Source organism: Lepisosteus oculatus, chromosome 2 (genome assembly GCF_040954835.1).
Source record: "Lepisosteus oculatus isolate fLepOcu1 chromosome 2, fLepOcu1.hap2, whole genome shotgun sequence".
Lineage (NCBI taxonomy): Eukaryota > Metazoa > Chordata > Actinopteri > Semionotiformes > Lepisosteidae > Lepisosteus > Lepisosteus oculatus.
This window is the reverse complement of record NC_090697.1, coordinates 62,830,499-63,074,291: the sequence shown is the minus strand read 5'-3', so window position 1 is coordinate 63,074,291 and position 243,793 is coordinate 62,830,499. Positions and strand designations below refer to the sequence as shown.

General features: G+C 39.3%; 7 protein-coding genes and 1 long non-coding RNA gene across 19 annotated transcripts; 5 read left to right on the top strand and 3 right to left on the bottom strand.

The window, feature by feature from the left end:
• Nucleotides 1-255: 255 nt before the first annotated feature.
• Nucleotides 256-73,138, top strand: igsf9b (immunoglobulin superfamily, member 9b). Of its 3 annotated transcripts, XR_001478254.2 has the most exons (23): nt 256-1,571; nt 15,649-15,770; nt 16,996-17,205; nt 30,851-30,997; nt 32,826-32,977; nt 34,292-34,409; nt 35,745-35,886; nt 37,215-37,360; nt 37,668-37,810; nt 38,215-38,355; nt 40,154-40,270; nt 41,078-41,228; nt 42,903-43,014; nt 43,349-43,524; nt 44,059-44,297; nt 44,948-45,032; nt 46,777-46,947; nt 47,989-48,025; nt 49,665-53,393; nt 54,053-54,228; nt 54,377-54,560; nt 54,932-55,028; nt 72,994-73,138. XR_001478254.2 is itself a non-coding variant. In XM_015345475.2 (22 exons), the coding sequence occupies exons 2-21, from the start codon at nt 15,710-15,712 to the stop codon at nt 54,544-54,546; spliced, it is 6,420 nt and encodes a 2,139-aa protein (XP_015200961.2). In that variant the 5' UTR covers nt 256-1,571; nt 15,649-15,709; the 3' UTR covers nt 54,547-54,560; nt 54,932-61,096. The 3 variants fall into 3 exon arrangements, 2 of the variants coding, with proteins under 2 accessions (XP_015200961.2, XP_015200956.2); XM_015345475.2 differs by lacking the exon at nt 72,994-73,138 and having other exon boundaries at nt 16,999-17,205; nt 54,932-61,096; XM_015345470.2 differs by lacking the exon at nt 72,994-73,138 and having other exon boundaries at nt 54,932-61,096.
• Nucleotides 63,123-69,469, bottom strand: gatd3l (glutamine amidotransferase class 1 domain containing 3, like). The gene is made up of 7 exons (XM_069180353.1): nt 69,250-69,469; nt 67,503-67,555; nt 66,593-66,706; nt 65,641-65,772; nt 65,075-65,167; nt 64,545-64,708; nt 63,123-63,564 (listed from the first exon to the last, which is right to left on the bottom strand). The coding sequence occupies exons 1-7, from the start codon at nt 69,364-69,366 to the stop codon at nt 63,428-63,430; spliced, it is 810 nt and encodes a 269-aa protein (XP_069036454.1). The 5' UTR covers nt 69,367-69,469; the 3' UTR covers nt 63,123-63,427.
• Nucleotides 73,139-75,708: 2,570 nt separating the features above from the next.
• gins4 (GINS complex subunit 4 (Sld5 homolog)) lies at nt 75,709-91,354 on the top strand. 2 transcript variants are annotated; one of them, XM_015343457.2, is made up of 8 exons: nt 75,709-76,441; nt 77,457-77,543; nt 79,614-79,727; nt 82,042-82,139; nt 82,839-82,927; nt 83,456-83,546; nt 87,257-87,361; nt 88,523-91,354. In XM_015343457.2, the coding sequence occupies exons 1-7, from the start codon at nt 76,349-76,351 to the stop codon at nt 87,351-87,353; spliced, it is 669 nt and encodes a 222-aa protein (XP_015198943.2). In that variant the 5' UTR covers nt 75,709-76,348; the 3' UTR covers nt 87,354-87,361; nt 88,523-91,354. The 2 variants fall into 2 exon arrangements, with proteins under 2 accessions (XP_015198943.2, XP_006625777.2); XM_006625714.3 differs by having other exon boundaries at nt 75,710-76,441; nt 88,520-91,354.
• Nucleotides 91,355-100,058: 8,704 nt separating this feature from the next.
• On the top strand, nt 100,059-104,396 carry LOC102689970 (protein phosphatase 1 regulatory subunit 3C-B-like). Of its 2 annotated transcripts, XM_015343433.2 has the most exons (4): nt 100,059-100,315; nt 100,709-100,815; nt 101,973-102,528; nt 102,622-104,396. In XM_015343433.2, exons 2-4 carry the CDS (start codon nt 100,802-100,804, stop codon nt 102,991-102,993), a joined length of 942 nt encoding a protein of 313 aa, XP_015198919.1. In that variant the 5' UTR covers nt 100,059-100,315; nt 100,709-100,801; the 3' UTR covers nt 102,994-104,396. The 2 variants fall into 2 exon arrangements, with proteins under 2 accessions (XP_015198919.1, XP_015198917.1); XM_015343431.2 differs by having other exon boundaries at nt 100,061-100,315; nt 101,973-104,396.
• A 7,192-nt stretch (nt 104,397-111,588) lies between these two features.
• On the bottom strand, nt 111,589-125,997 carry LOC102688695 (phytanoyl-CoA hydroxylase-interacting protein). 2 transcript variants are annotated; one of them, XM_015343686.2, is made up of 5 exons: nt 125,832-125,997; nt 116,578-116,750; nt 113,390-113,567; nt 112,683-112,800; nt 111,589-112,414 (listed from the first exon to the last, which is right to left on the bottom strand). In XM_015343686.2, the coding sequence occupies exons 2-5, from the start codon at nt 116,740-116,742 to the stop codon at nt 111,871-111,873; spliced, it is 1,005 nt and encodes a 334-aa protein (XP_015199172.1). In that variant the 5' UTR covers nt 116,743-116,750; nt 125,832-125,997; the 3' UTR covers nt 111,589-111,870. The 2 variants fall into 2 exon arrangements, with proteins under 2 accessions (XP_015199172.1, XP_006625776.1); XM_006625713.3 differs by lacking the exon at nt 125,832-125,997 and adding an exon at nt 124,444-124,752.
• A 2,148-nt stretch (nt 125,998-128,145) lies between these two features.
• On the top strand, nt 128,146-139,837 carry polr3d (polymerase (RNA) III (DNA directed) polypeptide D). 2 transcript variants are annotated; one of them, XM_015346586.2, is made up of 9 exons: nt 128,146-128,252; nt 129,156-129,317; nt 130,396-130,439; nt 131,225-131,379; nt 135,054-135,178; nt 136,043-136,226; nt 136,809-137,062; nt 138,169-138,321; nt 138,860-139,837. In XM_015346586.2, the coding sequence occupies exons 2-9, from the start codon at nt 129,174-129,176 to the stop codon at nt 138,977-138,979; spliced, it is 1,179 nt and encodes a 392-aa protein (XP_015202072.2). In that variant the 5' UTR covers nt 128,146-128,252; nt 129,156-129,173; the 3' UTR covers nt 138,980-139,837. The 2 variants fall into 2 exon arrangements, with proteins under 2 accessions (XP_015202072.2, XP_006625860.2); XM_006625797.3 differs by lacking the exon at nt 128,146-128,252 and adding an exon at nt 128,363-128,563.
• A 10,882-nt stretch (nt 139,838-150,719) lies between these two features.
• Nucleotides 150,720-227,303, bottom strand: tet3 (tet methylcytosine dioxygenase 3). 6 transcript variants are annotated; one of them, XM_015345117.2, is made up of 12 exons: nt 226,899-227,303; nt 218,901-219,029; nt 210,386-210,442; nt 175,464-178,815; nt 170,684-170,774; nt 167,067-167,160; nt 163,516-163,724; nt 162,032-162,182; nt 161,637-161,726; nt 160,751-160,888; nt 159,964-160,309; nt 150,720-159,632 (listed from the first exon to the last, which is right to left on the bottom strand). In XM_015345117.2, the coding sequence occupies exons 1-12, from the start codon at nt 227,301-227,303 to the stop codon at nt 157,753-157,755; spliced, it is 6,942 nt and encodes a 2,313-aa protein (XP_015200603.2). In that variant the 3' UTR covers nt 150,720-157,752. The 6 variants fall into 6 exon arrangements, with proteins under 6 accessions (XP_015200603.2, XP_015200619.2, XP_015200629.1 ...); XM_015345133.2 differs by lacking the exon at nt 210,386-210,442; XM_015345143.2 differs by lacking the exons at nt 218,901-219,029; nt 226,899-227,303 and adding an exon at nt 211,041-211,387.
• LOC107077123 (uncharacterized) lies at nt 188,411-227,008 on the top strand. The gene is made up of 3 exons (XR_001478237.2): nt 188,411-188,592; nt 223,529-223,689; nt 226,932-227,008. It is a non-coding gene; the product is annotated as an uncharacterized lncRNA (long non-coding RNA).
• Nucleotides 227,304-243,793: the final 16,490 nt, after the last annotated feature.

Sequence of the window (243,793 nt, the reverse complement as noted above, 5' to 3'; positions counted from 1 at the left end):
GACCCCCCCCCAAAAAAAAAAAAACAAGGCAAAACGTGTAAAGATGATTCATGTTCTTAAATAACTGACTTTTTAAAAACCAATGTGTCAAGTATCTATAGTGTGGGAAGTATTCAACAAGATCTTAGAGATTAAAAATTTAAAGTGTCTGAATTGGAGACAAGAGAGAGAAGGGGGAGGTGTGTGTTTATTGTCTCTCTCGCTGGTCGAATGCGGTTGGTCGGTCCAGGAGAGACCGTGAGAGGGAGGGAAAGGGAGCGAGAGGTAGAAAGAGGAAAGGAGGGGAGGTGTTGTATCAGAACTGCAACACGCTGCTTCTGTATTGGGATATAAATAGGGAGCAGTAGTTGATTTGGGACTTTGAATGACTTCACCTCTCAAAACATTAAACAATGTTTCTCGCTATGGTTTCATCACCGTTCATCCATTGCTGCAACAGCGCCTGAATAAACTTGTGGAATGACTGAGGACCCGGGTTCACAACGGCCGTCGGAAACACGCTGGGATGCACTTCATATTTGAAAAGTGATTCTTGAGCCTCCACGAGCAGAACATCTTATGTGTCTTATTACTTTCTTTTATTATTGATCTGTGTAGTTCATAAACAACTACTACGAGTGCGAACGCTTACCTCGTTCACGTTATTTTTTAACAGCGCAGCTACAGGCTATTTTCATTATTGCTACGAGCTAAATTCATGTTATCAAAATTATTGCGAAGCCTTTTTCGATCAGACTCGTTACGCACTACCTTGCCAGACTCCCTACTAGAAGAAGATACGTTATAATAACTTCAGGGCTTGGTGGGAACCTGCCAGTTCATTGCGAGATAACGCTGTCTCTTGTTAACATCAAAAAGAAATTTAAAGAACATGGCTAATGACAGTCTTAAGCTACCTCCTCTGGGTGAAAAAAATCGCCACATTTCCACGCGTGTATTTGGTGACCTTGTACAACAAAGTAGGCAAAAGTTATGTGATTAAATACTATTATTTTACAAAGCATATGCAAGAATATACAGCAGCAATAATTTGGGAAGAATATACGACAATCTGTACAGTTCAGTATGATTTCAAAGCCTATGAGCTTAAAATTGTGGTTGTGCTGAAGTTAAGTAAATTCTGGCTTGAATGATAAACAGGAAGAAACAGATCGTCTTGCAAAACGACACTAGATGAAAGACAATTAGTGGAAAATTATTCTCGAAAACCCCTTATGTATGAACTTGCGCTCTATGTCGCTGGTCTGTTCATGTTTGTCTTATACCTTTAACTTATTTTAAGTTAATTAAAAGCGATTTAAACTGGGTTGACCTGTTTGCTAAAGGATTGTCATTAGTGGAAGATTCCCTTAGGTTTTATTTGTATTTTGGTTTTGCTGATCCACAAACAGCCGGATACTGTTTGTCTTTTGTTGGATACGATACTTATTTTCCAAAACATGGATCTAAGAATGAAGCTTGGCTGTTGTTTATGAATTGTTAAGGAGAAAAGAAGATATAAGATTTGATTTTCGATGGACTTACAAACCTTCTTTGAGAGTGGACTGGAAAACTACCTGAAGTAATACAAGGTAAGGTGTGCATTTAGACTAACGACCTAGATTTTGTTTAAAAACAGACAAAACGGATGTAAGCAATCTTGCAGCTGCCCTATCGATATTGATCTTTACCGAACAGACTGGTACCAGCATAGTTAACTGTGCGTGCATACTGTATAGCAACACTTGTCGTTTCAAGAATAATTTACTAGAAATCCAGTCTTTCCCGATCTCTGTTCTATAGCGAATTATTTAATTATTTTGCACATTATTTTTTCTCTATTTGAAACTCTACATTTTTATCTTGTGGCTTTGTGTTGATTATATTTAAATAGTAATTCTGTTCCTGCTCCTCCCCCCAACTTTATTTTCTGACATATATTCCATTAACTTTTAGAAGTGTAACACAGCTACATAGCTGTACATATGTACGGAATGTAGTTTCTGGCCATATGTATTTTAAACTTACATTTTGATTGTTTCTTTAAAAAAATGTGTAGCTCTCCCTTCGCTTAGACAACCGCTGCTCTTAGAAGCTATCGGTAAGGTTTCACCGTATCGCTTTTCATATGGTGTGACATTGTTCAAACAAAGCCAAAGGATAGCGATGAATATGATACCATTTAGTTGGTGTATGGCAGCAGTACAGTAAAACTAGCCTGCATCTGGAAAAGGGAACAATAGACTTTTAGATTGAGCTCCGTAAATCAAAGAGCAGTGGAATAGCGCATCTGAGTATTAAACACGCAAAATGAGTGACTGGCGATTGATACGTATATTTGCGGCAATTGTACCCAATCCTTTTACTGAAGAACAAAGACTTTTCTTGCAGTGAAAGACCTGTTGTTGTTTGCCTATTCAGCAATATACCCGTCTTTTCATCATCTGATACTCTTTGTTCTTGGTTTGTTTTTAGCTCACGACAGGTTGCGTGGGACTTTAGTGTACATCTAGAAAATAACCTATTGATATCCCATGGGATATTTGTTTACAGCTTTCTGTACAAATATGCACATTTCTTTCAAGAACCTAGCAGTATTTATGGAAAACTGGTAATTTTCTACAAGAAATAATTTTCTTAAGGGCCCCTGTATTACAAAAATACTGCTTAGTAGCAAAAAAATATATTACCACAGTCTTGTAGTACTTCCCTGTTCGTCTATACAGTACCACAGTGTAATTGTGCATTACAAACACAATATTAGTTCACAATAATGCTTAATGACATTGAAGTGCCAGGGTTACTTGTTGTATTGTGTGTATGCTAACCTTAGTATGCTGTATTCTTTGTCACACTTGCACATGATGAGAGGTATCTTTTATCCTGAAACTGGGCACCATCTGTTTGGATGGCTATGTGGGTGCAATGATTACAGACAATAAGTGAAAAGTCCTTAAAGTGACATTTGAATAATAATTTTCACAGAGGGACCTCTGTTGTGGTGACTTTGATAAATCTGATTACCATAGTTTCAACCTACAGTATTACTCAAAATGCTTTTATACATCGGGGTGTCTGAGGAATATGTTGTACAGTGCCTTCAATGTGAACCAACATCTCTTTTGTTTTTTCCCTTCAAGGAAGTCTCGTTTCCTTTTCTGTTTTTCTCCTTTTATTCTTTACAGCCATTGATCACTTTCCTGCCTTCTGCCTGCAAATCAATCACTGAAGCATATGGTCATAAACCCTTCCCCCGACATTCTTTTCTCTCCATTACACTTACTTTCACAATAGAGCTAATAAACACTGATGTGAACTGTAGCACAAATGTTCACTAGCATGCATGCAAGCAAAAAGCTCCTCACACGCCAAAATTGATCTACAGTATGTGCACTGCCATACCATACACAATGCACTTACGGAGAGCTAACAATAGCATGCGAAATGTAACCATGCACAGCTTAGAAGAATTTAGATAGAACCATACAGTATAACACAACACATACATTTTAGCACGAACATTCAGTTCAGACAAAGAGCCACATACAGTACATGAACTCCCGGACCCCAGGGTGTCTTTAATACTGGAATTGAAGTACCTTCCACCAGGGATTTGAAGATGAAAAGGATTAATTTTGACCACAGTTGGTCTGCCAAGCTCTTTGCCTTCTGCTATATTAGCTCTTTCCCCCAACAACCTGCCTATCTATCTCTGTCTGAATATTTATCATTTTACAGTGTATTCAGTTCTGTATAATCTGATGTTATAGTTATTCTATGTGCCTCTTGATCTCTCTCTCTTCCTTTCTTTCTCTTTTTTTAATTTTACTTACTGTTGTTATTAACCTCCAGGCAGGATCACCTGCTCTCTGTACATCTGTCTGTGTTAATCTAGTGTAATTATTTTGTCACTCTGTGTAATCTGAGGTATCAATTTCTGCCGTGATCTTGTTCAGACAAGGATCCATCTGTCCATTTCCCTACATTTAATCCAGCCTGTACCTCTATAAACAATATATTATGACAAATTAAGAGATGATAAATGATGTTGCTGTTGACTCATTAAAGTTTAAAAGGAGTTTATTATCTTTTCCTCTACCTTTCAGTCTATCAGTCCTTATGTTGATCAATCAATATAATCTCATATTGGGTCTTCTTCACTTATGGAACTCGTTTCCTTTTAAGATCTGCTCTAATTCTATCACTATAGGCCTTAATTTTAAAATGCTGTCACGATAACTTTGAGATCATCCTCTTTTGTTAGTTTATGTTCTCTCCAGGACAATGTAAATTGTACCGGGAATTATATCAAGATGTCCATTTAGCAGAGTATCTGTATTGTGACATATTGTAGTAAAGCTGCAAATCATAAATTTAGACTCTGCTCTCAGGAGTGGGGCTAGAATGGCATTAACTCAGTCAATCAACATTTAAAACTGAAGAACAGCTGAAGGAGGTCTGTTCTGATTAAGCAGCAGTTTGTGGGAAGAAGTGAAGGAAACCAATTTACCTATAGTTCATAGTGAGAGGAAATTCTTGCTTAGCATTATATCCATGCGTTTAGAATATATTATTGGTCCTAAACAAATGCAAAACATTTGAATTCAAATGGCATATTTCATTTGACACTTTAATAAGTGACCAGCCGCCTAACACAGAGGAAAATAAAACATGTCCTTCTCGTCGATCATTTTAGTTTTAGTTTGGTATGGTAAATGCATTCCAAATAATAAACCAATGTCATTTTGATATGCACATCCCGGTTCTGTTTTTGCCTGGCTGTGTTACCTCTGACATAGGTGTTTGAGCTTGGCATGAATGTTTATGTTTGATCAAAAAGGCTTTTAGGATCAAAGGTTCCCTGTTCAACTGTTCCTTAGCAAAGCACCTAACTTGCTTTGTGGTATTCATGTTTTGTTTACTCAGCTTAAACACCTTTATAAAACAGTACTATCAATGTTTAAAGAAGTAAAGGACATACAGGATGGAAATTCTGAATTCTAGATTCTAATTATATTGCTGCAGAAAGATTGATTTGTTTTCTGATATTATGTTTGCTTTTTTTGTTTGTTGTGTAGGGATTTCACACAAAGTCAAAGCACATGAATTCAGTGAAAGGATTGAAAAAGTCTAGAAGAAGTTTGCAATGATGTTCTTTTGATCAAGTGAGCATGTGCAGTACAGTGGGCACAAAACAAGACTGAAAGTTACAAGCCTCAAGTTCAGTCAGGTTTAAGGCCACTGTCTTTCCTATAAATTAATATTAACAATAATATTTTGTTATTATTATTTTGGAGCTCACTAAGGACAGAGGTCGACCTCAGTCTTTAAGCTGATTATTGGTGTTCTTGATATTGTGTTTTATCACAGATGGACAGTATTACTTCTCATTCTGAAGTAGGCAGATTTGAAGACAGAAAGAAATGTAACCACTTCCCATCATACGGCAGCTTGAGCTGTTTGGGTTTTTTGATCTAGCACTGGGCCTAGTCTTATATAAACTTATTTTCAATTTGAATCATGTTTTTCCTTAATATACAGGGATGGAAGACTCACATTCCATTGCACATTAATCCCTTCTATCATTTTCCATCTGCAGGCTAGTTCTGTAATTTAGAGAGAATCTATATTGACATATGGAGTTAATATAGCCTACTGTATATATAATATAAATATGTGTGAATATATATTTAGTAAATGCAGTAAATTATCTTTTTCTTAAGTACAATTAAAATAAAATACAATTTGTATAAGACATACAAGCTATTAAAAACTGAAATGGTTCTCAGTGCTGTGCAGTGGAAGTCTGAGCATTCTTCCAACTTTTAATCTATCACCTTAACCATCAAATGAAAGTTCTCACTCTGTTTATGCATGTATGTTTTTAGAAAACAAGGTCTATAGATTTTGGATATTGATAATGTGTTTGACATTTTGATTAATTGATAATTAATGGCCATCATGGACAATGTCTCCCATCTATGTCATGTTTGTCAGAATGAAGAGCACATTCGGCAATAGGCTGATCCAACCACGGTGTGATAGGGAGCGTTACAGAAGGTCATTCTTGCCTTCTCCCATAAGACTTTACAACTCATCCACTGTGTGTCTGGGCAGAGGCAACATTGACCTGTTTTTGGACTAAACGTGAATTCTCTGGTTTTCCAGAGCTGGTTTGCAACGGATGTGCAATACAGTATATGCTGGGGATTTGTGCAATATACCTATAATGTGCAGTACATCTTCTTGTGTACTGTACATTCTGGTTTGTTTTGTATCTTCTGTACTGTGTGCAATGCTGTATACTCAATTTTTTTCCTTTTTACTGCACTTCTCACTGACTGTGCTTACTGTATTGTGTTGTTGTATTATTGTATCGTTTTGTTACACTGTGCTGTGTTGACTGTGCTAGGCTGCGGTTGCACTGCAGTTTCCCTCCTGGGATTAATAAAGTATCTATCTATAACTGCCTATGAAACACTCTAGCGAGTTTGTTCCATAAGCACCAAATCATTTCATGTTCTTTGTGAAATAGTTAATTGGGAACAGGTGATAAGGTGATGTAATTTGTTGAATGCCAAGCCTGGAAAAGGAACTAAGATGCCCTGCTAATAAAATAACACTTCTATGCCACTGGAGAGTTCATACTCATAAATTGAATGTTGCCTGTCTGTGATAGGACAGTAGGTAGACAGTCATGATGCCTCACCAAGATTGATACATCATCTTGTTATTCTGTCCTTTTCTTTGCTTTTCCACTGCCAATTACACTTCATTAGAAAGGTCAGGTTGCAACAGTTAAGCCATCAGCAGTTCAGTTATGAGGAGATGACTAAACTCTTATCATTTGTAGGTCAGATGACCACAGAGGTCTATACTCTCCAATGTTTATCAATGCAACAGAATGTGGTGGTGTGTCCTGAATCTCAGGCAGACTCGCCAGCAATGGGGTCATGTCTTCTTTAGGGATGAATTCAAGCTGTTGTGTGGAAGGCACCGATATATCTCAGTGAATGTGGTGCAGATGTACAGGATAATACAGTAAATGTAGTGTACAGCAGACCAGTTGATGAGAAAATCCAAGTGGATGGTCTGGCCAGGAACATATATTAATTGCAGAACACCACATGTAGAGATTGATTACAATCTGACTTTGTTGTGCTGCATTAAGAAAGTTCTGAGATCTCATCTGCTGCTCTTTCAGTGGGATCATCCAGATGAGATTCCACTTTGTGAAGTTTTTGACTCTGAGCATACCATTAATTTATTATGACTGATGCTTTTATCCAAAGAAATATATTACTTTTTATATTTTACTGAATCCATCAGTGTTAAGTATCTTCCAAAGGACACACCAGCAGTTCTCCACTCAGGAATTGAACCCACAAAGGTCACACTTAAGTGTAGAAGCTACAGCATTGCAAGTTATAAACAACATAGCTGTTCAAAGTATTGTAGATGGAACAAGGTACTTTCTGTAAATAACCATAGTGTTAGGATCAGAGGTGTGGTTCAGACTAAGGTTAAGATTAGGGTTTTGTAATTTGATTTTCAAGTAATCTACAGTAAAGTAGTTCAGGTGGATAGCTGCGTCAGCATGCGTAGTCTGCAAAGGAACAAATAATAGGTTTATTCCATGCCGAAAAGAGAAGAAATGAAACACAACATTTAGGCTGTGAAGCCTTCTTCACCTGAAGAAGGCTCCACAGCCAAAACATTGTGTTTTACCATCTACAGTAAAGGTTAGTTATCAGATTTGTCATTAGTAAAAAATTACAGCTCCTTATCAGAAATGTCACCATCACTTGTCTCCCTGACCTGACAGGATTCCACGTAGTAAGCGAAGCTGTTGCATGTTGACCCCAGGTGTGTTGTGCAGTGGGCTGCCCTTCCCCTGTCCTTGGTTCTGGAGCAGCCTGTCCTCTCCCACTTCTGATTCTTAGAGGATCATCCCTTCTTATCTGGATACTAATACTGCTGCTTATACCTACTTGCTCCTGCCACAAGGCCATGCCTTATAGGGCCTGAATGCAGCCTGCCCACGCAGTCCTAGTAATGGAACGAGAGAAAAATGACACTTCTGCTGTGTCTAGCGGGTTAGATCAGTTTGAACCCGTGCAGCTTGTCTGAGACCTTAGAAAAAAAAACTGTTATACTTGCGTTTCTCTATTAATTTAGAGTTTTCAAGAAAATCTCATGCTTTCAAACCTGTCCGTAAAGGAGAGCAAAGTATGATGGAAGTCATGGCTCTGTAAAACATAGTGAGTTTTACACAGCTCTGTAAAACATAGTAAAGTATGTTACTGAACAAAGCAATGTACAGTATGTGCTAATTAAAAGTGTATTTCTGAGTGGTTAGAAAGTACATGGATGGAAGTACAAAAATATTTTACTGTGGTAATTGTGCACATTGTCATGTGAGGCAACTGAAATGTACAGTGTAAATTATGAAAAAGTATGAATGTACTTTACTTTCAGGTAATATGCTGTATTGAGCAGGAAGGTATGGTGATTGCTTGTCATTTGCTTATCTAATTAGTAGCAGGACTTTAATCCCAGTGTAATCTGCTCACCTTTTTCCTCCATTCCCTAGGGAGTCTGTATTAACAAGATAACAGCTGGGGAACTCATTCCTGGCAAACCTTGACTTTGTAAAACCACAGTTAGTTACCAGTCAGGTTAAGACAAGCCTTACCCTTCCTTTATGGTATTTGTCTATTTACGTCATTTATTCAAATCAAGTCAGCTTTGTATAGAATACTGTTTCATAGTGAGCACCATCTCTAAGAGATGTACACAGCCATGGTAATGCAGATCAGTACAGAAGGGGCATTCCATAGTAATCCTCTCTCCAAATTCAGCAAACTTTTGTGCCAGTTGTGCCCTTTCTCAATGAGAGTTTCTGAACATAAGTGAGTGGTGAATAGAACTGGCCACTTCCAGGCTCAAGGGCAGCATTTATAACCTACCGTGTGAGCATCTGATAGATATAACTTGTTCCAGACTCCCACAGCCCTTTGGGTAAAGAAGCACCTGCTATTCTCAGTTTTAAATGCGTGTCCGTGTACAGTAGTCTCTCCTTGTTTCCTCTGTTTTGTGGTTCACTGTTTATTTGTGAAGAAATCCACTTGGTCTACATTCTTAGTGCCTTTGAGGACTTTGAATACCTGTATCATGTCCCCTCATAATCTTCTCTGTTTATGACTACAAAAGGTTCAGTTCCTTAAGCCCAATTCTTGGACTACCCTCAGCCCATATTATTACCTGACCATGTTTTAGGTTCAGCAGCTGATCATGTATTCTGTGTGCTGTTGTACACAGTGTAGAAATGGGAAATCCACTCAATATTTTATAATGTAAGATCTGCATGTATTGTATACCAGTGCATGGTAGTGTACGTTTTCTTTTAAAAATACACAGTCGGGTGCTAGATGGAACACATACGCAGACTGGTAGGGAAAACTCCTTGACAGGGAAGCTCTTAAATGGATGTCTTTCATGCTGTGAGGAGGGCTCAATTTACAGTGCTGTGTATATCGAACTGGATAATCCTATTGATTTCTATGGTTCACCATGTTCATTTAGCTAAAACCCGCTCTGCAGCATTCCTAGTGCCTGATGGGCTGTGAAAAAAGCGTTCATATTTATCCCTGGAACAAGTTGGAAACATTATTGACGGAAGCCTTTCTCTATCAGCAAAGCTTCACCGGGGAGAAAAAACAATGTATGTGTACTTTGTTCAGCCTTAGGAATGTAGAAGTCTGTCTGTATCAGTGGTGTTTACAGCCTGACACTCAGGCAGTTAAACATGCACAGTGCTGTATGTCATATATTTATGTAGAATGACCAAATAATTTAGTACTTGCTGCATGGAAGATCTTTTGCAATATGAAAGCTATCTTATTTTGACACTGGTCACCATAATTGACAGCAATACACTATTGCTTTACATTATTAAAGTAAACAGCCATGGCTCAGAGATGGCACAACTGTGGTAGAAGACCAAAGAAAATGTTGCATATGTAAAAGCTCGGCTTTGCACTCATTTACATCACTACTATGGGGACAAATTGTTGTCCAAGTACGCTGCTTAGTCTTACCTGTCTGGATCCATAATGACAGGGACAAGACAACACAAGATCATAAAGTTACACCTATGCTTGGTTAAACATTGTTGATTAAATGTCTTCTACAGTTTGACAATATGGTGGCATTTTAGAAAATACAAAAAATAACTAATTTCAAATAGTCTATTTTGAGTTTGAATTACTCATTTGTTTTTTGCAGTCACCCCTGTTTTTTCTTCAGCCAGCAGTGTTTTCTCCCAATTAGTTCTTCTTAGATCATTTCAGTAACAGTGACAGGTATTTTCTTTTGTCTCATCAGTGTCAGGAATAGTGAACAGTAGAATATTGCAGATGAGCAACTGTATTAATTTAACAAAGAATTCACTTATTTATGTATTTTGGTGTAAGTACTGCTTTAAAATGTTAATCTTCAGAAAGTGGCCCATTGGCTATGGGACTAGGCATTCATCTACATGTGAAGAGCACATCTCGTTGAGGAAATGTGGCTGCTGTCCTTTCCTCCTTCACATTTCTCTAAATTCTTCCCTGTGTCACTTTGCTCTCGGACACACCCTATATTCACAGCACACTGCAGCTCACCTTTCAGTGTTTTGCAAGTAAACTCATTGTGTAACCTACTGACCTGTTATGTGACCTACAGTATGTGATAAAGAACACCTATTCAGTCCATTCAGAAAAGAGGCCTCTAGATTTGTTCTTAACTTGGGAGCCAGTGGCTTAATGAAAAGCATTCTGTAAAATCAAGATTGAAACCAGATCTCATATATGCTAGTTACTTATTACTTTTTTTCGGGGGGGTTATTGCTGGAATGTTGCTTGTTAGGTATGAAGAACAGGTGCACAAATTGGTGTCTAACCTTGGTTCTGCTAAAGCCACTATCCAGCAGATTTTAGAAATCATGCTAAATTAATCAGTTTCTAAATTCTTGAAGAATCATTTTTTTCCAAAGCAGGTCATTTGTTGAGAAACATAGTTTAGATCATTTGGAATAAAAATTCCACTATTTCAATGCTCAAGGGCCACAATTCTGGAATTAATAAACCCAACTTAATTGGATCAACACAGATTGTTTCACATGTGGAACAATGCATGTTGATCAATTCTTTACACATTGATGATTCAAGGGAGACCTGTTAGACCTAACTGTGTCTCACCAGGACAAAGATTGGCCACCCCTGGTGTGTAGTAATCAACACCTTGCGGGATGTATGAGAAACAAGAGACATACTCGTATTTCCAGAATTTATTGACCCAAAGCAATGCCAAAATGTTGTTATTGAACAAATTATTGTGGCTTAATAGCATCATTGTGTTAGTCTGACATCATTAGTTGCTAGAATGCAACATGTAAGAATACCAATGCACTCTCTACACCTTATTCATGCATCATTTATAACTCCATGTCCTAACCCAATCTGAATAATTGTATTTAATTGTTTCATGCAGCTTCAATCATAATGATAATTTGCCATTTATCAACCTAATGGAAAGCAGCTTAGAGACTGAGGGGAGGCTGTGTAGTGTCACCAGCTCCCACTGCCTAGTCTCCCACTGCAGGTTCCCAATCCTGGACCTCAGGACTCCAGTTTGGTCCAGGTTTTCATCCTGACTGAACTCTTGATTACCCAATTAAATCCTTATTCTGGGGATGGCAGGTCCATTTCTCAAGCACCACTGGTGGTCACTGGGTGTTTAAGGGTACCTTTCAAGGAGTTATTGATTAACATTTAAATACTTTGTCTACACTAAATAATTAGTTGAATTAAGTAAATAAAATCAGAATTGGAATGAAAACCAGTGTATCTTGTGACTTTCCTATTATAGTTGGTCAACCCCTCTTTAAACCAACTTATTGTGTTTTTAACTGTCCGTTGACATATTAATCTTTATGTGGTTAAGTTGAAGTCCTCTGTTTCTGTTTCTTTAAACAATAGATAGAAAGCAAGTTGGGCCTAAGTTAACAGAGTTGAGAAGTCCTACTGTACCTGAAGTCGAGTAAAGTAACTGCTATTTACCTAAGCAAGAAACTTGCAAATACTTTGGGGTCAAGTGTCGCAGAATCACAGACAACAGGATGGGAGTTTTCCCTTCTCATCTGAAGCCAGAACCTGTGGCAATATAGTATCTTGGGGGAACATCCTGGTTACTAGCTCTTTACCTCTGTAGGATCTAGTCTTGCTGTATGCAAAGCGTTACCATGGAGCATTTTGAAATCGTCTGTGAAGCACACATCCACCTTCTGTATTCTTGCTTACAAATTCTCCCCAATCTTTGTGTGTATATTGTGAATGGGGTACATAAAATGTGAGATTTGATATTAAAAGAGCTTGAATTATCATGAAGTCTGTCCAAATAATTCAGTTTGTCTTCTTCTGCTGTTGCCCTGGCTATCAGTTTATATTTTTAAGACACTCTGGTGATTTGTTTTCCCAACAGGCAGCTGTAGTTCCAGTCAATGTGTGTTTTTCTCTGTGTGCAAAAAAAAACACAGCCTAAAGCTGATCTCTCTCTTCTCCCCAGTCCCTGGAGCCCCCCACAGCTCTTTTAGTGCAGGTGCCATTAGAACAGGGTTTTCCTGTCCTTGTGTCCTGTCATTTATAATAAAGATCAGCTCTCCATGAATAAGGTCAAGAAATTTTAACTGTAATGTTTAAGATTTTAAGTTCTATTTGAATTTTGAACTTTTTTTGTACAGTTAAATAATTTTCTGTAGATCCCATATTCTCTTTAAAATATGTAACCATTTAGTACACTCCTATTTAAGAGTTAAATTATGTCATCACCACTGCAGTTGGAATAACAATGTTGTGGTGCATATGAGAAAATATGCTGGAAAAATAAAATCCCGTTGTTAAAAAACAGGACCTAACAGATCAGAGGTATATCGATGAGTAAGCAGGCTTGGTCCAGTGACTTGTCAGATTCTTGGCTTGAATTGAAAATTGGGAAGCTCTCCCTCTAATAGAGATGCTGTCCTAACAGTTTTGCTCTCACTTAATTTAAAACCAATCCTCTGTCCATATACCTGGAATTTGTAATCAATTTTCCAGTGAATATTTTTATGTCTGCACCTTCTTCACAGAGTTATTTGTATAAACTGCAATACTAATGGAAGTGAGTTTTGTCCTGAGGTGTACTGTACGTGTTCATACATTTATAGCCGTATGGATAATCCTTTTTTGCTATAGATTAAAATAAAAAAAAACATTGACAAACTATTATTGGGGATGCTATAAGGGAAGTTCATATAATTGAAAAAGACTAGATGTGGGTAGTCTCCCTGCAAACATTTTTAATGGACTTTAGAGGAGTGGAGTATTACTGTATGTTTTCCTTCATTTGCTTGTGTTCTGTTATTTTCTCTTACTGCTCATCATATAAAAAAGCAGCTCTCCAATACCTGCTTTCTCTTGCCTTTGTTTATGTTCACTTATCTGTGACCTATGGAATCATAAAAACTACTTTTTATGGTCTTGTTGTGCAAAAAACAGGTAATGAACCTGTGATTCCCCTTTGCTTGTATGGCGTGAAGGCAACGTTGCCAGGAATCAGGTCCTATACACACTGCAGCCTAGTGCATGTCTCATCTGTGTGCATGTGCACAAAAACATGTCTAGTGGATTTTGTCAAGCAGTTAGCTCGCTACTCTTCTAAAAATACCCTTCATTTCCATTTCTGTAATTCACTTAAAGTAATAAGCTGGTATTAGTTCTGTAGCTAGTCAGTGGATGGGAGAAACAGGAGGGGGAGGGGAAACTAATCCAGCTAACTGAAGTCAGAACAGCACACTATTCTATCTCCAGGTCCTGGTATCACAACAAATTTCTGAGGTATTTGTGGTGTTTTCTCATACTTGTTTCTCCTTTTTTCTGCCTTGCCACATATCGTATCTTGCTCTGTCATGCAGTTCACCGATTTGGCAGTACTGTGATTCATCTGTGCTTTACTAAACTTTACAGTGCTTTTATCATAGTGCACCAAAGTTCATTTTTAGAAAGGAGTGGGAAGCATCATGGAATTCTCTCTACATTTTAGTGTGTCGGGGGGAGGGGGTTCTGTCTTGGACAAATGAAGTCAAGTCATAATCCCATAGCTGGCAGCTTCACACTATTGGATCCTTAGCCGAGCACAGACACCAAATGTCAGAACCTGCTGTACTGAACAGGATGGCTGTTGCAACAGCACATCTGTAGGGTAAAACTAAACTCACAGTTGTCTAATCACAGCTCAGGGTAGCACTCCCCATGACAATGCTAGTCACAGACTTTTACCTGACAGCTGGTAGGTAATCATAGCTGGCCTATGTATGTGACGTCAGTACTGTACCTTATTTTAAGTTGAATCTACATAGATTTGACACAAAATAACGGCGTTGCTTTTTATAAATCATTTTAAACTGTACAATGTTGCAAAAACTTTGAGACCTAAAATGTTTTTATGTAGACTCCTGTCTGTTGCTGTTATTCCGAGACTCAGAATAAAATCAGACCTTTGTCCCAGCCACTAATTATGATTTGTAAACTCTGTGATAGATTGTAGCTTCCTCTTTTCCTGCCATCAGGCTGACTAGGCAAAGGAATGCTCTTGTTAATGCAAACAGCATCACAATTGATTTAGTCCTGTAACAAGCTGTTACCCCTAACCTGCTGCCCAGTGACTTTGGGCAGTTTCTGACCATGAATGACAGGCTTCACAGTTGCCATTTCTCTTCTAAAGCAGGAACACCAGTGAACACTTAACACTGCAGATGAAAGCAATGCTGCAGCCTTCACCTTGTGCATGTTCTGCATTTCTGTGTTGAGGACTGGTGAAAGTTTCATGGCTATTTTATGCTTCTATTTGCAATAAAATAGGAGACCTTCATGCTTGAACATTCCCTGGTACTTCAGCCCAACGGAAACTCTTCAGGTACTAGGTCTGGAATTCTGTGACTGATGGGTAGATGGACGTTTTGTCAGGTGTTTTTTCATTAGCTTTCTATAACTGGCTAAATCAAAATCCTGTAAACCTCATGGATGTGGGAGATGAGTGGTTAAAGAATTACTAAAAGACACTTGGGAAGGCAGTGCTGGTTTCCACACATTGCATCATAGAGATATAAAATTCACAGCATCCTTCAATTATCAAAAACATGGCATTTCTTAGGTTTACTGCTGGTCTCTGCTTTAAAGATACCTGCTAGGCTGCTGTCCTCAGCAGGCAAGCACATAGTGATGGAATTTTGCCCTGTAAAAAGGTGAGGCTCGTGCCCAGCACTTGTGCCTGTTGAGTTCCAGCCAATAGCAGAACCTCTGATATCCGAAACCCAACTAAAACCTGACATCTAACTGATATATGTTGGCATAAATAGTATACTTTTGACTGATTAATATTTTTTTTTCTGCTTTAGGGGCAGAATTTGTGCTTGTATCCTGAGGAGTATGTTACAGCTGTGCTCTGTTCAAGTTTGACAATTTTTAGATCTTCACGCTTTCTTGGACCTGCTTCCAGACTGTGGCCGGAAGGTTTTATGGATTCACAGTCATTGCAGTGTTGTGTCAGGTTATTGACTGATGGCTACATTGACTGTGCTTTCTGCAGGAGCTCCGGGGTGTGGTGTGGAATGTGCTGGACAGTCAGAGTGTGACGGGGAGACCTGGCCATGAGACGGACCCACCTCTGGATCGCAGGGGTCATCACTGCAGCTGCGCTCTGTTTCCTGTGTAAGAAGCACCACCTTCCTATTCTAATTCCTTCTCCATCTTTTTCCACTTCTCTCTTTTTCTCTCCGTGCCTTACTCGGTGTGTCAGATATGTATAACAGCATCACCTTTGATGCAGCAACCTTCTAGTAGTTACTGCTTGTTAGCAATTTAGCAATTTAGCTTAAGTACTGGCTCATTAAGCCTCTTTCATAGAAATGTGAGGGAGGCTTGTTCGTGGTCCGTCTTAGGGCTGCCTACAGTAATGATTGTCATTAGAGTCCAACATTAGACCTGAGTTTGTTTCTCTATCGCCCACTCTTTAATTTCATCCTGCCATCTTCCTTATCTGGTTTTATTTTCCCTCCCTCTTTCTGTCCTTCCCCCTGCAAGAGGTTAAATCTTTAATTTGGGGCACTGCCCTCCCCCAGTACACAGATGCCACAAAGTCTGCCCACGCATGCTGGACAGATACATGAGTAGGTAAGGCACATGTTTTTAAAGCTTATTTGGAGCACAATTGCTTAGATACAGTACGTGTGAGAAGCATTAAATGACTGTTTCTAAAAAAAAATAGAGAAATGTATACATTCAAAAATAAATTTCTCCACATCCAATTGAACAGAAAGGAGAGGTAACCCCCCCCCCCCCGCCTCCTCCCACTAGAATTATCCAAAATAACCATGTGTCCTGATTCCTAATCATTTCCCCGCATCAGGGCTTAATCTCTTGCACTGAAATCTTTTGGAAATGCAGGACAAGGTCTTTAGGACCTCAGGAGTCTGCTGTTTCAAATCTTAGTACTCCTTGCACCCCACCAAGTACACATACACACTATGAGAATAAGAGTTGATTATCCATATCTGACATCAGGTCCCTTATTGATTATTTTATTGTTAGTGCATTTTTAATTTTATTGTTAAGGCATTTTTCTTTAGGATACTAGTCTCATGACCTCGTAGGCTCAAGTTACTAGAGGAACCTGACATGACACAGGGGTTCATGGGCATTATCATATCCACATTTTGTTCTGTTCACTTTGTATTGTGTAGAAGGACATCATAGTCTACATTCTTTAATGCTGAGCAATGAGCACAATCACAGCTGCATTGAATCTACAGGTCGTTTGCATGTCCTTCTTCATTGGTTTTTTCCAGCAAGCACTTTCTCTCTCCCCTTGAATTCCGATCACATTGACCTGCATATTTCAACATGGTCTCTGTTGCTTTTGCCTTCTTTATTTCAGCAGGCCCCACCCTGGGAGCAGACTCAGTGGTACGGTCAAGAGTTGGGGGCTCAGCTGTGCTGGGCTGCAGCTTGTCCCCCCCTGCGACAGACAACACCACTCCACGCCTCTTCCCCCTGCATGTGGTGGAGTGGGTGCGGCTGGGCTACGCTGTGCCTGTGCTCATCAAATTTGGGGTTTACAGCCCCCGTGTGCATCCAAACTACCGCGGTGAGTGCCCACAGCAGCAGCAACATTGCGTAACTACTAGTTATACCTGCAAGCATAATTATTGGCATCCCGTATCTAGAACTATCTAGATCATCTTCATCTGTACCTGGTAGGGTAAGCAGCTTTGCTACAATAATAAATGTTCACTATACTTAAAGAGGATAGAGAGTATTGTGATCATAATTGTAGAAAATATAGTTAATGACAAATAATTATAATTTGGTAATGCGCAAGCTCATACTACATATTACGGTAGTCTCACTTTTTCCTGAAAAATGCCTCAGATATTGAAAAAAAAAAGATAATTCATGGGTATCCAGATAAATAATGGATTTCAGGTTGTTGTGTGGGTCAGGAAATTGGTCTTAAAGATATTACAATTTGGAGGTTGTCATTGTATTCAGTGTTTCTAGTTTCCCACTGAAATATGTATCAATAATACCACGACGTGCATATCATAAACTGCATGTCATGGGTTTAATAAAATTACATGACATTTTATTTCATTTGATTCTGTATGTGCAAAGCGTCATGATCAAAATGTAGATTTTGAAGGACTCGTAATTCTCCCAGCAGAAGAGTTAACTTAATTGCTATCATGCATAACACTTTTCAGAGAACTTGAAAGAACAATTGGCGTTCTTTCTGGTCTCCATCATCTCGGCGTGTCCTCAAGCAACTTGGTATTGCAGTAACAAAAACATAATCAAAAACATAATGGGTGAATGAAAGAGGCCTTTCAGTCCATCAAGTTTGTTTGGTTGCTTGTAGCTAATCATCCTGATGTTTTTTTGAAAAAAATCCCAAGTATCAGCTTTGAGAAAATAGCTGGGTAGCTTGTTCCATATCCCCACAACTGTTTGTGTAAACAGCGACTCCTATTCTCAGTTTTAATACATCTCCCCTTCATTTTCACTTGCCCCCTGTCTTGTTTCAGAAAATATTTTTTGGGGTGAAAATTTCATTGTCCCAACCACAATAAAATAGCGATTCAGAAATCAAAATGAGCATTTCATTGTGGATTTCAGAGCAGTTCAGGCACTTTCTAACCTGTGGCTGAGGACTGAAATGTCAAAAATACAATGAATGGAGCAGACGTGTATAGATGTATGTGTAATTTTTGTTTAAATTCAGTTACAGTTTAAACAGTGCTTCATCAGTAAATTTTGTATAAGAGCCCAGCAACTGGTAATTCTTAAAATGGACAAGCTGCTGTGCATTGGAAGACTGATTGGTTATCATGCACTGCTTTCACCTTTCCTTATAGAGTCAGTAAGCATGTGAGACATCTAAAATTCAGTGTGCGGTTTTTAAGCCATGGAGGTATGCACTCTGCACAGACGCTAGTCTAGCTGTGTAGCTTTGTGGTTGGGGTAGGGGATGGAGGTGGCAGAGATAGATGACAGGAGATGAATGAAGAGGGAGGGTGATAGGTTGTTGGTGGGTGTAGTATTTATGTTAATTACTGAGTGTTAGATCTGAGCGTTGCTGAGCAGATTGCCAAAACCAATAATCCACCAAAACAAAAAGCCCTGTAATTTCCTAGTGTGTTTGAGGAAGACCAAGACTATGAGATAGGGGAAGAGTAAGTGAGAAAGACAAGGAAGCAAATGAAAGGAGAGAGAAGGAGACAGAGGTTCCCAATGAAATTTAAGTTAATTGAATTGAATATTTATGGGTGTAAATTTGTATGATACTTTATGCTGTTTGAGGATAATACAGCATACCAGAAAGTGCCATGTTACAATCCTTTAGTTTCGGAGGAGGAGGAGAGAGGGACAGAAGAGGAGGGGTTGGGTCTTAATATGGAAATGAGGAGGTGGTGGCAACTGGGATTGAGGTTTAATCAAGGAGTGAGGCCAGCAAACATGCTGGTGTCCCATGGTGTGACCCACTAAATGCAATTGTTTGTGAATGAGTGAGACAGTACAGAATAATCCCCACATTGTCTTTTCCAGACAAAAGGACGGCCTGTCACGGTTTTACACCAGTGTTGAGACTGTGTATGCATCCAGTACTGTACTCGCACACAAATACAAAATCTTTCTCAGAATCCATTTCTATTTCTTTTCTTTCTCCCCTTCTCTTGTTCTCAGTGTCTGTGTTTCATTTCCTCTGTGTTTCAGCCAAGCCAGCTGGCACAATATCAGCCATATCATTCGTCCTGATCTATTTCAAATTAAAATGCATTGGGGGAATGTAGACTTGAAATGCTAATGCTAACCATGCAGCAAAAGAAATGTGCCAGCTCATGCCCTGTTTAAATTTCTCTGTTCTCTTGCATTTTCTGTCCTGGAACTAGTAAAGGCATGAAAGCCTACTTTTCTTTATAAACCAATCAATCAGTATAATACTTAATATGAAAGGGTAATGTATTCAGTGAATTTGACTTTGTCTCTTTGACAGAGGTTAGCTCTGCCAAAATAGATCTGCAGATGTGAATTTTAATGCCAAGGCAAAGCTCCTTTAAAACTCTTTCAGAGATGGCATAGTATACTGAGAAACATCACAAATACAACCTGTACTATTGTTTCCAACACCCATTTGATGCATCTTTGTGTTTTTCAGGTTACAAACCCATATGGAGACAACTCCACAAAACATATTATGGGATAATTAGTTTATAACTAAATATATAAATTATTCTTCTATTACATTAATGAACATGGGGTGGCAGGGTGATGCAGTGTTGAGCATTTCTGCCTTGCAGTGCTGGGTCCCTGTTCAATTCTGGATCTAGGGTGCTATCTGTGTGGAGTTTGTATATCCTCCAAGTGTTTTTGTGGGTTTCCTCCCACAGTTCAAAGACATGTTTGTGGGTGTTTGTGTGTGTTTGTTTCTGTGTGTTCTCTGTGATGGACTGGTGTCCCAGTCAGGGATAGGCTCCATAGCACTGTATTAAATAAAGCGGTTAAAATGGATGGATTAATAAACTAACTATTCTGAATTCTGCTTAAAATACAGAATCCTGAGGTCTGTGCTCTGAAGCCAGTAGAAGAAATTGTGTCTGTGGATTAGACTCAGAGAGAGTGAGAGAGCTAAGTGTTGTTGTTTGGAGGAAGCAGCTGTGAGCAGCTTAGCTTCTCCCTGTAAGGCAGGTGTTTCTCAGGTGTCAGATAAAAGACTCAGGTGGCTGTTCTCCTGTTGTACAGGTCAGCAATAACGCTGCATCAGCCTGCAATATGGTATCAAATTCAGGTTGGGTGGGTCTGCATTTGGCCAGTGCTAGAGGTCTCGCATATTTCTGTTCCATTTGCAAAAATTCCAACTAATTGATAGAGGTGATGGGGGGGCTAAGTAATTATAAGTAAAGGTTCAATTCAAGTCCTACATTAAGCCAAAGGTGTTCTACACCCAGTGTATTAAAGTAAGCAATTCTGCTGGCCACATATGGACCCTTAGACAGACTATGGAAATCTTGTGGGGAAAAAACATGAAATTTACAAGAGATGTTTTCTGCAATGTATGGTTGTTTGGATTAAAAGAAAACATTAACTCCCATTGTGAGTATTTGCCAAGAGCAGCTGACAAATCATAAAATATTCTTAAGGTATTGTTATATAAATACAAAGCTGGAAAGAAAAACAAAAAAATACTGTTTCCTCATGCGTTGTATCTTGTTCTCTCTTCTTACACTAAAAAAGAGCTTATGTTTTAATCTTTTTTTTTCATTTTCCCTAAATAAAAACAATTTTATTTCCTTTTCCTGTCACTCCCTGGGCTGGTTTTAAGTTGTCTTTATGGAAATGCACTTTTATTAATTTATTTCTGGATCAAACATCCATGGTCCTAGAGAGTTGCCAGATCGTCTGGTTTGTGTTTCACCCCTGCTTTTAATAAATTTCATATTCATAGTAAGCAGAATCTCAAAATACTTTAAAAATACAGATTCCATTGGGACACAGTCCAACATCACAGTCCTTAATAAATTCACTGACTTAAATATTGGTTGGCATTAACTGAAAGTTCCTTTGAAATGAGAGTATTTCAAGATGATAATTCAGAAAGCCCCATAAACCCTGCAGGAATGTGGTCCAGAACCATGGTTCTGAAAACAGATTTTCTTTCTGTACAGATCTTATAGCTGGACTAGCATCTGAAAGTGGAGCCCTCTCCTTCTGGGCAGCATATTTCAAGTGTTTAAACCAAATTCCATTCAGCAAACATTTACCAGGATAACCTATCAGGCATGTAAAAGATAACATTCATGATAAAATATAATAATGTCATTACTGAGGCTCATTATTTCTTACAAGAGTAAATGAACTTCAGACTCAAGCTGGTGCATTTTTGTGGACAGTCATGAGTTACTCTGCTGAGGACGGTTTAACTCAGGGTCTTTTTAAAGCCTTGTCATGCCAGTAAGTTAATTCCTTTACAACAAGGACTGGTGGCAAGTTTATTTGCAGGCTGTTGTGGTGGTGTAGAATTAGAATGTTAATCAGAATTATTTAGTTGTTGAAAGAAGTAGTTTCAGGTTATGCTTATCAATGCTATTGTCTGAAAGAGTAGCTTATTCATAAATTAAAAGAAGCAGTCCACCTTTTGGTGTACCACCATTGGAGTTATGCAGGGTTTGTGGTAAGTGCTGTCCTAAGCTGCACTAAACAGATAGTGAAATAAAATATGTGCTGAACCTTCAACATATTGGGAATTCCAGACTCATCAAGCTACAGTCTAAGCCTCACAACAGCAAATATTATAACCTGATCTCTTCAGAACCTAAATGGGTTGCATCTGGTTAGTACTATGATGAAAGAGACCTTTAAGGAAAAGGAGGTTGTTGGTGTCCTTGGTGTTAATGGACTAGATGTGGTGCCCTTCCTTCTGGATGAGAATTTCCAGTGCCAGTGTGCTGACAAGTGAAACTGTGATATAAGAGATGCCATTTAAACTTGGATCATAGATCCATGCCATGAAGAGTGGGAGTATTACTTCAGTGTCCAGGTTAAATTTTACTTTGGGCCTAAATAATCTGACCTAAACTACTAGCACAAGTTGGCTGCCATGCATCATTCACATGAGTCCTGCACACCAGTGGTGGACAAAATGGGCAATGTTTTGACCAGGGCAACAATCGTGAGTTCTGAGCTGTTGTGCAATCATTCCTCTCATGACTGTGTCATGAATAATACTACCATGCTAGTACACTGTAATGCTTTCAGTCTGTTCTGAAGTTAGTTTGAACATGATTTTTTGTTTTGTTTAGACATTTTGAATTTAATCATTTTATAGCTGCTTTTTATTCAAATGGTAGAGAAAGTTGTTCTTCCTTTTGGAAAGAGGGCATTCTTATACTTTTTATGTCCTTTTGCAGCTCTGTTTTTTCCTTATTATTGGCGTTCTGTCTGCTGTAACATGATAATTTGGCCAACACCTTTATCTAGGATATCTTACAAGTGTTACAATAAGCAAACTAAAATTCCTATAAATATGAGAGAAAAGGAATTTCAAATGATAGAAGTGTAACAAAGGGCAGTAGTTTCAACAGAGCAGCGAAAGAGTTTATATAATGCAGGGAACAGTGTAGAAATACAACCGAATTTGTAGCTGAAAATATGATACACATTGTTCTCCCAATTATCCAGAAAAAGACTGCTGTTGTCTCATCCTGTTTTGGTGTCCCTCTGACCTTGATTGGGACACCAATGACCATCCTGAAGGACCAGGGTTCCCCTTTAAGGCAGCGTATGAACAATGCAACTCATTACAGCCCTTAATATAGCCAGCACATTAATTGCTAATTGTTAAATAATTAAGAAGGCCATTGCAACAAAATTCCCCACAATGTTCTGGTAGTGGACAAAACAATGGAATCACCAGTATAGTCTCTTAATAAGGTGCTGGGCCAACACGTGCATGGATTGCATTAGCTTGCATGCACTGTGGCATAGCATCTGCCAGCCCTGAAAATCTGCAGTAGGACTACGGCACCATTCTTGTATGAGAAAGTCAAACAACTCACGCTTGGTTGATGCAGACGGAAACTACTGTCTCGTGTTGTTACAGAAAATCCTATAAGTACACAATTGGGGTCAGATATGACAACAGAGAAGACAATGAAATAGGACATCAGTGTCATGCCCATCAAACATGTTCTCTTTGGATGGGTTAGGGATGGTCATCTTGGAGGAAACGCCTGCTAGCAGAAACATGGGTGGATGTAGTTTAGCAATACCATTAATTTGTGATTTGCATTAATCTTGCCCTCAAAGGGAATGAGTGCTCCCATACCATGCCAGGAAAACATGTCCCACAACATTACGGAACCATCAGAACCCTTCACTGTTGGAACCAGCAGTGGGGCTGTAATCTTTAGTTTGGTTCCATTTGTCTGTTTGCTAAGAACATACTGAAGACAATTTCTCTGACAATATTGCATTTCTCCACTCTTTGGTAATCTGTTGCCTGTGCTCTTTGCACCACTGGACACAGAAATGTGTATTGCTAGGTGTGATGATTGTTTTGTGTAATGCAGTTCATTTATTGTATCCACCTGTGTTGAGTTCATAATGTATCATTTTTGACTGAACTGGCTATTCAGGTTGAAATTTGCAGTCCACTGATCTTGTTGCTTGCCTGTTTTCCCTTGCTCTTCAAATTAATTCTTCGTACTGTTTAATTATACTGTAAATAAGATGTTATTTACCGTAATACTAAATAAGAGGGGCAATAAAACACTGTCTCCTCTCAATATTCTTTAATTACAGTTGCAACAGTCTCATGCTTATAATGCTAGGACCTGTACTACAAGCCATAATTCTAGGCAACCAGGCCTGTCCAGCATTTTATACCTGACCCTAAGCATGCTGGGATGTAATTTGTTTTTTTCCTGTGTAAAGACACCTGCTTTTAAAGTACTTGTAGTTATTTGCTGAGGTGTTTCAATTTCTTGTCTCCTTTTTGTTATGGATTGCATGGGTGACAGTGAATTGCCTATATTCTTTTTCTTAAATGCAAATGTATCCAAATATGTTGCTTTTCCTTATCCCCTTTCCCTTTACTCAAAACCAAAATCCAACCAACTCTTTATCAGGTCCAGCTTGTAGACTTTTTACAAGCATTGGAGAGATTAAAGCAACCTACATATACTGTATACTCCACAAGTTGCACTTTTGGGAAATCTTTATTTCATGCTGCATATCACAAATAACCAAGAGCAGAGATCAGACATCGGACGAAGGTCCAACACAACTCTCTGTGGAGTTGCATGGCAAGCCAAATTCAAACCCTTGTTTCCATTTCAAACCAGCGGCTTTTGGAAAATTGAGTTGAACGTGAGCTCGGTTTATTTTATTGCATGTATCCACTCAACATGGCTGCAGTGGGAGAGAGCACACACAATGTTCTTGCTTTTGTGCAAACCACATTCATGTTAATAAGCAAATCTTTGCATAAAAGTTCTGCAAAGGCTGGTGATGCAACCAGGGAGGAATCTGTACCGTCATCTGAGGTTACAGACCACATTTATAGTTCTTAGACCGAAACCTTTAATTATAATAAAAAGTCCTTAGCTTTATTTCACTGTGGTATAGGTGTTGACTGCGTAATGTGATCATGCAGTGGCTGAGAGAGAGGCATTGTATTTATGCATTGTAAAGCTATTGTGTTATACCTGTGATGCAGAATATGGTATAGGTTCCATTGCCTGTGATAATGGGAACTGCTGTGGAGAATACAAAGAGAGAATGAGGAAGCGTCAGTGAAAATTAAATTGTTTCTTGTCAACTGACATCATCCTGTAAGAAAGTATGTGAGGTACTGTAGGAGCAGGTAGGCAGACAGAAGGGCTATTGGTCTGTTTTGTTTATTCGGTGGGGAGAAAGACTTACAATGGGCTGATTATTTTCAAGAGATGCAATCACATAGTACAAAGTTCATACAGTATGTCTCAGGGCTGTTCATCTGCTTAAGATTGTAAGGCCAACATATGATTGTGAAACTGCCATCTTCTGACTGCATAAGCAAAATAATTGTGTACACTAACATATGCTACTGCTTTGTTTCCATTTTTTTGCTATTACTTCATTATATTCTTTTTGAAGACATTTGCCTGTATATGGTACCCTGAGAATATTTCTGGCCTCCTTGTCTCTTCATGCATGGGAGTTTCAGACGCACATGCAGAGAGAGAGTTTACTGTAATCTGGAGATTTACAAAGACCCATTCATAAGAGGGTTAAACTGATTAGGAGGAGAGAGGGAGAGGGGGTGGAGAGAGGGAAATTGGGGTGGAGGGGGTGGGTGTGTGGGGGACATTCCCAGACTTGTGATTGTATTCAAATCAAAACACATCCCACAGTGCACCTCTCCCCTTCTCTGTGGCTGATTACCGCAAAATTAACATTCTAGCTTTGTATCTACAACACACCAAGACCAGAAACTATGGTTTTCCATCCCATCATGCAGACTATTTATCTATATAGTGTTAATTTAATCTACCATCTTATCATCAAGGCTCGTTTTTACCTTTAAAATTTAAATTTACTCCAGGCCGAGTTTTCCGCTTAATTATGAATCTTGTACTGCATTCAAGTGTTTAAAAAGATACTTTTTTTCTTTGTCTAATAAAAACATTGCAACTTAACTTGATTTGAAAGCAGAAAAGACATCTTTAAAATAATGTGAATTGTGCGTTTTTATATTAAAATACCACCAGTCTATTTAGGTCTAGTGCAAGTCTAGAGCTGTCTACTGTAGTAGAACTCTAGTGTGTCTTATACTGCTTGCAGATGTCTTAAAGAAAGAAAAAAAGTATGTCTCATTGAACATGATTATTGTAATATTTCAATGCAACATTAAAGACACCAAGAGTATCTCTATTGATAGTGTCTAGCAGTGCTGCAGTTTGGAATGAAGTAAAACTGCAATTAATTTGAAAATGCTTCCTCATACCGGATTGCCGCAGGCCAGGTTTAAAGACTAAACACAGCTTCCCAAAACCACAACAGCTCCTGGCAGCGAGCAGCACCACTTAGCTCTGTATCTGCAGGGTTGCCACCCACTGCGAGCAATCTGACTCTCGCTGAGACTCACAGACACCAGCCAGAGGATCACACGCCACTGCTGCAAGATAAATAACCCAAGATGGTTTAAAAGAAGGGGGAAAATCCTGACATTTTTATAAGTAACTAATATGTTTTTAAATATTCCCTTAAGGAACAATAGTCTACATTAAGATGAGAAATATTGTGTGGCCCCTAAAACATTCACATACTGTAAACCCCCCAACACAGCAGTTGGCAGTACTGCATAATCCTTTTGAAGACCGTTTCTTCCCTAAAGAGAGTTGCAGAGACTAAGTGGTGAACTATGGCATTAACAGCTGTTATTGTAGTCATTGCCAAAGGGACCTCAGTTCCATGCCTTATCCAAGGAACAGAACACAAGGAAGTTCAGTAACCTTTTCTTATGGAGATGTGCAGCATGGCAGTGTCAGACAAAGAGCCTGAACCTGGAAACTCCTGGTAATAAGACTTTTATCTTATCCTCTGGACTACTTAGCCTTCAAATGTATGAGCCCCTATGTGGCCTGGTACTGGAGAGCATACAATCCTGCATGATTTAGAAGTCTGTCCAAATTAGTCATGGCTATGTTACCTGGGGCAAGAGGTCATTCTCCCCAATTAGTCACAGTAAATGCTTCGCTTAATTAAAAAATGAACTTGGGTGACATCAAAATCTGAAGGCATTCTGAATCTCTGCAGCCAAACTTGGCCAGCTCTGCATTGGATCATAATATAAGAAGGGTTTCAGAAGAGAGGAAGCTGCATGATTTATGCTGTTTTCAGGAGCTCAACAATCCAAGAACCCCATAGAGACTCTTTAAATGTCCCAAGTGCATAGCCTCTTGTTTCATACTACTCTGTCATTCAAAACCATAATTGCCTAATCAATGGAGAGCTTGATAACTACATGGCCTACTGTGACTAGCAGCAGAAGCTCTTGGCTAAACAGAACGATGAAAGATGGATTGCTTCAATGAAAAGCAAAATGAAACTATGCACACAGTTGTGCTGATGACCTAATCATTGCACGTGTGAAGTATAATCATTCATCACCATCTGGCTGACGAACATATGTATTGAGCTGATTATATAATATTAGCATGATTCCTGTCCCTGAGATGCATCTGTCTGCTCCACATGCCTTCTATTCTCTTGTCATTTGTGTTCTCCATCCAGGTCCTGGAGAGTCTCTGTCCTTCCTGTCTTAGACGTCTTCAATCAGTGCTGAAATTTATTTTGAATGATTAAACCAGTGATGAGCAAGTGACTCAAAGACCAAGATGTGCATCTCTAGCCCTTGAGGGCAAGGGTTCTGCCGATTTCACAGCTGTTCTTCAAGTAGTAACAGCATCAGACCTTAAAAAATAATCATTTGACAACTTATCCAATTAAATAGGCCAACTGACTATCGGAGCTGAACAGAAACCAGAAGTCGGGCATTGCAAACACATGAGTTTCCAGGAACTCTTACAACCAGACCAGAATTTCTAAAACTCTGTCCTATTATACTTACAAAGTACACTGTTCTGTATGAGGTGGCATAAACTGAGATCCTTACTACTTAGTCCTTAAAGATCCCAAGACACTGTTCTGAAGAATTACCCCAGTATCCTGACTATATTCTGCTCTGTGCGTGCACAATCGAACCTAGCTTTCTTCAGCTTATGAAGCAATTTCTCACTTCTTATCCTAGTCTGTTATGTAGTGGGGCTACTGCCACACATTCACCTAAGTGGGTGCTGCACCTTAGTGTTGAAATGGGTCCCCACTTATTGGTAAAGAGCTGTGGGATCTTTTGGGATGAAAAGTGCTGTATGAATGTAAGGAATTACTTGCCCGTCCAATGCTATATAAGAAACACCTTTTGTATCATTTTTTATATTTGTTGGCCTGCTATGATAAAATGTGAATTTTCTGCCATACAAGTGAACAATCTGTGGTGTGATTTATTTTGCAGGTTGGGGACAAATATCCTGAATAAAATAAAATTATATATTTTTTGCAACAGGTGCTACTGTAGTATCATTTGTTCTACAAATGTATTGTTGCTTTGTTCTTTTGCACAAATATATGCCAAAGGAGGTGTGTGATAAAACAGGAGCTTAATTTAAATGCAAACAAATTTATGTCCCTCTCTCTAGGTCAGGGTCATTGTTTGACCATTTCAAATGAAAGCGTCTGTCTCTCTCCGTCTGTCACAGGCTGCTTCTCCAAATTTAAATCAAAACAAATCTTTTTTTTAAAATTTTTCAAACCAAAACTCACACACATACATCAACACCCTCCTCTTGTTCTATTGCATCTCTATGGCAACTAAATTTGAATTTCAAAATGCCCAATGGTGGAAATTCCTGATGTCATCGCCATGGTATCATCTGGGGAGGGAGTTGGGTTTTGGCTGGAGTAAGAGAAGTTCAATAAAGGGTTAAGTATCCATCAGGGGAGATGAAAAGAGAGCACAGTCCCTGGCCAATTGGCAGTGGCTTCACTGGGCTTTAAAAATCAACACTACCAGCCAGCCAGTGTAATACTGCATGTGTCTAATGAGCTGTTCTGCTTGTTTGTTTTTAATTTATTCATAAAAACTCTGGAACACAAAAAAGTAGCTTTGGAGCCGTTGTAATTCTCCTCAACTACAAAAGGCTGTTACAGGCTGTTCTCCATTACAGAGATTTGAAATAAGAGGGTATGCATGTGTTTTTGTTCCTTTGTAAATTTTAACACCTGATGTCAGTAAAAGTTGTCTTCTTTTTTTTTTGCTGATCATTTGCCTTGGAAACTGACTCCAGATTTTAAGAGCTTTGTCACTTTCAAGTGCAATACCATAAATCATTAAAAATGGACAGCACACTCTTCAAGTGTTACTGGTTATACAGTATCTTGTTAATATGTTGGTCAGCAGTGAAGTAGAACCTTTCAAAAGTTACAGCATGTTTCACTACATTGTTAAAGTATACATTATAATAAGCTTTGTATAAAAAGTTCAGTTTATAATAAAGAGAACTGTATTCAAAAATAAACATGAAAACTAAATTCATAATATCTTCTAAAAGTTACTTCTTAAGTAGTCTCGTTAACCCTGCGGAGTTTGTGAAAATAATGTGTGGCTTGAAGCCGCAGTGGCACACCAATATCTCCTCCTTCAAAGCTAATCCTTGGGCAACAGTTTTTTCTTTTTAGCATTATTCATAAAATGCGTCTCCCTATCTACTGAAACCCTGGCATTTTTTAAAAAAACTTCATTGGAGAGGGAGGGTAATGCTGTATTCTGGAGTCCATGCAGCAGTTGCTAGGCAACCAGGAGATCAAGTTTCAAAGCCACACAAGTTCCATGAATGAAGGGAGGGAAATCGGGGATGGGGGCAGGGGTTTGAGAGTGTATGTGTTTCTAGTTAAGTACCATTGAAATACAACTTACCTTTGAAAGCTGTCATGTATATGAAAGAATGAAATTAAGAGAACATTCTTTGATATTTATGTTGTGAGAAGGAAAGAAAAACTTGCAAACATTTATGGTGTTGCTAGCACACAAAGCTTGTGCCTTAAATTGTTGCATTGACAGGACATGGAGTGAAGAGCAATTGTATACTCCTTACAATTTTTGGTCTCCTAAAAGAGAGAGAGAAAAATCGCTTAATTGTTCATATGACCAGCTATTGTCCTTTTGTGTATCTTTTTTTGTATACTCATTATACTTCAAGTATTTAAAAGAGAAAGAAATCGCTTACTATTAACTATTGTACTTTTGTTTATTATTTCTGTATTCTCTTTATGTTTTGATGGGGAAAAAAGAGAGCATTTTAAAGACATAAATAACAGTCCTTAAAAGGGGGGTTGTGGTTGGGTTTAGAAAAAAAAGAGCAGTTGTTCTGGCTCTTGGATGTGTGGTGTGTGGTGCACACCCTGGCCTGGCTTTCAACAAATACTCACATAAAGCTTTGTTGTAGTTCTGCTTTGCAGGGTTCCCTGGTAAACAGAGATTATGTTGCATCTGAAGAAGATTGACCAGAACAATTCCTGGATGCAAAGTTGTTCTGTGTAAATTGCCTCTCCTGTCAGTAATTGAACATACATTTCGCATTCAATGGCAATTTTAGGGCATTACGCCCTCCTGCTTTTTGAAGTCTGTGTTGGTTTAAAGCCCCTGCTATACAAACACTACACAGGAGCAATATAAAGTGCATGAGGCTGAAAAGCTGTGTAGCATTAAAATAATTAAAACCTTGCTCGTATCTAAGGAACAGACCCCAGGAAGAGAGAGTTAAAGCCTGGATGGATTTGGACAGACAGGTGCTTGTCTTTTAAAAAGAATCAGGTTTCCAAGAAGGGAAGGGAGTTGAAGGCTGAGTCTCTTTATCTGATGTGGGAATTAGGATTGCCAGCTAACCAGCATTCAGACCAAAGGTGTGAGAGGGAAAGGAGGAGTCTTGGATGTAGAGAAGCTCTAGCTGATGTGGGTGGTTCATAGGGTGTATCAGATCTGCCTTTCTGCCACAGTCAGCTTTGCAAGTTTTTATTTCCTGAGTCTTCCCTTGAGCTGTGTGTTCTACATGCCTATTCATGTGTGCTAGAGGTGACCTTCTGTGTGTCGCAGCAATGTCTATCCTAAAGGTCTCTGTCTGCTCTGGTGTGCACAGGGCGGGTCTCTCTCGAGCGGGGTGCCTCTCTGCGCATCGACGGGTTGCAACTGGACGATGAGGGCTGGTTTGAGTGCCGCATCCTCCTGCTGGACAGGCAGACGGATGAGTTTCAGAACGGTACCTGGACCTTCCTCTCCATCACAGGTGCGGTAACCGGGATACTCCCATCGACACTGTGTGTGCCAGGATTGGGATTGTAGGTGTGACATACTGTATGCCCCTTTTGGGTCTTCCACTGACATCCACTCTCCCCCTGAGCAGGTAGATTAAATGAAGTAGTTTGGATAATTAGTATGCCTAAATCCCTGAATCCCTGAACTGGTAAAGCAGCCTTAGCAACTCAACTCATGTTGTCATATCAAAAATACAAGTCAAACTACACAATGTTGCCTAAATAAAAACTGTCACAGAATGTAGCTTGCAGCAGTTTACTGTAGAAAACATCAGGATGTGCACTATAGAAATAAAATAAATAACAGGTTTGTTGTTTTGTGGGATAAATCTTGGGATAACTTATGACCTTGATACTTGCTTTTTAGTAGTTACACTGTAGCAGTAACAGCTGATTGGAGACTGGAGCTGGTCTAGCTATCTTGTTGCTAGTAGCACAGTGTTTATGGTCCCATGTGACTTCCTCCCTGCCTGTTTAATTTGATGCATCGGTTCCCAGGCAAATATCCTCTCCTGCAACATCAGAGCCTTCCCTCACCAGCAACAACACACTTGAGAGTCCTGTTCCTGCATATTAGCTTCACCCTGATTGCAACCAAATCCCACTAGGTTGAAGCACAGCCCTCACAAACATGCTTGTGCATATGAAGTTCTAGTTCTGTCACACCCAAGCAGGACTCACCATAGGAGGGTATCAAGTTACAGTCTTTTATTCTTTGCAATCAAGCACAGTAAGAAAATAAAACATCTCCAGTGAGTAATTGTGCAGAGTCTGCCTGTTTGAAGTGGCCTAGAGCCACCTATTGTGTACGCTGGGTACCTGAAGGTATGGAATTTGGGGGGGGCCTCTTGAGAGGCTCAGCCAGAAAGGGGGCTCTCTCACTGAGCTCAGGTTGAACTCAGGTTGAAAGGTCTATGCAGGTATAAGCCTGGGTCATGTCACTATCCAGCTGTGACTGGGATTCCCCAAGTGGTGGCTCACAATTGGCTCGAGTGTCAAAAAGGGAGGAGAAATAGCCAGAGTTCTTGGCAAACATAGCAACTCCCGTGGCCTCCTGCGATACAATTGGCTCTGAACCTACGGGGCTGTGACACCTGTGATGTCTTATAAGACGAATGGGTCAGGGATGGCCAACTGGGCTCTGTGATTCCATGTTCTGTCCAACGTGCGGTAGCAGGGTTAGTATTTGTCAGTTGAGATGTGAAAAACACATAGCTGGACATTCCAAATAGTGTCGATATAAACAAAATACAATTACAGTTGGTGCTTTTGTTTCTTTTTAAAATATCAAAGCAAAAAAGGCAAGGTTCTGTGTTGTAAAAAACAGTGCCCTGTTATGAATCAGCAGTTTTTGATGCCATAGTTCATCCCCTATTCTTTGTAAGTGGTTATGAAAAAGGCAACAGCCGCAAGATTAATAGTGAGGTACTGTACACCTGGGTCAGGTTACTGTGGGTTTACGTGGACTGCAGCTGTATCATCATTGTAACCCTCATTGTAAGTGTTACCTGTTTCATAAATGGGTCTCTCTGGATTTAGGAAAAAATGTTCATAATATTCTTTTCAGAGTTAAAAGATTGGAAGATTTTTTTTTTCAAAGGACATGGGCAGTAATGTCAGAATTAATTAAAAACATTCTAATCTTCCATCCATCATAGCTGATTCATTACTAATAAATGACACATTGACCCTGTGTCCTTTATTAGCAAATGGAATTTATTAGGAAATAAACATCTCTGGAGTAATTGTATTGTGTGTGATTCTTTGCCCTTAATCATCTGATCGGTTCTTCTCTTTTAGCCCCACCTGTATTTTTTAAGACTCCACCCCCTATCCTTGAAGTCCTGGAAGGAGAGCCACTGATCCTGACCTGTGGTGCCCATGGCAACCCTCCACCAATCATTACCTGGAGAAAGGACGACACCTTGATTGAAAATGGAGATAATGCGCAGGTGAGTGAATATCCTTATGGAATAGCCAGGATCCTCCTCCTCTTCATTTAAGCGGACTGTGCTGAAATCCTACAGGACCTCACAAAGCAAAATAAGGGTTAGAGCTGTGCTACCCAATACATACTCTTTCTTTTATTTTTATTAAAAAAGACTTAAATTCTACCAGCTCTGTAATTATTATTTTAATCGTATTATCCATAAGATTAGTCACTTAGGAGATGAGTCCTGTTGAATAAAGCCAATCGAATTAAATTTATTTTCATTTTTCCCCATCGATTTTATTGTAGTTCACAGAGATTGTTCAAAGCAGCTCAGCACTGTCAATACTCTAATTCAGGAAAGGCCTATCATTAATGCTTAAGGTGTATTATTAAACCACACATTTTGCAATATAGTGAACTACAAAGTCCACAGGTGAAGCATTTCTGACATAGATGACAGGATCTATTTAAAGAAACACAGCAGTGAAATATGAGGGCTAAGGGAGATTTAGTGCTTTCACTGACTGCCTTCTAAAAGGTAGCAGCATACCAATCTTGCTGTGCTGCACAACTTGATTTTTATCAAATCTTCTACAGAGAACAATGAACAGTCAGGCTCAGTGTGAATAACTTTCTTTGTTTTTACACACTCACCACTTAAAATAAAAGGCAATGGGACAATGCATTGTGATCATCTTGAGCTGTACCTTATGTCTTGTCAAACCAGCTTTTTTCAGCCTCTCCTCTGTGTTTCTGTTGGTTTTCATTGAAGTAGAAATATTTAGAGGCGGAAAGATTTTGAGGAGAAGGAGAGGGAAGGCAGGTGAAAGCAGGAGTCTGGAGATGGTGGTTTGGTAGAGTGTATGACTATGCGTCAGATACTGAGCAGGGCAACATTAATGGATGTCCCTTCTCTTTCCCTTGGACCGTGTCTGTTTCACATTTATTCTCACTCCATCTGTCCTCTCCTGCAGTTTGGTCAACATTGTGGAGTCATGGATAATGCTCTGGTTTTAACCAGGAAGGTTGTGGGTTCAAATCCTTAGGTGTACACTACTATTTTTGTACCCTTCAGCACCTTATTGCACTCTCTAATAAAACTTGCTACTGTATAGGGTAACTCTCTAGGTTGCCATGTAAATGTGAGTTTGTTCTCAGTTGATTTACCTGCTTAAATTTAGATTTATCTGTTCCCTTTCCCAGTATCATGTCCTTACCTTCTCCTTTTCTCTCTCGGTCATTGATCTCCCTCTCTCTTCTCCTCTTTCTCTTGCCTGCCCTTACTCTATGTTTCTCAAGTAAAATAATTTCTCGATCTTTTTTTTCCCCACAGGTCACCAATGGAAGTCTGTCCCTATTCTCAGTCAGCAGAGACAAAGCAGGGATTTATAAATGTCACGTTTCCAATGAAGAGGGGAATCTCACTCACTCCTCTCAGCTGCTGGTCAAAGGTCAGCGTGCTTCTGTATTATGTTCTATATATAAATTATGTATTGTGTGCATTTCAGCACTATTGGTACCTTTGCCGTAAAAACACATAGTTTAATACTGTCGGCCACCAACTCACCAATCTTGCTTGCTGCTGTGGTGACCCTACAGTAAAGTGTATAAGTATGGTAAAGCATAGAGCAACATGGGCAAACAACAGCAAAGCAAATGATTGTTAAAACTATGGGAAAAAAAGAGAACTCTGAAAAGTCTCTAGAGATTTAACCAGGGAGTTCCACATGGAAAGTCATGGTCAATTTACCAAAAATTGAAAAACACTAATTCTACTTTGACCTGAAGGACAATTGTACATAACCAGATATCAATATACACAGACCCTATCCTATTAAAATGAGCACACTCAGTATAAAGCTATTGTGTATGCAGTTCAAAAAGCAAGAATTGGTTTACAAAGGAACAAGTAATAGGTTTATTCCATCCTGAAAAGAGAAAACACAATGTTTCGGCTGTGAAGCCTCTCTCTTCTCTTTTCTGCATGGAATAAACCTATTACTCGTTCCTTTGCAGACTAAGCATGCCGACGCAGCTACACACCTGAAATAATTGGTTTAGTTTGTCATTGTGCCACACAAGATGTAGTTGCTCATGCAGAAGATTGACATTTAAACTAAAAACTTGCAAGTGTTGTCTGGTAAGAAACCAGACAATTCCACTCACAACTATTTTTGTTTTAATATGGCAGAGTAGTGTATCTGATTCATATTGGCATATTGTGAGAATAGTTATGCTTCTTAGTGTGGATCACATGGTAAAAGCTGCCCTCTAGTGGTAACAGAGCAGGCCAGGAACTGTGGAGTTCAGTTTGCTGCAGTTTTTCATTTTTGTTTACTGTACTAGTTCCAACTTTTGTTACAAGCATAAGCTTTATTTATGGCCCATATGTCAGTTTTTATACTTCAGACTGTGGTTTAAGAGAGGTGTGTAAGGTGACTTACAAACTAGTCTTCCAAATGTGGATAAACAGTTTAAAATTGTAATAATTAGTTGTTAATTTAAGTCACAAATCAAAATGTTAGTTATAGATTTCTTTTAATAAGATGGTAGGTTGATATTTCTGCAATAGATTTGTTGTGATTTGTATTTCTTGATTGAGAAAACAACTGCTGACTGCTCCAGCTGAGACATCACTGAGCACTGCTGATAAAAGGAATTCATATTTTCTAAGCATGGTTAAAGTACACTTTCTTTTTACTTGGGACTTGAATCTAACTGTCTGGACTATGTTCCTGTGATTTGCTATGGTGATGACCTCTCACCTTTCCCTCTCTGTGTTACAGGACCTCCGGTTATTGTCATTCCCCCAGAGGACACCACCCTCAACATGTCCCAGGATGCAGTCTTGCGCTGCCAAGCTGAAGCCTATCCATCAAATCTTACATATCTTTGGTGGAAGCAGGGAGAAAATGTATTCCATATTGAGTGAGTAGACACAGAGTACACAGCTCTAGCAGTTATTGAGATTATCATTTTGTCTTGTAATAATTTCATCTTCCCTCTCCACACTCTTTTTCTTTAGCACTCTGCTTCAAATCTTAGCTTTCAATGGCTGGTCCAATATTGGTCCATTGTCATAAACTGTACATCATAGTCATTTTAATTGTGCAACTGTTGTAACCAACTTAAGGCTAAGAATGGCAGGCTCAAAGTTGGCTCAAAGTCATATTATGTTGTATTGGCCAAAATTAAATTTGGCTAGCAGTTTTAATGTCAGTAAATCAGCAGTGCAACACTATAACTTGCTATCTGTGAGTGAGTAGAATTAACACCATCAATCAATGCTTTAGTATTCTTCTCCAGCCTGAGAGGCAATGGATTATTTTTGTTTTAAATTGAAGCAAATTTTGAGATCCAGAAGCAGTCAGTCTGTATTATGGATATGCGGTCAATAATGTCATCTTGTTTGCAGATGATACTAAAAGAGAACCTAAAAAGTGTTTAAAGAGATACAGTTCAAGACTGGGTAAACACCTGGTGTATGGTATTTAATGTAGACAAGTGCAGAATGCTATTCACAGGTCAGAAAATGGGTAGCTATTAACATATCATTTTTGTCTCTAGAGAGCAGTGTTAAGTTAACATTACAATAAATAGCTAAAAATCTTAACCCATTTTACGCATCTACAAAAGATGTTGCTACTCTGTAAGAAACCTGAAGGGCAACCAGATATATTTTTGGGTTTAAAAGAAGGCGAAGACTGTGACAGGAGCTTATTAAAGTATTTAAAACCAACACTGAAACACAAACAAGAAGACACAAGTGTGAAAAGTGCTTCTAGAAATGAGAACAGGAAGCACCTTTTTCACACAAAGGGTGCTGGGAGTATGGAACAAGCTACCCAAGCCAAGCTGCTGAAGCCAGCACCCTGATGGATTTAATGAGGCAGCTAGATAAGATCCTCAGGTCAAATAGCTATTAGAAAGCAAATGAGCTGGATGGTCTGAGCAGCTTCTTCTCATTTGCAACTTCTCGATATATGCTTAAAGATTATTCCAAGTTAAGGTGCTTAAGAGCAAGCAGACTTTTGATTTATAGGAAATATGAATATTCTGTTGTTTTCTGTTTTTGTTAATTCATTATATTGGTCCTAGACTTTTCGAAATTGCAATATAATTGTGTAAAATGTGTTAAATAAGAAACCTTTATGTGGCATAGAACATGTGAGACTGTATTCGACAGTGCGTCGTTCCCAGCAAGACAGTGTCTGATGTGTTCTCATGCAGCATGTGTCGTGCTTGTTTTCTTGCAGCTTGCTCAAGACCAGGGTCAAGGTGCTGGTTGATGGGACTCTGCTGATCCAGTCTGTCACGCCCGATGATGCTGGAAACTACACCTGTGTGCCAACCAATGGCCTTCTGACCCCACCCACTGCCTCTGCCTACCTCACTGTGAAACGTAAGAGTCAAGCTTTCTGTCTGTCGGTCTGTTATGGTACTGTACAGTATGTGTCGCCATCACTGTGTCTGAGCTTGGCCGTTGGATTTGTGTGTGTGTGTCTGGGCAGTATGAAGCTTCCTGTACCTGTTTGTACGTGTCTGTCTGTGTCTTTTCAGTTTATTTTTGTCTCTTTCTTTTGGTATGTCTTTGTCGCTGCACTTCTCACCCTTTTCACCTTCTCTTATAACTTTTTTCCCCCTTTTTTCTCTTCTCCTTGGTCCCTCTTTTTTCCCTTTCCCTTCTTCCTGCCTTCCTCCACTTTCAGACCCAGCACAGGTACTACCCATGCCCGAGGAGACCTACCTCCCGGTGGGTATGGAAGGAGTGATCACCTGCCCTGTCCGGGCTGAGCCACCCATGCTCTTTGTCAACTGGACCAAAGATGGCCACCTCCTCAACCTGGACATGGTGCGTGTCACAAGGAAATCACAGATTTTCTTACGATCTCCCAAAGAAAGAAAAAAAAGTCATTGCACACTTCTCCCTTCTTCAGTTGTTTACAGATTTTGTAGTATTTTCATAATACCGTCATCAATAATAATGATTTTCTTTTATTTCATAGTTTTGGACAGATGCAAATATCTCAGACTGAAATGACACTTTTCAGGTTACCACTTTGGACTACCAGTTTACTGTATAACGTCACTAACAGCACTACCACCCCCTCCTTTTTTCATAATATCCCCGTCTCTCCATTTTCCTTTCTCTCATAATCTTCTCTCCTTCACCTCTCCTCCTGCATTCTTCTTTTCTATCACCATCTACTCCCCAAATACTCTCTCTCCAACTCCTCCCCTTTCCCATCCTCACAGTTTCCAGGGTGGATGGTGAATTCGGAGGGCTCGGTCTTCATCACAGCAGCCAACGATGATGCAGTGGGGATGTACACATGTACAGCCTACAACAGCTACGGCACCATGGGCCAGTCTTCCCCCACCAAGGTGGTCCTACAGGTATGACACAGAACTCTGGCCCGACTGCAGTACACAAGGCTGGCACTGTGTTGCTGGCTCAGAGTCACTATTCTGACTTGCTGTCACTCCTCCAGCCTGCATACACAGGTACAGCTGCACCTGAATAATCAGAATGAAGATGCTAACAATGGCAGTGATATGCAATAATTCCAATAATGATAACAGTGAAAATAATCAAAGTAATAGTAATAATAATAACTAATAATGATGTAGAAATCTGACTGTGGCCTGAGTTCATAACTCCTGACGTGGCTTGAGTGAATTTTAAACAGACACCTGCATTTGTTCGTGACATTTCAGAAATACCTGAAAGGAAGAAATAATGTTATCAGCATCCTATAGGCCATTAGTGGAATGGTCAGATATGAATCCCCATTCATGGTAATAACATAGGGTGACCATAACTGGACTTTGACCTTGCTGTAATACTGTTGTAATTTGGGACATTGTGGGAGATACACCTTGTGGTGTGTCTTTTTCAAGTGTTCTCTGAAAATTGACATTTTTGTCACAAATTAATCTCAAACATTCACTGGACTGCACTGTGACTCCTTACATCCCTGACAATGATAAGGAATTGCTCTGGAACAAAGACAGGTCCCAGTAGAGATTCAAACACCGGCTGTTTTTTAAGCAAACTTGCTGCCTCATCAAAAGGTCTGGATCCCAGCACTGACAAGATGGAAACACACTTCCTTTGACAAATGCACTCTTAAGAACTTGCTTTTTAAAAGAGTACAAAACATTGATATTAACACCTGTGACTGTTTCTAAGCGTGTGCCCTGCTGTTAGGCCGAAGTACAATCTTTAGTCCTGTGTCCTCCAAAATGACTGGAACAGCCAGCTGGAATGAAAGACAAAACCACAACATGAACATAGTCCAGACTTGGCTGCTCTGCACTGATGGGCCCCAATCAGAGTGAAACCATCTGTTGTCACTGAATGTTTTGACTGCTTTTTTGTTTCCTTTTGCCGCCAGAAGAAACAGAATCACAAATAGAATCATTTGTTTGTGATATCAGTTTATACTGTGTACTGTCCTCCCTTGCTATATGAGCAACTGCTTTACGAGTTTTCATTATACAAGTTGTAGCAATTTCTGCCTGTTTTTTTCTTTTAATGAGCCAATTTTTACTCTTATGAGCTTATAAAGCATAACCTTCTTTTCTCTCATCTTCACAGATGAGGAATTTACTTATTACATTATTACTTCTTACAAAAAAGTTAATGAAGTAATAAAGGTTTGAGTATAAGTGCGTGTAGTACAGGATAGACCCTAATGTTTATTAATTTGCTAACAACTGTAATGATGTAGCTACTGTACTGTACCATTAATAAGCAGGAGTGTGATTGTTTTCCTATCTATCATTTATGCATGAGTTAATGAAGCACGTTAGTCAAATAATTAACCGGGAATGTTATTGTTTTCTTTCTTAGGTACCATTCTGTGCTATAATAAGGTGAAGTTTGGGTTTTTGAGGGGATATTTTTGAATTCTGGAATCAATCTGAAATTATAACACAAGAAGTAATAGAAGTGTAATTTCTGTTGTACAAGTTTTCACCTTATGAGAAGTTTTTGAGGAACAGGTGAAGCACTATAATGAGGGATTACTGTATCTTATTAAATTCCATAGGTGTCCAAGTCTTTATAAATGCAAAAGAAACAGCTCAAGCATTCTCTGAAAAAACTTTAGTATATTCTTTAGCATAGCTGCACTATAGTGCACATGTGCAAGAATGCTACACGCCCATCCTTTTCTGATCCTCATTTCAGGACCCTCCCTCATTCCGGGTGACCCCCCGGGCGGAGTACCTTCAAGAGGTGGGCCGGGACCTTGTTATTCCCTGTGAAGCCCATGGTGACCCATCCCCTAACATCACCTGGAGCAAGGTCAGAGCTGTCAATCACTGCCACACTGTTAGGGACAGGCAGGAGATATGTACTTTCTTATAGCAGATTCTCCCCTGGTGTGGATAGAATAAATTGAGATCGAATCAACTTCCCTACTAATGCAATTTCTTTTATCCCTCCAGTGAGCTGTTTTGAGATTGAGTGGGTTGGCAAGTGCTGTACATAGCAATAAGGACCACTCGGGTGTTGTTTCAAAACAGTAGTCTGTTTCTTCATTGTTTGGCGAGAGAGGTTTTTAGCTTCTAAAAAAAAAAAGGCAAGATATTCTCTCCAGATCAGTCAGGAGATTCAAAACACCAACAAGCTCAGCAATCTTGGATTTCCCATTAAGTAGCCTTTCGTTACATAAGTTGACATTTATGATATTTAGATATGTTTTCTGGAGGGCAGAGTGGCTGTAGGTTTTCACCCTTTGTTCGGGTCACTTCCCACATGCAGCCTGTTTTAACTCTTGGAGGTTATGGGCAGTTTACTCCGGCTGGTCCACAGAGTTCTCCAGGGACCTCTGGTGTACCAGTGTACCTGTGAGCTGGCTCACAGTAGGTAGAGCTTCTTTCCATGAGTGTGGAGTTCAGTTCTCTCTGAACACAACCTAAAACATTGGGCATTTTAATATGAAAGAGATAATTGCTTTATTCAATATCATTTTATTTCATACAAAAGAGAGAACTATGCATCTCACTGTAAACCTCACCCACTCCATCCCTGTGCATGTGCTTCTCTTCCCACTTCCCACCTTTCCCCTCATCATTGCTCTCGCCTTCTCCTCTCCCTGTCTCTCACCAGGTGGGCTCTGCCCCTCGCTCTCCCTTCCGCACGGCCCAGAATGGCTCCCTGATCATGCGCCCACTCAGTAAGGACCACCAGGGGACATGGGAGTGCAGTGCCCGCAATCGTGTGGCCGCGGTCTCCACACGCACCGCCGTCTCCGTGCTGGGTGGGTGACACGTTGAAGCGCAGACACGCTCTTGAGGCACACCCATTTCAGCAAAAAATAGGTTTAATTCCTAAATTATAGTGCTTCGAAAATATGTTGCTTTTTATAATAATAGCTTACAGTTATATGGTGCTTTTCTGGACACTCCTCCCAAAGCACGTTACAGGTAATGGGGGCTCCACTCCACCACCACCAATGTGCAGGCCCCACCTGGATGATGTGATGGCTATAGTGCGCCAGTCCTCTCACCACACACCAACTATCAGTTGGAGGGAGAACAGAGTGATGAAGCCAGTTCATACACTGGGATTATTAGGAGGCCATGATTGATGGCAATGGAAAATGTAGCCAGGATGCCGGGGTGACACCCCTAGTCATTTTCAAGAAACACCCTGAGATTTTTAATGACCACAGAGAGTCAGGACCTCTGTTTTACATCTCATCCAAATGATATAAACTTTTTTACAGTATAGTGTCCCTGTCACTATACTGGGGCATCAGGACCCACACACACCGCTTCCAACAGTTACCTTAGTTTTTCCCAGGAGGTCTCCCATCCAGGTACTGACCAGGCCCACACCTGCTTAGGTTCAGTTGCCAGCTGTGAACTAAAGGGTGATCCAACTGCTGGCAGTGGAGTCATAGTCAGAGGGCCGCATTCGTCACATAGACTCTTGTTCTAAAAACTGTTTTAACTTCACTGTAATACTCTATTGCTCTATGTATATTACTACACTGTATTCACACAATATTGCCACATGGAATGTGAAGTATATAACCAGAAGAATGAACCGTTTCATAGTGTGATACCTTTAATTAGTATTTAACATGAAGCACCAAGGGCAACTCTCATTAATGAGCAATCACTTTGTGCACTGTTAAAGTATTAAGGAAAATACATAGTCTTCAAGCTGAAGTCCCCTTCTTATCATTGTGGCAATTCATCCATAAACCTAAATTATTAGACAATAATTGTGTTTGACCGATAAAATTAAACTTTATTTTTATGTTTTAATGCCACCATGTTTAGATTTTATTACCAAAACTATATCAGGTGAAAAGATCAGGTGTTAGTGGATCCAGAGTAAATAATCAGCATCATCTCTTACTCTGGTAAAATATACCTTGATCTTTGAACTCCTAAATAAAAGCAGATATATTTTATTTAAAAAGTAATATAGAACACTGTGAAAAATTACTTGATGTCATTTTGAACTATTGTGTTTGTTTTTCTGTTGCTGCAAATCCCTTATCCTTGAAATGTCTCTTTTTAGACATTTCCATACTTGCATTATTAAGTCAAAAAGAGAGTCAAAATGGCTCTTTTCTTCAACTGTAGGATTCCATGACAGATTGACATGCTAGTCTTGCTCCCAGCCCTGAGCCAAACAGACAGCTTGTGAAACTGGTGTCTCATGGTTCTGGCTTGGTTCAGCTGTTACATGAAGGCTCGGCTGGGTTTGGGTATGACAGTGTGAAAAGGCCAGAAGTCAGTGCTTTTCAGACCCAAACCTGTCATGGAGCCATTGGCTACCAGCCCAGGTGTTTCATCCAACCATTTTTTACTTCAAGATCTTATGTATTATTTTAACACAGAAATAAGAGCAGCCCCTCCCCCTTTGCATTTCTCACTCTTCGTCTCTCACACTGTTTGTTTCCGTCTTTCTTTCTCAGGCACAAGTCCTCATGCAGTTTCTGCAGTGACTCTGGTTCCAGGAACCAACAGAATGAATGTGTCCTGGGAACCTGGGTTTGATGGGGGATACTCACAGAAATTCACTGTCTGGTCAGTCTGAACACCCAACTATCAGTGTATCTGTAAATCTCTCTGGTTGCTCTGACTGGCTGTCTCACCTATATGCTCAATTTATGTCTTGTATATCTTGTTGTTAGTTTACCTGCCTCAGATTTCTGTTCATTTTGTCTTGGGTGTTTTGCTCCTTGTTAGTATACCTCTCTGCCTCTTTTTCCCACCTGTCTCTTTGCCTGTGTAGTTACAAGGCTGCAGTTTGAAATTGTTAAACATTAAACTCTGTCTATCCTTTTTTCTCTAATTTTGTCTTTGTCCCCATCTGCCGTTTTCCAACCACCTCAATCTTGGGAAATTCCCTTTCCTACAGGGTGAAGCAGGTGTCCAGGGGAAAACATGAATGGACATCTCTTCCAGTTCCCCCATCCCAGTCTTACCTATTGGTGACAGGGCTACTCCCAGGGACTGGGTACCAGTTCAGCATCCTGCCCCAGAACAAGCTGGGCTCAGGCCCCTTCAGTGAGATTATCACAGCTTCCACACTGGGTCAGTACCACAGCATACCCAGGGCAATTAGTTTTTAGAATTCTTAATTAATTGCATGAGTACCTTTTTGTATTAATACTCCCAAGTTAAATTATTTCACATAGAGTTTTTTCCCAGACATTCCCTTTAGTGGCAGAGACATTCACAAATAAGAAAAAAAAAGCTATTTTAATAAAGCATAGATGTTTTCGGGACAAATTGTCTGACTTTATTTGTGCTTAAGGATGACCCATTGGTAGTCTAGCAATAACTCTTGAAGTTTGAAGTTGCTCTTCTTTCCCGGATGAAGACTAGTTTTCTGCAAAGGAGACAGTTTATTTTGGCATAATATGTCCAAGGTGCTGGTTGCCATGATGGATGAGAATGACGTGTAAAATGATATAAAGGCTGATACATTGTCATGATATTGGATGATTATAAAATAGCAGGGTATATCTCTGTTTTAATTTTTTAAACATTTCTTTCCCTCTCTCTTCTTTGTCTTTGTTTCTTATATTTCCTTTCCCTCTGTGCATCTTTGCCCCTTTGTCTCAGTTCCTAAAACAAAACCACCCCCAACTGTGAAATCGCCACCCCTCCTGACCCCACCCAGGTCTCTGTCAGCCAATCAGAGCTCAAAGGGTGTGGTCTTGCAGTGGTTGCCACCTCTCGCAGAGTCAACAACCGTCACTGGCTTCATACTGCAGTCCCGACGTGAGAAAGGGGAGTGGGTGGTACTGGAGGGCTTCATTGAAGCCAATCAGAGTGAGATACTGGTGCAGGGATTACTTAAGGTAAAAATCATTTTCAAATTGCTTAGATATGTAAGTGTAAAATGTTTTCACCATGAATTTGGGATACAGTGCTATACAATAGCTGAGGAGTGAGCAATAATTGTATTCAAACATACAGTAGATTATTATTTTCCAAAAAGGAAAGAATCAAAAGAATGAAAGTATTGTAGATGTCCTGAGCACAAAACACCTTATTTCACAGCCTTCGGATGCATCTACATTGAAAAAACTCTATAAGTCCTACAGCATATGTGCTTGTAGGTTGTATCAGTGGGTGCTGCTGTCACAGGATTTTTTCCTTTTTCCTTTTCATGAATAAAGATTCTTTTAAAGTCTGCTAGGGAAAACATACTACATTTACAACAATTTGTATGTGGGGGAGTTTACTTTTGTGAATTTCCAGTATTTCCAGGAAGTGGTAGGAAGATGTATCATTACTTGAATCAGAATGAGACGGGGCAGATACCACTCCTTCTGTTTATCTCTGCCACATCCCTGTTCTACACGGGTGTAAGGCACCAACAAAATGAGATATATTCAGTGAGCAAAACAGCACACCACATTCAGTGTGTCCCATCGGAACGGTGAACTAGTATATACCTAAGTGGGGACCCAGTTGACATATGACCACGTTTGTCTTCCCAATTCAGGATTGCAACTATGAGCTGAGAATGCTGTCTCGGGATGGTCAGATGATCAGTGAGCCCAGCGAATCAGTCAACATCTCTACTGCAGGTTGGTGTCCTTCAGTGGGCTAAAGTGATTTTCATTTATTAAAGTCAGTCTTAATTTTCATCCAAACATTTTCACAATACTGTGCATTAGAGGGTTTAATGTGTATGGAAATGTTGATATAAACAGGGAAAGATACCATGGACCTCTAGAAATCAAGTGGTATAAATGCATTGGAAATATAACTACAGAACTGTGGGGACCTGTTCTGAAATACAGTATCTTCATCCTAAAAAGAAAAAAGAACAACAGCTGAGATCCATAACTACTGATGACATTTGGCTTTTGGCCTCAAATCTGGGCTCTGTCCTCTGGTGTCCATGAAGCGTTCTTTCATAATGATGTGCTAAAAGGGGTGAGTTTAGTTACAGAGAAAATAATTGTTAAAATGTAATGGAAAATGCAACAAAAACCCAAGCTCCATTCAGAACACCATATGAGTGCCTTAATAACCAAAGTCAGGCGGCTGTGCTGCTTACCAGTATTAGCACTCTTCTCCTTTTCCAAATCACAGTCCCACTCTCAATCCTCCAGCTCTCACATATTCTCTCTCTTAGTCCTTTGGCTCCTTCTCCTACTCCACTCCAGTGGATCTGCCCTCTGTCTGACAGCAGATGAAGTTTTTGCTTCTTGGGTTTTTAAAACGTCACTTGACCAGTTATCTTTCCTTGGCTGGTGAGTGTGAGAATGTGGGAGTGGGAGAAGTCGCAGCGAGCATCGGTAAAAGTCGACACCCAGGGACGGAGGCTAGTGTGAGGTCAGCGAAAAATGAAAATAACACTAAAAAAGGGGAAAAACAAGAACAAAAGGGAAAAATGAAAAAGCGCTGTTGTGTGCCACGGCATCCAGGCTGGACACCATTATATAGGGTAAGACCATTCTGGAAGAAGAACCGCTTAGCACAGTGGTGACCAGACTAGACTTACCCAATTTAATAGGGTCCAGTATGGAAGAGCAGGGAACACAAGGCCAAAACTAAATAAAGACTCAACATGCGAAAAGGGTCAGCCTGCCCCGGTAGAGATGCATGATGGGACAGGCGAAAAAAGAAAAAGAAAATCAAAATGCAAAAACAACGGCAGCCTTAGCTCAGGCATAATCCCCTCTGGGACCGCCGGTGGAAGTTCCTCCTCTTCCGGGGGTCACCTTGCTCATCCCTTCAGGGGGGTGTTAAGTGTGTTTTTAAAGAGCCCTTACAGCTCGTCCTTAATCAGCCATTACAGCTGTGGCTACAAAGGCAACGCGTCACCCTTCATCCAGGGCTCCATCTCCACACTGAACATGCCCCGCGTAATGCCATATCACGTAAAAAAGGGCTGCAGGTCATTCTTCACATCCTTCTCTGAAATGTGGCTAAAGCACAAATCTTCATCTTGTTCTGCCACATATTGGTAAGGTACACATTGTTTGACAAGTTTCAAATTTTTTAAAATACTTTTTCTGTTAGACTTATAGGGGTTGATGGTAACTGTAGGATCAGATATGGCACAACTACTATACTGTATGTACCGTTAAACAGCAATATTGACAAGTACAAAATGGAACAAATACATGGAAAAAAACAAGTATCCGGTAGATCTTTGCATCTTGCAGGGACAGACCTAAGCAGCATACAGTGCATGACGTACAGTGTTCCAGTGTTCTGAGCAGAATGGGAGGCCATAGTTCCAGAATGTTCTATATTGCTCTTCTGACAAAAACAGCAGCAGTTGTGCATTGTTTGTACCACACAGTAATATCATTTCAGGAATGGACATGTACCCTGCCAGGACTCGCCTTTCGGAGCTCCTTCCTGAGCCGCTAGTGGCTGGTGTGATAGGAGGGGTGTGCTTCCTGTGCGTTGCTATCATCCTATCTTTGGTGACAGCGTGTGCCATGAACCGGCGGCGAGAGAGACGCCGCAGGAAAAGAAGGGAAGGTAAAAACACAAGTGTTCCTTTTGAATGTTCACCACTGGACAAGGGTACATCTGGTGTGGATTAAGAAATTAATGTTACAGCTGTTAGAGTTGATAGGACAAGGTGTGGCACATTGCAGCTAATTGCTCACATTGCTTGTTGATGTAGAGATAAATCACAGTGAATAAGCTAAAACAGACATGAATATATTATTTCTTCCCCACACCTACAATCCACAGCCTTCTCAGATTTCATCATTGCTCTTCTCCAAAATATTGCTTTTAATAATAATAAAATATTTGGGAGAGGAGGGAGTGTGTGTAATAACATTATTTTGTGTATTTTACTTACTGGAGTTGCTCAGAATCCTTCACCAGAAAATGCGGATTGGATTGGTTGCAGTAGTCAACATTTCCTTGGGCATTTTTTAGACAGGCACAACTAGACTTGTTTTTTTTCACCAAAAGTGTTTCAACCTTAGAGTCTGCTAAGAGATAGAATGCTGTTGCATACAAGGATTCAAGTAGGTAACTATGTCAGCATGTGTAGGCTGCAAAGGAACATGTAAAGGTTTATTCCATGCTGAAAAGAGAAGAAATGATTTTGTAGAAGGTAGTTCTTTAAGAATACATTCTTAAAGATTTGTTATTTTCGCTTGGCATCTGAAGACCCATTTTGGTCTTGTCCTGCAAAGGTTAAGTTTGAGTTGTAACTAATAATTGATTTGTACAAAATTATAGCAGTCTCTCCACTGTTGTGCTTTTATAAATGGATTCTACAATCTGAGTTTGAAATGTCATACATCCGAAGAAGGCTCCACAGCCGAAATGTTTTATTTTCTTCTCTTTTCTGCATGGAATAAACCATTAGTTGTTCCTTTACATACAAGGATTTACCTTCTTGTCTTGCTCCAATTCTTGGTGTATGTGTCAGTCTGGAGTTATTTTTGTGAACTCTATGGACATGACAGCTTCTCTTGCTTACTTGTTTTCAGTGTGTTTGTACATCTCATTTTTTTATTTGACCATGGTGTGACCTCTGCCCCCTCATGACCTTTTCAGATATCCCAATCGCCTTCCAGAAGGGCCAGTCTCCACAGTAAGTGCCCTCCCTCCTTCATCTCTCATTCCATGTCACTTTTGTAATTGTTTTGTTTTCTCTTGAGCTATAAACTGCCCCAGTATCCAGGGCCAGAACCCAAGGATAAAATAATATGATCTATTACAAACCAGTCTTTTCACCTATAGCAATAAAACCTGGTTCACCTTGTGCAGTCTGGTGCAGTTTGTTGGATTAACTGTCTGATAAGATCAACCTTCTGCATTTCCTTCAGACCCGTGAGCAAACACGAATATGTCTGAAGGCTAGTACGTTCTGTGTTGTGTGTCGAACATTATGAAATCTCCAATGGGCCAATTCTTAAAGATCCATCTAGTAATTAATATCTTATAAAACTTTACAAATCATGTGCTCCCAGTGTGGGAGAAGCATTGAACGTTACATTTCTTTACAGTTCATAAGACATCCATGTTATTTTAAAAGACTGAGCTAAAAAAAAAGATATGCCATTACTGGAAATTGTTAGAAAGTGTTGTGGTGGGCAGACTGTATGATCAAGTACTGGACAAGGAAAAGGGGCTGTTTAAAAGGAGCTTTTTCTTTTGTTATTCCTCACTATATGCTCTTATAAATACCATTTCCATTAAGTATACATTGTGTATCACATATGTAAATGATGTTTGTAATTCCATAGTAAACTTTCTCAAAAATTGTATAGCATAGCAAATTTCCTTTAAGTCTTTTGGCTACCTCCTTACTAATCATTATACAGCTCTTTTATTTACTCTTTCACGTCCTCGAACATTTCTAGTGATTTAGAAATATACCAGTGAGTTTCTAAAAGTCCTTGAGGCAAGCTGGTCTTTGAGGAGACTAGAGACTACAGTCAGCCTGCCACTGAAGCCTCTGTGGTTTGTAAACAAACACAACCAGGTGATAATTAATTAATGATTGAGATTATTGGTGGTGGTTAAGTCAACATTTTCATATAGGATGCAATTAGTAATGTTTGGGGCTGTAAATGGGTTCCAGTGTGTCAGATGGTGGTTGGGAGAGAACTTGGCTTATTATACATCACCTCTGGGCAGTAGTGTTAGAGCAGACATAATGCATAAGAATCCACCTACACTCACTTCCTTGTTTATAAGACGTAGGGACATAAGTAAAGGGAATAAAACGTTTCAGAGGGTGAGGGTGTTTCCATCAAGCCTATTAGGTGTTTTTGCAAGTTGAAATGTCAACAAGATTTTACTTGTAGACTTAAAAGGTTTAGAATTTATATTTGTAGGTAAGTTGCAGTGACTATAAATAAGTACTGATGAGGCCAAAACACCTCTGACTTTTTTTTGAATGTTTGGATGAGATGATGACCAGTCAGCTAAAATATCTTTTTGTATCATGCAAACTTTTGTCATTCTGTTATACTGTTTTACAGCTCTTAGGTAATATGTTTCCCAAAGATATTTTAGACATTAATTTAATATCCAGTGTCACCTGATTTCCTGTCTCTCTGACCATCTTCCTTCCCATTCTCTCCATCACCCATACTTCTGCTTCTTTAATTCTCATTACCATTTCTCTGCACGCCTTGTCATTCCTCTGTCTACCCCCAAATCACTCAATTCTGACATTCCTTGTCTCTCTCTTCTTCTTTCCCCCTCTACCTTTTTCTTTTCAGAGCTGGCTCGCTTGCTGACAGCCCCGACAGCGTCTTGAAGCTGAAACTGTGTCCCCTTCTCTTCAGCCACTCCTCTTCCTCCTCTGACCACTCCTCCTTTGAGAAGGCCAGCCGGAGTGAATACCAGGACCAGCGGACGCAGCTGCTATCCAATGCAGCTCCACCCCCCCGCTACACACTGTTTGAGAGCCACATAGGGGGGTTGTCTTCCCCTACTGCTGCCCTGGAGTCGATCTCACGTGGTCCTGATGGGCGGTTCATTGTGCAGCCCTACGAGGAGACCAGTGCCACTTTTCAAGTCAAGAAGAGCCTGAGGAAGGACTTCCCACAATGCATTGGGGTCCCCGGACCTGGTGGCTCCCCAAAATCCAACTCACTTTGCTCAGAGATGGATGAGAAGAAGGAGCTGACTCTCACTGTGAACATCCCACGTTCCCGTAGCCCCAACAGCTCTCCTGGAAGAGTGAAATTGATGGCCAAAAACTTTTCTAAAAGTGGCTGTTTCTATACTGATGAGGAGGGGGAGGAGCTGTGTAGCGAGGTGGATGGGGAGATGCAGGGAGAACACAGTAGCTTTTATTCAGACAATTTGGAAAAACGGAGCAGAGATTCTTTAAAAAAGTACAGGATGTGTATTCGTACTGCCCAATCTCAGTCAAGAGAAGAAATCCTAAACTTGGAAACAGTAAAAAAAGATAAAAAGGCAGAGAAGGAAAGGTACAAGATTTCTAGCTATCTCCCCATAGACAGGGAAAGACAAGTGTCTCAAATGGAACATGAGAAAGGGATTGATAGTCTGAGCAAGTGTCTAAAACTAGCAAAAGAGAGGGAAGAGATTGAGAGAGAGCTAAAACAGTATACAGTGAGCCACCGGGTGCAGGAGAGAGAAGGAAGAAGTGATAGCAGGGCTGTGAATCAGAGCAGCTTGAGAGCAGGAGGGAGAGACACAGAGTGGGAGACAAAAGATGGGGAGACCGAGCCAGTATGGAAACCGCAGGAGGTCACATTTAGGCCAAAAAGCAAGCTGGCAATGGGGCAGTCCCACAAGGATTCTGGCTTCCGAAGAGGTTGCTATTTTGGTAATACAAGTAGCCCATTAGGTCAGATTTCCTCTCCATCCTCCTTTATCCACTGGGACATCAGTCCTGTCACTTCTGTCACCAGCCTGGTTCCAGCTCAGAGCCCAGCAGAGAATACCACCCCCACCCCCATGACTCCTATGAACAGGACAGCTGTCCGTGACTCTGGTGCCTCAGCAGGCTTTGAGTGCACGGGGTCTCCTGTCACTGAGTGCACCTCTCTCTCCCTCCTCTCCCCAACATCTGACACTTTCCCTCACATTTCCATGGATGTCAGAGAGGCTAAATCAAGGTACCCCGAGAGATTGGAAAGGGGAGACAAAGAGGCAGAGGTGAAGAGGTGTCAAAGTCAGTCTTTGCTTGAGGAGGACTGGAAGCATCAGCAACATGATGCTCTGGCTGAAGAGACAATTCTTGCAAAGGGTGCAAGGGAGAGCACAAGAGATTTAGAGGGGTTGACATTTACTTCAAGTCCCACCCTGATATCCAAGGCAGAGAGGGAAGAGCAGATTGAACAGTACAGCTGCATTCTTGGGATTGATTTGGAGACTGAAACGGAGAGGGAAACGTATCCAGATGCTTTCACACGCTCTCCTGAAGCTACGCTCCGCTGTCCTTCAGAAAAAGGGGAATCTGAAGAGGATGATGGAAAGCCTGAGAGTCTGTTCACTGGTTGCACCCTCCCATATGAGCATGGCAGGAAGAGGGATATGGCAAGAGAGAACACAAATGACAAAAGGGAGACTAAAGAGACTAGTGATGAGCCTCCTAATAATACTACTCTGTTATCTCCAGACTTTGAGAAGGAGGGGATTAGGGCACGTTCCAGAAAGAGTGATAAATACCTTTTCAGTGACAGTCCCAGTAATGCATCTGCTATACCTCTTATAGAAAATGACACCAACAGTGATCATTCTGATCTATCTGTTAGCAAAATGTCTGGTTTCCTGAAACCTACATTAAAGCCACCCTCTTCCCCAACTGCTTTGTGTAACTCACAAAAGTCTAGAGCATCCCCACTTCAGACAAGTGCAATTCTAGAGTATTTGAGCCTCCCAGGGTTCATTGAAATGAGTGTAGATGAACCCGGAGAGGTAACAGAAATCACAGATTTATTGGAGACTAGTGCTGATTGGAAGCATGGTGACTTCCTTAAGGCTGAACCCAATTTAGATCCAAAGGACTCTGAACCTCATGTACAAAAAAGCACAGAGACAGACACTAGTCAGAAATGTACAGGTATTTTGGAAGATACATTTGTTGATAACCATAGTTCTCATGGGAATGTGGATCCTTGTGAGACCCAGAAGACTGAATGTTTTTCCACTGAGCTGGAGACCAGGAAGTCCACTTCAAAGGCAGCAACTTCAGGTGAATATTGGACAGCTTCAGAGAGAAGTCTTGAGGACACTTTTGAACACTCTCCCAGGTCTGAATATGAAGTTAAACAGACTCATCATAAAAATGCAAGACCTCACTGTGATCAAAATGTTGAGTATTCACTGAATGAGAAGACGGATTTTGACTTAGAGGCTGGACGAATTCTAAGCCCGAATGCAACCCATGAGTCACTAACCAAAAAGGACTCAACTGCTACAAAGTCAAACATGCAAGCAAATGTTATAGCAGAACAACAGGAGCATGTTTTGGAACAACAAAGGCATGATTTCACCCAAAAAAGCCAGGGCAGTAGGACTAACAACATTGTTTCCCGATTCTGTCAAACCCCTACACCCTTTCTGAAAAAGTCCATGAGTAGTGGTCTAAATAGGACTGTACCTCAGGCTGAAAAATCCAGTACATTTCTGAAGAAGTCTGTCAGTTTAGGGTCACAAAAATGGGAAAGTTATGAGAGCCCATGCCCAAGAAATTATGTGTCCGAAAGGTGTCTGCGAGATGAATTACCAGCCCCAGATATCCGAATTAAGTCTTATAGTCTAGGCCGTGCTCCTGCTCCTTTTTCCTCAAGACGCGGAGTTTTCCTAAAAGGACCACCTGCATTCAGACCTCAAAACAAGGCCAGCTGGGAGACTCTTAGAACCACAGAGACCGCTTTACCTCACAGACCTAGGTATTTACCTCCAGGGATGGATTTGCAAAGGCATAAGCAATCTTCAGAACGACAATCTTCAGAACTACAAAGGCAGGCTGTAACTTTTCCTGAAATGTCCAGGTGGCCTAGTGACTACCAACATGTTCCAGGCCCTGTGCAACCAAAATCATCCCTTTCTGAATCATTCCGTGCAGCACAGGTAATTCCACCCGGACCTGGAATGGCGAGAGGAGATTTCCTACAGCCTCTGGACTCCAGACGAGGATCTGCAAGGGCCTTCTTACCGAGGGGTTATAGTTGGCCTTCACCTTACCATGTTTCCATTGAGCCAAAAGGAAAGACAGCCCGAGAACATGAGGGAGAGGGGGAAACAGACACGGAGATGAAGGATTTCCGGGATGTGAAGGAAGCCAGGGCTAGCTATGCTAGCCAGAGCAGTGGGAGAGGAAGTGTTGGCCCCTCCTCACTACTCCGTCAGTCTCTGTCCCTCACCCCCTCTCTCCCTGGTTCTCCTGAAACCACTGAAGAAAGTGAACGGCAGGGGGCTGAACTAGAAAGAACTATGCTAGAGCTTCAGGAAAAGAGACCTACAAAAAGGTGAGGGAGAGCTAACTTTTTGGCTTTAAGTCCATGGGTCCTGTTAAGAAAATATATCACAGGTCCACAATGTACATCTGTTGTGTTTCTTCAAGACTTTTGTTTCTGTGCCTTTTATTTGTTCTGTTTTAATTAATATTTGAAATGTAAAACTACAGCAGCCTAAGAATACAGCCCTCTAGTTTAAGAACAAATAACTGAAGTGCTATATATGTTATTCTTTGATTTAAATCAGATACAACACAATCTCATATCTATTAATCTATGTTAATCTGTGGTTAACATAGAATGAGACAGTGATCTGAAATGAATACCTATAGCTGGTGATCCTTTTACCTTAACCCTTGAAGCCCTTTGCTATTTGAGCTCCTTGACCTGTTTTATAAAAATGTGAGGAAAAAAGAAAGGTGAGTATCAAGCATTCCAGTGTATAGGCATTTAAATTAAAACATCTGATCAAAGGTATTGTATTATTTGTAGCAAGCTACTCAGACATAGTTCGCATGCCATTTTGTCTCATGATGATGAACAAATTTTAAAAAGTGGGTTTATTTTTACAATTCCGGCAGCTATATCCCTAGTAGCAGCTCCACAGTACCTGGGTGCAGTCCGAACTTTTCACATTTTGACCCAGGTTCGTTCTGTTTATCCATCACCAGGAGGAACACCTCAGTAGATGAGAGTTATGAGTGGGACACAGGCGATTTCTGCATAGAGTCTGAGATTTTGGAGGCCCTGAGGTTGTACAGCACAGTGGAGGGTGGATCGCGAGAGAGGGATAGGAGGAGAGAGCGACCCCGCTCAACCATTGCCCTGAGAGAACTGCAGAACAAGGGTGAGACCAGCTTTCTTTGTCAGACCGTATTTGATTGTCCACCCACAGATGATTTTAGTTTTTCGTCCTAAATATTGGTTATTCCTTTTCATTCTCTACTTGCATCTCCACAATCTCCAACCTTTTCACCCCTGTCTCTCTCTTCCAGGCCTTCTGTCCTCTGTGTCCCCCAGTGACTCCCAGTCTCGGATGCCATGTGGCTCTCTCAGTGAGGAGCGCTTCAATGCCTTGCGCAGAGAGTTCCAAGAGTTCCGTCAGGCACAAGAGGCTGCCCAGCATGACCCTGCCCCTCCTGACACAGACACTGCCCTTCTCTGAGTGCCCCTCACAAGGTCAGTGTGCCTGTCTGGTTGTTGGTCTCTCTTTGGACTGTCTAAATGTCTTAAACACAGGCAACCTGCACTCACCTAGCTTCTTACTGGCTGCTTAGCTGTCTGTGTGGCTGTTTTTCACGCTACAACCTCCTATAGTCTGACCTTGCAGATACTGTATGTCTCTTTATCAGTTTCAGACTAAACAATAGCTTTCATGGTTTCTTTTAACAGCTGTTCATTTTCTTGAAATGTACCTCCTATATATTAAAGTCTACCACTGTATAGTCCAATATGATATAAATATTTTAATTAATTAGAATGGCATAACAGTTATCAAGAGTACACATTTTGTGGATACAACAGTAAAACTCTGTCTGCTTTTGTTAAAGAGCCTGCAACATGGAGACCAGCCGATTCGTGACCCCTCTGCTAATTGGTCAAATGACTGCAGACTTGTATGTGGCTGGACATTATTCAACATCAGAGGTACCAAATGGACAGCTCTCACTATGTGGGGCAGAAGCAGGCTACATTTTGGACCAAATAGCAAGAAACATTTGAAGGCAGAGTTTTGGCTTTGCATTCTTGGGCTTCTTGCACTTCATATCTATTTTTTATCCATGTCCTAGCCAATTCCCTTGTCAAAGTTTGCCATGGGTGTTTACTGTGACCCTTCTTTATGGTTTATGCTGATTTAACTTCCCTGCCATATACTGTATTTTCCTACTATTTTACTGTGCTGTCCAAGATTTTAATCATTAATGTTTACCATAATAGACTGTGATAATCCCATGATTTTTCACAGTAAATATTAATTAAGGTGGGATCATAAAGATATTATTTTGTTTTTAGTCATAAACATATAATTAGTGTAACAAAACACCAGGATTGCAAATTTTAAACCACAGGAAAGAACAGCAAGCTTGGCATAGAGTAGTGTCCAAAGTAGAGAAACAAATCATATTAAAAGTAGAAGTTTATTTCTGTGATTTACCAAACCAAACAGCACAGACAGCTTCCACAAAAAATTAAGAGGCACAGTGTATATGCTATTAGAGCACTTGGGTATCCCTACATGACAGTAGAACTGCTATCCTGTGTGTTTCCTTTGGCATATTTTTACAGATTCATTGTTTTTTTTATGGATGGTTTGTCCCCAACTACTGCAGTTCATTGTTGAGAACTGAATGGCTGGTTCTATCCAGACTGACTGAACTGTAACCTACCTGACAAAGATCATTCTGTATCAGCATAGATGGACCAAGAAGACTTGCACTTAGATCGGGGATCCATACCTAATTTAATCTATCTGAAAGGCAGCAGTCTTCTACTTCTGCATTATGAAGAGTTTCTGCAATCGTGTTATACTGTACATAATATAAGTTTGCACTACTACCCACTCAAGGAAACATTGTCTGTTATTATAAAACAGTGTTCTTATTCACACACACACACCCTCTGCATGTGTGATTTTCAGAAGTAAGAGAATATAATACCACTAATGCTCCTTCAAAGCCCTGGAGAAGACATTTCAGAAAATTATCTTTGTGTTTGTACCCAGCTGGTACATAATCTGTAGTGCTTTTTGTCTTTAATTCAGCTTTTCTGTGGGTCTCAATGTGCTTCACAACATTGAGATGATGTGCAGCACTACTGATGAACACTAAGTGTCCTGTGTCCTGTTTGATTGACCATGTTTTCTTCCAGTTGTGCGTTAAAAAATAAATATAATCTGGGACCAGTTCTCAGATGCTGCAGTGTTCAATAAGGAGGTGAAACCAATAAATCTGGGTGAAATCAGGCACCCCTCTCATGGGATTTCACACCCAGTTGTGTCTTTCCTGATCTTTCTTGCTGCTCCCTGAACACTACACTAAGAAAAGAGATGCATCTGGAGCCAAAATATTTTGCCATTTGTCTTCCAGCACAACGTGAAGACTGATATACTGGCTACTGTGCTATACAGTATGTATCCGGTAGCTCTTTGTTTCAAATGTAGCTCTATAAATCAATTAATGTCTATACTACAGATGTATCTTGATCAATCGGTGGTGTAGAAGCACCTTAAACAACAGAAAAAACTAAGACTGAAATGGTCTTGATCTTTGCCATTGTATGTAGAAGAGCTTTAATGAGGTCAAAAGCCATATCGCTGTCTATGACCAGTAATCTGTTTTGGTTACTGGATATCATCTCCATTTCCTTGTGCTGTTATTTTTTCTAGATGGTATATAGACAAATTTGTTAACCTATTGTTATGTCATTGTTGATACTGTGGATGTTTTTGAAGACTGAAATTTACTCATAAATTTTATATATAACGTTTAAGAAAATTGAATAATCCAATGATCATTTTTATATTTTCTAAGCAAATTGGTGCATGCTCCTTTGTTTCTATAATCGTAATGGAGTGGTGTTTACTGAGATACAGATGAGCTATAGGAAAATTAAATTAATGAAATTCCTGAGTTAAAAAGCAAAGCTTAAAAGCAAAAATTCAAAAGTGCATGGATGGAAATTGGACTTTCTTCCCTTGGCAGTCTGAGCCATTCCAGTTTTGTTTCAGATGCAGGCTCTTGTGTTTATGCCAAAACCAGCTGCTAGATACTCCAGTTACTATCTAGTCTAGTGTAGATTTGCGTAAGCAGATATAACACTCACATATTGAAAATGCTGACTTTTATTTTGTCTGCGGGTGTTTGTTTTTTTTAAAGAAACTTGCTGGCAAAATTGGAATAGACCAAAAAGCCAAGAGAATCAAATTTCCTAATGTAAAAAAAAACTGAAAACATTCAAAAACCAAAACATGTAGTCAATGTATTAAAGCAGTTACCAAACGTAAATGAGAAAATGGATTCTGAAGCATCTATTGTCTTGAAGTTCAGTGCATAGGCAGCATTAAGAGAATATTTTTCTGTAAGTGGTATCCTTCTAAGACATTAGAGAGCCTTAATCTTTTAATCACCTTTTTACAACTTAGAATTTATGAGTGAAGTTCAGATTACTGTTACATAATATGGTATACTATTTTAAGAATTTAAAAATGTGATCCGTAAGGTTCAAGAAGTGTGGTTGAAAAATCCTATAGAACTTATATATGATCCCCTATATATTTTTAAAAGATATCATGGGTATGTTTTATGGACTGGTTCTTCTATAAAGAAAATAAGGTACTGATTTGAACCTCAATATAACTCTACAGATATATACATCTATATATCTTTAAAAGATTGTCTCAAAAGAAAGAAAAATCACTAATGCAGATGATTATGTTTGCTATATTTTTCTATGGTTAGTATGCTTCTGTTTTTGAAATACTACTGCAGTATATGTAAGAGAGAAACTTAATTTATTAAAAAATAAACTCTTCTCATGATGATGTTTCTATTGGGATTTTTCAGAAGATATTTAATAGTGAGAGAATCTGTAGCTGGTTCTGGTGCCTACCTCTGGTTACCTGTGAGCTCTGTTTGAAAGCACTTCTGACATCATGTCTAACAAGTTATTCTAGAAGGATAGGCAGAATTCCCTCAAGTTTGGGAAGGGAAGCCTGAAAAATTGTTTAATTTTAGTTTTCAGTTGTGGATAAAATTGGGAAACCTCACAGAAAAAAACTTTTGAGAGTCTAGATGGACCAAAATCCCTACATTTTCTGTTGAATATTCTGTAGGTCTCCTTCAGGAATCCTTTGTTTCTTTTTCTCTGACAAAGGAATCCTGCTGTATCTACATATGTTTGGCATCAAACGTCTCCAGGAGTGTTTTATATGTTATTGAGAACCAAAACCATTAAAATTCTTGGAAAGAAATGAAAGCCTGTTAGAGTATGCAGGACACAGGAGGCAGAGTACAGCTCAGTTTGTTCTCCAGATTCTTCCTGTGCTACAGTCTGTAGCATCTGCAGCACTGTCTCATGATAATTTGTGTTGTTTCTCTGCTTTTGCCTGACTTCTGCACACTAACTGGAAAACTGTGCACCTGACCTGCACAAGCTTCCAGATGAAACAATGTACACGTCTTATAAAAGTTTACTACGGTACAATTGCACTGAATTTTACTATTGTATCTTGTTTTTTACCCATGCTTATTTTATGCATGGCTTTCCATTGTATTGTGTTTTTTGTTCTTTCACCATATTTCACTAAACTTTAATGTACTCTATCATATTATACTGTACCACAGGAAACTTTTATAAGGACTCGCTAATGTTTGATTCTGTTCACAAAGCTTTATGGGATGTTATTGGTGTTGGTCAGGTTATCAGTGGTCTAAACAAAATTATTTTTTTAAAAGAAACTATCAGAAATCCTTGAAAGCATTCTTTAGATCTGAGACAGGGGCAACAGTTTCATGTCTGACCTACTTAAACCCTGATACGAAGCAAACCACATGGCTTTTCTATAAAATAAGAAGTCAGTAAAGCAAACTTTTTATTTAGTTTTGACAAAAACTGCATTGGTCTTTGACCTGAACCTGTCAGCTTAATACATGGTGTTCTCATTTATTTCAACTATGGCTGTCTCAAGGACTGCAATCAGGACATCAGTAAACTCTGAAAGAATTGCTTGCACTTTGGCCTGCTTTGTCAGTGACTGAGTGCCCTCGAGAAACTTCTGGAATGGCCCTCACTGCTTGCTAAAACAGAAGCAATGCAAAGTGTTGTGCTGATGTCTCTTGAGAGAATGGTTGAAGGTCTCTAGAAACATTTTTCATATTTAGAAAGCATTCAGATCTCTGACTGAGAACACAGTATCTTGCAAGTGTCTCATGGGATATAAAACCGCAGGTATTCATTTGTATAGAAGTATTGAAACTTTTTCCTTTGAGTTGCCCATTTCAGTTTTAAAAACCGTGTTCATTGCCTTTCGCTCCTTTGCACATGTCCTGTGGATTGATGGTTCTGTGTTGCACTGATGGCTGTGCTTCTTGATGTGGTGCAGCCTCAATGCTTTCAGTTTTAAAGTAACAATAGAAGAAGACAAAGGTTCTTTGTTCTACTTGTTTTGAGAGCCCAGATTCTGTGTGCTCCTCTCACTGGGTAAGCTGGCGGTGACCTTCGCAAAACCCAGGACTATTCCATTTGGTATATGTGAGGGGGATGAGTTCACCGTGTGAAGACTCCTCAATTTTACAGCAAATCCTGCTGCCTATAAAAAGAAAACATGAACCAGACAGTCATTGATGCAATACTAATCAAAAACAGTCAATTTGGGTCCCTACCTTTGGTGTATAACAACTACTAAATACAAGCTTTGTACACAATGCCAGCTTTTCTTGATGGAGGTGACCATATTTATTAGCTAAAGCTAAATCATTTTAGGCCTGCAGTTTTCTGGGACTTCCTTCCAGAGATGTACTAGAGACCTAGCTGTTGCTAAAAATCCCTAAATATTTTTTTGGTTGTCCAAATCTCCACTTTAACTGCTGCTTTGAAGTTAAATTTAACAGAAAAAAACAACAACAATGTATGATGAGATTAAATTACCGCAGTCAGCATTTACACCAGCAAAGTACACCATAAGACATCTTTGTGGTCTGGAATATCACCTCAATTATGAGACAAAGAGGATGCATTCTGGGATGTATTTGTTAGTATTTAGCGTAATGTTCCAGAACTCCTTTTCTTGTCCTTTCCTAGTGTAAATGCCCCTATTGACTCTGTATTTTAATGGGCTTTTGTCTTTTAATGGAATTCACAGAAACATGTATTTTTCACAAACAAGAAGCAGGAGACACTAAAGCCACTACCCAGTGGTTTCAAAGTTAGTCTTGGACTAGTTAATGTTAATTTAAGTTCACAGGTCTAGCAATGTTGCTTTTTAAACTCTGTGAAGCTAGAATGGGCTAACATGCCTATATGTACCCATTTGCATTTGAGTCCATTTGCACAATTCAAAACACACCAGTATGCAGTATGCTAGCTGGAAAGTTAAGTGCTCTAAGCTTTTTTTGTAGTTAATAAACAGTACCAGCAGTTAAAGGGAGAAAGTCCCATATGGGAACTGCCATAGCTGGCTCTCAGACATGCCCATCCCTGTTCCCCCTGTCTACAAGTGTGAACGGGACTGTGCTGTTTCAGTGTCATTCTGTTGTAGTTTATTCTGTGTTGGATGGATTACAGCCATTTCCTTCGCATGTTAAAATTTCTTCAAACTTTGTTTTTTTTTTACATTTTTGTTTATGTGGTTTTTAAAGACAGAAAAAAACAAGTTCTGGTTTTGTAAGGATAACTGGTAGATTGTCGGAATTAAAATTCGACCAGTTATGGTTCCATTATGAAAATAACCTACAGATGACCTATGGCTTTTTGTAGAAATTCCCCAGTTCTCTATAGCAACCTTTAGGTTATTTTCATAACTGTTTATCCAGGAATTTTAAAAATAAATTTTAATTTTAAAACTTTTCTGGTGTTTTAATATGTTTAATAATTCAGATTTTTTTGTGAAGTAATTTTTTCAAATTTTGTACAAAGTGGGGGAAATTGTTGATTTCTAAATGTTTGATCTTTGTTTTTTATATGTCTGTTTGTTGGAAATAAAATAAAGTGGATCAGCTGATTTTAGTAGTTTTATTTTAAAAGTCTGAATCTGTCTGCATAACAAATTGAAAAGTGAGTCTTGTGCTGCAGTTGATTGTGCTGCTATTGACTTGTTGATTGACTAATGCTGTGAAATAGCACCTAAGTGTTACCTAGCAACCACTTCTGCTTCATAATTTCTCAAATGTGCCACTCTTGCTGCTCTGGCATTTCAGAGACTCCTGCATAGCAACCACTGTAATTGGTATAAGTTATTAAACAGGGCTTTACCGGTTGCCAGAAAAGGTATATCACTGTGTTTTCTGGACAGAAAGTTTTCTGCTTGTCTTGACTTTTAACTCATTCACAGTAACCCTTGTACTATTCTGCTAATAATGGACTTTTTTAAAAGTTCATACATGTTGTTTATTGGGGGGAACAATACAACAGTAGCAAGCAATCTCTTTTTTTCTCTTGTGCTTTTATTAAGAAATTGTGAAAGTTCACACTGTTTGGACAGAATGTGCTTCTCAATCCTCAGATACAAGCAATTGAATTTTGAATAAGTAGTATTATCCACTGTTGTCACTACTATTACCATTTCTGTAACTGGATTCTACTACCTCAGTGTTTTGCATTAAAACGTATGGTAAAGCCATAGGTACTGTAACTATAATTAATAAAAAAAAATCAAACTAAGGCTTTAGTTCCCAAAATACAGGAACGTTTTTTTCAAAGAATGAAGTGGATGTGACTACAGTAAAAAGAAATGGAGGACGGCACTAGCTGGGCTCAGTGCAGACCCCAATAGAACAGACAAGTGTTCATTATCAACACTGATATCCATTCCCGCATCCTCTAGTCTGAAACACACCTGAAGGTTTTGAGAGGAATCATAAGATCTGACTACATCCAGGATGCAGTATACCATTTCGAATATATTATTCTGGCCTACTTTGTGAAATGGCGTGTCTCAATTAATCTGAAAGAACAAGGATCAAGTCATTTGGGAAATATTTTCTCAGACCCTTAAAGGTTTATGTAACTCTCAAAAATGCCCAGATCTTGAAAGCTTTTCAGCTACTGTATGTTTTGCCTTCAGATACCTCACTTCACAAATCACAAGGAATCTAACCACGTGAGAGTTTATGCACAGAAAATATTCACAATTAATTGCATTTTCACTGTTCGTATTCCAGTGATTTACCATGTCTTTGTACCCCTTTATGATTTCCAGTTATCTTTTTGAGTTGTGGTTCCTCTAATACAACTTTTATCATTATGTAGATATTCATATGAAAGGATTTTTTTGATGTAATAATAGGGTCTACAAACTGAACAACCTCTGCAAGAAATGGTAAAGCCTTTTCATACTTGGTATTGCACTGGCCAGTTAGAATTCTCTTCATTTGCTTTATTTAAAATCAACTTAAAACTGATTCCTGAGCACTGGGTCTGGTCTATTTTTCTGTCCCTTTATATACTTTAGGTGCAGCACACTTCTACCACCTAGTGGTTTTTATCTCTTACACAAAAGCTGTGTGTCGAGTCAGTAATGTATACTTTCTTCAACAGCTGGGATCTATAGGAACATAAGTAATAGAGTCATTAACATGGTAGCAACTGGCTGCTTCTTGTGACTTTTTCCTTTTTATTATATGTTTTCTTATTCAGTTTTAGAAGTTATTGTCAACAGGTTTTTCAAAATGTTTGTATTTAAAAAAAAACACTTGCTGCCCACAAACTAAAACATGACTCTAAAGGGTTCCCCATTAAGAAAATGATGACATATAAATTACCTTGCCTGGATTTTGAATGCCTATCACCCTGGAGAGAAAGGGTTTGCTTGTATAAGTTGACAGCTGTAGTCAGATCATTTAGTATCACATTAACATTGTGGATAACGCAGCTAAAACTGTGTAGATTACGTTAAGGAGGTGTGAAGCATTCAACCACAGCTGTAAATAATTCAGTGGTGATTTATATTATCCAGTTCCATTCAAATTGTGCTGTGCATGGCGAATGCATTTAAAAACACGAGAAATAATTACACCCACAAGAGAGTCTGCCTTCCTCTTCACGGTTTATTAACACTGCACATTAGGTCATTTCTAAAATCAGGGCACATCACAGTAATCTAAAAGAAAAGTAAATCATCTGACAGAAAAGGTTTTGACACCTGACTGATATGCAGCCGTGGAGGATGACCAACGCACTGAAAGACTGACGTAGAGATGGACTGGTGGCTTAAGGCGAATTGCTGTTATTGTGTGCAAAACAGAAGCCAAGAGTCAAAACATTCCCCTGCAGGCATGATTCTCTTTCCTTTACCCTCTATCTCACTTCTTTGTTCTTTCCATGCACACGTGTTACTTTGCGCACATGCGCAGCACGTGCTTGACCATGTTGCCAATGCCATCGAAGATGTAGTGGTAGTGGTAGTCGGTCTCCCACATGAAAGTCGGGGTGCTGATCACCTTGTTCTTCTCATCCACATAGGCCTCGTGAAGCACCCAGGGTTAAGGATCATGGTAGGCATTGGTACCTATTGCATTCCTACAAAGTGACCCTACTGATATGATTCTTCAGAATCAGCAGTGAAACGTGAACCAGAAGGCACAAGTGGAAACTACATGGAAGTACATTTAAAAATTAAAACGGGGGGTAATGGGTTGACAGGGTGGATAGCGGTGCTACAACAGCCCAGATGTGAAATTGAGAGCTTTTCTTGGTGAAAAAAGAGTGGAGTCAGAAGAAGTTCCGGCACAGCCCTGTCAGCATATGGCTGTTCACACATTAGCTGCACAAACTCAGCTTAATCTGTTTTCCAGAAAAGAGAAGTCTGTAGAAAAAATATGTAGTCCTTTCTACCAAATATTCTCCATAGGCTTGTCTACCTGAAATCACAGATTTCAGACATTTGAACTGTTCAGAATGTTTCTGCTCAATTAAAATTTCAACTAAAATCTAAATGTGGTGCATGAGTATTTTATGCATATAATTTTAATGTTTTGTGAGTGCCCTCCCTTAAAGCACTGTAAATATCCTCACTTATGTCATTTTCCTTTTTCCTTACATACTCTATCCCCTTCTGCTTGCATGCTTTATATTCTAAAGTGTACTTTCAAATGATTCACAACTGGGAAAATGAATTGCTCTTAAAAGAAACTCCTTCAGTTTCTTTACGGAGAGAGAACAGTGGCACTTCTACCTTCTCTGTAATTGGGATGGTGCTTGCTCTCCCTATTCCAACATGCTGCAAGGTTCATAGGGTCATTCAAAGAGAAACGCATATGAAAATCCTTGCAAAAGTATGCTTCCGAATACAGCTCAAGCTGCATGCCAGAGGCATTTAAATGGCATTCTGTCCCAGTGTCTCTATAGGGTTTTGTGTTTTAATCATCGAGTTTCTTTGTCCAGCTGCTCTGTGCCCCAAGCAGGTGAGACTGGGATTTGAAAGAACTGCGTGAAACTGAAAGGATATGTAAGGCTCACGGATGTTGTGACGGGCACCCATGTTCTTGACGGCCTGCACCATGCTGGTCTGAGGCCAGCGGCCCCAGCGGCTGCTCTCGTCTCTCTCGTGACCCATGGTGACCTCCAGGCTTGGCAGTACGCGGCAGGCAAGCAAAGGGGCCATGCATGACAGGCTGCAACACAGCACAGGGTCATAGAGACAAGCATAAAACAGTAGAGGGTCAGAGACCACTGTGCACTGCAATTCTAGATCATACAGCACCATACAGTATAGAGCAGAGTGTTTTCTATTAATAAAACATGACAGCCAGCAGCTATCACCCTGCAACTCACATCAGGCAACCCACTGAAGCTCAACAGGTGTGAGCCTGGCCAGTACCTTGATGGGAGACCTCCTGGGAAAGCTAACAAAGCAGTATACTGCTGTGTAATGTAATACAGTGTAATAAAACATCATGTAATGCTACAACATACTAGCGCAATAAGAGCGATACTACCATTATCATACTACTGTATTTTTTTACAATATGAGTACATACCCAATAGGCTTGCGAGATCGGTGGAACTCCTTGAGGACCCTCTCCACATCGTTGTTAATCTTGCAGTCCTTTCCGTCGTTGCTGAAGGTGGACCTGCAGCACACATAAGTAAGATGGAACTGATTTCACATCCTGTCCCCTAAATAAATTAAAATCATTGCATGAATCAACTGTTCCAATGAGGAAGATGACTCAGCTGAGATGTGATAAATATTACCCTTCTTCTTTTTAGATTTGTCTGCATGAATTTCGTTGGGACCTGTTTTACACTGCCGCTAACAATATTTTACTAATCTGTTTTAGTCTAAAAAATAAAGGGGTATAAATAAAATAATCGCAGAACTGATGATCTGGCCTTTGAAAAAATCACTTTTTTTCTGAAGCTCCAAGAAACAACTGTTATTTTCTGCATGGAGAGAAGACTTAGGGGAAACAGAAATACCCTGAGACAATCTTTCTATTTTTACCTCTCTGTCTTCTACTATCTTTTTCTCAGGCTTCTCCTCTTCCTTATTCCCCCTGTCTCTATGCCCACCCCTCATCTCTTTGTGCTCTGGAACACTCACAGATTCTTGGTAATCCCATAGCCTCCTGGGAAGATGATGGCATCAAAGCTGTTGACATCCAGCTTGGAGAGATCATGCATCTGCATCTTCCCATTCCCATGAGTAAAGCGAGCCGCTTCCATCATCATGTTCCTGTGAAGATACACACAAACACATTAAAACAAACACAATCGCAGCATGACCACTCACACTGCAACTGCATCTGCTAACTGGCTAGTAGGGATATGCAAAAAGGTGCAGACTACAGATCCAGCATACAGGAGTTTCCTCTTTGTATGGCCACTAGTGTTTGTCTTTGGTGCTTAGACCACAAAATCTTTACAGCACAAATGGCCTCTTCAGCCCCTTTAGGCTACAATTCAGGAGTACTGGCTGCTTTAAAAAGAATAGCCTGCTCCTTCTTGAAGTCAGTGTTTGTGGTAGAAACCACACACACATTCCAATATACTAGGTGAGGACTGATCACGAGAGCACTACACTAATATATCATTAATCCTTGATCCTGGTTCTCAGCAATAAAAAACTAAGCCTTGAATGTTTGAGACATTTTAGTGGATTGATAAAATGTTTACATTTTTTAACCTATACAGTATGTGGAGTGCCCATACGGTGTTCTGGATGTGCAGAACATGGTTAAAATATCCATCGTGAAGAAAAATACAGCCTTTACCACATAAGGTATAAAGCAATTGAGCACAAATTGCCACAGAAAAACATACATCTTTATCCTAATGAAAAAAAAATGTAGCAAGTGATTACTTGAAAATAGGAATAAAGAGATCAGAATTCTTTGACAAATATAGAACTGGAAATATGCTAAAAGCCAGTTTAATTTATTTTTTTTCCAGAGAGAAGTAATTTGATTAACAGATCTAATTAAAATATGTTAGACTGGACAGAAATATGTGTTAAAATCTGAAAAGGAAACTGCAGAGTACTGGCATATCTGTACCTGTTCTCTCCTGACATGGGCTGCATCCTCATGTGATCCATGACGTGCATCTGCTGCTGGTTGGGGGCGAACATTTGGAACCGAGCCCCATTCCGACTCAGATGGTACATCGTGCTACAAGGCCACAAGAGAAAGTTTAATAGATGCTAAGTACTTCATTGAATGAATTACTCCAGAATTGCTATTGCCGATGGTTAATAATATCCTGCATTCTGCCTCCCATCCTTTTCACATCTGGCCTTGGTTTTGTGTTACTTCTTTGTGTTTTTGCTGTTCTATAGGCAATCAGCCCAAAAATACAAAGGCAAGGTTGAGTTTGTTGCTTCTATGGCAACTGGAACTTCAGAAAAAATCATTTTGTGCGTGTTTCCTGCTCCACAGACATCTGACATCTCTGACTGTAGACAAATGTTTTCGGAAGTAAAACTGTGGGGCTCTTCCTTCCTTATTTTTTTTAAGCTATGGTGCAAATCTGGAGTAAGTACCTATCCTCACAGTCCTGATACAAATACAAATACAAATTTGATTTAATCTATTTATCTTCATGCCAATTGGATCACAAAAGGCTGTACTGCACAGAATTAGAACACATCAATTAAGCATAACAATGCTGATGAGAAAGGCACAAGCCACTTATTTCACACAAAACATTAATTCACTTGTGATTTAGAAACTTGAGGTCCACAATTTCAGCATTTCTAATACTGATCCCATTAAGCACAGCTACAGAATGCACTAGGTCTAGCCATCTGAAGAATATAGCAATTACAAAATATTGTTTCTGGTATAAACCTAAGATGAATATATTGAGCAGTTCAGGAAAGTGTTATGTGTGCAATTATCCGATCAATGAAAGCACTTGCTGTTGCCCCTTAGTTTCCTAACACCTTATTTGTATTCATATACTCACTATGCTGCCTCATGAACGTCTGTGCCATCCCACCATCCACAGCCAGAGAACACCTGTGAGGACAGGGAACTGGGTCAGAGAGACATTCTGCCACCTACACACAGGTGCAGAGGGACGACTACAACGCATTGCGATAGGGGAACTTTGGATATACATACTGTATGGATTCAGTATATAATGTGTTCCTGTGGTCTAAATTCTCATTGTATTCTTTATTTTTACTGATCCAATCAAGTTAAGGTCCTCTGGATGAAACTGGACTAAAATTTCACAGAAATATCGATTTAAATGTTGCGTGAATCCAAACCAAAGATCCAAAATTATCTCTGGTTTCAAGGACCGGACTGCATCAATATAGAATAAAAATTAATAAATTATTAACACAGTTGCAATAGCTATTATTTGCAACACATAAAAATATCATCGAGATAGTATAGGATAGGGATAGATCAAAATAAAGTAGACGGATTATTTTGCTGCATTCATGTATTCTGGTTTTAAGATAGGTGTAAAAACATAGTCACCTAAATTGCAAGAATGAAGAACAACATGTAATAAGTGTTTACTAATGGATTAGTTTATCTACAGTATACAAAATGTGTACGTTGCAGGCAGACACTTTCTAGCAACCCACAAAATAATCCGATGAGCGATGTATTTTGGAGGCGATTTAAACGCGATTTAAAAGGTAATGACAGGATTAGCGAACAGGGAGACGGGTCTCCCCGGGGGTCTGCGGAATAACCTATTCCTATCTTCCCGCAGTAAAGCGGCCACATTTAACACAATTAGAGCATGTCTTTACACAAAGTTATAAAATAGTAAAATCGCGTCAAGAGCTTTAATTGCACATAAAAAGAGGACTTTACAATCTTTTTATCAATTACCCAAGTAAATGCTAATCTTTAAATTAGTTTTTTAAAACTCAGTACTAGATATAATAATTTTATGTGCCGTAGTTTATCCTATTCTTATTTCCAGATTTAGATTCTACATAGAGGAGCGTAAAATTTGTGGGCCACAATTCGTTCAAAGTGAGAACTTTACCAAAAATTCCAAAGTGGGTACTGAATTTTCTGAACTTTTTAGACGCCAAAGAAAGACACAAACTCAAATTTCCAAATATTTTTAAAATAAATGTATTCTGATTTAAAAATCAAATTAATCTGGAGCTAGTTCTTATGGGAGCTGAATACCAATAGCCTTGTCTTAAATTGAAAGGGCAGTTATCTCACACGGCCATGCTACGTATCAGCGTCTTTAAATCTTCATGAGCCTACATTCTATCGAAGGATTCTTCAAACGCGTTTGAAACTCAATCGACGATCAGAGTAAAATCTTTTCTTTATGTACTGAAATATACTTTTTCCTTCTTATACCTGACAGTGCTTTGACTATCGATTGATCCCTACTCATCCAGGGGAAATAACAAAGCTTTTCATTTATTTCTAACAGAAACAAATGCCTTTTTTCCCCTTGGTTTGCACTGGTTGGTTTACTCTTTGGGGAGCGAAGTTGTATTCAATTAACTGCAACTCTGCAAACACAGATTCCGTCTATACATTTTGTGCTTCATTACATTTTCCCAAAAACTTAACAATTACTTTTATTTTAACATTTTATCGGTAGGAAACTTTTGTTGGTTTCACCAGGGAACTTTGGTATTATAACCAAGGGGACTATAAATAAATGTCTTGCGCTTCCACACATTCAGAACACTTTACCCCTCAATGCCCCTACAACTTACCACTGCGACGTTGGTGTTGCCCCAGTTACCCCAGTCTCCTTGGTGAGCCAGGCACGCCGGCTGGCGGGTGAGGACAGCCGCTACCTGTTTCGCCAGCAGAGCTCTTGATGCCAACATGGTGTTCTTCCTTCACAGCCTGTGTTTAAAGACCTGGAGAAAAAACGAATTCAGACCAAGGAGCCTAGTCGAACCGTCCGTCCGTCAGCGGGGCGTGGAGCTGCCATGGAAGACAGCTTATATTCACCTTGCATCGTCTGACGTAACTTCTAAGCTTATTTCCTGAGGAGATCATTTAAACTTCTTGCTCTGAATCAACCTTTTCCTTTTCCAGTCACTATTCTAATTATACCTCGACGACATGAATCTCATTAAGGTTGCTTGATAATCTTCTAGCTCCCCTTTACACCCGATTAAACCCGCTGTAACCCAGTGTTTTTTGTTTCCGGTTTCAGTACCTGTGGACTCAAAGACCCAGCAGTCTCTTTCACTCTAAGAACCACCTTTAGTTATCCCTAGACCCTCAGGCTGTAAATTTGAAGAGTCATTTGTCAAGGAAGGTGAACCTATTACTATACTATTTTAATATTATGATTTCATTTTCAAAAGCCTTAGAATGGTGTAAATCAAAGATCATTTCTGATCTCAGGGCATGTTTGTACCCAGACAGACAGGGACCTAAATATCTTTGGTTTAGAAAAACGAGATTAAGAGCTTTGATTCACACATGTAAGATCTTAAGGATCAAAAATAGTGTTAAGCCAAGGGACTATTTCACATTCAGCAGAGAAATAAGAATCAAAGTTAGAAACTAGTTTAGGATAGACAATAGGAAGTATTTAATTACACACAGAGTTGCAGGTGTTTGAAACAGGCTTCTTGGACAGGTGCTTGAGGTTCAAGCTCTGGGCACTTTTAGAGAAATGGCTGAATGAACTTTTAGTTACACTAAGTTGCCAAAGTATCGGATGAGGCAGGTAGGCCTCAAGACAGGATCAAAGCTGGATGTGACAGCATTCCATCATAGGACACACACACGTGCATTCACATACTTTTGTTAGACATCTCACGATTTTGAGATGCCAATTAGCTGAAAATGTCTGTGCACTGTGGGTGGAAACCAGAAACAGCTCCCTTGCCATTAGGAGAGCATAAAAATTCCACACACAAGCCATATCAAGCTAGTATCAAACCCATGATATAAAAGTGCAATATAAAAGTTATTTTATTCTTAATGTCAGTATAATTCCTAAACACTGATAAATGAATGATACTTTACATATGAAAAGAAAGAGAAATAGTCTGAAACAGCAGTTCCAAGGTAGCAAAAACAAAGAAAGTGGTTGTGAAAGTGGAATTTCACTTAAGAACATCACTGGCTGTGAGACAGCTACAAAAAGGAATATTTTTGAAGTGATACACTTATTTTCTTTAAAGTATCCTAAGATTCTCTCAAAAGTTATTAGTTCAGATGTCTTCAAACCTTGGTCAAGGGTCACCAGTAAAATTGTACAGCCCACAAATGTCAAGAAAATGCACCCAGTAATGAACTGATTAATATTTATTGAAGAGTAATTCTTGTTTCTGCTGCTTTGAGCCAATTTTAGTTTAAGTACACATGCCATTCATCCATTATTACAGTTTCTGCTTTGCAGCTCACAGGGTTGCTGTGAGCTGGGGGTCTCATCCAGCAGAAAATGGGTAGGATACACTCTGAACAAGATTCCAGTTCATTTCAAGATTCACACACAAGTATGTGAAAACATACATACAATTGGGAAAAATAACAGATGACAATTCACTTGGTATTTCTTAGGAGGGTAGGAGAAAACCAAAACACCTGGAGAAAACCCAAACAAACTCTACTTAGAAGGTGCACAAGGCACCTTCTAAGAATTGAACCTTTCCACCTTAACAGTGAATCACTGTTGTGTGCTGACACCATTGCCAAGCTGCTGTTAGTAATGCCACAATTTTGAAAAGTAACATGCTGCAATGACATATACATTTTACTTAAGATTCCCATTGTGCAACACTTAAATCCTTTTCAGTCTTTGGAAGCTGCAAATTCAACTCAAAATTGTAAAGATGAAACAGAAAGAATAAATCAAATCTAAGTGTGGCGCAGTGGTAGCCTTGCAGCCCTGGGGCCTTGAGTTGAATTGTGGACCTGGGTGCTAGCTGTGTGATTATGTTCTCCCCTTGTTTGTGTGGATTTCCTCAAAAAGTCCAAAGACATACTGGCCCTGGTGTAATTGTGTGTATATTTGTGTCTGTGTATGGCCTGTGATGGACTGGCATCCCATTTAGGATGTATCTTGCCTTGCCCATGTGACTCTGTATTGCTCAAAGCAGTTAGGAAATGGATCAGTCTATTCCTATTTGTAATTAGTTGTAAGCTGTAAGCTAAAGCTTGATGCTTTACAAATACAATTTCTTCCTTAATTTCCACCTATATGGAAGGGTGATATATAAGTGTAGCATCTCAATCATTTCAGGAAATAAGAATACTTTTTTCATAGTTGTAAAATACACACATCCAATTACATGTCAAGTAAATAAGATAAATAATAAGCTTAAATTAATAATAAACATAGAATGTACCATAGTTTTGGGGATATTGTAATAGTAAGTTGATTAATAGTGAAACATGTAGTAGTACATACTGTAGTAGTATGGTAAAAGGGCCAAGAAGGGAAAATCTTTGATGTGTACTTCTCTGCAGTGTCTGTGGCTGATTGAGTAAATGTGTCCTTCTAAGCCTATTACCTCATAATGCTCTTAGATGGAGTAAGAGCTTTGCAATTAGAGTCTCTGAGATTGTCTCCTCACAGCCTAGGGCAGAAACCTCTTCAAATACAGAGATTTTTAAAGGTATTTGATGCTAGACTCGTTTTATGAAAGTGCTAGTCCACCAAGAGCTCGATACCTTTGGTAGTGTAAAAGTCTACAGTAACCACAAGTAACAATTGTGTGTACATATGAACAGGCATCCAATACTGATAATCTACAGTAGACAAGATCAATACCCTTAGAACTAGTGATCTTGGTTGTGTCATTATTTCTAAGAGGCATTTTTTTTCTAGAAACAAGTCACCTGATTCAATGACTTGTAAAAACTGTATAGATATTATGGATAACAGCCATTTATGACATTTCATGTTTTAGAATATTATATGTACTATAATGGAGCTAATTTTTCATGTGGGGGAAAAACTAAAATAAAGATGAATTTGTCCAATTGCTTGCTGACCAAATGCCACAGGAATAAAGTACTGTTAGGGCCAGTGTAATCATGTATTGTCAATATTATAAACATTCTTCAATCAGAAGTGAATGAAGAATCATTCTTCATGCAAAAATCCTAGGTATTTCTTGGAGTTCACTTGCTTTTTTTAGAAATTAATTTTAGTATTCTTGGGTTTACTCTCTTAAATTCTGTATTTCACTTTTAAAACTATATTCTTGCTGTCTTCTAAAGAACCAAAATCTGCTTTGTTGATTTTTTTTCACTATGTGATTTATTACATGGTTACTGTTTTGGTAATTTGACTCTAATGGTTTTATCATATATTAACTGTGACTTAATTAAACCTGTGCAGTGCATAGAGTTTCTAAATGTTGAAGCAGCTATAAATAGTGTTTGGTTTTGTATATTGGTAATATTGAGTTTTCTGTTTCTTAAATTTGTCATTTTTTACAGGGATGGGTAACCCGCCCATATCTAAACCCTCCTATTTTTTCCAGGATGAAGCAGAACCCAAGCCGAGTCATGAGCTGGATGTCACCTGGTTAAAGAGGGCATGAAAGATCTCTCATCACTTAGACCTGGAGCACTAGTGGAATCATTAGTTACCATTAGAAGCATGAAAGGAAAAACTGTTTGCCAATTGCATCAAGAAGAACTAAATACAATAATATTGTATGTTAAGTAAATAGACACATTCTTACTCATCATCTCCAAAACAAATCTTTTCCCCTGTGCTGTGGATTCACTTCAACTGAGAGGCAGACAGAAAAAGGTTTCTGTTATGTTACAAATATACTTTATTTTTATTCATACCAAGGACTGAGTTTAGAAAAAAGGCCAAACTAGTAAGCAGATGAATAACGGGCAATAATTAGTGATTAAAAGCCTCATTGGACGAAACACCAGAAGACACAGGGTGGCACTCCAATCAGATTTATCTCTCTGTGTCTTCTGGCTTTTCTCTTGACTGTTTCTAGAGCAGCAGTGCCTTTTTTACAAAATGGTGGCCACATTTCTACACAATATTCAGAATAAAATATGACTGGGGTATTATGCTTAGGAATGCATAATTGTGTATTTAAGAAGCTTTGTACTTTTTAAGGCAAAGTAACAGACTTCCCCTTGAGATCTCTGTCCAAGATACAGAGGGACAAATACAGAAGGTGAGCTTCCTTTTCTGGGATTTCTATCCTCTTGTTAATTATATCTGCTTTGCAAATAATTCTATATTCCAGCTTCTAAAAAAAAAACTTAGTTCTTCATGTTCAAATACACATTACCCACGTACCAGTGCAAAGTTATCCTCGGCACATCTTAGACTCAGAAAGCAGATTGCTGAGCTTCTACTGCCATAAAAGAATGAGTGGGAGTAATAGGTGCTTAACCTCAACCCTGCCGTCCCTGTGCTCAGAGGGACTAAGCTGCTCACAGAGATCGATCTTGGCTGTGTTACCTACATGGATATCAACTGCCTCAACCTTTAGATGAAACCTCCATTAATGGAATGAGGGCGTGAAGGATGAGCATTATCCTTTTAAAGGAAGATCTGAATCATATAGTTCTCAATTGCTGAGGGGAGAGGAGATAAGTATAAGAAGAGCTGAAGCCTGCTGTTTTAGTCCATTAAGTTGGATATCAATGATTTTATGTTAGAATTTGGAAGCTGGGGATGGTTTTGGATTGTCTGTTTTACTCCAAAGTAGAACTGAGCTTATAATGAATAGGGACTTCTTAAGGATCAGTGTACGATTTAATTCAGGCAGACTTCATAGCCAGTTCATCCTCTACAAAACTCTCTAAATTGGATAATTCATCCATGGCTTCTGGAATCTCATTAAAACATAAGAAAGGAAACAAACAATAGTAGGCAATTTGACTTTTCTAACTACTTAGAAATTGTTTAGTGTGTTCCTAATCCTCATAAGAAACTCATCTTTCTTGATGATCTTAAATGCTCAGCTTCAAAATGTTGGCTGAGTAATTTTGGTATTGCAGCCTGTTTCAGTCCTAAACGGATCTACTCTTAATTTCCTCTCATGAGCTGGTGTTCATTTTACATACTTCAACTTGAGGTAATCCCTTAAATTGATTTTGTCAAGGCCTTCAAGGATTGTGAATCCTTGAATTAAATCCTGTAAAATTCCCCTTTATTCAGAAAGACATTCAGTTCCTTTAACCTTGTCTGTATAAGACTTTAATTGAGACAAATGAACATTCTGGTTACTCTTCCGAACTTCTTGAACTCTTCCCAAGATATCAGTGGCACCTGTGTGTTGTGAGTGGTGTAATTGAACACAATGTTTCAGAGGTCGTATAAGAGTGCTGTACAGTATCCACATTCATTTGCTCATTTTAAATTTGTCATTTGTAATATTCCTCATTATCTTCATCACCATTTGTATGTTTTGATTCTTTATGTCCCTAAAGTATCATGCAAAAGGATCAATTAAAAACAGTAGTTTTACAGAACGGTTTACGTTGACTTCAATGTTAATACCCATTTTAAAAGGATGTATGCATGCATTTAAAATATATGAGGACTGCAGTTAATAATTAAAATGAATTTTAACCAATACCTCAAATACTACCAGAAACCTGATGCCTTCACAATGTTTTTTTCCCCTAAATTGTATACCAGGTTACTTACTTTTACTGTGCATTCCAGGTTTTACAATGGTGCTATGTGGTGTACTGCTCTTCAACTCAGAAATGACATGACTAATAATAGTTAGGTATGTAAGGAAGCTACACTAATTAATGTTTTTTTCTTTTAGAATTCTGGTAGAGTTGTTAAACTAGCAAACCCCTTCTTTGTATCCTTTTCCATGTTATTAGTAAATTGTAATCATTATAGTCTCGTGTACTAAAGAAGTGACTGCATATCAGATTAAAGTAAAACAGGTAAACAACTCCTAATTTTAAGTTTATCTATTGTAACGCGACGGGATCGGCGAGGATAGACACAGGGGATAGGCTCTTAACTGAGAACACAGCAGCCACAACAGAGTGAGAGAAAAAAAACATAAACAGGCTACAATACACTGGGGTCAATTCGGGTACAGTTACACAGGAGTGGTGATTGGGTACATGTGTATAAGGGGTGCAAAACCATGGAAATTACACGAGTCCGGGCAATCTCGCGACTACGTACACCTATTCAACAATTGGTCAGCTGCACTGGCCAGTGGCTCTCCTAATACCCGCCCTGGCCACTACTACTCCCGTCCTTCCCCTCGCCGTGCACCCCAACCGGGCGCTCTTCGGCTCCAAAGCCAGGCGAGGGCGCTACACTATCTAAATATCTTTGATATTTAATTTCGAATTATGTTTTAAACTTTCATTACATTTCGCTGGCATTCATAATCATAACATAATTTAATATAAGACCAAAGTCTCATTTGTTTTTTTTTCCACAACAAAGATGGCGGGAATGTCGGCTAACTTTCGTTTCGTGTCGCAGTGTAGTGACGTTTTGTCGAGGTGGCGCGAAATTTAGGACTAGCAGAGTAGCGTATACAAAAGTATCAGATGCATCTTGTTTATAAAGGCAGAAAAAATTTCAAAATTTTGAAGTTTTCAAACTAATTATTAGTGGAACATTTTGTTTATTAAATAAGTGTAACTTGAATGGTTTTATTGTTCTTCGGAGGCTTCGCAAAGATGGATTTATAAATACAGTACTCTAGCTGTTTCCTTTTTATTGTTATAAACGTTAATCTCTTCTAAATTTACAAGTGTTTATTCAGAATTGTTGATGTCTAGTATCGGACTTGTGTCGGTCATAAGGGCGAGATCCGAGAGCTGAAACATACTATTTGATATTCACCGCTGTCTGATCGCACTGTGTCTGTGATGTCCGACGTGCTGTCCGAAGCCAGCGAAGGGAGCGGAGATGACAGCCAGGAGCTGATGACCCCAGCAGAGCTAATCGAGAAGCTGGAAGAGGTCATTATGTATATATATATATATTTTTTATTTTAGTACCTCTGTCTTACCTGTAGAAGCATAGTGTCCGAAACACAAAAGCTATTTAAAAACAGTAACAAAAGTCCATTTTCGAGTCTAATGACAGTTTTGTGTATGCAGAAACGTAATTTTGATGTTTGATTTTTTTCACAATAGCCAAAAGGAAATAACGATCATTATATTCGTAGAAGCTTCGGCTAAACAAAAAAAAAACATTTTTTCAAGATCGTTATCGCAGTAATTCCATAATTTAACGAAGAAATTTAGTTTGATTATGTATCTGCTGTGCATGTTTTAATTTTGTTTAGGAGCTGTCATTACTACAGTATTTTTCTATAAGTGCTCACTCCTTTACATCAGTTTGTTGTAGTAAGTGACCTCTCTCTTGAAAAGTGCTTGAAAATTTATTTATTCATAAAAGCATCTGCTACACGTACTGTAGATAAATAACAACCTTTGACTTTCCATCTGAGATATATATATATAAACAAATTGAGTTTAAATTTAAATAATCCATTGTTCTCATTTTTCTCTACACAGTTAGCATTCAGTTTTATATTATAGGTGCTTGAGGTAGTGAGTGATCGTTCCATCTCCTTTGTAGTAAAGAATTAATTCTCCAGGGAAGTGTAAAGAAAATGTGTAGCTTTGCCTCACACCACCTTTACCACTGGCTTCTGCTATAGAAAGGAACATACTCATAAGCCGCAGCAGCTTGTCTCTCATCCATTAGAACTAGCTGAAGACTGTTGTCCATATTTTACTTTAGAAGAAAATCACAAATTCATCGTTGCATATTACATATTTGTGTTGATATTTGATCAAGTGTAAACTTTGTGCTTGTTTTGGTTTCGGTACGTGGCATGGTTAAAGGGTGCCTTTAATTTACTTAAATAGCCCAATTCATAAAGAGAATAAGAAGGAGAAGTAGTAAAGTATTCTGTTGTTTTCTCAACGGTAACTTCAGACCTTCTTGTGTGCTGTTCTTATGCAGGCCTGGCTGAATGAGAAGTTCTCCCCTGAGCTCCTGGAGAACAAGTCTGAGATTGTAGAGTGCGTAATGGAGCAACTCACTCACATGGTGAGGCTGTGTGCTTTGCATTCTGTTCTCTAACTCCTTGGGATTCCACTACAGTCTCCCAGTGAAACTGGAGATCATTGTACTGTATAATGTCGTCCATGTCATTGATGTTTTTCTTCATGAAAACCTCTGAACTCTTACTTTCAGAGTTCTTTTTTTGTTTCAGAATGTCAAGTTTTACATCTCACACATTCTAAAACTACCTGTGTCCTCTTGTTTGTGCTCTTTAGCTTGCAGGTTTTTTCTGTATGCAGTACCTCACCACACCCTTTTAATCTGCCTGTTTTCTTGAAGCTATGTGTATCCATTATATTCATCTCTGTCATCCTCCTCTCAGTATGATTCAGTTATTCCTATAATGTCATAAGTTTCCCATCAATACAGCGGCCTTGGGTTCTTGCACTTTGTTCTTTATGCCATAGCACTGAGGTATAAGCATGTAAAAATGCAGTTGAAGACAGATGTGGAGTTCGTTGTTAGTGTTGCTTAGGGCTTTTCTGATCGTACGAGAAAAATACCAGAACTGGCCTGATTTTAATCCCTCTGACCCACCTCCCTAGTGTAATTAGTCCTCAGTTACTCCACTGATATGCTTCTCTGATATATTTATACCCCTTTGTTTAAGAGTGATCCATCTTCTTTACGCAGGTCTGGTTTCTTCCTAAATGAGTGATGAGTATTATTATTAAACTTTATTTTATATAGCGCCTTTAAAGGTGGCTTCTGAAAGCGCTTTACAGAATGACAACAGCAACAACAATTAAAAATAATCAGTAGGAAGTAGATAGTGATACTAAATACTATAGGGGCAGAGGGGTAAAGAATGGAACCAGTTAAATAAAGGCTCTTCTAAACAAGGTTTTGAGCCTGGAGTTGAAGGAGTTTAGAGAAGGTGAGTCTCTGACATCCGTGGGGAGAGAGTTCCTGAGCTTAGGGGCATAACAAGAGAAGGCCCTGTCACCCATAGAGTGTAGACAGGCTTGGGGACAGTTAGGAGTCCAGAATTAGAGGAGTGAAGGTTGTGAGATGGGAGTAGGGCAATAATAGATCAGACAGTTACTGAGGTGCAAAGCCATGCAGAGCCTTATTGGTGAGCATGAGAAATTTAAAGTCCACAAAGAGTGCAAAGACTCCAGGATAGGAATAATGTGATCACTTGCACTAGGCTTGGTCAGGTTTCTGGCTATCAAATGTTGGACATACTGGAGTTTTTTCAATGTGGATTTAGATACTCCAGCGAGTAGAGCATCACAGGAGTCAATTCGGGAGAAGACAAATGTGTTGATCAGCTTTTCAACCACAGTTAGTGAAAACACAGGGCGTAGTCTAGTGATGTTTCTGAGGTGAAAGAAAGATGTTTTAACAATATGCTGTTAAGCCTTAATCAAATATCACCCTAAGGCTTTTCAATTTAGACTGAAGCTCAAGTACAGTACCATCCACAGATAGGGTTACAGGATTGGCTTTATAAAGTTGATGGGGATGCCAATAAGCATGACTTCAGTCTTGTCACAGTTAAGATGAAGGACATTTTGAGTCATCCAAGTTTTTATGTCTGAGATGCAATTAGAATAGAGACAGCCACATGAGTGTCAGGTTTGGTATAGATGTATATTTCAATATCATCAGCATTGAAATGATAGTTGAGGCCATGTGATCTTTAAAGCTGACCAAGTGGGAACATGTAAATGCTGAAAAGTAGGGGACCCAGTATCGAACCCTGTGGAACACCAGACTTAACGAGACCAAATTTCAGACCTTAATCTGCCAAGAGAGACAAGTGACGGTGATCAGTGAGGTAAGACTTAAACCATTTGAGAGCAGTGTCAGAAACTCCAAACACAGCCTCAAGGTGAGAAAGTAAGATGTCATGGTTAACAGTGTCTTGTGTTATGTAGCGTATGTTAAGGAGAGGTTTCTGCATGCTGCTTTCATGTAGTATTATCCCTCTCAGGGTCTATGTTGTGTATTGTGTACATGCTGTGCAGTTCATTGTTTGGTGTATTATGTTGCTGTGCTCTGTGTTGTAGTCTCAGTGTTACATGTTTCCGGTCCATTTCTGTGGCTCAGGAGGAGAACTTGCAGCGGGTGAAGAAGGGTGATCTAAAGGCCAGCATACACCGCATGGAAATCGACAGGATCCGCTACGTCCTGAGCAGCTACCTTCGCTCACGTCTTCAGAAGGTCAGGGTGACTGCTGTAGATCAGTAATGTAATAAGCTGTAGTACTACAAATGATCTTCATCAGGATTAGTAGTAGTAGTTGTCTTTCCAGAGCTCCATTGTATGTCCATCTTATTTTCTGAAAAGTTTGGTGTTAAAAAAAACTTTCTGCAAAAGTAGCAAGAGAAGATACTAGACTTTTACCGTTCCAGTGATTTGCAGAATATGGAGAGCAGGTTTGACACTGAACTTAGTTAGATGTGTTGCTGTTCTTAGAGTATTATCGAAAAAATGTTGTTTTCATTCTCTCTTGCTTTTCTTCTTGTTTCTTTCTTTAGTTTTTTTTCTTTAGCATTCAAACTCAATGTAGGACATCTTCACATATCTTCCTTTGTGAGAACACAGCTTTTTGACTTGTCTGTCTGGTTTGCACGAATATCTGCGGTGTCACAGACTATAGGAAATGTCTGGTCTTTACATATGTCTGGAATTTAACAAAAAATCCAAACCGAAGATAATGACCTACTCCTACCTGTCTTTTCACTTCCTTTCTTTTTATTTGAAAGTGCTTTGATTACACATGTACAGTAGAATGTGCTAGATCTGTTCACATGGCTTACTTACCGAACGTGGCCTTACAAATTGCTCATGCAAGATCAAATTAATACCATCCTGAATATAAAACTTATTAAAATGGTTTTATATGTAATTATTTATCGCTGCCTCAAATTTTTACTTTATCACCACTTCATCTTTAGTGAGATATGCCTAAATTTCAAAGGCGACAGTAACAAAAAATTAAGCATTATTTTAAGTACAGTAAGTTAGAGGAGTAACTTAAACACTAAACCCCTTGCTGTTCATGGGGATTATGTTCTTGAAAATTCCTGTTTAAAGGAAATCCAAGAAATGCAAAGTTAGTGCTAATTGGCCACCCCTCTTTGTCATTTATATATACAGTAATTATTCCATTTATTCAAAATTTAAGATCAAGTAATAGAGAACAAGATAATAAAGCAAAAAATCTAAAATTATATACTGTTAATGTGTTGATGGTTTGTGTTGCAGAAATTCTTGCACTTTTTATGTCTTCTCTCTTTTAATGTCCCTTATTGTTGGTACTGTATGTTGGTTCTTTACTGGCATATAACAAAAGCAAAACTCCCCTCTTGGTGACCTATCTAATAATTCCATGTCTGTAAGAGACATTACTTTTCTTTGCCTCTTATTAACCAGGCTCACTAGTAATTGCAGTTTGTTTAGATGGTATTGATGCATACCATGTTGTAAATAAAAACACAAAAAATAAATATACAATACTATAAGAATGATCCAATTTGAGAACAGTGCTGAAAAATCTGAGTGCATATGTGCAGAAATTTAGCATGTGTACAGTACAGTCTGTAAGTGTAAAAAGTGGAAAATGGCTGCATTACAGGCCTGGCAGAGCATCACCAGGGAAGATACTCAGCGTTTGGTGATGTCTATGGGTCGCAGACTTCAGGCAGTCATCAATTGCAAAGGATTTGCAACCAAGTACTAAATATGACAGTTTTATTAAGATTACGTTAATGTGTCCAATTACTTTTGGTCCTCTAAAATGGGGGGACTATGTATAAAAAGGTCTGTGATACCTATATGGTTCACCCAATATAGACGTAAATACCCTCGAATTAAAGCTGACATTCTGCACTTTAACCTCATAGTCATTGTTTCATTTCAAATCCAATGTGCTGGAGTACAGAGCCAAAAAAATTGTGTCACTTCCCAAATACTTACGGACTGCACTGTATATTGGTGCTAAATATTAATTACATCATTCCACGTTATGCAAACCACTCTGACCACTGCATTGGTGTGGACTCAAAACACTGCGATTAAGAGAATCATCGAAGGAGAAACCAGCAAATAGCCAGGGTCTGCTCCACTGAATCTATGTTAAAAAACGAATAGAAGTTGCTTTAAGTAATTAAAATTAGAGTAACTTTTTTCAGCAAAGAGTCACAGATTTTGGGGACAACCTGTGCAGCCACATAGTTGAAACTGATTTTCTAACAGCCAAACAAGAAATATGTCCGGTGTAAAGTAAACCAATTATAAGTTGAGTGGTATGGTAAATAAACCGGCATTTGGAGGTTCAGAATTCTGTAGTGGAATCTTTGTCAGGTCTAGAAGTCTATGAGAATACAATTTTATTCTCAGATTGATCTAATTTGTTTGTATTCCCACTATAACAACTTCTTATTTGTGATAAAGATGATAAAGTGAGCTGTGGTTTGTTACTTGAGGCAAACTCGTCACACAGCTGAGTCTTGGTTTCCTGTTGCTGTTCCAGATTGAGAAGTATTTTCCACATGTCTTGAAGAAGGAGAAGTCTCGGGCAGATGGTGACCCATCCTATTTATCCCCAGAGGAATTTGCCTTTGCTAAAGAGTGAGTCCTAATTGAAGGCCACAACAGTATCTCCTCTAGTTGATAAGTTTGTCTACGTAACTGCTTGTCTAGCCACCAGAACTGTATAAATGTATGCAAAATGTCACAGATTAAGCAATATTGTTTTAAATAAATACTTGGTAATACTTTAATACTTATAATAGAGCATCTCTCAGCTGTTTTGTAATGGAAAATCCAGTTAGTACATACATATTTGAATAATAAGGGAGAGAATGTTAACCTCTAAAATGTTAAAGAACAAGCCCAGACAGCATAGTTACACATTAGTTTTCCTTCAGTGTATACTGTACATGTATGTAATTATATACAGATTTCTGTAACATTAAAATGATGTTTTGAATTGGCTGAGTATTACTGAGGGTAAGTAAGAGGGCATGAGTTAGCACCCCTGCTGTCCACTGTGCACTTGTGGTGAATGACGAGCCTCTCCTCCGACTGGCACTTGACCTCTGGTATGGAGTTATGTTTCCTGTGACATTTGAAAAGATAAATGGCAGATGAAGCAGCATCTGGTGTATCTTAATCTTGTACGATGTGGGTTTCTACTAGTTCTGTAAAAGTGTTGTAGACAAACAGGGTAATTCCATTATATGTAACCTACTGTAGTTTTGTCATGTTTCCCAGGCAGAATACTTGATCTGTATGCATATACTGACACACATGTGTTCTCTGGTCCAGATACATGGCCAACACAGAGACTTACCTGAAGAATGTGGCTCTAAGACACATGCCCCCTAACCTGCAGACAGTGGATTTTGCCAAATCTGGTAAGGGGATTGAAATATTCTTTCCAGCACAACACAGCTATGTGTTCAATATAAACAGCATACCACAGAAATTCAATTTCATTGCAAGAAATGGAGCAGAAAGTGTATCTTTGTCAGACCGTTATCATTTTCTTGTGTACTTTGAGAGCTGTATTTTCCACATTAGTATGACTTTTCCTTTGTGCATAACTGGTGCTGCAGTGAACATAAAATGTTTAAAAGAGAACAAGAGAAAACAGATTTTTTTTTATTTTAAAACATACGGTACTTTTGCCAGATAGGTTCAGGTGTACTTGAGGGTACTGTATAATAAAGAATGGAGTTTGCATTTTGGGTTCCTGGATGAGATTCAACCCTTGATTAGATAATAGAGATCAAATGAGCAAGATGGGGTGGAATTTATAAACAGTTTTCTTAACATTTTCAGTTTGCCATTGAAGTTGAGGGCCCTGAAGGTCATCCTTCTTTTTTACTGACACTCCAGTTCCAAGTATTAACTTATCTTATGTTTTGTCTGCCGCACATCAGTTCCGGAGCCCAGCTTGGACTCATTTGTGTTCCTGCGAGTGAAAGTACAGCAGGAGAATATCTTGGTGGAACCAGAGACAGATGACCAGAGGTAAAGACTGAAGGATCAAATGAACTGTAGAATTGTTCCAAAATCTAGAAAAACTAATGAAAAGAGCAGCTCACATAACCATTTGTTTTTTCTTCTTATGTAAATTAGAACAAATGATTGTGATCTCATTTTTTTTCTATTCTCGGATACTGTTAAATTTTCCTGCCAAAAAAACACCAGGATGCAATGTCTCCTGTATGTCCTCCAAAGCTCTGAAACACAGAATTCAAATGTGTTCAGAGATGAGGTGGTGGTCTGTGGAACATCTGCTCTTTTATTCATTTGCCATCATTTTGATTATGGATGTCTCATTATCTCTCTCCTCTCCTTGTTTGTCTTTGTATTTATTTAGTGCAGGTAAACACTGCAGCCGTTTCTTTTGCAGGCTGTGGATTTTGATACCTAGTGAACCCTGTTCTCTAGAGGCAGTTGGTGATTTCCTTTTGCTGCATTTTTAACAGCAGGTTATTTCGTTTTCATTTTAACTTTGCTGACTTCAAACACTGAATTCAAAATGAGGCAGGCTGATGGGATGTTTACAGCATTTTCATGAGTCTTAATTATCCAGCAGCTAGCACCTGACTAACAAGAGACACCTGTCATCCCGTTGTCCTCATACATTTGTCCTTCAAAATGAAATAAAAAATGTATGTGTTAATCATAATTTAGATTTTCTTCTGATTTTTTGCATTAATGATAATCACAGTTTAGACTTCACTATCAAGGCTTAACTCTTTAGACGCTGTTGATTTTTTTTTAAAAGAAGCTTCTATGAAAAACCTTCAAAGTTTACTGATTTCATAGTATTTGTTCTTGTTTCTTATATTTTAAAGCTTCTTTAAACCTACAAGAGAGATACTAATTGTAGTCCATTAAAATTGTTTTGCTTTTGTTTCGTCGTAGCTATTATTAGTGTTTTCCAGTGATGATGTACAAAAGAGAAAAACAATTATATCAAATTTCTTCTTATTATGAATAATTGAAGATGTGTTTGGAGAATAGGTGAATTTTAAAGAGAAAGCAGCGCCTGTATGCTTCCGATACAGTGTTTATTTGATCCAAGGGGGAGATGGGGTGTCACACTCTGAAGTGCCACCAGGTGGCAACAGCGTCCACCTTGACAATATAAACTGCAGAGTGATGGAAAAGGTACAAACACTGAGGAATAGGTACTACTAGAAGTTTGAGACAAGGCAATAGCTGGGTGCATCCAATGTTTAAAATAAACGCAGAATATTTCAGATTATTATTTATTCACTGTGTATTCATTTCCTTAGTAGTTGGGGCACATTTTCATACCTGTATAACTGACCAGCATTTGTTTATATTTCTGAATTCTGACATATACTGTTTAATTTTATATGACACAGTTATCTGATTTCTGGATGCTTTAAGAAAGTGATGGTATTATTAACAGTAACAAACAACATCAATAATTCCTGTTGTGATCGCTTCTAATTTTAATTTGTGACCTTTTCAATTTCAGATATAATGGTGTATAAATACCTTTTATTTGTAACTAGAAAACAACTATAATTCTATATCAATATTCATATTAATTTTGTGGAAGTCAAGTACAGTAGTTCTCATTTCCTATTCCTTAGCAGTTAAAGTCCAGCACCTTTTCTGTTCGTGCTCTATCAGTTTAACTTGAAAACAGATGTCTAAATCAGATAAAGTAAATAATAGGCAAAACTTTTTATTTACATTAAACAAATTACCTGATTACTGTTTATCCATATGAGGCAACATCAGGTCATTAGTTAAGAATTTGCACATCTTTCCTGCCTTGTTACATAATCCAAGAAAGAATTAACCAAAACTAAAATCCCCAATCTTTGCAAGCCAATTTCCTTAAGTTGATATCAAATCAGCAGAATTATGGTACCTTAATTTTGAAGTGCTTCAAACATAATTCTGTTGTGTCATGAATGTTTGAAAGATACAGAAACTACTGTTTTATATGCATGCATAATATAAATTGTCTCTGTGTGGGTTTTGGAATGAAAATAAAATAACACTGATTTTATAAATACATTTTTAAACATTTACTGTACTTTGTTTATTTTAAAAAGTGAAGACACTAGACCTAGTAATTTATTTTACTTTTTTTGTGTTGACTAAAATATATTTTCAGTGTTTACAAGTTGAAAACATGAAATCCTAATATACAAATACAAATTAATAATCACCCTAGAGAATAATGTTTTAAAATGGACATTTTTTATTACAGTCTGACATAGGCGATCCTTTTTGTTCCTCAGCCTTGTTGGATTCTCACATTTGAGCCATGTCTAAATACTGTAGGTGTTGTATGTGTACATTGGAGACTACATTTTATTTTATATGTTACTTATTTTGTGGGTTGGTATTGTGGCAATACAGACTTTGGAAACATCGTTTCTCTGTTGTTTTCTGATTGGAAACTATACAGTAGCTTTATATAAGTGATTTTTTCAAGAATTGATTTGATGGTACGGAATGTATTATGTATACTGTAGTTTATATTGGATTTCACTTTTCTCATATTTAATTTCAACAAATAGTTGGATGACATCCTTGGATCAGTAAATTTCTAATGGGCTAAATGTTAATATATGAACATAACTTAATTCACTGGTGTTTGAATATGTGCTATTGTCTGACATGTCTGTTGAAAAAAACATCTTTCTTGCCCCTTTAACTTAAGGAGCACATTGATTTGGAATTAAACGTTTATTAAAAACCATACCTAGCAGTGTAGAAAGCCAGGAATTCTCTGTGTGTCTTCTGTTTCTCCACACTGTAACTCAGAACAACACAGAGGTTATCAGTATAACATTCATAGATTTAAAATCTTAAATTTCTAATGCATATAGTGTTGATTATTCTTGTTAATAATTATGGTAACCATTATAGGAACGCAGCATTTAAATTATATTGTGCATTGAGTAGATTAACATTTTATCATATTAACATTTCATAATTATTCAAAAAGTAATTTACTTGGAATATTTGTGATGTGTGTATATAGAGTTTAAATACTTTACACAGATGTTTGACACCTTACAGCAACAGAAACATATTTAATATCATATGCAGTATGTCAAAGGACATATATAAGCATATATATATAAGCATCCATAAGAACGCATGTGATTCTGTCTGGACCAGTATGTCAGAAAACAGTTGTTACTGCATGAACCTTAGTTATATGTACACTTTTATCGGACAGTATGTACCTTAGACATCACTTATAGTATGTAAGGAGTTGAGCATTCTATTTTATAATATAAATATTTGATTTCCAGAGAATTTAAATGTAACTTAAAGCATGAGCTGGACACAAGAAAAAAAAAATGTTAGTGCAAAGAGCATTTCATTTTAAAAATTGACCCAGTATAACAACTAGTCTTCAAGCCTTTGATTTGTCAGAAACTGATATGTAGCATATCTGTGAGAAAGCCAGCCAGCTGACACTTTCAGATCTTGAGAATTCACTTAGTTCAGGCCGCATGATTAAATAAGTGCTATTGCAGTTTTACATCAGTTGTTGTGACATATACTTTTTAAATGTAATTATAAAACAGCAATTTTGTGCTTGTATTTGTTTCACAGAGGAATCTGTGGTAGGAGTTGAGCCTATTTTACTACAAAATGAATTTGTGAAGAAGCCTGTTCTACCAGAGAGGTACTTCTCTCACTCCTTGTACTTCACTCTTTCACTACAGTGAATATGCCGTTGACCTGGAGGTGGGCTCACAGCACCTGATGCGTTACCGCACTATAGCGCCCCTGGTGTCCAATGGGGCAGTGCAGCTCATCTAGGAGTTCAGGTATTCACACTCTTCATTTCAGCTGGTCTGTGCTCTCCTGCGCTAGGTATGATTGTATTAATAGTGACAGTGAAAGTCTATTCCAGCCACCTGCTGTATATAATTAAAACTGTGAAGAAAACAACGGTATGACTTGGTTATGAGCAGGTGATGACAAGACCTGGGAAGTTATTGCATATGGGTGATGGGTTTGTGTACACTATCATCAGGCAAGCTTTCGAGAATGTTTTAGTGTTGACTCTGCCTGTGGGACTACATTTCAGCACTTGGTCTCAGTAAAGATTTCTGTCACTCTGTATGGAGCTACAAAGATAAATGTTAAAATCAGTCAGCTAACTGGCATCCTTTTCAGGTGTGAGGTGCTTCTTTTTTCATCTTTTGCCCACCCCAGTCTTAAGATTTTAGCCTCTCTGATTTGTATTGAACTACAGATTCTCCCGTTAACAAGTCCAAAGGACTAGGCAAACAGTGTAATCTATCCATTTTATCTGTTGAATTTGTTTTATAGAAAGGTGATATCTCTTGCAGTGAATCAACATTCCATTGCAAAATTCAGTCTGCAGGTTATCTGTTCTGCACCACGTGGTCCCTGCTGTGGGTGCCAGTGACAGTACGTGTCCTTCACTGGGGCAGGCCCATGCAGACAGTGGCCAAACTGATAGGGAGGCTGGGGTCAGCAGTTCTTGGGTTTGTGTAAGGCTCCTATCTTGGCATTGTGATTTGGCTGTTCTTGCAGTTTATATCAGGTAACACTGACAGTTTCAGACATGATTAGACACCATACTATCTGAAATGAGTTAATTCACTTGGGTCGTTTGCTACTGCTTTCTTGGCTGTGTCACTGTTCAGTAGACTTTTTTGTCTTTGATAAATACACATTAATAAGCAGTACTGAACTACTGTAATTGAATTAGTGAATAATATTGTTTCTGAAGATGGAGTCCAATGATATAGTTTGCTAGATTTACCCCTGTTAAATAAATGCAGTAATCCACCTTTTTAGTGGAATATCTTAGTGCAGGATTGTTGTATATTTCTGCATAAGAATTGCCTAAATGATGTGTATTGTCATTTCACTATGCTTATTTTTGTTTTGCTGTCTTTTGTCTCCTCCCATAACTCTTCCTCACTCTTTTTTCCCCTTTGTGTCTCTTACAGCAGCAGAGCGTCCATCGTCCCTTGGCTGAGTCTTCGCTTTTTCCAGCTTGGTTACTCAAGCCTGGTTAAAAAAGATGAGAACGAAGTGGACAAATTCTACAGAATTTTAAAAAGAAAGAAGGCGGTCTGAGTTGGTCTGTTAAATGGCATTAGTTTACACACGCCTGTAATGACAGGATCTAAAACGTAAGGAGTGGTTGTAGAAGATTTTTTTTCTTTTTTTCATTATTTTCTGTATTTACTTTCAAAATGATCTGAAGAGACAAAGGGACAACACTTCATATCAATGGAAAGAAGATTTAAAAGACTTTAAAAGTTTTTAGTTCTCCTGTCTGGATTAATGAATGCAGTGTGTTACATTCCATGCGGGGTTGAGCTGCAGTCAAATGGATATTTGTGTAAAACGATTTTCCACATCTTCTTACACTTTGAACACACAAAGTGTACCTTTGTGTACACTGTTCAAAGTGTACACAAAGGTACACTTTGAACAGTACCTTTAACAGTTATGGCAGTTAAGCATCAGTCCCAGTATTTTCAATTAGTTAATTCCCAAGAACACCTTAATTACTAGTAGCTTGGTAGAAAGAGCTTTTTATATACTTAGAAGAGGTATTATTAACATATCACAACACTCTGAAGAACAGTGCTTATTGCACTAAATTTCCAAATTCCATTGTTACATGATGCCAATGCTAATATCTACAGTGGTGTTCATTGATAAGTATATTTCTAGCTGTCTATCCAACATTTGTAAAGAAGACTGAAATCAAAACGTGTTAACCTAAAAATAGCATTGCTTTAATTAAGCCCTTTGCAGTCTTGGCTGTTCGAGCTGCATGATCACAGTGTTTCAGGATCAGAATCTGTAGTAGTCACATGTCGCCGTCCTTACCATATGGTACCATGACAAGGAGAGGAGGTGCCCTGGCCTGTGATAACCCAATGCAGTGCCAGATCTTATATAACTCTGTACTGCTGCCAAAGAGCAACTGCTTTATGTTTCACTGGCATAAAGACATTCTCATGCTCATTTCTTGTTTAATTGTGTGGTTACTGTTTCTGTAACTGTCATATTGCATGCTGAATTTTCCCATTCCCCCTGGAGAACTTTCAATGAAAATTGTTTACCTTTCTCTTGTCAGTTTTTGTCACTTTAGCCCCTGGAGCAACAATCAAAGTGCGTGTTGGCTGACTTTGAAAAGGTTTGCATGTACTGTACCAGCTCAGGATTTTGACTGTTGCTAAGAAATATTATGGACTAAAACCAGAACTTGGCAATAGTAATTGTACATATTTTAATACGTTGTGAAATAATGTTGACAAACATTTTGGATCAAAGGGAATCGGCAACGACGAGCCTTAAGGTTTTTTTATGTTGTGTTTGTACTATCTGTACTGCACTTAAAGTCTATTAATGTGTGCTTGTAATGTAATAGGATATTCTAAGGTTATCAGTGGTTAAGGTAAAGGACTTGTTAGAAGGTAGTTCATTGTAGATTGATAAAAAGACTAGGTTTGACCCCCCCCCCAAAATAATGGCAGTCTCAGCCCTGTGACATTCTTATAAATGGTCCCTGGTGGGTATCGTAGATTGAACTCTGGCCAAGTAACTTAACAGAATCGTGAATTAACAGGTGACTCCCATGAGGCACTTTGTCTGGGAATGTGAGGTGTGCCAGGTAAGCCCTGGGATCAGTAATTTTTTTACAGGACACATTCATGTCAAAACAGAATCCTGCTGGGGCATGCATAGGGCGTGTTGAGAGATGATACAGACAGACTGTACTTGCTAGAATAGAATGTAAAGTATGTGCATAATGATTTTAATGTCACATCTTGTACAGAACTGTACTACGTGAGTAAGATGGGCCAGGTGGCCTCCTCTCTCTTGTGTTTAATGCTCCTGTTACTTTCTAGAACTGCAAGGAGGAGGCCTGGTCACCTGCAGTGAGCAAGACATGCATCTCATTTAATTCCATGACATTTAATTCCAGCAGTTTTACCAGTTCTTGTTGAAAGGGGGCTCTCCTTACCTGAAGCTTTTTAAGACTGTAGGTGGGGGTCCCTTTTTATTTGTTTTAATATCTCTGGTTGCTGGGGTTTGAGTTTTGGAACTCGAAGGGTTGGGCCCTCTGCAAATGATGAAACAAAACTAGAGAGTGTGTCTAGAATGGGCAGGTCCCCAGCCCCACAGTCACCTGTCCTGTTCCATTTAGTTGCTTCACTGCAGAAATTACTACTGGTGCTTTGGCTTGATGTACTCTGCTCAGTAGAGAGATTTGAAGTGCGCTCATCTCGGACATAAAATGACCAGGTGTTGCAGCTGGAGAATCTCAAATCTGATTAAATACCAATTTCTTACAATTTAAAGACCAAGATTAAAGAAAAGCACATAATACAAACATAAGTGTAAGTTTATACTGTATAAGTGTGGTTTGGCTATTCGAGTTAGGATCATTTGAACATTTCAAACATATCATATTGAATCTTGGTGTGTACTGTTGGTTTCTCTGCTGACAATGAGAGTGAAATTGAAACGTAGGAGGTCATTAGACTGACCTGACTTTAGAGAAAGCAAATCCACTTTGAGAATATAAATTAAATTATACATGCCTAAAATGTATAAGTATTTTCTGTTTTTTTTACATATGCTTTGTTTTATTTATCGAAGTATTTACATCCCTTCTTTGCACATTTCAGCATTTTAATAAGTCCTTTTAATTGCCAATTCATGAATAACTGGGCACATTTGTTAACTACTAAGTTTCACTGCTTAAAATGAACCAGTTTTAAAGCTGAGCTTTAATTAAAACCTGTGTCTTAGAAACAAAACAGTGATTTTGCCAGAGTTATTCAATATCCTGTGTTTGGGGTTTTTTTCTGTAGGGGCCTTTTACTGTACATCAGTCTTTTTTCCCTGAGTTTTATAAATTAGGTGCTTTTTTTGCTCTTTCTGTAGCACAGCCTTTAGCTCTATGGCTGCAGTGCAACTCATAGTGTTGTGATGCGTAATGTCTGAATTACATAGAAGCAGCTTACAGGAATGTGAAAGGAAATATGTCAACATAGACCACAAGTGGAGCTTGCACACCACAAAATAAATGCACCTTTGGTTATGGAATGAAGTTGACAAGTTTACAGGTTTCCGCTCAATATTTATAAACATGTCAGGCTCTATCCAAATATGGGTATGTGGAGATATGCTGATTCATAGAGTTTTAAGGGAGGGACCATATTTCTGCTTCTATAAGCATCATCAACATCCTCTCTTTGGAGAATGTGATACTTTTGAGAAATGTTGCAGAGGAAGAAGGACAGAAATCCTGTGTGGGTTGCTAAAATATTCTAAAATGAATTGCACATATTTCTTGAAATTTATGATAGGTAGGAGTAGTTACAAACCCACAAAAAAACAAGGGACAAAATCAACATTAATTGGCAGTTTTCTGTCACATAGACCTTTTAGTTTCTTAAATTGATTCATTTTATGCACAGCAAAACATGAACTGCAAGACTGAGCTTGTGAAATAAAAGAGACTACAGTAAAGACCTTTGGGTCATGGACCTGTATAGGAGATTTTTGTAAAATGAAACAATTTTTAATCGGTGGTTAATTCAAGCGGATACTCTTTGAATACAGGAGAGGGGACTGGTGTGAGAAAGGTTAGAATTGTACAGTAACATATGCCACCTCCACATTACACCCTGCCCTTCACCATGAATCCATGATGGTTTCCAGTTCTCCTTTTTTTCCAGCAAATTTTGATCCTTCTTTGTTGTTTGAAATGATACAGTATATGCTTTATTAACATTAAAATGACTGAAGAGTTTTCTTACCCCACCCTCCAAAAAAAACAGGCCAAACTAAAAGAGGATTGGCAGTGATAATCTGCACTGTAATTGTGACAGTTGCAAATTCTGTTGATTAGCTAATTTGCCATTCAAGGTCACTGTTGATTTACTGATAGTAAATCACGGGGCCAGGATGTGGGTTTGCCTTATTGGCATTGAGCTGAGAGATGTTACCCAAAAAATATAATCTTGCATCATCTAACTTCTCAAAATGACAGACTGCAACCTGGGCAGCAGCTGTGCATTGTTGTATGAACTTTAGTTATCCCACATGCCAGCTATGCAGACTGAATCTGCAGGTTTTATCCCATTTCCAGTCCTCCAATATGGTCTTTTGGTTTTGTCCAGACAACATCCCATTTGTATATGCCCATTGATTGCTTTGTATTGAGTTCCAAATACATGTACATTAAAATTCATGTACAGTAAAATAGAACTCCAGTACAGAAAGGTTTTCCCCCATACAGTATACACACTCATTTTTTTAAGAAGCTTGGAAAAAAAAAGACTTGAGACAGGCAGAGGACAGTGCTTGTGTCAGGGTTATCTGGAGGGCATTGGCCAAAGTGGATGATGAAACCCAAGTAGCTACGTGCCCACACACACCATAGCAAACATCCAGTGATGTTATCAAACCAAGTTCAACACATTTTTTTATTTGGACTACTTTGCACTACCTTTTAGATTGCACTCATTCCTTGTTTGCCAAAAAGAAAAACAGCTACGTATATAAAATTGTTCAGGAAAACCAGTCAGGTATTCAAATCTGAATTTCTCTATTCTGTTTGACATAATTCTCTTCACACAATTGTGGTTATTTTCCCCCAAAATACTTTTTATTTAAAAAAAAAATATTTTCCTTTTTTATGTAATATCAGCCGGTAAAGAGGTAGAAAATACAGGTTGCTAAAGTGTATTCTAAATAATACACTTGTTAAATAAGGGAGGTACTGTATTGCTTTGAAAAGCCCTAACCGGTATGTATCCTAAGAACTGAAAAGCTTAAGACAGGGTGATTTAACCTATAATTTTTTAGACATTTATCAGCCTTTTGTTGAGCTTATTAAGGAACTGACAGTGACTCGGAAGGGGTTTTAAAGAAAGAACTGTCAAAAAAAAAGAGAAGAATCCAACCTTTAAGAAAATCATGGAAACTTGGCTGCTGTGTCAATGAGATTTTCTGCTTGCAGAAATAGGCCAGGGAATTGGCTTTATTAGACTACTTGTTAATGCTCAGCTGAGGTAAAGGTTTCTAGAGATTAAAACTATAGCTTCTCTTGCTTGTACTTTCTAGTTCTTGACTAACAGTTCTGTGCCTCAACACATGTGAAACCATTTTACTGACAAAAAGAGAAACAGACACAAGTAGTATCTAGGCATTCTACATTTTTTTCCCTATGAAGCATCAAGTCAGGTGTCAGCAAGTATAAAACTAGGTGTTTGGATTTGATGTCCTTCAGACATTTTGGAGCCAAAATATGAATAGGATTAAAACTGATTCCACATATTATTCTTTACTTTTTTAATATAAAATTCAGCAAATTTAGAGTGTATATACAGTATACTTAAATTTCAAAATGGCATTGATTAATGTCGTTGTGGTTGCTGAAGAGGCATAGTGCCCTGAATAGAGGGTCCATCACACTTCTTCACAGCCATCTTTGAACTCATTGTGAACAATTGCCTGTCCTCTGCTTTTTTAACTGCAGAAGACTGTCCAGATAATAACAAGGTAAAGACAAGCAACAAAGAAATTAGCTGGTGAGGGCACAAGACAGGATAATCTGGTTGAGTCACCCCTTCTCACCACTGGTGTGTCCTGCATTAAGAATGACTGGAGAATTCCAATCTGTCGGCAAAGACATAGCCGAAGTTCAAACCTGTGAACTACAGGCCTCAGTCTTCACTTTCCTGGAGGAGTAGTTTAGAAGCCCCTCATCTTTTGATCTAAATATTGGCTATTTTAAGTAGTAACATTCTGGGAAAAAATAATTGTGTGTATAGGATTATACATCTTTCACAAAGAATGGTGACCAATGTGACCAATTAAATAATTATTTGAATTAAGAATACATGATTGAAACAAAAAACAAGTTCTGTTCTTCAAACGGTCTTGATTTTGGGTAGGCCATTTCAATGTGTGATTATGTCTTTTACTATTATAGGCAATTATTTTTACAATGGAGGACTGAGATGGGGTATAAAATACTAACTGGAAGGGGTCAAAGGACACAACAGAGGTGCACTGAAAACTGCATTAGAAACACACAGTGGAATTTGTTTTTCAAAAGTAAGTCAGTATGTTAAATTTGGAAGTGGATATCGTATGTTGCTTAACCAGGGATGCAGCCCTTTGCTTGCATTTTAAACATCTGGTTGTAATAGCCTTTTGTTACCCTGGCGCAGGCACACCTGGAGTCCTCTCTTCACTCTGTCTAATCCCGACTCTCTCACGGAATGCAAGCATTAAAACGTGTGTCTGTTCAGGTCACTGTTGCCCCACCTGCATTTTGATTACATATACATGTTCTCTCCCCCTGAACACTATTACTTCTTTCGCCCCTTCTTTGCCCCCCTTGTTGTGACATGCAGTACCCTGTGTACTCAAATAAGTATCCCTCCCCACACAAAATATAAGATTTGACTGATTTCATTACAGTACATTTACTACAAAGTCATTCATCCTCCGTGGGCTTGAATTTGGTATTCATCTTATGGCACAATAACATGAGAGGAATAAGCTTTTTTAAACCAATTAAGAATTTCTTTAGCATTAGGAATTTGTCTTCTGGGCCAGCTCCCTTTGTGACAAGTAAAGCCCATTTCAGCAGTGTGAAGAAGCCTGTGCGTAGTTAGGTGCCTTAACACTTTAATGCTGTGGAGGGACTAATTGAACTGAAGACACCAATGATAACCATAAGATGGAAAACCAAGCGGCTTAAGGTATAGAGGCTGTAAGGAGGTGTTTTTTTTAACACCCAGCGGCTGCAACAGACACATGAATGCCAGATTAAGGTTAATGGAATTGTACACTTGTACTATAGTGATGGTTGGTCGGATTCCACAAATAAAATGTCTTATAAAAATGCCCTCCAGGTTGTTTTACTGCTTAATATTTTCTCAGGGAGATACTTGAATAAAATATTGCAAGAGACATTGTGCAATCATGTGAGGAACTGCCAAACCAGGTGGACCAATGACATCTTAACCTCAACATTCTTTATACCTACTACTGCAATACACTCCCTATTTAATATACTTTATATCATTGGCAGTCGGTTTTAAATTTCTGTCCCAGGGGCAGATCCAAGGGGGCTGCTGTTAAAAAGAGAAGACCACAACAATATTATGTTCCACTTTAAAACTTGATGGATGAAATACTCCAAGAACAATTAAGATTAAAGTACATAATCTGTTATTAAAAACTCATGACTATAGTACATAAAAATTAACCACTAAAGATGTCTAATTTAGACAATGTAACATCCACTAAAATTGCACAAATAGGCGCCATGTCACTAATGCTGTAATAACTTCTAAGTAGAGAATCATGGTGTGCTGTTCTTGATCAATAAATCCAACCCAACGGAGATTAATTACTGATATGTGGTTTGAATAGTATAGAATGGCAAACTTTAAGATGGGACATTTTCAATCTATGTTTTCTCACTGGTTAAAATGCCACATTGTTTTTATTGTAAAACCCCTCCTTTCCAACACGCTGAGGTGTCAGTAGTGTGATACATGCTAATGCAGGAAAGCTGTACACTTCAATCAGATGTGTGGTTTCCTTGCAGAGTTTTAATTATGTTGCTAATTATGTAGCTCTATTTTGTGCTTAAAGGTTTGTTATATACTGTACAATAGATGTCTGAACTGTTTTTCAAACCAGGTGTCTGTGCCTCTAGCCAATGTATGCTTTGGAACTGCCCTTACTTTATGAACAAAACACACAAGGTACTAATGTTGTTCATAACACGTTTGCCTAGAGTGTCATTGATCAGGTTTTGCCATCTAGCTCAGAATACCACTCTCTTCACTGTTACTGCATCAACATGGTCTGTCTGTATCAGAAGGTGCACAAGGGCCTTGCGTGATGACATTGTATAACTAGATCTTAACATGGGAAATCAACCCCCTGCCTAAGCAGGTCTTGGCACGTGGACTCCACAGGATGAAGCAAATGGGATTGGTGTCCCTGTGTAGGCTGCTAATGGGGATTTCACCTCCCAATACAGGAAGGCTTTAATCCGATATCCCCTCTGAAGGAAAGTGAAACAGCACTGATCTGCACAGACCCTGGTCCTTCTGGGAAAGCCAGGACTTGTCTTGGAGGGTTAGTAAACCCTGGAATTCTGGGGAAGAATTAGGGATTGTCATTAAGCATTATTCCTTAAAAGAAGCCTGTCGCTGAGAGAATCGAATAGTAAATCCAGAATAAAATTGCAGAATGATTGTTAACTGGTAATCATTATACAGTATACATACTGTACACACACCTGAAGAAGACTCCACAGTCGAAACGTTGTGTTTCCTTTCTTTTCTTTTCAGCGTGGAATAAGCCCACTACCTGTTCTTTTGCAGCTTACGTATGCTGATGCAGCTACCTACTTCTACTTCAGTATACATACACTATACATCTGTTGTAGGGAAGTGATAAAATAACAATTTCACTGTCTTTTTATTCAAAACATAACAGCACATAATAAAGTGTGAAAATGGAATAAGAACATTTGGCCCATCTAGCACTCTTGATTTTTTTTTTGTAGCACAGAGATTTGAGGAGATTTGCTTCTTGAAAGCAGCATTGGTATCAATTTTGATAACATGGCCCGGTAATGTATCCACAGTTCTCTTTGTGTAAAAAGAGCCTCTTTTTCTTGATTGAACTTCGTTTCTATTTGATTCGTCATGGGTTTCACTGATGATTCTGTAGAAGTCCGAAGACTGTCAGTATCCAAGAAAATTTTAAATGCTCAAATCCTCATAGTCGTCTCTGTGTGAGACTGAAATGATTGAGTTATTTTATATTATCAGAGTAATACAGTCCGTCAATCTGGGAATATATCTGTTTACTCCTCTATGGGCTGCTTTTGTAGTCAGTCTTACTTGCTTTGTGGCTAATTTGCATTTAAGAGGAAAATAGTGAACAATATTCTAAATGCAGTCTTAGGAGTGCCTAAGTTAATAAAGACCATAAAAGAAATAAGGGCATTCAGCTCATCGTGTTCGTCTGGGGTTTAAGTGGCTGAAACTAAAAATTTGTTGTGTCAATTTGTTCTAATTGTGGATTCACCCCCTTTGAATCTCACTTGCAGAGTTTCTTTGAATACTTTCTTTTCCATTCCAGTTGAAATGTTTTGGAATTTTTCTGGAGCTACTGTATAAATGAGGAAATCGATGTTTTTTCTTGCCTTTTCTTTGGATCACCAAAAGATCATTGGCCTCCTGCATGGTGGGGTACAACAGAAAGGCATTTTGTAAGCCTTCTACAATTTGAGGTTTGATTTTGTCATGCCACGTTGTTTCTGAAGGGATATAAACTTGTAATGGTAAAAATGTTTTGAAACTATGTCCTCTTGTGTTCATCCTCAGAGCATTTTCATACTAGTTCTTTAAACTAGTAAAATTTGCAAGGTAATTTTGTTGCTTTTGCTTGTCCACCATGTTACAGTAAATGCATTGTGCATTAGTATGCTTTCTCTCTTCACTGCTGTCTTCCAGCATGATAAAGCCAATTACTATAATTTTTATGGCACACTTTTACTAAGGAGGCTGTTGTCTTTGGCAATGCCATTAGGACCTGCTATTCCTGTAGATGCCATGGAGATTAACCTGTACAAAGCAATCCACTATTAAATGATTTGATCCTACAGAAAGCTAAAGCCAGAGCTGTAGTAATTGGCACTGATCTTTGGGAACAAGGTAAACTCTTTACCTGGGAGCCACAAGCTGCTTTAGAGTCCCAAACTCAACACAGCTCCCCACCCTAGCCTCCAACTCACGGCTACATTATTTTATTCTAGAATGTTAAAGACTGTCAGGCCTTCCCCTCTCCAAATTTTGGCTGGTCCCATGAGTACTGTTTTCCAATACAGAGATTAGTGTGCCTGCACATTTACTTTATTATGATGGGATGAGGGTAACAGTGTTGCTTTGTACAAGACTGTGACAACAGTTTATCTCACCAGCATTATTATTTTTGAGATGATTGATTTGGATTAGGAGAAGAAGCAGTAGGGGTCATACTTTATTTCATTAGAACGATAAATAAGTAACCAGCCCAAAATATCTCCAGCCAAATATTTTGCTTTTAACTGCAGTGATCGGAAAGGACTGACATTTTCAGTTCTCTATCAGTGCAGCAAAATGTATTAATAATAACATGAAGTATTGAATGAATAGGAAGGCTTACATATTGGTGGAGTGTTTGCCAGCGGGAAGACAGCAGGCACTCTTCCAATTTTGTAAACAACTGGTTTTGGGGCGATTTAACCCGTAAAACTTATTATTGAACTATTTACTTAAAAAGACCTGGGAGAACAACCAACATCCCAATATTGACAACAGCTTAACATGATTTTTATGAAATGATCAGGACTTGCAATCTTAAAGCTAGGCATGGGAGATTTAACCAGCCCTGGAGTTTATAGTATAAGCCTTCATTCAATAGGATAACCATCTCTGAAAATAAATGTAAATAAAATTAGCTTCTTGCTGTGTTCTTGAATACATCACTGGGTGTGACACTGTTTAAGGTACAGACCCCATAGGTTGTTCCAAAACAGGCTTCACTGTTTCCTCTTTTTGCTCTGGCCTGCACAACAAGCTAGAATTTTATTAACTCAGTCTGGATTGATGACAAAAAGGTAGAGTCCTTATAACAACATTAATCTTACACTTCAAGATAAATATAGCAAGCGGTATGATGAATGCAACAAATGAACATTGGAAACAATAAGATTTGTTGTTGGTTTAATGCCTGCTTGTATACGATTGGCTAAACCTCATTTAAAATAATTTGGAGCTTGTTTGGAAGATTCATAGATTGGTTTTGGAAGCATCACATATCTTTAATGCTTTCTCTAAAATAATAGACAAAATACACTAAGAACATTTTAATCATACACTTGAAAATGATCCAAAAGTACACCTTCACAAAGAAGCATATTTGTCATCATTAACTTATCTAACATTTCTATTTGAATACATGTGGAAACGTGGCTGATTGACGAACAAAACTACGACTGTAGTTCGGGTGGGTAGCTGCGTCAGCGTGCGTAGGCTGCAAAGGAACAAGTAATAGGTTTATTCCATGCTGAAAAAAAGAAGAAAGAGAACACAACGTTTCGGCCGTGGAGCCTTCTTCCACGGCCGAAACGTTGTGCTCTCTTTCTTCTTTTTTTCAGCATGGAATAAACCTATTACTTGTTCCTTTGCAAAACTACGACTGATCGGTTCATGTCGCTCAGAACACCACCAGAAGGGAATGTCATTCGTCTTACACCACTTCTTCAGGTCGAGAAGTCCAATACGGATTCCTCACACGCTGTGATCGTCACCTCAACAAACCGTCCCAGCCGCACCCATTGGCTAAGGGCGGAACAAGGCGACGCAGGGGATTGGCTGTGACGCACTTTCACGTGAAGACATTGAACAGCACAGAGGCTGCGAATCCCGAAGTTCAGATTAAATACCTGCAGAGCAAGAGCAGAAAGCTCAGTTCAACTCCTGGATCTGCTGCTGGTTGGGTGGTGGGGGGGGTAGTGAAGTAGGGTTTACTGTGGGGAATATTACTGGGGGGTACTTTTGGATTTCTTTATCGTCGCCGTGACCTCATACTGTTTCAGAAAAGTAACCTTTCGTAAGGAATAAATCAAAGGGGGACTTTTTTTTCCTCTGAGTAATTTATGCAGATAACATCCTTCGGAATACCAGAGTGTAAGTAACACTTTTTCCTTACTTTGATTTAATCTCATTCTGTTAATATGCAGTAGCAGTTAGTTACTATTCAGGAATTTACTTGCTACAATGGTGTGTACTTCCGATAGCTAAATTGAAGCATAAATTCTTGTAAAGTTAGGAGTAAATTGTTCTTCTTAGAGTTTACAATTGAATAATTATGATTTTTTTTTTGGGGGGGGGGGGTTAGCCGGAATATTAGTTATGTTTTTTTGTAATGTCTGTGCATTATTTTACCGCACACGGAATAAAACAGTACATTTATATTCATGCCTGCCTTTAATCTGGAGAAGCCTTAGTATACATTTGTTATGTAGCCTGGCAAACTTTTACTATGAAAATGCCGTAACCTTACTTTTTTTTTTCTTGCAGGGGTGCCGTTTGACTCCAGCATGCTCTAGTTTATCCAGTCCAAGGGCGATTGTCTCCTTGTTTTCCATTCCGCTCACCATCACTTGCACAGTTATGAACTGCACGAAGTAAGGAGTTCTTTTTAATATGAATATAGTAAACTGTGGCGTGTGCTCTGGTTTCCTGTCCTTTCTCGTAAAACCTTAAATGTAACTTTTTAATGAGAGATAGTTGAGGATTAAAAACGAACTTTCTGTCAAACTTAACTTTAGTTGAAAACTGGCGTCTATATTCCACGCTATCGCCTTCGCCATACGTCCTCTTTGCTTTCGCTTGATTCTGGGTTGAATGTAGGAACATTGTCGCCCCCCCTACTAGTTTACATACCAAAAAACATTCATTTAATTGTTCGCTTTTCAGGGCCGGACAAGAACCTGAATTTGTACTTTAAAAGTATCGAAGCTAATTCCACGGGGAGATTGTTTCTGTAAAATAAATTATTAATTCAGTTCCTGTCTTTTCGAAAAGAGGTGACTTTTCCACATCTCTTGCTGTTTGTATTGTTTGACTGTGTGAATTGCTTTTCCTTGATCTATAAATTGCCTGGGAGACAGGGGTGGGCTGTGGCTGGGCTTCTTAATTGCAAGGTTCCAAAATCCTGCTGGACTCCCTGTCTGGTCTTCCTTGCCACCCTGTGTATAAATGGCTTTTGTGTTTTATCTGTGAAACCGTGTTAATGCAGAGCAGTGAGATCTGTGAATAATTTATCACTGCATTAGTACTTCTCTTCATTTCAGTGATTAGACACACCCTCCTCTATCTTTCTTTAATATAGTTCTGCACATAATAAACTCCACAGTCTTTAGTCAATGAATGACAAGCTGGTATCGAGTAATGACTTTCCATTTCTGTAAGAAAAATAATTTGGGGGAGTTTTCACTTTTTTTCAGATCCATAATCTCTGCTCCACCCCCCTTGTGTATACTTTTATGACTTTTCACTGAATGAAGGTAAAGGTGGGCACTATCCCCACTAAAGGATAGAGGGGAGTATTTGCAGTCAGGAATGTTCAGTTTTGTGTCTGAATGCATATTTAAAAAAGCAGCTTTGGCATTAGATTGCCAGAGGGTTTGCCAAAAGCAGCAGATAGTGTGGAGTGAAAAGCCAACTGCAACAAAGTGGTTAATAGTCCAAATGCTGTTGAAGATTTTTTGCAATTCTGTGAATATTTGTCAAACACGTATAGTGTTGAGGTGTTGTCTGAGATCTGTCTCTCTCTTTCTAGAGTCCTACATGTCTTTGGTGGCCATTCCGTTCCCCAACCAGTGATGCCTGTGGATCTGGCCATGCGTCTGTGTCTAAGTCAGTCCCAACCACTGTGCCACCTGCTTGGGGTGACCTCTCTTAAACCCCTGCGGCCCTGCCTCAACCCCCGCACCTCTCAGCAACTGGACCAGCATTTGTGTCGGCCCGCTAGCCCGTCCCCCTCCGAGCGACCCGCCACGCAGAGCAGTGGCATCAGTGGTGACGGCACCACCACCAAAAAGAAGCGCGTGGTGTTTGCCGACTCCAAGGGTCTGTCGCTGACTGCCGTCCGTTTCTTCTCCGAGAAAGATGAGGACGTGGCCTTCTCCGAGCTGCCTCTGGTGCAGCTGCGAGGGCTGGGGAAGCCCGTGAGTGTAGCTAAAGGGGAAGGAGCCAGTGGCAAGAGGTGGCGGCTGAAGCTTGCCTTCTCCCAGCCCTCTGCAGACTACCTGGATTTCAAGGCCCAGCTGCAGCAGAACCTGGTGCGCTTGGAGAACTGCTCGGTCAATGAGCGACTGCTCAGTGGCACGGTCAAGGTACGTAACATCAGCTTTGAGAAGGCTGTAAACATTCGCATCACCTTTGACTCCTGGCGCAGCTTCTGTGATGTCCCCTGCTCCTACCTGCAGCAGCATTATGGTGGCACCGACACGGACACCTTTGCTTTTGAGATCCTGCTTCCTGATGACCTAGATCCCCGTGAACGTCTGGAGTTCTGTGTCTCCTATACTCCTGGGGGCTCCAGGACCACCCTCTGGGACAACAACCATGGCCGCAACTTCAGGATCCTCATCTTCACCAATCCTGAGCCAGTCTCCCTCCCCAGACAGCACAGGCGTTCCTTCACCCCTCCTCCCCAGCGCCGTAGCCTGTGGCTCAATCCTGAGGGCAAGCTGTCCAAGCTTGAGCCCCTGGGCAGCCCCCGTGCAGCCACTACTGATTTCTTATTCTCGCAGTTTCAGGGCTGGGGGAGATTAGAGAGCACATCCTGCTACTGGTGAGCAAGTGGTGAAACTGTTTCCCCCATCTTATCCAAATGGCTTAAAAAAAAAATAAAGGACTATAGACTCAGTTACTCATGGCAGACTGACTTGAGTCCTTCCTTATGAAAGGGAGGAGTGAAGGGACTCCTTGCCTTCTTGATTTGCCATTGTTTCAGTACGTTCTTACCTCTGAATACAAGCAGATTTACCTTACAACTTGACTCTTTGTGTACTACATGGATGGACTGTGACGAGAGCCACCTTCTTATCCAGGTTTAAATGGAAAGTGGAGGAATGGCTTGGAAGTAGGAATTCTGTGTCCCGTCCCGATGCGAGCTCTTTTGAAAACTGAAGAAACATGATTACTATGCATCCTTGCTTTACTGAAAACTCTTCTGATTCAAACTGGAGGACAAACATGCTCTTTGCTTCCTATGAAATTAGTCGACTGGAATTTTGCAGTGGTATTCAGTACATTTATGCATTACGTTAAAAAAAAAAAAGCTTTATTGTCCAGTGCTTCAAGGATCCATCGGTTGTCTTCCTGACTGTTTTTTGTAGAAATGGAAAACCTGTACTACATAGTTCTAATTGTATATTAATATATACTAGTTTGATTGTGAAGTGGGTGCTCCAGTGTCAGGGTTCAGGAGTCCTAGGTAAACCTCTTCAAGTTAAGTGCACATCCTAAAATGTATCTCTTTCTAAAAACAGCTACCTAACTTATACCTACATCTGCAACACAATGAGCCCCCCCCCCCTTTCCAAGAGGCTGTTTTGTGATGAACATGGGTGTGACTGGTGAAGAGTCCTTATGTAACATTTTAACTTGAATGACGTTCTCTTTTTACATACTGTATAAGTCCCTGACAGTTATCAGCCAAAGTCTATTGCAGTGTTCATGACTCACTTTGCACTAATTATGGGTTAAAAAAAGTTATATAATGTGGAAAAGGTGTAGCTCAAAAGCTTATTTTTGACAGTTTCCAATGGCAGGAGATCAGAAAATTTGTCCCCACTTAATTCAAAATACTGTGGTGTTTGTCCGCTGCATCCATAAGGCACTCATTTCAGATGGACACAGCCTTTAATTTTAGCACTAACTGCTTCCATCATTACTTAATGTTAAGAGTGCAACCTGTTCACTGCCTGTGATCACCTGATAAAATGATTAGAATTGTCTATTAGGTTTGTCACACTGTTTTCACATGCTGTTGTGTGTTTTTTTTTTTTTAAGGTGTTGTGGACACATCTGGTGTCACAAGACTTAGTTTGATGCTCTTTCTTTCCCCCTCATAGGGGATGTAGTGAAAGGTTTATACCTGCTATGCAGACTGTGTGTGTGATTGAATGATGGCATATCAGGAGTTGGATGATGATGATAATTTGCTGCCTTTTGTAAATAAAGTGGTTTAAAAATGCATTGGTCTTTGAAGTTATTTCAAGCACCCCATTCTTAAATGGTAGACAACATTGGGTAACGCTTTGATTTTAAATTTGTTTTTGATCCTGGATTTTCATTCACTTCAAATCCATTAGGAAAATTGAAATGATCCACAAACATTTACACTGGTGTAATCTGGATGTATGAAATTATTTTTTATAATTATCCTTAATTATAAATACAGGGGCTCCACCCTACAGTCAAACTGTAACCACAACCCTGCCTGAAGTGGCAGGATGAGATATTGGGATCAGCTCACTGGGACTGCAAATTCAAAATATTGTCTATTGATTGTAACTGGTATTTTTTTTAATTATTTGCAAGTACTGTAGATTTGTTTTATTATTTTTTTTTAGCTTGGAGTTTTGGCAATATCCTCTATCCACAGCACGTTTTCACTTAGGTCCTACATCATGTAAAGGTGGTTGGTGTCTCTTTGGCAAAAATTGTCTTCCTTTCAGTGCACATTTGGGTGGTTTTAGGCTCTGTACTGCATCAAAGCAATGTGCAGTTCACTGGTGTCACAAGTCTCAAACAAATGGTTCAGAATGAGCACTAATTGGCAAATTTTATAACTTTAATGGAGTTAAAGGTACAAGAGGAGTGTGTGTGTGTGTGTACGTACACTTTGTACCTTCTTGTTTGTAAACCACCCAGTTTAGTTTTCTTCATATTAGTCATCTGACAGGTTTTGGGTTTAATAGTGTAGTTACTTTTCCTCCTCAAGGCAGATTACATAAAATACTGCAGCCGATCGAGTTTCACTTTAACAGTATCCATATACGAAAACAATATTGGTTTGTATCTTAATGAGCCAAGATTTTGGTATCCCCTGAGACGTTATGAGGAACGCAGAAAGTAACTGGTCTAACAGCTTTAAATCTCCATATAAACTCTCTTGCCCTTTGCATGGTTTCTCTGTGATTAAATACACGATGACTCCAGAACTTTGCAAGTCGCACACATTGTCCTGGTTTTTGGTTTGTGTGTTTTGGGATTAGGTTGACTGCATGAAATTTCAGTAATAGTTAACAGCTTCTAGGACTGCTCTCTCTTTTCTTAAGCCAAGCAATGCTGCAGTGATAGAGGTCAGACACTGATTAGTTGCTTACGTCATGGAATACCTGGTGTATTAGTGCATCTGAAATCCCAAGGCAGTGAGAGGGTGAGAGAAGATCAGGGGGTGGCTACTTTTAGGGTGTTGGTCATGTTTGGTGATACCCATTTGTGCCCAAAGTCTCCTTCATTTGGAATGATTTTGGGCATATTGCAACACTCGATTTCAACACCTCCAAAAATGTACCACTGTAGGAGTATCGAGAGTAGGAGGGGCTTCAGTTTAAATTGCATGAGACTAAACTGTGTTTTGGGGGCATGATTCACCAAAGGAGAATCTTTACAAGCTTTTACAATCTGTGGCTACCCACAGAAAACCACACAGTTCAAGCAAGGTTATGTACAGTTCAAAATAACTTATCAACATAATTCTAATGCAAAATCACTTAAAGGTTAATCTTCAACATTGTTATTTTTGACTATGGTAAATACTGTATATAAATGTACTGTATGAAACAAAGCCAAGACAAATCATTCAACAAATTGTGTATAATTTTTGGAAATAAAATGACATTTGATGTGCCCGGTTTCCAGTCTAAAATTTAAATTAGAACAGGGTGTATTTATATTGCCCCATTCAAAAGCTTAAAGTAGCTCTGGGCTCTGGAAGAGGACAGGACTATGGCTTATTCCCTGTAATCACTAAATTCAGAATGTTTTTACAACAGTAATTATCTCCAATATCAGCCGTACAATTCATTGTACAGCTGGCTGTTTAACTACAGAGCATTTTGCTGCATGATGTATCATCTACTTATGTTATCTATATATAATAGTATGTACACAACAAAACAGGGTCTCTGTACTTTTTTAAGACTTTTTCGCTCCAGTTATAATACTGGCCTAGGAAGTGCCAACTTGTAAAGGATAACACTTAGTGAAGATTTTCAGATAATTTAGTTATAATGAAAATGTGCAAGTATAATCTGTTCATATCAAAGGTCCTGATCTTTTGGCTAGAAAAGTGATTCTTTGGCATGGCAGTAAGTGCTGCTGCCTTATAGCTCCGGTACGTTTGTATGCTGTATGCTTGGCCCAGTTCAGGACTGAAGTATCTTCTCTGCATGTCCTCCTAATGCCTACTCAAGCTTTCTCTGGGTGTTTCCTCCCCAAAACAGGTAGATTAGGTTTGGCTTGACTGTGTGCCTCAAGTATATCCATTTTCCCATTAGCTGATCGAACATGGTGTGAACTACTCTCTCCTGTTTACATGTGGCACGTGCAATTGAAATCAAATGGCTAAAGAATGTTCTCAATTTTCATTTTACCCAAGCTCCTAGTTAAATCAGCTAATTAGGTATTCATCCAAGTAAGGCACTTTTAAAACAAAAAAGTGATCGGTATATCAATACAGTTCCATGTATTGCTGCTGCCTTATAGCTCCGGTACGTTTGTATGCTGTATGCTTGGCCCAGTTCAGGACTGAAGTATCTTCTCTGCATGTCCTCCTAATGCCTACTCAAGCTTTCTCTGGGTGTTTCCTCCCCAAAACAGGTAGATTAGGTTTGGCTTGACTGTGTGCCTCAAGTATATCCATTTTCCCATTAGCTGATCGAACATGGTGTGAACTACTCTCTCCTGTTTACATGTGGCACGTGCAATTGAAATCAAATGGCTAAAGAATGTTCTCAATTTTCATTTTACCCAAGCTCCTAGTTAAATCAGCTAATTAGGTATTCATCCAAGTAAGGCACTTTTAAAACAAAAAAGTGATCGGTATATCAATACAGTTCCATGTATTGCTGCTGCCTTATAGCTCCGGTACGTTTGTATGCTGTATGCTTGGCCCAGTTCAGGACTGAAGTATCTTCTCTGCATGTCCTCCTAATGCCTACTCAAGCTTTCTCTGGGTGTTTCCTCCCCAAAACAGGTAGATTAGGTTTGGCTTGACTGTGTGCCTCAAGTATATCCATTTTCCCATTAGCTGATCGAACATGGTGTGAACTACTCTCTCCTGTTTACATGTGGCACGTGCAATTGAAATCAAATGGCTAAAGAATGTTCTCAATTTTCATTTTACCCAAGCTCCTAGTTAAATCAGCTAATTAGGTATTCATCCAAGTAAGGCACTTTTAAAACAAAAAAGTGATCGGTATATCAATACAGTTCCATTTTGTCATGGCTACACACAGTCCATTTTTTCTACTAAGTAGGTTTTTAATTTTAAATCTAGAGTGGTTTCCACTTGAAGACTCTAAAATATGGTGCTTGATCCAAGAGTAGGTTGATGATGCAGACATTGCTAATAGCCAACTGTTACCTGGGTTTCTTGAGTGGCAGTGTTCGGTGGACAGAGCATCACTGGGAGTGATTTTAAGATTATTTTTCCGGGGCTCTCTCAGGGCAAAATAAAATTCCTGCCTCATCACAAGTGCTGCTCCTCTATTGTGCTCTCTTGTAAAGGACCATGGAGAATGAGGACAAGTATGCTGAGCAGAACACATTTGCCATTATCCCACTATAGTACAGGAGTTGGTACTGTGAGCTGAGAAATAAAGGAACATTTGGCAAATCCTAATTTTAAAGGAGTATAAAAGTGAAAAAAAAATGTTCACATAAAATATAGCTTTCATATCTTAAAATTGTTGATTGTCTTGTTAGTTTGGTTCAGGGTAAAATATAGATTTTTTTGTATTTCACTACATTTTAAATGCCAGTGTTTAAATCAACATCCTGAACTGTCTGTGAACCCTCAGGACCTGGAGTGGACTTTAACTCTTAGGGAACAAATGTGAAGATCTCTGATATCAGTATTCACTGGAGGTCTGTAGATAGCAGACATGCCTTGGTTTGGAGAAGAGAGGGATTGGGAGTGACTTTAGGGGTGTTTTGTGTATGCAGGAGTGAAAGAAGGCACATTTTCTCTCAATTAAAAAGGTGTGATCCATGCCCTCAACCTCAATGAACTCTGCAGCACACAGACAGAGCAAAGAGGGTCTAATCTGTATTAGTATAAAGGTGTTTCTGTCAATCTGATTACAGCGCAACCAGATTAACCTCTGTGTCTCCTGCTCTCTGGGTGGATGGGGACACTGACGCTGCCTCTATTCATCCTCTTGACAGGCAGCCACTCAATCAATTAGCATATGCGACAATCTCTCAGACCCTCCTCAGTGGTATATATAGCAAGGGATTTGTAATCTAATATTAATTACTTATACAAAGAGACAGGGATTTTGTTGAGTTTATTTAAATAGTGAGCCTTTGCTTACTAATACAAGATAACCTCCAGTCTTTAAGTAGCAGGCTAATAAAGAGGGACATTTCAGGTTCAAATCCTAAATTGAGCACTGTAGTTATACCCTCAAGCAAGTTTTTAAATTAGCAAAAAGCACAGCTGTTTTTATGGGTACTGGTGTAATTTGCTTTTGGTAAAAGTACTGACCCAATAAATTGATAATGACAACAATTTTAAGTTCTGAAATAAAAAATGAAGAACAGGATTTGTATCTGTGTAATATTTGGAGTAAGGCTTTCTTTACAGTAAAAATAATGCCTAATTCTGAAAATGTATACCAATTTTCATATACTATCATATTTAAATAGATGCAATAATACTGTAGCTTTCCAATTCATCCTGTCTAATTTCAGCAAGTCCATTAGTACCATCTAGTGACAGCACAAAGGATTGTTTTTTACAATACAGCACTGAAATACAGGAAGATTAATTGTCAGGACTTTGATACTAAACAGACACATAAATATAATTTTTGAAGTATATCACACTTTCTGTGTTATGTATTGTGAAGTTGTATAGTGGTCATGAATGTTTGTGATCACACTATCCAAATCTGTGAAAGAAAAATGTTTGATCATGATTTCAAAGGAAATTTGATCAACTTTTCAGGGAAAGGGGAATTTTTGTTGATGCCTATCACAATGAAGAGATAACTGTCTTGACATCTCTGATTAATATTTTGTTTGTTTAATACAAATGTTCAGTCATGCTGTAACTACTTTATATCTTTTTATACCATACCAGTCCTGTATGGTAGAATTTACTAGCAGTGTGAAAAGTTACAAGGAAAAGGAATACAATGAATGGCAGACTTTTTGTGGCCTTTCTATTTGAAACAAGGGTTGTTTTGGAGTATAGAGTTGTAAGAAAAAATGGATAGTTGACATTTGATGTTATACTATCTGTTTGAGTTTTGGTGACAGTACTGCAGTATCATTTAGTTGAATTAAAAAAAAGCAGATTTCTTAAGTTTGAATGTTTTTACAGTTAATCGAATAGTTTATGAATAGTTAGTTAAAACTTAATGAAGAAACAAACCTTAACTTTGAAAACGTCTTACTGTACTTTGACAGGTACTACAACAGAGAACAACTGCATATTTCAAGCATTGCATTGCTATACATACTGAAGCACAGTGAAAATGCAATATGTACATGTTACATCTACATAACACTGGGAACGTACATAAAGTTTGTTTAAATAGTAAGAAAAATGAGAGCATTGTTCTTTGGAATAACTAAAACATTGAGCTCAAATCAAGTGAGTTCGTAAAAACAACTAGTGTTTGGTGACTGACAAGAATTAAATTTGGGGAAATGCATTGATTTCAATGTGTACATACAATATATACAGACATTATTTTCATCAATGCAAGAATTAACAATATATTTAATCAATTTCCCTTCGGGATCAATAAAGACTTATCTATCTAACCATGTCCTACTTTAGTAAAAAAGATTTCCTGGTTGCAGTCAACATGATTGGAGGCTATCCTGTTTCTGAGAAAAGATACCCAAAGAATGAGATGTTCTACTTCAACAGTCAGCGTGTTACTCCCGAGACGACCAGGAAACCAACTCTATGAGGATCAGGTCACAATGTGGAAATCACCACTCCAGCCCAAAACCATCATGTCCACATCCATCACGTGTAATTGAGTTCAGACTGCAGTGGCCACAGAAAGACAAATTCCAGAGTGAAATAACCCATGCATCATCTAAATGGCTGCATAAATCATGTTTTTAGGTGAGGCAAAGGCAGCCTATTGGCAGCTGGGAGATAATATTGCACTTCTTCTATAGGTTGGAGGATATCTGAGGTGGTGATGGAAAGTTTGATGGAGTGTTTTATTCACTACTGTATGTTTTAATTTCCTTTTGAAAGACCGGCTGTGAGGAGACTTCATGGGGAAAGTGATCTGACAATTGCTGCATTGGCCAAGCCAACCAGTAAGGTAGTGGAAGTGTTACAATTTGAGAAAGAATCTCCTTTAATGAAAGATTTCTTTTGGTGCACTATGAGTTAAAACAAATAAAGCTCAGTAATATCTTGATGAATCATTGAGCCAACACTTTTTCTTCTGCAGGAAACCGGAGCAGAAGTGTCAGTTTTGAAACACAGGAGACCACAAAGTGCAAAAATTGAGTTGTATGACCTAAAGAAAAACAATTCCTTCTGCTTTTGACCTTAGTGACACTGTGCCACTGACTCATCAGTGCCTTGAACAAGAGAAAATAAGTGGTGAATCATTTCCAGCTATGTGTATCTGCACAGGAAAAGTGGCAGAACATCCCTTAGCAGTCTGTCCAGAGCATTATGGTAATGTTTAGGGAGATCATATCCAATACTAACTACTGTAACTTTGTTTTTAAAATGGCAGTTTTCTGTTTCATATTGATCTGTATATTGTTTCACATCTGTTCTAAAATGATTAAGTTATATCCCTTAGACCTCAATTTCTTTTTGTGCATCATTCCTTGCTGGGCCTGGTCAGTATTGACATGGGAGGCCTCCAAAGAAAAGCAGCTGCTGCTGCCACTGCTGTTGGTGGACCAGTGGGTGGCGCTCTTCTTTCTGGACCAATTAATGAAGTAATGACTTGCTTCTTTACTTTTTCTGCTGCGGAGTGGGGCTGCTAGCACATAACGCTTGGCTTAAATGAGTTCTTTACTATAGTTAAGCATTTTGAGATCTTTTGAGAAAAATGCAAGGAATTACCATTATTTCTGAAAATTACTTCTCTTCCATATTTATAGATATATATATATAGAGCAAACAATATGCCATAAAAATAAATAAAAACAACACCAAGAACTGGAGAAAAACTGGACCTTTACTGAAATGGATCAAGAAGAATATGCCCTGCAAGACAGCATTGAAAAATCCAGAAATTTGTGTGAGCAAGTTGGATGCAGAGATCCAAAGATAGACGTTTGTAAAAGAACGTAGTTCAGAGACGATTAAAGAGAAAGATGAGAGCTTTGGTTGATCCCTGCAGGCCATGTATTATATGAGAAATTCTTAAAAAGTAACAAGAAAGAAAACTCACAAGAAGCTGACAATTGAAGCCCATTCCAGCCATTATTCCTTGCCTGCTTCAGCGGCCCACGCTAATATTGCACACCTTGCAGCTGGGGTCTTTCTTGGCATTGGCAGTGGACAGACTCATTAGCTGGTGCCCACTTATCTCTTCCAAGATGCCCTGTTCCAGGGGTACGGGTTCGGTATACAGGACTTCCAGGATAACATCATGGGCATGCCAAAAGGTGGGCTCCCCCCCTTCCTGCTGTGGGGATTGAAAGGTCAGGAATGGGTTACTGGCAGTGTCCAGCTCGGGCAGGCGACCTCTGCAAAAGCTGTCACCCTCAGAACCACTAGGGGCCATCACAAGCACTACATAGTGGTAGGGGGTGTACATACAGTAGAAGTCAGCAAAGTAGAGGCGGGTGCTAGGGTGGAGAAGCTGTCCTGCTGGGACCTGGAAGCGCAGAGGGCCATAGGGCGAGTCGCTGGGGGGCAGCCCAGTGTCGAACTCTGTGTTACAGCTGAAAAACACCCCCCTCAGTGTGCCGTTGATGGGAGAGCCATGACTGCCACTACTGTCCTTCAGAGTGGGCAGCATAGCGCCACCACACTGTAGCCTGTTGGAACAAACACATGGAGCATTGTTTTCTTCTCAGAGCTCCGAGGCTACAAATTTCTCCAATATCTCAACAAGATAATGCATGATAGCTCTGAAAAAACTAATTGTACCTCAAAATGAAGAATCATGAAGAGCATGATCATGAAGAAATAGAGAAAAAACATAAAAATAGTAATAGTAATGGTAGCAATATTGGCAACTGAATTGTTGTTGATTTTTTAAAGAAGCAAAGTGTATTGACAGACAGACTTAAGGACAATCTGTACCTGACGTAGTGGAAGTAGTCGGTGTGCTGGTTCCTGTAGAACATGGAGAACCTCAGCATGCGTCCAGACACACACTTTGCTTTCTCCAGGAGCTGTTGCAGGTGATCTATAGCGTAATCTAGAGATACACAGAAAACGCTAGAATGCAGGCAATGTTCTGCTTTGTTTATACTTACTATTGCCAGTTAGTTTTCTTTTCATGCTCCACAGATTTGGTGTTGTCGGCACAGGAGAGACAACACCAGCTTTTGCACATCTTCTAAGTGATCATAATCTCTCTGGCCACCTGCTTTTTTTACACCAAAGCTCATAGTACAAGCAACGGGTCTAAGGGTTGGGTTTGATACAAGCAAAAAGGTGACCTGGACAGCCACAGGGGCCAAGATTGTATGGAAAGCCAGGATTACTTCAATCCCACCCAACCAGACACAACTTGCCCACTCAAGTTGCTCAAGCTGATTCCAATGTGTCTTTTAAAATGCCTGAGTTGAATCTTCAGACAAAATAGCTCTTGCTTACCAAGTGAGCAAGACAGGTTACTTTTGTTTATATGTTCTTATTTGTCCAGCACATTTTGCCTAATGGTGTGCTGTCCCATTGGAAATCCTGGCTAGAAGGTCAGGAGCAGGGCTGAGGTTCAGTATTAATATTATTAAGAGATACTAATGGGGAAGGTGGGTGAATGGAGGAAGTACTGGCTGACTCACCACCAGTGCAGAATTCCACCACCTCACTCCACTCTGACACCATATAGTCCCCGCTGTCGGACTGGCGGACCGCTGTCTGCACCGCCACACAGTACTCTGTCCGCGGGCTCAGGAACCAGTGACCACGCACTGTCAGGGGGAGGGACACTGCTTTTGCCACCAGCTTCGTCGGGACATCCTGAACATGATTACATCACAGAGGTATGATAGGAAACAGACAAGAAGCAGTAAAACAGGTAAGTTACAACTATTTCCATTTTATGTATTAAACTGTAATTTTAAGGAGCAGTGCTTTTAGTATGCTCTGGGCCAATTCAAAATTTGACATTTTTAATGGAATCTAATATTTTAATGTAGTTAAGAATATTCAAGATTCAGAATTCGTATATTAATATGAAGTGTATACAATGAAAGTAATGCAGAATAGAATATAGAATATACAGAAAGTAATGCAGCATGAACTATTCTGCATTACCATATTCCCAATTTGCGTATCTATTGATTTACTGAGCAAACACTGTTTTGGTCATTAAACCAGTTCTGCTTTTACATTATTAGGTTGCAAGAGGCAAAGCTGTTTTTACTTAAACAGACTCCAATGAATAGCCTCTCTGTTATCCCCTAGGACAGCCACACACAAATGGCAATAATTTCTAACAAGAAAATAACCTAGTATATCAGTCTGTGCTATTACCTGCCATGTTTTACAAGTGATTTATGCCCACTTTAGTATAATGTTGCAGAATTAAAAAAAACCTCTGGATTTTTTCTGCTTTTTTAAAGTCCTAATGGGATTTTTTCATTGAAGGTTACGCAGAATCATTACGCAAAATAATGATGCAAAATGATAAGGTGTGGGCTTGTGTGACCTGCATTTGAAATACCATTGCTTTGACTAGAATGTTTTTTTTTAAATGACAGATTTGCTGAAATTTAAAATATGTTGACTAGCCTCATGAGCATGTGATTATTGAGCATGTACTGTAGTTACTACTGGAGGACAATTTAACTCAGTAATTTTGTTTTTTATCTGAATTTAGTAACCAGGAATAACTCCTTGTCTCTGGATTACCTTGTCACTAAGTTAATAGCAACATTATTTCTACTTATAATTAACCCTTTTCTTATTCTAATGTATAATAAAATGTGAGTGATGTAAGAACGTGATAAGAAGGCAAGAACCCAAGAGTTCTCTCAAAATAAATTAGCCTCTTGTTGTGGAACAGCAGCTCAGTAATTGGGTTAATTGTAAAACTGTCTGAGGGCCATGTATCCATAGCAACCTCAGAGGTAGTTCCATCACATTTAATCTCTTCTCTTTGGACTACATGAGCTTTAAAGAAAAATGGTTTCATGATTATGATATATCAGGGAATGTTTATTAAAGTTATGAGTGAAACAGGAGGGGCACAAATGACAATTGCAGAGTAGAATATTCTGCCCTGATGGCTGAGAATGCAGAAATATAGAGAGGCTTCACTCTATGTTGCTCAATATGTATGTAGTATATGTGCTTTACTTATTTTTCAGCTTGTCCATTTCTCTCATGCTTTCCTGCCTTTCTGCTAAGTGAAAAATATAGGGCAGGGAACTAGGGTCCATCAAATTATTTATTGAGCTTTCATCTGTTAAGTACTTTGATATGATGGATTCTGTCAGTGAGGAGTTTAAAAAAGCACTCCCCTCAAAGAAATTGTAAATAGCACTGAGAGAAATACCAACTCATTTCCTGTTAACTAACAGTCTCTCTCTGTCCTTTCTTTCCTCCTGAACTCCTCTCTTTTTTTCTCAATCTCTCTTCTTTCTTTAACCTTTTCTCTGATTCTGCCTTCCTCTTTGTCTGCATTTTGCTTTTAATTTCTGTCCTCTTCTTTCGTACTTACTTTCTTTGCCTCCCTCCTGCTTTCTCATGCTTACTTATCACCATTTTTTTCTCTTTTGCTGCCCTGAAAGGGTTCTGTTTTTCATTCAACATCTTTATGGAAAAGCAACAAAAAGGCCAACTGCTAATTGCTAACTAATCACATGTACCACTGTACACTACACTACCACTGTACTACCACAGTTTGAGCATGTAACTATAGCGGAAACTGCATCAGCACTCAATATAACCCTAGTCTAGCTTTGTTATCATTCTTCCTTTAAAACACCCCCCCCAAAAAAATGCCTATGTTCCTGGATTGAAAAAATAAAATAAAAAGAAATAGCAGTTTTGACCTGCTTTGACTGTTGTTTTATTAAGAAAAAGAAGAATGAATCTAGATCCTTATATCTGTAAGTTATGGCCCTGTCAAATGCACAGACTCAGACTGACTGCTTATTCACTATTACATCAGCAGATTAAAGCTACAAGGTTTAGAGCCACACAACCAAGTCATATAAAGCAAACAAAAGGGGGCATTTCAACTTGGGTGATCTTCTATTTTTCCAAAATGTAACCATGTGAAATTATTGCCACAAAAGACTTCTATCTCCTTCCATTTGGACAGTAGTCTCATCAGGTTTCTGGCTCTTACACAAGCTGCACAAATGAAACAGAAAGGTTATTACCACTAAAAATAAAGACTTTAAAGTAATAGCTATGAAAAGTAGTCAAAATAACACAACAAAAGAGCAATTCCCAACTCCTGGTGTTCACTCAAATACAATAGTCGAGAGCATACACAATGGCTGGAAGTGCTGCTTAGTGGAAGCACAGTAGCTTTATATTACAATACTGAAGCAACTGCTGTATTTTCAGAAAACAGTAGTCAAACATAATTACACCCTTAACAAAAATAAAAATAGTGTTATTGTTCCCTTAATATGTCCTTAATTTTGCAAAAACTGTTTTAATCCCAACAGATTTATATTTTGTAGAATAAAAAGAACAGATCTGTCTGTATTTTGTTTCCTAAAACCTTTTACTTTCTGAATGTGAAGAGAAGAATACATTATGTTAAAGATGGAGAATACCTGACAATGAGTCAATTAGATTTGATTAGCAAATGTGATCAATCAACACTTGCCTACCTTGCCTACTCATGTGCTGTGGGCTATTTTGGCTGTCCAAACTATTCTGTGTGGCATCACCTGCATTTATTTTCTCACGGCCTGGTTTTCCTTAGTTATCACTGGAGTGTCACATGACAGTTAACCATTTTAAGTGGCCTATCTTCAGAGAGAGTGAAAGGGACAAATATATTTACCCGATGTTTGAAGCGATTGGGATCCTTGGCCTCTTTACGGCTGAGGTCAATGAAGTAGTGTGTCACTTTCCCAGCATCCTTGGGGTGCATCTCCCAGGCAATCTTGAAGGAGTCACATGTCACCTCGGTGATCTGGATATTATGGGGTGTGGAGAGCAGCTCCATTCTGATCACTGGATAACGAAACCAATGAACGGACTAAGACAAGGCAATTAGCGAGTGTTGAGAATAAACTGTTTTAACATTGAATGAAAAGCTGTGAAAAAAGCAGCTGTAGCTGCATCTCCCATTGCACTGACAGAAAGAATAGCAGTTCATATAATGAGTTCAGTTGTGTTCAGAACACACTGTTTATTGTTGTATAACCTTACTCATTCAGAATTAATTAGAACGACTATCTTCAAAAGATTGAATAGCATTAAATATTATTTTTTATATTCCTTTTATCTCAGTCTCCGTGTTTAATTACTTGGAACAATTTGCTGGTGCTCTCTGTCAGTATTTTAAAGCGTAGTTTTCAAGCATGTACATCATTCTTGGTCCAAAAGTTCTTCCTGAAATACAACACAAGAATGGCTACCATCAGAGATCCCCATCTAGCTCATTTGGATTATTTTATTTAACCTGACAGGTCAGTAAGAACATATTTCTATTTAAAATACAGACCAATATAGAGAGAAAGTGAGTTATGATGCATCTCTTCAGCCTTCGCTCAATGCACATTCATCTTTGCTGAAGGGCTACAGTGAAATGTAATGAGGCTGAAAAGGTGCTACCAAGAACTCTGAAACCCATCAATGAAGGCTTTTCAGCACAACAGCATTCTCTTCCCACAAGTAATTTACTCAGATTCACTGACAAAATTAAATTGCTTTAATGTTTCAGAATAATATGTGTTTTAGCTGGTCTTAAAGTTGTTCTTTCAGTGTGAACCAGCTGTACATCAGACCTTAAGAGAAACTATTACTGAACTGTTGTCTTCATGTTCTCTGTAAGAGTCAGCACACAGGACAAAAATAAAGGAGTAACAGCAGCGCAGAATTTTGTTAATTAATTTAATAGCTTTTAGGTCCTGTATAAGGTGAAATAAGCCGCCTTATTTGTGTGTGAAGTGTGAAGACACTTTGACCCAGAGCACCACTAGTAACCTTGAGATGGGCTTTCTATCAATCCAGCACGTTTGGCTAGTCATTCCACCTCAATCGATGACACAGCTCAGCAGCTCTCAGTCAGGTAATTATCTCCCTCTTTTATCTGACAGGGATGGTCTCCTAGATGGAGAGAGAAGCCTGTGATTTATGTGTACTCTCCCTTTCCTTCTTCTGTACTCTCCTTATCTCCTCCTTCTGCTCCCATTTATCTTTCTTTCTGTCCTCACCACCTTCTCCTTTCTTACTGTGTTCTCTTAATCTCTCATTATCTACTTATTTTCCCTATTTAATTTCTCTCCTGTCCAGCCTTTTTTTTCAAATTTAAATATTCTAAATTGCTTTATTGTCATGACCAATGAATAACAGGTTTGCCAAAATAACAATTATTTAAAAATGTTCAAACATTTAGGAAAAATATTTTTATTAATTTTATCTAATAGCAAAGCATTTTCTTTTATGTAGCAAAAAGTGCCTTGCTGTTTCACTTTGTAGTAGGAGCATAACCTTTGCACTCTGAATATCCAGGCTGTCTATTACATAATTTCAGGTCAATGAGCTTGTCCTCTCTAGCTATCCGGGTCTGCCTGTGTCCAGTTTGCCAGTGAGCTGTGCTCACTGAGCCTGTCCTCTCTATGTATCCTGGTCTGCCTGTGATAAACCAGTTTCTATAGCCCCGCGGTGGCAATTGAGCATATCCTTTCTGGGTATCCAAGTCTGTCTGTGTCCAATTTCTATGGCCAGGCTGTGGTAGCTAGCCTATCCTCTCTGGGTGTCCAGGTCTGTCTGTGTCCAATTTCTATGGCCAGGCTGTGGTCACTGAGCCTTTCCTCTCTGGGTATCCAGGTCTGTGTGTGTCTAGTTTCTATGGCCAGGCTGTGGTCACTGGGCCTGTCCTCTCTGGGTATCCAGGTCTGCCTGTGTCCAGTTTCTATGGCCAGGCTGTGGTCACTGAGCCTGTCCTCTCTGGGTATCCAAGTCTGTCTGTGTCCAATTTCTATGGCCAGGCTGTGGTAACTAGCCTGTCCCCTCTGGGTATCCAGGTCTGTCTGTGTCCAATTTCTATGGCCAGGCTGTGGTAACTAGCCTGTCCTCTCTGGATATCCAGGTCTGCCTGTGTCCAGATTCTATGGTCACTTTCACCTTTTCACAAATTCTCTCTGTCTCCCATTCTCTTTCCTCCTCTCTCTTTCTCCTTTTCTCTAACTACACCATGGTGTTCTCTGTATTATGTACCATGAAACAATCTGCTACGGTGCAGAAAAGATTTTCTTGCATCCAACACATGGGTTCAGGATTCAAATTGTATAACAGAAGGATTACCACAGATAGATAAACAGATTTCATACCTCAGAAAACATACTGTATATATACTGTATATCACTGAAAGGAATACTTGGGAACACAATGCATGTCATGACAATGCCATTAATTCTCAAAGGTACTATCTGTTTTTTTATACTATAAAATATGTCTATATAAGCCTAGAAAATTTCCACCTCTTTTGTGTAAAATCCTACAATCTTGCTCAATCATGCAATAATAAATTAAAATATTTGGAGAAACTGATTGTAAAACTGTGGCCCTTATATACATTTTAAATATTTTCTCATTATAGTTATTGATCTGAAATTATCAGGAGATTGACCTTCCTATGTACCTTGTCTAGTGCTAGCTTTTGTTGAGGGAGCTTCCATTGCACGTACAGTAACACACCTCAGATTCAACTCTCTTGTGCCTCTAATGCTGACAGTCTCAACACGTTTGCAGCAGGGGTACATGACCACTCATGACTCAGTACGAGTAGAAATCAAGGAATTCTCTGTTAAAACTCAGCGTTTTCTAGTGAAGAAGCTGTTGCACCAGTGGCTACTGCAGCGAACTGTACATGAATACTAATTTCTCTCAACATGTAAAAAGCAATATTCTTCCGTCATGCTGCATCCACATCAGCTTGTCTTCAAGATAAGCAGGCATAATGCGGTATGGGATTCTCTACTTGCAGTGGAAAATGTGATCTATGTAATTCTATATTTATATGGTCTATATTGCATAATTATATAAAATCCTATACATTCTCAACTGTAACCCAATGTAAATTTTACATATATTAAGATTATGAGTTCATCATGGAGGGCAGCACACGGATAGGTTAATTGACTACTGAGAAAACTGGCTCTAGGTGTGAGGGTGTGTGCCCTGTGATGGACTGGTGTCCTATCCAGGGTGTACCTTGTCTTGTGCCTAAAGCTTGCCAGGATAGGTTCCAGCTCCCCCCGACAGTGAATTAAAAGAAGTGGTTAGAAAATTGGATAGATAGATGTTAAACACGGCAGGAGTTTGTGAAAGCTGGAGTGGCAGTGGAAGGGATTGCCCTCCCAAAGATATGATTTTTTCTTTAATAGAATGGAAATTATATGGTTTATATGGTAATTATACGGTTTATAGCTCTTTGATGACTAACATAAAAACAAAACCAGATGGTACCCAACTGTGCACCTTATGTTGAACATTGATAGCAGGGATCATAGTGTTTGAATATTATACATCAAGACATTGGAAAATCCAGCATTTTAATTCCGAATACACTTTGTCAGAGTGGACATTAGCATAAAATAACCACACCACAGTCCACCACAGTAGCATAATTAGATACGTTGAAATGTTTCCCTTGGCAAAAGCTACAAGGAACTTTTGAAAGTTTTTGTGAAAGTAACTGGTGAAATAGCAGTGGCCAATAGCTATCAGGATTTAACATCAGCTCAACACATGGAGATGACACATACACATTCAGTACAACCAAAGTTATTGTGAGATTGTTGGACGCAATGAGCAAGATCAACCATATCTGCCTGATTTCATGAAGAGAAATGTTGGAGAATACAATTGTTCATTTTCAGTTTCCCATTCAAAGATTTCCCCTTGGGTTGAATACTCTGCTTTCACTCCATTCCATCATACCCATTCAGTAACAGCCTATGCTTATGATACATTCATTAAAAAGGTGTGCGGGACTCAATTGAAAAATTGACTGCACATACAACTTCAGTTTCGCATGAAATGTGTGGAAATAATGATCTCTATGACTTCTGGTTTTGTGGGTAATGAAAGCTATGCTCAGATCTCCCAGACAGATGAAAAGGTCAGAGCCCCTATGTACTAATCTGCCATAGTCAGGGTTATAACACTAAACGTTACTCCTCTGTCTGTGTGATGGAAAGCATGAAGGTACGAGTAAGGTGTAAACCTAACTAGGTGAGTCTATACTCAAGACAATGAAACATGGCCACACTTTGCACCTTATAGAAGCTGTGAGAATATGTCTTCATCTGCTGGTATGAATGGATACCAGTACTAGTTGTAGAGAAGCATACCTCCCCTCCACCTATGAAATCCTCTTGAAAAGATACAATATAGAACACCTCATAAAGACTAATCTGCATGCTTTTGAGAGATTAAAGGAAAGCAGGGTATCTGGAAAACAAAACCACCTACACACAGGAACAACATCCAAACCACACAGCCTCAACCTAGAATCAAAGCCAGGACCCCGCAGCTGTGAGGCAGAAGAGCTAGCCTCCATACTATCACTCTACTTATGGTGAAAGGGAACTGTGATATGACTGTTGCAGCAGCCTTCTGTTATGTAAGCTGTACTGTCACACTCCAACAGACACCTTGCTTCAGATCCATGACAGTACGTTTAATTAGTGTCAGGCTCTATGCTGCGAAATTCATAACAACATGACAGGTGATTGTGGAATTGAATTAATCCAAATTCAATAATGGAATGGATACTGCACTATATCACTTCTCCCGTAGAATAATTTATATAATAATTTAATAATTGTCACATACCCGAAGAAGGCTCCACGGCTGAAACATTGTGTTTTCTTTCTTCTTTTTTTAGCATGGAATAAACCGAATAATGTATATGTTTGTTTTCACAGGTAGAAGGTGCTTGAACAGAATACTACATTCACATTCTAATTTTACCAACCTATGAAATAAGTTTTTGTTTTCTCCAGTCTCTGCTAGATTTAAACCTATTCCCTTTGGAACTGCATTTTCTCCATGGAGCAAAATTGCCTGAAATTTTTTTCCGTTTTGATCCTGCAATAAAACAGATCACAGGCAAAATAAAAAATTCAAAATCCCTTCAGATTCAGGAATTCATCTAATACTTCTTGCAAAACATATTGTGATGCCGCACATTGTAAAAAACATTAAAAGGGTGCCATTCAAAGCTTTTTGTTCCAGGTGTGAGAGAAATGACACATTTGTATGTTCATATGTAAATCAGCTGGAAAAGTTAGACAAAAAATAGGATAACATTTTAAGACTCAGTGCAACTCAGTGTAACGCACATGAAGATGCCACACACCTACAGGCATGAACATTAAAAGAGGCATTTTTAAAGCATTTTGTTTTAAGAAATATTCTACAACTATTCATTTAAAAAAATAGGAAAAGAAAGGTGTCAAATCCTATATTTCCATTTTCACACTGTTGGAGTTTTTAAATTTTCTGCAGCATGGGACTGATGCTGAGATGGAAGGTATCCTGGGAACTTATGTTAAAATGACATCAGTCATCGAAGGCACAGTCAACAGAAAAATACAATTAAAAATCAAGTTCACAGAAGGCAATTTCATTGTTCATTATCCTCTTATAAGAGCAGTATGTAGATGCTAAATAGATTGGCTGCTTTTATATGCAAGGCCACCAAAACAGGTGAGTCGTCTTTTCAGATTTTTCTTTCTACAGTCAACCTAAATTAATCAATTTTCTTTATATACAGATGGTAACAGTTTGGGGTGCCAAGTCACTGGTGGCTGAGCTCAGTTAGCTTTGTCCAATGTAATGATCTGAGGAATAGACATAAACTGTAAAGTACAAGTGACATGGTGCTTTATTTATAGAAAGACTCTCAGTGAAAACATTTCACAAAGTCCAAGACTGAAAAGAAGTGAGTTACATGGTTACATTTTTGGTTCTCAAGCCAATCTTAAGTGTTTAATGAATAGAAAGTAGTTTAGCCACCCAATAACTACAAACCAGCATTTCCTAAACCCAAGTTTTAGTCCCGGTTTCTGCCCAACATTCCTTTGGCATACAAAACACCAGTACAAAGTCAGTTCACAACAAAAGACTGAAAGATGTTTTTTTGTCTTGTGCTTTTACACCCTGAGACACAGCTTCAGTCAAAAATAACTGTGCTATGCCTCATAACAAAGGGTTTCAGCTAATTAGACTCTTTCAAGTTTATTTTTGGGAAATGTTGTCCCGAGTTACATGGGAAGAGTACAAACTTTTATCCCGTAAGGTTACTTGGAATAGATGCTTTTTAACCCTCTAGGCTAAGAGTACACTTCTTCTATCATCTTGCCCATGTCCTATTACAATATATACTGCAAACTCATACACAAGCACATTTATATAGTGTCACTGTAAATAGTACTGATGCCTTCTACACCATAAATTGATAATTAAGTAGAACTCAACAAAAATGCTTAAATTCACAAATTTGTATATTTTATACCTTGATTGATACATTGTTTTATAAAAATACAAATAGAAGAACACTTCTAAATTTTGAGTTGAATTAACAATACTAGACTATAGCGAGAGCAAGGTATGTCCTTCACATCGCTTGGCTTTGCAGGGAAGTGAAGTGAAAGGAATTAGAGAATTATAAAAGCTCAGCATATGAGATGAGCAGTGCCACTGGTTTTCAAAATACTCCAGGGATATTAGTTCTCATGTACAAACACCTTGCCATGTACTTTACTTCTAAGCTTGGCTGTTTCCAGATGTTAAATGACACCTATACCAGACATTTACAAAAGGTCATGCACATTACATATTTGTTCCTTTATTTAACGCGTGTTGCTCCCTTTTTTATAAAAGGAAAAAATAAAAACATTCATGATGTAAAAAAAAGCAATATAAATAATAAAAAATATGTGTTGGTGGAAATGTAATATTCTGGCTTCTCGATTCAATCTTGAATAAAATAATCCAATACGTTATTCGCAGAGTTGAGTTATCTGAAGTAAACAACAAATGGAACTTGCTGGATGGTTTCAGAACACAAACAGATAACATCACAGATAAGTCACATATCTGCATTACTGAATGATATGTAATGATCACCAAACTGCTCAATCCCACTGCAGTACAATAAACAAAACCACTGAGCTATGGAACCCACTGCAGAGCAATAATCTAAGATCAAACTGCTGCCCAGTGCTCTTGCTCATGAAGATTTTAAACATGCAGCTGCTCAGCACTCTACCACATTCTGAACAACAGAACTCCAGGACAGATCTACTCAACAAACTTCAGCACAGCAAGACCAAGGCAATGAACAAACTGCTGACCAGAATTCTTGAATGTGGAGATGCTAAACACACTGTAACCCAACACTTTCAACAATTTCTACTGAGCTCACTGTACCACAGAATGCTCTCAGAGCTACTGAACATACTGCAGTCCAGTTTTTTTTTACATTTAGCTCCTGAAATACATTGCGTATGACATCCACTACAAAACATCCTGCTACCTAACACTCTGTATTACTCAAACAAGCACACTAACTTTCACATTAGCTACTCAAGCCCAACTAATTAACCTTACACAAACTTGATGTTGTAAATGGAAAGTTACCCTTGGATGAGATCAGTGCCAGAAGGATGGGGGACTGTTAATTCCTTACCTTCGTGCAGCAAAGATTATGTGGTCAGCCCTGATCTGAAATAAAACCACTCTTCAGATCTGATTTGAGAGAGACCGCAGTGAATTCTTTTCGTCGTCTGTAGTGGATGATGGATCCCTCAGGAACACTGATTACAAAGTGAAGCGAGCCTTGTATTTCTCTCTCTCTATTTCACTATCCTTCTCAGTTGCCCAGCAGCTCTGTCAAAACACTGCGTGCTTCAGTGCTGCATAGCTGCATTGCCCAAATTTGCACCAATCTCACTGCTATAAACATGTACACACGCACATACAAGCACACAATCAAGAGAACAGCTCCCCTAACCTCTATCAATGCCCCCCCCCCACCACCACCACCCCCACTCACAGTGCCCTGGCCAATGAGCCAATGAGCTCTCTCCTGTGCTCATATTTACAGTATCAGATAAACCTTATAACAGTTTATAACACAGAGGTAACAAAATAACAAACACTATTATGCAATTTGTACTTATTGTCCAAAACTGCCATCTTATCAGCATTTGAAAGATAATCTATATCAGTGGTGGGCAGGAATAACAGGTACCCCATTTTTTTTTACATAAATGTGGACCCAGCCTGAATCAAATTCAGTCCAGGCTAGAGGCTCCACTGCCAGAGTCCTGAGAGGCTAACCAGATGCTACACCATATGGAGATCTCTATAGGAAACTCAAAATCCATACAGTTAACTTAGTTTCAGCTACAGTTAAGGCCAGTATTGCATTGGATACAATATGTGTGTTGCTGTAAGGTGTTTTTCTATGAAGTATTTATCTGTGTCCCTCTTCTCTGCCTTCTTTTCCTGTTCAAAGTATATCCAAATTGGGGAAAATCCCATGTACTGGGGCTCTGAGGCCGTAATTCAGCTCCTTTCAGATAACATCATTCCCTACTACATCTCCAACAGCAAAAGATCAAACAACCAACAGAGTACAGGTTACGTGTCATAAGAAAACCAAGTACAAGTGCTTTGAGAAAGACTGAATGTAAGTGATTGGAGAACTACTCAAACTACAAATAACTTCAAATTAACGCACGGCGATTTGACAGCCCACTCAAAATGGTTTAAGACAGTTTTCTGAGAAAATCTTTTTATAGCAATAATGGTTCTTCTAATGGTATTATCAGAATTGTTTTGTATTATTATTATTATTATTATTATTATTATTATTATTATTATTATTATTATTATTATTATTGACCATAGACTGTTTCTGATTGTAATGCAATATGCACGTCTATGCAGGGGGAATAGCGATTAATCTAGGGTGTAGTTTGGAGTCACTGTGTAAACTTTACCATAAAAATTCGCTACGATAACAGTTTATCAGCGATGTGCTCAAGAGAGCGTATAGGCAATCGTGCTCACGTTATTGACAGCGTAGTTCAGCATAACCATCCAGCCGCAAGTGATAACATCGCTGAACCTCGGCAATGTCTCATCTCTCCCCTGCCGGCCGCGGTACACCGAACTCATCAAAGGCAAATTAAACCATCTGTCTTTGAACGGCCGTGACAGGAAGGCAAGGGCGAAGCTGGGGCGAGAGATCCTTGGACTCAGTCAGTTCGAATTTGTCTGCAGTCTGTACCCGTGGTGCAGATTGGGACCGACAGGGATCGTCAGCTATTAGCACTGCGGCAGCTCCGAAATTAATCCGCCTAGAACATTATAAAACAAGTGGCTAAATTAGACATTGGAGCTTGTTGTTGGGCTAAAAAGACAAACGATGAATAGCTGAACGATAAACCACGGATAACAGTCAAAATGCCCTGTTCTTGTCATAGAAATAAGGCAGCGTCTGAGTTTCTAACATGTTGAAATTCGCAAATACTTGTGCCTACAATTACTGTACAGTATGTCTATTAAATTACTGATTCCTGAGTAAGGCGAACAGGTCTTTAGCAAGCAATGCGGTATTAGTCTTATTGTGGTTAAATGTGTGGTGGCTACAATACGCTCTACGCATTGCAAAGCACAAATACGAACATTTGAAAGATAATTATGATATACAATTATGATGTCTCAGTAGTAGAATATTAACAGAATAGCTTTCTGTGTCATAATTTAAACCTGCAGGGCTTTGTTTTGCATCATCATCATAATAATATATGCCTAGAAAATTACATAACGAGTGTATAGGCACCTTAATATGGGTATCAAGATAATGTGGAGTGTTAGATTGCAAAAACATACTGTAGCCTTGATGCAGATTATCATTGAGGGCCAAAGTGTGTAAATCCTGATTATTTAGGTATTGCAATTCTGACTTTTCATTATATTTTATTCTTTATAGTTTATGTTTGTAAATAACACAAGAAAGACAGTAGACAACATATTACTATAATGTAATAATAGTTGAATCCTCTTCTGTCATCCTCTGCATTCATTACATACTATTATCAACAATTTGCCTACATTTTATCAATGATAGTAGGTTTCATTAAATTAAGACTCAGTAATCTGTTAATTGAAGGAAATCCACTAAGACTGTTTTTTAAAAAAATAGTTAAAAATCAGGAAATGAGTGAAAGACAAAAAAGAGCACTAATGGAAGATTCACACTGAAAATAAATATAAAGACAATGAAAATGAAGTTATCACATATAACTACAACAAATTTGCATAGTTTTTAAATGTGCTGACTTTTTTTTCCAGAAACATAGGTAAATTAATTATTCTGATGATCATTTGCTACCAAGAGTGGGTTGTACTGCAAAACTCACAGGCTAGTAGTGTGTGTGGCCACAGACCATACAAGCTGACATTCTGTGACGCATGCTTTGCAGAGCAAAGCAAAATCACAAGGCTGCAGTTATGGCCTTGTGGGATTCTGTGCCAATCCCTCTTGCAGATCCTTTAAGCCACATGGCTGTTCACTGGTCTCTGAACTCCAGTTCAACAATCATCTATAACTGTCTCTGTTCAACTGGGCACAAACGTTCAATGAGGTTCACATCTAGTGTGGGAATCCCAGGCGTTACAGTCACATTTTCACCTTGCCAGAAAGCCATTGTTATATGAGTAGTTTGAGGACATACATTGTCCTGTTGGAATGTTGTCAAGACAGGATGTACCTGTAGGAAACGCAGTAGGAAAGTGGGGTCCCACGACTTAATCAGTTAGATTGCTGTCAGACAGAGTTCTGAAGTAATAATAATAATAATAATAATAATAATAATAATAATAATAATAATAATAATAATAGATGTGACTAGATACTCCTGTCTGGACCTTCACTCTTGGTCCTCTGCATCGATTGGTCTGTTGTGCACTACAATAAGTGTGTCAGCTTGCTGACATTAATCAGAGTGGTCTACACAAAACCTTGAATAGTCTTTAAAGAGAATTTGGCTTCATTGCTGGCAAGGTGCTATATAAATTTTCTAGAGAGTGGTACACGCCATATGTGTTACAACAAATATATAAGAGGTGCATATATAATAAACATTACAATGTCATAAATATTACAAGGTAGAAGTGTACATTTGTCGTTGTATAATGCAAAACAATATAGTAGGACACATCGTAAACATAGGAATATAGATCTCCTACACAGTATCAAACGTATTTCATAGGAAACTTTACTTGACCTTAAGGCGATTCACACATCCCCACATTAGGTGGCAGCACCATACAAGAGTGAGGAAATTTTGCATACCACTTCATTGAAAGAACAACTCTTCTTTTGGTTTGCCGACATGGCTGCTCAATTTTTTTCTGATGAGATACACAACCTGAGCAACCTGTGTGATCTAGTGACGAAATTGCTGAGAATTTTAACTTCAAAAGGTACAACCTTATCTCAGCAGCGGAACGGTAGTGTAATTTGAACAAAACTATTCTAGAAACAACATTGCCCTTACAAACATGGTGGCTAGCACAGGCGAGCAAGGTGAAAGTTCAAAGGGAAAAGTCCAACATCAGTCTGTCATGGTGGTTTTTGCATGAGTTAGGTGTATGTGTGACTCAGATTGTAAAAAAAACCCGACAAAAATAGTGCATTTCAGCTGGTGACGATTTATTTTCAGTATCATTTGTACTGGTTTTGTATCTGAAATACATTTGGAAGAGAAGTCTTTATCGTTTTCTTTCCAGTTCAGGTAAATGAAGTGATTTACATGTGTAGCCAGCTTGTTGTATATGTAACAGGATCGAGCGAGTTCAAGTAGATGGCGAAAAGCGAATTCATTTTAAAATTTTCATCACAACGTTATTTGCTGTTCGTGTAGTACTCTTTCGTTGGCCGAAGAGCTCCGCAGAAGAGAGCGGAGTGAAGTTAGTGTATGGTACTGTAAGGTTTTCTAGTCCTGGACAGGACGAGGCCAGGAGAATAGTCTCAGTGAAAGTTTCACTTTAACTAAAAGATCACGTCTTCGGTCAGTTGCCTCATTTTTAACAGTTGCCCAATCGATTATCCTTGTTGCTTTTCAGAACTAGAGTTACAGACCTCTCCTGTTAGTGGCTGACTATAAATTTCATCATAAATATTTTTCTAAAGATTAAGTACAAATTAGAATTTGTGCTACGTGGATCACACTGATGTGTTTGAGGATGCGCATCACATGAGCCCCTTTTTCTCAGCGACTGGTCATTTCTTTTAATGGTGCCATTGTGGCAAAGTGAATTGTTAGTAAGGAGTTCCTCACGCCTGTTTCTCAGTCGCTCTTATTCTCCATCTTTTCTCTGCTGCAGTGGTGTGATTGTGCAGCGATGTCAGACCCTTGTGGTGGGGATCCCTTGCCCCCAGGGGTGTCTCGGCCTGCGCTGCCCGGAAGGAGACTCCCTGCCCCTGTTGTGACGGGACGCCTGCCCTCCATGCGTTCTCGCGACCTCACCCTGGGGGGTGTGAAGAAGGTAGGAGTGAATAGACAGAGCATGCAGCTCCCCAATTACATAGCAGATTGGTCAGAGACAGATTTTATGAGGTGCAGTGCCATCTGGACTGATGAAGTTCTTGGATGTGTTAATGTAGGTGCAGTAGAATCGAGTGGAGCTGTGCTAATCAAAATACTAACTTTAATATTTCTTGCAACATTTTAGCAAGTGAAATATTCCAGTTGCTTTGCAACAGTTTTCTGAATAAATAGCTGAAGGCATCTTTGGGGTAAGCCTGTCATATGCAGTGTCTTGCACTTCTCCGACCAGTATATTTTTGACGCTAAAAAAATTGTGAGGTGTCCTGTTATGCTTCACTTGGCATCTGGGGGTGAGGGGGCAAAGCAGGAACATTAAGGATCTGCGCCTGTGACTGTAAGGTTGCCGGTTCAAATCCCGCGGCTGGCAGAGGAATCCTACTCCGTTGGGCCCCTGAGGAAGGCCCTTAACCCTAACTGCTCCAGGGGTGCCGTACAATGGCTGACCCTGCGCTCTGACCCCAAGCTTCACTCCCTGTCTGTGTGTCTGTGTCTCCATGGAGAAAAGCTGGGGTATACGAAAAGACGAATTCCTAATGCAAGAAATTGTATAGGGCTAATAAAGAAACATTATTATTATTATTATTATTATTATTATTATTATTATTATTATTATTAAACTGTTTTTCTGATGAGTTTAAAAATCTGTTTCATGTCCTTCTGGTAAAGAAGGTTGAGAACATAAAGTCAACTAGATCTAGGTCTACATATTAGTCTACTAATAGGTGACTGTGACTGGTAATTTAGTGTTGATCTCGCATAATACCTGAACATTCATAGTATATATTTTACCTGTTATAAAAATGCTGCATGGCAATTTTAGTGTCACATGTACTATCTGTTGCCTAAGAATCCGGAAAACCAGGAATGCTAAAGAAATTTCTAAACTTTCAAGCATTCAGACTTTTGACTTTTGTTATTTGTCCCATTTTTATTTGGTTGCTGTTGGATGAGTTTTAGATGGCATAAATCTCAGATGTCACAGGCCCAATCAGTGTCTTTTTTTCTGTATCTTACAGAAAACTTTCACCCCCAATATCATCAGCCGCAAAGCCAAGGAAGAGTAAGTAAATTATCTTTTATAGACAAGTACCACTAGGTCTCTTCCACAGAGTTCATAATGAGAACTAGGCCTAAATGGAAAAAAAAAATATTATAGTCAGATCAGCCTTCACTGGTTTGTTGTATATTTTAAGTACTTCATCTGTATTACATTTTTTTTTCAATCTAAAAAGCTTAGCAAAACATGAAGAAAGACTCAAGTCTAGTAGCAAACTTGCATTTGCAAGCATAATTTAACATTTTTGGTTAGAGTGAATCCAGTGTCTATGTGCATGTTGTCTATCTATCCACAAAAGCCTGTGATTTTACAATGACAACCACAAAACAGAGCCAGTACCAAAATAGCATTGTTTGCGAGGCTGGACTTATGAATTATGCAGGGCGTGAGAGGGCAGGAAGTTCAGACAAGATGGCAGCCTTTATCTGGACTACATGACCCAATAAACTGGGGGGACAGAGCTGCTGTCCTCAGTCACCTGAACAGTTGTTGTAAGAGAGGTGGTCATACAACAGTTTAAAAGCAGGAAGCAAAGGCTTCCAGGGTTGGTCATATCTGCTGTCTGGAGGACAGACGGCAGAGCTTCTGAGATACAAACCCACAAGTTCCTTTTACCCCTCGGTCTGTCACATCCATCTCCCTTCTCTCTTGCTGCTTGGAGGGACTGCCTAGGCCTAGACAGTGGAGGAGATTGGTACTATTAACAAGGGAGGAAAATCCTTTCTTTACTGTGTGTTGGGAAGTGTTTGGGTACATGATGTCACCACTGCATTTCTGCATTCCAACAGGCAGAAGGTGGAGGGCCACCAGAAGAAGGAGAGGAAGGAGAGAGAGAGGGATCGTCAGCGGGATGGGCGAGGAAGGGGTCGGGGACGCCCTGAGATCATTCAGTCCCACTCCATTTTTGAGCAAGGCCCTGCCGAGATGATGATGAAAAAGAGGGGTGAGAAAGGCATCTCCTCTTTGCATGTACTCCCAGGAATACCAGAGAGCTTAGCTATGAAGTGCACACCTCTCTGGTTGTCTGGTTTGATTTCAGAAAGCATTCAGTTACTTTTCTGCTCCTACTTTCTTTTTTACTTTTTTTTAATGAGGAGTCCTTTGACAACCTGGCTGTAATAATAGTTTTAATGTTGTTAGAAATGTGGTAGTGATAAAGCTAAACTAGAAAAAATCAGTGCACAAGTTTTTTAAACAAATGCCCCTTCATGAACATATAAAGAAATTACTCTTAAGCAAAATTTGTTTAATGAGTGATGAGTTTATGTATATACAGTCTGTGGCATTTAGCATTGTTACTGGGCAAAAAAGCAATATTTGAATTCAGAAATTTTCATTTTATGTTTTTTTTCTTTTAATTTTATTTTGAAATAATGGAGTGGGTGGCATGGTGGCACAGTGATTAGTATGGCTTTTCTGACCTGGGGTGCTGTCTGTTTGGAGTTTGTGTGTTCTCCCTGTGTTTGCGTGGGTTTCCTCTGGGTGCTCCAATTTCCTTTCACAGTCCAATAACATGCTGGTAGATGAATTGGCTTCTCAGAAAATTGGCCTTAGCTGTGAGTGTTTGCATGTCTGCTCTGTGATGGACTGGCTTCATTCAGATTGTGCCCTGTCTTGTGCCCATTGCTTGCCGTGATAGACTTCAGCTCCCCCGCGACCCTGAATTAGAAGATGCAGTTATTGCAGTAAGTGGATGGATAATTAATAGATTTATAATGGTGACACCTAGTGGAAGGTAAGAGAATGTCATGTAATCCCAAAGAATTCCCAAAGTGCTTGAGACAGGATGGGACCTGCTTCTTCCACCACTGAAGTGCCAAAACCACATGAGTGACATCTCATGTGACAACCATTAGTGCCAGCAGTCCGGCTGCTCTGCAGATTAGTGAGAAATTGCTTCACTGGCTGAATTCAGGGGGAACATTATGGAGGCTGGATTGTGGAATTTAGCTTGGACACTGGGGTTAACATTCAGCACATCAGTAGGCACTTCTAGTAATTTTTCATAAAGAATAAGTAGTAAAACCTCAATTTAAAGTATGATTTGAAAGATAAAGTCTCCTTCTCCACAGTATCTCCTGTCCCCATACTGTAGTATTGGTGTGGACATTTTGCTTCAGGGGAAGAGTGCCATCTGTTGACCCCTACATCCAATTAACACTTTTCTATTTTAAATTCAGTAACATGTGAATGAGAATTCCTTCAATAAGGGCTCCAAAACAATGTGAAATACAGTTTTCTTGCTAGACATATTTTCTGACTTCAACACTCAGTGAAACTCATTTGATGTTGGGTTTTCATAACTACTACCTAATGTGATTATGCTTCTAGCATGTTTGTATGTAATTCTGAAGACATTAGTTTATATAACTGCACATGGTCTTTACCAAAGTACGTTTGAGAACTGATACACAGGAAAAATAGCCTTTCTAAAATTTCTCATTTAAATGATGCTGTTGTTGAAGCGGCAATAAAGTGTGTAGTTTGCAAGAAAGTAAATAGGTTGTCTTTTTTGGAATGCCTAATAGTTATTCAAAATCATCCTTATCATTATTATTATTGTAGACTAGCTAAAGATACAGTGTATATGTTATTTTTGTACTTAAACACTAACAGTTTATATTTACAAACAGTAGATATAATTAAATCATTTGATATGTAGAAAAGTGTGTGCAGCTCATGGTTTGCATCAGAAGAGTTGCTATGAGAACTTTTAAGCCTACAAAAATTTGAATTCCTTTTTTGAGAAATGGATCAATTTAACAACCAAAAAAGAGCAATTGCCTTTTCCTCTACGCCCCCAAAATAGACAAAATAGGCTATAAACAAATCCTGCTACTGCTTAAATTGACTCATAATGCAAACTGCCCCTGTGTAAAAACTAGCCGGTTAACAATCTTTGTTGTAACATACTGTCTATGAACAGATGTGAAAATTGGGTTCCTGTGTAAAGTAACATAGGCGCCCAACTGCAGTTTCCCTTTCTTCATTTCTGATACCCCAGCCTATAATGCTAATCTTGTTTTAATTTTTTTTTCATTCTAATTAGTAAGTCATTAACATCTGATGCTCTGTTGTTCCTGCATAAGCTTAAATAGTTATATGGATACTTCATTTTGTTCTTGCAACTTGAGCTGCCTGTTTTGGGAATCCTTACACTGTTTGAACTTTATCTTGGTGAAATTCATTAACCATTAAAGTTGCTTCTGATTTCTGCCTCACAACTTGTCATTGGATGTTTTGGCCTGTTGTGCAAACTGCTCCAGTTCATAGATTGGTTGACCACTTAACTCTAAACTTTGTAGGTTTCATTATATGAGACTACAGTTAAAGTGATTAAATGAAATTTCTGTTTCAGTCAGTGTCCTCCTTTTTATTCTCAAATTGTGGCCTACAGCTGTCTCGGTAACCGTTGCAGTGATTCAATTGAAACTCTCAAGTTTCAGGTTTCGTCACACTAATACCTGTTTTAGATGTGCGTTACAGATTATAACCACACCTTTTACACCGACAACAATTCAAGACCTGCTCAGCGACACTCCCTTTGTACTCTTCAATGCTTTTCTTCAAAAACAGCCTAATAAAATCTTCTAACCCTAATGAATAATCTTGGCAGTAATAGTACATTTGCAGTGTTACAGAACTAGGTTCCTGCATACACCAGGAGGGCTGCTTTACCCAGCATCACCAGATGCTCTTGTACAAAAAGTGGAATGCCGCAGTTTGTAGGTTTGGACTTGCTTGGAAGCCTTCAACATTATTTATTTAAGGCAGCTGACAACTGTTCAGCTAACAAGTCGGCAGCCAAATCACCCTGAAACTCGCAACTGGCAACCCACTGATGCTAAGCATGTCTGACCAGTACCTGGATGGGAGACCTCCTGGGGAAAAACGAAGGTTGCTGCTGAAAGAGGTATTAGTAGGGCCAGCAGGGGGTGCTCACCCGGCAGTCTGTGTGGGTCCAAATGTCCCAGTATAGTGAGGTCCTGACTCTCTGTGATCGTTAAAAATCCCAGGGTGTTTTTCGAAAAGACTAGGGGTGTTACCCTTGCATCCTTGCCAAATTTCCTGTTGGCTTTAACCAATTGTGGCATACTAATAATCCCCATCTATAAATTGGCTTCATCACTCTGTTCTCCTCCCTACTGTTAGCTGATATGTGGTGAGCATTCAGGCGCATTATGGCTGCTGTCACATCATCCAGGTGGATGCTGCACATTGGTGCTGGTGGAGGGGAGTCCCCATTACCTGTAAAGTGCTTTGAGTGGAGTGTCTAGAAAAACATTATATGTAAGGAATTATTAAGTGTTCCCATTACTGAAAGTAGAAAGACGGTTTACACACTAGAAAACATTGCAAAAGTTTTTCAAGAAACATGATTTAAAACTTAATGTACAGAATACAATTATACATAATTCAGAGCAGATTTGTATCACAGTCAATAGATATCTATTTATATTAATAGATATTTATGATTTAAATTTAGGATGTGTAGTTAATGCACTAGTAGTGCACAGTAACACAGTTCGTGTACAGTTCGTGTAAAGGAGGGTTCTGAAAAGGGGGGCTTTGGGGAGTGATGTTGGCTCTGAAATAATCCTGTCTCTCCCCCTTCAGGTGGTTGGGAGAATGAGAGGGACACCCCCACCGTGGGCCCCTCACCCATCATCAACATCAAGAAGGAGAAGAGAGAAACAGAGGAGGAGACCAAAGAGATACTGCGCATGCTGGAGCGAGACAATGTCTGTTCTCTGTCTCTCTTCAGATGCTTGTCTATGTGTCTAGTGTGCCTGTCCACACTCTTTCCCAATTCGTCTGCCTTTGCTCTTTAATAGTTTTTACTTTTAGTTTGTTTTATGCAATGTTTTGCAAAGTGTGCACTGGCAACAGGCTTTCGTTTTCATGTATTTAGTACATGGCTTTCCAGTGACCAGTAAAGCTTAAAAACAAACCACCCAAGGTCTTGTCATGGCAGACCTATCCTGAAGACCTGATCTAATGGATAAACCTAACAGAGCATAGATAACTTATAATATAATACAAAATTATATTCAGGCTTAATCTTAAAAAAGTTTGTGCATCTAATTATTTTACCAGGGAGAACAAGGAAGCTTAGATTGGTTCCAGTGACCATCCTGCATATTGACCCTTTCACTTGTTAGCATGTGACAAGCTCTGCATTAACATATAAATGGTGCCGTGCTTATTGGAGGAGTGGTACAGTATGTCTCCTTATTTAGGTCACTGCATGCTTCCAAGTTTCAGAGCTGAGGTAACTATCTCCAGCCCTAGATTGAGTGACTTTACTGTTTGGGCCATAACACAATTTTGCTTGATGCAAATTGCTTGTAAATATAGTCAGAAAGGTAGTCAGTCCGTCATTGGTGTGTCAGTAAGTTCTGATGTATTGGCATGGCCTTGATAATGCATGGACATTGTTGGCCAGTGACCGTTTTCTGATTTCATTGTTCTTTTTATCATTTTTCTCTAAGAATTTAGAGAATTTCTCAATTTTCTACTCTTTCTGTCACCCTTTACCCCCTCCCCATGTTTCCCTCTTCTCTCTTTCTTATGTCCTGCACTTATATTTATCCCCCCTCCCCAAGTTTCTGGACGACCCTCGGCTGTGCAGTGACCTGCGCAGCTGTCCAGTCCAGCTGCCTCTGGCCATCTCAGGCTGGGTCTTCAAGGAGGAGTCCAACGAGGAGAACCTAAAAGGAAGCATCAAAGCAGAGGGGCTGAAGACAGAAGAAGAGAGCATGGAACTGGACACCGTGCCCACCGTGAAAGGTACCTGGGGCAAATGGTGGTAGGGAACCCAGTAGTCTGACTTGTCATTTGAAGATGTGTGCCAGTTTATTCTGTGGTTTTGACTTCCTCAGTGTATGAAATCCTGGTTAATGAATTTGTTGATTTCAAAAGCAAAATATGTGATTTCTTTTTTTAATTTAATAAATTTGTTTGCCATACTTTCAAAATAGCAGTGTTGCAACAGCTACTCTTAGGCTTCTGAAAACACCGAGTGAACTTAATGCACACCTTCATAGCTGGAGCATGCAAGGCAGTGGTTAATATTAAAAACATAATACACGTTTTTTTCCCATCAAGCGTTTGTTGAACAAGGAGTCTAGTTGGATATTTATTGCCAGGCCATCATGAAAGGTGTGTTCTGTTTGTCCCTGTTTGCTCAGAACCATGCTAAAATGTAGTATTGTCATATGAAATTCACAGCGTAGAAAGTAAGGTCCTGTAAACTTTCTCTACTTTTTCTTTATTCTCTTTACAATGTTCATAAATTGTTTGCTCTGTAGTACAGATTAAAAAACTGAGAGAAACGTTTTTTTTCTTTGTGTGATTGTACTGCCTTCTCAGTCAAGCAGGAGCCTATGGATGTTCCTGTGATTAAGAAGGTGGAACCATCCTCCAGGCCTCCATCAATGCCAGAGGAAGAGTCCCTGAAGGAGCTTTTGATTGGCTGGAGTCAGTCCAAGGGGGAGGAGCTTCTTTTCTTGCAGCTGCCAGACACTCTTCCAGGCCAGCCACCCACTCAGGAGCAGCGGCCAATCAAGACAGAGGTGCAGACAGAGGATGGACAATCAGTTCTTGTAAAGACGGAGAAGAGCCAGGTATACTGTACGTGGCGGTCTGCCATGACATCATGAGAAATCATGGGAATGCTTACCTTGGTATTTTCAAATCCTTTTTGATGCAAGATTTCCCTTCAGCTGCTCAGCAATCTTCAGCAGAAGGCTAAATTAGTTAAGGGTCTGTTCATTGAATTAAGTACTCATTGGATCAAGTCCAGCAGTTAATGGAATTGTCAAGGTTTCCTAGTCATAATGTAGAAAGTACCATAGAAGAGATTGTGCTGGAGTAGTCCTGGCATAATCCCTATTCATTTAATCATTTAAATTGATGATTGTCACTGTCACTCAGCCACTTGTAATGACCAAGTCCCCATGCCTGTCCACAAGAAAATGGAACAGTTGTTAGTTTCCTGTTCTACTTATATTTAAATTTTAGTTTTCCTTTTGTAAATCTATTCCTAATGTGCCTAGTTGTCCTAAACTTCCTTACCCTTTTATCTTTGATGTCCTCTTACATCAACAGTAGCGTCGGTAAAAACTACATTTTTTTTGCAGTATTGCCTCGTGATAAAATCAATCACGTGTCTGACATGGTTCTGTCGTAGGTTTCAACTTTTGTTTTTTAAATAACTTGTTTGATCCTTTTAAGTTGTATTAATCTCTTATAAATTGGATGTTTTAGAGTGCCTATGTAGATTATAGGTAATATGAAATTTATCGCGGTTTTAAACCATGAAAGAAATGTAGCTAGCTATAATGAAATCATAATGGGCAAGGGAAACAGTGACCCAGTACCCTACACACTCCTCTACTGCTTTATCTCTAGAACTGCTGTGCCATTTCCTGCTTTGTGGTTTATTTAAAGCATTATTTATGGGATCAGATATAGATTTAGAGAAAGTGACTTCCACTGTAGCACATAATTTATTAATACAGCTGTAATGAACATCTGACAGGGAAGAAAAGCAACTGACTTTACAATTTTCAAAATCTTGAAGGAGACTCATCGCAAATACAAACGCAATTCTTTTACCTCAAGACAGTGATGTTGCCCTGGGCTCCAGCCCTTTCGTTTGCTGGAGGTAGGCTGGCATATGTTGTATTCTATAGCAAGAGTCCCTAAAAGCACTGTGCTCTGTGCTCAGGAGGTACAGCTTGCAGAGAACACCTGCTCACTGGCAGACCTGGCGGAGGGGCAGGTAGGGAAACTGTTGGTCAGGAAGTCGGGTCGTGTGCAGCTCGTCCTTGGTCAGAACACGCTGGACATCTCCCTGGGAACACCTTGCTCCTTCCTGCAGGTTGGTTTGTTGCTAGGATAACACTGAACGGTCTGTTATTAAAGAGATACAGACTAGGACATACGGACAGAATAAGGTTTCAAAACAGAGGAAGTCACTTGGCCTTTATTTTTTGGTTGCTAGTAACTTATTGCTCCACAGCTATCATGCAGGTGATACTTGAAAGACCCCATGGAATCGGCTCCAGAAATATCCCTGAGTAGTTATTTCTAAGCCATGTCCTTTGTGTTTCAGTTGAACAGATATTAATAGGAATTCATTGAAATATCTTTTGAGTCACACTGAGAACTATTGGATAAAATAGGTAAAATTCAAAGCAAAAAACAACTAAAATTAACTTGGGAAAAGTGTTATTAGTCTTATTTTTCAGTCCTATATTTCACTTGGTTCTTAAGGTACATGAAAGCTAAAGCTCTGAATTTAGACTGAACAAACAAATGATTACTCTCTTTCTTGTCTGAACAAATTCTATTCCTCATGTAATATTAAGTGTATCTTCCAGTCTCCTGTTAACTCTTCCTCTGTCTCTGCTTCTCAGGAGCTGGTGTCAGTAGGAGCAGGGGATGGGAGGACAGGGGATTTGACAGTTTTGGGACACATCACACACAAGCTGGTCTGCTCCCCAGACTTTCACGCGTTACTGGAGAACAGAGCATGATGGGAAGGGACTGACGGACAACACATCCACCACAGTTTGAGGCCGAAGATGGCCGTACAGATGTACAGGATTGCAGAATCCTGAGAGGTTGAACAGTGTGGTCAAATGGGTCTCCTAATGGTGGATTGGACAGCAAGAAGACTAAGAATTGTTCCAACAATGGGAAAAGAGAAGCCACTCATCAGGAATGTCATGCCCTCACTTATGTAATGTGTAGTTTTGTAATCTGGTGGGTTAAGGAAATTAATATTTCTGAAACTCCCAAAACATTCTTTCACTAGCCAAACACAAGTGGGGGAAAAAGAAAAAGTGCTAGTTGTGGTCTTTGAAACTGCTGTGTAATTTCTAAAGTGATAGGTAAAATTAAAAACTGTATAATCATTTTCCAGACTACTTGATAGTGTACAGTGTTAACCCTTTAAGATCTGAGAGAATCCAGTCATGGTTACTGATGTTAGAACCTAAGGACTGTGTGGCAGAGGAGATGCTTACCAAATATTATCTATTGATGGTTGAAGAAGTGCTGTGCTGACAACTTAAAAGGAATCATCATTGTTTTTCTTTCTTAAGCTGTTTAGAAATTGTTCAGTTTTAATTTGGCTACCTCATTTTGACAGTGAGGCACTTTGCTTGCCTGAGTTTGAGTGACTGGATCTTTGTTTGAATTTTGGGGTGATGAAGCTGCTGTTAGTGGTGATTACCACAGAAATATATCTGTATACATAGAACTAGGGTGAGAGAGGGAAACTGTATAATGGTTGCCTTATTCTTCTTCAGAACTCTCAGGTAAGGTTTGCACAGGAAGGTAAAAATAGTGTTGGTTACAATCAATCCAATAAAGAAACGATGCAAATCCTTTTTTTTCTTTGTTGCATTACATTTCTTTCTTAATCGGATAATGACACAGCAGGGTTATGAAAATGTGAGTTCGTTTATATGTTGTCAAGCAGTTTGGATGGACAGCTGTTAATTTCATTTGAAGCGCTTTGTTTCTTCATGGTACTCGCTTTGCTCTTGAAACTCGAGCACATAAAAAGGAATCCAGAATCAGTAGGTAGACTCTGCTCGTTACTGAACTGCAGGAGAAACACGCTCTGGCCCTTGATTTCTGATGTTCTTATCCCTTTCGATGGTGGATGTGTAATCATGACCAAAGAATCCGTTTGTAAAAGGGCCCAGCTCTACCCCAACTGCTCAGTGGTTTACAAATGCTGTACATCTGGTGCAACCCTACTGTGTCTTGGAACTGTCTATCGCCTTTGTTGTTTGGAAGTCAGGTTGGGGGTGTTAGCAGCCTGTCCTTTGGATGTAAGCGGAGGTGTGGAAGGCTTGGCGTTGAGTGCTCCTCCATGGATGCTAGGGTGCCTGACGAGGATAAGCAGGAAGCGTCTGGCATGGGACACTGCCACCCCCTGGCTGGGGTGCGCCTTGGTCCGCAAGTCCACGGTGCCATTGCCGTGACCGAGAAGGTTGTCTCGGAGGAGCGAGCAGTGCATCCTGCCCTCGCTGACGCCCTGTGGTTGCACGGTGTCGCGGTTCTCCACCAGCAAAGCCTGGATGCTCCAGCGTGCACCCTGGTTTAGCCGCTAGTACTGTGCGGGAGCCGATGCTAACCAACGTGCAGTCAACACACAACACACAACAACACATATCTGAGGAAAAGTGATGGTGAGCTTTCTCAAATTTTTGGACTGCTGTGGTAGTAATGCTATTACTTAATAATAATAATTCCTTACACTTACAGTATATAGTGCTTTTCTAGACACCCACCACACACCAGCTATCAGTGGGGGGAAGGAGTGATGAAGCCAGTTCATTGGTGGGGATTACTAGCAGGCCAAGATTGGTAAAGACCAGGATAACACCCCTATTCTTTTTGAGAGACACCCTGTGATTTTTAATGACCATAGAGAGTCAGAACCTCCATTTTACAGTACGTCTCATTCAAAGGACAATGTCTATTGTGCAGTATAGTGTTCCCATCTCTATACTGGGGCATTAGGACTCACACTGACCACAGGGTGAGTGCCCTATACTGGCCCCACTAACATCTTTTCCAACAGCAACCTTTGTTTTTCCAGGAGGTCTCACTTCCTGGTACTGACCAGGCTCACACCTGCTTAACTTCAGTTGGTTGCCAGTTGTGAGTTACAGGGTGATATGGCTGCTGGCATACATGTGTTGATAAATTGTAATGGTAGTATTTAATAAAAAAAAGTATGTCTTATGTAATTGACAACAAGGTGGGAATATTTCTATCAACCACAAGACATTTTTATAATTGAGGACATGGCAAGCCGTTTCTTTGTACAGATGTTGCTCTGTTTGCTGCTATGAGCAGATTTGTAGCTCTGTTCCTGAGGCTGTTGTACTGGCTCCTTTCAAGGAACGGAAAGGTCTGATCCTGTGTTCTTGATGGGCTCCTGGGATCAATGTGCTGCTGTTTGTTTGGCTAATGCTTTTATCCAAAGTGACCCCCATTTGTAGCCATTCATACAGATGGGTGTTTTGAAGCCATCATGGAGTGCTTTTCTAAAAGGTACAACAAAATTCCTCCTGGGATTTGAAACCATGTTCTTCCTTCCCCGTGACCGCAGTCATCGGTAGATTTCAGCCTAGCATTTTTAAATAAAAACTGGAGGCTGACTGAAATCTCCTGTTGCTACACTCTATGATATCTCTCACTAAGTCTAGTTTATAGACTACATAATTGGTCATATTTGCTTTTGACCTCTTGTACTCCTACAAAATTATTTTCAAAATAACAAACTGATGTGTGTAGGAAAAAATACAGGTGTGTTTTGCAAACCCACATGAAAATGTTTCACCAAAATTTGGTTTTAATGTAATTGTTAGAATGCTGATTAAGGTCTGTTTTAATTTTTGAGATTCTATTTTTCACTTTGTTCAATTACTGTACATTCTCATAATGTATACAACTATAGGAATGCATAGGATAAAAATATTTGACTTCATATTACTGGTAATTACTATTTAGTAATAATAATAATAATAATAATTGCTTACACTTATATAGCGCTTTTCTGGACACTCCACTCAAAGAACTTTACAGGTAATGGGAACTCCCCTCTACCACCACCAATGTGCAGCATCCACCTGGATGATGCAATGGCAGCCATAGTGCGCCAGAACGCTCACCACACATCAGCTATATTAGTGGGGAGGAGAGATTACAGCTCTGCTCTTTTCGAGAAACGCCCTGGGATTTTTAATGACCACAGAGAGTCAGGACCTCGGTTTTACATCTGAAACAATAGTGTATAAGTTTGACTAAGTATGATTTAGGGGAAAATGCCTTTTATGTTGGAAAGTATAGCAAAATAATCAATAGCAGCAGTAACATTTTTGTAAGTAGTAAATGGTAACCAAAAAATACGTTATGTGGTTGTACAAATCATAACTGCTTCTAAAAATGATAAAACTGATGTAACTAAAAAATAACCATAAGAAAAAAAATTAATGAAAAACAACAGCAAAGCCTAACTGCTCTTCACCTTAAAGCGGTGGTTAAATAATTAAAATGGTATTTTGAACGCTTAGAGCTTTTTGGATTTACTTGGCATCTTCACCATGGAATACTGGCAAGACCATGTCCACAGAACATTGTTGCCTAGCAGTGACATCACTAACACCAGGGGACATCACAATCAATTCAGTTTCAGGGTTATGTCTTCTGTCAAGAGCAGTCACTAAGAATTGATGAGAGTCTGCTCGATGTTCTGTGTGCTAAAATTTTTTAAAACAACATACTTTATACTTTTGTGTTCGTGAAGTCAAGGAGTAAGTGCAGGAGAAAGTCTAAATGAGCAAGCAGATCAATTACACGCATCAGTTAGTGCCAGTGATTCAGGGCCCAGGTGGAATGAACTAACGGGCTTAGTGGTCCCTCAGGGTTTTGGATACTTGACTAATTCTATTCCTGCAATCATAAAGTCAAAAGTGTTAGTCATGGACAGCTAACTTGTTCTGTCTTGGGCATTTTTGAATTGTAAAATACAAATTATATTAGTCATCAAAAATATGTCAGATATTTTCTCTAGGTTCATTATTTTTGTTTTAAACTGGGGAAGTTCACTGAGAGCATTTAATACCCCAGAAATTCCTTTCATTAAGCAATTGAGTTTATTGATCAAAATAGTGTTTCAGTGTTATTCTGATAGTAACGTATACACTACAAGGGTATAATGCAGTATATTTAGTTTCAGAAGAACAGAATGTTGTGTACAACTTTGGTCCCCACTTCACAAAAAATACTGCTGCTCTGGAATCAGTCAAGTAGTAAGCATGCTGAGGCACATAGGAATTTCCTGTACTGACAGCTTGAAGGAATTGAACCTTTTTAATCTTGAACAGAGAAGGGGGACCTGATACAAGTATTCAAAATCCTCAGTGCAACACAGCGGATGTCTTCAGAGTGCAAAGTGAAACAGGCCAGAAGTGGAAGTGCACTTAAAACCAAGAACAAGAATTGTTCAACTTGTCCCATACTGTCTTTACCTAGAGGGTTGTGGGAGTATGGAACAAACTGCGCAGTCATGTGGGGGAAGAGATTATTTTGGCTTACTTTGAGCCTGGATGTGATCCCGGGATCAATAAGATGCCAAATGGGATGAATGGCCTCCTCTTATCTGTTACCTTTTTACTATACGTACTTAAATTTTCATTGCCCTCTGAGGACATTTTTACATTAAACATTTTACATAGTTTTAAGTGCAGGTTTCCTTGTGGTGGAAACCGGTGCTGGTTTTTCAGTGAGTTTGTTTTCAGTATTACTACAGCCCTGGGAAGATCATTGATTACCAACCTATTATTGCAAGTACACTAGATGGACCCTGAATTAAAGGCACAAGATGTGAATTGAGACTGGGACTGGTCTTCTCCTTGATAAAACATCTTTCCATCAGAAATTACAGAAAAACAGCCGGTTAGAATTGTCCGTGAAATCTTGCTAATCAATTGTAGTCTTGGAGATAAGAGAAAACTGGAACACCTAGGAGAGAGCCTGGAGAGAACATGTCAACTCCACACAGGCATATATCCAGAGCACGAATTGACTGAAGAGGTGAGACACAGGTGCTAATCTGCCACATCACGGTGCTGAACATCATTGATTTGAAATTTAAATGTTTATAATTATTTCATGTTTCTGAAACAAGTAAGACCTTTCATCACCCATTTTTGTAAACACTTTATCCAGGACAGAGTCACAAGGGCTCGGTTTTCCAGCAAGCAATTGGTGCACGGCTGGACTGACCCCAGCCAAGACACCAGTCACAGGGAACACACAGATTAACACAAGTTCACAGCAGGACCAGTCTTCCCAGAAGCCAATCAACATACTAGTGTGTTGTTGGACTTTGAAGTAAGTACTATGTAATATGTGGAAACCCACATGAGCCTGGGGAGAACATACAAACTTCACCCCAGAACTGGAATGAAACCCAGTGTTGCAAGGCAGCAATGTGAACCAGTGTGCCAATGTGTTGCAACATTACCTTTTCTATTACTTGTTTGTACCATTTGTAACTGCTGTTGACTCGTGCTTACCAATTGTTATCTACATCTGCCCAGAATTAACATTTACTACATATTAGGTTTTAATACCTGGTATTACCTGTTACCTGTTGAAGAGGTTAGCAATTTGGGGTGTCTATATGCATAGGATATTTGTTTCCACCATCTTAAAATGTATTTCCTCAACAGAAAACTAGATGTCTGAAATATATAGTTTCCTCTCCATACTACAGTGAATTTATACAAGTTGTTAATGCTTGCTATCAACTTCCTAATCTCATAGATGTCTGCACCATGCATAAGAAAACAGACAGGAAGCCAGTGATTGAGTGCAAAAAATAAATATAAAATTTATTAAAACACCCACAATATTTCAAAGGTATCAGGAATACTTATAATACCAGAAGTCTGTGTACAATACAATGACATTACCCCCCAAAAAAATCAACCCCAAATGAATAAAAACATAAAAAAGAACACCAACAGCAATAACAACATAAAAAGATTGCTTCATGAATCTTTTTTTCTGACAATCCCTAAAATAAAAATTAACATTAAAATCATTCTCACAGGGTACTGAGCAAAAACACAAACTCATTAAAATTACAGGGAAATAAAAATGCATTATAAATTCACCAGCCTAAATGTACTGTTCTAGCATCTACATTTGAATACAGATTTATCCTATTTCTTGGAATCTACCTTTTACCAATCAAGCTAAGAAATATGCCACTGTAAAACAAACATCCCTGTTCCCCTTCAAAAACTCGTTTCTACCAACATAAACTCATCCAAGCTCTCTTCACTTGAGAATCGACTGTTATTTTTAGTTTTGCAATTGGTGTTATTCAGATTGAATGTTTTATTTAAACTACGATCTGGGTCAAGGTCCTGTACACTCTTTTCAGACCAAATGAAGACAATAAAATACCGAAACACTTTGCTGTATACAATGTGCGGTTCACCATGAACAGGACAGGACAGCAAATAACAGCATCCACAAAGTTTTTAACAAGTTTTTTGCTGGTGAATACCAGGCTACACTACATTTGGTAGTCAGGTTCCTAATGTTATTGTAAATGTATAGCAGAAGACAGATGCAGAAAGTACAGAAAGTACAATCAAGTAGTCATTTTTTAAATGCAAGTAGCTCATAACTATATTTAATGTGCATATATAATGTTGGTTTTTCAATTCAGTTCTCTTCTCTTCTGTGTTTATGCACTCTAAGAGAGAACGAACAGATCCTTAGGACAAGGAACAATAATGAGGTTATAGCTCATGTTGGTAGCAACAAGTCAGGTGACAAAAGTCCCAAAAAATGAAATCATAAATTAAAACCCTTCATTTTTAAGTAGCTAGAACTTAGATGTTCAAGAATACCCAATAAACTGTCTCAACTAAAAATAAAAAAAAACATATAATAGTCATAACCACCCAATAAATGAAACAGAGATTCAACTAATGGTATTAGATTCCAATGCATTGGATATTTGTTTCTCCCATCTTAAAATATGGATTTATGACTTTCATCTGTACTTTTAAAAAAAATTCTTATTAAAGAACACCTAGGAAAATGAACATAAAGAACCTTTTTAACCCCTTATTGTATTATTAATATCATAATTTTATTTCTTAATATTTTATACCGTATATTGATACACACTGTACAATGGTTACTATAATATAACTTAAGAACCTTACAAATACCAATAAGTAACAACAGCTTATATAATCTGTTAACAGTAAATCAGAATATCATTAAGAGTGATAATTCCCTGAATCATGTTGAGGTTCATATATGACAGTGGATTGGGGAGGTTGTAAGGGATATAGGATTATGGAAAGATGTTTTGCAAATACCATTTAAAATATACAGGGCCTGGGATTACTCTAGATACAAGACTGCCATGTATTGATCAGGAGAGCTGACATTAACCTGTCTGACCTCCTAACTCGCACATGTGAAACTGACAGCTAAATTTACAGATGAGGATTAAATGAGATCCTACATTAACATCACATTCAAATCTATTTTTCCTTTACAAGAGATTTAATGAAGCCATTGCTAATGTACATAAACCAAATAAGAAATGTAAGGAAAAAACACCTATTAAACTCCAAGTACACTATGTTAACCTGCAACAATTAACTGTGACTACTTAAAATAAAACTAGTGTAGCACAGTAAAGAAGAAACAGCTCAAACAGGACAGGAAAAAGCTACCTCTTCCACCAAAGACCAGCATTTCACCTTTTAGAGAGGCAGGTGTGTGTCTATATACTTTGCATATTATAATGTTTCAGCAATCATGAGTATTAAACCAAGAAATAATTTAAAAAATTAAAAAAATAAATGTCCTATAGGACAATAAAAGAAACAGAAGGGATTAAAAAAGACAGGGTTACTGCCTTTTGAGATTGACTCAAAAGAACCACCACAAAATACTCTTAAATTATACATTCCACATTTGTATTTTTAAAAGAATATTCTGCAGCTCTTGTCTGCAGTTAACCAAGATCTAAATGCTTTAAGTATTTTATAGCTGCTTTTGAGAAGTACTCATTACAGCTCTGAGAAAATGGATGTCCAGTATTCTGTACTGGATCTATACAGCTGCTTTGTCCTGTCATTGTCACGCTACCATGTTGGGAGGGATTCAATATGGACAATTTTGGAGAATTTGATGGAGGCAGCTTTGAGATATGTCTAATTGTGTCTAATTGGTAAAGAGGAAGTATATGTTGGAAACATGCAGCCGAAAACACTAGTTGACTTAGCATTTTGAAACCAGGATTGTTAAAGACTGAAGGAAGAAAAAAATAGGAGAAATAACCCTTTTTTGCCAGCCCCACTGGGGAAGGCCAGAGAAAAGCTGAATCAGTCTGTTCCAGCTGTTTAATTCTTGATCAGACATAACCAGTTAGAAGGCTAACCTGCAGTGAAACAGTTGGGAGGACTGGTATATAGAGTACCAGTTCTGCATGAAAAACTTGCATTTCTATATACACTTTTTCTACAGTTCATCAGCAAATGTAGTCTATGGAACATTTATTCTTCTGAGAATGGTGATTAAAGTTTAACGCTAACCTTCTGAGCATACTAAATTAATTTAAACCACAATTTAAAAAAAAAACAGCTGCACCATCCATTTAGCTAGTCTGACATCTTAAAAGAATGAACGAGTGACTCTCAGGACCCTGTTTTCTTTTAACTCAAGGTTATGTGGAATTTGTCTTTTCTGATGAATATTTGAATGAAAAATTAGCACAGAGATTAAGTACATATGGCTCCATTACAGCACTGAAACATGTCCTGAGATGGTCCCAGCAGCTCACATTCTCCAAATTCAGATACTATAAAGCCTATTGCTCCCACAGCACCCTTGGGGGGGAAATTCCAAGAGAGGAATTAATCCTTGAAAAAATCACAGTAGTTTCATTCAGTTACTTTTCTTTTTTGCTCTTGCAGGAGGATTGCGGAGCTTTAACTGAATTCCAGTGTGCTTTCACTGCAGAGCACCATAGTTAACTTGAACAGAGAAAAGCATTATTTTAGCACCAATATAACATATCTCTGTACCTTAAAATTCCCTATTGCCAAAATACACCTTCTCCCTGGTATGAAATGTGCTAAGAAACTTTATCAGATTTTTTACCAGAAACCCTGATATAAAAGTTCTCCTTAGCTCAGTACTCCTTAGCTCACAATAAGGACATTCTACACTTATGAATTTCCTAACACAAGGGGGAGATATTACACCATACTGTACATAAGAAGAACATTAATTAACTCCAATGCATCTTTGAGAGAGCAAGATAAAGTCCACAGGGTTTAACACTACTCAGTGGCAACACCAGATGGAGTGGGGGACACATTTTGCTTAAGGCTTAAATGGGGTAGAAGCAAAAACTGGTATATGCTTGCTTTTTTGCTTATTTCTGTAGTTCTGAAGTAATTTATAAAGTCAGGATACAGTTCAGAAAGAACATCTTGTTAGGGTTGAGTTCCAAAACTTTAAATTTTAAGGAAACAGTAGTACTTTCACATTGGCCTACTTTAGTACTGCAGTTACTTGACCCTCACATCCCACAAAAGTCTGCTGGTAGCTGAAGTGCCATCGAGGCAGACTCAGGTCCTGCTACGCATAGACAGGATAAAGTAACCAAAAACACTTTAGTCTGAACTGTTCACTTGATGCATGTTTTCAAAATCCCAAAAGGTTTTGATAGTTAACCCAGTGGATTACTTCAGGCTCAGCAATGAAAAAAGAGGAAGTGGATTTTGAACAAAACATATGAGGCACTTCTTTACAGAGTTCTGAATTTCTCAAGCATACCACCCAGCCATAGGACTGAAGCTGATTCCCTGGGAGCCTGCTGAATAGGCTGTATCAATAAGTTACAGCAACCAAATAAGCAAGATTGCTGAATGACTGTTTCATTTCTAACCCTTCCTGTTAAGACCTTTTTCATACAGTATGTCTTCCCTCTCATACTCTCCTAACGAAATGGGCGAGAAATGCACTGACAGAACTTTCACAACCATCCCACACTGACACCTGGCTAATAAACTCCTAATGTTCAACACCAACCTTTGGTTGAGTCCAGTATTAAAGTCTATAGTGAAAGCAGAACATTCTAGCATGAACCTGACATTCAATTTAAAGTGGCTTATGCTTGTAATTTACGATACTATCCTGTAGTGTGCCCATGAATCCACGTCTTTTCTTTATAAATTGCTCAACAATAACTAGGTATGTTAAACCTTTACATATTTTCATGCAAGAACTTTGAAATTTTAACACAAATAAATGCATCGTAACATTAGTCAGTAGGTGCTGGGGCATCACTTTGCTAATTAAACTTTTTTATGCCACTGACAGATTGGTGCAACATTTAATTGCCCAGTTTTGCTCAATAAAATAATATTAGTAACTGTTTGACAGCTTGAAGTTTCCAACACCTCCCTAGTATCACTTCTGTGCTGCACCACTTCCTTGAAATTTCTTAAAACCCCCTTTCTTGTTTCCTTTTGGCTTTCCTCGTCTTTGTTCTTTTGTGTTTCTATCCTCCATAAAAAGTATCAAAGCAATTACAAGTATATTGTGGACATAGAGGAAATTGTAACATGCAAAATATGTCTGTAAACTCTTCAAAATGTATTTTTTGTTTGTGTTGGATAGAAGTAAAAATGATATACATACTCATAATTGAAGTCTGCTCTATTGTGGTACGGGCATGAACCAAGGTTTAGTATACAAAGTGCATCCCCCAACACACACAGGACACTGTCAGGCCATGTACAACTCATGTCTGTTCTGCAAGCCTGGGAAAAGGGGCATCAGAGCAGATGAGGCACAAATTGAAAACACTGCGAGTTCACAAGCACCTGGCAGGCCACTGGGGCTGCTCCTGTGTCATGTATACACTGGTTGGTTTGACGTCACCCTTCCCTGGCAGTGCAGAGCTACACTACTTGGGGAAACCTGGTCAAACTCAGCTAATTACATAGGCCCTATTCAAACCAGTGACATCTGCACTCAGAATGGACACATTTAAAACTTCTTCCTCTGTGTTTCCCAATTGGATTATTCCTTTCTGTACCAGTAGGTTCCACATTTTGAAAAACAACGTTCCTTAATTGTATTTTAGGGAGTGCACTCTGAGAACAGTTGTTTAGAATCTGAGGTTCGTTTACTGCATGGAACTGATGTACAGTAGGTGACTTTTTATTTTCTAAAAAAAAAGTCCCTACTCTAGAATATTACCGGCAACCAGAAGTTGCCCAGAGGTCGCTTACTAGATTGAAAACGGCACTGGTGAGAAGAGTTAACTGAGCAGGGTATATGAAATGCAGCAGCTGAAGAATCATCCGAATTGGTAGTTTGTGTTGTGTTTGAAGTCTAGATATACTGTATATTCCTCGGGTAGAGATGGGATAAATTACCATAGTTGTCCCTTATCTTATGTAGATGCTACAAAAGCTTTATTTGGAGATAATTCATACATTGAACAGTTACATCAGAGTCCAGGGCTCTATTAGATATAGTACACCTGTATGCTGAAGTGGATCTACTGCCCAGCCAGAAAATCCTAGATATTTCCTAGCTTATTCTTACCCCCTGCTTACAACAGTCTAGCTACAGTGGTACAACCCCCACTTTTCCACCTGTATAAATGAACAACTATTACATCCATTCATATGATTTGGTTCAGAGATCTTTATTTATTTTGAAAAAAAAAAACATTTATTTCTTTTTAAACACAATATTCATTTTGCCATGTTTTTTTTTCTTTCTTTATCCCAGAACATTAAAAAATGTGGGTTGTACCACATACACTATGTATTCACATAATACACAATACAGCTACAGAGTGAGAAGAGACGGAAAAAAAACACTTTTTACATACTGCATCTTGACATATCATCAATCCCAAGTAAAAAAAAAAAGCTGAGAACAATCTTTAAAACTCAACAAAGGAATGTAGCTGCCTGTTTTTGCATGTGACAGAATCCAAAGGTCACTGCTTGCTCATCTACAAGCTAAACTTTACCCCACCTGAAATGTAGAAATTGAGAATGGGTGACAGTGCTTCAAAAGACTGATCAGTGCTAAAAAAAATAAATTACCCGAATAGGTACTGCCACTGTATTGCAATAGACCTTTTCTGTGTCTGCAGAAACCTAGCCAGTGTGAAAAGGGCTCCGTTTTGCACCACAAGAAAATCAACACAGTAACATTACAAAAAGAACAAAATTATGAGGGATTTAACTGTGTGACCAGGGCCTGTGTTACAGTTGTGGCCAGATCACAACAAAAAAAGCTACTTTATCTTTGTGAGAAATAAGGGCAATATCAAAAGTGAACAAAGATATTTCGCTCAAATTATTTTGGTTTGAAAGAACAGTTAGGAGCCGGAGTAGAGAAATGAAACATTCGACTGTTTTTTTTTATTTCAGGAATGCATTCCAGTCTCTTAGAGCTGCTTAAAAAGCTACAGTATATGATTACTGCAAAGGGATCAGGTTTTTTTTAAAATACAGCAATGTTTGACTGGGTAATAGTTATCGGTCCAAGAGTACAAGTGCATTATTTTGATTTCTTTTAGTTACAGGACTATTCCAGTTACGGTGAATCCAAGGAACATTTAAGAAGCTATCCTATTTTTTACATTGAAAACAATTCAGCTTATTATTGTTACTATCTGTATGTCTCATTTAATTAGTGCGCTTTTCACACTGGAGGACAGAAAATAAAGACTTAAGGACAATTTTGTCATGTTTCAGATTATGTTTCACATATGAAAAACTACAGGCCCAGTTTAACATGTCCCTGTTGGACAGGAGGCTTTTCTTTCATGTTGAACAGTGAGCAATTCAATGAAGCATTGTCACTAGGTTAAGCTAGCTTAGAGTCAAAAGAGTCTGCAGTTGTATTCACTCATTTCAGCCTTTTAGACTACCTCCAAATACAGTACTGGCCTTTTCTTGAGAAAGTTAAAAATTCCAACAGAAATGACAATACCAAAAGCAATTTAAATTTACCTTACTGCACAATACTATTGTGTATTGTTATATTTTTATCTTGTGAGAAACCAAAGATTTCTACAGGGCACAGCCTACACTTTTTATAGAAAGTTAGAGCATTTATATAAAAATTCGATAGCTTTTATCAGTATTGTTTCCCCCTAAAACCTTATACCTAAAAAAGGATACTTTGTATTTCTGCGTACTAGCTAAAGACTGTTAAACTGCTTCTCTCAGGTGCTATGTGTAAAAAAAATATTGCATGTACTGTTATATATTTTTAGTTAGAAAATACCTCAAGGGAATTCTTTAACTAAGACATTCTAAAATAAAACAATCTGACAGGTTTTAGAAATCCAACAGGCTTTACCTGTTTGTTTCTTATAAAGAGGAACATAAAGGTTGGGTAGGGAAGGCTTTGTCCTTTGCTATCAGCCATATTAAAAGAAAAGGGAAGAGAAACAACTCTTCCTGAAATAGTCTTGAGAATGCAAATAAAAAGACTGACATATGCTTACACATTGGTAAACCACTCTTCATTTCTTTTAAAATCACTGTAGGATTTCAGATACACGTTCCCGGAGTCATGAACAAACAGACATTACCCTCTTCCCTAAATAATATTGTGTTAATATTTACAAGTTGTTGTTTTTCTCTTCCAATAATATTCCATTAAATAAAAATTAGTTTCAAGTCGTCATTAATTTGTCATTTTTTGTTATTTCCTGTGTTATTTCCTGTTTTCTTGTTTTTTTATTAATCAAGTTTAAAAGTGCTTTTATAAAATCTTTTTTTTCAGTATTTACAATTAAAAAACAAAATTGAAACAAAACATTAATAATAACAATAATAAAAAACAACTAAAATGTAGACCAGAACACAGTAAAAAAAATCCCCAGGGTATTCATTTTCCAAAGCCCCTGTTTTGTTTTTCATTTCTTTTGTGCCAGTGTTAACAAGATAGAAACAAGAGATACAGTAAGCTTGACACCTTGAAAGCACCTAGATCAGATTAGAGCACCATGCTGTATCTGTAAAGGATGAACACAGCTGTATCTGCACATCTGTAAACAAACTGTGGCATAGCAGGCTCAGGCTAGGGCAGTGAGCCTGTTTTGGGCACTACAAACTGAGGAGTCCTACCCCAGCGGTGTCCACACAAAACAGGCCAGAAGGAATGCAATGCACAATGGAGTGCAGTGTTAATAGTGACAGTGGAAGGGGTGAATCTTGGGATAAATGTTTTATGTACCTCTCTTTCCAAACTATACCAGGACTTCTTTCAGTAAATTTGAAAACAGTGGATTTTTTAAAAGAAATTATTCAAAAGAATTGTTCAATTAGACAAATCACTGTATAGGACTTATTGATGATACACATTTTCAGCTCCTCATTTAAGAGGAGAGGTGACAACTGTGTGATAAAAAAGGGACTCTGATTTAAATTGAGACAATGTTGAACCCTTGAGTCTTGAGTCTAGTCTTGAGTACTAGAATCTATCTAGCCAAACAACTCTTCCTGTTCTCTAGGGTAAAACAAAATAACTTTTAGATGCAGGGGTCTGAGGTCCTGGCTAGGGAGAGACACAGTATCTTCCAGCTGAGGTCTGAATGCATAAATGAACAGGTTAATTTGCTTCCAAGAGCTCCATCCTTTGACCATTTTAAGCTGCCTATTAAACCTGATGGACTGTGGTTCTCTAGGACCAGAGGCTCAGACCCTTCTTACAAAAGGGATCTTTGGTTCCTGGGTGACTTTAATTTGAAAAAAAGGCATGTCTCCCTCAACACTTCCTGTCCTAGCCTGCAGTGCCACTGATATACCAAGGCCAAGGCTATGTGATTATAACTGTCCAGCCTGGGAGATAAGACCCAGCTCTTCAACCCTTGCCCCATTTCCTCTGTGCCTCAGTTGAGTAGAAAGTGGGAGCATCATCAGGGATGAACAAGAACCCATTTTAGCACCTGCCCTTAGGGACATTTCCCAGTTCAGGAACAGAGGAGGGCAACTCAGGTAGAACGGAGGGGGTGTAGGGAGCTTGGCCATGCCCCGGACAGGAAGCCAAATTACCCCAATTGAACTAGAATTGTGAAGGGGATTGGAGAGGTTGTAAAGGTTTTTTGCAGGACTGCACACATTCAGCCCTGTTGCAGTTGGTACCTCAGTGGTGAAAACATGTAAAACCCACCACAGTAATTTAAAGGCTGTATATACTGATATTTAGTCGTGAATGTCTAAGAAAACACACTTCCAAAGTCTTTTAACTTAAATACAATAAACATACAGTACAGAATGGATATTACCAGAACCCATTCAATTGATCAAAGCTGGAGGAAACTGGTTTAGAAGCAGAGAGACAGCACAGCCTGCAGTTGCAGTTCACTGTTGACGTGGATGATTGTGTTCTACACAACCACATCTACAGAAATCGAATTGAATTCAGTTAAAACTTAGAATCGGGGTTGACCCCTCAGGCATTTGTTCTCTCAATCTTAGATACTAAGCAAAGCTATCTGGCACACTTAAAAGTCTGTTTACAGAAACATAAGAGAGGAGATGTTTTATTACATACACAGTCAACATTCTGCAGAAGACTGGTAGTAGTATTGAGTTTTATCCTGACCTTTTACACTGTGGTCATTTAAGTGACAGACTATGAAGCATGTGTTACATGTTGCTATTTCGTAAAGACAGCTGCTTGTGAAGCTGAATTCTGACCAAGATATTGTAAATACCCAAATACTATGCTATTATGTTGATAAAAACTCAATTAAGGGTTAAGTAGAGGTGTAACAGGCCTCTGTAATGAATATTCATTTGGACTTCAATTAAGTGCCAGTACCTAAATTATTTCAACTTTTGCTTAGGTCATATTTGGAGTTAAAACTCTCTGCAGCATTCACATATTTTGACAACCTTTCTTTCACTCCAGCTTAGACATAAAATTGAATGACCTCAGTTCTCACAGTTGTTTCACTATATTAACATTTTTCTTTTGCCCCTCTAATGCTGTGTCTCCGTATTAGACATTGGGAACCAATTGTACTAAGTCCGAGTCTGGACAAGTCTTAAATCAGGACCCTGGTATTTTGTAACATCACAGAGAATTGCATGCACGGACACTGTGCAGGTGTGAAATCAGAAAATATATCTACAGAACTATATGGGAGCCAGATGCAATGTTTAGTGACTGTGTGTTGCCTCTATCAACCCTTGAAAGCCAGCATTAATGTACTAGCCCATGGAACAGCACCATAGCATTAGAGACACTGGTGATTTATGTCTTTTTGCAATGTGAAAAGCACTTAGCCCTAGTGTTGAATTTATGGTTAGTTCTGTTTCTGCAGGTTGGTTCGCATGGAAACAAAGCATTCAGCATTATTTTTAATACAGTGGCACCAAAGAGTATTTCAGATCACTAGGGTCTCAAATCCTCATTGGAGCTGTTGGATGTATACTGCATATAAAATAATTTATTTGATTTGATTTCCATATTATTCTCTTGGTGTTATTTTAAATGGCTCCAGTAAGTATCAATACACCTAATATCTGGTATATCAATGCTCACTGCAGCAGCTGTTATGTGAGGCAGCTACACAAAATTTTTCATCTGTAACGCTGGTAGTTGGTGTGTGTACTGCATATGTTCTGTGCACACACAGCTTGGTGATCCTCTGTTCTCTCTGGTCCTGTATTATGGACAGTAAAATGTGAAAAAGCACCATTTTTGTTTAATTGACTACAGTACGTCAGAATGGCACCATTAGTTTGCACCTGTGTGAAGAGAAGGCTGTTGCATTTGAATAGAGAAGAAATAATGAAGTGTTTCTGTCTGCCAAGCACACAAACCAATTCCCTCACTGCTACAGCACGCAGTTTCTTCTACTTTTAAGGCACGCTGATCTGTACCTGTAGCATTGCATAAAACAATACAGCACCACTCGTGTCACAAACAAGCAGTTAATAGGTCAGACAGGTTGTTTGCATTCATGCCGTTTTCTAAAGAGACGGTTTTCTAAATGTTCCTTGCAGTAAAGCAATGGAAGGCATTGTTCCCTTCTGTCCACCCCTGACTGCTAGAACAGTAAGGCATGGGTTTCTCATTTCTAATAAGGTCTTTACTTCTTTGGTGGTCTTGTGTTTGTGCTCTGACAGGAGAATGAAAATATCAGTGCAAGGCACTCTCAAAGTCACACTCGTAGTCAGGCTCAATTATATTCTGAGAGAGAGAGAGAGAGAGAGAGAGAGAGAGAGAGAACAGTACCATGGGACTTTTCTCAGCACCAATTCACAAGGGTGTGGAGTAAATGTCTATCTGTCATTATCTAACAGTACTGTAAGGAGTTGGAGGGCAATCAAGCCAACCTGGACTGATAGATAACATCATTTTCTTGAACCAAGGCTAAGAAACACCAGTTAACATTATGCATGGCCAAATTTTTAGCAAGGGCCTATTGAAAAGGATGGAGAAAGCCAGCAGTCTCGTAAAGGGGTTTTTAAGTCCTGAACTAATTCAGATTACTGCAGGTGGCACTGCGTGCTGAGCAAGATGCAGGGAAAATGGTAAAAGGCAAACATGAGGCACCCCATTATTTAGGTAAGTCTGAAGCACCAATGAAATAACGAAAAAGCAGCTGAGTAATCATGATAGTGTGAGCAATGTTCAAGTGTGTCTACAGAGAGCTGTCAGAGGTCTTTTGTTTAAAGAGTCAGAGATTTCACTAAAAAGGGGCATCACTGTGCATTGATACAGGTGGTGTCTGAGGGCCCAAGATACAGAACAAGACATTGTTTTCTTTTTGATGCAGAGAAATGCACCTCCTCCTTCTTTTTAAGAACAGTGAAGACCATGACTTGGGAGGAGAAGAGCTCTCTCTGTTTGCTTATCATTGACTTAAATATAATTTTGTCACTGATAAAAAAACAACTTAAAAACAATTAAAATAAATAGCTATTAAAATAGACTTTATGAAACTTCTCACATTAGAAGAAGCTACAAAGTCATTGTTATTATCTTCTTAACTTATGTTTTAAAATTATTTCGTTTTTTCTTCTTCTTCAGGTATTTTTCCTGGATAAAAAGGTTATAAATAGGAGACTTCCAAGGTGTTGTATTCCGCTTTGATGTTCTTGTTTGCTTTTTCTGTTTCCTTTTTGTCGCTTCTGTAATCTGGCCTGCCCCCTGTTTACAGGTCAAACCTTCTTATAAACATATTCTCGCAAAAAGAATGAATGAAAAATGTTGTTCTGCACTATTTGTGATTTGGGGGCAGGAGTGAGCAGGACTGCAAGAGGGGTCGTATTCCATCTGTGCCCCCGTCCCAAAAAAATCATAACATTAAAATAATATTAATAATCAAATAATAATAATAGAAATCATCAATGTCATAATAATAACAATACCAGTAATAACACCACCAACAACAATAATAATAGTAGGGATCATTATAGTAAGAAGGGAAAGAAACAATGTAATCCCTCTGACAATAGAGAGAGGGAGAGCACCACGAGCAGCCTGTTTGCAGGAACACCCTGTGACAGGGAGTGACTGCACTGCTGCAGAATTTGAGGTAAAAAAATGAAAAAAAACTTTAAAAACTCCAAAGCAGAACCAACTAGGAAGGAGAGAAAGATTTTCCTTCTCTTCTTGGCCACCCCAGCACCAAAAAAACTTCCCGTCCTTTTGATCCCCTTGCACGGGGAGTCTCTCACACCCAGCGGCTGTAGGGCCCAGTGAGCTGGGTGTGTGCGTATGGTGAAACAGTGACAAGAGAGTTTGTGTGTGGTGTGGGCGCATGCCGCGTATGAATGCCTTCTTTCTTGTCCTTGCTCTGGCTCTGTCCAGATGCACTGTTTCCTGAAGCTGCCGAGCTGTTGCTGCCTGCCGCTCCCCACTTGCGCTTCTTGCCATAGGCCTTGATGTCCTCCTGTGGCAGCCCTAGCCGGGCTGCCTCCTCTTGTCGTTGCCGTGCCCGCTCTGCCAACAGCTTCATCTTGGCCTCCCACAGTGCCAGGCCATGGCAGGGCTGGTTGAGGTTCTTGTGCTGGTAGAAAACCAGGGAGATGCGAGTCGGGTGGCAGCGGTTGGGTTTCTTGAGTGGCGTGGTAGCATGCAGCTCGCGGCGGGCACACTCAATGAGGATTGACCCGTGTGCCGGAGCCACTGCCACCCCCCCGATGTTGGGATCTAGGAAGTTGTGCTCACTATCAGACCATACCTCCTCTTCTTCCTTCACCTGCGATTGCTGCTCCATCTTCTCCTCACCCTCTAGCCCATATGGGTCCCAGAACATTTTATTGTTGGTAATATCTGATGCTTGGAAAGCATCTGGGTACAGCCTGCCCTCTGGGGTGGGCACAGGGGTTGGTGTAAGGGTACTGGCAGCTGCAGAGCCTCCACAAGACTTCCATGCTTTCTCCTGTAGCCCCAAAGGTGTAGATCCTCTGCCCTCTCCATCTTTGCACCACAGCTTATCTGGGAACCCCCCTACAGGTGTGGCCCTCTTTAAGTTTGCATTGTATCCATTTGAGTTCCAGGATTTTCCTTGTGGGTTAGGGGATGGGCAACAACCTTCACCAGGACTGCCAAAGGTGCCCCAGCTGGTATTAGGGACATGAGGAGAGCAAGAAGGAGCAGGGGAAGGTGTCAAAGGGAGGGATGGGGAAGGGGAGGGAGAGGGAGAGGGGAGAGGAGTGGTTGCACCCGAAAATGAGCTCCACTGTTGCTGCTGTTGGTGTTGGTGTGGCTTCTCCAATACATTCCGAGTTTCTGCAGGGCTGGGAGCAAAAGAGGAGGGGGATGAAGCCCAGGATTTCCTACCATCATGTGGAGTGGAGACTTTACGATTGCTATCCCAGGACTCTGATCCTAGATTCCCATTCATCTTGTATCCAGGCCATTGCTCGTGCTGTGGGCCTGGGCTGGGACCCTGTATTGATCCATGGGTTATGTCATCCCTGGCAGGAGGATTTGCATCCCCTCCCGCTGCTCCACCACAGTCTGTGTACTGAGGGCTATCGATTGGCTCCTGCTTGATCATTTTGGTCAGAGGGCTTGGAAAACTCCGCCGGGCACCTTCAGGGGCCTGGTGATTTCGGTGTGGTGGGACCAGGGGCTGGGCAAACTCTGGAGATGCAGGGACCAGGGAATGGAGGGGATAACCGGTTTTTGAGGGGGTGACCCCTTGGGATTGCTCTGGGTAGTCTGGGAATGATGATTTCCCAAGGCTGGCCTGCAGTGTCTGGACATCCGGCTTCTTCTCATAAATGGTGGCTTTAGGCCAGCTACCACTGTGGCCATCGTAGTTTAGGAACTGTGGTGGAAAGATGTGGTTGGGTGGGTAGTTATATAAGCTGTAGGGCACTGGGAGGTTGGGGTGGAAGCCATTGGGAGAGGTGGCAGGGAGGCCATTCCTTGCATAGTATGAGGGGTAGGAATAGACACTGTTCATGCTGTAAGGGTCAGAGGGGCGGCAGTTGCCAAGGACAGAATAGCTCTCCAGGACACCATTGCTGTTCCCATTGTATGACTTAAAATTTTCCTTGGGCTCCATCTTGATGGTGGGCTTCACTTCCTGTTTTGGGATTCCTGTGCAAGTGAAGAGAGTGGGATAATGAAACAGCCCTCAGTATTGACACAGACACACACAGAAATCTACTGTATAGTCCTGGGGCCTAAAAGGTTCAAAGACAATAAAATGCTAGATGAACTAACAAGTGAAATGTGAAAGAAATGCCTCACATTTCCAGATAACGATGGAAAAGAGAACACTTTTTTGCTGCACAATGTAACTCGTACTTCTATGTTTTTCCTCTTGATTACTGCAGTCCTTTCAAGTTGCCCTGTGTAAAGTTACAAGTCCAATTAGTAATAACAATAGAAATCATTATCATTAGAAGGAGAATAAAGAAGGGCATACCTTTGTTACAGTGCTGCTGTGTAGGGGGCCCCATGTGGCTTAGCTCCGTCTTCATGATCTTCTCTGGTGTTTCCAGCTGTTTCTGACCTTTCTTCTTCTCAGACGCAGCTTTCTTGGCCTCCAATTTGCGCTGTCGACATGATTTGGCAGGCTCGGGCAACTTGCGCACTTCACGACGGAAGTTGGTGAGCACCTGGATTGCACCAGACTCTATCTTCTGGCGCTGGCGTTCCTCGCTGCCAAACTCATCAGTCAAGGAGACCTTATAGAGTGGGAGCACATGGAGCTGCTCGTCTTCAGGGATCTGGCCTACAGTGCGGTTATCTTCCTTTGTCAGAGTGCACACCTGCATAGACAGATAGAGTCAGCCGGCACTGATACAGAGATATACAGAGACACATTGACACCAACATACTGAAACACTTAAGACACCGGCAGTGACATCCTAAGATGCTCAGCCACTGATACGTAATGTAATGTAGGTAAAGTCCATAGCACAGTCTGAGTGGTTCATTAGGTCAGGTCTCACTAAGGTTTATGTAGCGTTAAACAGACTACAAAGCACATGACCCCCCCCCCAGGATGGAATCTATTCCAGGAATTACTCTGCTAGCCGGATGCAGAGGGGATCTGAACCCACAACATGAAGTTAGCAGCCCAAAGGCTATGCTACTGTATGTTCCCAACATTTGTTTGTCAAGTGAGGTTGTGGTTGAGTCTACAGATGAATGGGTATTCCAGAATGCCTGGATGTTTCTGAAGAACGAGTGGGAAGAGGTGGACATACCACAGTGCAGCCATTGTATAGGTTGTGCTGGTCCTTGTGGGCGTGGGCACAGAAATCCATGCAGGCGGTGACCCCTGAGAATGGGCGGCCTTCCTTCAGACCCAGCCGGCAATCTGGGGCTGACTTTTCTGTGGCAGTCTGGGCAGAAACAAACCAACAAAGACTTATTTTGTCATCTTTTTTAATTTGGAAAAGTCGTTAGGTACAATGTTTCCTTCTCAAAAACCTTTCAAACCACCACCATATACAACATACAAATACCATATTCTCATTAAAAATGTTTTTTCCATCAATCAATTTAAGTTTTTAACAAGGAATGACTTTTTGTCACCAGGTCAACCTAAATTAAGAGTCAGAAGATCTTCAATAATTTTATAATTATCCTATGGCTGTGCTCCTGAGAACAATGCAATTCTGGTCACAGCTTGACACAAAACAGTCCTGAGTCAGCAAACAGGGCCTTAAGTTTAACTGAATGGTAACCAGACACCCACTGACCTGCTGCAGAAGCACAGTGACCCACAGCAAATTTCTTCACAGTCTCAGGCATGGAGGTGTAGGTAATTATTAACAGAAACAGCCAGGCTATCCTAATCTTGAAGAAAAGCCTCTCCTACACATGCATGATTACCCTATTCATTCATTAAAATAGCACTGCCCCACACTGTACTCTAAACCACAGGGATTCCACTTGCATTCAGGGCTTTTCCCTTGCATCATAAGATATCTGCACAAAGTTTAGTGGGCAGAGGGCAGGTTAGTAATTGGCTACAACATCAATTTCCAGTGTACCTGTATCTTTAATTTGGTATTTTCAAACCAAGAAGACCCCTTTCCTGAGTTCCTGCACAGCTCTGTACTGTGTGTTAGGGCTGATTTACTTTACCTGGTTGCTGTAAGCCTGGGGGGCGAGCCTTTTGTAAAGGGGAGCAACCTTTGTGGCCAAGTCCTGGAAATGATCCCTGAGATTCTCCTCCTGAAATACAATGAACAACACAGTGTTATTCTAAAAGGATCAGGTAGGGCATGGTTGTGGCTTTTCTAACTAAATGTTAGGAGAGCCAATGAACCATTTCACTCAGTCTGAGTTCTATTGTCGGTGCTGTTCAAATGTTACAATTCTGGATAAGAAGCTTTTGGTGGAAATCAAGACAATGCTATTGTCAATAGCAGTGGAACATCTGGCACTAATTATGGTTGCACTGAACAACAATGGCATTGTTTTAAGGTCATCATGCATCCCTCATTCTACACCCTCATAGCTCCCCTGGCAGGACTGACCTCCTTGGGGTTGTCTCCTTGCAATCTGAATTTGCGTGGGGTCTTGCTTCGTGCATATTTGCACCCATTGAAGTACATACTCCAGGAGCACCCAAAGGAGAAGGAAGCTCCACAGGTCTCCGGATCCTTTCCCTGGCAGGCACAGGTGCGGCTGGAAGGAAAAATGAAGGCAAAGCGGATCAGAGACAAACACTTGGCATTCAGATTCCACTTTTAATTGTTAGGTTATTGGTTACAGAGAGGGTTGTGTGCATATAGGCATTCACCAGAACTAAAAATAACTAATAAATTATGATGTTTCTAATGATGTATTAGCCCCTTTTCATTCATACAGCAATACAGTCAGGACACATTATATGCTAAGTTAAAGAATACACTCTCCACTGCAGAAATTAAATTAGAAAGTGCCCTTGTTTAAGATACCAGGTTGGTGGAACCTTCCTTTAACACAGTAGTTCTGTGTGGTGGTCTTGTTAATGGGCTTGAAACATACAAAAAATAAAAACTGAACACAAACCAACATAGAGTTTTAAGAGTAGGCTATACGACATTAGCATTTTTAAAATGAGAATTTACAGCTGTTTTTTTGTTCTACCCATCTTTGTTATCGTCAGTCGTGTGGGTTTTTCACATCTCAGCTTGCAGCTACAAAACCCACAATCACACACTAGGGACAATGAGGGAGTGGCAGCCTATTTTGTACCTCCCATCTTTGAGTCACTTATCTTAGAGAACATGTCACAGGCACTAAACATCAGTACCAGAGGTTCAGTGCCAAACAAAGAAGTGCCTCATCCCTTACCAGATGCCCACAAGTACACACACAGATCAAAGGGGTTGTTGTGTTGCTGATAACCAGGATATCCTTGGCCAGCTAATCTCATCCTACCCTTGGTGAACCTCAGCCAATTGTATGCCGAGATTTGGTAAACTCCAGTCACAGCTGGCTGGTGTTGTGAGCCTGGCCTGTTCCCATGATCATAGACCTCAACCTGTGGTTGAGAAAGTGCCTTTACTAGTTAAGGCACTCAACAGGACACAGCACTATCAATCCTGTTAGATTTAAGAAAAAATGTTGTTTACTGGCCTTTTTCAGTCCATCCTTGTCTTTTAGATTAGGATGTGGAGGATGTCCAGCTGTGACAACAACTCCTATTAAGAGTTTCTGTGGGTTTGGGTCTGTCACTTCCTTACCTGATTTGATGACAGGATTAAATTAAAAGTGGATTACCTTTAATTGTCCATCTGGTATGCTTTTTGTCCAAATCTGACACTAGATGAATCTCTTTCGCAGTTTATTTACAGATGCAGGAAGAGTTGATTATTGAATCTTTGGGTGTCCTTATGAAAGATTACCTTCATTTATTTTCATAGTTCATATGGCTTTCTCAAGCTCACGCGCCTTGCTGTGCTCTGCCGTGATTTCAATTGTGTTTCAGGTTACCACATCTTTTTTTGATTTCTGGGGCGAGGTTGTTACTCACTCATCATTGAGTCCGCAGCGCCGGCTGGTAGGGTTGCCGTACTTGGTGAGAGTCTCGCTGATCTCGTGGTATAGCTTGTCTCCCAGCTCGCGGGGCACACCCTCCCAGGCCAGGATGAGGATGATGACGACGGCATGGGCACAATGGTGGCCTGCCCGCTTCCGCACCAAGCACAGGAGCTTCTCCGCCTCGCTGGCACGCCGGATCACCTGAATCCCCAATGCACAATATTGTCAATCTGTCACCTGACACAAGTACTGATGTCACAGAACAGTCATTTAATTCTAAGATCTTTCCACATCATTACCGTAGATGTATATCAGGTAATCATTGATGCATAAGGTCTGCTTCTATAGCTATGGCAAAATCAATAAGTCATTCAGTCATAAGGTGTTTTACTGATCAGCCTCAGAACCATTACTGTGTTTATCAGTAACCTGCTTTTGTTAGGCATTGTGGCCCAGCACAATTCAGTCATGACAGAACCTGGTCATGTGTCATTCAGACTACCAGTTCCAGCATAATTCTGCAGCCCTAGTCTTGCAGAACCACAAAGTCCGGTTTTTAACATTCTATATGAACTATGGCTGAGAACACACCTTGGTGGTTTGGTAAGCCTCCATCAACAATTATATTCTACACAAATTAATCTAATTAGCTATCAATACAATTCATTTGTATATCATGTTTACCAATTATAATACATTACTTATTTGCACCTAAACCTAGTCAGAGGTAGCTAAGCAAGATGTAACAAACAAGGAGGAAGGATCTGAGATTATGTTTATGGCAGTGGAATAGTGTTACCTGTAGATTTATGACACAGCTTTTACCCAATGATGCCTGCCGCCTACAGTGTTTCTGCACAGATGTTTTAGGGCATCCACAGAAACTGTATCAGAATGTATCAGTATAAACACCTCAGTTTCTTGTTCTTGAGGAATGCATCTTTTGTGGCTTAGAAGGCTACAATGCATTTCTTTGGGATTTGCACTGAAGCATTATAGAAATCCTTCTGAGCATATGGTTTTTATACCACGGCCTGATATATTCTGAATTGCAACTGGGTATACTGACAGTCCTTGGGGTTAAGTATACTTGGCTGATGTCAATCTGACCTTATTTAAAAAGTCTCATGAATTAAATTTATCTGAAATGCGGAAGTTTCAATTCACAATTTGCGTAGTGTAAGCGAGTGTGACCTATTCATGTAGGAAAAAAGCTGATGTGCCGTGTGTTTTATAGTCTTCCAGTGTGGGCTTGTCAGTGTGTTCCACCTCATGGTATTGTGTGCATTGCTCTGCTGTTAATTTACATACGTGTTGCCCCTTCTCCAGAACCGTCCTACCCTTACTCATCTAATAAGAAATTCAGCATCTCACCAGCACCATCACCTATTCATGTATGCAAGCTCAAAACAGGAATTGAGGTATATGAAGTTCAATGTGAAATTATTTATTTCGTAAAATGTTTTTTACATAAAATTCCACTTCAGCAGGTTTCTATATTTTTTAATGTTAGGTATTTTAAAATATTTATGGACCGAATGTACTGTAACAAGACATTTTTCATGGGGCTGTACATATCATCAAACTCTAAACCTGTCTGTTAAATTTCTCTTCTCTTTTTCCTTAAATGTTGATTATATTAACATATAAGAGTAACGACTTATACAAATTTTGCAGAAAAGGTCTGCAGTTGGAGACTGTCTATATTTTATGTTTCTCCACTGATTTGCTCACTTAGTATAAATGACTAACCAGGTCTCCAGGGTTCAGACAATCCCTAATTTAAGGTAAGATATGAAATGGTATGTAATTAGCCTTGCTGAGAATGACTCTGCGAGAAGAGGAATGAGCCAGGAAGCCGCAGCAGCAGTGAAGATGGGTTGGAGAGTTGAATGTGGAAGTGAGTAATGTAGAAGTGTGATACTTATATGTAATACCTTCATTCGAGCCTTCGTTTGAAAGTTAATTTTCTACAGAGCAGATATATTATTAACCATACTGGCTACGAGTAATTTCTAAATTACTGTAATAATTTTCAATTATCTTATCAACACTCATCAATTATAAGCTAACAAAATTGTCACAAAGTTTCATGCCCAGATTGGTAATGAGACAAAGAAATATATTCTCAGACTGTTATGCATGCTTGGCCATTGGTTATTCAGAGGATGAGAAAGATCAGAAATATTCTCAATATTGCAAGCAGTCTTGCTCACTAAATCAGTGTTTTCCAACCGTCAGACATGAATAAGTGAGCCTTAGATTGTTGGAATAATGGCAACCAACATGTACAACTCATTACATGTCCAAACCACTTTTTGTTTGTATGGCTCAGTCTTAGCATCTGCCCACCTCCTCACCGCCCCGAATTATTTGTAGTTAATCCATCCTATTTTTAACTTATATTTAGTAGCAGTGATGGCTTTTGGATGTTGCTAAGCAACACAATGCCAACTGCGGGGATCAGTCTGTAGCAGTTTTACAGGTGATTCACTGAAAACATATGAATGAAATATGCTCCAGTTTAAGTGTGGAACATAATTTGCAGTGAGAGTAGAAACCCCAGCAATTTCATATAGCCCTGATCTGCCACTGCTCCCACATTTTCCAAAACTGGCATTTGGAAAACAAATAACATGTAATAGACTAAAGCATTCTATGCTTCTTGGCTTGATAAATGTAAGGTCTTAATTTAAATAAAAATAATGTACAGCTCAATACTTCTAATTAGTACTAATTAGTCTTAGTAATAAGGTGTACATTAACTGGAAATATGTCAACCAGTAACTTAACTTGAAAAGTTAAGTTATGAAAAACATGATTTTCAAAAGAGTCAAAAACAAGAACTAGGCTGCAAAATTATTTTTAAAATCTCTTTTATGTAAGTGAGCATCTTTAATTCAGACCTACTTATAGTACAATATGTTCATAGTGTCATAAAGACTGTTCCTAAATTATTTTGTAATGTTGACTAATATCACTCTTTCAAACACAGAAGAGACTTCCACTATTATTTAAAAAAATAATGCAAAAAATCTGGCTAGAAGGGGTTTAGATTTACACTGAAATGAGTATGTATCCAGTTCAAACTTAATACTCTTCTATCAAGTCATAACAATAAGCCTTGAAAGAATAAAACTTACCAAACATTTACAATAAGATATAGTTCTAAGGCTCAAATCTTACGTCGGCTTACGTAGGCTCAAATCTTACGCACTGAAAAGTATGTTAAATTTTCTCTGCAATGATTAACGAAACATTGAGTTCTGTCCTACAGAAACACAATGTGGTTTCCATTATATAAACAATGATCAGCGTTTTTTGTTTTAAGCTTCTGCAGCTTACGTTTTTCGTTTGTCTTTAATAATTAATAGGTTTTGACCTATGCGCGCTATTGTTCTGCAATTTTAAGGCAAGCCATCTGACAATTTGTGTTAGCAAAACGTACCGATTACACTTTGTTATTACCAGTAGGACTGTGGATGTGCAGTACTAGTATGGCAGACATCTGAATAAGAGATCCACAAACAAGGTGACACTTACCCATTTGGCGATGGGACATCCCTGAGAGCTTTTGCCTTCCTTGCCCGTGTAGATCACCTTCTCAATGCGGATTGCTTCACCCTTCTCCCCATACCTGGTAACACAGCAGCACAAGACCTAATTCTCCCCAGTGCCTTTCATCACAAATAACACCCTTGATCAGAGCAGTATATCCTGTCATTCACTTTGTACAGCTGCACAGAAACCAGAAGTCATGTTCTCTGTTGCCCTGAGAAATCTAGCATCAGGAATTATGCCAGTCTTGAATCAACACCTTAATGCCAGCTAGTAACTGTCATAAATAACTTCTTCCAAATATGACAAGGAGGGAGTGAACTTATAGAGGTATGGCCTGGAGTACACCCTGAGAAAACATGAGAACAACTTAAATTAGAAGTGGAATATTTGCTATTATTTGATTTTCAATAGTGTCATAAGTATCCCCATTAAGAAAAAGGCATAAGGGCTCCAGGGTCCCTTACAATTAAAACCAAAAAAGACTAGCAGTCACAAAATGAATGAATAGAAACTTAAAATCTTGTAACCACTAAGGATCAGTGCAGGACTCAACTAACAGACTCACTGAAAAAGCAACTACTGTACACAGACCATCACAGGGAGGAATTACAATGGTGTTAAGCTATACTTGTAGACAGCAAACTCTGAGTGAAATGTGTGAGTCTAAGCATGTATTTTTTAAATCCTGGATAAAAAACAATCATTAGAGATCTTAGAGATATATTCTGTAAATGCAGAAGTGACACATTTTCATCTGAGATCATTAAAACTGAATGAGAAAAACTATCTTCTACAACACTGAGATATGTTTCTGAGGTAAAGTTAAACTACGAATCACCAGAAAGCCCCTAAGCACCAGTGCCAAATATAAAAATAACAATTTCCCATATTACCTTAATATCACGAGATTCAAAAATATTTTATTATGAACCTTGCCAGCATTATCAGTTTACAATTTGTGGTGTTATATTACCTAATATCTGAAGAGACTATCATAGGTTTGCATTACTATGTAAACTTGAGTAAGTGTAGGAATTTCACTTTTGCACCACACCTAAAAATCTGCTCTTTTAGAAACAGGCTCTTCAAGGTTAAGTCTTTTTTTATGTTATTAATCCTTCAAGAAAGCACTAGAAGAGAGTTTTAAACATACTATTGGAAGTAGGTACCATTAACATTAGATATTTGCAAGACTAAAGTTCCCAGAATAAATACATTAGTGTTTAATAAACTACTGAATAAAATATTTTAGTTTTGGGCCTACAGGTCAGAAAACAGCACTGACCCCTTTTATCCTTCCTGTAATAATGCAGACAGCTAAATGAGGCAGTTGATCAAGGGATTACAGAATTCATTTGATGACTTGGGATAGGTCCTCTCAACTTAGCAGTGTGAAGTTATATAAACATGCAGATCTAATAAGTTAGGAATTTACAAGCCACTAATCAACTCCTCCCTAAAAATCTGCTACCATACCCACACCCACACACCCTTCTTGACCTAGTGCTGGCAGACAGTGGCCTGTTCCCATGCCCCTGCCAATATTTGTGGGTGACTGGGTACTTGCAGCCTTTTGTCAGTCATCTTGCCTCCCATCTGCAAACAGTCACTTTAAATTCAGGCAGCATGCTTTGTGGGATAGGGGGAGGGGAGTACTTGTGAGTTAACAGCTCATCCAGCAGTATTGCTCCACCTGGCATAGTGTAAACACCTTTTCAATATGATGGGATGGGGTTCTCTGGGTGGATTTTTGATTGTTTTTTCCTCGGAAAAGATCAGCAATACTCGTAAAAGGGAATGCTTTTCATTCCCTTTTTAAAAGGGAATAGCAAGTTGCTAGAAGGTGTCTCTGGAGGATTATATACCTTACGTGTTCTATAATTGAGATCCCCCAAAACCTTTTCACTAACCTTTACTGATTACACAAATACGGTATATGATTTATACATTAAAATTCTCCCCACTGTATTGATACAAAGCAAAAGAAAGATTATCAGCATTTGTAGGCAAATACAGGTCCCCTTCTAGCAATCCTGACAAAGAGATCTACTTATGTTGATCTAGCATTACCGGTCTCTTTGTATTGTAGCAGTAAAATGAGCGAGTTGAAAAAGCATTTCAGATTGCACAGTTGTTTTTCTCCTAATTTATTTTTAAACAAACACTGCCTGTGTAAGAAAGTATTATTTTGTGTGATCGTTTTTACAACATGCCATGGTGCTTTGAGATGCATCATTTTGCTTATCTCTAATTGCTTTTAATGATGGATACAGCAGTTGAGTCCATGACTGAGATAAGATTAAACAAAAATGTATTTTTACAGTTCATTAAGCTTTTGACAGTTTATCAATAATGTCCGTGTCCTTATCTGTCAATTTAATTGGAGAGTGGACCATGCTGGACAGAGCGCCAAGCCTCTAGCAGCAGAGATTGACCCTTTAGGTTATAGGTTATTTGCAGGTCATGCAAAGGCCAGCAAAAGGTTTTGTCATTACGTCACTTTTACACAATTAAAAGAATAAAAGATCCCTCACAGAAAATCATCCCTCCCACTAGCAGCTTGTTAAAAAAGATGACCTGTTGACATTACCCCATTCTTATGTTGTGCAAATCACAATCCCATTAAATTGTGAACAATCCGTAGTTCTATATATTTAACTGGTGAAATGTTGCTATATTGCGTTCAGTCATTTTCTATTAAAAGTTGCATTGGCTTTCAGACATAATGAAACTGCCTTAAAATCAATAATTATTTTGAATTTGTCAACAAAGCATAATGAAAACAATAACTCCACCAAAAATGTCATCAATTTAAGTCAAGCACAAATGGGCCAGGGGCATCAGAAATTAAAATGTGTTGTTCTCTTCTACTCCCATCACACTGGTGTTCCGTAGCTCTACTTAGAGGCTGATATCTGCCTTCTCACTTTGAACACATTTGTGCTGATGTTGTTGTTCTTTACTCAATGCAATTCTGGGTCATTAATTCCCTGGAGACTGGAGCACAGTGTGCTCCTTTGCTTTGTCTGCATTATCTCAGTTTACAAGCCCGAAGAACCACATTTGCCTCTTTAAGCACTGCCACAGTGTTTTTCGTACAAGATTAAAGAAGTGACATATTTGAATTTACGAATGGAAACAATGCATGATTATGAGCAGCAAATGTAAAAAGCACATCTGCAGGAACTCAGTGACAGGTCTTGGGATATGGCTGAGAGGTTCTTTACACAAACTCCTTTGTCCAAATCCCTTAGATCCATTAGCCATGATCAAATGGGCTAATAGACTCTTATTGTTTTTAATATGAGTGATTCTTATTCCACCCCCTGACTTCTGTGCAAAGGTGTTAAAATCCCAGGATTGCAAACTACAATTAATTCTTACTCAGTGTCACATGTATCATCATACTGCAAGGACATATGCTGATAATTATGTGTCATTTATGCAAAAACAATAAGCCACTTCTTTAAATATTGTTAAATTGTAATATATTGTTATAAACTCTCCATTGTTGTTTTTATAAACCTACTACTATAATATGATGGGCAGAATGGCCTCATTTCCTTCATAGCTCTTTTACCATCCTTCTGCTCTCTCACCTGCTTTCCATCAGCTCACGAATGGAGGCCACATTAGGCCCAGATCCCAGGTGGGTGTAGTATGGCCCCTCGTCCTTCTCTATAATCTGCTCTGTAGGACAGGGAGAGAGAAACCATTTCAGACACAGAGTAAAGAGCTGAAGGCATTTGGATGAAAAGTTTCAAACCATGACATGGAAACTGGGATTCACTACGATTCCTTGAGACGAATCTTGATGATGGTCGTGAATCAGTGTCTTGCTAGCAACCAAGCAAGAATATTGACTAGTTTGTAACCATTCTTACACTTGATCACTGTTATGTCCCAGTGTGTGATCTGTGTGTGTTTCTTTTGTTATGTTCCACACTGCTGACCTTTGATGGTTCTCCCTTCCCCATTCGCCCACCATTACACCACTGTTCCATATGATGTCATAATCAATCAGCCTCTCAGCCAATCAGACTGCATCTTATTCACTATATAACATGGAGGTTTTCAGGAAGGGAGGCCTTTTGCTTGACTTTGGTCCTGTTTGGTTTTGCTTTGCTTCATTTCGCTTTGGTTATCACTTCGTTTGGCTTTTGCTTCAGCTTTGTTGGTTTGTTGTTTTGGTTTGTGTGTGTATATTTTCATATAGCTTCGGCTTTGTTGTTTTGTTGGTTTCTGTTCGTTTTTTTGTACTTTCGTTTGATTGTGTTTATCCTTGTTTTGCCAATACCTTGCCCTAACACATTATATAGTCAACTTTTGTGTTCATTTGTACCCTGTTCCTGTTGATTACTCTTGTTTTCCTTTATTTGTATTCCTAATTCACTTGTGTTTTTGTGTGAACTTTTGTGTCTAAGGTTAGTTTAGGTTGTTGGGTACATTCTACACACTTAGTTGACTTTGTATACGTCACACTAGTTTAGTACGGGTGGGTGCCATTTGTCTTGTATGGTTTTGGGTAGTCAGTGGAGGTTAGCTAGGGTGTTGAAGACGCCGAAGACTGTGTGTTTTGGGTTTTCTTTTGTAGTCAGGTTAGCTTTCCCTCACTTTCCTAGCCAGCTCCATTTTGTTTGTTATCTTCTTTTCTTTGGCACCACTCTAGTTCCTTACCCGTGTGTTATCTTGTCTTACCACGATAACAGTCACTTATTCAACTTAAAATCATCACTTTTGCACCCACCTTTGTTATCACGCTTCCTAGTCCCTCACCAGAACCCACCTGCTTCCAAAAGAATTATCCTAAATGTTACACCCCTTTACCCCTAGACACCTGGGGTTGTAACAATCACTCATAACACATTCAGTTTAAAAGCAGATCCAAACCTTAACACCAATGCAGATTAAAGTCACAAGGCTCAATACTTAACCTTTCCTTATATGTTTTACAGTACTTATTTAGTAAGTTCGGTCTTGGAAATATGTTTGAGAAAGAAAATGAAAAAAAAAATCCAGTTCAGCTAGGTTTGGTTTACAAATGCCATAGCATCTTAATTTCAATCTACAGCAGAAATGGTTTACTTGAAGACTGCCCTGAGGGATTAATCTTAAATTAAAGGGTTTAAAGGGTCAAGCCTCTAAAGCAATAACTATGAATCTTTCTCTTTTCCAGTTGTTTACCGACCAAAAAGCTAACTTGGGCAGATCGGATGCTCTGTGGTAAATCAGTACATAAAACAAAAGTTAGACTTTTGCCCGTGACTAATGACACAAGCAATCATGAGTTACGACACTGAAATCTTTTTGAAATAAGACTTATAAGACATTTAAAAATGGGTATATATACCGTATGTACAATGGCTCTTGAGAATGCAATGCAGCACAGTTTTTCTGTTTCTATAAATGTAAAAGAGTTTTTGCCTACACCTCCAGATCAGGAAGCATAAACTAGATGGTATAATGAGACTGCATTGAGCTTCTATGCAGCAATTTCCAGCAATACCTGTTTATTCAGCTTTACAGGTTATATTGCATTTCAAAGGAAGAATAAAAACACTTCTTGGTCTCACTTTGAGACTCTTGGTCAGAACAGTTTGTTTTTCTGGAGACCACTTGACTGACTCCAATTAATTACAGCTGGTTTCAAAGCCCTGCCAAGAACTGGTAACCAGTTTTACAGCTGGCATCAGGAGCTAAACAGACCTTTCCTTGGCAGAAAGTCACCATGGGCTTGGTTGGTGCCATCTGGCGTGAACCCAGCTGAGGTGTGGTAGGGGTTAGATGGATCCAAGCCACACAGGCACGGATCAATACCCAACAAATAAACACCCTTAGTGATGGGAGGAGGGTTTTTACTAGGCAGAGAAGGAGATGAAGAGATATAAGTATCATCTGGACAAATGTATTTTAGAAATTTAGTGAGGGGATGAAAAAAAGCTGGACTGAGAAGTGGAGAAAACCCAGATAATTCAGGAAGTCTTCAGAAATAAGTCACAAAAGTGCTGGGGTTCAAAGTTTTCCTGTTATAATATATTTTAAATATTTTATCTGCACATCTAAGCAAAATTACTGAATGTAAGCCTGCAGCTTCTATAGCCTGAAACAGGGCTAACGTTTATTCTATAATGGGAATTTTATTCATGTCTGTGGGTTAAAAGAGAGGAAGGAACAGGTTGAAAGAATAGAATTGAACATATTGTGAGAGTGAAAGGTTTGAATAGCTTAGTGAGATTTTAATTGGGCTTTGAAAATTGAGACAGAATATAATGACACATAATGAAATGGAACGCGGCTTTTAAAGGGAATGCTGTGGTTGATGCATTCAACTAAACCTTTTTTTCCTGTAATACACAATGGCTTGTTGTAAAACAACTCCAGTTTGAGCCAGGAGAGGCAGGAACCTAATTTAATTATACACTTCCTCTCTCAGAGTATCAGATGGTATGAATTAAAATATTAAGTCCTGTTCTTATTTTTACACTGAATTAGGAAACTTGCATTTTTTCTGGCCTTTTAAGCTTTCTCTTTCCTTCCCTTTTTCCCTCTTCCTGTTTTTCTTTCCTTCTCTCTCAGCTTGGCTAGACTGTTTGTAGAGTACTGTATCATGACTATCGGGGGCTGCTTGCCGCAGACTCATCAGCCAGCAGCAGTGGGGCTGATGGCAGCTAATCAATGATGAACATGTTTGTCTATAGACATGTCTGTCTCCTAGTCTACTGGCACAAAGGGGGGGCTTCTCCTTAGCCACTGCTCTGTCCTGTATGCTCCACCATAAGCTTGTTAAAGAACTGGCTTTAGTCTAATACCTACAGACAGAACAGGCAGAATGTCTGGTCAGAGTTGTGTAAGCAGGTACAATGTAGAGAGTTCCATTTTAGGTTCTGCATCTCCCTGCATATCTGTCTGTTTACATTTGCAAAGATAGTTATTAAGTTAACTTATGTGCTAAAGAAAGATGAAAGAAGGACCAATAAAAATAGGGGATGCATTTGTGACAAACAGTGAGGTGTATCTTTTTAACAAACAATATATTTCATAAATCATTTAATTATCTTATGTCTACAACTTCATCTATTTGCCTGTCTGTCAAGAGTAGATACAAGTACTCTAAATAGCCCAATTAAATCCTAAAAAAGTAGAAAAGGGCAATTTAATTGTAGTGCAAACTATAGCTGCCACACATGAGCAGAAGGATGGCACCACAAATTAAGAACACCAGTCACACTTTCCCATAGCTAAGAAAGGGTTCTAGAAAGCATCTATCTAATTTCCTATGAGTTGTTCACCAAATAATCTCATCTATTTATTGAAGGATACCAGGATATGTACCTTCAACAACATGTGTGGATACCCAGTTCCAGCATTTTTTGTGCGAAGAAGTGCCTCCAGTTCTCAGCCTTAATTCTGAATAAAAAAGTATTTTTGCGACCTGCTGCTAATTTGTTTCTCCTTTCAATGTGAAAAGCACATGCAGCCTGCCACAGTACAAAGGTTATACATGATGGAGGTCCTACATATCCACAAAACATCCCCCACTGAGTTGCAAGAAAATGTGTACTTTCTTGGAAAGGTTTCCTCACATATCACATATCAAAAGAATGAACTGTAAAATATTTTAGTGCCGTTGAAATGGGATTTGCAGTAGATAAGTAGAGGAAAGAATGCTTACTCTGCAATTTAATCTGTTTTTCTTTTCTGTAGGGTTACTGTGAGTAAACATACTAAATAGCCCAAATCCTCCAACTGCCTGCCACGGTGATAAGTGATTGCCATGCGAATCCTTTTAAATATTCGAATGCCACAATATAAGGAGTAAATGTGTCTGATTGGGCCAGCCACTAGATGCCGCCAAAATGACCTCCAAACTGATTTAAACACTTCACTTGGTGTAATGATTTTAAATTATTAAGGAATGCACAATTTTACCAGGGGGTAATGTGTATATAAGGGTGTGTCATTGTAGGAGTTGAGACTAGTCAGGACACTGGTTGAGAGTCAGTTGGAATGAGGGTAGGAGTTTGGAGCAGTTTGCAATAATCATGAGTAACTGTTAGAGTAGTTGAGGGGTAGTGGTAACTACCCTCTCTAAAGCTATTATTGTTTGTAATTTTGTACAATTGGTTAAAAGATATTTACAAGTGAAGCCAAAGAAACCAATTGGTTCTTCATATGCATTAGAGATAGGAGAGCTGAGGTTTGTGCAAAGGTTTGCTGCTTCCACAAGCACAAGTCTATCACAACAGAAATTCCCCTTTTACATGCTAAAAACATAAAATATTAGTTAAACCTATATATCATACTAGTGGTTGATATGGAAGATGAATAGAAACTGTATTTCTATGTGTGCAGGAGAGGAATGTGACCTACTGTACTTACCCACACAGTCACACATAGGGAACTCTGACTGGGCATCCTTGGCTGGGGTATCCAGCAAGCTCTTGGTAGGGGTGTCCAGGTAGCGCAGGGGTGACTCCAGAAACCCACTGAGTGATGGTGTGAGGGGGGGTTCATTCTTTGTGGGGGTCTCATCTTCAGTGGAAAAGCAGGCCGTAGTGGACAGCACAGTGATACCGCCTGAGGATTCAACCTTTATCTTCTTAACTGGGGAATGAGGGCTAGAGAAAGGGATGGTAAAGGGGTCTTCCAAGACTCTGTGTTGTTGCTGCTGTAGAAGGGCCTCTTGGAGTGGCTGGGGCACTGAGGGACAACCTATCCCCTGAGGTGGTGCCCCAACTTCCCCCCTATCCTCCTGTACTAGAGGATTGGCAGGGACTACACCCAAGGTTGTGCTCTTCTCTCCATCCACTTCCATCTTCACTAACATTTCTTCTCCTGGCAGACCAAGGACATTGGGCATTTGCAAAGCACCGTTAGCAGAAGCCAGACCTGAAGAGTCTTCAGAATCAATGGCTTGTCCTGAGTTAGAGTTAGAGTTAGGCTGAGGCTCCTGCACTGGAGCCCGGATTGTGACTGGGGCTTGGGCTTTAGTTTGAATCTGGGTCTGGGTTTGGGAAGGGACCGCCACACGGTCTTCAAGCTCTGCCTCAAACTGCCTGATCAGCTCCTCAAATTTGTCATCTATGGAATTCAAACCATCAGGAGCAGAGCTGGAAATCCCTGAAGCTGACAGGCTGGTGCTATTCAATGGCTCTTCTGGGATGTTCAGCCCGGAACTGGCCTGAGCTGTCCTGCCTTCACTGTTGAGAGAAAGGCCATCAGAGCTCAAAGAAGGCTGGGATGTAGGAGCTGGGGGGGTAGAGGTGGACTCTGGGATACAGGAAGATAGCTGGGAATTATTCACACTTCCGCTCTGCAAAGATACAGACTGACCAAAGGCTTGGACAGCCAAGCCCAGTGCAGTAGAAGTAGGAGTAGTAGTAGAAGCACTAGCACTATTCAAAATTGATTCCTGAGTGTTGCTCTCAGCCAAATGACCCACCACTGCATGATGATCTAGGTAACTATTGACCAGGAAGGGGTCCTCAGGCAAAATGTGTCGGAGCCCTTCCTGCCTGGCCACTGTTGATACCGCTGGTGTGGTAGTGGGGCTCTCTTCCAGCTTTCGTGGTTTTTGCACGGTTATCTGGAACTGTGGGAGGAAGGGGGGGATGGAAGCTTTCTGTTTGGGCTTCTTGATTATAATCTGTTTGGGCTTAGTTAATTGGGGCATCTGTGGCTGCAAGCCCAAAAGGGCCTGCTGTTGTTTAAGATATTGAGACGTTTGGCTAGTCTTCTTCTTTTTTATTTCCTTGAGCTCTTGCTTTATACTCAAGTCTCCTCCAGGATGGGGCCACCATTTCCTGAGGTCCTGAAAGCTGGAGGGCAGAGCTGAGGTCTGGTCTGACTGGTCCTGGAAGAGACTCCTCTTGTGGTTAAGGTGCTGCTGCAGAGCAACCTGGGTCTTGTGGTGAATAGCACTGCCTGGAGACATGGGGTGTCTTGATTGCTGCCCATTGGCCATCCCATAAAATTTTCCTGGAAAGTCTCCCTCACTGAAGGGCTCCTGTTTAATTCTGGCCACTGATGCGCCTTTGTCCTTTACTTGTTCATTATGCAGTTGAGGGTGTTGCTGTTGTAGCATTTCTGGGATCTTGTTAGAAGACTTACCGATGTACTTCCCACTCGTGTCACCTAACAGTTGCTGCAACTCAGACATGGGGTCACAGCCAGGAAAGCTGGGCTGTTGGGAGTTCAGCATCATCCAATTATTGACTGGTTTTCTGGGCTTCTCACAACTGCTCTGCCACTGAACCTGGGTATTTCCTGGCAGGGGCTGGGAGCTGGGGCCTGAGTGAGCAAACGGAGAGACAGAGGGATGAGGAGATGCACGGTGGTGCTGGCTTTGTTGGCTGTTGGTCACAGCAGAAGCAGTAGAAGAATTAGCAGGGTGGTGCAGTGGAGAGTCATCTTGGGGCTGGATTTTGTGGTGTCCCCGGGATTGGTTACCTTGCAGGGCTGAAGAGCTTGTAAAGAACTGGGCCTGATGGGGAAGCAAGTGGGAGTTTCCATGGTTTGATGAGGTTGGATATTGGATGGACTGTTGGGAGCTCAGGTCAGCATTCATGGGAGATATAGAAGAGGGAGGGGCTGGTGTAGAGGACTGGTCTCTAGAACCACAAGTTGTGAGTGAGGAAGAGATGGGACCACCGGAAGACTGGAATCCATTACCATGATTAGGATAACGATGATAATGATTATGGTGATTTTGATAGAAAAGGTGGTTTGCTGATGAAGACTCCCCAGGTGGTACCACTGTCTGGGGCACTGTTGAGGAGAGCTGGGTAAGCGCCTCTATTGCGATGGCTGTTTGCAGGCTGATGTTCTTCTCCTTAGCAATGGACAGCACGCTTGGAGAGTAAGGCAGGGGGGCTTCTGGATGGACAGCCTGGTCTTCAGCATTCACGGTGTCTGGGGGCACCGGAGTTGAAGCGGAAAGGGGCAAGGGGCACTGGGAGGCCCTGTTAAGAGGCTGTGGTTGGGGGCTAGTATTTGGAGCAGAACACTGTTGCTCATCCCCTGTAGCCAGTTTAATTTTTTTCTCAAGCCACTCCAAGTAATCTGGACACTCAGGGCCATCACAGTTGCAGTTGGGTGGCTTTGTGCCGTGCTTGGCTAGTTTCAGAGCCATTTGCAAGGTGTTCAAGTCTTCAGTACAGCCATGTCCAGTTCCCACACTTCCTCCCTTTGCCTCTGTTTTCCCACGACTGACACCACCTGTGTTCATTTCTTGGTTGAATTTCTCATATAGATGCATGGTCTGTAGCTCTGCCATGCCTATGCCTGCAGTGCTATATGGAGGCAGCATGGACACTGGAGTGGTGGAAAAGGCAACCAAATTCCTGGCATCTTCCATGTCCACATCATTGTGTGTAGCACCAGCAAAAGTGCTTGTAGTAGTGGCAGTAGAGTCTGTGGTACAAGGCAAATCTGGGTGAGCCTCCTGATTGTCCCAGCATCCATTGGCTGGGTTCTGCTGGTGTTCTCGCAGGAGATGTGGTGGCACCATCTTTTTGGCCTCTTCTGTCCAGGCCTGTTGAGCTCCCTCTGTGAATGCAAGTGTACTGTTCACCTCCTCCTGTCCATCTCTGCCCTCCTCCTCCTCACTTGGCTGCCTGCTGGCCCCATTTACGAGGCCCAGGTTCAGCCCATTTTCCTCTCCGTGGTCACTTGACCCAACTTCCATCTGGCCTCTTCTGGGGCCATCCACTGAACCCACCCTGGAACCTGTCTGTAGAGAAAAAGAGAAAGAGTTAGGCCCACAATCAAAGAAGCAAAGTTTGACTTCATTCCTTCATGACAGGTGAACTTTGAGAAGTATATAAAGACACAAGGCACAGGATGCAAGCTCTTTTTTCAGCCTGTAAGGAAACTTTTAGGACTGTAGTCTTATATTTAAGTTAACCTTATAAATCAGACATCTCCAATTTGAGTCTGAGCTACGTCATTAGGCAGCTGTGAATGATTTCTGAAAACACACCACACAACTGGCTTCACACCATCAAAGTTGAATGGGCTTGTGATAGCCAGGACACACAACCTTGTGATGAATTCATGACTCTAATCATAAGTGTATAAAAGGATAAATAATACATCATTCATTTTCTTAAAAAAAATAAAGAGAACATTGTTGTGACTATTCTTTTAAGTATTTTCTTACACTGAGAATTAAAACAAATATCACTATCATAATTGTTTTCAGTATCATTTTGATTAATTGATGCTACATGACTGAACTTGAAGCTTATTTGAATGTTGCATTAAATTACCTCATTAGCATGGAAGTTGACTAAGAAATTATTTAATCTGTGGAACGTCTAGCCTAGTGAAATTCAAGAAATCTTTCACTTATGAAGAAAACAGGACCTCTGTATCATTGGCACATTAAGACTGGATTAAATGAGTGCATTGTCGCTCGTCATCTGCAGTGTTCAAAACCAGCAACATCTAACCTGGCAAGACAACTAAACAACTGTCAGTCCACGACTGGGTAGACAACATGTCACAACACCTCACCATGCTCAATAGGGAAGTCCATGTCAGATGGTCTTATCAAGAGTATCTTCCTGCTACAGAACTCCATGTGCAGTTTTTGCTGGTAACCTAACTGCATGATGTACACATCTACATCCTGAATGCATAGTAACAACTTTCTCATGACATAAGAAAGTGATAGGTGGTTGCCCTACCTGCCAGACTTAAGAACCATTGAATATTTGTGAAACCAACTGGGATGATATATGGCATCTAGGGCTCAGAGACCAGTGAAAAGACACATGCTTATCCGGGCTCTATGAGAGGAATGGGATGGGAATCCCTCAAAACAGCACCTGCAGCCTGGTGCAAAGCATGTATTGCAAAAGTATTGCTATTACTGGAAACATATTCTACTAGGGCCTATGGGGAGGCAATACAATCATATCACACTGAAGAGGCTCACATAACAAAAAAAAAGTTAAAAAAAATTAGAAAAGTAATTAGCGAATGCTCTGATGGAACTGGCCACGAGTGTTATCAATTCGTAGGAGTATAAAGAGGCCAGTCAAAGAGAGAGCCACAGTCTGCTTACAGTCTCATGCAGAGAAGGTCCTCGTATTAGTACTGACAGAGAGGGAGGAGCTGCCCGATGCTGAAGCAGCAATACAAGAGAGACCCTTTCCCCTTGCTCGTGAGTAGACATAAATAAGGGACACCTGTGCTGAGGCGATAGACATGGAGTAGGGAACACACGCAAGGAGAACATTCAACTATACAGCTGAGGAAAAGAACACAGAAAGAGAGACCTGGGAATTGAAAGCTTGGGATGGCATGATGGAGAGTAAAGCCAGAAAGGATGGAGAGAGCGAGAGACAGATATTTTCCTCCTACAAAGCTCCAGCACAAACTGGTGACTAAAGGAAAAGCTCTCTTCTCTGACAGGGTATGAAATTAAAGCTACAACACTGGAGGAGATTGTCAGGGCTGTGGCAGGGCTTTTTTGTGGACAAAAAAGCAGTCTTTGCCAGAGAACCCTGCTGAGTGGAAGAGAGGTCGGCAGCGAGAGCACACTTCATAGCACAGGAGTCGGAAGGCAGAGAAATCTTCAGTGTGTTCCACTGAGAGCAAGCTCTGTCTCAGGATGAACCAGAGAAGAAAGATGAGTTCCCTGGCAGGGCTGAGATCCTGACTGAAGATCTCTGAGGGGTTAAAGAAACCAATGCGGTAAGAGAAAGGGGAAACCCTGGTGTGAGAGAGAGTCTGAAACTGAGAGAAGCCCTGCCACAGGGAAACCCAAGAGTAATTGTAGAAGCTTAGTGTATCACACTAAGTTTGAGGTCCAGTTCTGGAGGAGACAATTTTTTTAACTTAGGGATGGAAGTACAGTCTCCCAGTGTTAAAAGAACTTTCCGGGGCCACAAAAACAAATGCAACCACGGGTCAGCTAAAACAGCAGAAAAGAATTTGGGTAGGCAGGGAACAACGAGTCATAAATGTGGTGAAATATCAGAGTGGGCTGTGACACGCACACTCCTCCTTATGAGCAATGACTTTCATGTTAATCGACATAATGAACTTACTTACATCATGTCTGTTTTAACAGACTGTCAGTGCACTCGCAGCTGTGCACAACATGCTGCCATTTTCCTGCTAAAAACTGTTAATTTTCTGAAGTTTATGTTGTATGGCTTTTTGATGATCAATTTATATTGCAAACCATGAATCCACAAATTTAATAATACAGAATAAAATAATACTTTTATCAAATTAAAACATTTGGGCTATACTAGTATACTAGTTTATTAGAGTCAAAATGTATAATGTACAATGTAAAATGTAATGTGAACTGAGGCTTTTCTAGAATATGAATGGTTTACTCTGAGAAATAATTAAAATATATGGGAAATGGCAAGCTGTTAATCAAAACTTTCATTTTTACTTTAAGGACCATGCCTGCTTACACTTTTAATGTCTTTCCTAATATACCCACTGAAGTGAGCCTGTTATGGATGGTAAGGACCTTAGCAAAAGAACAACTAACGAGCACAGATCTAGAGGATCTTGAAAAAAACATAACCTCATCGCACATGTTATAACAATGCCCTACATCCCATTTTTAATTTCCTTCCCTTGTCACTTTACCTTCACAGCTCACCAGCTTTTTAAAGGTTGTGGTTCAAAGATAGAAGACCTGTTAACAAGAGTCGCCCCTTGCAAGAACTAGCTATGCCCCAGTCTCTCTAGTTTGTCACCCTGAGCAACTCAGAGGACCTTCTTATTCCCCAGCAGCACATGTTGAGATATTGTACTTGTTATAGTCTCTGTAAGTCACTTTGGATATTGTTATATTAATATTAGAAACAGTAGTACCTACTACTAATATGCCTTTGAGTTTGGTATGCAATAGCAGACTACTGGTCTACTAAGGTATTACACTTTGCTCCACTTCAGTTCAATTCGTTTGCACTCTGCACAGGCTAAACAGGCTCCAGTGCGAACGGATGAGGGTTATCTTCGATCAGCTTATGTATACTTCAACATCGTAGGAGGTGAAAATTAAAGCAAGGTAAGCTTGTGGGTGTAGAAGATGTGTATCATGATAAATAAATTGCCCCTTCTCCCTTATTTACAGGAGTATGCAAAATTAAAGAAGAACACACACATGCACACAGACAAGCACAAACTGCCAAAGTCAAAGATTAGACTTTTCCAGTACACAATACTCAACCTTAGTTAATAAAGAATGATTGCAACATCCATCCCATTGCAATAGTGCAGGTTACAACAGGAGTCCATCATTGTTAGCTTCACCGTAGGCATGTTTCTTGTCCTGACTTTAACTTATATATAGATGTGTGAATAGATAAGAATTATTGATAAGGACAAGGATATAATATGCATGTATTATGTGCATGGTATTCACAAAACTAGGCTATGCTTTTCTTGGTTGAAGTGATTTTGAGAAGTCAGCAACCCTTAAAATCACTATAGGAAAAAATGCATATATTACATCTGATGGAAAGATCAATAAATCCAGCCACAAATAAATCTGAACAGAAATCTTAAAAATCTGCCACTAAATTTTATCACACTTAAATTCTTCCTACAGCTTAAATGTACTGTATAGTGTTTTTTCTAACAACTTGAAACCGAAAAAAGGGTTTTACATGACTTCTGATCCATTCCATATGATTGGTATCCATTCTCTTGTAAGTTTACAGTCCAGGTTTTACATTTTTCCAGAATAAGTTGCTATCTGCAATACCATTGTTTCTCTCTGGATAGTATCCATTTTTCCTGTTTGATAAGTCCAGTCCACGATTTTACTCTCTCTGTTTCCCTTGGGATCTGACATGGATTCAGAATCTATTAGCTAATGCTGCCTTCTCGCTGCCGAGCTAGGATGACAGTAGGGTATTCATCACCTCTTATTAGCACACACAGATACAGAGAGATATGTGGAGACAGGGATAGGCTGTGGTAACCAGCAGAAGCTTTCAAGCCTGGCAACTTGCAACTGTGATTTTCTTCCAGATCTTTAAGGTAACAGGATCCTGTAGTTAATATTTCAAGCACAAAAGCACTAGTTCCTTTGAAGATTGATACAGCAGAATTTGAGGTGTGTGTTAATCTGGTTGCCATATGGATTTGAGGCAAATACACATATTTAAAAAAAGTCTCCTTTAAAGATATTATTATTACAATCAAGTCCATGCAAATGTATTAATTAATGAGTCTACTGACCAACTTCAATTTTGCCTAAATCCTCACAAGGTTGATCATGAAGCTCTGAGTAAGTATATAATTTATCAGTACATCAAAAAAGGCTAAAGGTAAAACATCCCTCAATAATAAGGTTAAATTATGGCTGCTCAACAACATATAGGTTTGAAAGACAAAGCTGTTTGGAAAATGACACAGTCTCCTTTCACTGCTCGCTACCCAAAGAGGAAGAGATGTGTAACAAACCACTATTTCTTGACATACAAGATATTTGGAGAAAGACCCAGTAGTGTGTTTCTAAAGCAATAACCTGCAAACCCCAGGATGTAAAAAAGAATGTATGAAACAAATAGGGAACCATGATGTATAGGAAATGGCAAAATAGATTAGAAAACTGAAATGTATGAAACAATATAATTTTCATGAACCAAGCAAATATAAATTACATGTCAAAAAAAGAAAAAAAATGTTTCTTCTGTGGAGACTTCTTCAGGTGTATGAGCTTGTACACACTTGAAGAACTTAATACAGTTGAAATATTGCTATTTCTTCTTTTTACTTTTCAGCCCTGCTAGTTTTTGTGCTCCTTGTACACTGAGAAAACCCCACTCTTAACTCTCAGATTGTTCACAGAATTAAGAAGGTCTGTACAGTTTTCTCTAAGATCTACTGTGCTGTCCTAACAATTGAATGAGACTTGCCACCATCTGTTACTCTCAAAACCTTGTTTATTATTATGTATTATGATAGGTTGCTTTTATAGATTACACTGGACAAATAAAGTACAGTATGAATATATCTCCACCACACCATTTGTACACAACATGCAAATCCTGGCTAACGTTCACCGACAGGCATTGTTTAAAAATTTTAAAAGCAAATAAAATGGCTGGCCATGACGAAGAATCCCCTTAATCATTAAAAAGTCTAACTTTTTTCTTGTAAAGGAGCAAGTCTTTTTCCTTGATGCAAATCTGAAAAGAAAATTAGGAAAGGTGAGTGGAAATAGTGGGCACCTCTATTATGGCTGCCTTCAATCCAAGATGTTGAATCTGACACTGCTGGGACAATTCAGCAAACTGATAAATGAAATTCTGGCACTGTATGGCCGCTCAGCAACAATCAACCACGATGGGCCTTACAGTGTCTAAGTTGTGAACAACTGCACAAGGCAGGATACACCCTGGATCAGACACCAGCCCATTGAAGTGCACACACAGACACAAACAAGCACACCCTCACACCAGGCACGGTTTTCCCAGAAGCCAATTAACCTGCCAGTATATATTTCGACTGTGGAAGGAACCTGGAACACCTAGAAGAAGCCCATGTGAACACGACAAGAACATACAAACTCGACACAAATGGCTCCCCAGGAATTGAACCCAGGGCCCCATTACTGCAAGGCAGAAAGGCTAATCACTGTGAAACTGTGTAACCTGTTTGTAGATACAACATGAAAAATAAAAATACAACATGAAAAAACTATATATTAAAAATATAAGAATATATCAAAAGATCTACTGCACCTGTGATATATTTATCAGTATTCTGAAGCTGTGCATGATATATGAAGTCAATCCTACTCAATACTGCTATGTTCTTAACTGCTCTGTTCTCTTGATCTTGGGCTGCAATTGTAGTCTTTTGGTCAAAGCTGCTCATTTTATTATGGTATGGAACTGTACAGTATACAGTGTATATATACAATAGATACACACCTACACGTACATGGATTTCAAAACTTCTTTGCTCTGTATGTGAGGTTAGTATCTCATATCCTTCTCCAGTCACTAACATGTTCACCATTCATTCTCATGGTTTACTCTCCCTCTTTCTTTCTGCTTTTGTTGAGATCAATACATATTATTAAAAAAACTCTGGGCAGGACTCCAAGGGCAGTAAAGGCAATGTGTTCTGAGCCCCTGTGCTGCAAATATTGATCACAGCTGTACTTCCATTTATTGGAAAAGTAGTGAAGAGCTGTGGAAAGAGATGGAGATGGTGGAGCTGTGCAGCACTGCAGAAAAAAAGGACCATCAGGAACATTCAGCACGACCACAATAAGCCAGAATAAGCCATTCTGATGCAGTGAGAAACCTAGCAGAACTCTGCAGTGTGCACTGACCGAAATACTGAGACAGTATAATACAGACAACCAAGCAGTGGAGATTAACAACACAACAAGAAATGTTTTATTCAACATACTCTTTATTGTGTTATTCACTTCTCATGCATTCCTGTTTCTAGTTTAATAATAATAATACTATTTATTTAGTTAATATGTAGTGCCTTATCACAGTACATCATCTCAAAAAACAATACAATAAAACTATCAAATAAAAGACTCAGTATAGAATTGACCAAAGTACAGACTTCATCAAATCAATTGCTTACACAAATTTAAACAGTAAGTTAAACAGAATTAAAGGATATACCTGTAAGTTAGTTTTAAAACAGGCTTTGAAAGCGCTAACTGACAAGATCTGATATGGACTCGGAGATCACTCCACAACCCTGGAGCAACAGTCTCTGTTTACATCATGTCTTCCCCAATTAAAAATTTCTTATTTCTTATTTTCTTTTTCTTGGATTCTGTGGATGGGATGACAAAGGGCCAGCCTGTTGCTGGCAGCATGGCCTACTGACCTAGTGCGCACTGCCTCCTGTTTCCTGTGTCTGCAGTATAGGCACACAGTTCGGTTCACAAAGGGAAGACAAGCCACACACAACCACTCGCAAAGCCTCCAGCAGCATCTGCCTGGCCTGCACCTCTGCTGCTCCACTTGCGCATCAGTTACTATTACAAATGGATATCACGTTGAATTGTGTTATACTGTATAGCTAGTTTTAGAAAACCTAAAAAAATGTAACAAAATTGACAAGAGAATCCAGGACCTCTGGATACTCCTGGTAAGTTATTAAACTGAATGATCAGCAAACATCAGAGGCAGATCAAGGAAGGTTAAAAAAGATTTTACCAGTTAGCCATAATCAGAGTAAAGTCTTCAGCGCAGACACAATGCTTTCTGGGAATTACAGAACATTAACCTGGTCTGAACTTTAACCCAGTCTCCTGGAGCAATGAACCTCCCCGTCAGCCAACACTCTCATCTGGTTTTGTTTTGGCTGTTGCTGTTTTAACCTGCAGGTTCTTTGCTGTAAACTCTGTGCTGCTGTTCTCTGCTTTAACCTGTCTTTGTCCTAAGGACATTTCTTCTTACATAAAGACATTTGCACTGTAAGTTAATTCAGTTCTCTTCACTTACATCTTTATTGGCCAGCAGGTTACCAACCAAAATATTCAATTATGATGAATGGACATTTTAGAGGAAACATGAGAAGCCTGTAATGTCTGAACGTGCCCCGGATAGATTGAGAAGTCAAATAACTTAAATTGGTCATTTTCAGTTCACAAAAGCTTTCACTAATCAACTCTATAAATTACTTCTGGGAAACAACATTGCAAGACGAGGGTGACTTACTAATTAACACAAGGCAACAGAAAATTGTAATGGGACCTGCAAAATTGAAGAAATAAAAATAATTAATGTTATTTGGTCTTCATTTTAGGAGAACTAGGATCCCCAGCTCTGGTTTTTGAGATTCCCAATCCAGTTATTCTTAAAGGTCACCCTATGCTCCCTGTTATTCAAAGAATAGAAACACCTGATCAGTTAAGTAATGTTTCACTGAAGGGAACACTGCTTGTTGAGATCTGAAAAATATTCTGATTTTTGTTCCCAAATATTTCTAAATTCTGCATAGTAATTACCGCCTCTTTAATTGATCATAATTAAATTGAATCAGGACTATAGTCAAATAGATTAATTAAGGGTTACGTATAAAACCTGCTAGACAGGGGCTGTCCAAAAGTAGGGCTGAAGACAGCTGTAGTAGAACCTTGTTGCAATTCAGCAAATTCAGCTCAACTAGCTCATTTATTTAAGATTAGAGGACACTTGGAAAACCTTCTGTGTCTCAAAGCATCCTGTTAATCTGGGAGTAGCTGTCTGCTTTACCTTTTTCTACAGTTTATGTTACTTATGATGAAAGTCTGTGCTTTGATGCCATCAACCCTTAGTTCCATTTTGTAGCATGGTGGCATCCTCACCTGCTGCAGCTCTGCCATGTTTTAAACATCCAGCAAGAACCAGGGACAGCCTAATCCAGAACTTCAAATGGGTGGTATTGACCACTGATTTCAGTATTAAAGTCTGTGCGATATTTAATGGAACTTGAAAGGGAAGCACACTTATTGATCTGCATTGTTTTTTTGCAAACACTAGAGAAACTGAGATGCAGGGAACGTGTCACCTTACTGACAGGACAGAGTTAAAAAAACTCCAGGGCAAACATTTGATCCACTGCTTCTAACTTCCCATTTAAAACAGTTTATTTTTCCTGTAGAAATTAAAAGGTTGATAGCTTTTTTTCCAGATTCACACATCATGACAAAAAAAAAAGACAAAAACTCTGCTCTACAATCAAAATCATTACTAAGCTTTGTGCCATGTTAGGGCAGGAATGAGTTAAAGTCCAGGGCTGGAGTTAAAGTCTAATCTTTTCCACGCTTTGCAGAATTATACAGCAATGAATCTAAATCACAAACCTGTAAGCTACAAGTTTCCTAAGGCTTGTCTTACTAAATGTGAGACCTTAGGACTTGCTTTGCCATTTTGCTAATTGTTGGAGAAGACTGCCATCCAGACCAATCTACTGGTGTTGCAGGTATACACAGATATACAGACAGGGTGAGAGAAAGAGAGTAGGACATGGAGGAAATATGGTTTTATAGACAGTGAAGGGTAAAAAGGGGAGTTTGTAACACAATAAACATAGAGATCTAAGACTGATAAGGAGGCATGGAGAACAAAGCAGAGATACAGAAGAAAAAAGACTGATAGAAAGAATGTGACGAAGAACCTAGGAAGTACAGAAGAACAAAGCTCTCTCCTCTCTCTGGTTCTCTCATGCCTCTGTTTCCGTTCACTATGCCAACCTCTTCGTGCGCACACACATACAGCACAGCAGCGCTCTCTTTCTTGCCCTCCTATTCACCGCCGCCCCCATCCCGTTCTCATCACTGCATCATCACAGTGCGCCGCGCAACACACAGCACACACCACTAGAACGCCTCCCAGCAAGTCAGGGTATAGCCCTGCCACTGGACCCGAGAACCGGGTAGAGAAGCCAGGGACACAGGTACAGAATGAAGAAGGAGAAGGAGGAAGAGAGCGGGAGAGAGAGACTCACACCAAAAAGGAGAGAGAGAGAGCCATGAGGTGAAGTGCCCAGCTGAGCTGAGGTAGGCAGCATTCAAAGACCGTTGCTATAGTTAGCAGGAGTGGGAGTTGGATGCGCCAGTCTGGAGTTAGAGAACTTTTTTAGCCTTTTATGCATGTGATTTACACACCCACATGTTTTTAAATGTGGTCACACACAAATGCTCACGTGTGATATCTCTTTTTTCCTATGACTACATGTGAGTGTGTGTATATTAATGTACTGTATATAGACATGGTAAAGCCAAAAATGGATCCAGGAAAATGATACAACACCTGAGGACAGATACCACTTGTCTCCCACTTGTCAAGTCTAGATACGCAGCCACTAAATGTTTCCTGCCTTCACTTTTCTATTCTTGGCAATGCTTTTGTTCCTTTAGATGAGCTTCGGCATCATAATTTTTCAGTTTTACCGAAGAGTTATTATAGAGAACAGACATGGTTTCTGAACTATGGGAATCTCTACAGACAGTGGGGACACTACAGGGAACATTTGGGGTATCAAAAGAGCCCTTGGTGTTGCTCCTGAAGGAATAGGGGACACCTTTACGATCCGGTAGTAGGCCAGAGATGGGCAAGGACCAGTAGTTATTTTTATCTGAAACAACATCTCTCTTGTGTATTCTATTTCCTATGTCTCACTGTAAAATCACATTACTGATAATCATTTAGAAGCTTTTTTTTTCAAAGAAAATAGGTGGCAAACTATGTTATTTGCTGCTTCAGAATTATGTCTAATAAAATGACAAAGCACAAGGACATTGCTCAAGATATCACACAATAATCAAGAGCAGAGCAGGGGCTTGAAACAGAAACCTACAAATAACAACCCTTTTCCCTTTGCCACTGTGTATTGCCACTGGTTACATATTGATTGCATGCTTTCCATTTTTATTTGTAACGAAAAGGAGAACTAAACAGCCAGAACAAAAAAAAAAGAAAATGCTCCTCTGCACAAAAGTGTTGAAAGAGTGAGCCAGCAAGCCACAATTTCACAAGATGTAGTCATGCTGCCCCAGTTCCTCTTTCTCATTACATGTAGAGGAGCTTTTGACATAGAAACCACAACAGGGTAAGCATTGCAGGAATGAAAAGCACTTACACATTATCACTACCAATGCAGTAGTTTACCAATGCAGTAAAAACACACAAGCATATCCAAGACCCCAGGCACAAATAATCACATACAGCAACTCACTGCAGGAAACCATCCTGCATTGTTTCTAAACATAAAACACAATTAGACCCAATAACACAGATCATACTCACAGGAGAATGTGATAAGACACACACTGAAAAAGAGAATTGCAAATCAAATATTCAATGAACTACCAGGAACAAAGCAAACAGATATGCAGTAGCAGTTACAAGTACTGACACACTGTAACCCAAATTAAGATTATTCACCTATGTATTAAGGATAATACTCTGTGTTAAACTAGATTTGACATTGACACACCTTTTAAGTCTATTAAATACTAGTCATTCTAGCAGATAGTAATTTAGATTTCCAATTTATAGTTCTATGGAATTAGGTCTTGACAGTAAGAACTAATATCCTAAGCTGTATTCTTAGATAAGACAAAAACACACTAACACTTATATATACTCACCTACTTACAAACACCCGCAACACTGCCTGGATACTACAAGTGATCCACGTGCACAAACAATCAGAATAACAAATTTGCAGAAATGCAGGTCCAGGAACACATAAACTATATTAAAAACAGTTTGGGAAACAATACCAACAAGCCACAGTAGAAGTCACAGTTTAACTTGTTCACAGCAGAGCATAGCTAGAGGTGACTGTTTAACTAGTTAACAGCAGATCAGACAGTTTTCTAAAACAAGAAGTCTGGCTTTCATTCCAGGTCTCATAGAGGAACTGCTTTCAATGCAATTACCTTGAACATAACCTTAATAAAGCACAAAGATTCCCCTCAAGGTTGCAAATATAAAGACAGAAGAGAGAGACAGAGTAAGGAGGCTGGAATGGGGGTCTGGGGGAGAGAGGGGGTATCTCATTGCCTGAGAGCAGACAGCTGAAATCTGCACAATCAGACACACTGCCCCCTTTCCCTCCCCCACACTCAGTCTCTCCCACCTTTAAGCCTTGACAGAAGAGAGAAAAAGAGAGCAAAGAAAAAAAAGCAAAGGATCCCCATAGGTTTTACTTACGTTGCTCAAGTCGACTCAGAACAGCCAGAGGTGCGAGGACTTGGGGTGTGTGTGTGGGGGAGGGGGGTACATACACACACACTCATGCAGACACACACAGCCGGGGAGAGGTGAATGGGAGCGCAAGATTCTGAGCAGCAGTGACAGGTTTGTGCGGAGCAGGAAACTCGCCAGTAATCTGGTTTAGCTTTCAGTCAGCACGGCAGTCATAGACATACACACACGCGCTCTCTCTCACACACACACACGCTCAGCTCGCTGACTCCCTTCCCCCACTCTCTGTCTCTCGCTGTCGTTCTATTTCCCCCTCAGACTCTCTGTTATTTTTCTCTTCCTCTTCCTCTCTCATTCTTACTCTTATCCCTCCCTTCCCTCTCTCTCTTTTCACTCTCCCAGTCTCCCTGTCCCTTTAACCACCCTTTCTCTCTCTTCCTCTCTCTCCCTCGCTGTCTCCTCCTCTGTAGTGGTAGCTGCTGCTGCAGACAGAGAGAGGCCATTATCTAAGCTCCACGGTGCACGTACATTACTGTGCATGGCGGATTGCAGTGAGTTAAAGGGCTGAGGGCTGGGGGATGGAGGACAAGGGCAGCTGTACCAACACTGGTACCTGCAGCAAGAAAGGCAGTATCAAACCATGGTGGTATTTTTTTATTTAATGTGATTCCTTGATATACTTTATCATGGCAGTATAGCAGCAGCACCTGGGTAAATGTGCTCACACTGTTATTGCTACAGCTGCTAAAGGCTGAACAGACAACAATATTAATGGAAAAAAAAGCTTAGATGTGGTCGCTATGATTTTTTTCTCATTTCATTTTTGCATTCCTTTATCTCCACTTGCCTAAGTTGGTATGATTCTCTCTCCTTATTAATACCTATGACACCCCTCCTTTTTTTGTTTTGTGTAAATGTAAATTTAAATGTTTCCATGCTCAAGAAAGGAAAGGAGAATGTGAGGTTTGTGTGTGAGAGAGGAATAATGCAGAAGGTGCACCCGGCTTTTAGCTGAGTTTCACAATTTCAGAATTTACCGCAAGAAAAGAGAAAGAAAGACACAGACACACATGACTGTAGAGAAGTGGAGCCCCTGTGTACCGGAGAATGAGGCATACAAAGGGAAAAGTCAATGCACTGATCAGCCATCTGACTCAAATCTCTTACTCCTGCGCTAGAGACTGTGTCTGAGATTGAAAACACCAACATGGTGAAGGATAAAGGTCTTCACTTCCCAGGCTTCTGTTTTTACTCCACGAACCAAGCGCAAGAAAATACACCAAGAAAGAATGAACAAACGACACTTGAGGCTTCTGAGCAAACTGTGGAGGACAGAAAAGAGGCTTAGACCACGGAGATGAGAAATGACTGTTATGTGCTGACTGAAGACAAGAAAGCAGGGCCAAGGAAATAGTGAGAATGGATGAAAGCGAGGGATACGGAAAAGGGGGAAACACCACGGAGCTACAGGTTTTCAGAGGATGCCTGAGGTTTTGTTTGAACAGAAATTGTTCAGTTGTACAAGAACACTATAAACCCCTACAGCACGACCAAGATTTACAGGATGGTCTTGCTTCTGTGAAACGGCCCAGATGAAATAAACAAATCCTTTTTCCCTTATCATCTCTTACCCACCTCTCTTTTTCTCCCCTCCTTCGCTCACCGTATCCCCACATCTCTGAGAAAAATGCTCCCCTCATCGGTCTTCAACCTTATGGCTCTCATCTAATGTCCTTTCTCTTTCCAATTTTAACACCCCCTCTCATTCTGTTTCTCCCCGCCGGTCTCCTTCTTCCTTTCCCCGGTTCTTGTTCTCCATCCGCCGCTCGAGTCTCTCGATCTTGTTTTCATTTTTTAAGCATTATTAACATTGGTGAGGATTTTTTGCAAAAAAAATATGCTCAGCAAAGCTGGTCTTTATCGCCTTGTTCTTCAGATCATTATTGTTATATATAATTTTTTCTTTTACTCTGCCTTCAGTGGTTTTGTTGACTGGAGGAAGCGGATTTAAAAGTCTCTCTATTGCTTCCCCTCTCCCTCTCCCTCTTTGGTTGCAGTGATGTAATCTTGCACGCTGTCATAGTCACGGGCTTGCCAGGGAATCTACTCTGCATAGCTCCTCTGGGCCGAGCCCCCCCAGCCCTGCCAATGAGACAGCCAGGGCTCAGGGCTTAATCACAGACACAGTACCGTGCAGCCAAAACACAAACAGCGCCAACCAGGGAGGGAATGAGCACGAGCTGTTGCGTCACTCGGACGATGTAGCTCAAGCCGGGAGAAAGAGAGAGACGCAACACAGTTACCACACTACTCCATTCTACTTCATCACCCACCCATACACATACCTCTTTTTGTGGGCTGTATCACATGACACTGTGCGTAGGTGCCCACCTCCCCCCAACACACGCAAGGCCTTCTTTTCGTGACACAGCATTTCGGCTTGCATTTTAACTTAACCTCTTGTTCGCCGACAGAATCTACTGCTATACATCCGCTCACGGGAATGGGAGTCCATCAGAACATGTGGAAAACGAAATCCGTTTAAAAAAAATGAAAGATGGCAGAGCTGGTAGCTGGCGAATCCGTGTCACACTATGCCAGTTGTGTGTTGTGTAGTCACTCCTGGACAAGCAGTCTGTTTCTCTTTACAAACGGGGAGGCACGAGGCTTGCTGTACCGCAGATGTGCACACAGCACTGTAGCACTCATGGTTATAGTGTAGTGCGTCACACCCTTAAGGTCTTTAGCAACCAGACCACGATTCGGAGCTCTGTGAAGATGAGATGGGAGACCCTGGAGTTCCGGAAGCTTGTGTCTTTACACCCCCTGTCTGATGTGCTCTCCTGCCGAATACTGCACTTCCCACAGTAGACAGGCTGAGTAAGTAAGCTAACACAGCCAGCGCTCCACGCTACACAGGAAGAACAACTTCCCAGCTAGGGAACAGTAAATGGAAAAACAAAAGTTTACAAAGATGTCGTACCAGACACAGCCAGGCACAGTATGCCCCTGGTACAGACACAGGACACACAAACTACTTGGCAAAGCACAAAAAAGTGCTGTGTGAAGGACAAGTCAGCATGGTACAGGGAGGAATGGTGAAGAAGTATATGTTAAAACAAACACAGTTAGTGTATGGAAAAATTAAAGACAAAACACATGAGCCAAGGATAATTAATTCTATTATAATTATTCCTTCTTATACAGTAGACAGTAGCAAGGGATTGTCCTGGATTCCATACACATTTATAAGACAGTGTCCTTGTTTGGCTTTGTTCTCTTTACTTTTCTTTTATGCTTGTAAATGGACTCACATTAGAAGGAAATTAGAAGGAGCATTAGAAGGAAATGTTCATCCACTTCTATTTTTAATGGGCAATTTTATTCTATGTTTTTTTTCTCTGTTTTTTATTACTCAGTAATGGAAGGCAGCTAAGCCAAGGATCTACCTAAATTCAGAAACCAGTAAAAGCCTTTCAAACATACATGATGAAAACACGGCGAACTGTGGGAGTGGTGTTTGTATCATCATTAATCGGAATGTCACACAGTAGACACACACATACACATGTAAGCCCACAAACTGTTGGAGACTCACCTAGAAATGACAGTGCAGTCATAAACAGACTTACTTAACAGGTTTTTTTTATGGTGTAGGAGGTAGTGTCAACACCACACCTTTACCCTCATAGGCCGGCTCAATACCAGAAGGACTGGTTTTTAAAAGGCAGAGATGAGATAAAGCACTTAGACAGTAAACACTCCCACATGCCCAGACCTTTGAACATGCTGCTCTGCTTTATTAAACCACTCCAAGGACACATTTACCAACAACATCAATCACACAGTAATGATTTAATACTGAGATCCTCAAAACCCACACCCTCATCTGCAAAAACAAAAGAGTGCAGTAGGCAGAACAGTGACCAATCTGAATTTCCCTCTACTCAAACACTTAACCTAGCACTGTGAGTGGAATCATCTTAATTTCTGCATTCATTTATTGATTAAAGTGGAAAAACATCTTCGCAGGGAATAAATACCAGAAGGACATCTCTAAAGCAGTGAAAGATTCTGTAAAATCAGCTAACTGTTGTTATCAGTAGTTGCAAGAAATGTGCAATCAATTCTGCATTCCGCTAGGGGGTGTGCAAATGTTTGTCCACAGCTGCAAAACAGCTAGGTTCTTTTCATAAGATATACACAGGGGAAGACTTTGTCAGACTCAATGCACCAGCCACTCTATACTGCACTCCCGTTTACAGTACATCAAGTGTGAGACCACCCCACACTGCCCAGTAATGCAGAAGACATCAGGTGTCAATGTATCCACTTGCCAGGTGAAACTCTCACAACAGTATTGACACAGTGGCGAGATTAAGATTAGATCAGATTAAGGTCAACAAAAGAGATTGGGGTCCTATACACACCACAGTGCCCTGCCCCCTACTGAGGTCTGTTCTTCATACATTCACTCCATTTTCAAACGATTCAAGACCATCTTTAAACCCTCCTTTGGAGTAGCTGGTTATCCAGATCATCTCTTTAAGATGTTTTGTGAGATCACATCATCAAGCTTGATGATTTTCTATTTCAAAATGTAGTAAGGTACCTGACCTCATTGCTTTCAATGGCACACAAAAGATAGGTCATTGCTTACAGTGACATCACCAGATGTGTCAGATAGTCAACTCTTGACACAGAGACAGCTTTTTGTCCAGTCTGATTCATTATCCAATCTTACCTAATAATTAAGATAGAATTGGGGTGGACACATTACATGCCCATTCTTGTGGAAATTTAACCACAACATGGAATCACAGTGGTGTTGTGCAAAAGCCCTCCCGCCTGGCTGGCATAGTAAACTGTTGCTAGAAGCTCCATTCTTTCCAAACAATGAGAAACAAGAGGGCTGACACAACACAGGGAGACGTGATGGTGAAGTCCAGTATGAGAAAGGTGATACAGTATGTCAACCCATCACCCACAGTCCGCATCAGGTCAACTTTGCACCTCTGATGGTACCCAGTATTTTACTATTATAATGACCAGATAAACATCTCAATTTCTTAAATTGTGTATACCACCTTGCACCCCTTTCTTGCTGAGATAGGCTTCATCTCTTCTGTGACCCTGAATTGAATAAAGCGGACAGAAAATGGATGGATGGACGATAAATAATAATAAAATAGCATCATTTTAATAACCCTGACAATACTAACAGGAAGGAGGAGGAATGGAAAGCTCATGGCAGATGTGTGATATTTACAATCATGTAAATACAATATTTACATGATAGGATTATTCTACAGGCTGGCAATGAAATAGTGACCTAGTGCCTTCTTTTGAATCCATAACATTATTTTAAAACAAACTCATATTCTCACCCCACCAAAACCACTCTCAGTGGCCGAAAACACAAACACCAACAGACTGACACTCACACTTGCTCAGACCCACTCTCGCAAGCTCACTCTGAGTCAGAGGTACAGCGGCTGGATAGAGAGGTGGCTTATAGCTTGGCGTTCCAGTTCTGACTACATCTCCATCGCCTGGTCTCAGAGCCAGCTGGTGTTTTTTTTTCTCTGATGAAAAGCAGCCCGACGAGTGGTCTGTGACAGAATGCCTGGTGAACCCCTGGAGACACATGGTGTGAGAGTGAACACACCCACACCCTAAGTGAGCGAGAAATCCCACCATGAAAGGACAAGAAACACACAAACACAACCACTCACTTGGAAACACCATTGCAACTTAACCACTTCATTCCATCCGTGTTTGCTTAAATTTCCTTTCTGTCACAAGTCTCCCCAACCTTCAAGTCTGTGAAGACTATAAGGGAATTTCTGTGTGTGTCAGTGTTATTAAGATTGAAATAAACTAGTATTTTATTAATTTACAAGGCTTTTAAACAAGGACTCATTCCTTATTCAAGGCATATTGACAAGCTAATGTATTACAACATTTAACCCTGGCTGTAACTGTCATCAGCAACTGGAGATCATGGTGAACTAAACAACTTTACAGATAAGACACTACACTTTTCAGGCAGAGGGCTGAAACAGTGTGAGAAATTAAAAACCATACCAGAAGAACATAAATACTATTCAAATACTGATATGACAGTGTTTTCTTTCAAGTCTTGCTTCTATTGTATAATTTTACAACATTATCACAGCACTATTACTGAAAAACATACACGTTACTATACCTGATACTTCAACAATAGTAATGCAAGACACAATGGTCTTCTATGCAAACATTTAAATCACTGTTTTAAAACACATTTTAAATGTGATTAATTCACAATATTACAGTTTTGATTCTACCAAAACTCACAAAAATATTGCCTTTATAAATCCACATTTATGAAAATAAAGATATACAAATGAAACCCATGGCTCTTTTAAATTTGAGTTTTAAAATGAGTCAGAAGATAGAAAATTGCTGAACATTGACCTTAAAGAGCCCTGTCTTGGGAGGGCAGCACACATGCACATATACTGTACATATAAAATTAAATTGCCTTAAAAAAAAAGAATATGAATCTAACAGGAACACACACTAAAGGTACTGTATTTTCACTCTTTGAAAGCTTTACAGCTTTTTATGTATTTTCAAGCAACTTGTGATCTGTGTTGTTGTGAAAATGTAAGAGGATCTAAAAATAACTACTTTCATCAGAACCCAAACTAAATACAAATGCTGAACAGAAATCATTAAATATATTAAATAAGCAGATATATAAAAATATTAATCAATATACTGTAGGTATAAAAAGAACTGAAATTATTAGAAGGAAAAGTAAGTGAAAAGAATTAAAGGGAACAAATCCTAACAGCTTACCCAAAGAAAAGATAGCATCCTCAAATCACTCCGAATCACTCTGAGTCCTGTCATTAAATGCTTGTATTGATAACTTCAAAAGATCAGCGCGTTTTTGGCACAGAAAACTCATAAAACAAACTCTTCACAGTCTGCATAAATGATGAGATCACTCAATTCCAGGAACAACTACAATCCCTCTTCCTTGACACTCCACATGTGAAACAAGGCACCATGAGTCCAGAATCTCACAGTAATACTGTCCATTCCATAACATGAGCCCAGGGGCAGAAAGCGACTGGATAAAAGTGAGTACAATTGAACAGCTCTCTTGTCCTCTGTTCCCTGGTCCTTTACTTCATCATTAACTGAGACAGCGTGCTCTCATCGCCGACAGAGAAACAGAGATTGAAAAAACGCAACCGTATACTCATTACAGTAAAAAAAAACTCACACACATCTTACAGACACACACACACTTGCTCATAAGTTGGGGGGTGGCAACAAGGGGCTCCACCAGAGAAGTGATGACCGATACTAACACAGTCCCAACCATGTGCTCAGCTCTTGATATCGGTGACTCATCACACCCACAAAGCAGAGTGAACAAAGCATGCAAAGTAAGTGTGCGCATATTATTATTAACACACATTATAATATGTGTACTGTCTAAAAAATCTCCTATCAATTACAGGACCTTCTAGATTTTGAAAAAGAAGGACCTATACACTTAAGAGCAGGACAGAACATGCTTCTGAAAGGAAGTATTTTGTTAAAGTACTTGTTAATCAAGGAGTGTGTAACATACCATCACCTGACCTGCAAAGACCTTACTTGTCAAACTGAGAGTCTCCTACTCGCATGCCAGCCTAACTATCAGATAGCAAGGTGAGGCCACAGCCCCAGGATTTTGTGAAGCTCAAAACATATGATGAAACCTTCTTGTATTCACTTACCCTTTACCCTTTAACTTAATGTTAACCTGCAGGCTTTTTCACACTGATTTTACTGCCCAATTGTCATGCCTCTTAACACAACAAAGATATTAGACATAAAAAATCCAGTTTAGTATTCCAATATGATATTTAATGACAAAACTTACACAAAGAGAATTCAGTTCCGCCCTTTTGGGTCAATTAAACAAACTGATAGTGTTGAAGCTCCGCATTTTGAAGGAAGAAAAGTATAGGGTCAATTGGCTGTCAGATCTTTCTTGCTGGCCATGTGTTTGTTGTTGGGTAATTAGATTCATTAAAAGACTCATTGCAGCAAAATTCCTATCAATCTGTCTCACTTTGATTTCAGTGTTTGGTGTCTGTAGTAGAATGTCAAAATGAAAATTAAGTAACATTTTATTAAGGAAAAGCAGGCAGTTTTAAAGCTGAAAGAAAAAATCAAATCAGAATCAAAGCACAAAAATTGGGCATACCAAAATCAGCAATTTGCATAAATAAAGAGAAGAATGAAGATTGGTATAATCTACCAATCAGCCAAAACATGTTTGAACAAGAAAAACATCTATAGTTGAAGACAAAAACAAATGTCAGAGCTGGCCAGGAAAATAATTTTCGATAAAGTTGCCAACTACCTCCAGACTAAGAGGTGAGAGTATCAAAATCCTCAGTTCACAGAAGACTGAGAAAACAGAACTACAAGGGCTACACTGCAAGATGTTCAACTCTCTTTAGACAGGGAGAAAAAATATATTTTGCTCACAAGTACAATGATGTGGAGAGATGTAGAATAAAGTTTTATGGACAGTTTTATGAGCTCAAGATAAAGCTTTACTGAAAAGCCAGAAATGTTAAAATGTTGAGAAAAAAATATATGCAAAGGTTGTGCTCAAAAGGTCACAACCTCATCTGTGAAGCATGGTGGAGGTAATGTCATGACTTGGTCCACCTGTGAACCCGACTCACTTATGTTTAAGTCACTTATGGAGTGACTTCAGATGACAGCATGAAAAAAGATGACAGAATGATTTCTGAGGTTTACAGAAATGTTTTACCTCCTCACTTATGCTTGAATATGCTTCAATACTTTTTGTTAGTGTTTCACCACATAAAATGTGGCACATAAATGACCAAAAACATACAGCCAATGCAAACAAGGAGTTCATCGGGAGAAAAAAATGGAAAATCTTAGACTGCCCAAGTTGATCTCCAGATTTAAATTCAAGAGAGATTGCCTTTTACAAGCTGGAGGAAAACTGAAGTCAGAACACCCAAAGAACAGGCCAGAACTGTGACTGCTGCAAAGACTTGTCATGTCAATTGATTACATTTTGACACTGTTTGGTGAACTCAATGGGTTGTATCCTTCTCGCATTTATTTTCTCAATACAACAAAGAATTTACCTTTAGTTAATGGGAATATCTCTCAGTACATCTAGCCCTTTGAAATCACAATACAATGTTGTTATTATATGTCTCTTGTTAACCCTTGCATTTGCTTTGGAAACAACTCTGTTTTCACACATACTACTACAGTACCACTAAACTGAAGAGAAGGAGACAGAAAAGGAGAGAGAGTGAGAGGAAGGAGGAGAGTTGTAGAAATGAAGAGAGAGGGGGGACTTCCCTAGTGCTGTTTACAGGAAAACGATAAGTGGTTCTTAGTGGTGAGGCATGACTATCTTTTGGAAAATGTTGCAGTTTAAAACAACGATTACTCACACCCTAAATCTGCTGTGCACTTGGTCCTGTGAGCTTGTTCTAAATGCTCTGGTCACTGTTTCTTGAAACAACTCTATATGGACTGTCACAATTACCAGTTCTTCACCTTCCATTTACTGTCCTCATATACAGTTTGGAGGACCTGTTTAATATCAGGTTATTGAACTCATGTCACCTCATGTCATTGTGCTGGGCGACTCCTACTGGTCAGTTGTGGTGTGTCTAAAATAAACAACTTGGTGAATTTCATCCTTAGCCAAAGCATAGAAAAAGGGGAGGTCAGTCTTGGTCTTGAAGAAGATTATATAGCTTAGCTTAAAACCTCATGTGATCTACTCCCATTCAATTGAACAAGATTCCTTTCTAAATTGATCCAAAACCTGCACTAAAAACTGATGGTTAAGAATGACCTAAAAAATGATAAAAAATATAAAAACTGCTTGACTGCAAGGCACAAATATTATGGCTTTGCTGTACCAATACTTTTGGAGGGCACTATTCACTAATGTGAAAAATAGCTCAGAACCACTCTCTTCATGCAGTCTCTCACTAAAAAAAAACACATTTCCATTAATGTGCCATTAGATCTTTGTAATCCTTGATGTGTCCACTTTATGTAGATTATCATTTCTCTGTAGCTTTGTTCAACCTTGGTTTTCAAAAGAAGAATGCTTGAAAAACAGACAATTATATATTTTTTTCTTATAATGTCCACCTACTCTTGTTATCATTCCAGTTGAGTTCTCACAAATTTTAATTAACCCTTAATTTTAAGATGTTCATTTAAGCAATCAGAACTGTTTAACACATTTCATCTCTTTATTTTCTAACCCCTTTATCCAATTATTTGGCATGGAGGAGCCAAAGCCTATCCCAGCAAGCAACTGGCACAAGGCAGGATACACCCTGGATAGGATGCCAGAATATCTGAAGGCACACACAGTAATAAACACACACATACTCATATCAGGACCAATTTTACCCAAAGGGAATAAACCTACCAGTATATCTGTGGGCTGTGGGAGGAAACTGGAATACCTGGAGGAAACCCACGTCAACACAGGGAGAACATACAGAAAACACCCCAGGAATTGAACGTACAGCCTCAGCGCTGTGAGGCAGCAATACTAAACACTCTACCACCATGCCTCCCTTCAGCTCAGCTCTACAGTACTATTAAAATGCTGTGATCAAATATATAAAATATAAATGAATGAATATAAAATATTCATTAAGGTCACTGTGACCTACTATGAAAACTAGAGGTCACTAGGGTCCAAGCATCAATACTAGAGAGACTTGAATTAAACTGTCATTTTGGCTGAACAAGCAGTCAGGTTCGTTCACACGTACTGGATTTGATCTATGCTTGTATATCAGCCTCTTTTGTTTGGGTAGTGATCTTAGTCATGATTCGGTTTCTTGTAAGTGCCACAAAAGCCGTTGTTAGTGACAGAAGTGTCAGGTATAGTACTCCGAACCGATTCCTGTATCTGGAGTTTGCTTCATGCAAATTGCTTTTGTGAAACACTACCGACACCCACCGCTTCAAAAGACACCATGTTACTGTCTCCACCCAAAGCCTAATCTTTTGTTGCATTGATTTTGACAGTGCTTTCTGTATTACTGTACTATGATCCCATACCTATTATTGTATTGGTAAAAGTCTCCTTGAACACCTGGCATCTTCGTGAAGTACACATTAATTTAACTTATTGAACTCTGTAAAACATAACTACCAACACTGTGTATCATAAACCAACACTTAAAAACAGAAGCTAAAAAAACCCAACAAACATCAGGAAACTGCAAATTGAGAACAGTTTGCTAAATTTGCCATTACAGCTTCCTGCCACATGTAAAGATCTTTTTTTTTGAGACACCTTGGTTACCCTGCAGACCCCTTCAATCAGATCATCGCTTTCCTCTTCTGTGTTTCTAGTCACACACTCACCCACCTCCCTGTTCTCCGTGTCTGGGTTGATGTGATCAAAGAGTTGCCCTCCTGTTATCTGTCATATGTGCGTTTTGTCACATACACACAATCACAAAATCTGATGCCTTTCTCAAAACCTCAGTTCTGTTGCCTTCTTTATTACTAGTTTTACAACAGTTATTTTAATTGATCTCTTTTTAGTCATACTCCCATTTTACCTCACTTCTTTTGTATTTTGCTTTTATTGCTTTACTTTGATGTGCAGAATCACTGGGGGTGTGTTACAATAGTGTTTTATATTTTAAAATACTGTTTTCTATGTCCCTGTACATTGGTCTATTGAAGTTTGATAGTACGTGTGTTGACAGCATTGTTACCACCTTGCTACCTGATTTCATCAGATCAGAAGCTAAGCAAAGCTGGGACTGGCCAGTACTGGGATGGAAGATGTCCAAGGAAAACCTCTAAGGAAGCTGATTTTGTAAATTACATTGTTAGATCTGTAGGTAGTGCTCTTCCCATATGGACTGAATTCTGGATTATCTAAAGTTCCCCTTAGTTCAATTAGGGAAGCAATTTCTCACTTCTGTACCTGATCTTGGTAGTGGGGCTGCTGGTACAGAATGGCTGCTATGTGTCACCCATGTAGGCGCTGCCATTCAGTGATGAACAAAGTGGGTCACCTCCTATGTGTAAAGCACTTCTACCATTCACGTTGAGTGCTTTTTTCTACTTTACTCTCATCTAACCAGTGCTGTTGTAGCTAAGTGAATTAAATATTGTAAAAGCGAAGTATAAACATAGGAATAACATAACAACATGGACTAAGTTAAACCAGATACTCATTTATACTATATGTGAAATTACAACAAGTTTTTAAAAGACAACAGTTAATTATTAATATTTTCTTTTAACAGTGAAGTTAGAGTAGGGATACACACGGTGATGCCTCCAAACTCCATTTACACTGGAAGACCAAAGTCCTTAAACTTCAGCTTTGAGAAAACAACATTAACCCATGGGGGAGGGGATTATAAAAAAGTTGTAGAAAAGCAAATCCTTCAGGGGACAGTCATAACAATACTTAAATGATAATGGTTTCAGCCCTAACAATTAAAATGTTGCACAATCCCACAGCATTGAATTTCTTTGTCCTCCCTCAGACTTCATTTTGAATACTTTGCCTCCTGTGCTCCCTCCCTCTCTTTCTTACTCGGTGCAGACTAGGTGCACTGTGGTGTAGGGTATCCAGTGTCTAATAACTCCTGGCTCTGCCCTCCTTGACACAGGACACGTGCAAGACAGCACGCAGCACACAGCTGAGGAGAGAGAGAGGGAGAGGGAGGCCCCCTCAACACAAAGAAGAGAAAGAAAAGGGGGTTGGGAGGGGGGCGACTGGGCCGAGCTGCCGGGAGTGGAAGGTATTTGAGGAAAAAGAAAAAAAAAAGAAAAGACTACTAAAACGTCTGCTGGAAACTTGGAAAACAGAAAAAAATACAACGTTAGGAAGGTGAAATGAGAAAAGCGTGTAAGAAAAAGTGAAGAGGGAAATGGGAGCAGTGTGAAGGAGTAGGAGCGACAGCTGTAGTGTGGTGGAAAAGAGGGAAAACGGAAGGGGGAGGGCGAGAGAGGGAAATAATACAATGAGCAGACATGGTCAGATGAAAGAGGAGAGAGTTACAGCACAAGGCTAGGGGTAGTAGAAGCTGGGGGTCTCAGTCAAAGCAGGTTATAATAGTGAAAATAAGGTCAGGGTAGAGACCAGTAAATGTGTTAAAGTGCAGTCACCATGTAGTATAATTCAGTGACAAGACACAACACACTGACAATTAAATTCAACTACATGCAGCGAATATTATTGAAAATTTGATACACCACAATAATACGAGTAAAGTGAATTCTGGATACAGCACAAGGACTGTGGTATGGCACATTAACTGGATGGTACAGTAACATCAGAGTACAGTACAGTGACTGTGTGATACAACACAGTATAATAAAGCACAATCACAAAACAGTACAACAGTACAATACAGCACAAAGCACAATGATTAAAGTGTACTTATACACAGTCATATTGTATTCAATTTGTCACACTAAACCCCATGTCATGTAAGTGAAAACAAGATCAGACCAAACAAATGTAGCTTATGATTGATCTGAAGGGTGATTTTGTATTTTGCCTTTGGCTTTCCTACACAAGGAGCACTTATTTACCATGCATATACCATGTTCTACGCCTTATTTACCCCATCTTTTAATCCCAAATTCAATTCCTTTTACAACACAGGATTTATTAAGAGAGCATGACATTTTTCAAACATATGTACAACTTGTCAACAGCACATTTACCACTTGTTATACAAATTTACAACTTGTCAAGGGCACACGCTGGAAGAGAATTGGAATTAATGCTTGGGTTGTTTGAACTGGTTTTAGGAAGTGGCAATTGTTTTAAAAATGGAACTTAAGAGACTACATTGGAATAGAAAACAGGAACTGACCCACCCCTGGGCTCTACGGTGTATTTTTTTGTGATCATTGCAGGCGATGTGCAGTGAATTGCAGGGGAGAGAATAGTGCGGCTCTCCATCTCCCCGCCCCTGCCGGCTGGCTGCGTGCCAGTCTCCTCTCTCCCTGACACACTAGGCTCTCCCGGGAGCTGGGCTAAGATTAGCTCCCCATATGTTACAGAAAGGAAGGGCCAGCCTTAAAGGGCCAGCACACTTCATTACAGCTACATGGTGCAGCCTAGCTCACAGCACTAATCTCTACCACACTCTTCCTCCAACAGTTGCTGCCTAGATGCAATTCTGCCCAAACTGCAACAAGGTCTGGAAATGAAGAAATATAATTTTCTTCTCCTTTTTATATTGTAACATTCATGAAAGCGGTATTAAACTGTAGCACTGTAATGTATATCATAGTGAATCCAAGGTAATGGAAGCAGATATCAAACAACATTTAATTCATCACTCTGAATGAATCATGAAATCATGATAAAGCAAAGGATGGGAATATTGAAACTTGATACTAACCATTAGAGACCATGAGAAATATTCTTATTCTAGTCATAATTTAAGGCATGTTGTCCAAGGTAAGGGGAAAATTCTATGATTGCTTCTACAGATGTGTTCATTCTTTTTCATACTATGCAAAACATGGTGGTATCAGAGCCTTATCTTACAAACTCAAACTTGATCAGGCCTATGAGGTAAAGCATCGACAGAGTAATCAAACCAGATTCCGGTCCCTTAAGATGTTAAGTATTAGTAATCATGTGATACCAATAACTTAAGAGGAAGGACCTAGGACAGTACTATTTCATTACAAAATAGGGGGTTTGGTTCTGTGCTCTACTCCATAATTAACAGCCCTCTGAATCGCAGCCTGTATTTCCCTACTCTAAACTTTCCATTCTAAGAACAGCTCTTGTTTTATTTAAAGGCAAAGCCATTAATTTTTAATCAGAACTGCTGCTTCTTTTGTTTTATTTTTTCATCTCCACTACCTTCTTTAAAGGAACCCCAGACAGGTGGGTGTTACACTTCATTGATAGGTGAAGTGTGTTCCCTCCTGTATAAAAAGAATGTCGGGATCCTTAGGTCTGAAAAGTACTATATAACTTATTAATTGGTAACAGTCATCCCTACTTGTGCTCTGTGCCTTTCATCTTCCACATACAACTCCGATTTTACCAAAGCGAAGTATATACATGGTGATTTTCACCAAAGTGCATACACTAGTTTCATAGCTATCTTAACCACTATCAATAATTCATTAGCAGACACCTTTGAAACATTCTAGTAAACGCTACAAATTTCAGTGATATCCATCACTTATTTCACAATGTTATTTGTCTTTAGGCCCTACAATTACTTTTGTTGTTCTTTGCAATTAACCTTCTCAGAAAAAATGGTGCTTTAAAATGGTTGGGTTCTAATTGACCGCACCTCAATTAGCAGACTAATCTAGGTGGGGCTTCATCTTCTCAGCTTGGTCACAATGCACTACACCGGGGTTCTTTGTACTGACAGCTGGATGTGCTTAATGGAGTAACACTGACCTGTTTTTTACATGACCAAGTCCAGATGGTGGAAACTGTCACCTGCTTCATCCAAAGTCAAATTTTGCTAAAAAGGTGGCAGTTTGTCTTTGATAACACTCCTCTGTTCACTTCTTTGAAACAGGTATATCCGCTCTTTTGTATCTGTATTTTGTCAGAGTGAGAAAGATGATCTGGTCAAGTCAAAAGACCAGCAAGGGATCTGTTGTCATGTTACTTTTTCATTCATGTCCAGTGTAAATTCGGGTGAAATTAGTTACCAATGATCTCAAATTTGTAATGGTAAAATTAACAAAAAACACTGAAGAAGCTAAACTAAAAGAAACTGTAAAATGGAAGAATGTATTAAGAATTTGGGAAAATGAAAAGTTCTGAACTGTCTTAGCATTCCTGAATAGGTTTAAATTAAGGCTCAATACAGGAGATGAGTCAGACACTGTTGGACAAGTGCCTATGTAATTCATGAGTCAATTGCTGCGTCATTCCTCTGTGGTCATCACTGTTGTTGTACTGTAGAGTGCTAAACTGTTTATGCTCGTGGGCACCTGAAATAGGCTTTCTCCCTGTCTACCTCTTAGTAACAGTGTCATACAGCCCAATTACAACAAGCTACTGCTTCTGTATTGATTTCTTTTTCTCTCTTTTACTCTTTCTTTTTCTCTGAAGGTGGCCCATAATTTCAGGCTGTTCCTGAGCAGCTACCTGACACACATACTGATGTCCTAGACTGCTTAGTAACAAAAGATGATGGACAATATGTAAAATATTATATTGTTATTGTAAATTAATTTTTAAATAATCAAGTTGTAGGAAATCTCTTAGGAATTTTACATTTGCACCGTAGTTTTTGTTTACATAAAAACTTTAAGTAGCAATGCAAAAGATGTCTGGTTTTTTCTTCTACTTTACATTTTTCAAAGTTCGTTTGTGAATCCTGTGGCTCTCTTTCACGGGGCACGTGTTGAGGAGTCCCAATACTTGTTGGGGCGCATGGTGTGAAATTGTGTTTACCCACCCCCATTCTGGGCTTCCGCACATGCATGCCCTGACCTCTGACCCCTCTCTCCTCACTCTTTCAGTGAGTCACAGGGGTACACTGCTCAGTTGTTGTAGGAGTGTGACTGAGCCATGATTACAACAATGATGTCATCTGTCACTCACTGTTCCCATGGAAAGTAGGTCATATTTAATCCATTCTTCTCTGTACGGTTGACACAGTGAATGACCAGGTTGTGTAATCAAAATGATTAGAAAATTGAACACATCCATCTATTTTTCTCACTGTATATTCTTGTAAAGGTTTATAGTTAAATTACAGTATTATATATAGTGCATTATATTAGGAACACTGTGAAATCTTAATGGAACCATTACAAAAGTCCAAAGTAACTATGCAACTCTACCATGGAAAGCAGATATCAAAGGTAGTCATAACATTATCTAACTTCTCTATTTTTAGGGTTAGAATATCATCTTACCAGCCAGAAACTCCCTAAAAGCTCAGAAGCTATGGAAGTTTGAGCCTGGTCAGGCCTTACTGAGATGGGTAACCTCCAAAGAAATCCAGGATCCAGCATGGTGACAGGAGATACTATTCTGTAGTATGTGGTATCCTTTGGATGAGAATCCATAGTACTTTTTCAAAAACATATTAACTCTAGTATTCGGTCTAAAGTCCACTCTGCATTTGTGCAATCTAGCTTTCCTAACATTTTCCTTTATTTTAACTGATGAAGCAATTACAATTTCTCTGTCTAAACTGCTGTGAGCTGGGACTGCTGGTGCATAATAGCCATTGTGTGTCACCAAGGTGGGTACTGCATTCCAGAGGTGGATGAAGTGGGTCGTCATCTATGTTTAAAGAGCTTTGAAATCCTTTGTGATTTCAACTCATATAGTGCAACAAGAGCAATGTACTTTTTCTGTACACATTGTGTTCTCTGCTTCTCTCTTCTATGTCTTGATCTTTCTCTTTGAAGAAGGCTAACAATCTCAGTATCTCAGTAAGCTATTTTTCTTGCAATTAGGCAAGATAAAAGAAAAATCTGTGGAGCGAAATTAAATGTATGATTTCTCTTTATCTTTGTTGATTGATAAAATTGAATAATTTATTGTAAAAATTAATAAGACCTGCCAACGAATTGTACAGTCATTACTTCCATGTCTAGCATTCTTTAGATGAAATTAAACTGTTCTCGCACCTTGTTTAAGTTTTTTTTTCTGGAGGCCAAATTGTATATCAGCTCTGATATGGAATGCTAGTCTATTTAGGATAGAAAATACTGCATAAGCAAATAATACCACTGGATGCAGAGTACAAGCAGATTAAACTTTGAGCACCTTTAAGGGATAGAAATCACACTCTCTTTGCACAGAGGTAGTTAGTTCCATTACATGATTTTCAAGCTTCTTGATAATACAGTGGTCTTACAAATTGCTAATTATCTTTCATGTTATTTTAACTCCATCTCTGAAATATTTATCCTATCGCTGGGTTCTACACACTACGTGACACTAATAAATCACAGAATGGCTCAAACAGATGTACAAAGGAAGTAGTAGCTCCATTATACAAGTGTTAACCAAGAGTTCAAATTAAAATGCACACAGATCTCATAGTGTCACTAACAGAATCTTCCAAGTCATTTAGACAGCTCTTTATAATCTCTGACAATGGTGTTGTCTTATCACCTTTTAGAAGAGTCTACAATGACAAATAACTAAAAAATAAAATACATTAAAGAAGTAACCTGTAAAATAACAAAACAGAATAATGAACACAATAATAAACGGGTACTCGGATGTACTGTGACTGCACCCATTGTACTAACCATTTGATAAAAACCTTCATTATGATCTTACACAAAGGACTCTCCTTGGGTTCACCTCGGGATCTCACAAAAATAGAAAAATACATAAGATTATAATACCGTTGCTTGTTAAAACAAAATATCTGAGCCAAACAAGTCCTCCTTGAATGAAGAAATTATTTTTTCAAATTCTGGTCTTCACAATGGGCCCAAATCCAACGAGCTATCTGCCCTGCACTGCATAGCACAGTAATCCACAGCTACATCTCCCTGACCTTCACCATTTCAGTACCAGAGATATCAGTAATGAAAAAATAAATGCTAAATTTTGTGTTACATAATCCAATGGGTGAAGCTGCTGTGTCACCATAACACCAGCAAAACAGCTGTATAAGTAAAGGCTTGATGCCCACTCCTCAACTCTTGAAAAGCGCGCGCACATACACACGTGTCAACAAACGCATGCGCGTGTGGCCGACTAACTTTGTCCTCTTTACCTCAAGTGACATCAAAACTTCATCAAACCTCCTCAACCAAAAGCACGTGCCAGGCAGCTCCACCCGCTAGTGCGACAGCGGACCCGGCAAGTTTAAAAATGCCGACAGTAAAAGTACACCCAAAAATCATGAAAAGAAAGCAGATAGACTGGGAAACTGGCGTTGAAAAGCTACGGCGGCCGCGGTCAAGAGCTTGAAATCAAAACATTGCGACTGCCTAGACTGAAAAGATCACTAAGGTTTTTCATACAGTAGGATTATAGCAAGGAGACGTAGAGCAAAGTGCTTTTGAGTCCACAGCACACAGCACGCCTAAATATACCCAAACTGGTTCACGCAAAATCTCAGTTTATTCCACTCTGGAAGAGGAAAGCTATCTCTGCCATGTTTTTAGATTCAAGGGCTTTAATATACATACTGCCAGGTAAGAAAATGTATCTAGGCATCAACACTCTTCATGGCACCTGAGAGTGAATTGTACACCTCCACACGTGACCATATACAAACAAAGGCATACAGAAAGCCTCGGACATGAACACAAAGCTATGCAAACACAAAAAACAAATATATGTCGCTTCTGGCCAGTATTTACAAAATGGTTCCATTATGCAAACAACAATTCAAATTGAAAAAAATTCAATATTTTGCTGCTGCCCTGTATGTTATTTACTATATAGACTTGGGAACCAAGAATAATTGGGATGATCTTCCTCTCAAGTACATTTCCCACCAGACCAAACCAAAGACACATCTGCCCTCCCCTTTCCTTTCCCCTTCTCCCTCATGTCCTCTCAACCTGACTTTTTCAACCCCAGATGGGGTCTCTTACCTCTGCCGCCAGTGCTGGGGTCCTGGTCTGGGCTTTATTATTGTCCTTAAATCCCACCTTCACGGCCAGTGTATTAGCGAGGGGGAAAAGAAAAAAGACAGAGAGAGACAGAGAGAGGGGGAGGGAGAGAATAACAATCAATAGAAGAATGCGACAAGCCCCTCTCAAGAAGGCACAGTACAACCATTCACATTACCTAGGAAGGGAAAACTAGAGAAATCAGCTGTCTGGTTCCTTTTAACCTGCTCTGTTTGCATGATTTTCTCTTTTTTCTTTTTGTTAAGCATCAGCCACCAGAACCAGCATCGTACCCACTGTACACCATTTTCTTCAATGTGTTTTACGTGTGTTTTATTACATATTTTTGCAAAGAATATTATTTGGTGTTCTATATCCTTGCTTTGAATATTTTTAAATGGCTGATTTTCACATGTGCTTGTTCATCTACAAAGAAAATAAACTATGTTCATTTATCTAAAGGTAGTAACAAATCATCATCATCATCACCGTCATCTATAGGGGTTGCCCTTAAAACTATATCCCTGTATCCCAGTTCTGTTCGCTGGGTGTGTTTTGTTCCAGCCCCCTCCTGTTGTTAAAAAAGCACTGCCAGCCTAAGTCTTTCCCGAAACCCTGTGCATTTATCTATATTTACCTACTAAGCCAAGCTTCCTTCTTCTGTACTTCGTCAGGCTCTGTTATCCCCATCAGAAGCCAAGCTCTGAGCCTTTCTCTCGTCTCTCCCTCTGCCTCTGTTTTCCCATTCAGGAAGCCATCTTGCCTGTCTTTTAATCCATGTTACATTCGCAGTACACTAGGGCTCGCTCCTACACTAATAGACTACTACAGTTTTTTTTTTTTAAATGCCAGACTCTCCTATTGCTATCATACTACAGAACGCCCTCCCACTTCTCTCTCTCTTTTTCTTTCTCTCCACCCCTCCCCCCTTTCTTCCTATAAGCAAAGCAAACTGGATACGTGATGTGAATACGGCCCCAACTGCCTTTGCTACAGCGTCACGCTACAGATAGTGCACAAAGGGCCTGAACCACCAATCGACAGTCAGGCTGCATCTTGCTGCTAAGGCAAATTAAAGAGAGGGAGAGGAACTCTGAGAGTGGGGGGTGGAGATGGCGGGGGGAGTGGGGGGGGGGGTTGTGCAAGTGTGCATGTACGTCTGTAAGAGAGGGAGAGAGGCAGACAGAGGAGGGAGAGGCAGAGTAAAAGAGAGGAGAGGGAGAGGAGGGGGAAGGGTTTTTCTCCCTCTGCCTGACAATTATCTTCCGTAGCCTAGCTTCCCTAAACAATATCTCTGGTATGTGGTATCACTAAGAGCCATCTGTGAGAGGGCTGGCTGAAAAACATGGACTGGAACTACACAAAAACATGTACACATTACCTTCTATGTATGTGGAAACTACCAATTCACTTTCAATATTAAGGATGTTTCTCAATTCAAGTTACATTTTACGCAGGATAAACACAGACAAAATTTAAATATTTTTTTCGGATACATTTTGCAACCAAATCCCTACATATTTAATGCAGGGAATAGCACAACATTGTAATTTTTTCATGAATTACAGCATTCATAAGGTCAACATCAACCTTTGTCCACTGTCTAAAAGAAACTGTAACACAAAAGATGAGAATGGTTTTTGTGCTGGAGCTAAAAGCATTGGAAGTTGTCTTGTTAAGCCAATATTAGAACTTTGTCTCCACACTGGAGCATATAGTAAAGGGCTTGCTGTTTAACTAAAGCTAATAGATATCAAGAGATCCCATTGAACTGTGGTTTGTATTCCTTATTTAAGTCTATAATGAAATAGTGAAAAAGACAGATCCAAAAAAGTTTTGTAAATAGTACCAACACAAAAGACTGTACTGAGACCATATTGTTACATGAGCTTTTGGGCTATTCAAGAGCAAAGGTGATATGTGGTAAATTAACTGCAGTGCTTCCATGGGTCAGTGAAAAAGAAGGAATGCGTTCTGAGAATGTTACTGGCATTCAATTAATGAAATCAGTTAATGAAACTGGCATTAATGAAATCATTAATGCTCCTTCCAAATCTGTCATTAGACTGTAAAAGCACTGCAACTAACATGAAAGAGTTATGACCAACCCAGACACAACTGTATGCAGTGGTGCACAGGTCCAAACATCAAATTTAGATGCATCATCAAAAGGACTGCTTTTACTTAGGAATGACAAATGTTGCTATCATAATTGTCTACTGTGCCACAGAAGACCCCTGAAACCAATTAAATTCATCAGGTGCCCCTAAAATAGTAATATCATGGCTCAAGTGTTACTAGATACCTGTAATTTGTGTATGAACACAGACAGCAGCTATTTATAGATTAAGTGAAGGTGGTATTTTCTGATGGTTATGGGTCCTGTGTCTCACTGGGTGCACTCTGGGTCTACGTGGGGGTGGGCAGTAGGGGGACATTGATGACAGCTTTAATGTCCCCCTTGGCTTCTTGCTGTCAATGGAATTCTCACCGCACAGCTAACACCAATCTGAAACTTGACATAATTCCCGCAGTTTTATCGCAACCCAAGCATTTCCTAGCCTTACAACATGATAATGCTTTATATTACATGGCAAGACTCATTCTCATTCAATAGATGTGTTCTTTTACATTGCCAAATAAAGCTGCTCAAACCCTGTCCAAAGTTGATTTTGAAATTGTGAAAATAAGCTTTAAAACGGCCATTATTACAATTGAATTTGTAGACCGGCAATTTAAATTTCATGAATAGTGCGGAAGATACAAACTTTGTCCTAAAGCATGGACAGCAGAAAAAAAAAGATGTTTGTGTTCATCCTCCTCCCTGAAAACTGCCAGACATGAGACTTACAGAAATGTACTTGTATCTGTACATTCAAATACTCAAATCAAAACAATCTGTAGGAGACTATGTGAATTTGACAAGTGAAAGAGAGCAGGACATTCATAATTCAATGTCATAAAATGATATAACTCTGTCAGAAAATAAAACACGAAACAGAATTTCTTTTGAACTTGTAGGATATAGTTCACAGCCAATACACCTAGAAGAATGCCATAGAAAAACTAAAGGGATAACAGAATTTTCACAGCTCTTTTACTCAACATCAACGTTTGTCCACTGTCTAAAAGAAACTAACACAAAACATGAGAATGGTTTTTGTGCTGGAGCTAAAAGCATTGGAAGTTGTCTTGTTAAACTAGGATCAAAACTTCTGGTCTTTGACTTTAGTCCACAATGAAAATAAAAACGTTGTCGATGTTTCCTGCTGGGGAAGAATTACTCAGAGAGCAGCTTCTGAAATGTACACCTGTCAACCAGGGAACATAAGATACTACACTGCTTTACAATTATTTAACTATCCATTAAGTGGGAATGGAGAATTCACCTAAGCTTTAAGGATACAGTGGCCGACAGTCCCCCCGTGTGGCATTTTAGAAAAGAGCTCAAAATCCCTTCCTTCAACACTACCCTGCAGGCTTAGAGATGAGATCTAACACATCTATACAATAACCATTTTGTGATTCTCTTCAAAGCAGAACTGCAATGCTAACAAAGCAAACATTTTAATACTCCGATAATAAGGGTATGATTTTTCCTTAGCATTTGTGACCTCCCTGCTATCCCACTTTTCATGGAAATTGTTTACTTCTGAGTTCTTAATCTTACTGCTAAGCTGTAAAAGACAGCAACAAAACACAGCCACCATATTTATCACTAAACACTTATAAAGTGGGGTTATTGGCAAAAGTAATTATGCCAGAATTAAAGAAAGAAATGTTTTACTTTGGTATGGAGGAGAGGCTAAATATTATTTAGTCTGTGACTGATGAGTACATAATAGAGGCTAAAAAGGGCATGGCCAGTTCCCTTACTTACACTGGATACAGTAAGCAGCTGCATTCCAAAAACCTCACACAATCGCTGTGAACAAACAGCCAAAAACAACCTCTAGAAAAGCCACACAAATAACAAATTCCATTTGTGGTTTAGAAGTCAGTGGAAGGTCAGAAAATATCTGAGCTTACTGTTGCAAACACTTTCTTCTACAGTGTGGTTAAGAAGAACTCTTGCAGAGCATTGGATCACAGACCTGAACAGTGAATTTGTGGGTGTTCTGCTTCTCCATGTTTAATGAAGCTGTGTCTGGGTGCTTTCAAACTTTCCTCTACCCACCTGACCTCCTACTGTACTGGTTATCATTTACATATGTGTAGAAATATCTAGGAGTGAACTACTCAAAGGCAATAAAAATGAGCTGGAATGCTTTTGCAATATGGAAGCAACAGAGTGTTTACAAGCTTACTACAAGCCGATTAACAGAATTCATAGTATTATCATAGTTTAATGCAGTAAATCACAGCAAAACTTTGACGAAGGTTATTCATTCTTGGTAAAAAGGTAGTAAACAATGGAAGTTGTTAAAGGAAATGTGATTACTGCATACATAAATCTGCAGTAACAGTACAGGAAATCCACAGAAAAAGCAGTGTATTTATTGAAGTAAATTTCCATATAGGCAGCCTACTATTCAGCTGCAAACTATAACTAAATGTATGGACAGTTGCATTCAGACATGCCCTAAAATTAAAAATTAGTTAGGACAGCCTGGTTGATTTGTGCATGTTATCTGTAGAATTGTCGCAGGCCTGCTGCCTACAGCCTCGATTAGTGAGGCTCTGACAGGGTTAAGGGTCTGCGCCGCGGTATCCCACGGCGACACGTGAGTGCGTGTGGCTGCAAAGTGGCTGCTCTGTTTGTGAAACCCGGCGGTTGTTAAGGAAGCCTAACTGCTTAGCAACTGTGAGCAAGAGGTATCTGGAAAAGAGCTGCTATGGTGTTCTTAGAAACAATCACACAGATCTTGGCACATGGCAAGGCAAAACAGCACATACACACAGCTTACACTTATATACATAATATAAAATTGGCAAACAGACAGATGTACAAACACACACATTTACATTTGAGTGGAATGCCACTGGACAGTTAAACATTAATAGTAATAATGTACCCTTTACAGATCAAATGTACCCAAACATGCACAGCTCGAAATAAATTAAAGAATCATATCTAAAAAGATTTTGCATTTTTCCCCCTTAAGTTATCTTATCAGGTTGCCTTTTTCCACTGTTTTCTGATCAACATGAATTATATTTATGTTATATACACATTCAATTAGCCAAGAAGGAGGATAATGGAGAAAAAAGCACTTGCAAAGCTTCTATCTCAACTCAACAAGCCAAAGCCTGTGTGTTTGTCTGAGAGTGTGTCCTCAATTGACTTATATTCTCGGTCGAGCTTTTCCATGTGTGAGGAAGAATGTGCGAGTTTAAGACTCCTCAAAGAATGTCAACCTAACAGTGAGACTCCGCCTGTGGTCACAGCTCACAGCAGATTAATTTGTCTGTTCAAATACGCTTTGCCTGTGTTCTGTCCATCTCCAGACCCACCCAATAAACACTAGGACTCACCATATTCTTGTCAGCACAGGAACCACTGCTTAGGGTTAGTCCTGATGATAGATGCTGTTACTTTTAAAGCTAGACTTAAATTTGCCCCAAGCTAACACAGAGTGAATCAAAGACTGTCATGGCTTGACCCTGATCTGATCACAGGACCTTTTACTTACCCACTTTGTCTAGGATCTTGGAAATGAGTTACTTGTCCCAGTTATGGAAATAATTAGTTAGGTAGTGAAGAGTTGTGAACTGTGGTTGGTAGTGAACTGTGGTTCCACCTCCAAACCTCTATGGCTTTAGATTGTACAATTTAGGATACGAATGAGAGCTAGAGGCTGGGTAAGGTTTAGTTGCAATAGTTAAACCAGGCATTGGGCATGTAATGGCTCTAAAAAAGAGCCCACAAACAAAACTGAACTCTGCTGCCAAACCTGTTCTTATCGATCTATCAGAAAGTACCTCAACAATATTCTCTGAAACTCTGAGAAACGTGAAAGGCAGCACTCTTAAATGTAAATGACCTTGTGTTTAAAATGTCAGTGAGGTCAAATCAGACTGGAATTACCTGCAAAATGTGAATAGAGCATAAATAATCTGATAAAGCAAGAAGTATTTTGTTCATTGCTGATTTAAACAGAATCCTTTTGGATAGGTTTTTAGTCTTTGTCAATATATAGTCAGAAACTTTTATGCAGATTGACACAAATGCCCTTGAAATTCATTCTACAATAATTTATATCTAAAAGATGACACAGAACAAATATTTTGTAAGTAATTATTATTATCAACAATATCTGCAGCTATTCATAAGACATTTAGCCAACTTTTCTTTAACAAATCTTTTTCATCATTAACAAATCCCTACAAATCTCCTGTCCAACTCTTTATAACACAGCAGTTATGATGGGTTTACTGGAGACTCTTTTCACAATGATGGTTTGAACAGCAAGGAAATCCTCTGAACCGAATGCCAGATCACGCTCTCAAAGAAGGTACCCACATGTAGAACTTAACCAGTCACTTTGTACAGGAAGAGCAGGTTATAAGATGAGTCAGATGTTCTACTGCTCTGCCAAGGGCCTGTTTTAGCAGCGTTCCTGCCCTAAAGAAGAGGCTGATTAATACGCAGATACCAAGGAGGATGAAGAGGAGGAAACAGAACATTCTGTTACATGAGGATGCAATGAGAGGAAACAGAGAGGGTGTAGCAAGAGGAGATGGAATCTTGGTAAAGAAAAAGAACAGTGATAGCAGGCCAGATTTAGTGAGAGGAGAACACAGAAGGAGCAGAGATGTGGGGGAAGGGTAAAGGAGAAGCTAAAGAGAGAAGAGCACAGGGTGAGAAGAGGAACTTTTAACTCTACATTTAGACCCCAACAGCTCCCAGTAAGCCTGTAATCCAGTGAAAATAGAGTTTTCTGGTCCCCTTACATTCAGGCTGATGGGAGATGCTTTTTGAGTCTGATTTTAGATTTTAGAAGACTCTCTGGTCTGCTTCACTGTCATACAGTTTGCCATTGTAAAACTGCACCATAGTTTTACAACTTTCCTATTGCTATGCCATACAATATGACTATTTATTTTGTCATAGTTTATCTTATGTTAACATGTGCCACCAGCTTCCGTCTAGTATACTCATTCTAATGTAGAATGTGCGTTTGTATCGAAATTCAAATTTCATCTCTTAGACAACTCTGAGCTGAGCTGAGCTGTGATTCTGCACAGCTCTCACAAGCATCAGACAAACTCACTGCAGCAAATGGCCAGTTTCCTGGCACACAAAAGCCTCAGCACCATTTAGAGCCCTAAAGAGTGATGTAACTATAACTGTCTATATGTTTTTTTCTAAGGTGCCATTTAAAGTTATCAAACCATCCCGGGGCTGACTCAGATTTAGGAATGTATTCTTCTCACTCCCCCATTCAAATCTGTGATTGGTGACTGAAACAAAAAGAAAACCTACATTTTTCCAGAATGGTTTTTAAAAATGTAAATGTGGAAATATAAAGATGGAAATTGCAATACTGTTATTACTTTACTTCATTACTTAATGTCAGAAAACCACCTTTATTTACATGCTTGGATGCTCTAGTTAGGAATTGTTCTGTTGGTTCTTAGTAGCATGTCTAAAACCTAAAACAAGTCTGTGGTAACACTAACTATACATTTACATTTTATACAGATGCATAGTAATTACATGTGTACTTACACATAATAAAAATGTTCTGTACATAGTTTAAATTAACATATAATTTCTTTGACTACAACTACACAATCATCATGGTTATTTCAAAGTTTGTAGTTACATATACTTGCAAAATAATTTATGTATATGTGTAATAACATTGTAAGTATCAGTAACTATGTTTTTGGAGGGTCTGGCAACTGCAGCATTTTGGTCATAGGAGCAGCAGAAACAGTACTTGTATAAAGTTTTAACATTAACTAAAGGCAGAGGCTCCCAGATAAAATGAGATTATGATCAAAATAACATTAAGTTGGTGTGTTTTACCAGCATTTTTGTGAAAAATGCTCATTACTGGATGTCAGATGGCAGAAATTTTTGTTCAACAATCTTATTTCGAAACATCATTGGAAACTCTCATTTTTGTTACCTGATCATTTTTAGTCTTGAACAGCAAAAAATATAAGGGGACCCCATCAAAGTATTCCAAATCTTCAAAGGCATTAACAATGTTAATCTTGGCAGAATTATCAGAGACACATATATATACACCAGAGGACAAACATTCCCTAGTAAAAACTACTGAAGGAACATATACTGTAAAATGTTCTTATTCATTGAAATGGAGGTCTGAATGATTGTGGGCCAAGAGATGCCTCTTTATTTTTGGAAAGTTTACATTTGGAAAATGGAGGTGCTTGGATGACCAATGGCTGACCTTATAAGGCAAATGTATTGTATTACCACTAAGCCTAAGCGTCAGCCTACTTAGCAATGTGCATTCAAAGTAATACATTGTTAATACCAATAGTATAGGCCACAGCACACACACTGTACAGTTTGTATTACCTGGAGCTGCTGTAGTTCATTGGTGTTGGAATCACAGTTCAGCTGCAGGTCTCTCTGTTTGCTCTCATGACTTTGCTGCTTTGGTCTTGTTTGTTCCAATTTCTGTTGAGATTCCTCCTCTAATGTAGACTGAAACAGAGAGAAGAAGAGCCAATGAAAAAAAAAACTTATATTCATTAGAGCTAATCTTCTTTTAGACAACAGAAGAACTTCTTTTTATCCTATCAGGCTGTCTGCAATCTCTTTCAATGAAGGTATTTTGGATTCTCCTGTGCTCTGTGAGGATGTTCTTTACTGCACTATAAGGTGCTATTCTCTTATGCCACATTCACAAATGAAAGAACAGAAAAGACACTGGGTTAAAAAAGAAACTTTCAAACTAACACCCATTCATCCATTTTCTAAGCACTTTATCAAATACAGAGTTGTCAGGGGAGCCAGAGCCTATCCAGGTTAGCAAGGCAGGACACACCCTGGACAGGATGCCAGACCATCTTAGGATGCACACAGATACAAACATGCACACACTCACACTAAGGCCAGTTTTTCCCAGAAGCCGATTCAAATACCCATACAGTATGTGTTTGAACTGTGGAAGGAAATCAGAATATCTGGAGGAACATGTGTATATGAGGATAACATACCAGCTCATACATCGATAGCACCCGAAGAATTGAACCCGGGGCCCCAGCACTGTGAGGCAGCAATGCTAAAACTTCCACCACCAAGCTAACACTTCCAAACTAGCATAAACATTAGAATCAGGTAATCAGTTTAAATGGCACCTTTCTCTCTATCTGTTTCAATCTAACCTCTTAAATTAGATTTATACATCATTGTTATTTGGCATAGTTAATAACATGCTACGTTACACAAGTTTGTTAATGAGCATGAAACATGTGTACTAAGACTCATACAGACTTGTTACAGTAATGAATCTTAGTTTCAAGGATCCCCCAGTAGGATTCATCTGCAGAATGGGATGAGCACAAGTATATACATATGCATACAGTGATGCTACATCTGCAATGATATGGAATCCATGTACTAGTGGATGGGTTACAAACATCACACAAACATCACCTACAAAAATGTGTACAGTAAAATACCAACAATTTATGAAGGTATTGCTCTTTGACACAAAAACCATGTCAAGTGCCTCGCTTGTGAGTTAAACAGAGCTACACCCCATTTCTAACAGTCTCAGAATAGCGTGAACGTCTGTAAGCACGTGTGTACCATAGCGTCTTACTGAAAAGGGTTAACAAACACTGCAACCAGCATGCCTGCCAAACTGGGGCATCACAAAAGGATTGTCTATTTAAAAAAAAATCTCAAACCCTTAAACCCTACAGAGTTATTCAGTTCTCTGGTCCCTATTCACACTCACACAGACACAGATTAGTGTGTACACACAAGCCCCCCTCCCCCAAAACCTGGCTCTTGCCAACCCCCAACCCCTGCTCGCAACACTAACCTCAGCGCTCCCCTCTCTGCTCCCCTTTCCCTCAAGTGTAAAAAAGAAAGAGTAGGGGGTCATTAAAGCTGCATTGATAATGAGTTGTAAAAATTTGCACTTGTGTGAATGGAGGAGTGAAAGGGAAGCGTGGTTGTAATTACAGCAGAATTAATGGCCTTAATTATAATGCTCCACCCCCCCTAACACCTCTGTCACACACACTCACTTAAAAAAACACAAACCATAGCCTCGGCTTTAGAGATTTACATGGGGCACACCTGGGTGCTCTGTCCTGAAGATTGTGTTTTAATTCCTAACAAAATAAGGTCTGCTTTCTTACCCAGCATGCCAAAGGGATAGAAAAATAGTAATGATACTAATTTCATAATTTTATAACACTATTCTTGCCATTAGTTTTATCACAACAATGTGTGTAATGCCTGGCTGGGGGGAAGGGAACATGGGTCTTATCAATGTAAAAGTAGAATAAGATACCAAGATCCCCTAAATATGTTTGCTCATCACATTCTATTTTTCTTATACTGCATTTTTAATCTGTATCCCCTGGTTTCTCATGGTTTATGACTTATAAGCTTCACTCAGCCAGATATAACAATGTTGTGCTGTTCTAACCTGGTAAACTCAAGCATAGTTTCATAAACAGGGTGTGATTTTCTCAAAAGCTCATCAGCTACATTCAATTACATAATACACACTTGGAATATTGGTCTGCACTGACATCATCATTATACTGTACTGGGATGGTGCAGAAACAATTAAAGCAACGGTTGTATAAAGACAAAACAGTTGCAATAAAATTACTGAAATTTAAATTTAAAAACACAATTATGGACAGCCCATCCATTCACTACAGGTTTTCCAGCATTATCCAGACCCCCTAGAATCCCCCCTGTTGATCTCTTTAATTTTAATTTATAATTTTTAGAAACGTCTGATCATTTCTTGCCCCATTGGTGATCAGAAATACTAGAGATAGAGATAATGTGGTCTCAGAGTGAATTACACTTACACTAATCTTTGGGGTGTGAGCTGGAGAAGCTATACCTGTATGTGTAACAGTGACAAGAGAGTGCTGGAGAGTTTTGTGGCAGACAAATTAAGTAGTTTCACGGATAACTACAGTGAAAAACATAACTTTTTTATTTCTACATGATGAATTTACAGTATTAGTAGTATCCAATGATTACATGCACACCAATGTAAATTGGAAGCAAAATGACTGCTCAGGCAGGTACATATCTGATGAAGGTAAAGTCTATTAAGAAGACAAGAACTGTTGCAAGCAATGGGAAGTCATTCAGTACATCTAACAATTTTCATTCCTTGCAATTGGTCTAATCCAGTTTCTTGAATGAAGTCAGAGTGTCAGCTTCAACATCATGACTGGGTAGTCCTTTCCATATTCCCCATATTCCCCATTAACCATATTCTGCATAGAGATGTGCATCCTGTTATCAGTTTTAAATGCATTAGATGCATTTAGATGCATGTCTTCTGATTTTCCTCTTGTGTCTTCTCATTCTTCTTTGCTGGTTCTGAAGAAGTCCACAGGATTTACTTTGCCAATCTAATTAATTATTTGATGACTTGAAAGAGGTCGCCTTCTACCCTTCTTTGTTCAAGACTAAAAAAGTTCAGTTCTTTTAGCCAGTCAGTGTAGGACACTCCTTTGACACCATGAATCTTTATGTTAGCTCTTCGACTTTCTGTGATTCTAAAGCAGCAATATCATTCTTATAATATGCTGACCAAATTACATACAATATTCTAAATGAGGTCTTACTAGTGCATTGTAAAATTTTTATATAGCATCCCTTTTTTTGAATTCCACAATTTCAACTTAATAGTATATTCTAAAATTCTGTTCACAGTTTTTATTGCTACTCCACATTGTCTGCAAGATGAATATGATGTGTTTACATAAACAACTACATCCTTCTCATAAATAGCCTCTTCAAACATTTTCTATTTGTAGTTTATATTATTGCTACCTGTATGCAATGCCCTAAACTTGTCTACCCTGAATGTTGTTTGCAGGGTGGTTTCCTAATCCTGAATTTGTCTATATCTGATTTTATTTTATATACCTGATTTCATTAGGTTCTAAAGCATTTGCTAATCTTCATAATTTGGTATCATCTGCAAACATAACTAGTTTTCTAACTATACCAGAATCAAAGCTTTTCATATAAGTTAGGAAGAGCAGTGATCCTAATACAGATCCCTGGGGTACTCCACTAACTACATCAAAACAAACTGAGACCCTACCCATCACCTGTACCCTCTGTTTTCTATTAACCAATTCCTAGTCTAAGGACATTGATTCATTAATCATGAGGAATATCATCAAAATCCTTATGAAAATCTAAATATAGCATATCTTATTCTCTATTTGTATCCATTGCTTTTGTTGCCTGTTCAAAGTAACAGATCTTTTCTGTCCCTTAGAATATTATTTTCATAAAGATCACATTCTAGTTAATAGTTTCTTTCTAGCCTTACATAAAACATGATTAAGATTTATGAATCATAATTACTAAATAATAATTAATCACTTTAAAAACAGTGTTAGTGCCATTACTTTGCATTATAGAAAGACCAGTGATCCAAACTATTGTTGATACGCTTCTTATAAATAATAAATGACAACAAAAATGTAAGGAACTTTTACTGATCAGTCAAATGAGTATAATGATACACACCTAAAGGAGAAATTGTGTACCAGGAATCAATTAATGAAGGCACTTGTGTATGAGAGGTTCAAAGCAGATGAACCAAAATGACAGGAGTATGTCTGTGAGGTGGGTGAAATGTGGGTGAGGGTCATAGACTCACTCTGCCAGCAGCAAAGGGGAATTGGTCCTGAGTGGTCCACTGAGATAATTTTATCTGTGTTGTGGCACAGGGAGCAAGTCCCTGTCGTTGGGCTAGAGAGGCTGTTGCCTGGCGACTGTGTCCCAGCTGGTTCTCACGTGGATTTCCCCTAGTACAGGGAGTGCCGGCTGCCAGTCCAGCGTGGTTGATGATTGCTGAATATTGAACAGGCTCTCACAGACAGACAGAAGAGCTCTGGCTGCCTTCTCTCTCTGTCTTTGTCTCAGGCGTTCCCTCTCTCTCTCTTTCTCTTTCACTGTGTTTCCTACAATAGGTCCAGTGCCGCTGTCTGGGGTCTCCAAGACAGCAGCTGAGACCCACTCCCCTGGGACTCAGGGAACACAGACAGGATGAACTGCCTGAAAACTGTCCAGCAAAACTGAACACAAAATTGCAAAAAAGAAATGCTTAACTCACGACGCATGTTGTGTTCAGGTACGAGAAGTTAATTATTCAGTTTATTTAAATATTGCATGAAGGTTATGCTTGTCCACTGATTTTCAAAAACAATCCATTCCAATCTTGGCTATCCCCCTAAGCTGGTAGGGCAACCTGGATCCTTTTTTATTGTCTGAATTCTAGTAAATTAGCAGATCTGACTAACATATTTTCAGTACTGAAAATATGCGGATGTTTTGGAATATGGTATAATTGCACAACCACATTTTAATCTTGATTTTTTTTTTTATGGAAACTCCCAGGAGAAAAATGGTTCTACGGCACCCATCCCTCTGCATAGTGTCCTGCTCCTGGGATCGAGGGTTCTAAAGCTCCCAGGGGAAAGGTTCTAATGCCACCAGAATTTCTCTTTCCCCTCATTCCATCTGCCTTCTCTTTTCCATTATCTTGCTCCTCATACATTATTAATTGGCAATTTTGGTGCCATGAAGAGAAGGCCAAAGCTAGGTCAGTAAAAAACCAGCCTCCAGACACACACAGACACGAGACATCTTCCTCACTGGGTGGGTTTTGAAAACACGTAATACACGTTTTAAACAAGCCACACATTGCTCGCTGCCTTAACCCTTTCACTAACCATCTGCTTTAAATATTGTTTTTCTGTTTCCTTCATTAGTGACAATCAGCCTTCATTTCAAATCCATCTCTGAAGAATGATAAACACACACAATGAAGCATGACTGTCACTGAGCTGCACAGTATCTAGCTTGGTAAAATAATAAGAGATAAATAGATTAACTCAATAAAAAGCATTGTATTCCAGTTTATCCCATTGAGGAATTCTGATGTAACCAACTATTTCATTCCATAACAGAATATAATTGGTTAGTTATTAATTTCATAACGATACTAGAAACTCTTAATACTATAAGAGAAACCATGTCCTATTAAAGGCACAAACTGCAAATGGATGGCAAGATCTTCACTATAGAGACAGGCAGATACACAAGACAGAACACATTCAGCTTTAAAGTACTGAGAAAACTTGAGAGGTACTGTGTATAAACAAACTTTATAATCAAAACGGAAATGTTTTCAGGAATTTGTTACACTTTAAAATTCCCATTGTCTGGTGGTTTTGGTTTGATCACGGTAACGAGACAAGCTTTCTGCATCACCTCTTCATTATGGCTTATCAGAGATAATAAGGATAAAAAACTTCTGATACGTTCTCAAAATGTTGCCTAATTTAGAATATAGGACAAATCTTTTCTCATAAGCAATCATAAGCAATATTGAATTACTTTCAATATTTGTCTTGGAAGAGATGATGATGTTTGTGTGTGCATTAAAGCACAATAAAAATGCTTTAATCTTTCAGTTTTATTTTTTAATTCTTTCAGTTTCAAGTGTATACTATAGCTCCATTAAACACTTGATGTTATTGCTTGGGTCTTACCTTTAGTCTGCATAAGACCCTATAAATAAATGTGCTTGATTATTGTTTATCAGTCTGTTGTGCCTCCTTTTGTGTCCTTCTCATTGATGTTTTATAGAATTCTTTTAAACTTTTCCAGGGTGTAGCAACCACTTTGCTGTGTCTGTTTGTCTGATGAACTTAAGAAGCAGGTGTTTTATATTCTTGAAAGGTTTGGGTCACACAGACATCATACAAGTGCTATCTAGTAACTACATTAAAGGCTGAGTAAAAAAGTCTTGTTGCGGTAATGCACATGGTTATGAAATATCAACTTTGTGATCAAGAAGGAAACTGCCTACACAACTAGTATAACTTTATTATGAAGTAGGATACTTTGTCAAGATGTTAGTTCATCGACTTTTCATGCTGCTCTCTTGATTGTTACCTTCTCTCTATTGTGTCATCTTTCTCATTCTTTGGTCTGGTTATTTCTGGCAGGCACTTCTCTTTATTCTGTTGCCATTGCTCCTTCTCTTTCCTGCCCCCATTACAAATTCCTGCACTTTAGAGATTCATTTCCTTGCATCCTGGAAAATCCATCTGACAAATCCCAAATGGATTCCCTTCACAACCTCTCTGTGAGCTTAAGTGCCCTCAACTGCAAAGGTTTCCCACCCCGTACGCCATGTGCTGGTCACTCCATAACTCTGTCTTCCAACAAGTAGAAGCATTTATGGGGGGAAGGGAGGGACCAGATTGTGTAGGAGTTCCATCAATGGCAAGGCAAATTCTCCATTGGTTCACCTAGCCATGACTGACAGGAGAAAGAAACAGGCAGCATGGTTTGTGATGTTTTTAGACCGGCTGACCTACTACCCTTCCCCCTTGGAAAAACAAAAGGAAGGTAAAGATAAACATATGTGGTTCTCACCATTACACCCATTTTCAGCTTTCAGCTGTAGGAATGGGGAGATCTGAGGGACAAACATCCAACTTGTGTTAGTTCAAAGATCCAGACTAGAAGCAGGGAGAGTACCAAGTTTCAGGTTTTTCTTTAATCATGTGGAAATCTTAAATAACCTAGATAACCTAGATTGTTGTAAATTGGAAATCCCAGATCACTCACTAAAAAAGAGGAAAGTATACACAAATATTCTTTGGCCAATCCTTCTAAATTATTACCAGAAATACATTAGCATTGTGCATTTCTAGCATGTACTGTATCTACACCTTATGACAAAGTGCATGTACTCCTAGCATTGAGCCATTTGTTTCTCAGGAAAATCAGATCATCTGAACAGGTTATTGGCATGCATGACCTTTGACTTTTTAGACCCCAATATAGCTTGGGGTACTCAAAATGGCTTGGGCTGTTCTCTCCTGAACATAGATCTTCTGTTGCCCAACACACTTCATTAACAGCCTCAGGAAGCTGCAGAGGACCCAGCTATAAATATTGAGAGGCCACTTCCCCCAGCTAGAAAAAGGAGTCACCCAGGAGAGGGGGAGTGGTGCAGGGTAAGAGTAGAGAATAAAGTAAAGTACAGAAAACCTAGAACAGTCATAGTGGCAACGAGTAGAAATCAACAGAGTGTAAATATAGTCCATCATGGAAGTAGAGTCAGGAGCAACAAAAGCACAAACATACGCAATAAGTAAAACTTAAAATGTGGCGGTGTAAAGTGCAAAGAATGACCAAAGGCAAAGAAATTAAATCAATTCCCAAGTACATCCAGACAGAATAAGAGCTATTGAAGGCATCCCCTTGCCGATAAAGAAAATGTACCAGCAGGAGAAACAAGATTGACAATGTTCGTACACTCACCAAAGATGACCAACTGCCTTTCTTCTTCTTCAGCTCGATGCATTTGCGCAGCTTGCAGATCTGGTGGCCGGTCTTGCGATTGAAGCAGTTGGTACAGCTACCACAGTTTTCTCGGCGGAGGCACGGGATGCACACCCCACACCTTTTGCGCTTCTTCTTCTGTGAAGAGGAGTCGGCCGTCCCAGGGGACTCGGGGGTACCGGCGAACAGCCCCAGCCCAGCTGTGAGGGCAGGGAAGGCAGCATAGTGCTGGTGTTCAGCTCGGATGTACTCCACCAGGGGAGAGACCGTCCCACCGCCTCCCCGCAAGAAAATTTTGGGCTCGTCTCCCTCCAGGGAGAAGTCGTAAATGTCCTGTGAGTGTGGGGGTCCCTCCTCCGGGTTGTTTCCCCTTGATTTCCTCATGACCACTTTCTTCACCTTGGAGAAGAAGCAAACAATGATGGACGAATGTCTGAGTAGTTGTATCAGTCTATTGTCTCTGATTAACAAGGTAAATAAAGTCCAGTGGAAAAAGCTGTCCGATTATGAGAGTCTTCTCCGCTCTCCTGACAGGAAACCCTGAGTGCTACTTGTGTGCTCTGATGACCTTTAGCAAGAAGCTGGTACTCTCCACACCACACCTCTCCTTTTCACCTGATGATGCATGCCCTGTGGGCACCCTGCTGTCAGTGGGTGCTGCTCGTGCTGGGCTGGACCCTGCGGCAGTATGATGGGGCTCAGCGCCACTAGGAACACTGTGGCACATGATCTGGTACAGCCTCCAACCTCAAAGGACACCAGGCCTGAGACGAGCAGCGTGGCTCAACAGTGCAGCCCAGCACTGGTGGCAGATAGGTGAGGGTGTCATGGCCGCTGGGGCACCAGGACAGCACCATCAGGACGTGCCTGAAATCGGAAAAGAGAAATCAGAGCCTTTATATGTGTTGAAAGAACATTATAGGCAGAGAAAAGCAGACTTATTCTGCATAAATGTGTGGAAAATCGTGTACCTTGTAACATCTGTCATGAATGGAACTACTAAGTATTGAGTGTCTTATTTTACTACCTAGGCTATGGAATACCAAGGAAGAAGAAAGGTGGGAGCAACCTAAAAAAATCACTTGACAACTGTTTGAATTGTCATCTACAGCAGGCCTCTGAATACTGCAGATGACCACAGACACACACAATGCACAGTCACTGTCAGTGGTATACCAAGATTTCCCCATGACATTCGTTAGAATTCCATACTGAGTATACTATTACTGAACTGTCAAACTGTGGTTATGATCAAATTACCAAGGATGTGCCATTACGTCCTCTGCTGATATCTCTTTATCCTTACATATGAACTACAGCTGAGGTTCTCTCATAATTTTCAACCTATACTTAACCATAACTCACCCAACGATGCTACAAAAAACTTTTCTATAAAAAATAGTTAAAACATTGCTGGTAGTGTCCGCTATACAGACATTGCTTCCACCTGTGTCTGTAAAGCGGTGGTGTTGGGGGGATAAATATATGGCAGTAGGTACAGGCTGTTTTCTTTCCTCGTTTATTACCTGTTTATTTCACTTTAACCTGCAGTCAAGAGTCGTCTGTTAGAACAGTAGAAAAACAGCACACCACACCTGGCATTTCGCAAAGGGTGCAGCCCAATACGTCATAAAATTATAACATTCACAATATACATGTTCCGCGACCGCAAGAAAAGCGGACCAAATAATTAAGAGTGGAAGGATGAATGAATGTACGTATATTATCAATGTACATTATTGAGACAACGTAAGCACCAGCCCAATAGTCAGTTCGTTTACATACACTTAAATATAATTATATAGCAACACCTTAGATTAATGCAAGCTAAGTGTGAGAAAGTGTGTTAGGCGATAATCGAGTTTTCCCCCTCTTCGTCCTTTCTTTGCTGTACCTTGTTAGCATTAGAAAAGAGCGTCTATCAGAGCGGACTGCCTGCCACTGCGCCCTTTGTTCTGTGGCCCGAGGCTGTCTGCAGTCAACCGTCGTTGAACTGGGAGATTTTTAACGCCGCCAATAAATATTCAATAACCACTGTTTCCACGTTGTAAATCAGCAGTCGACTCAGAAAATACCACTCCTTTAATTTACATGTTACTTGGAGTTTGTTTATCATGCATAAGAACGAAAAATAGATTTTTAAATCGAAACACAGGTATGTTAAACATCTTAAATTACACCACGTTTTGTAGTAATGAAACTAGTTTTAGTGGTTACTAGCTGAGAACGGTCAGACACGGCAGGCTGCCACATGTTGATATCAGTACGGTAACAAGAACCGAAAACTCACGCCAAATTATCTTTCATTTAACAGTTGCTAAGTCAGGAAACATTTAAAGGGAAAATACAGAACACCCACGGCGTCGGAAATAAGCAGTCATTGCAATCGAACCGTTGCGATTAAAGGAAACCTCAACATGAAAATTACGACTGCACTTTTTTTACAAAATAATACAGGATTCCCTAATTACGGGAAACACCGCAAGGTACATAAAAAACCATAAAATAGTGACTTAAAACATGAAAAAGGGCGTTTACGTCCTCTAACGTAACGATTACCACATGACTCAGCCTATTTAAAATGCTACTAACACTAATAAATATCGATATTAGTTTTACAAAAGATTCGGAGTTCGTGCTGTATTTTTTCACTCTTAACATACGTAAAGTAATGCTTTTTAACTCATGTGACCAATATAGCTAAGTTTTTACGATGCTCACAAAGTCACTGTTGAGCTGGATGGAGTCTGTCACTGAGCTACTGCGCTGCACGTGGTTTATTCCGCAGCGACAGAGAGACCAACTGCTCGAAATTCAGATGTTTATTCCCAACACCTTAACGAGAATAACACGTCGACACCATCAACAAGACCCCCTTTAGCCCCCTGCAGGATCACCACCACGGGGAGAAATAAACAACACTCTATATTCTACATAATAATCGGTAATGCACTTTAAAGTTAAGATAACGTACAAGCAACGAAATACATCAAGTCACACATTACCGAATAAAAAAAACTTTTGTACAAATACGTTCTATAAATTTCTTGCTCAGCTATCCTATTGTAAGGCTCTCTTGCTTTGTATGAGTTGTGTATTGGGCTAATTGCAATAGCTCGTAACATTATGCAGCCTCACAAGGCAATACACAACTCAGCGCTGATGTGGTGTACGTGCCACTCGGCAGAGTGTGACAGATAAAAAGAAAATGAAACAAGTTAAATTGCACATGTTTTCATACGTACCAAGTTCAACGTCCTAAAAACGCGTTTCTTCGAAATAGAAAAATAATCAAAACCAAGTTTATCTCCTTTTCACTTTAAATATCCCAAAAAGAAAAAGAAATGTAAAACTTATTAAGATTGTAAATTATCCGAAAATAAAACGTAGAGAAGAAGATAATTGAAAATGGTATTTTACACTTACTGTTAGCTATCCGCAGTTCTTCAGAAGAAGAAAACGTGCGAAACTAGAAAATGAAATTCGTGGAGTAGCACACTTTTTGTTCAGCTACTTGTCTCGCCTGAGGTCTGGAGGTCTTCTTTGAGTGAAAAAAGAAGAAAAGAAAACGTTGCTGGAAAGAGGATAAGAGATCAGTAAAAACTGGAGTGGAGTTCGGCTCGAGTCTCTGCAGTGAGGGGGTTAATTTTACTAGAACATTGCGTCATCAATCTTACTTAGGTGGTGTTTTTTTTTTGCTCCATGAACTAAGCGAAATAAGAATCAATCTGTCCAGCAGAACATTAACCAATAAGTTAAGAAAGAGTGAGTTAACCTCATAAAGCAATTGAATAAAAAATAACTTAAATTCTGTCTATATATGCTTTTATATATATTTATATAAATTGATTACTTCAATACTTCGTTATAACATGCAGGATAGGTTATTTTAAGTATATTACATTAAATAACACTGTATAGAATTAAATTAAAATAAAACTGATCTGGATTTTTTTTTAACCCCACAGACCATTACTTACTCTTTTAGACTGGAAAAATCTTCCACAGCCAAACAATGTTTGTTTTTTGGCATTAAAAAAACACCAGAACTAATTCACAAACCACTTAAATGTTTGTTAGAAATGCCACTTTATTAGTGTGTCCAGTCTCCTCAGCCCTTAATCAAGACAGGTTCCCCATTTGCCCTGCAGGTATAGACCTAAGAATAGATATTGCCAAGTGAACAAAGAGGTAGAGCTCAGCACGGGTGACCTCTTCCTAACTTTGCCGTGTGCAGGCTAAGCCTTTATGGTGCTGTTCCCTGAACTACTCTTATTGATACAGTAAGATAATATCCATTTACACAGCACCTCAGTTCATGGCACACAAAAGGCCCTCTGGCACCCCCTGTAGTTTCCCTGCTAAGGCTGACAACATCATTCCTCACACCTGAAGAAGGCTCCATGGCCGAAACGTTGTGTTCTCTTTCTTCTTTTTTCAGCATGGAATAAACCTATTACTTGTTCATTTGCAGCCTACGCATGCTGACGCAGCTACCCACCTGAACTTCAACATCATTCCTTAGTCCTGGGGGTGTGTCCTCATCACTGCCTGATGCCACTATCAATTACAAAGGTGCATCAAAATATACTGAGAGGCATTGAAAATGTAACAAGTGATTTCGGTTCCAGTATTTGCCTAGAAATATCTATTCGCAAGGCGTCAAGATAAATCATTTTCGTTCGCTTAGTTTTTGAACAACCAATAAATCAAACATGAAACAATCTTCAGTGGTCAGCATTGCTGCCTTGCAGTGCTAGGACCCTCAGTTCAATTCTGGCCTGTGGTACTATCTGCAAGCTGTTTGTGTGTTCTCCCTGTGTTCCCAGAGGTTTTCTCCGGGTTCTCCGTTTTCCCTGCACACTCCCAAAAATCTTTCAATTCAAAATACTTTATCCCTGCCCAAGGGGGCAATGTAAGAAGCAAGTCATGCAACAACCAACACATTCCAAATAAATCTGGTTAAAAACATGGCATCACAACATTTCTGAAGAAAAACTTAAAATAAACAAAACCGAAAACAGCAGAACATCCCAAAAATTATAATGAAAGTCACAAAGTGCATGTGTATTGTAAAGACTCTGTCCTACACTACAAAATAGAATAATTAGCACATTAGATTTTTAAAAAGTATTAAAGAACATATATATTTGATTAAGAGTGGCTCTATCCAATAGATGATTGCCTCTGGAACAAGGCTTAATTTTCTTTCTATTTGTCTTGCACTGTGGACAGTGAAAACGTCATAAAGATATGACTTCATAAAGATAAAAGTCTTCAAAAGACTGATGAAGAATATGAGATGTTTAATGATGGCACAGGCCTTCCTCAGGATATACTGGGGACACAGCTGCGCCAGGGGTCTCAAAAGTTCACCAGTGATATTAGAATTGAGGTTCACAACATTTCGAAGGCAGTTTTTTGTCGTTTTGGCTGAGTGATGTGAACCAATAGAATAAAGAAAATATGTTCAGTACAAGAGCTATAAAATGTGGAGAGAATTATTTTTTTGATTCCACAGGAACTCAAACCATGTACAGTAAGTGCTGCTGGGATTTCTTCACAATAACATTAGTGTTCTCTGTGATCTTAAGCTTATTATCAAACACATTGCCCAGGTTTTTGAACTATGAACTATACCAATAGGCTCAGCATGGATCGTCGTGGGAATAATATTGCTTTTTTTAAAAAAATCAACAGTAATTTCTTTTGTTTTATGACAACTTAATCTCAAGGTAGGAAATATCACACCAGCTGATGAATTCGTCCACAATGGGCCCATGTGTTTGCCCAGGATGGTAGACAAACTGGAGGGGTTCAAGATCTAACACTATTGCAGCCACAATATATGATATGACTATGGATTAGGCTAAATATATTATAATTATAATTATAAGTTAATTGGCATCTGGGAAAATTGACCCCCAGGCTTGTGTGTGTGTCTGTGTGTTTGCCCTGAGATGGACTGGTGTTTCATCCAGGGTGTACACCGCCTTATACTCATTGCTTACCGGGATGGGCTCCAGGTTCCCAGTGATCCTGAGATAGAAGTAGTGGTCAGAAAATGGACAGATGGATGGATGAAATATTCTTCTTGGTTACTTGTGGATGTATATTTGGTAGAATGGCTAGCAAACATGCAAATATAGATGTGATACTGGCAATATTCATGTGTTACTATGCTCTTGAGCCTTAAAATGTGGGTATCCACAAGATTCAAATGAAAACAACCATTGAGATCATGAGAAAAGGCATGTCAATGTCCAGATCCTTTGATGTGCTCCAATAAACAATCAACAGTTGCCAGGATGGATATATCTGAATGATGCATCTCAATGCATTGTCCTACATCCCAAACCACTGTAGAAACACCTGAGCACTACCAGAACAATTCCTATCAAGTATGATGGAGGATTCTGAATTAAGGCATTAGAAAACCACTATACACTAAATAATTGGCAGAGGGCAACATGCCATGCCTGGGCACAAAGACATTCCAGCAAAAACTGGACAAAGCAAATTGGTACATTGTGGTGCTCAGTACTGAGTCAGGAAAATTAAGTGCTTTATGTGGTTCTAGACATAATACAATTTTCCATAGTCTCTGTTGATATCAGTGATCTTTGCCCATCTGTCCACTATGCATTTGCCCACTAATCTGCCACCAAGACAAAATTCTTCTAGATAGGCTATGGCATTTATCAAGTCTTGATAAAAATCTTGAAGATTTCTTCCCGTTCAATCTTTGTAGAGGTGAGCCTTCAGATTTCAAAACTCAATGATAAATTCGCTTAGCACCATACCAGGTAACTGACATTTAATACTGAATACAGAGTAGATAACAAACATGTAGATAACAAAACACAGACTACAAAAATAGGAAGCGTTAAGTTAGTTAAGAAACTACTTATTAAGAGAGTTTACAATGAAGGCTTGGGAAAGATAAGAGCAGCCAAGTGCACCCTCACCTCCTCTGTCCTAACCAGTAATCATTCCTGACATCATTGCCAAAATAAATACCACACATAAGCCTTTCTTCCTTTGCATTAGTCTTTCAAATCCCTTCTCCACCTTATCTCCACTTTTGCAGCCACCCCTTGGTTAATGTCTCACTCTGCATGGTGGTCCTTGTGCCACATGAGGGCTGGCTGTCAGTCAAGTGGGTCAAAACTAAATATCACTATAGCTAAGCACCTAATAAACAGTTTCAATGCATTTATTTTTTGGGTGTTGTTATTTGTGGAAAAAGGCTTAGGTAGTTATGTTGACAGCATTTCCTTATTCTATACAGATAAAATGAGGAAACAATGAAAAGGCTAAAAACCTTCTGTAGTGCAGAATTCAAATCAAAAGAGGATATGTTGTACAATGCTCTTGTAACACTTGATTTAGAATATTAGCACACTATTGTTAAAGGAAAGGTTTTGCTGCTACATACAGTAATTAGTCAAGAGAAGAGCATCCCCAGACTATGGGGTTACTTGATAGAAGTCTTTAAAATCTGTAAACATATTGACAAAGCTAACCTGAAAAACAGCTTTAAGATCAATGCTGAAGCTAGGTCCCCAAAAAACAGGTGGGAATTAAGAGAAAGTGTGTTTTAAATTGTAATTAGGAAGTATTTTTTTTTACACCAGGACTTGGCGGAGACTGGAACAAATGGCCCAGCCTTGTAGTTAAATCCCAAGATCCTTTAATAAATCAGGATTGACAAGAGGGTTGTACAAGATGCCTGGCTCAAGAGGCTACTTTCATTAACTGCTCCTAATATTGTGTTTTATTTTCTGTACTTGAAATGAGTGTGTTTTATTTCCAAAAGTGATCATCTGCTAACTATTGTAACTGCTTTTCATCTGTTTTATTTTTTTTCCAGCTATTCATCCTTTTAGGTTTGTAACATTATTTCCTTTTATATTGATATTTCTAACAGTTACAAGAGTCGAAGACTTAACTTTATAAATACAGTGGCTTACACACAGACAGAAGTCATTCATTGTGGGACTTGAAATTATTTTGTGCACTTGAGCTTATTAAGTAAGGTTTGCCATAGCAAAGGGATATAAGCCAACTACATACTTAAATTTTGATTTTTTTTTGCAGTTTTATCAGACTTTCTTTCACCCATAAATGTGTTGATTTTGAACACTCAAGTTCTGATTACAATTTTTCATTCAATTTGTAATTCAACAAAATGGGACATCACTAGAAGGGGCTGAGTACTTTTGCAAAGCTCTGCAGGGCCTTCCTTTAGACTTTTAGTGGTCATATTGCTATTCCCCTATTAAGATAAGATCACTATATTGGCCATATACAATTTATTGTATTAGGAATTTGTCTTTTCACATAACCCAACTTGCTCCCTTGGGGAAGCCAGGGGTCAGAGCACAGGGTCAGCCATTTATATGGCACCCCTAGAGCAGTTGGGGTTAAGGGCTTTGCTCTGCCAGCCGCGGGATACAAACCAGCAACCTTCCAGCTGCAGGTGCAGAACCTTAGCCACAGGGCCACCGCACCAATTTCTGTGTCTGTGATGGGCTGCTTCACTCTAGCCTTGGTGCTATTGTGTTTGATAGAAGGGGTATGTAGGGGTGGATTACATGCCCTGGGGCAGTGCAGGGATCTTCTGACTGTTTATTGATTTATACAGTAAAACTGTTGAACTCAGGTGTGTGTACATGTTGGTAGGTTTTTGTAGTCTTTGGGATGGGGAGACACCAGTTGGAGAGTGGCAAAGCAGAGGGGCATCAGAAACCATCAAGGGGCACTAAGCTGCAGCAGAGGCAGACAGGCAGCGAAGTGGTCACCCAGGGAGTGTGGTGTGCAGGTAACTTGACAGCTTGGTGGCAGCAGAAAACAGAGCAGGGACAGGAGCAGGTAGAGGGGCAGGTATGTGTCAGAATGGATTGACAAAACCAGATTGGTGGAATGCTTCTTTGACTGATAAGAGTGTGGTTAAGTTAATTCAATTTTTCCTCAGGCCAGGGAATTAAATGGAAACATAAAAAGGGAAGTGATTGCTGTTCCAATTGATTTTAGGAGCCTTGAGAGCAAATTCCAGTAAAGTTGTGTGTTGATCCTTGCATTGCAATGTAAGTGTTTCTACAGTACTTTACCACTGTAGCTGGCAGAATTAAGACTGCTCACACCAGTGTGAGAGATCAGGGTCCATACCTGGATAGAGGAAGCTCGGTGTTGACTGCATAACAGGAAAACTGGCCCTGGCCTGGGGGTGAATTTGGAAAACCAGCACCTTGGTAGACACAATGGCTGGAAAGTCAGAAGCCAACTGGAGGAACAGGAGCAGGAGCTGCATAGAGAGCCACATCTATAGTGGCCAACAGGTCCAGTGGCCAGTGCTGAAGCAGCATTGGCCTCCACAGCCAGTATAGCCAGGAGTCAGAGTGGCATGGGCTCTAGCTTTAAAGCAGTGGGGGGACTAGCAGCAAGCACTACAGAGGAGTTTGCAAAAAGGACTTCTAGAGAAAGGAGGAGGCCACCTCGTATGGGGAAGCAACAGAACTATGGGGGATGTGAGTGGCAAATATTCTGGGGCATGAGGATGCTACGGTGTTTTCTATATGTAACATTTTTGGGGGTTTTGGTCTTTGCTGCTTCTGCCCTGCCAGTTAATCCCTCACTGCCTGGGCACGAACCTGGGTCTCCGGCGTCACGCAACAGGGTACTTGCCTGCTGAACTAAAGGAGACCTCCCCAAGCTCGGGCAGCTGAGATCCCTGTTATACGCAGGGCCGTATTTGTTACATATACATGGTTGGCTGGGCATGCCATGTATCACCTAATGCCCATGGTGATGTTTGTGGGGGTATCCCCTGGTGGGCTGAGGAGCTTTCTGCTAATTGGGGTAAACTGCTGAACCCACAGGTGTGTACTTGTTTTGGTACAGTATCCATAAAACTCAAGTGAATGTTTCTAAAACATTTTTGTTGTTAAAAACATACCTAGATATTTTATATTTATTAAAATACTGACATATACATTTTTAAAAAGTCTGGGCATGCAATTCTAAGAAAAAGCAAGGTGTAAAAGGATACTCGAGAACTCGAAAGCTTTGGAAGTAATAATTTGTTTGAACCACTAGAGAGCAGCAGTGACTCGTTTAGCTAACTTTCCCTGTAACTCTGTTGCATAATTGCATCCGCATGAGGGCAGACAACCCAAATGAACTACCTGAGAATTTGTTCTTGAATGTCGTAAACAGTTGTCTGCTTAAATATGGAACAAAAATGGTTAAGGTGTTTACATCAGGATTTAAAATAACTTAATTTCTTCCTACCTATGAAATCAACTGTTTCCAAATAAGACACACACATATCCTTTGGAAAGGGAGTGGCAAGACATGTCTGCAATGGGTGTAATAAAAAAAACCTTCATTAATAAAACCTGTCATCGTACATATAAAACATAAAATAGCATCTTCAAACAAGGTCAGTATAACATTATCAATTCAGTTATTCATGTTAGTAACATTAATATTGAATTCTGTCAAAACTCAAGATTAATGTCTTGAGTCGATTTCAGAATAAGCACAGTTCACCTGCAAACAAAACAGAAAATACACACCTATGTAAGGATGCGCCTCTTACTATCAGAGGTGATTTATTTTATTCCTGTCATATAAGGTCATACAATCCTATTAATTAAATAGTATGCAGTTAACAGTTTAACAGTTAGAGGAAGGAAAGGGTTAAAACGGCAAAATTAAATTACTTTTTGAAAGTGTTGAGTAGCTGTCTTGACATGTGCAAATTAGTGGAAAGCAGCAGGGCTAATTCTATGCTGCAGCAGAGTGAAGGTAGGGTAAGGGAGCCAATACTTCTCTGCCTTTAGCAAGATCACCTGGGGCACATTGCTACTTATCTCCAAACTACTGTGCGTCATGCATGTGGTGCCTGTCACTCACTCACTCCTATACTAAATGCCATTCAGAGAATGGAGCAGGTCAATGCTTTGACAGATAAGAGTGCGTAAGTTTATTCAATTTTCCCTTTAGCCAAGGAAGGAAATGGAAGATCTTGGGAAACCAAAAAAAGGGAAGTGATTGCTGTTCCAAATGATTTTAAGAGCCCTGGGAGCAAATTCAAGTGAAGCTGTGTGTTGACTGTTGCAGTTGCATTTTGAGTATTTCTTTTTTCAGTCTCCTACACACTGAACAGGATGCAGAAACAAAGCTGGTGTGTGATGGACTGGCAATGAGATAAGGTGGAGGTGTGTGGATCATGCTGCTATATATTTAAGCAGCTGGGCTTTGCAGTCAAAATAAAATGGTTCAAAATACTAATAACCTACAATTACTTGTTCCAGACTGGCATGTTTAAAACTCAAGTAAAGGTCTTATGCTTATTAAAAGAGGAGAACAATCAAAGTCTACTGTAGACCTCAGTCTCACTGAACTGTTTCCTCCTCTGTGTTTTTATTATTCTGATGTCCTTTAATCAGACACACATACTGGAGTCTGTGAAAGGACGAATTACAAGAGACATAAAAAAGGAGCAAGCTAATTAGACAAAATAAGGTAAAAATAATTTCAGTGTGCTTGATAACAATTCTCAAAACAATGGCAGGTACTGTACATCTACTGTAAGTTATCCAAAACTTCAAAGCTTTTTTCTTATCATAAACCAAAAGTTAAGATCTACAGTATTTATATTGTATATTTATACAGGCAGGGAAAAAACATCTAATTCAATGAAGGCAGCAAGTCCCAGATTTGGTCCTAGAAAGTTGAAATGTGTAAATTCTCTCATTTCAGAGTAATTTCTCTATCAGTTTATTTTATCCCCTGAAATGGCCGATGAAATTGCCACTGCTCCACAAGGACTTCTAGGTGACATACTGTACAAAAAGATAGTGGTCCGTCAACCCCTAGTACACAACAACCCCATGCACTTAAAACCTTTCCAAGAATCTTTTTAAGTAGATCCCATTTGTTTTGTGCATAGAATCTTAGCACCACAGACAGCAAGGCTGTGTGAAAATTGCAGTGTTCATCACCTTTTTCTTATATAAGCTGAAGTCAGCCTAAAAACACACCATGGGATTATTGTTAGTGACTCTCATCTTCTCCATTTTCTTCTCTATTCACGTTTGCAATTAACTATTTAAAAAGAGATACTCTGATTATTTTTGCATGAAGTTAATATAATCATTCATCCACCTCAATAACATTTGACAAAGAATCCCATAGTGACAGAAGGCAAAATGGTTTGTTTATTATATTTTGCAACAACTCTGTGTGGTACTGCTTTAAGGTATTCTTAATTGGTTTTCCATTCTGTTTTTTGGCCTCTGCTAACAGTCCTGTGGGAGAGACTCCAACAGGACACATACACAGAATAATTAAGAAGTGTAAGTATTAAATACATTCATATAATGTTCTTAAGCCCTACGTATTCCAGAGCATTTTACATAAGGAAGGGACTGATTAACTGCAAGTGTCCTGTATCTGAGAATCCTTTGTTTCACCATAGAAATTCTGTAGGATTTTCCTTGTGGAATTTTGGGAGAATTCATACATGATATTTACAAATATCCTGTAGGATTTTGCTGATGTTGGCCAGGGTTGCTGAAATCATCCTTTTGCCAGGCATGTGTTGTTATTGGAACCCATCAGAGCGATTCATTGGTATGTGTCCCATGCATCAGTAAAATAACACTAAATGCAATTTAATATGCACAGAGCAGTTTGGGATGCTATGTTTCGCTCTCCATGTTAACAAGTTTCTGAAGCTGAGACAAGAACAATGGTGCCTGATTGTGGCTGATTGATGTGGACTTATGTGTTGTTGGGAAACAAGCAAATCAGCTGATTTCAGATTTGTCATTATAGAATGAGCTCACCATAAACAGTGGAATCTATAGTACTTCAGTGGACAAAATATCAGCCCTCTTCATTAGACCATGCATGACACATACATACAGATTTGTCTACACTTTGTTTTGTGTCTGGTGCATTATCTCTATGTCATTTTCAATATGGCAAGCTTTGTGTAATTTTCCATGCAATTTCTGGGGGAAATTCCTTACTAAAGAGTTAACCAGCTGTGTCACTCAAAATACATTTTTATAGTTTTTCACATTTAGGAACAACTGGAGGGCACACATTAAGTTGAGAAACAAAAAGAGCAGTATGTTGCACTTAGTTCTTTACAATGTACAAATGGTAACAGAAGAGGTTTGAGTGGGGAGCTCAGCTAGCATGAGAGCTGCAAAGGAACAAGTAGAGATTAAGTACATGCTGAGCTCACAGCTGAAGAAGGCCTTACAGCTGAAATGTTGTTTTCCTTCTTTTTTTCTTCGTTTCATCCTGGAATTACAGTCTGCTTGTTCCTACAGTAGGTGTGATTAGGCAAGCATGCAACGAAGCCTAGGAGGAAAGACCATAGCAAAGGCTGAGGTTATGTGTAACCCTCATTTGCACACTTTAGCACTATACACTATACTTTAACATTTCCCTGATAAAGGCAGCACACTACTCAGGAGAAAAAAGAAAAAAAGATAGATTAAAGTATGAATATTAAACTCTAGAAACTTAAGTTGAAAATGTGAAGCTTCATAATGTAAATATTTGTCCTTTCTGTGCATGAAATTCTCAGGTAATTTAATTCATAATTTAATTGCTTACACTTATATAGTGCTTTTCTGGACACTCCACTCAAAGCGCTTTACAGGTAATGGGGACTCCCCTCCACCACCACCAATGTGCAACATCCACCTAATATTTCAGATTGTTTGCTGACTTGCATACATTCTAAGAAAATTGTTGTTGCTATTACAGAGTGGCTTGTATTGAATATATAAATAATGTTGCATATTTTTGGTTGGAAGATATTCTGAGCATAGGTATTAAATTCTATATCCTATTGTACTTTTAAATGAGAATTATTCTGGTACTCGAGCAATAAAGAGAGTAGTGTCTCACTAATACTACTGCATATACTATTATGCTCTTTTCATGTTTCGTTTTTAATTTGGAAATAAATTTGCAGCCTATTGCAATATTTTACCCCATCTTGATAACTTAAATTACAGACACCTTTGTTTTAATCGACACAAATACTTCAACAATGCAGAAAGGAACCTGAGCATGATTTAAGCCATGTGTTTGTATTTACTGATTGTTAACTGATGTTATTTTAATGATCTGATTTCCATTGTTCAATAATACACACACTTACATGGTTCTGTTCAGTATGTTACCATACATACTGTAAAAATACTGGGGGACTGAAAGACACTGGTACATTTACAGAAGGCACATAGACATGAACAAAGGCAGCACGAAAGACTGAAAGCTATGAAGATATTAAGTTTAATTGTGCTAGTTGTTTATTCAGGAACACACTGTTGAGCAGTTATAGTATCTGAGGCACATCTGGAGGCCCAGCTGGGTCTCCGCAGATCTGCTGTACCCAAGGGAGACTTCCTGCTGTAAATAGAGAGTGAATTAAAGCATCAGAGGATTTAAAGGGATTGGAAGATTCACAGATGCCTTTACACACTTGTTTCACAGTATCTCAACTCTTGGAGACTTTAAACTTTACCTGTGGCAATACTTTATATTACCACCTGTTGATCAACATAAAAAAAGAATTGGATACCTCACATTATTAAAAGAAGATTGCTTTCTCTCCTACAATCTGAGCTAATTAAGGGACTTCACTAACAGAGTCTGTGGAGTATGGAGGCACTGAAGGGGATTTTGAGAAAGCACCACAGGGAAGAAGCAGCCAGCTCTTCCTAATATTAATTCTGCATTGTTGTTTTAGCAGTGAGTAAAAGAAATACCATGGCAAGTAATTATTATTTTTACCAAAATGAAATGTCAACCAAATTAAAAATGGCCAGTCTCATGCAACTTTTATTGAAACCTACATCTGATTTTTTTCTACTTAGAAAATAACGAAAACAAGGTTGCAAAGCAAATTAGACAAATCTTTCAGGAATTTAAAACTGTAGCCAGTATAATTATTCCTTGTAGCATTCAAAGTTTATTCTTTCTTTGTTTAAAAAACATATCAGCAAACCTAAAGTGGTGTTTTAAAATGGGCTCATTATGTGTGCTCAGGAGAGAACTGGAATTCTCTCCTGAGCACAAATTCCTGTGTTATTTTCTGCAATTGCACTAGCATGGGAGATGGTTACATCATATGGATAAAACAGCAATATTTTGAATTTATTATTTCAAACATTTACAGATTTTTCCCCTTTAACCAGTGTCAATGCTGCTATCTGTTGCTAACAGCTGCATTCTTTATCGATAATTATTCACTACTTCTTTCCCAAAGTTTTGCATAGTAACATTACTACTAACCTTTACTACCTCACAAGTATACCAGCTAAAACAAGGTGCTTAAAGTACTTTCTTGCATTAAAACACCACTGCACAAAAAGAGCGCATCTAACACCTGCGTGTTTGAAGCAGACACTGTAGCAGTAGCAGTATGGAGGAGGAGGAATGTTCAAGGAACAAGTGCAGGGCCTGTGTGTAGTGAACACTTGTGACCCTCAAGCAATGGTCAGAGGATGTTTAAGCATGCTAGAAAATGTGTTTTGAATGTGTCTGGGAGTGATGAAGAGCTATGCTTTACATATGGCTCCAATATTCTCATTTCTTGAGTGGCTGTCTGATTGCTTGACCTCAGACAAGTAAGCTACAAGGCAGTAGCCTTCCATTAAATAATGGAATATTTTATTTAACCAGATTAGGCAGCGGGGAACAGATTCTCCTCTAAAATGACAACCTGGAGAGTTGCCATTTACAAGGCAGGCAGCAGAAATACCAGAGCAATCTGAATGCTCAAGGATTGCACAGGGGCACAACAGCAGCAGAATTTCAACTCCATTATTGTGGAGCTCGTAACCCTCCATGCTGTTGCCTCATGAAAGGAAAAACCGAAACAGGAACCTTGGGGAAGGTCAGTACGATGCAGGTCCTCATGGCCAGCAACAACTTGTATTTCCACCTCCTGTCAGTACAGCTTTGACTGAAATGCAGGCAGGATATTAAGCCTGCTTCCTGTGCCCTAGTAGGAGAGGTTTTATAAGAACAGGGGTGAGAGGACCACAAGTGAAAGTCCAGCCCCACATCAGTTAATGTTAGTCACACAGTTTTGCTGAAGCAAAAGCTCACATGCACATCTGAGTACAGATGAAGTCGAACACGAAAGACAACTACAAGATTTTCAAGCAGCAAATCTCACCTCTGATTGTCCAATAAATCTCATCTCTGATTGCTCAACAACAACATAATGTAGGAGCAAGTCCCTGTTCAGAACACATACAAACCTTCACTGAGACTATCAGCATTCATCATCCCATCTAGATCAGCGGACAAAGATTATGTGACTCAACATTCTGCACCCAGAATCAGGGCTCCAGGATGTGAGTGTCCTTGGACCCAACACTGTGACCACCAATTAACAGAAATCAAAGAAGTACACATAGATCCCTCCTTGCTGGTTTAGGAGGATGTTACTATTACTGTTGGAAATGGAAAACCACCCCTGCTTTGCAGTACATGGTAACAATCAATTTTGAGGTGTATAACACAAAACTCCCCAAACATTTGCAATTAAGACATATTAAACCTCTGACCATTGTCAGGAGAAAATCAAGAGTCAAATCAGGAGCATTTTGAGGATTTTGATGTTAGTTACCACTTCCCTTTAAGCCAGACTCTTGCAAGTTTTGAAGGTTATTTTTAAATAGCAGCTTATTAAGCTTATGAAGACATAGAAATATCAAAATAATTATATCATGTAAGTAAATAACACATTGTGAGTAAAACCCACATTGAAATCTACATTGAAATGTCAAGGAGGTCACTCCTCATGATTTTTATCCTTTATTTCATTC

Coding starts and splice junctions, on each gene's coding strand:
- gatd3l (XM_069180353.1), bottom strand. CDS start 69,366: ATGTTGGCATCAAGAGCTCTGCTGGCGAAACAGGTAGCGGCTGTCCTC. Junction 66,707..67,502: donor GACGTTCATGAGGCAGCATA/GTGAGTATATGA, acceptor GTGGCCTTGTAG/CACGATGTACCATCTGAGTC. Junction 63,565..64,544: donor TCACAACATCCGTGAGCCTT/ACATATCCTTTC, acceptor CCTGGGTGCTTC/ACGAGGCCTATGTGGATGAG.
- gins4 (XM_015343457.2), top strand. CDS start 76,349: ATGTCCGACGTGCTGTCCGAAGCCAGCGAAGGGAGCGGAGATGACAGC. Junction 76,442..77,456: donor TAATCGAGAAGCTGGAAGAG/GTCATTATGTAT, acceptor GTTCTTATGCAG/GCCTGGCTGAATGAGAAGTT. Junction 82,140..82,838: donor GAATTTGCCTTTGCTAAAGA/GTGAGTCCTAAT, acceptor TCTCTGGTCCAG/ATACATGGCCAACACAGAGA.
- igsf9b (XM_015345470.2), top strand. CDS start 15,710: ATGAGACGGACCCACCTCTGGATCGCAGGGGTCATCACTGCAGCTGCG. Junction 37,811..38,214: donor ACCTCCTCAACCTGGACATG/GTGCGTGTCACA, acceptor CCATCCTCACAG/TTTCCAGGGTGGATGGTGAA. Junction 38,356..40,153: donor CCACCAAGGTGGTCCTACAG/GTATGACACAGA, acceptor TCCTCATTTCAG/GACCCTCCCTCATTCCGGGT.
- polr3d (XM_015346586.2), top strand. CDS start 129,174: ATGTCAGACCCTTGTGGTGGGGATCCCTTGCCCCCAGGGGTGTCTCGG. Junction 136,227..136,808: donor CACCGTGCCCACCGTGAAAG/GTACCTGGGGCA, acceptor CTGCCTTCTCAG/TCAAGCAGGAGCCTATGGAT. Junction 138,322..138,859: donor CACCTTGCTCCTTCCTGCAG/GTTGGTTTGTTG, acceptor TCTGCTTCTCAG/GAGCTGGTGTCAGTAGGAGC.
- tet3 (XM_015345117.2), bottom strand. CDS start 227,303: ATGAGGAAATCAAGGGGAAACAACCCGGAGGAGGGACCCCCACACTCA. Junction 160,889..161,636: donor CCCAGGCTTACAGCAACCAG/GTAAAGTAAATC, acceptor GTTTCTGCCCAG/ACTGCCACAGAAAAGTCAGC. Junction 159,633..159,963: donor ACAGCAGCACTGTAACAAAG/GTATGCCCTTCT, acceptor TCACTTGCACAG/GAATCCCAAAACAGGAAGTG.
- LOC102688695 (XM_015343686.2), bottom strand. CDS start 116,742: ATGGAGCTGCTCTCCACACCCCATAATATCCAGATCACCGAGGTGACA. Junction 113,568..116,577: donor CCAATCGCTTCAAACATCGG/GTAAATATATTT, acceptor AATCATGTTCAG/GATGTCCCGACGAAGCTGGT. Junction 112,801..113,389: donor GGTGGAATTCTGCACTGGTG/GTGAGTCAGCCA, acceptor GTGTATCTCTAG/ATTACGCTATAGATCACCTG.